The sequence below is a fragment of the Homalodisca vitripennis genome, chromosome 1 (assembly GCF_021130785.1).
Source record: "Homalodisca vitripennis isolate AUS2020 chromosome 1, UT_GWSS_2.1, whole genome shotgun sequence".
In the NCBI taxonomy this organism is placed as follows: Eukaryota; Metazoa; Arthropoda; class Insecta; order Hemiptera; family Cicadellidae; genus Homalodisca; species Homalodisca vitripennis.
The window spans coordinates 111,987,244-112,275,601 of NC_060207.1; the positions used below are offsets into that span (position 1 = coordinate 111,987,244).

At 33.5% G+C, this 288,358-nt stretch overlaps 7 protein-coding genes across 16 annotated transcripts in view; 4 read left to right on the top strand and 3 right to left on the bottom strand.

The window, feature by feature from the left end:
- The window catches only part of LOC124369334 (N(G),N(G)-dimethylarginine dimethylaminohydrolase 1), a 23,002-nt gene extending 3,646 nt beyond the window's left edge, over positions 1 to 19,356 (top strand). The window contains exons 2-5 of the mRNA XM_046827304.1: positions 1 to 71; positions 4,786 to 4,979; positions 11,968 to 12,096; positions 17,186 to 19,356. The exon at positions 1 to 71 is cut by the window's left edge and continues 32 nt beyond it. Coding sequence (XP_046683260.1) covers positions 1 to 71; positions 4,786 to 4,979; positions 11,968 to 12,096; positions 17,186 to 17,314 — 523 coding nt within the window. The 3' untranslated portion in view covers positions 17,315 to 19,356. The remainder of the gene's footprint in view (positions 72 to 4,785; positions 4,980 to 11,967; positions 12,097 to 17,185) is intronic.
- Positions 19,357 to 45,183: 25,827 nt separating this feature from the next.
- Positions 45,184 to 106,000, top strand: LOC124369341 (G-protein-signaling modulator 2). Of its 3 annotated transcripts, XM_046827318.1 has the most exons (14): positions 45,184 to 45,336; positions 49,564 to 49,683; positions 54,176 to 54,408; positions 55,887 to 56,022; positions 61,068 to 61,210; positions 64,460 to 64,583; positions 71,344 to 71,459; positions 74,948 to 75,114; positions 81,076 to 81,173; positions 81,716 to 81,910; positions 83,533 to 83,559; positions 93,651 to 93,722; positions 97,471 to 97,627; positions 99,905 to 106,000. In XM_046827318.1, exons 2-14 carry the CDS (start codon positions 49,639 to 49,641, stop codon positions 100,213 to 100,215), a joined length of 1,824 nt encoding a protein of 607 aa, XP_046683274.1. In that variant the 5' UTR covers positions 45,184 to 45,336; positions 49,564 to 49,638; the 3' UTR covers positions 100,216 to 106,000. The 3 variants fall into 3 exon arrangements, with proteins under 3 accessions (XP_046683274.1, XP_046683280.1, XP_046683283.1); XM_046827324.1 differs by lacking the exon at positions 83,533 to 83,559; XM_046827327.1 differs by lacking the exon at positions 83,533 to 83,559 and having other exon boundaries at positions 81,716 to 81,871.
- Positions 106,001 to 121,275: 15,275 nt separating this feature from the next.
- Positions 121,276 to 189,451, bottom strand: LOC124369354 (major facilitator superfamily domain-containing protein 6). Of its 2 annotated transcripts, XM_046827341.1 has the most exons (13): positions 189,185 to 189,451; positions 181,661 to 181,764; positions 175,649 to 175,787; positions 173,439 to 173,649; positions 165,665 to 165,844; positions 141,263 to 141,530; positions 140,646 to 140,833; positions 139,710 to 139,846; positions 138,076 to 138,200; positions 134,616 to 134,858; positions 133,444 to 133,608; positions 133,027 to 133,059; positions 121,276 to 122,017 (listed from the first exon to the last, which is right to left on the bottom strand). In XM_046827341.1, the coding sequence occupies exons 2-12, from the start codon at positions 181,719 to 181,721 to the stop codon at positions 133,043 to 133,045; spliced, it is 1,734 nt and encodes a 577-aa protein (XP_046683297.1). In that variant the 5' UTR covers positions 181,722 to 181,764; positions 189,185 to 189,451; the 3' UTR covers positions 121,276 to 122,017; positions 133,027 to 133,042. The 2 variants fall into 2 exon arrangements, with proteins under 2 accessions (XP_046683297.1, XP_046683291.1); XM_046827335.1 differs by lacking the exon at positions 133,027 to 133,059 and having other exon boundaries at positions 189,185 to 189,450.
- A 10,869-nt stretch (positions 189,452 to 200,320) lies between these two features.
- LOC124369372 (rhythmically expressed gene 2 protein-like) lies at positions 200,321 to 202,618 on the top strand. Its single transcript, XM_046827367.1, has one exon. It carries the CDS (start codon positions 200,793 to 200,795, stop codon positions 201,537 to 201,539), a length of 747 nt encoding a protein of 248 aa, XP_046683323.1. The 5' UTR covers positions 200,321 to 200,792; the 3' UTR covers positions 201,540 to 202,618.
- Positions 202,596 to 244,456, bottom strand: LOC124369364. The gene is made up of 6 exons (XM_046827356.1): positions 243,958 to 244,456; positions 234,477 to 234,638; positions 229,422 to 229,632; positions 222,679 to 222,874; positions 212,821 to 213,069; positions 202,596 to 210,130 (listed from the first exon to the last, which is right to left on the bottom strand). The coding sequence occupies exons 1-5, from the start codon at positions 244,144 to 244,146 to the stop codon at positions 212,910 to 212,912; spliced, it is 918 nt and encodes a 305-aa protein (XP_046683312.1). The 5' UTR covers positions 244,147 to 244,456; the 3' UTR covers positions 202,596 to 210,130; positions 212,821 to 212,909.
- LOC124369375 lies at positions 215,758 to 217,019 on the top strand. The gene is made up of 2 exons (XM_046827379.1): positions 215,758 to 216,874; positions 216,963 to 217,019. Exon 1 carries the CDS (start codon positions 215,806 to 215,808, stop codon positions 216,382 to 216,384), a length of 579 nt encoding a protein of 192 aa, XP_046683335.1. The 5' UTR covers positions 215,758 to 215,805; the 3' UTR covers positions 216,385 to 216,874; positions 216,963 to 217,019.
- An 8,213-nt stretch (positions 244,457 to 252,669) lies between the features above and the next one.
- Positions 252,670 to 288,358, bottom strand: part of LOC124369383 (vacuolar protein sorting-associated protein 35) — a 74,685-nt gene continuing 38,996 nt past the window's right edge. For all 7 annotated transcript variants that reach the window (XM_046827416.1, XM_046827409.1, XM_046827403.1 and 4 more), the window contains exons 9-15: positions 287,895 to 288,102; positions 285,393 to 285,505; positions 275,646 to 275,811; positions 273,113 to 273,292; positions 262,013 to 262,246; positions 256,334 to 256,477; positions 252,670 to 254,579 (exon numbers count right to left, since the gene is read on the bottom strand). In XM_046827416.1, coding sequence (XP_046683372.1) covers positions 254,400 to 254,579; positions 256,334 to 256,477; positions 262,013 to 262,246; positions 273,113 to 273,292; positions 275,646 to 275,811; positions 285,393 to 285,505; positions 287,895 to 288,102 — 1,225 coding nt within the window. In that variant the 3' untranslated portion in view covers positions 252,670 to 254,399. The remainder of the gene's footprint in view (positions 254,580 to 256,333; positions 256,478 to 262,012; positions 262,247 to 273,112; positions 273,293 to 275,645; positions 275,812 to 285,392; positions 285,506 to 287,894; positions 288,103 to 288,358) is intronic.

The window sequence follows — 288,358 nt, forward strand, 5'->3', positions numbered from 1 at the left end:
GTTGGACCTACCAGTTGTAGACATTAGTGATGAGGCTGCTAAACTGGATGGAGGAGATGTTCTCTTTACAGGTACTTTGTTTTCTTTATGAATCTACAGTATTAGCCATAATAGACAGTACTGAAACTGAATCAGCTGTAGTTGTCTTCTCGATCAGCTGATTCAATTGTCGATTGTTGCCACGGCTTCTTTTTTATTACTTCTTTCTTATTTGAGGTTAGTTTTTGCTAACATGGTGCTAACAACGGTAGAGAAAGTTTTTATCGTAGAGCATTATTTTCACTTATATGGAATTGGACGTGCGGGTGGACCAAGCTTGTCATACACTGCATTACGTTTTCAGGAACATCCCATAAAAACCTGCCTAGTAATGCTATGGATTCATAGTGTTGTTGAAAAATTTCAAAGAACAGGTAGTATTTTGACACAACGAAAGGGCTTTTCAGGTCGCCCAGCTACTGTCTGTACAAATGGAAACCACGGAAGAGTGTTGCAGCAACTGTTACAATCACCGAAAAGAAGGCTATTAAGAGCTTCTCTTAATCTGAATATTAGCAGTACATCAATGCAAAGAATGTTCAAAAACATTGGTGGTTTTCCCTACAGGATACAAACTAGACAACCCTTGAACTGTAGAAACAAACTAGCCAGAGTTCAGTACTGTGCTTCAATGTTAGCAATATGCTATGAAGAACCTGAGTTTCTGATTGATGTATGGTTTACAGATGAATGACATGTGCACCTTAATGGTTTCATAAACAAGCAGACAACGTGTTTCCTTGGATTCGAATGTCCTGAAATTGTTGTAGAGAGGCCACAGCATAGTAAGCATGTAACCATTTGGTGCACTGTGTCTGGGAGGGGTATAGTGGGACTACTTTTTTTTTAAGGCAACAATGGAGAGACTCAGTATAAACCAGTATCTATATAGGGCCATTCTTGATCGTTTTGTGAGAGACCTCAGGAGATTTTGCTGTGCACGAAACCTGCCGTTAAATTCACAGTGGTTCCAGCAAGATGGCGCAACCAGTCACACTGCCGTTAACAACATTGCTTTCCTGCAACAAACCTTTGGCAACTGTCTCATCTCCTGTAGAACAAACTTTCCTTACCCAGCCCACTCCCCCGGTCTTACAACACTGGATGCCTACGTTTGGAGAATGTTGAAAGAAAACCAACGAGGACCCACCATCTACCATCGTTCAACTTAAAGAAAAAATAAACATATGTATTAGGAGAATGGAACAACGCCTATTCATAAAAATGATGCAAAACCTACTAGAACGGTACGAGTGTTGCCTCAAACAGAACGAGGGTCATATTGAACATGTTAATACCCGAGTTTAACAGATTTTGCTTCCTTTGACTTGTATTTATTGGTAAAACCTATATGTAATGTTACTGTGTTGACCATAATAAAATATTACCATTTCAGTACTGTTTATTTTGGCTAATACTGTATATAAGAGGGCATTTTACCACAAACATGAAACTGTCATACACATAGAAAATTTCTTTGCTGCACTATTCAAGATTCAAGAAATGTTATTGTTGTTAAGAATGCACAATAATACAGGGTTAGCCAGTGAAACGGGAAGATTTAAATGAGTAATTATTTCTGTAAGAAAATTAATTTTATTATTTAATTGTCATAAATATAAAGAAAAAAGGTAGCCATTTACTGTACAATAAGTGAAAAAATTATTTTTCGAATATAATACTTATATGTCCTCCATTGTAATCTATGCACTGCTGCAGCCGGGCCTGGAAGTTTCTTATGACATTTTGCAGTATGTTGACTGGTATTCCTTCGGTTTAGTCTCGAATTCGTTTTTTTTAGGGCAGGGATAGTTTTATGTGGATCGTTCTGAAAAACTCTTGTTTTTAAATAACCTCATAGAAAAAAGTCACAGGCTGGAGAGCCAGGTGGCCAAGGGATATCCCCGTTTCGGGAAATGATGCCACCTCAAAACAAAGCATTCACAACATTCATAGCAACTCTTGCAGTGTGGCTTGTTGCCCCATCTTGTTGGAACATTGTGTGTTCATTTACTGGAAAACGGGAGAGTTGTGGCGTAAGAAAGTTCTGGATCATTGCAACGTAACGCACAGAGTTAACAGTCACAGCACTTCCATTGCTATCCTCAAAGAAAAATGGGCCTATGATTCCTCTTGCTGACATTGCGCACCAAACCGTCACTTTTTCAGCATGAAGAGGTGTTTCATGAAGTTCGCCACGTTTTCCTCAGACCAATATTTGAAGTTTTGTTTATTAACAAAACCAGAGAGGTGGAAATGCGCCTCAACGCTCATCCACAAGTTGTTTACTTGGTCGATATTTTCTTCAAGTCTTCTGGCCATTTCTTTACAAAATTGTAATCGTTACTGATGGTCAGTTGGTTTGAGAGATTGCACAATCTGTATTTTGTATGGGTGAAAATTTAAATCTTGATGAAGAATCCTTCTCACCGAAGTTCTACTTATTCCAAGGCGTAGAGCATGTTGTTTGGCAGATCGGCGTGGACTTCTGAGCACTGCCTGTTAAACAGTAGCGGTATTTTGAGGGGTTCGAACGATTTTTGCACTCCCACCTCGTTTTTTAAACGTTGATCCAGTTTGTTCAAGGTTGTTTATCCACGAATGAATTGCGTTATCCGAAGGAACAGGCCTGTTGCGCGGTATGTTGAAATGGCGTCCGAAAACACGTAGCGTTTTTACCAAACTCTCCCCATTCGTATAATACGCTTTAACCACGTAGCCGCGATGTTTACCTGTCCAACGATCCATCTCAACTAAATGGCGGGACACAGAGGTAGAAAGGAGCTGGCCACTATCACCCCCACCACTCATATTCCAACTGTCAAGGCCATCTCCAATTTTCCCATTTCACTGGCTAACCGTGTACAATTAACAAAGTCAATGTAATTGTGAAGTAAAAAAAGAATACAAAGAATTAAAAATAAATTAAAAGTGGTACAACAATAATTATTAAAAACAATCTAAAACTATTTAACAAGATAAACACATAAATTTACATATCATTAAAAGTTAAGTTAAAAGTTAAGGTTACTCATACCACAGGTCATGAACTCTTCTTCTACAGAATAAAACACATTTTCTTAAACTGAAGCAGTACATTTTGCATGCAGAAAACAAATAACACTCCTCAATTTACATTTGGCGGGAAAATCAATAGAGGCGGCCGTGTTTATGCGATAACGAAAATGTTTATTGTATAGGCAAATTGACATTGTTGTAAACGGCCAGTTGTAACTTTCTCCATATATCACTAAATGTGAAATACTAGGTACCAGTAGAAACTTTGTAGTGCTATCTTCTTTAGCAACAGTGTTATATAGAATGAATAATAGCTGTGGCACCAAAATAGAACTGTTCAGACATTATAAGCTATTGCGCATATAAACATTTTCTGTACATTGTGTTAGATTAACTGTTATCATTACATTTTTCATAGATTAAATATTGTTCTAAAAACACTCATTGTTTCAGTATACATTTACAAATATTGCAATATTTTTTGCAGGAGGTAGTTTTTATTTAAGCGACTATGAAAATGCGAAACAAAATGCAACATTTACATTAATTTTTCATGTTCTTCATAGTAAAACTACATGCTTGGTAATTTTTTAAATCTTAAAACTGTATGGAATACTCAGAATAAATTTATATAGGCTATAATGGTGGAAATTTTCCACCAATATAGTAATAGTACAATTAATATAGTATATTTTTTTTACAATAAAAAAATAATCTTCTAAATCTTAAATAAAACTGGCTGAACATGAGCAGTTGACAGTTGTGTAGTTATACATCTGATACAAATAGTGCTTTTGTCACTCTGTTTAACATTTTATATTTATATCTCTTTTTAAATTTAAGAAATTATGATGTCCGCAGTGAAATGAATACACTACTATTTGAAACCAAGATGACGTCAATTCGTTGAGCCATGATTACGTATCACCCACATGGCTACTAATTGTTTGATTAACCCTGAATGAGCTTATAATTTCAAATTTATATGGAAAGAAATATGAAACAAATTTTTCTTATTTAATAACAGCCATTAACAAATCAGTTAATAGACAAACTAATAGCTAGATATTGGCATTTTATTTAAATATTTTTATGTACATGCCTACTCTTTATTACAAACATGAAATGGCAGTTAAATAATCAATAATAGTGCAAAATACTAAAAATTGAATAACACAAAATATAAATGAAAAAAGTAAAAGCAAACCTTGCTAATCACATTATGCTACACATCTTATTTCACATACTTCGTTATTTTTAGTACTTAAATCCTTCATAACCAATTTCAATTATGAAAAAGCTCATCCAAATTTCCTAGGATTTTTTACGTCAATATCTAAGGTGGGCCCTCCAGACCACAGACCAGTGACTTTCATATAAGTATACACGAAACCAGATGTGGGAATGGAATCCGTGACTTTAAGGCTAACTTCCGCGCTTGGGAGTAGCGCCTTAGACTTGCACAGCTATCCTGACTACATGTCTTGAACATCTAGATAGCTCACATAATACAATAGCTATACAGTATTAAATGTCATCCGACATATAAATGGAATGGCAAAATCACGAGTTGTAAGGTGTAATAAAGTGATTAATGCGCAGCTTTGGACTGTTCTTATCCGAAATTTAAAACCATTATTTTTGCTGGATGTGTATCAGAAATAAAATATGGCATTTTTGAGCCAAACTTACTGAATTATTATAATATAATCATTGAAATGTGTGAAGGAAGAGAATTTTTCGTGGGGCTGTCCAAGTGGACCAATGAGGCAGGAGCTCGTGCTGTGGCGGCAGCGTTCCCAGAGTACCCCTGTACCCCAATCAAGGTGGGGGACACTCAGCATCTCAAATACATGATCAGTATGGCTGGTCCTGACGTCTTCTGTGTCAGCTCCTCCAAGTCCTCGCAAGAAGTCCTTAAGGTACTTAAAATGTATAGTTAAGAAAATTGCCAAAGTTTGATAAAAAGCAATTAAAATGTGACATTAACGATTTTTGTGTGACATTAACATCTGTAATCATATTGTTTTGAATTTTAAATTTCAGATACTGAGCTGTAATAAACTTTCAGTTTGTTTCTTTATTAGGAATGTTAGCTCTTAGTTAGAAGCTATTATTGTGATTGTAGTTCTAAATTTATAACTTTATATCATACAACATTTTCCAGGCATTATTTTTGGGAAGATTATTAAACATAGGTATAAAAGTGTACTACTATTAGGGATTGCACCATGTTTATTATTGTTTCTATCATGAACATATATTATTAGTTTACAAATTCGTGATGTAACATTATCCATTTATCCAAAACAAAAAATATTACTTCCTATTTAACTATTTTTTTTGTTTTCATTTTGGTTAAAAGAATTATTAACATTCTCTAATCTTTAAATCTTAGTTTTTTCTAAATAATTTTTATATTGGTTAAAAATGTGTATTAAAACACATTTGAAAATATTTTTAACCTTTGTTGAGTTAGTTAAGCTCTAATAATTACTTGTATTTAGTAATGATGTAAGTTATATTGATATGTTTATTTTAATAAAAATCAAACTACTAAAAACTATAATAAATTTGACAAACAATAAACAATCATCAAAACTTTCTTTAGATTTTGTATTGAGCTAAAACACCCACTAAAATATAATTTAGTTCTTTTGTTAATAGCTCGTAGCCTTAACAAGTATTGCCTTCACCAAAGTATCATGAAATACATCCTTGAAATTTCTATTGTATTCTTGATTGCATGATGGAGTTCAAAGGCATTCACACCAGATGCTATATCAATGATTGTACAAAAGTTCATTGTCAAAAGCAATCTTCTAGTTATCCTGTTTAAATTCTAGTAGGCAAGTCTTCTGCTAGTTGGCAAGTTTTCGATAAAGGTTGTTAATTCAATCTTGGTCTGATTTTAGCAATTCTGCATTTAGTTGCTAAGCTGTCAATACAATGGACATCTTCACCATATATAATCACAGACTAACATTGTACAGTTAAATTACTACCAACTAGAATCGGTACTATAAATATATATGTATATATATATAAAATCACTGAAATATAGCTTGAAAACTATATAATAAAATTAGAAAAAGTAACAATATTACAAAAACAGCATTCAATTTATAATAAACAAATTACCACTAATATAATGTTTTAGTCAGATTTAAAATTAATAATAAATGATATTTTAAAAGAATACAGCATATTTTATTTATTTTATTTTATTTTCATGCTATAAAACAGGAAATACACCCAATTACATTATAGCAGTACAAACAAATCAAAATGTTAAATAAGTGGTTTGAGTCCAAGTCCCATACCCATTGTATCACTGGAATATTTATAAGCAAAATAACTATAAATACATATTATTCTAAACGTTACATAGGCACTATTATAAATAAATAAACAATAAATAATACACATTCAGATAAATAACAAATACAGTATATGGTAATGACAATATCAGGATATTAGTTTAATAAATTAATGGAATTTTAATTAATAAATTAATAATAAATCAACATTTAATAAATATAGCTTGAATTTAAGAAATTGTAAAAGGAAAAATATACTATGAAGGACTGGTATACAAAATTATTGAAATGCATTTCTCTTTAAAGATATTTAAACTGTCAAAGTGAACATCAATGTCGGATCCACCCAAAAGCATTGCGTTATAACCCCTCATCATCCGCAACAGAGGAAAAGACGATCGCATCACTGTGCGTGAGTGAGGTAAATTAAACAAAAAACTTGTTTCTGCTGTTAAAGTTCGGTACACGATAGCTGAGGGTCCCCAAACAGTACGCGTCATCCACCCGATCCCGGACCAGGCCCCACAAATGTACTTGCTCCAAGACCCGCCTCCTCAGGCTCAGGCTCGTCAACCCAAACATCTCCAACAGCTCATTGTATGGAACTAAATACGTGTAAACATTAAAACACTTGAAATATAAATATCTCAAAAACTTCTTTTGCACTCTTTCAAGCATATCATTATAAATTAAATGTGTAGGATTCCATACAATGGCGGCGCTTTCAAGTCTCGATCTGACCAAGGATGTGTACAACACCATAAAAGACCCGATGTTTCTAAAATTCGCACCTTGTCTCATAATAAAGCCCATCATTCTACTCGCAGCATTCACGTAAGTTTCTATATGAGTACTGAACGATAATTCGTTATCAATTGTAACGCCCAAATTAAATTGACTCTTGTAATTGACTGTCCATTTAAATTGTAGTTGTGTATTATGGAACTATTTGATTTGGTAAAAGACATTACATGGCACTTTGCGATATTAAAATTCATTTTATTTTGGCTAGCCCATTTATACACATTATCCAGATCAGCTTGTAGTATTTCAGCATCCCTTATTGAAGAAATGTAATAAAAAAGTTTTAAATCGTCAGCAAATAACAAAGACTTTACTGTTTTAACGTGGTCACACAAATCGTTAATCATAATTAAGAATAAACAAGGACCTAAATTTGACCCTTGAGGTACCCCAGATTGCACCAAGAAATTAGATGACAAATAACCCTTATAACATACAAACTGTTTTCGGTTTATTAAATAAGAATGAAAAAAATGTATTAAGTTACTTGACAATCCATAATGGTGCAGTTTTTTCAATAAAATCAAGTGGTCCACTGTGTCGAATGCCTTGGACAGATCAAGATATATTGCATCAGTCTGGGTCAATGAGTCCAACCCCAAGGAGACGTAATCCGTAAAATTTAATAGGTTTGTGTTAACTGAGCGTCCAGGCAAGAAACCACGTTGATTAGGAGATACCTATTTACTAAAAAAGTTAAATAAATATTTGTAAATAATGCTTTCAAATATTTTAGCAGATGTTGACAAAACAGCTACAGGTCTATGATTTTGTATTTGGTATTCCTTCCCGCTTTTAAAAATAGGCGTTACTTTAGTAAATTTCCATTTTTCAGGAAATGTGCTTGATTTTAAATTTAAATTGTATAAAAATGTTAACGGTTTGATTAAAATATCTTCACACCCTTTGAATATGTACTGAGGTAACAAATCAGGTCCTGAAGTAGTTTTAGATTTCAACTTTTTAATAGCCAATTTAACATCCTGGTCGGTGACCTGGTCCAGAATCAGACAATCGCCACCCGTCATGGGGGTTTCTTTCATTGCCATCTCCACAGTTGGTTCCACTTGGTAATCATTATATACCAAGCTAAAATAGTCTTTAAAACCATCAACAATCAAACTACCATTATTTCATTGAATACCATTATTTTCCATCACAAATAAAGTTTTATTGACTGACTTTTTACTCTTTATAAATTTCCAAAACTGTTTACTATCTCCAACAATATTATTTTCCGCTTCATGAATAAAGTTATCATAAGCAACTTGTATGTCTTTCTTAATTATTGACCTTAAATTTTTAAATCTAATATAGTACTCTTGATCATGAAATTTTTTAAATTTTTTGTGAAATTTGTCTTTTAGTTTTAAATTTGAAATAATATTTTTAGTAAACCAGAAAGGGAACTTCGACAATTTAGACTTTTTACGAGGGCAAGTTTCATTAATAATCCCGTACACTTTATCATAAAAATATTCTAACGCATCGTTAACATCATGTATACTATAAAGTTGAGACCAATCAATTTCTGCCAAACTACGATATAACTGAAGGAAGTCTGTCTTGTGATAACAATAACCTGTTTGGTCAGGAGACCTTGACTTGCACAATTGTTGAGTAGCGATAACAGACCTCACCTCTATCGCTGGATAATAAGGATCTTCAGCTACAAGCGGATCTAAACATCGTGTCACTTCGGTATTACTTATATTTGAAATGATCAAATCTAAAGTTTTATTTTGAAAATTTAAAACTCCATTCTTCAAACTTAAGCTCTGAGTATTTAAAAACACATTTAATTCTTTGCATAAGATATCTCCTTGTTGTAAATTATAATTCATTCCAAATATTTGCAAATTGAAATCTCCTACGATTAAAACATAAGAACTATTATTAATGAAATTATTAATTTGTAAACTTTCATAAAAAGCTTGATACGTTGTTAAAGAAGCTCTAGGCCGAATATAAACAACACATAGATATAACGATTTACCTGTTTTGATAGACAGTTTTAACCATATATTTTCACAGTTCGGTATGTTACACTCCAGGTTATGAATTCTGTTGCACACAATATTGGAATTTACAGCTAATAAAACACCTCCTCCACTAGATAACCCCAGTTGCACCCAAATCTCTGTCCTTTCTAAACACATTATATGTATCTGGGAACAATTCACTGGTATAAACATCAGATTGTAAATTAGTTTCTGTTAAAGCTATGATATCGTAGTTACTGACCATAATATTATTTTATAATAAATTAATTTTCGATCTGAGGTCTCTTACGTTTTGATAATAAATATTCAAGTCGTTAGAATTACTCAATGCATATAATTGGAGCACTAATAATTCAAACATAATTATATAGCATAACATAAGTTAATAATAACAAGTGTTTCAACAAATTATAAATAGATAAATATATGAATGCTCTATTGTAATAGATAAATAAACTCAGAATGACTAACAAAGTAATAGTTTGCATAAATAACTATAAATATACACACATACATAACCATACATACATACATACATACATACATATACACATGCATACACACACACATACTTGTATACGTACATGCATATTCTAAAACAGGTAAACAGACTATGATTAAATAGCAAATAGACTCTGAATAAATAGCAAATAAATAGACTCTGAATAAATAACAAATAAGTTAAATAGTAAGAGTTTAAATGTGATTCCTTAATATATCTAACAACAATAATGGCTTTCAACAAAGTAACAGCATAATTAAACAATGGAGGGATAGATAAGAAACGCAAATGCGTGAAAAATAACTGAGCGTAACATTCAGGCAAATATTTAATACAATTACTTACAGTTTTACATCTTGCCCAGATCATTCACTGAAAGTATTTTGATAAATTCGCCTTTTCCCTTCTCCTTGCGAACAAAAATCAAACAGTTGGAGGTCCACACCTGGGTGTAATTTTTCTCCTTAGCCTTGATCTTGGTGAGCTTGAGAAGATCTCTAGTAGATGAAGTTAGCGACTCATTAATATATACGGAGTTCTCGCTGCTGAAGCCTAAGTCAGTGGCCTTGAGTTGACGTCTTACCTTCCTCTTCCTCAGGAATTCATCCCTGTCAAGTCTGCTGACGAATTTTACTACAATGGGTCTTGGACCGTCGTTGTTCTCCTTCCCCATTCTGTGCACAGCATCCACGATGTTGGTTGACCAGTCAGGAAACTGAATAGCAGTAGACAATCTTCTCATAACATTGTGGATATTTTCGTTTTTTTCTTCCGGAACTCCATAGATTACTAAGTTATTCCTGTGAGAATATTGTTCTAAAGCTCTTATTTCCGTTGCTAAAAAATTAACCTTGCTTCGCAAATGGACATTCTCGTTGGATAAACGCTGAACTTCATTGTTACACTCGTAAATTTTCGTATCTTGAGTTTTAATTAAGTCCTTTAACTCACTTATGTTACTATGACATAACTCAATTGACGTACCGAGTTCTCTCTGTTCAGTCTTCATTTCTCTGATGTCATTAGTATTACTCTGTAACAGCTTCATAATTGCGTTTAGTTTATCGTCGACTGACTGTAGAGTAGCCGGTTGCGGTACAGTGTCGTCTGCTGAAGCGTTGTTATCGGACTTGAGCGCTCCACGCATCACGATCTTGGAACCACCTGGCATTGCAGACCGATGATGAACAAGCTCCAACAAAGTTAAAAATTGCAAAAAACCAGGATATAAATTCAAAATAACTATTTTTATGTAGATCACAATAACCTTAAGTTCTAACACTACAAATTGACCTAAAATTGATCACAGTACTTCAGTATTTCCCGGCAAACAAACACTAATTAACGGAGCTCAATTCGTAGCGTGTTGCTCACATAGACTCATCCCCACTCAATCATTGTATCCCCACATATATTGTATATTCATTGTGTGCCTAAAAGTAAAGTATCAGGATCATTTTTTTTTTCACTGACTAAACTTTTTTGAAACAATCATTCTGAAAATATTTATTATTATAGAAAGTGTATTAGCATTTGTCAATTTAGTCTGTTATTACTACTGAATAACTATTATTTACCTAATCTTAATGCGTGAGAACTATATTTATGCCTGAGCTTAAAAATTCACTCACTGAGTAAAAGGCATAATTTATGAGCCATTTTGAGATTAATTTCTCATAAGACTTGGTTCTAACAATCTATGTGTCTCTGGAAGTCTATTATAAAATTTATTTGTAAATATTTGTCTGTTTATGTATTTTTCAAACCTTACAGAGGGGAAAGCTGTAATTTGAGTGACAGGTTTGGTACCTTTGCAGATAAATTTGCTTATATTTCTTGTACATAAAGTAAATTTCGACTTACAACTCTCCCTGTATTCTAAACAAAACAATGCGTATGGCTCTCCTATGCCACAAGAGAAGTTTTTCTGCACCCACACTATTACTCACAAAATGTTACAATATAGTAAGTGTAAATAGAAAAACATAAACAAACTTGTTGCATTAAATTTATAGCCACACAATATCTTGACTCTCTTAATAAAAAGCAAACTCTTGATAGCTTTGAGATAATATTATTTTTGTGCTCTTACCATATGAATTTATTGTAGAGAGTAATACCTAACAGCTTGGCTGTTTCCTCATTTTGTATCTTGTAGGCCAAGAGTTATCAGTAAGAAGAATATTTATTGTGTCTTATCTTTATTTCGATTTAAAAAGTGAATTAGATCATTAACACAACTTTGATTGATTTTATGTATTATTAAATATCTGTCTGACAGAGGATCGAGCGAGAAGCAACGTTTGGGTACCAGATTCTGACGGTGCCTGAGGAAGTGGCAGCCAACGTTTTGTACATCAATGGCACCCTTGTCCACCGCTCTGAAGATGAGATCCCAGACAGCTGTAAGGTTAGTACAAGATTATTTGGGAAAGTTCAATTGGGCAGGAATCTACATTCTTTCTCTGTGAGTACGGAATCCAGAGCATATGTATTAGTACTTGTATTTGTTATTTGTATTGTTCTCTTTATTTAGCAATTTGACATCTGTCTTGTAGTATTTATAATGGTTTATTGTAGTTAGTTTTTAAAATGTTACATGTCGTGATTCAAAGTAAAGTTTAATTTTTAAGAGGTTTTCACAAAATAAAATTGGTATTATAACTTGTGTAACATTAATGTATAGGACAATATTGAATTAGAAATAAAAACTGTTTGTAAAGTATGTAATGTAAAGATTTAAAAACATCTTTGTGATTACATCAATTCAAATTCATTCTCCAACAACTATTACATTGTAACATTGGCTTAAGACAATTTTTCGGACTTAACCCTTAAAATATGGCACAGATATGTGTCTTATTATTATTGTCTTATTATTATTATCATACCATCAAAATCACTATGTTCGTGGTATACAGGCACATCCATAATTTCTTATTTTATTTTGTACATTAAAATTCACATAAATGTGCAGGAATGCATAAATTGATTTATGACTATTGGTTGGTTGAAAAAAAAACTTAAAAGTACTTAGCTCTGTGCTTGAATGATTGTTCAGGTGAAGGAGTAGCGCTAGCAGATTCCAAAAAAATAAAAAAATTGCCAATCTTAACCCTATGCACTTGAAGTATTTATAATTTGTTCTTGGAGCTTGTATGGCCAGCTCTACTGGCCGCCACCATTTTGTTGGAAGTGCGGATTAATTCTTGCCGTAATGTTATCTCAGCTCGTTTGGCCATCTGTACGGGCCAAGATATAATACGTCCATAGCTCATAAGCCCAGCACTAAACATAGCAGTTATTTTTTAATATTCTCTTTGTTTTATAATGAATGGTTAGTCCTGAAACCTATGGAGCAGCTTTATTTTAAAGTAATTTTTAAGTAAAGTGATACATTTTAAATTAGCCTATAATTCTTCTCTAAACATTGATTGTGCAAATAAGACGAATGACACGTAGTGGGCCTACACACTAAAGTGATAGAAGGGATAGAAACCTATAAAAAGTTTACTAGAGGACATGTGCTAACTATTCTTGACTACACATAGATATGTATTTTTAAAGTTTTATTCCATAAAAAAATGTAAAGACTGAGAAAAATGTAAAATAGTTCATGTCTGAGTATAATGTAACTGTAAAGGCCTACTTTATAACATTTTATTTACATATCTTTGTTAACAATATATGTATAATTAAATTTCCCAAATGTATGTTTATCTTTGTATTAAAATGATTCATTAAAAATAGATTTTAAGTTATTTTTCATTTCTTCTTTAAACATTTTAAATTACTATACAAATAAAATGGAGGAAATTGAAAAATAATTACAATCTGGGGAGGAAAACAAAAGATATGGCCGCCAAGTTGTCAATGAAAGTAGTGTGGCCATCTGTACTGGCCATATGAGTTGCGAGGACAAACTACGGCAATACTAACGCGAGTTGTCTGCAACTTTGGTGTGGCCAGTGCTACTGGTCTTTCGAGTGCAAAGGGCTAATGTAATTTTAATCCAATTTCTACTTTTAATGTCATACGAAAGATTCTTTGTTTGCAATGGGTGATTCTAGAAATTTGCTATCATACTATATAACATAAACTGATACACTACATTTCAAGAACTGGTATCTGTTCTCTTTCTCTTCTTCAGGAGTCAAAATCTAAAGCAAAGGGTTAGTTAAGACATAAAGCATGAAAAACTAAGTTTTTGGTTTCAAAATGTTCAGTTGAAGTATTAGTTTTTGGAACATAGCTTTTATTAAGTTCACGTTTAACACATTGAGTGTTGAAATTGCTTAACATTGCGTACCTAAATTGCTGACATTTTTTTATTGACCTCCTCCGATAATGACTGAGCTCACACTAAAGCAATAATTAGAATTGAGGCCACTACTATTTAACGTAGATTCATGCACTGCACTACGTTGATTCATGTAGTCTGCATTTAACATGTTAAAGAGTTCAAAGTAATAACACTTCTTATTTCAGTTTATTTTATAATATTATTGTTTTGTACAGATTTTACTCAGATAAGAAAATTTGAGGTTTTAGTTGAAATATACTTTTGCAGTGTATAGAAAATGTCATGTAAAAGGCTTAATTTTAAGTAGAGGCAATTTTATTGTATACTGAAGTAGTTCATGCTAGCACACCAACAAGTGCTTGTGTACATTTCTGGCATTAGTTGAGAACAAATGTGCTCAGTTGTAGCTCTGTAGCTAACCTGTACAGTCTATACTTTTAGAATGTTTAAGATTATCGAATCGCCTGACCCGTGCGACATTCAGTCTGTTATACAGTTTTTGTTGGCAAGAAACTTGTATACTACGGACTGTTCTCTGGCAGATTTGTGAAAATTATGATACTAATGCCTGATTGAAGGCAAAGTGCATAAGCAGGTCAGAGACTTCAAAGATGGCTGTAACAACATCCATTATGAGACATGCTCCGGTCTCCCATCTTTGATCAATGATAATTTTATGGCTTCAGTTGAAGCAAAGATTTGTGAGAACAGACTCTTTACAATAACCACTCTCTAACGAATTTACTGAAATGTATAGGTAAGTGGTAGTGATGTAGGCCAGGTAAGTACCCACTGGTAATTTAAATAAATAAATATAGATGAGACAATGAGACTTAACCTATTTATAGGTGTGTCTGATGTTGAATGGATGTAAATGTTTCGTTTTGAACTTATTTGTCATCGACTTTCTGTGGATCTCTTCAGAAAAACATGTCTCCAGATTCCAGGAATTAAGTCTGAGTCAGATACCAGATCTTACAATAAAAGGAAGGTAAACTGGAGCTAAACTCTAAATTCTAGTGAATCAACCCTTCTTACTAAGACTACGTTATATGCTGAAATAATTATACAAGGTTTATTAACATTTAAATACAGTGTATTTCAGTTGTACAAGGCATATCCAGAAAGTAAGAGTATTAAGGCTTTTTGGCGAGAAGGATTTTTTTCTCAAACATGTTGCCGTGTAACCTGATTCCTCCCCTCCGCAACGAGACCATTTCAAAATCAGTACGCTTAGAACTGTCGGTGCGATAATACAACTTTTGAAAAATGTAAATCCGATCTCCCGCCAAGTGCGAAATATGCATTGTCATCTGTTATCTCATTTGGAAGGGAAAAACTCTGGTTGGGGTTTATAATGAGGTGAAAAACTGTATATGGTGATAAAGCAATGAATTGTATGTGTGTGTTCATGGTGATGCAAGTTTAAAAACAGTCGTATGTCTTTGCATGTTGATCAGAGGAGTAGAAGACCTTCAATTGTGACTAAAATTGAGGAAACAATTTTTTATGTGCTCCGTAACGATCACAAATTGATTGTGGATGAACTTTCTGTAATGTTCCAGATCTCTGCTACATAAAACCGTCACAGAAACCCTCGGATATCAGAAAATGTCCGCGAGGTGGGTTCCAAAACAGTTGTCAGACCAAAAGAAGTTTAATCGAGTGGAGGCCAGTTAAGAGTTTTTGAGATGCTACAAACTCTATATATATAGAGATAAATTTATCTACTCGTTTGGAATAATGCTGTTTTTATTTCATTATTAACCTGAACCGGAGTTTTTCCTACCAAACAAGATAACAGATGAAACCGTATATTTTTAACTTGGTGGGAAATTGGATTAACATTTTCACGAAATGTATTGTTGCATTGACAGTTCTCAACATACTGACTTCAAACCGGTCTCGTTGCAGAGGGGAGGAAAGTAGCCAACACGGCAGTGTAGGAAACAAGCAGAAAAAAAAAATCTTACCGGCCGTGAGAGCCTCATTACACTTACTTTGTGGATATGCCTTGTACACTGCAAAATACCAGAAACATTGAAGTAGAACCTAATTAGCTTTTAGGTTGCTACAGGTGGCTTTTATTTATAATAGCAACTGTCAAAAATGTATCAAAATCTTCTTTTTATTACTGGAAAGTAGCAACCAAATAATGAAAGGAGAGGGTACTTGCTAGTACCCTCTCCTAGTAGCTAGTAGGGTACTTGCTACTTTTGTATTTAAAATAGGGATAATAATAATACAAGTACGTGTGGTGCATCTTGAAAGGTAACAAAATAAATTAAATAAAAAGGACCTTAAGTAAATAATGCTGTATGACAGATTGTCAGTTGTTTAAGCTTAAGACTAAACTTAAAAAAGTAAACTAGCTATATTTTTTATAATTTTTCAGAATAATTTCTAATGTATTTGTAGTCTTTTTAAATGTTACAACCACTGTTCTGCAAAACATGTACGACAAATATGCTACAATAGAGCCTGCTGTACTGCCAGTTCACCTTAATTTTAGCTCCATAAAAATATTTTTAAACTTAACTTTTATGCTCTTTGTTTTAGCTGTAGTTATTATGAGAGATGTTTCTCATTTTAACAAATTCACTGTTAAGGTCTCAGATTAGAAACACGCTGAACTTACTGCGGGTGCTGCTGTTTCCGATTGAAAAATATACAGATATACAGGCTCTTTACTCTATTGTATATCTAAAAGTATGTATGCCATGAATAGATTTTACCAACTTCTATCTTAATATTTGTAACTGTTTACTCTCCATGTTTTGCACTTACTTGATGAATTTTTAAGAGGGCCAAATCCACTTGATATAGCATCTGATAGAACTCCTATCCTTTTCAATGCTGTCTCCATAGTTGGTTAATTGTCTTAAAAAAGATTGAAGGCACTGTCCAATTTAAATGTAAAACTAGTTCTACACCCAAACACTTAGTGTTTTTACGTGGATATTCTCTGATCTCCAAATTCTAAATAACAAAAAACATTATTTCTTGATTGAGGAATACAAAATATTTTTTCTTGCTTTAGTTTTAGTCCATTTACTTCAAACTATGCTCGTAATTCATTAGAGATGTATCTATTTAATATTGATTCATCTTTACTGAAGGTGTAATATAACAAAATGATTAAAAACTCTGAATGTTTCAAACTTGTATATATTACTTAAATAAAGGTTTATTGCAGGTGTTCTACGACAAGATTGACTTTGCTCGACATGCTGTGAACGTGTCAGAACTTGTTAAGTTATCAAACAGTGGGCTAAGCTCCTGTTGTCTACTGCTGCGGCGCTCCAGGCACATCCGTAGTCTTTAGAAACTTCTTCTCCCTTACCCTCCTTTCTGTATGTACGAGCCCGACCATATAGCTTAGTCCAAAGTTATCATTAGCTTAGCGTTCAAGTTGAAACTAAAAATCTACTATGTACCTTTGTTACAATTTTGCAAGTTTTATAAAAATGACCTAGTAACCATGTTACTCTTTTAAATATAATTTTCTCTAGTATTGTATCATACATGTAAGTAAATGTTGACTATTTGAAATAGCAAAATATTATTTATTAAATAAATGTTTAATTTCTTAAATTCATAAGTTTTATTTAATAAGTTATTATTAAGGTGAAATCACAAACTGGGAAAACAATATTAAGCCTGTAACATTTTTAGTTATTGTATTTGTTTGTTTGAGTTGAGCTGTAGGAAATTGCTCTTAAAAGTTATTAGTGGAAATGAATTTTTAATTAAATATGTATTTGTCTAATCTAAAGCAAAGCAATTACTGGTGTTTATTTAAGGAACTTTTCAAATAAAATAAGTTTTTTTTAACTATGATATGAGGTGTGTCCAAAAAAATAAATAGGTACTATTAAAAATCAACTAACATTTTTTTTAACATCAGAGACCTTTTATTATGGAAAACCCTACAATGAGGTAACATCAATAGTTTTGTTGAGTGGCATTCACAGAGCTGATTTTATCTTTTGTTTTCTTTTCTACAAGGGTCATTTGGAAAGTAAGTTGCTTAAATAAATAAACAAATACGCGTAACTTATACAGCTTTTTTACTTTATACATTTGAAAGAATGACTCTTAGACTATTTTTCAACATAGTTACCATTCACAAGTTTTTAATACCAAATGAATCTTTTTGGACACAGCTCGTATTTTATAATTTTAAACCAGATACTTTTTTAAGAATTTAACCCTTTCAATGCCAAAGTCAGACTACAGACTTACGTAAAATGTGCATTTGCCAGTGTCCAACTATACAGATGTATAAAACCATTCTAAAATATGCAAACCAAGGTTAAATGGACATAATTTTGTTATATGTATTTATAATGGACCAATCTTTAAAAATAGTCTAATTTATTTTTATCATGTTAGTGTTATAAATGAAACAATAATGGCCAAACAATAAAGACAATGGTGAATTGTCTTTTTGGTAAGCAATGGCAATTGTTTTTGAACAAACTGCCAAATAAAAGAGAACTGAATTGTTATTTCTTTAATAAATACAGTAACTAGGCAGGTTACAAAAAGGAAAGTTTTGCTTGTAAAACATATAAGACAGGAATTTACCCATATTGTTTAACATTTTATATTTATATATTTTTACTAAAGCTAGTTTTACAAAAACAAGGTAGGCTAACAGTTATTTGTTTATTGTGTACTTTTAAACTTTTACAGATAAAGTTTTATTTACAACCTGTGCCTAATAATTTTTTTCATAAAGTGCAAAACAATTTTTGGTAACATGAACAAAAATTTTAATTTATAATATTTTCTGAACCAATTCTATAATCCTTATTTTGGAAGATTAATGTATTTTTATGTGTTCAAAACTATATGGATGTTGAAATAAAACTCAATTTAAAAATAGAGAAAATGTTTAACTGTTTATATTTTTATACCAAACAGAAAAATTTACTGTAACATATTATGTAAATAAGTTTTTGCTTGTTTTATTTGTTATGCATATTTAGTAACTTTATTTATGTGTTATATTACAGCATGCTTTTATGATAAAAACAAAAAAGCAACCATTTTCATAAATAAAATGAAGTAATGAGTGAACAGTTAAACATTGTCTATTATAGTGTGGCACTTCTTGCATCTATATGTGGAGCCGTACCTTCCATTATTACCTGACACTGAAAGGGTTAATAGCTTTATGTATAAATACTAATAAAATGTGTACAAAGGGCTCGTACTTCCCCTAACCAATTCCTTGAAGCTACCACTACGCTTAGCTTAGATCTGCCCAGATGTCTAACATCTTGTTATACTGTATATTATTCACAACTCTTCCTACCAACGCAATACTTGTAGTCTGTGAATATACCTTGTCTTGCTTTATTTGTTCTGACTTAAAGTCATTGTAAGGCAGCAGCAATCACCAGCTTACATCATTTCCACTCCGTACAATTGAGAATATGTGTGTGTGCGTGTGTTTTTTTAATGAACGTTACATTGTTTAACATTTTAAAATGTGCTGCTAAATGTGTTGTGTAATAGTTATAATTGTTTGTTCTACTTAAAAGGCAAACAATTTTAATAAACATAAATTTTATGAAAAAGACAAAAAATTGCAATCCAAAAATCGTTGTATTTGTACAGATAGATTAAAACACTGTATCTTTCACATTGCGCAGTGACATAATTTTGTTTCTTTTTTATTTTTATTATACAGAGACCAATTAATGTTGGACCTTTAGAAATAAGTCAGATGAGTATTAAAAATTGATTTCAGTGCTATTTTTTTAATAATCTATTTTATCAATTAATATTCTTAAGCTGATTATATCTTACAAGTTTAGTTACCCATATATAATCTAGTATATTTTTTATTCCATAGCTTATAGTTATTTAAAAATCAAAATCGAATTAAATACAATATTTAGATACTAAAAAATCTTAGTTTCACCTTTATGCAAAGGAACAAATCCCATTAACAAAGTAATAACCCCAAAGTCAACACTATTAACTCAGCATGGATCAACTATATTGGTATCATAATAGCTCAATAAAAAATCTTATAAGTTAGTAACATTGCTAAATGTTTCAAGTAAGTTTACTTTTGAAGCTCATTTAAATTTTCTTAAGCCAAGTCTTTGGAGTAAATTAATAATATTAAGACCTGAAAGGGAATCAACATTTTCCTTTTTCTAAAAAAATGGAAAAAATATTCCAAGTAGACTGCAGTTGGCGTCTCTTTTATTAATACATGTGATGGACTCTAAATATGTGATAAAATATTGAAGATTAAGCAGATTTAAAGAACAACTTAATAAATGAGAATGGTAATTATGTCAGACTGTGTGAATTTCACTTATGTTTCTTATGTCCATAGTAATCAGTACCTAACTGTATAAATAGTGAAAATAAGAATTGAAATGAAGTATATTAAATATAAAACTCACATTTATTATTTTCTCTAAATTTGGTTTTAAACCAGATTTGATGATTGTTATTATAATATTTATTTTACAATTTTAAATATATAGATTTTAAATGATTGCATGCATGCCATTAGTTTTAAAAGAAAGCAAGTAAAATGTATTTTATGTTTGATTTTATTAATTTGGTGCTCTCAATTATATTTTATACTGATATCTTCAGTAAGAAAATAAACATGCTAGTATTTTGTAGGAAGTAGTTTTAGTAAACAAAAACTTATGTATTTTCATTGGTATATTTGAATATAATAGTTTGCAAGAATATCTAACACATGTAGAAGAGTTTATTATGCTACAACCTAACAATCAATTTTAGGAAAATATTATAAATAATGTTACAATGTAGTGCTATGATTATCAGGGTATTTAAGTCAAGTTCTGTTTAAAAAAATCTTAAACCTTAGTAGCTAAAATATTTCATAAATCTTAATATTTCATGAAAATAATGTTTGGGATTAATGAAGAACGCTTTAATTTTGGGGTGAAAAGACAGTTTATCTGTCTGTAGTTCTGTTCATATGCTCATATGTGCTATAACTTTTTATAAAAAGATATAAAAAGACTTGAAACTTTGCACAAAGGTTCCCCTTGAGCCAAGAAGGAATGCTATTGATTTGATGATAAAAAGGCCAAAGGACAGTCTGTCTGTCTGTGTACTAATGAATTGAATCATAATTAATTTCCCAAAAATATTTAAATGCGTGCAAATTTACTATCAAATTTATATTATCTTCCTACTATACTAGTTAAATATTTACATAAAAACATTATACACGAAAATATTATACACAGCAATTTAAAGTGGCCTAGGAGCCTACATGGGCAGAAAGCCTGTGCGTAGGCTCGAGTTGCTTCCCTGGAGATTGTGGACGAATTGAATCTGGTGATTAATTATCATATAACATCAACACACACATGCCAAAAAACCGTATTTACATAATACAGTATTGAAATTTATTAGCGTACATACTACCAATAGTTTAAAAGAAAGATTTTAAGAGATGAAAATAAAAATTAAGGAATGATGTATTTTAAGGATCAAAAAGTCAACACGCAGAACAACCTAACTTATTACTAGCAGATTTCTTGCCGAAATGTTATGAAATAAAAAATAAATGTATAAAATAGGAAAAATCCATCTAGAGGCATCGGTGCTGTTGAAGGGGCATTAAGAGGGGGGAAGCAAGGTTAAAAGTCAGGTCCTTCTATAGTCAGCCATGATAATTGCCTCGGCCTCCTCCGCACTGATAAGATACAGCCATTCATTGGAGCGTTTCTTACATGTATATATTGACTTTCTTACATGTATATATTAATGGTGAGTTGAACATTTGGTTGTCAGGAAAGTATTTACAGATATTTCTACACAGAATATGAGATGTATAAAAAGAATTTGTAGATGAGAAGGATCTATCTCTTTATGTTCACTTGGATTCCTAGATACTCCATTGTATGTATCAGTTTATTTGAGATATTTTTAATATTCAAAGATCAAAAGCAGATTCATTATTATAGAAATTGTTTTATTATTAAGTTAATAAGTGTGTATCGAATGCACACAAATTGTAAAGAAAGCATTATATGTTTCTTTAAATTTGCCTTATTGTCGTAATATTACTTTAATAATAATAAAAAAAACTACTTCTAAAACACAAGTTGACTTCTTATATCTCTGATAATCATATTCTACTGTGTGTGTGTGTGTGCGTGCGTGCGTGCGTGCGTGCGTGCGTGCGTGCGTGCGTGCGTGCGTGCGTGCGTGTGCGTGCGTGCGTGCGTGCGTGCGTGCGTGCGTGCGTGCGTGTGTGTGTGTGTGTGTGTGTGTGTGTGTGTATACATATATATATGCAATCATAATAAATATTTAGAAGCAGAGGATAGATTGTATAATGTGAAGGTATATTTGCATAATTAAAATTATATTGTGCACAACTATATCTAATATTTATATTTGCTAGACGTAATTCAAGTTTAGTTTTTTTAAGCATTGTACTGCCAATATTCCTGTTCAGTTAAAGTTTGTCATTACAAATTTGTGTTGATTGTAATGTTTATTGGCTTGAGTTAAATGAAATCTAAAAAGCAAATTGTGGTATTTTATAATTCCTAAAATGTTTTTTTTATTGTTTAAAATGTTATTTTTAATCATACAATTTATATAATAATGACAGAATTTTATTCAATCTAAACTAAATTTAACACTAGAATTTGTCTTCTACGATTTAAAAAGAGGTCGGATGTACTAAAATATTGAATAAATTTATAATTAAAATTGTTTAACAAAAGGACATGAATAAATTGATGTATTTTGGGTTGGGGTTTTAGGGATCACACAAGGATTGTAAGAGTTGTAGTTTATAATATATTGTTATAAATAAAAATGAACAGTAACCTAATTTTATTTCATTAAACTATTAATACTTAACTATAGTCAAAATTAAGAAACTTTACTCAGAAGTTTTTGAATAGTCTTATACAGTTAGTTAGTCTGAAATATAATGTTTTGTTATAGTGTACCGTGGTAAAACTAATTTAGAAATAAAACTGAAAGGATAATAGGGTTTAGAACATTTGTTACCTTTATATGTTACAAAACACTCTTGAGGATTGAAATCCACACTTTTCCTCAGATCTCAAAAATGCAAAAAACTTAAAACTGAAGTATGGTGATGACCTTAATGTTACTTTTTATGTACAACATATTTTGTTGTTAAATATAATTAAATAGTGTATAGAAAGTTCATCACCATATTTTTTTAATTTAATGTTTTGTGTATGGTTAACCTTATAGCTTAGGGCATTTCGACACCAAAGAAGAGGGTAGATTTCAATTCTCGAAACTTGGTGTTCTATTTTTGTAACATATAACAATGGCATATGTCCAAAATTCAATTATTCTTTCAAATCATCCATTTTCAATAACAAACTTTGAACAAAGGATATGAAACTGGTATTTTATTAAACAATAAATGGAAAAAACAATACAAGCCAATGTAGAATTGGAAGAAAATACTGTAACTAAAAAATGAAAATTCAACATTGTACAATCAGGAAGAGAGAGATGAATACAAAAATCCTTCTAATACATTGACTGTGGCTAAGATAAACCTGCATTCCAAACTGTTACAATGGAGTTGTGTATAATTTTACTTGCATTTTTCCCATTCTTTCATTGTTGTGGCAGTTCCTGGTTAGCATTGCTCGGGAAATGTAGCATTGTGGGCCGATTATAACCTTACTTTTACATTCTGTCAGTTTCTTGTTCTTACCTTTCAGTAAATTATAAATATGTAATACATTTATTGTATTTATGTAAATAAACACTTCCATAACTCTACTTGCCACTAAAGTGAACAAAACCCACCATGTCATTATTTTTTAACATTATCGCCATTGTGAGCTACGTCACTACAGTTTGTGATGCAACTCTAAAACATGCACTTAACAAAAACTAAACACAAAACTAATTATTGAAACTGAACTACACAATAGGTGTGCATCAGTTTACCAACCACCTACAACTGTGTATTTGTCAGTTGAGCATCTCTCTTATATATAATGACATTTGTTACTTCTAATGTTTAAATAAAGGCAAAGTGTTTATATAATAAGTCATAGCATGTTCTTATATATAAGTTGATGCTAAATTTGGAGAATAGTATAATTGGTGGGAAAGGTATACACAGTCATATGTAACCACAAAAATATTTTAATCTCAAAAGTACTGATGGAAGGTATATTTTATTCTGCATATTTTGAATACAGTATATTATTATTGGGTCTTCTAATGTACTAAACTTTAAAGTACTCATATTTTCTTGGCTAGATGACACTTTTAGCCCTCAAAGTGTCCATAAAACATTCCAAAGTGCTCATTGTTTTAATAGGATTGTTTATTTAGGATACACAGGAGTTTAATTTATAAAATTCATAAAAATCGACTATTTTCTATATATCTGCAGTTGTTAACCCCCGACAGCCCTTAGTATTTTCCTTAAATGCCGCCAAGCCGTTTTTCCCAGTTTTGAAAGTTTTCTTTCTAAAATCTGTAAAAAATAGTTTTTTTACTCTAAATCTAAATGTATTTGGTATCATTTTGTTCACAATGATCAGTATAATACAATAATAATAAGTAACTATGGTAAATATTTTAATTTTAATATTTTATGTTGAGTGGGGAAATGTTTTTGGTTTTTGCATGTAAAAAAGGGAGAGGGGTATGCCTGGAAAATAAATTTCAAATTCCAACATAGCCTAAAGGTCACAAATTTACTCTAGTTTCTGAAAATGTATAGTTTTGTATGAGTCTTTGAGTAAATTAATTAGTTTTAACTCAAAAACTTAAAGTAGTAGGAGAAGCATGGATTTCGAAATCAGAAACACATACATTTGCAAATATGTTTATAAACTGTAAACTTAACTATATTTGGTATCATATTATTTACAATAAACAATAGAACACTATAATAATAAATATAGTGAGAAAACTTTAGGCTTTTACTTTTTATGGTTAGTAGAAACCAAATTTGTTATTATTGTTATATGTTTCTATAAAAGGGATAATTACCAGATAAAAACAGTTATTCTAATAATGTTTTGGGGTTTTGTAAAATTTTTATAATGACCTAAACGTTATAAATTTTGTATAGTATTATATGTATATAGTAATATTTTGGTATAAAACTATAAAACAATTACAAAACAAATGGATGAAACTATTTTTTCTGCAAAGTTGAAAATAGCAATGTCATTCTAAAACTACACAGCTATCGTAAAACAGTAAAAAAATCAGTGCTGTGTTCGGCAACTCTTTACCTTTCCAATGGTATATAAATGACGTTGATACTAGATTGTTTATGTACTATAACAAATTATATTAAGCGGGCGGGTGGAACAGATATCTGTTGAATGGTCGGATGGTTAAGCGATATAATAATATAAATATTTTTTTTATCTAGTATCGTATGTTTATTTTCTTTTTATTCTATAAATTTTGTGTATCAGGTGTACAAGTCTGTTTTGTCATAAAACATTGTATACAAAAGAAATAAATGATTTACACAATGATCGAATTTCGAATCAAATATAAAAAAAAAAAAAATAGTAAAGATGTCTTATTTTACCAGGCGAAGATAGGGCTAAGAAGCCCTCTCTAACACTTAACCTGGAGAGGGCTAACACTTAACCTGATGTCAGAAATATCACTTACATGAGGTTACAAATATTTCTGATATTTTTTGATGTTCATGATTATCAGTTGTAAACGCATCAGTAACACAATTTAAATTAAAACACTAATTGAACACAGTAATGCATACAACTACGATTGACCAAATAACACAGAAATTAATTTGTTTACAAACTACTGTTTCAACTGATCATGTAATGCAAATGAAATTACACCTAAAAAACAATGCAGATTATAAACAAATAACGAGCTAAAAATAAGCTAAATACCACCAACCTTAAACTAGAACTCACAGGTTTTTATTTAATCTATTATTTAACCCTTTGGATACAGGTCAAATTAAAATTTAGTTTCTTAGGAATACCAGTGATATATACCTGGGGGGACTACCGAGAATGGGCCCATTTTAGGCCATTGTACACCTGTATACATTATTCCCTGTAAGTTCCTATTTTTTGGTTAAAATTCATGAGTTTTTTTAGCTGTGCAAGAAGAAAGTCATTAGCACTACAAATAATAATATTAACGGAACAAATAAAAACAAAATATAACACATAATATTCTACCTCAAAAAACTTTTTCCTTTTTGTCTTAGAAAACATCTTCAAATAAATTCCTAAACAAAAACTATCTATTTCACTTAATACTATAACTAAAACTACACAATACAATTTGTAATCATTTTTATTGAAAAAAAATTGTTATAACACTGAAAATATCTTGCAACTGCGTAACAACTGCCTAGTTTTAATGTCGTCTATATTTGAACTAAATAAACATGAAAGAAGAGATTACTATATCATATTTATAATACATTTGTAATCTATGTTTTATTATGATCAGACAAGTACTAAATATGATCCATTTTACTGAATAATTAATAATACAAAAATAAAATACAAAAAGTCTGATTATACGGACATTAATATTTCTCAGCACTTCTCTACACTTCACCAAATGTCAAGGTATCCGGAAGTTAGTACCCAAAGGATTAAAGGTTTCCAACCAGTAATAATGATTGTATATGTATTCTATCAGCCATAAAGTAGTCGATTGCACTTAGTAAAAAATGTAATCAACCAGGAAGTGGCTGACCAACGCTCCTGGAGTTAAATAACTGTATAAAATGTATGAGAATTTACTATCCAATTTTTAAATTATATGGGCAGATTTTGTTGTGATTTATAACATGTTATGTTTACAGTTACTTTTAATACTAATGAATTATTTATATATCTCTGCTATATGGATTTATGATAGCTTAGAAACAATAAATAAAAGTGGGTATTTCTTTATTTATATAAAAATGAATTAAGAAAACAGTTTTAGGATTGGAAAAGTAATAATCAGTTGTATTATCGTGAACCTGTAGAAATTATGGTAATATGCAGTAACTCATTAAAATAAGGCAAAATAAGGATGCAGCCTCGGAATGAAAGATAAGCTAAAAATTTGCATACGTCTTTATTTTGATGGTATAAAACTTATCTCAAAAGTCTCATATAATCACGTGTATGCGATTTCAGATATTTAAGATCAAAGGTCACGAAAATCAGTTTTTTGCAAATATCTTGTTTCCCTTACTCTAAATGACTTTGAAGGTGGTTAGAGAAATTGTAGAACGGAAAATTCTCTTCAACTTTGTCTGAAGTAATTTTATATACGTTCAACCCTTTTTGAGATACAGCGCAAAGAGTAGGGAACCGCTTACCTGTATATACGATAATGTGAGGTCAGCCAGTAGAATACAATAAATAAATGAGTTATATTGTTAATTATTCACTTACTATTATTATTATTATTTAATACTATTATTATTGTTGTTATTATTATCATTATTATCAAATTTTTATTATTATTATCATAATTATTAAATTTTTATTATTATTTATTATTTAATATACCATATTTATAGATATTAATTATAAATTATATATTCTCTAAATAAGACTTATTTTATTTTTAATAAACATACAATATAAAAAGAAATATGTCAAATTAATTTTAATTATATATTTATTTATTGATGCAGTAATCAATTTATAAAAATTACAATAATACTTAATACAAATAACATATAACAAAATATACTTTTTGAACATGACTTGGTAGCTGCTGAGACTAAATATCATGCTATTTGCTATTCTCATTTTTTAAATCGAATACCTACTGATAAAAAGCAATAACAAAGATGATAACATCACACAGGCCATGAAAGAGATATTTTCATATAGAAAATAATGATTCACAATTTACATTACAAGAGTTGAAAGATATTCCTACTGAGTACGTACCGGATGATAAGACTATCATTTGTAAATTGAGGGAGAAGTATTTGACTAATATAATAATTACAATTAAGGTTGGGTCATTCACTATTATATTTTTTCGTGACACACAGTCAAATATTTTATCCAAAGCTTAATACGAGAATAAAAAAAGCTCACCCGAAGAAGAACGATTACGAATAGTAGAAGCTGCTGCGGCGATTCTTAGAGAAGATATTCGATCATCTGTAGCTGAAACAAAGTCTTATCCACATCCAAATCAAATGGAACCAATAACAACATTATTACCACCAGCACCAGAAGAACTGCTGAATACAATATTTTGCAATTGCAAGAAAGATTGTGGTTCTAATTGCGGATGCAGGAAATCAGGATTGCGATATACTTTAATTTGTGGGCAGTGTAATGGACAATCATGCCTCAATGCTTCATCAACTTCAGATGAATTCAATGAAGAAAGTGAATATGCACCTGATATTCTTGAATCTTTCTATTCTGATTACTTTAGTGAACGAGAATAATAATAATGAATCCGATATTGAACAGCCAGAGGAAGAAGAAGAAGACGATGAACAAGAAGAAATTTAAAACAAAAATATTAATCATTAATAATAAAAAAATGTTTTATATTTGTAATCTTAATAAATTGATTGTTAGATCAATAAATAAATATATAATTAAAATTAATTTGAAATATTTCTTTTAATATTGTATGTTTGGTAAAAATAAAATAAGTCTTATTTAGAGAATATATAATTAATATCTATACATATGGTATTAAATAATAAATAATAATAAAAATTTAATAATAATGATAATAATAATAACAATACTAATATTATTAAATAATAATAATAATAGTAAGTGAATAATTAACAATATAACTCATTTATTTATTGTATTCTACGGGCTGACCTCGCATTATCGTATATACAGATAAGCGGTCTCCTACTCTTTGCGCTGTATTTCAAAAAGGGTTGAACGTACATAAACTTACTTCAGACAAAAGTTGAAGAGAATTTTCCGTTCTACAATTTCTCTAACCACCTTTAAAGTCATTTAGCGTAAGGGAAACGAGATATTTGCAAAAAACTGATTTTCGTGAACTTTGACCTTAAATATCTGAAGTCGCATACACGTGATTATATGAGATTTTTGAGGTAAGTTTTATACCATCAAAATAAAGACGTTGGCAAATTTTTAGCTTATTATCTTTCATTCCGAGGTTGCATCCTTATTTTACCGGACTACAGAGAGTATACAGTACCATATACATGAACATCAGCTCTAACCAGCCTCACAGAGCAGTCTTCCCTTTACAGCTTGCTTTTTCAAGGCTAACAAATAGCAGGATGTACAAGGACACTGCCAATACTTAAGTTTGTTTCCCATGTATCACTAACCACCAACCAGTATCAGTAACCTCCCACAAACTCAGCAGTAAAAAATTAAGTCATGATCATGATCTTATCATTAATCTTCTGTAAACTCAGCAAAGGTAAAGTGTTCCCTTAAAATACTACTACTATAGTACAAGCTCATCAGTGAAACATTAATGTACTCGTTCATGATCTTATCACTAGCCTCATGAGTTCAGCACTGAAGTATATTCTCTTCTCATGATCTCACTTATATACAGTGGATCTCAACATCTAACTAAAACAAAGAATGAATTTAAAGTTAATAATTGTTTTAAGTGTACTTCATCTTAAAAGTAGAGTTTTATAAGAAAAAAAACAAAGTTTCTTAGCTATATTATTAAACTTTGAGTTCTAGGAGGTAAAAGATATTTAAAACCTATTGTGTAAAATATGTGAAAAATGTTAGGTAAGAATCAGAATCAATCATGTAAAAATGTTAAAAAATAAGATTTTTAATATTTTAACTCAAAATAAACATTTTGTTTAACCCTAAAACTGGGTTGGTTATGGCAATGGCTGAGCTATCGCTCAAATTTTTTACTTAACGTGGTAGTCCACAGCTGAATTGTTGTTATACTAATTCATTCATTACATTTGTTATTCAGAATTATATTTGTAGAAATTGATTCCAGAGATTCTAAACTATACATTTCAATATATTTTATGCCTATAAATTCAATATAATGAGTGTAGTAAATATTTTTGTTGAATGTATCGTATGATTAAATTAAAGAGAGAAAAAACAACTCATTATGTTGCTAAAATGTATCTATTTAATTTTCAACCCCTTAGTTTAATAATTAGTTTATCGAGTGAATCAATGTTACATGTAATCCATACTGCCCAGTAGTTAGTCTTGACATTGTTGTGATTGTTGTAAATAGGGAGATAGTTGTGATGTTTTTGACAAGGGAACAATAAAATACTGAAATAAGATGCATTTAAATAGCATTGTTTATGTTTTCCATTATATTTTAATAATAAGAAAAGACTGAATTGATTGTTATAGCTGTTTATTTTTTCACTAAATGCTCTAAAAAGACATAGTTTTATTTATATCATGCTTTTAGTGATTATCAGCTTTAATTTTTGCTTGTACTGTACTTAGCTGTTCAGTAGCACATTGCAATCAAAACTGAATAAATAAATTTTATTGCCATAAGAATGTTTTTTATGATCCTATAGAGTTGTTTAAGTTAGTTAGATGATTGTAACAAAACAGGTGTAATGACACTTTTAAAAGTTTTTTATGGGTAGTTTTAAGCTTCTGCCTTGAAGTGTTTTAAAGAGAAATTGGGTTTCTCTTACAGACTTATATTTACAAGCTTATGCCACCAATACTTCATACAAAATGCATACCCGTACTTCAAAAATATATTTTTATACTTATTTTTCCATATAACATAATTACTACTGAATCGTTTCATGTAATTTCAAATAATTTGAAAGGTTGGATGTTTGAAACATGTAGAGACTAAAGAATAAAGTTAAATCAGGATTGGAGGACTAGTGATTAATTTGAAACTAAAGAGTGCGATTCAAAGGTCAGTAAATGCTATTTACACTTATTAATTATAATATTTTCACTTTGAAGAAAAACAACAGCATAAATTAGGTAGATACGGCTGGGTAGGAGAGTTCATATGCAGAGGCAAAAAGAATTGAATAGAGGAATAATACCACTCACCGAAATCATCCACCTGTTACATGCAAAGCATGTCATGGCTGAGATGTTCTCCCAAAAGACTTCCACAGGATCGACACACTGTCTATAGGCATATGTGCAGGTGAAATTGTAGATAAAATATAAACAAAATTGACACCAAGAGTCATGGCTTCGGAAGAGAGGAGAGGACAAGATTAGACGGAAATCCACATCTGTCCAAGGTAAAAAACGAACTCTACAAAATCTAAAGCGGTACAAGAGAGTTCTCGACAATATACCCTACCCTGAAGTTTTAAATTACTCAGGTATATCTCGATTATGAGGGCAGTGAGGACGGCACATATAAACGAGATGTACTCTACTCAGATTCACATTTTGGAATGACTACTGGCCTGGGAAGCGAAAAGGGACTGACAATCAGGTGATGTCATGTGACGATGTCAAGAATGTGCTAGAGGGGTATTTTAAATTGTCTTGGCCAATGGGAAGCAATCACCTGATTCATCATTGTCTATGTAGTGCAGTGTAGCCAGCACATTGAATATTAGGTAGAAAATACAAATATAAACCAAATTAATGTAAATAACGAAATTATATTTTATACTAATGAAAAATGATCAAACCAAGGTGATTCTTCAGCATATTTTTTACTGCAGAGAGCCCAGCTCTTCCTGAGTTCAGAAGTGCTGGAAAGAAGAATGGAGATCAATCTCATGGGTTGAGAGTAGTGAGATAACCCACCGAACCGTAGTGAATTGTGTTTTTCCGAAGGTAGTTGTCTGGGACCAACTCTGTACAACTTGCTCACAGCTGATTTTCCAGTTTGTTTACAGAGTTGCTTGCTCAATTATATGCAGATAACTCCCAACTGCATATCTCCTATGAGTCTTGTCAAATGGAAACAGCCATTGATCAGCTGAATTCAGACCTAGAGGGAGTTGTCAAATGGTCAGTTATCAATGAACTGACTCTCAATGTTAGTAAGTGCACGGTTCCACACACACACACCACAACCCCTAGTAGAGGTCTTTAACAAGGGTGGTGTGAGGGTTTAGCACTCTGTGGAAAGGTCAAAACTCTTGGACTAATGTTGGACAGCACTCCTCACTTTCACATACACTATCGAGCGTGCCTCAGGCAGGCTCAAGAGTCTTACTGGTTTAAGAATCTACTGTCAGAGACAGTAAAACTGCAGCTCATATACAGTCAGTCAATGGTCCTATCAATGTTTTACGCTATCCTGACTATGACAATATCATCTTAAGAAGTGACACTGAGCGTATACAAAAACTCTTAAACAGTATTATACAACGATTTGCTCGCATACCTGGTTACCGAGAGGTCAAATGTGCTATCTATGGAAATCATATGCAGGATTCTTACAAACTGTATGATTGACGAGATTCTACCCCTCAAGGAATCTAAGTGAGAGATTAACATACCGGGAGGAAGTCTGACAACGTAGCACCCGTCATGATCGGGAATTTCACTGTTCCAGAATGACAAGGCAAATCGGCTCTTTGGCCCGACGGTGTGAAATGTCCTCCCTGCATGTCTGCTCAAATTTAAAAAAGATTAAGAAGTTTTATCTCTGTAGTTTTTTAATTAGAAATTAAGATTGTACGTATGTGTTGATATATTTATCGTTATTTATTTATTTAATCTCTCATATAGTATAGTTTAGTTAACTACATTTAGAGTGTTGTTATAGTTAATTTAAAAGTAGAATTTGTATTAAACGTGACATGAGTTACTCTGAAAATCAGTGTATCTGAGAAACTCGTGAATGAATATACGAATGTTTTTATTTTATAAGAGACTTGAGAGGCTGACTGCACGGGGTCAGTGTCCATTACCACGTAACCTAGATGGGTGCCGATAACAAGTAGCATATTGAGGACGAGAGAGTAGTGCTCGTGAGTGAGCAGCTGAGGATAGATTGGCAACTCCTATGAGGATGTCAATTGGACCAGGCATATTAAATGTAGGGTCAGCCAGGATGTAGGGCTTCCCCTGCCGGAAGACTTCTAGAGAGAGTTAAGTGGGTTGTAAATCAACAGTATTTTGTTAATATGGATTGGGTAGTTATAGAAGCAAATGTGAAACTTGAGAGGGATTCCACTTAAACTTGCAATAACCCTTTGTATTGACAGAATCATATTGCATATAAAGCGTGTCTAACAGCTCAAGGGTTGTGGAGAGCACAATAGATCCGAATGTTTCCGTTTGAGGCAGTGATCTTAAAGAGCGCAGTGCTCAGGATCACAGTGGTATAGAAATGCCATTTTTAGAGTGAGAAATATAGTCTTTGAGAGATGCACACTATGGGGTTGGGCTGTGCAGTAATAGGCCTAGATGCATAACAGGGAGACATCTTATCTCGAAGGTTATCAGGTGTGAAGTGAAGTAGAGTGTGATTGATGTATTTTCTGACATGTGACACGAGAGACCTTAGAGTTGCATCGAGAGAAAACGTGTGTACCCAGGCATGAAACACAATGGTTGTTGGCCTTCACTATACTGTGACATTCACGAGAGGTATGTTTCCTGAACAGGTGTACACACAGTAGCCTGGTTACTTACAGATAAAGCAGGAGGGACTACCAAGGACTTACATCTCGCAAGAACTCTGTGAGGCGGAAGTGTAGAGCATGGTCACCATATTTAGATAAACATGAACTTTTCGAGGAGAGAGTGATTTAGTTCCATAATAGGAACCTTTGTTGTCATGAGTCATTTAGTAAAACTTACCATCCGCAACATAGAGCATTCAATGTCCAGGAGGTGTATGCTTTCCTGAATAGAGAACTCGCATTAGGCGTGGTCCGAGAGTGTTCGAGTTTTTTAATGTACCTGAGACCAAGCTTCCGCAAAAATGTGGAGAGAGGAGAGGGTTATTGCAATAATGCCACATTGCCGGGCTTTGAGAGCTCCAGTATGTTCATAGAATGAGTTAAAAATGTAAACATTGGCTTGACAGCTCCATTTGATACACTAAGGAGGTCTAGTACGTGATTCATGTAAGGTAGTGAGACATCTGGAGTTATAACGCGGTAACATTCGCACAATAAGTTATACGCTAACAAGTAGTTAGGGGAATTGACATTTAGAGGTTTCACTAAGTTGAAAGGCTAGCCTGATAAAACGCACAAAAGATACTGAAACTTAGTTATAGTGGGTAAACTAAAGTTCCTGTGCATAGTGGAAAGAAACTAAGTTTATGAACTAGACCCATTGTAAAGGAAGTCTGCCAACGTGTTTCAGATTTAATTTGGGCAGTTTAACATTAGAACTGAATGTTACAGGCTTCTAATGCTAACCTTGATAGTGTACAAGAGTGTGTATAGAGACACAGCTTTAGGCTCTTTTTCTTCTTCTTCCTGTTGAGTTTTGTCTAAAAACCCAAATTGCACTGCGACCCGAGATCTTTTGTGCTCCCCTAACTATTAGACCCCATCAAGCTGTAAGCATAACAGAACTTTGCTAGCTTGCGAGAGTTCACCTCATACATCAGGGCTTAGGAGAAACCTTTTTTATCCGTCTGAGTGAACGTTTTGAGATAGCTGGATGCACAGTCCAGCCAGAGATAGTCTGCTGACTACTTATCCTCATTGCAGAACAGAATCTACAGATCACTCAGTCTTAGTCTCCAGAGTTGTTTTCGGAGAGATCCATGACCTATTAACGTTCCCATCAGCTGCCTTAGTTGTTTTTTTTTTTTTTTTTTTTTTTTTTAAGGTTAAAGTCATTGCGTTACCTTCCCGTAGCGGGTCTATAAATAGCTTTGACATTCTCAATCCTTGGGAGGGCACTTGAAAGCTTTAACTTTCCTTTCCCATTTCTTATAAACCCCTTGCTATAGCTAAAGGGTATACCAAAACGAGGTTACGGACCTGTCAATGTGTTTCCTGTTCCCTTTCTCGCCAGTTCGTCTACCTCCTCATTTCCTCTGATGCTGAGGAAACGGCCTAGTACCAGTCCTACCTGTTGTGCCAGCTCTACCTCTACCAGCTATGTTCTGCCAGTTCCTTCATCACTTGGTAACAATTACACACTAACTTTGAATCAAAATCTTGGTCTGTTAACGCCTCAAGAGCTGCTTGGCTGTATAAAAGAATGATAATTTTTGCTTTATTATATTCCTTGGTTATCATTGGTTGTGTACATATTTCTATGGTTCCAACTTCTGCTTGAAACACAGTGGCTATTGAACCTATTACATCAGTAATATCTTACGCCAGTCCCGAACCAGTCATCATTAGCGAGTCATATGTATATAATACAATCGGCCCCTGTCCTGGGGGATCTCTAACTTTCTCCAGCCACTCCGTTTTATGTGCTATAGTAACCTTGTATGGTTTTTCAAAATCAAAGTTTTTGGTTTTTATGTCCAAACTGTGTAGAACATATATCCCTTTATTTGTTTTAGAATGGACATGTGTTCTATTCCATTGGTTTTCACTATTTCCTTTTTTCTCGTCAGTTTATTCATCACTTAAACTAGCTCTTTTCTCTGTTTCTGTCCTTAAAGGTAAAAGGCCAAACATGACCTTTTCAAAACCAAATCAGGACACGAGGTCATGACTCATGACTCCACAGATTCTGTACAGACTGTAATTTCCTTGTTGCGGTCTATTGCTGTACTTTAGGCCACCACACTAGAGATGCAAATGACACAATACGTTTGACAACTACCTGACATAGCCAGAAAATAAGTTCTGGATTGATGCTCCAAGTCTTTGAGAAAAACTTCTTACAGGCCCTTAGTACCCCACTGGCTTTTGATACTACCATGTAGACGTTGATTCAAAGGAACTTTCTGGTTCAGCATTACTTCCAGACATTTAACGTTTTTGAATATTTTATTATAATTCCATTCACTACTGGCTCTTCCAGTTGAAGCTTCAGTCTTTTGGAAAATAAAACCACTACAGTTTTATCAAGGTTTACACTGAGTCCTTTCTTACACCAATTTTATATAACAGTTATTTCTTTTACCACCTTCCTTTTTAATTATATTTCATCCCAAAATCTTATGCTAAGCAACAGGTCATCCGCAAAAGCTTTAAATATTAGACCCTCCCTCTCAACTTCAATTAGAAGATCATTCAACATCATAGCCCACAGTAGAGGCGAGAGTATACCCCTCTGCAAACATACCCTCCACGCCACCACCGTAATAGACTCTTCATATAAAGTTATGATTATATATATGTTTTATTATCTTTTCTACATATGATATATTAATATATGTTTTTGTTACACTAATCAACCAAGTGATTATGGCTTGTGGAAGACTTCTCCTTCTTGCCGTTCTCTCTATGGCAGATCATTTTGTATTATCACATGCTCCTTATATGTTCATAAGGGCACACATAATTATTTCTTTATTTTCTAAGGGATTTTCCACACTTCCAACTAAACTATGTAGTGGTTTTTTTGTGTATATTCCAACTGTAAATGCATGCAATGGCGAGTTACTGAATACCTCATCCCTTACATACCTGTCCAGAACTTCGTCCATTTTTGACCATAAAGGAGGTGAGACTTATTACTCTATACGTTTTGGAAAGAGAGTTGTCTCTGTTTACCTGCTTCTTAATGACCACAACTAAGGCTCTTCTTTATGGTTGTGTAGAAAATTCCTGCCTGCCCACGGGGCTTTGAATAATTTAAAGTGCTTAATAACACATTCCACTCTTTTAAAAAAAAAAAAAAAAACCGCTTGTTTTCTGGTCCATTCTTCTCCCCTGTACGATCTCGGATCTCTAACAGCAGGTTCATTGTTTCAATTTTATTTACTGTTAGACTTCCGTCCTCTTTATCAATGATTCTATCGAGCTCCTGTATACCCTCTGTATGACTTTTTGTACTCTTGAGGCGTCTGGAAGGCATTCCAAGTCTTGACAGAACTTCCTACATGATTTTTGAGTTGAAACGATCGCCTGATAAAACGGACAGAGATACTAAAACTTAAATCTCGAACCTCCCTCTTTGATTTTATTCATTTCACACATTGAGTTTTTTTAGATCGTATCGAAACAGTAATTCGAGTAATTTCACAATTCTTACGTTGGTGTAGGTATTTCCCAGAGAGTATGGTGTGCTTACCATCACATTCCAACGCCAAAGCCACTCCTTTTCTTTTGCTGAAGCGCGTAGGTAACAAGACTTAGTCTTTAGTTAGGTAACTTCCTCTAACATTGCTTCGGTATAGCTTAAAACGCGTGGTATTATACAAATTTTAATATGGAAATAAGTCTGCTGCAATAGTGTGTTTTAACTGTATTTATGAAACATCTGGATACAAAATTTTGATCTACATCCTTTGAGGTGACTATACCAAATAGTATAAAAGAAAAAGACTATACTGATATTAAGAGACTGGCGGAGCTTTGATTTTGTATTAGCCAAAGCAGCATTTTACTAAGCATGGGATGCATCTTACGTTTCGAGGAAAGAAAGTCCTCGCGCGTCTGCTGTTGACTTGCCTTCGATCCGATGGAGGGTATAAATCGACTCAAGCGCCACGTTCGCTGCCGCCTGAACTGGACATGCTGAGCCCAAGACCAGCTGATCTGCCGACTCCTACATCGGAAACTTCCAACCTCCAAACATGATCACGACAACGACAAACCAATTCTCTGATGACGGAAGTTCCTCATGCTTTTTTAGGGGTCCCATTTCAAGGCGACGAGCAAAGTTGACAAACTCAAACCAAATTGGCAAACAAATGCAAAATTTCAAAATCAATTCGTATTAAGACTGCTACACCAAAACGCCCAATTCGCAACGAATAAATTGGAAGAAATCCAGCTCATGTGTGAAGATCTAAAGACAGATCTACTTCTTGTAATCGAAAACGGTTTTAACAATAAAAACATTGAGCTATGCAAAATTACAAAATTTTAAATTGTCCAAGCCATATTGCCGTCATTATTCTAAAGGTGGAGGTGTTGCAATTCTAAGTTCAACTTCAGTAACCTACACGATAAGATAAACGGACGAAAAACATTTTGAAACAGCCGGGATTAAACTTCAAACCCAAAATTCCAAATTGGTCGTCATCGGCATATATAAGTCTCTCAGTGGAAACGAAGACATTTTTTTTCAAAATTAGAATCCTTGTTGATAAACCCGACTCACTATAACCTTGACTACGTCCTGATGGGCGATTTCAATATTAACGCTTTAGACAACAACCACCAATTTATCAAACTTCTAGCCGCCTTACTAAGGGCTTGAATTATTCATCAAAACCCCCACAAGAATAACAGCAACGTCACAATCGGCTATCGATAATATTATTTCTAACCTTCCCAATGTCGCAGTGTCTATGGTTAATACAGCAATTTCAGACCACTATAGTCAAGAAGCTATAATCAGTGGGAAGAAACTCAAACGCGAGCCCAAAATTGTTAAAATAGTAAGAGACACAAGGCCACAAAACATCGCCATCCTCAATGCTTCACTTGCAAAAGAAAAGTAGGACTTTTTAAATTCTTATCAATCTGTGGAGCAGCAGTTCAAAATTTTCGACAATTGTCTTAATTTTCATTTTAATTTCTGCTGCCCTAAAAGACTGTCAGAGTTTGCCATAAAAACATGAAAAATAAATAGATTACCAAAGTACACTAATTTCGAGAGAACGACTTAAATTTTTCTCCGAAATAAACAAAAACACGAAAGATAATAACTTTAAAGTTTTTTTTCCGGAACTATAGAAAGATTTACAGAAATGTTATTCAAGATGCAAAATCATATGATACATTTAATTCGATAAAGTCTTCCAAAAATATTCCAAAAACCATTTTGGGCATTATTAACAATAAAGTAAAAGTCCAAATTAAAATTGGGGATCGAATTGTGGATGATGAGATTGAGGTGGCATATGCATTTAACAAGTTTTTGGCAACTGTAGCCTGTGAGCAGGGCCCTCGTCCATCATCACGTCTAGTAAAACTCATTCAAAGACAAAGTCCAGTAACTTCAATGGTCCTGACACCTGGCGTTGAGGAAGAGGTGGATAGAATCATCCAGCAGCTTCCATCGAAAAGGTCCAATGATACTAATTTAATGTCAATATGGCTCATCAAGCAATGCTCCAAGCATATTGTGAGACCTTTGTATTAGTTAATCTGTCTTCGCACAGGAGTTTTCCCCTCGCTCCTTAAAATCTCAAAAGTAATCCAGATTTTTAAAAAGACGACCCCATACTCATCAATAGTTATCGGCCTGTCTCGATTTTGCCTGTAATAAGAAAAATATTCGAAAAGCTTTTTTTATTACAAATGCTTCAGTTTCTTAACAAATACAATCAGCTCTAAAACGAACAATTTGAATTCAGAAAGGGTAAATCAACGATAGACGCAGTTGTGAGTCTTTTTGAGATGATGTAGAGGGCTGGAAAGTCGAAATCACACATTAAGTGTGTTTCTCGATTTATCTAAAGCATTCGATTGTTTTGACAATCTTACGCTGCTTGACAAATTGGAGTCCCATGGCATCCGAAGCGTGCCTCTCTTGTGGTTTAGTTCATTTTTACGTTCCAGATCTCAAGTTGTCTAAATTTCAAACCATGTTTCTAATTAAATGACAATTATTTATGGAGTCCCTCAAGGATCAATTCTCAACCCTATTCTCTTCCTGCTGTACGTCAATGATATAGAATCATCACTACCACAAAGAAGAATCGTGCAGTATGCGGATGATATGACTCTTTGTTTTAATGAAACGACAAAATCAGTTTTAGAACAAAAAACCTTTGTTATAGTAAAATGAGTTGTGTCCAACATTTTCACAGCCTCAATCTAAAAACACATTCTTCAAAATCCAATGTTCTAAATTTTTCTTTGCGCTCGACAGACTGCATATTATGGTTCGGCCATCGTGTTGGATTAAGTCATATTAGAAGAGGTCTGTTCCTCGAAATTCCTTGGAATTTACCTTGATCAAGGTTTTGACGTGGAGTGTCAAATTCATATCGATTACGTTTGCTCCAAATTAGCCTCAAGCATTTATGTGTTGAGCTAAATACTGCCCTATTCAGGTTATGATGACGGCTTATTATGGCTTGATCTATCCACATCTCACTTATGGACTAGTGCTGTGGGATGCATGTGCAAGTAACCAATTTTTAAGAGCGTTCAAGCTTCAAAAACGAGCGATTTGTATCATTGTAAAATTAAAATTAAGAGAGTCGTGCAGGCAAGTTTTCAAAAGATTTGACACTGCCTAGTCTCTACATTATAGAAACAACGTCATATTGTATGCTTAAATGCACCTTGACCACCGGACTGGATGTTCACTCGTATGAGACAAGAGGCAGAGAAAACTACCGAACCAGGAGACACCGGACGGTAGTTGTTGAACGTTTGCCCTCACAGGCAGGAGTTCATCTCATGAACAGCTTGCCAAATGAAATAAAACATTCGCCTACGCATAAAGCATTTAAAACTCGTTTGAAACGCTGTTTAGTGTCGAACGCGTTTTATAACGCGAACGAGTATAATTGGGAGACCACAAAACCAGAAGACTTACTCTCGAATTGAGGTGGGGAAAAAATTGGTGATGAATGGAGTAGAGTGAGTGTCAAAATGTATGTATAAATGAGAGTTCGATTGTAGCATGTGTGTCAAAATTATTAGATACTTGACGTTTGATATACAAATGTACTTTTTTTGTCTTCGCAATAAATACCGTACTTGACTATTAACTATTGGCTACAGTCTATGAGAAGATATTACAACAATGCTAAAATCTGTTGATAGTTGAAATGTTGTGTTTGTACGCTATTTAGAGGCAAACAGAAGAAGCAGCTATACAAACATATTTAAAAATGAATTAATCTCATATTGTATTGAGTAATCTCTGACGGTGACAGAAATATCGTATGGTGTAGAGATATTCCAATAATTACAAACAATAATCCAGCTAGTAATATGTCAAAATGAACAGTATATATTCGTTTTAAATCGCTCTAGCGCTAAATACAATGATCCGAATTGCGAGAAACAAAAATTAATAGGTTAGACATGCGTATTTGTACCTAATTACAAATAATTATCACATAATCTAACTAAAACACTTTGTGGGTTTTGAGAGTTGGTAGAAAGGTTAAATATTTGTATCGTATATGATTGTCAAAATCACCGAAGTTCTCTTAATCTGCCACACAGCATGTCACAACAGTTGGTTCACTTATCATGAAAGGATTGTCACAAGGTCGATACACTTGAAAATAGTTTGTGAAACGAACAATAATCACATGACAGTAAACTTAAGAGTAATTTGACAGCGTAGAGGAGAGAATCGTGGAAAAAGAAAACTCACAACACTAAAAGAGGTTCTAGAGGACGAATCCATGCACTTTATGAGAGAACAACTTAACTTAACCATTATAACACGGGGTGCGAAACCAGCGGCGCCACACAGAGAGAATCAGAACCAAGTGGGACAAGAGATTAGAGGAGAAGAGATAACTGGTCTTGCTACTGCTATAAAACGTGCGAGTTTAGTAGTGCTACTATGACCCTTGAACACGCCATGATGGGGCAGTACTAAGTGAGGATACGACCAGTCAGGACAAGAGCCCTCAGCTACGTGACTAAAGTTCTCAAACATAAGTATAGGTAGACGGTTTTAATTTCAAAATTTCTCGGAAGTTTGGCTTCGAGAGAATGGAATCTGGATCGACCTTGTTTTCTGCCTTAAAGGGAAGGCGGACGAAATATGACGCTGTCGCAGACGACTCCTGGAATCTGCTGTCATGTTCGTCAGAAGAAATCGAAACTAAGTCGGTGACGAAGAAGCTCAAAACGAACTTTTTACATCGTTTCGACATCAGAGAAGCTGCGCAAAGAGTATGGTGAACTGGGGCTAAAAATACTCACGTTGAATCAATACCAACCACCGTACCTACTTTATGTGTATAAATATATTCTTTGTTTTTGACGTGACAACGTCTTAAATTAGGTTACGGTTCGGAGTCACTCATGAAAAAGTGTAACGCCCGGTAACGTTACGATGCTCGTCCAGTGAGTCCGCCGCACGGGATCCGCACGGGATAAAGCAGATAACTGTGGGTCCGCCGCACGGGATAAAGCAGATAACTATGTTTATTCGTGAAAATGTGGAGTGCTTAGATTCGTCATTTACAACAACTACAACAATAAAGGTAAATAATTGTACACTGATATTTCATTATCGTAAACTATGATTGATTGATTAATTGTTAGATTGACACAAAAGTTGAGAAACTGAGTTTATAGGTTATGTCATACTATTGACAAATGTTGATAGTGTTAAGTAAATTATTAGTTTAAATCACTCTGCAATCAATCGTAATTCAGTCGATTGAGAAGAAACAGCGCGTATTGCTAGTCAAACATTTAAAATAACAAATTATAACCTCTAACCTGTCATAACAGTGCGACCAAACAAACGAACTAAACCGACCAATCACCACGCGCGGAGTTAGAATTTAACTGTGTTTAGCAAGAATTTCAAATTCCAATTTTAGTAAATGTTTTATTCAACTTTACCATTTACAATAACAAATTTTAATTAATTTCAAATTATGTACAATGTTTTAGTAAACAAAATATATTTCTATAGTTAAAATTTGTGCAATTCTTATTTTCATTCAATTCCTTGTTCCTATTGTGCAATTTAATAATATTCATATCAATAAATATTCTACCGAGAAAAAGACGTTGTCACGTAAAATCTTCGCCCGTAAAACCGACTTTACAGGCAACCATAATTTTTTTTCTGAAGCAGATTCCTGAGTCCAGAAAACGTCGTTGATTTGAGGTGTAACAGTGGAGGTTGAGAATAATGATTTGATCTGAGGGGCACCTAGTGTAGAGATTTAGATTTAAGAGGCCGGCTGCACTGAGTGCAGACAGGGGGCGGGACCCATGACTACGTCACCTAGATTAGAGCCGAAAACTTATGGAATATTTAGGTCGAGATAGTAGTGCTCAGTTCTAATTTGGACAGTTTCACATTAGAACTGAATTTCATAGGCAGGACATGCTGATCTTGGGTGTGAATAGAAGGAGACTGAGCTGTAGGCTCTACAGCACTTCGATTACACTGTAGGTCTGGACAGGTATGGGTCATTGGTCTCTACCAGTTCTAAGAGTACAGAGTTGCACTTGTGTGGGGGGGGGGGCAACACTTCAGTCTTTGACACAAGTTTCTCACTCTCGAGACAACATGTCTCTTTTAAAATTCTCGGATTTTGTTCAGTAAGAGTTATAAATCGTAGGAAGGTAATTTCATTCTTCATCCCATAATTTTATTATTTTTGTCTCACTGTATTGCTTCTTTTTAAAGATGAATGTCAGTGCATGTATATCTGTTATGAGCTTGAAGAGGTGTTCTAATAGAAACACTCTTTACTTAAGGCTCGGTTCCATTATGGTAGCCTCTCTCTTCACAGCGGAGTGAATCTTCTTACTTTTAGACAGAGTTCGAGGAAAGAAGGCTACAGGCAGGTTGCCGAGCGTAGCGGTGGGAAGATAGTCTTAGGCATTCATTCCAACAATGAGATGATAGTCGTGAGTTATTGTTGTGATCATAGCGTTGAGTATGTCATGTTTTATTGTTTGACAGTTGTTTAGTGTATCAAAAGACAGCGGTGTATCAAAAGTATTGCAGGACGTAAACCATGCATTTTATCGGAGAACCTATGTAACTTAACTCTTAGTGGGATGGAAAATCCATAACTAGTCACAAATTTAATACTAGAGTAACACCGAAATTCTCGGTGAAGTATTTCAGGAATAAGGAAATTGCCTCAGAACCAGAGAACACTAACTTCGCTGAAGCATTTAGTCATCGGATATTGTTATCACCGAGGAAGGAAAGGAATAAGTTGGCACACTTACCAAGAGAGTGAACCCTTCTATCTTCATATAGGCGCTCCAGACTCTGCCGAATCAGTATCAGAGGAAGTGTTCGTAGCCAATCAGAACGACTGCTTATAACTTATAATTCTTTTAAGACTGACAACTTAATTTTAGGGTAGTGAAAACTTCACAACTTTAAATCTACAATAACAAAACCTTCAAGCCTGGAAGTTATAAAAGTGTGTGCCATTGAGACTTGACCGATTTAAGGATGGATTTTCAACTTATGTTGTTATGCGAATTACAATTTAACAAACGTAACTTTTGAAACTGTCTGTGTCTATAATACTGGTAACTGGGGTGTTATTTAAGTATTGGTTTATTTTTCAGCTTTGCATGGGGAAACAGGAGGTCTACATTTTACTGCAGATCCTATTATAGTGAACGTAATTGAGCTTTTAGGATTACGTTGAGATTTAAAAACTTTTGAATAATGTATAATTTCTTCATACTGATTAAAAGTGGCATCTCTTTCAGGGAATCTGTTTTAGGTTGAGATGTATATCCCCAACAGTAACATTTTAATTCGGAAGAGGATGGATGAGCCTTTTGGTGAGTAGCTGAAAAGACATTTTAATCTTCTGAGACATAGTGCTGGTCTAGGATGGTATGAAGTCGATCAGGAGGAGTGGTGGCATGAACTAAGGTAGGAGAGGACCGGTGTTCTACACTTTTTGAAAGAGTCATGTATCCAAAATAAAAAGTGTACTGATCACTTGCTTTTGATCAGGCTCCAATGAGAGGGCTTGTTTTACTGCATCGCTAAATGTTTCTAAGAATCTTTGCCTTATGCCGATTATAATGGCAGAACACGAAGACCCATATGTTGAACAGAAATTACGTTTACATAATTACAGCCTTTGCTCAGTGTTTGCAAGGAGTTCAAGTATTGTGTAATAGAAATAAAAATTTGCAATACACATGTTAAATTGTATTAAATAGAATAGTAATAACATTTTTATAGTTTGAGCGTTTTGTGTATTTTACTCCTTTGTTTTAGGATCAACTGACCTCAATACGTAAATGTAGGCTCTGTAGTATATATTATGGGTATACATGACATTGTTATGGGGATGTTAATAATTAGTTATTGTAATGGAATTGTTCTTATGCATGATCAATTTATTGTTTGTAACTTTATATAACCTGTGTGGCAAATTATACTGCTAAGTGGTAAACTTTGAAAAAAAGCTTTATTTGGATTTAAAATGTTATCTTTTCTGTTTCGTTGTCCTTGACAGCTTGACGTTTCACTGTTTTAGTCAATTCAGATTCTATGAGATCAGTCAGTTTCAGTTAGAAGAATAAGTTTGTGTTACTGGTTTTGGCGCTGATGATGTGCAGTTGCATATTAGTGAATTATTGTAGTATTTATAAAAGAATTTGACTGTGATTTCCAGGTAATCTAAGCAATAAATGAGCAAATTATGGTATTAACATTTCCAACATTTGTACTATCCCATAAACGTGTATTTTTGTATGTGTGTAAAATACTGTTTTAGGATTGGCGTGGTATGTGGTTGACATTTACGGATAAACTTATAAACATACTTTTCATATTATTCCATATAACCACATTGTATTGGCCTGATTCTTTTATAATAAACCCCCTTAATTAATTATATATATATATATATATATATATATATATATATATATATATATATATATGGTTCAATATACAAACAAATTTACCAGAAATAATAAGCATAGTCCTAGATTTTCATTTAGAAACTCACTAACTGGTATATTTCCCTTGATTTTCAGCTAGTGTTTAATACATTTGTTAAGTTTACCTCCTGAGTTCTGGAGTAGGAGGTAACTTACTATCAGTTTAGATCGTATCTGTTGGCCTCATCCATCTGGTCAATCCAAAGTATTAAACTTTTATATGATGCTGAGATCACACTGAGGTATCTTTGAGGCCCTGGTAAATAATTAAATTATATTTTGGACTGCAATATGATAAGTGGCCACCACAACAATCGAATCATCAATATTTCTGGATCATACATACTACTGGACAATAACAATATACATTTCAAAGAACAATATGCTTTTGCTTGTTTTCAATCTTAGACATTAACGTATAAATATTAATATAATTCACAAATTAAAATATATATCATTCATATAGCCTAATTACAAAAAAACAATAGCGTAACATTTAATCACCTGATATATTTACAAGGATAAACATGACTAGGCTACTTGTGAAACAAAGAAGACACGTACGTCATTGTTTTTGCCACCAATAGTCAGTAACGAAACACATGATCTTAATTTTAATTATGTATTTCAAACATGATCCTACTTTGAATTAATTTTGAACGAACTGAATTATGTTTTATGCTTTTAAAACCATATTATGGAGAAGTTATACTTTAATATATAAAATAAATGTATTTGTTTCTGATTGCATAAAATAACTAAATTATATTTAAACGACGTTAAGCAACATAGTACTTACGATTACTGTAGCCAATCTAAAATGTCATTTTCAGGTACTGATACATGATTTTTCATTATATTCATAAATACCATTTAATTTTAAATGTAAAAAAAAGTCTTTTCAAGATCGTTTTAGATACGTCGTGTTTGTTCGTACTTTTATTTTTACCTTTAATTCTAGTTTTCATCTCGTCAATACAAACTGGACAATTCGGATTTAAAAGAGCAAGGTTATTATCTTGTAACCATTTAAACATTGCTCAGTGTTTATAAAATTATTTTGAGCCAATATCTGCATATTCATTGTCATTGTGCCTGTCGTTGTCACTAGCCTTCTACATAGACGAAATAACAACAGCTGGTAATAACGTCACTAGCAGCAGCTGGTAATGATGTCACTAGTCTAAATAAAGAAAGCTGGCAATTATTGCTTATGAATATCAATAGGTTAAATGTCGTATTCGATATTCAAGATCGATACATAGCCTAAACCAATTGTGTTGGTGGCCGCTTATTATACTGTAGCCATAATTTTAAAAACACAAATTTAACAATAACATTACAAAACAACAAAACCAACTTGAACCTAGACTTCAAAGAAACCTTACAATATTACAACTTTCCCAGCTTGATATAAACGAGTAACCGCTTTTGTGAAATGGAGGAAAGAATTCTTCCTATTAGTTACCAGGAGCCAAATTCAGATGTTGAAGCCTCTTAAACAGTCACTTGTGACAAATATCTCACATACTTTCCTCATATTCATCGCTATTTTCAAATATAGTTACTTCTTTCTGTTCATTGTTTACATTCAAATTGCTATAACTAATAAGTTGAAATCATATGCTAAGTTAAATCAATTGTAATATCGAATTATTCCTTCGGATAAAAACAATCGAACCATTCGATAATGGCAGTTGAGTAATGAGTGTAGGCCGCTTATTAAAGTCTAGCCGCTAGTTCAGCTGCGGTAAATGTAAAGTTAATGGCTGGGGTGGCAAAAGTAGAATCTTTTAAGATAGGACCTATCACTAAAAGATCAAAATCTAGATGGTGTGATCAAGAATGCTTAGATGGCCATTACTACTAGCTAGCAAACACAACTTGTCAAAACAACTAAATATTTTAAATTCACCTAACCCTAACTTCCTGCTATTTTACAAGAAATGTAGTTCCACTTTTATTGTTCTAGAATTCAATATTTGTCATTTTCATCTCCTAAAATCTTATATTGTTTTGTTAGAAGGACAATTGCAGTAGGATTATAATGCAAACTAATTAAATATTGGGCTCTAATATTATAAACAGCAACCATGACAATGGAATCATCCATATGTATGATTAGTTAAAGTACTGTACTGTAAAAAAAACTCTAAATGTAAAATCAAATTACGTTATGAGTATTTCTAATTATGATTCAGCTGTGTTTTGTATCTAAAGCTGTAATAGGTTAATGATGAATTAAAAACTATCTGTGTGTATTTATATTGAATCTAACAAACAAGCAGTAGGCTATACAACTTAATTATTTCTTGTACTATTTCGAAGGATAAAATTCTCTGAAAGCTTGTGACACAAATAACGCATGTTCATCGCCATTACTTGTAGCCAATACTCAAATACCATACAAATTACCTTCTTGCCAACATCGCTTCCTTTTAGGAGGCAGAAAACAAGAACTGATCGTTATAATGACAAGTAATTTTCACAGTAAGTAATAAGATTTGTGCATACTAATAATATAGTTTTTTTTAAGTCCCCATAGTAGCCTACTTATTTTACTTTGAATGAATTTAAAGTAATATTGAGTAAATGTGAAGTTAATGGCTGGAGTGGCAAAAGGCGAGTTTTGCATTATTAACTTATTTCTCTCATCTTCCTGAACAAAGCTATATAAAGTTTCAAACTGTGGAAATGACAAATAATGACGTTATAGGACATTAAAAGTGGGGCTACCTTTCTCATGTGGATGAATATTTCTTTGTTCTACATCTGTGCTGTTTTGTTTTAACCAAGAGTCAAATGTAGATAGGTTACTGCTGACATCAGCATTGCACCATATTTGGATACTTAAAATAACAATATTAAAGAAATCAGGGGAATTTGACCTAACGATGATTTTGTTAGTTTGAACTTTTTAGTTTTAGAGCTGAGGCCGCAGTATAATAAACGGCCACCACCACAATCAAATCATCGATATTCATGATTAAAGATACTGAAAACAAAATGTCAAACCAAATTTCATAATAGGTATTTCAAATAACAATATAGTTCTGCTAGTTTTAAATCTTAAACATTAATATATTAGTGATAAATAAAAAAATATATTTATAAAATGTTATAGACAAAACAATGCAAAATTTACTTTTTTTGTTCTCTTAGGACAAGAAGCTTAAAAATAGAACCTATTCTTATAAGGACCTTTGTGCTGCTTCAGGAGTGACAGGATGTTCTGGATGGGTAAGGTTGGGGGTAGGGGCCGCCTCCTGTTGTGATTTTTTTGCACATTGTATGTCTATCGATATAAGTGATGAGAACTTGCCAAATAAGTGGTTGGGTCTATTTGGCTATAGTTTTTCGGCCGTTACATTTTATAATTGTAATTAAAATTGTATAAAACCTGACTTAGGCTTAACCGTTCACTAACAGTTTCCACTGTCTCTTCTTGGGAGGCCTCCCTCTTGAAGAGTTAGGGATGTAAAAATTAGTGTACAAAGTGTTGTTTATGCCCAATTTTGATTGCACATTAATGTTTGTTTGTTTCTTTTTTTAATTAAAAGTTAAACTACCTATTAAAAATTACAATTTCCCCCACCTTTTTTTTAGTAGTCTATGCAGCACTCATTGTTCATGTACAAATAAAATGTATACAAATATATAATTAATACAATGGGTGTATAAATTATATCAAAACATTGCTGACAAAATAATTATCTTCTTGAAATATTTCGACCTTGTTGTGGAGAGCCATCTTCAGTCAACAGATGTAAAATGTTCAAAGATGTCAAATCTTAGCAATTTCTGTATAACATCTGTATTGGACCAAGGGTATGACACTAAGTGTGCTGCCATATCAAACTTATTGAAACAGAACTAAAGTATAAACTGCGTGAAGCTTAATTTTATTGATCTAATCTTTTGTTTAGTTATCACATCTAACTAATATAATTTTTCAGGAGAATCAGCAACTAGATTTGGCAAAGTTAAGAAAGTACGAGTAAATCATAAGAAGAGCAGTTGGATAAATTAGAATGTCTCTAAGTGCTAGTGCGGATAATTTAACTGCTGACAATCAGGTATGCTAAACAGAAAACAATGTATTCTTTTCATTAAGTAAATTTGGAATAAAGATAGAAGTATGGTGCTTTTGATAGGAGAATATTGGCCAGATACAACACTTACAATGGATAGTATTTTCTTATATAACATTTTTACAGAAAGCTGTCATTCATTTTAATAGTAGTCCTACTTAGAAGTAAATTAGCCCGTACATAAAAAATTATACTTGTTCTCAATATTACAAGAATCAAACTTAGTTTAAGCAAATTTTGAATACTTATTGAATTAACAAATAGTAACCTCTACAAAATACAAGCATCAGTCTATAGTGAAAATGTACTTTTCACTATTCATTTTTTCAATAAGGTCTTTAAGAAGGTTGTTTATTTAACATTTCCCTACAAATGGAGAAAGTTGTGGTAATAACCAAACGGTGCAGTGTTATACTAGACAAAAGTATGCTGAGTCTGGGTTTTCTGGGTACCCATTGAAAATAATTATCGTTATGTTTGCTTCACTTTATATTAATATTCAGTTATACATGATTAAAAAAAATTATATCATAAACAGATTTCTTTGCTTTTATTTTAAACTATGGCTAATTTTTCGTAGTATTGTATTTAATTTCCCAAATTTTCTTACCATATCTATAGATACCCTTAAACTGAAGAGTTTATACATGTGCATCAAAATTTATAATGGATTCAATTTCTCTTAAGGGTAATATTATTTTGTGATAAGTAAGTTAATCTTCTTGTGTTTTAAATTAAATATATGAGAACAAGTCCTTAAGATATTTACAAGACATTGCTGTACAGTAGGATACATACTTTAAAAGTAGATCATTACTTTGAGCTGGGGAATTGTACGTAGTTGAAGGATCCATGAGTGGTTTTTCCATAAATTGCAGTGTTATCTCCTTACCCAACAGGCATGTTTATTAGAATGCTAAAGTAATCATTTTGCTCTATGTTTTGTAAACCTTGTCAATTCTCTGATGTTCAAACATTGCTCTTCTCCAATTGTGTTGACTATTTAAAAAAAACGATTTGTTTTGGTAGGTGGAAAACGAGTTGTTGTCATTGTCAATACAGCAATATTTAAATGGTTTCATTTATTAAAATCTCTTTGTATGTATGTAACAAACAATCTCTGCCATATGTTTCTAATAAGATTTAGTAACAGAAATTTCAAATTGATATGCTTTCTGAAGGTTTAGCACTTCTATCTCAATCTGGTTCTAGGATTTCTTATCTTATATTATGTTTCACATGATTACGGCATTGCCAAATTCACACTCAAATAAAAAACACAGTGAAGGTCAACACATAACACAAAAAAGAATTAATTAGTTAACCGTTGTGTACGTACTGGTTGGTTTGTTTGTTCGTGTTGTATCAGTTATGTCTTACTTAAGTTGAGCGCTTTATTTGTAATCCTATTATTGAAGTCTTGTCATAAATGGGATGGTTCCTAGCACCGATTCTTTCATTAAAAAATATTGTTCTCTCTTGTATAATGGCCTTTATATAGTTCTATGTCTTCTAATGTATTTAATTTTTGTGCTTTGTAGCAATGATACGTATTTCCATATTATCTGCTGTGTTTGTATAATAATGGATGTAATTATTAAGTTGCTCAGTAAATTTAGACTGTCTGCAAGTTTTTTAAGGGCTGAAATTTGCTTTTTAAAGTGGGTTAAAATGATGTTCCTGTTTGACATATGTATGAGGCGTGTTTAGAAAGTAAGTACCGTTTCATTCTACTGCCGCCTTAGTGCATCAGTGTTCCGCACATGCGCACTAGTCGTCCATGTTCACTGGCTATCCTCTCACGCCATTGTAGTTGTTCTATGTTGTGTTTTGTTTTCTCTGAACGTTTAAAATGTTTAAGGGCAGTCTGACCGAAGAAATTTTTTTTTTGTGTGATTTTTAGTTTATAACTTTATTTTTCTTTGGAATCTCCTCTTTCTAACGATATATAATACATATGGTACAGAAAATTCTAAATAAGTGAAAAAAAAAAAATATTTAAAATAACCTTGCACACCAAAAAGTCGATCCAGCCCCGCTACTATAGTCAGACTCATAAAAGCAACCCGTGAAAATGATACCTATGACCACATCAAGCACTTCCATTTGTCTGAGGTGATACTTCAAGAGATCAAACCTATATTCAGGGACCTTGCCAAGCCAGAACTGTTGCAAAAATGTCTCAGAGGTAAATCCCAAAACCCCAATGAATCTTTGAACAATGTTATCTGGAGTAAAATACCTAAAAAAACATTTGTAAATCTTGAAACCCTGAAATTTGGTGTATTTGAAGCTGTTTTGACATTCAACAGTGGACACTTAGCTAAAGTAAAATTAATGGAACACTTAGGCCTACAAATTGGAAGGAATTTACTTCAAACTGCAAGACGTCTCGATTTCGACCGTGTTTCCAAAGCTGAAAAAGCTGTTTCCGATATGGAAAAAAAAAATTAGACAGTCAAGAAATGTTGCCAAAAGGAGTACTTGTATGAGGCAGAAGATGATCCAGACAATCCTAGTTACTGTGCTGGACATTATTAAAAGTAAGAAAATTTATTTATTACATATATTTTTTTGTTTTTTGCTGTTTACCGAAACTTAAATTTTTTTAAACTGTAACTGTATAAAACCTACACCGATTGAGATATCTTAATGAAATTTTTAACACACATTCCTTGGCTAAAATACTAGTGCGCTAGGAGAGGGTTTTGGGATATAATTATCCTAATTTGATTTAAAAATATTTATATATTAAAATTTTAAATTTTTAAACACAAACATTTTAAAAATTCATAATTTATTTATTAAAAGAAAAAAACTAAAAACCTCTCCTAGGGCGCTAGAAAAATACAGATCTTCAAAATAAAACCAAAAGCAGTAAGCTATCTTAAATAGTTTTCAAGTTATGCAACATATAGTTAACATTGCGTTCTTATAGGAGTCGGACTCCCCTTAAGGTAATTGGTGGTCCCGCTGATTGTGTATCCAGTTACGTTCTGTAATAAGATTTTTGAACGCAAGGAATGTGAAACCGGCTGAAATGTATCGTTGACTTCGAGGTGTTTGCGGGGAAGACGTGATGAGTGAAGGAATGGTGAGAGAAAGTGGGTTAGAATGTTCAATGGCGGTCAAACAAATGTGCATGATGAGAATCGGAGTGGCTGGCCTTCTCTCATCACTGATCTGATGATCTGATGAGGGCAGTTGAAGAAAAAATCCAAGATTTTTTCAGTCATGTCACCGGAATCTAAACAGCAGTCAATGGTGTGGCGACACACCCAATCCCCAAAGAAACAAAAATTCACGATGACAATGTCTGCCCAAAAGTCATGTGCGCTGTCTTTTGGGATCGGAAAGGTGTTTTGCTGATTGATTTTCTCCCAAGAGGTGAAACCATTAATGTGGCAAGGTATTGTGTAACCCGAAGAAAACTAAGGCAGGCAATTCAAAACAAATGGAGAAGAGTGCTCAGTAATGGAATTGTGTTGCTTCATGACAATACTCAGCCCGATACCGGTACCGTTGGTGGCACTCAAACATTGGTTCAACAATTTCGTTGGGAGCAGTTCGATCACCCGCCCTACAGCCTGGACTTGGCACCATGCACATGAAGTGCGAGCTAGGCAGCCAACACTTTGAAACCAACGATTAAGTGAAAACTGCTGTGGTGTTGTGGCTACATTTGTTAGCTGAAACCTTGTACGAAGAGTGTATAGACAAATTGATGACCCGCTACAACAAGTGTTTGAACATCGGTGTAAACAATGTCAAAATATAGTTTAAGGTTTGGGTTTCATGTAGAAATCTGAACACGCCTCGTAAAAATGGTCATAGTCAGTGCAAGTCAATCCATAAACACTTACACTGAAATAAATATCTGGGTAATTAATTGCCGGTTTAATTTTATTTTGCAATTCATTACTGGTCCTATATGCCTCTCATTCCCTGTGTTTTTTAAACATATTGGTTAAAATATATTCAAAATTGTCTCTATTGGTGTGAATTTTGAGGATTCCCGTAGAAGTGGTTTATTGGATTTAGTGAGTTTGTTGTTTATGTCTTGATAAAGTTTACAGATTTCTTCTTGATTATAACCATTGTTCTGTGCTATGTATTTAGGAAAGCAACTCATACTGACATGGTATTACACAAATTTCCAACCATCCAAGATAACAAAAAATGGCTTCTTTTAGGTCATGTTTCACAGATTAGAAATAGAAAAGGTTCCCATGAATAAAAACTACCCAAAGAGTTACAGACCATACTGTATATAATTTGCCAATCAGCGCTAATAGATGAATGAATTTGAAAGAAAACACTCAAATAGAAGAAGGAAGTGAATAGAACCCTTCAGACCTTTCTCTTAACCATTGTATGTATTTGCGAGCTGTACTAATAACAGTCAGTTATTTTCTGGCAACTCCTCATGTTACTCTTTTATGCGATTTCAATACTTGTGACTTTTTATGATGCACAGAACTGTGGTGATGGAGGCAACATGTGTCTTGAGCTGGCTCTAGAGGGAGAGCGACTCTGCAAGGCCGGCGACTGTCGTGCAGGTGTTGCATTCTTCCAAGCAGCGATACGTGCAGGTACTGATGACTTGCGCACTCTCAGTGCCATCTTCAGTCAGCTGGGCAATGCTTACTTCTATCTTGGTGATTACAACAAGGCGATGCAGTACCACCGTCATGACCTCACACTTGCTAGGTACTTATTTCGTAATTATAATATTTAACTTATTCATAGTGGTCAGATTATTTTCTATGTGATGTTACAAGTTTAAATACCTTTAATTGTTTTCTTCCAAAAAAGTTATAATTATTATTTTTAGTTGTAGCACTGTTTATTTTTGGGTCCTAACTTCTTAATCTGTACTCTCAAAATTCATATGGGTTAATACTCATTGTGGATAGATTTGTTTGGCCGCACATGTCCCAATGTAGCAGTTACACGTCAGCAGCAGGACATTAATGCCGTACTGTATTGAACCTTCCGATGTTTATACTAAACCTACTTGAATATTGCACTAGGTTCTCGAATAAGTTAGACATATTCGTGTATATACTTAAAAAAATATAATATATTATTTCATAAACTATTTTAATACTTTTAGATTACACTTATTAGTCCTCTAATAAATACCAATCCAATTCGGACGGCTGTAAATTTTCTATTTTTAACAGCACATAATAATATTTAACTGATATTGTAAAGAGCAAAACTAGTTGCTATTATAAAAACAGCACTACATAAAGGAGAATATATTTAGTTTCTATATACCACTGCTATCTATAGAATATTTACAAACGTGTATGAGAAAACTAAAGATAGACCGTTGTTAAAAATATTCATTAGACTAATAATGACACTCACCCAGTCTACAATATATTATTAGAACTATTAAAAGGTAAAATTAAAAGTAGATCACTTTTGTGACGGGACTTCTTCAGCAAGCCTTACCGCTAGGCTCAGGCACAGTGAGATATTTTGTTAGTGATCTGCAGTGGGTTACAAAACACTTGTGTGATTTATGTCTCAACTCACATTATTTATCATATACAGTGTCCACTGATGGAGCATGTTATCTTTTAGAACATGAAGTATGATTCACATATGAGTTGTGCCATCTTGAATGTGCTGATTTAGTTACAATTTTTGAGCCATTCCATGTGAAAACAACAAGCCCCCTAAAATAATGTTTATAATGTAACCCTCTCAAATGTGTACTACATTTTTATTGGGATAGCCCCGATAGAAACTAGTATAGAATATTTTTTAACAAATTTTTATGTCAACCATTTGTTGTGTTATCAAAATTTCACTGCACTAATAACTATCAGTAAATTACTCCCCTAATAACTATGGATGTTACTTGGTGAAGGTTTGATGTCAGGAAAGTAAATTAGACTAAATCAAGTAGGAAACAACATTTTTGATATGAGTAACCGGATGACCCAGGAAAGCCAAAGTACTGTGTAGTCCAATCTAATTTACCTAGTGAATACTAAACTGTAAGAAATAAACTTTTAAGATTTTTACAATGGCTGATAATGGAGATATTTGTTTTTTTATTATTGTTGCTTGAAATATAATCTCTAGTATAATAAATGTTTAATAAAAATGTTATAGTTGTCTTTGATGAAGTATTCAAAATGTATCTATTGATTCCATCATTGTCCCTGTAGGACAATGGGAGACAAGTTAGGAGAGGCCAAGTCCAGTGGTAATCTAGGCAATACACTCAAAGTCATGGGCAAGTTTGACGAGGCCATGATCTGCTGCAAACGCCATCTTGAAATATCCAGGGAGCTTAACGACAAGGTAAATTTATTGTTGCTAAGAGTAACAAACATAGTGCAAAATGGGTCTTAAGGCTAAATGTGCCGGTATTACTTCTGGGTTACTATGGAGCATCAAAAATAAAGCAAATTTGTAACTTCTATTGCATGTGTGTCCAAAACCCGGAAAACTATCTCATTATTAAAATTACACTATCAAATCTATAAATGAATTTATAGATTTGTCATTATAATAATTTATTTTTTACTATGATGGTTGAAACATTGTACACTAACTTTTAAATCTCAAAATTAAACTCTTTTATTTGATTAACAAATGATTTTTCACCTTCTAAAAACTGTTAGATTAACTTATTTACCAGTACTACTCCAGATATATAATGTTAATAGTTTGGCAACCAAACGATCAACAAATTTAGTCACAGAGATAGTGCAATCCATGGGATAAATTTTGTAACAGTTTTTTAAGTCTTAAGTAAGGAAAATAAGATAAACCAGGATCACCACCTGGTCGTGCTAATTGTGTAATCGTGATTAAGCTCTAAATTTCATTCATCTTGAAAAACCCTTTAATAAACCGTGAATTCAATTTACAAACTGTGAAAATTTCTACAACTTGTGATTGAATGAATCAACATGTGACGTCATCACAACTATGTTGTAAGGCTCGTTTCACATGTGAGCGGTTAGATGAAAATAGTAAATATACTTCTGAAATATTCTGTTCATTTGTAGTTTCCGTTTTAATTCATGACTTCTAAAATGTAGCCAAGGTCTGGCTGTAGGATTTTGTTTCTACACATAACTGTCACACTATTTAAGCCGAACTAGTTTTTCCTTCACACTATTTAAGTTAGTTTGCAAATAAAATTGTGTGTGTGTGTGTGTGTGTGTGTGTTCAAGTTCAAAACTCTTTATTCAAGTCAACAAAAGTACATAAATCTCACAAATCCCAATGCGCCTCACAGGGCGCGTGCGGGAAAAGTAGTTGACAGTTAACATGTTAAGCTTTGAAACATTTTGCAGTCGTCCATTTTTATCTCCCACCACCATTAACTTTTAATCCAATAGAAAATAGAGACAATTCAAAAATTACACTTTTTTTAGCTTAATCATTATATAAAAAACATTTTTTAGCAGAAAGCGACAAGAAATAACAAATAAAAACCTGTTTGCCATGGTAAGTAAAAACAATTCTGGAAGTATGCACTAGGATGATCTATAGATTTTTAACCGGAAACAATAGTATGTACTATAAATAATTAACAGTAAAAACAACAATAACATTGAAATAATAATAACAATTTCATTAACTGTATAAACTATGAAGTAGAAAAGGCCTATAACAAGAAATAACAAGAAATAAACTATAAAGTGACCTATAACAATAAATAAACTATGAAGAATTAACAATAAAATAATATAACTAAGCAATGTAACAAATAAACCTTATAATCTAAAAAACAGTATAAATTTAAACATTAAACCATAGACAATAACAACGACTTCCCATCAGTTATGTGTGTGTGCACGCGCGCGCGCGGCGTGTGTGTGTGTGTGTGTGTGTGTGTGTGTGTGTGTGTGTGTGTGTTCTACATTATATGAATATTCCTGTTCACTCTATGGAATTTGGCAAGGGATAATACACATTTTTACATTGGTCTTATAAATAACCATGAGGACTAAGAAAAACATCATAGAAAAAACAAATATGTAATCAACTGAGTCCATTCATTTGAAATTTTTTCATTGGTCTATCAATAAGTATGCTGACAGAATGCCTCTTCTGTCTGTCTGAAGACTGTAAAAATTTCTTTTCTGATCACTTTTGTGATTGTCTATCTGTAGTACCTTTTGATAGTGAAATGAGCTATAAGTTTGAAATTTTGCAACCTCAGCGGAGTCTGTTATGCGATATATGGTGTTGTTACTCCTACGTTATACTTTTAAATGGAGCAGTACAAATATAATTTTTAAAAGTAAATTATTACTAAAGAAGAAATAAACTGTATCACAGTCACTTTTATAAAATGCCAATAACAATAGGTTTGATAACATACTTTTTATAGTAATTAAAAGTAAAAAAGAATATTTTATTGTTGCATTATGCAAACTCTTTTTTGTCAATGGAAAGTCTTCCTAATAAATTAAACTGAACTAATTTTATGGCTATTTTTGAGAAAGAAGATGTTTTAAACAACAGTCCTTAGAAGTATAAATCGTATCAAAAATGTAAAACAAATTATGGTGTCATTCAAACATATCAACAGATACAGATTTTGTGTTATTATAACCTCCTTTCATATTACATAAAGTTATAACACAACGCTTTCAATTGTGTTCATTAAAGAAGTGAGGGGGCAGGCCAGGCCATTAAGAGATCATTCCACGAACATCACAATTAACTTCATCAAAAGCCCCTGCTTCTCTTCATCTGACCATTCATCTACAGTCATAATTTGAGTTTCAGTAATGACATTTTAAAGAAAAGTCAATCCCAATTAAACTGCACTCAACTGGTTTATGAAGTGCACTCAAATAAAATTGAATTTGGATCTAAAATAGAATAAAATTAATTTGAATTGAAATATGCCAAGTTTGTGTTTGTATTTTACTGTAGAAGAATTAAATATTTTTACTCTTAACCAATGACTTTAATCTTAATGTACAGTAAAATAACTCAAAGAAAATCGGGTACTACAGTTCAAGAAGTTTCAAAAACAAATCTCAGAAGCATTGTTATTTTTATATATTAAATGTTACACTCTACTAGAGGACATTTCACCTGCTTCACAGGTTAACCACAGTTCAGTCATTCTAAACACAATTAGTATTGCAAAGTTTGTGTTACATGAAAGGTGATACACAATTTGTATTTTTTACCTCTGAGATAAGGAGATTAAATAAGATACAGTGAACGCTCAGTAATCCGGCAGATATCAGACTGGGGTATTAAACCATATTCTAGTGGAACTTAGGCCACATGTTGTCTGCATCCAGGAAACTAAACTCCTTGTATTCCAGCTAAAATAAGCTGCAATTTTTATCAGTGCTGTCGATTATGAAAGGATATCTGTTCCTCAAGGAGGAAATTGATTGTCAGAGTCTTTGATAAATCTAACTTGGTTCTATTAAATAATGGCTGTCCTATATATTGTGTCCACAAACTAACCTGGTTTGCCATTGATCTATCGGTGGATCTCGCGTATTGAATAGACTGGCAGGTATTTTCAGACTTATATGGAAGTGATCATGCTCTAATCCTGATCAGCTTCCCAGAAATTACAGATGTCTTTTTATTTGGCCCAGTGTAGGGAGGCTAGTTCTTTGCTCTGACTCGTTAAGCAGCCTACAGGCTATTAGAGAGACATATATCCTAAATATGTTATTGTGAGAAATATAAAAAACGCATTAAACAAACTTGTAAGAAGAAATGTCCAGGTGGTACTCACTCATGTGGGTTATCTATGTCAACAAGATAGTTGACAGAGTTTCAAGAGATGCATTTTATTTCCGAGAGAAAGAGACGGTAGTCACCACATGTAGTCTTAAAAAGATCTTTGCACCTCTCTTACTTACATTTGTGCCCACAAAATCTGAGACTTTTACAGAGGCCAATCAAATTTGAGAGCTCCTGTTCTCTGGGTGATATATATATATATATATATATATATATATATTACATATATGTTAAAATTACTGACTTAATAAACAAAGGTTTACAATTTGATTTGTATTCAGCTTCATTGATGATTTCCAGTGTTTCTTTGTATCAACAAAAGCTCAGCTACTTTTCCTGAATTTCCCCAGAAAATAATAAAAATAGCTTTATTGCCATAGACAATTACAATATTGTATGGCATACGTCATATCGATTAAAATATATGAGGATATAAGTAAAAGTAACAAATAATAAACAAGTACCCTTAAAAATATCAAATTCAATTGTTTAATGCTTATAATTGAAAACAAAGAAAACAAAAAGTTTGCAAGGTAAAAAGCTAAAGTGCTACACATAGCGGCACCCCCATCCCAATGGAATGGATTAATCCTCATGATCCGCAAACTCACCAACAGAGTAGTAGGCTCCTTGCACCAGCAGGCACCTTAGCTTCCTCTTAAACAATGGTTTCCTATTTTGTACACGCAATTCAAAGGGCAGCTTGTTGAACAGTTTAGCTCCAACCTCAGATGGTAGAGCTTCGTAAGCCTGGAGCCTGTGCTGCGCAGATTGATCTAAATGAATCCTGCCCTCTGATATTGTACTCATGAACGTCTATTTCATAGATTTTACTATTTCAGAATTAAAATGTTTTCATTTTTACTAAGATGCTGTCCATGCTTTGTTTAGTGTTGAATTTTAAGCAAGTCTAGGTCAATATAAGAGCAACTTGCACATTTCTGGGTGATTGTTTAATGTAATCATTAGTTTTCCTGACAATATAATTTAATACTGGTTTATCAAATCTTATGGGGACGGTGACAGTTGTTAAATTAGTGTTCTCTGTTATTTTTTTTCCAAAGATTTGAAATCAAATCCTATAGATGAGTTGTCATTAACATCATTTACACCCGCAATAAATATAGCATGATCATCTTCATTCAGGACTTCAGTAAGCTCAAGTAAGTGTTTTGCAATGTAATTAAATGGTGCACCGACCTCAACATCATACTCTGTGCCAAATTTATTTTGAAGGATAGAACCCAATGATTTGCCATGACTGTCCGCATTCATTATTATCTTCTTCTTTAGTCCACCAATTTTCGTTGCACAGAAATGCTTTTTTGTTGTACAGAAATACTGCTAAAAAGTGGTACGTTATTCACAATTGGTGTCTTCATTATTTGTCTTCTATTTTGATCACTTCTCTTTAATTTTTTTTTTTAATAGGTCATAACACACTGATAATAAGAATGTTTACAAGTGGTTAGGATCATTTGTAATGCATCAGAATTAGAAAGGACAATTTGCTACTCCAATAACAGTTTAATCTTTGATGTGGTTTTTCCTAACCTTCCTGTTATATTTTGTTACGTACAGTATTAGAATATTATTAAACATTGCAGTTGAGTGAAGGCAGGGCTCTGTACAACCTGGGCAACGTATACCATGCCAAGGGAAAACACATCGGCAGAGTTGGACAACAGGATCCTGGGGAGTTCCCCGAGGATGTCAGAGCTTGTCTGCAGCAAGCTGTCCAATACTATGAGTAAGTACTTCTCATTGTTACATTTAGTACATGTTGTTGACAAGTCGGTTGCACAATTTGCTGTGTAATTAACCATTTTAGTTTCGTGGATTAGACATTCCTTATTAATTTATCCCTCATCACTATCAAAATAAACAAATTCTGTGATTTCAATTAATGCATTTTGCATTTTGATTTTTGCAAAAATAACCTTGTTATTCCCAACTATTCAGAACTCTTTAGAAGTTTTACTGATAAGGAAACTAAATTGTTCAGTTTATAGTGCATTTATTACTATAAATTAAGGGAAGTAGAAAAAAAACTAACTACTTATACAATTGATCATGTGTAAAAAACATGGTATTTGCAGAACTTAATGAAGCACCGTGTTTGCGGGTCTATTAGCTTTTTATTAACTTGCTGGAATTAGTGCAACACAAATTTAATGTCACTACATTAATTTGAATTATTACCATGATAATGGCATTCAGCACCTGGCTTGTCTTTGGCTCTAGTCCTACAGTATATCCAGAATCCTTGTATGTGTGTTCTCTTCTTAACCTTTAGGTGAAGGGCAAGGGCGCTCTTAGCGCTGTATGACTGCTTCAGGGGCAACCCAAGGAAGCCAAGTTACTTGACTGAGCATGTGAGTAAAACCATCAATAATTTGGAAAATTCACAAATGCTCATATCATGTTCGGATTCTATGCCGAAACAATTCTGATATGATCATAGTTTCCTGGTGATCATATGAGAGCCCCAACTTGGGCAGCAGGGTGACCTCCTTTTGAGAAGGGGGCATAGATTGATCAAGGAGGATTCAAGTGATGTGTCTAGGTGTTAAAGGATGTAACTTCTGGTCCTCTAAGACCCTTTTTTCTTCCCAACCATTTCAAGGGGATTTCAGGGAATGAGTTGGTGGACAGTTCAGGGAGAGCTGGAACCATGTAACTCATACGTCTAGAGCCCTTTTGTGGTTGGAAGGAAATATCCATCCAACATTGATACTAAATCGAATGGATTGTCATAAATACTGTCACAAAATGTGTGGCTGCAGAGACCTTTATACTGGAAAAGTCTTCCAGATCTGAGACAAGTGAAAGCTGTCATAAATCTTTTATTGATAGACATTTAAGCTATTCTTGGACTCTTAAGACCAAACTTCAAGATTATTCTCTAATCTGTTTCATGAACATTATCGACATAACTATTACCTTTTTAAGATGGGTATCTCTGAGTCAGACATATGTCTCTTCTGCAAGGAGTTCAAGGAGACTGCTATAATTATACATTATTTGTGATTGCAAAGCGATTGCCTCTGACTTGGTGGAAACACCTTTACAGGGCTTTTCTCAAGCCTGATGTGGAACTTTTATCTCTTAGGGACTTCTTCAGGTTATCAAGAGCACTAAGATGGCCTGGGTTGTCTAGATATTAGAGTTGAGTTGGAATAGACCGAGGGAGTTCCGGTGACAATGGTATTTTCTTTTGCAGCCAACTCTATTGAATTGTAGATCATGTCATCTTCACAGCAAATTCAAAATCGATTTCACAATCAAAATACCCACGACTCCAATAGCCCTATTTTGTATTGATGCAACTAAAAAAAACCCGTTATCACGGTGAAGAATAATACAACCAATATGTCTCCATATAGTGGAACAACAATAGTATTTTAGAACATTGCCACTATAGAACAAGATTTGTCAAAAGAATATGGAAAAGCAGGACAAAGTGATGCATTTCACAATCACACTGAGCTGTTCAAGGTGATTCAAAATCTTGTGTGTGGAAGAGCAGTAGGCATAACTCATATGCCTATGTTGTACATATGTGTGTTGATTTTTTGAAGAATTCCAGCGTCTTGGCCCAGAGTACGGCTGAGTGATTTTGTAGTAACCCTTTTGGAAACTAATAATACATTTGCAATGTCTATTTACACTTTATACACATATACATGGGCTCACTCCAATTAAAAGTTCCTCTGAGTGTGGTAAGCCCGGAAGCACGGCATCATGCACAACCTGACTCCCCCGCAAGCGATACACTGGTAGCGGGATTCCTTGCGAACTTGTCGTTTCGCGCACACAGCACATCTTTTCATGGCATTTTGCCTTTTCTCAGTTGATGGTACCAAATCAGGAAAGTGGCATTCAATCAACCGAAGAGGGTCAGCTTCATTTTATGGCCTGCTCTTTTTCACTTTCCGCTGATCATCTAGGTGATGGTACACAATTTGTTCGACAAGTTTTTCTCTAAACTGAAGGGAAGTCATTTTTCCACCAAGCTTTTGATGAAGAACGTGTGCATTGAATATGCACATATTCAATAGATGGCGGAATTCCTTCCTATTCCAGACTTTCTGCCTTTTCCTTTCAAGTGGATAGGCAGAAAGCATCTGGTCAACACGATCTACTCCACCCATAACTTTAATAGAACATTGCGCTCACTCTAGCGGCAATTCTAGGAACTACGGCGAGCTAGCACGACAAACAACAAGAAAACATGAATCACTTATAACCGCGTGTACACACGACAAAAACTCTTAAGGGGTTAAGACAATACGTGCACTTGTATCTGTAGCCTGTATGACTAACATGTGTATGTAGATAAAAATCGAATCGTGAAGGAAACAGGATTTTTCCGGAAATTTGCCATCGTTCAGTGAAACAATAAATCAGTAACACTACATTTACGTTTACTCGTATTTCGATTTTAGAATGATCTGGAACAAAAAATAACAAATGTTGTTGTCATTGCTGTTGACAAATTCCCAATTCAAAGAAGAAAAATGTTTTGCTTTATTTTGTATTCTTTGAATAAACATAATTTTGAGTAAATAATAAATATAAAAAGCTTTATTAGTGAACAAATCGTACATAAAATATTAAAATAATATTTTCAGGTGGCCAAAACTGGTAGCCACTTTTATTTTGGTTATGATCATATTAAGGCAATTCACTATAACACCTATTCTTGCTGTATCACACTATGATTAGACCCGATTTAAGTGTAGTTGATTTAGAAAATAAGATAATGTGGACCCAACTCTCAATAGTCACTCCTCATTAAGTCAAACAGTTCAGTCAATTGTATTTTATATAACAAGGTAAGATTACGCCACACATATGCCAGCTTCTTTTAAATTATATGTCCTGTAAAAATATTCACTGTATATAATTCCTTAATTTTTATATATAAAAACTTAAGTGGGTTCAATATGTTTTTTTCAACTGCTCAGTATTAATCTACTGATTATATTTATTACAGAGAGAATTTATCCCTGATGAGAGAGCTTAATGACACAGCAGCTCAAGGCCGTGCCTGTGGTAACCTGGGTAATACTTACTATCTCCTTGGAAACTTTCAGCAAGCCATCAAATATCATCAAGAGGTGATTGTGATTATTTTACATTATTAGTTTAGTGATCAACAAAATAGAGCCTTTGACAACATTTACCTCAGCACAGCCATCTAATATATTCTACATTTAATTTATTAATTGTGCTCTTGATTCTGTAAAATAGCAATACATTAAAAGTAAGTAGGGCATTTTTATTAATTAATACTTTCTCTGTTAGGTCATTTTCTTACTGCTGTGTTTAACACTTTGAGTGCTGGCCCTAAATGACATGTAACTCTGTAGAATGCTGGGCGATTTTGGTGGTTTTCAAAAATTTATTTAAAAAAAAAGTATTTAAGGTATGAGAAAAATACTTACATACCTTAATTCAGCTTACTTTCGTCTTTCTTTTAACGTGAGATTTTTTGTGGTTTTTTTTAAAAAACTACACATAAAAAATGTTTTTTAAAAACATATATTTTTGGAAAAAAAAATTATTTTTTGAGACAGTTTTTTTATCTAACTTACTAAACTAAGTATACATACAATTATTTACAATGACCCATTTACAAATATAAACTGTCTTTTGAATAATACAAATCATATTTTTGTGTTTTGTAGTTTTTTGACAAAAAACTATGCCGTCATATTGATGCGTCGGCATCACTTTCGCTGTCAGCACTGTTTTCAGTATCTGTAACATAATAATATACTATGTAAAATATGAATATATTTTTATTTTATTCATAAGAATAAAATATTAGTTGTATAAAGTTAATTTATTATAATACAAATTATAGTTTGATTCACGAAAACAATAACATAACCAAACTTTTAGACTGATGTTTATATGATAAATAGACTTACTTATTCTTACCTGAAGTATGTGTCTAATCTTCTTCCATTAAATCAGGATCAATGTCAGAATCGTCAAAAATACTATCTACTCCAATAAAATTATCTTTATCTAATACATCACTGATCGCAACGTCGTTCAAGCTGCGATAAGCCATGATTGCGACATCGACTGCCGGCTGCAACGAACGTCACGTTAGCGGCACGTAAACAACGCGACCGAAGTTGCTTTGTCATTAAGCTCATACAATACATCTGACGCTTTCTAGCGGTGAATTGTGTTACTAAAAACCCAAATAACATTGTAGAGTAGGCAAAACCCGTTTAAATACGGACAATGTAATATAATACCAATTGAAATGACAACCACGTAAAACTACGGGATTAGCATTCTTCGGAAGTTTCGCCGTTCCGTAAAATTACGGGATTAGCACTCTAAGTGTTAAGACCAAAGATATGTTATCGGACTGCCAGCCAAGTTTCAAACTTTTTGGAGAGCTGTACATTAAAATTCATATAATTGTTCTTTATGATTGTAGAGTATGTTCACATCACATACACATTATTAAATATCCAAGTTTACATGAGACGTCATAATACTAACAGACAAATGGGAGATATACGAGGTATGGCAATTAAATAACGGGACTGACACTGCAGTGGAACGAGTGCGCATGCGCCAATCAACAATAACCAACAGCTGTGTAGTTTGAGACTTCCTCTTCAGAATGCAGTTAGTCTCGTTTCTGTAAACAACATCGTTGTGTCATAACCTTCATTTATGTAAGTGTTGTTATTTTGTTTTGCCGGAAAAATGGTTAGCGTAATAATAGAGCAACGAATTGTTATTAAATTTCACGTTAAACTTGGAAAAACCGCTACTGAAACCTATAATTTACTAAAAGAAGTGTATGTCAGTGAATGTTTATCGTGGACTCGTGTTTTTGAATGGTTCAAGCATTTTCAAGATGGTCGACAAGACGTGGAAGATGATTTGCGGCCAGGTCGTTCTTCAACATCAAAAATGGAAGACAATGTCGAAAAAGTTGCTAATTTGATTCGGTCTGACCGATGATTAAGCATTCGTGCAGTTGCTGAATCTGTAGGCATTGATAAAGAATGTGTACGGCAAATTTTACATGACAATTTGAACATGCGAAAAGTGTGTGCAAAAATGGTACCAAAAATTCTTACGATTGATCAACAAGCAGCTCTTAAAAATGTTTGTACTGACACTTGAATGCCATTGAAAATGACCCAAATTTATTGGAAAGAATAATAACATGTGATGAATCGTGGTTTTTTTACTTATGATCCGGAAACAAAGGCCAATCCATGCATTGGAAGACCTCAACTTCACCGAGAGCCAAAAAAAGCAAGAATGAGCAAGTCAAAATTGAAAGTAATGATGATTGTTTTTTTCGACATTCGTGGGATTGTGTACCTTCACTGGGTTCCTGAAGGTCAAACAATTAATCAACATTACTATCTTGAGGTACTTAATAAACTACGTGAAAGAGTAAGAAATCATGGATTTTGCACCAAGACAATGCGCCAGCTCATTCCGCGTTATCTGTCAAGCGGTTCCTGACCAAGTACAGCATCCCAGTGTTAGAACATCCACCTTACTCGCCAGACCTAGCACCATGCGACTTTTATCTTTTCCCTAAGGTGAAATCTGCATTGAAAGGTACGAGATTTGAATCCGTAGAAGCTGTTCAAGAAAAAGCGGCAAGACTCCTGAAAGAGTTGACAGAAGATGACTTTCAGCATTGTTTCCAACAATGGAAAATTCGCATGGAGCGTTGCAGGTATAGAGAAGGGGTGTATATTGAAGGTGATAATAAGTAATTATGTTTAAAATGAAAATAAATTCTTTGACAATATCATTCCCGTTATTTAATAGCCATAACTCGTATAATACACCTTGTGACACTCACTATGGGTGCTGCTGTTTCCGATCGAAGACCTTTGGTCATTGTTGCAATATACACTAAACTTTTTAGCATGCCTAATGAGCCTAATAATGACAGATATGATAAATTTTCCTTTTAGAATCCATGTTGGCATTTGTTAATTAAAGTTAGCCTCTTCAGGTGTGTCGAATGTAAGAACAATCTTTTCAAAAATCTTTGAAAAGGTTGAAATCAAGGATTTATGACAATAATTGTGTACATAATTTGTTTACCCTTTTTAATGTTGAGTATACTTTTGATAACTTTTAACACTGATGGGAACTAGCCTAGGCTGAATTATTATTTTATTATATAGGGTGAGGCAGACCACCTGTCTGCGATGTATAGCAGCTGAACTGAACGTACCTTCTTCGTATTCATGAAAACCCCCATATTTTGGAGCAAAATAATTGAGGAAAATAATTTTTAACGTTAAAAATGCCCCAAAATGGCACTTGAATAGGGAACATTTTTTCTATTCACTAATTATTTTGAAAAATGTTTAATTAAATTTATTTCGCTTCCTATATACAGGATGATCCAAAATGTCAAAAGTTGAATGGTTTCACAGATTTGTTACTGTTACCTTGTTAAAGATTTTAACAAATCCAAATTTTTATCCGAGGTTACCAAAGAAGTACTCTCTTTAAAACTGTTACATTTTTTCACTTTTCAGCACAGTTCCAATTTTGGATATTTCATATTTGTAAGCCGTCCTGGGTATGACGTTAAACTGCCTCTTCCCACCTAACCATACCCTAATTCCTACCAAATCCCCCTCCAGGGTCTTATTAGTACCTGTCCTCTGACCGTTCCAGTACATGGCTCGCTGGGAGTGCTTAAGCCGGCACTAGATGCCCTATCTGGTGTCGGTGAGAGCTGATGTGAGCTTGTCTCTGCCAAGGTGTAAGTCATGTACTGGTTCAGAAGCCAGCCACTTTGGTCCTTGGTTAGGAAGTGTTCATTAGGCAGGGGTGTCGGAGCCCCTGTTGCCACGTGCGAGTCCAAGTTGTGCGCGTATTCCCGACTTGGTAATCGATGGAAACTGGGCCTCGGGGAACTGAGGTAGGGTTGTCCCCCAAGCTACGGTTTGTGGGACACCTGAGGGCATGCCCGCTCCCGGTGAATCGGCCCGCACTACTAAACACGATGCGCTGGTGACCCTATATATGGATATTCAAACCACCCCACCGTTAGGGCAAGAATTCAGAGGAAGAGATCTTAATGATCCAGAGAAAAAACGACAGTTGTCAGATTCTGAAAATGAATCGTATATAAAACAAAGGAAAGTGGAAGAAAAAGTAAACGCAGAAAATATGAACGTTCCAACTCCACTATACCTAATCATGAGTCATAAAGATGAGGGCAAAACTCTAACAAAGGTTAGTCCTTTCCTTATAAACAAAGCTTTTGTTTCCTCAGGCGGTCAGCCTAAATCTGTAAGCAAACTGAGAAATGGAACTATCCTGGTGGAGGCTGCGAATTACATCCAAGCCAGGAAGTTCCTTCAGATGACAAGCTTTTTTGATCAGGTGGAAGTCGTTGTTCAACCGCACTCCTCATTGAATACCTCTAAGGGGATCGTCTTCTGCCGAGACCTGATGGAGTGTAGAAATCAAGGACGAGCTGCAGTGTGAAATGGTAACTGATGTGGTCAGGATGCTTCAGACGGAGAATGGGAAAAAGGTTCCTACTCCTGGTCTAATTCTGACCTTTGCTTTTCCCCAACCCCCAAAAACTATTAAGGCTGGGTACATGTCCCTGACTGTACGGCCATACTTCAAAAATCCGCAGCGGTGTTTCCGTTGTCAGAGATTCGGGCACTCTACTAAGACGTGCTCGGGCCCTGAGACTTGTTCCCGTTGCGGCGATAAAGGCCACCAAGAGGAAGGTTGCAAGAACGACGTCAGATGCATGAACTGTAAGGGCAAACACACGGCCACTTCGAAGGAGTGTAGAGTTTACTTAGAGGAAAAGGAAGTATTGAAGATCGTTACTCTCCTTTAAACTCTCTTTTAACGAAGCCCGCAAAGAGTACAGGAGAAGAATCGCTCCAACCCCTAAAGAGGGAGTCTCGTACTCCGAAGCTGCTTCAGCCCCAGTCCAATCCGCACAGTGCCCGTCATGTACCGCCTTGGAGGGTATGGTACTCAATTTAGCAGAACAGGTTGCCGCTTTGGTTAAGCAGCTTGCAGCCGGTACCGGACAACATCCGTTGGCATCCACCAGTAATCCTTCGCAAGCAGTCCACACGCCCCATACAAAGTCCAACACACAGATTCAAGCTCGCCCAATAGTTACTCCTACTTTCAGAGATAAGGTGCAACAAAATACGAAACCCGCCTTATCTTTGGAAGAGAGGAAAAAACTCGCCGACAAACTAAAAAAGAACATACAAGAAAAATCAGAAAACAGATCTAAATTCTTAGTGAAAAAGACTAATCCATCCTCGTCCAGATCCTCACAATTTATCACTTGATGATGATATGGTTGAGGATCCTTTGGAGATGCAGACAGAGTTCCAAACTGTTCAAGGTAACTTCCGTCCTGTATCTAAACAAAGAAAAAAATTACGATGAACTAGCATAAAATAAAATATATAATATAATATAAAATGCTGTTACAATGGAATATTAATGGTTTGAGAAACCACTTTGAAGACTTCAAATTACTTATAAAGACAAGAAAACCTAAAGTTATTTGCCTACAAGAGACAAAATTGTCTCCTCATACCCGATTATCTATTGTTGTTAATATTTATAAATTTTATTATTTAATTTTATGTATCATTATCATGGCAGCTGCCAAATTAGCTCCTTGACAGCTTTCTTGGTGGCAGTAAAATTTGTTAAGTTTTTACAGTTTATTTAATTAATGTTATGTACCTTGTCCTTATTTATGTTCGATTTATCTTTTAGTCCTTATATAGGTTAAGACCTCTCTACAGTCTTTCCCTTGTTATATTTATTGTTATCTAGTTTTAAGTATAAATTATTTACTCACCTACTTGTCGTAATTCCTATTTTTGTTATATACAATGTAATCTTTATGTACCTAATTGACACTACCAAATACGAGTAGGTGTCAATTCTTTCTTGAGGATACCTGTGTTTTTTGCCCCTTAAAAAAAAAAAAAAATCATAGTTGTAAGACGTACAGATACACCTATCAAGAGCTCTTTTAAAAACTCAAATTTTTGTATTTAAAATTTGGCTTTATCTTTGATGGTTCAGAAATGGTGCCTGAAACACTAGCATTACTGTGGATTTGCAGGAGTTCAAATATAAATACTACTAGAGCCACTTAAAACATGTGGCAGTTGAATAGTGCTATTCGGGTTTGTACACTGGACTATTTCAACTTCTCTCAACTTAATTGTTGAATTAGTATTTGAACAATGCCAGCAGCAGCATGGTGATCATCAAGAACTGCCATGAAATAAAACAACTCGTTCACTGATATTTCTCTCCTTTTGCTTAAAAAGACACATTGAAGTTAGGTACACTTTTTTTCATAGTATTTTCACAATAAATCTATCATATCTAAACATTTAGTCCTACCATGAAGCAGACTTACCATCCCTTGCGTTTAAGAACCCAAACAGAATGTCACTCATTGGCAGGTACATAAATTGTAAACTATCACAGAAACTCATAAGACAAATCAATTGTTAAGGTAAATGTGAAGAAATTATGAAACAAACAAGTCCATATGCATAGAGCAACTACAGTAGTGCTTCTGTAGCTTGTTTTACTTTCCAAACATACCTCATATGATACATTTTACCTCATATACACACATACCTCATACATTTTATTTTGAATAATAGCTACACATTTGACGAGTTAAGTACCTTTTAAAAATAAAAATTAAGAAAAAATTCATCTCAATGACATCGATAACGTAATAGTAAAAAACGTTATGATTGTTTCTTCTCAAATGGTTGTATTTAATTTAGGACATAGTAAAAATCAATTACTAAAACATGTTTAAAATTTCAGAGATTAAAAATTGCCAGAGAATTTGGAGACAAAGCAGCTGAGAGGAGAGCCAACAGTAATTTGGGAAACTCACATATTTTTTTGGGCGAGTTTGAAACAGCCGCTGAACATTACAAGTGAGTATTCCCAGACTCTGGGTTTTTTCAATAGATAAAAAAGTTAAATATTAATTTTAAAATACTCAGTTGTATCCTGTCAATTTCTTCCACAATTATGTATATATAGTTCGTGTCATTAATTTTTAAACTTTTGTAACAGAAAATTTTGAAGTTGCTGGAGTTGTTAATCATTAACACTAAAAGTAGCAGCCCTACTTTAGTAAGGTCATACTTTTATATGGTTTTCCTAGGTTGCATGCTAGTTTTAGTCTTTATGATGAGATTCACTAAATCTCCTTCTTACTTTACACATTATGGGACCAAAACCTTATGATATATATATGAACCTTCATATAATAACGTAAAGAGGAATACATAGAGGCATTTATTGAGTGTTTGAAACAGGTTGATTGGAATTTTATTTCTAAAACTTCTAACATCTGTCCTTTGTTTTACAACTTTTTTCAATGTATGTTAACTTATTGTACTATTGTTGTTCTCCATTGGATAAGAAATATAAAACAAAAAAAGCAAAATGCAAAATAATTGATTGGTATACTACTGAACTAACAGCAATGAGAGAAAAAATGCTTTTGTTGCATACCATTTATAAGGATTTATATAGGAGTGGTGCTAAGCTTACTAATACTGCCTATAAAACTTACCTTGATTATAAAAACCTATAATAGAACTGAATTTGTTTCTGCCAAGAAAAAAGCATGTGAAAATTACTTTGAAGGTGTTCCAAATAAATGTAAAACAGCATGGGATTTCATCTCTCAAGAAAGCCCATCAACACACACACACAAGACATCACATTGGATCCTGATGAATTGAACTGGTTTTTTTTTCTGAATTCTGTTCCTCAAAGGACAGCATGTCAAGCAAACTGTCTTCCATTAGAATGAAATTACATCGAGTCAGATTGTCAAAGTTGTCTCTAAATTTTCTAACTCGAAAAGTATGGATTGCTATGGACTGTCTAACTATATATTTAAAAGGACTATCCAGTTAATCAGTGAACTTCTTTCTTTAATTTACAACCCATGCTCAAAATCTGGTTATTTTCCTGACCCACTGAAAATATCAAAAATAATTCCAATGTTCAAAAAAGGTGAAAACACCTGTTTCAAAATTATTGCTCAGTTTCTATCATCCCAATTTTTTCAAAAATATTTGCATCTTTAATTTAAAACCAATTAAGTTATTATTTTGATCATCATAATATTTTAACTAACAATCATTTGGTTTTAGCAAAGGAAAAATACAGCTTCTGCAGTTCTTGAAATTATAAATAAAACTTTAGATGCTTTTGAAAATAAAGGTACAGTTTTCCTTTCTTTGTGTGACCTAAGCAAATCATTTGACTGAAACCCCTTTGATATTTTACTAATGAAATTGGAATTTTATGGAGTAAAAGAGGATTCTTTGAAAATAATTTAATCTTATCTGAATAACAAAAGACAGTTTATTTCAATCAACAATAAGAATTCTGAATTAAGTTGTGTTAAGATGGGCGGCCAATGATCTTCCATCCAATGTCATGGCTGATGCAGTTGTTTGTTATGCCGATGACACAACTCTACTTTCCAAACACCAAGATATTGCAACTTTACAGGCGATTTCGAAATCAGCTCTTGAGAGTGCTGTAAATTGGTTCTCGGCAAATAACCTTCTTTGTAACCAAGAAAAAACTCAATCACTTTTACTAATTTTATAGAAAATAGATCAGTAAAACTATTAGGCATTCACATTGATTCAAAATTGAATTGGAGAACCCATATTGATTTTGTTTGCAGGAAAATTTCTAGGGTGAGCTATCTTATCTGGAAATTAAGAGATATTGTTTAAATTGATTACCTTAGAATAAAATTCGCACAATGTGTTGGGCTGGCCCTGCGGAGCATTGTCGCCCCTTGTTCATTAAACTTGAAATGTTAACTGTGGTGAACTTGTATATTTTCAGTACAGTGATGTACGTAAAAACCAGCAGAATTTGTAATCAGAGAAAATATACATAGTGTAAATTGATTCATGAATAAAAAAAGCTTTCTAAGTTTTTTAAATATAAAATTATCAGAACTGGAGTATATGATTTAAATTATTTCATCTTCAATTTGTAAATGATTTAATTTGTGTAATACATTTTTAAATTGTTTACATCTACTATACTTTGTACAAAATAACAAACATGCAGAAAAGTTTATAGATATTGAAAGATGTTTTTAAATTAAAGCCGTCTGATATTTTTGGTCTATGTGTATACAATTTTTGTTGATCATAATTTATAAAATCTAAATATACATAAATTAATATAAGTTAGATCTAGTATATTCTATATACACTTGAATAAGAAGTCTTTAATTTATCAAAACAAGCTACATACGATGTTGCAGACAGAGTGGTACGGTCATAGACCCTAACATGACAAGTTAATGAGGTTTCTTGTTACATTGATAACAGGCAGTTAGTGCTTTACACTTATCTTTCTAGCACTAGTACTGAAACACATTTATGTAGATTTTTATTGACATGACAGTTCAGTCTGATGAGTTCTCTAGACACTGCCCATTGTATTTATTTACTAAGTGAATTGATAACTTTACTAGTGTTGTATTAAAATCAATATAATTAATTGCTTTTTTAGTTCGCTAGTGTTATATATTTATTCCAGAATGACCTCTGCTATTATCATTTTTAATAATTATTATAAAGAGGTTTGACCAAGATGACAAATCTCATGAAATGTTTGCCAGAAGGACTGATGAGTAAATCTATCTCTTAAAGAAGTTATACACCTCTGACTGCATTTTTGTCTTAATACTTTATCAATTCTCAATGGCGAATTCAAGTAAGTACATTATTTCTTGTTTTGCTTCTACTTGTTTGGTGGGATGTTATGTACTTATTTTAGCCAGATTGGAAGTAACAAAACATAGAATGGGAGTAAAAACTCAGATATATGTTTTAAGCCAGCAAACTTAATAGAACCTAAACAGATACTAATATATTGAGGCATATGTTACTCATAATTACTCAAACCATACAGTTAAGGCTCTGGGCTGTAAGATGCGATAAGTTTTGTATAAACGTTTGGTATGAATAATTACAAATACAAAATAATAGATGTTGAAAAATTATAAGTTTTATTCTTATTGTACCTTAGTGAACAAATCTTTAACTTGACTATAATATTTGTGTTCTATTTTATAAGTAAAAATCGTGTCATAAATTTCAGAAGGTCATCTTACTAAATTTTGAATCTACTATTGAAGACTTTTACAAACCTAATACTTTGCTATAATTTGGTTTTCAGACTAAAAATATTCTTCAATTTATGAGGTTTGTCATAAATTATATACATGAGAACGATAGCAAACAGAATTACAAAATTTCTAGACTTAAACAAATAATGCACTTTTTGGGTAGTTGTTTTTCTCTTTGAAGTTAGAAAAGATACAGGTCTTTTCTTTTTGAGTGTATTTTAATGTATAATATGTTGATAGACGGACGCTGGTGTTAGCCCAGGAGTTGGGAGACAGAGCTGTAGAAGCACAGGCGTACTATAGTCTGGGCAACACATACACACTGCTACGTGACTACCCGACTGCCATAGATTATCATATCCGTCATCTCATCATTGCTCAACAGCTCATGGACAGAGTGGGAGAAGGTAGGTAACTCTGCATCTTCTGTTAATATTGTTCTGCTGCTGAGAGCCTCAACCATAGGAGTTAATAATTTATTAGAGATGTACGAATCCAGACAAAACATTCATATATGGAAATCCAACTTAGCATAATACTGTGATATTACACTATCAATTCAGGCTCTAGTGGTGATAATCGACCTTCTCTGTAGTTTAATTTCAAATTAATTACTTTAAAATAATAAAAGAGATGCATTTTTTAAACATATATCAAATGTAAGAATTGTTACTATTTAAAATTTTGTTGGCATTAGCTTTTGTACCAATCAATAAACATAGCATATTTTTGTGCAAGAGCTGTTGGTTTACGTTTTATTATATTTTTTTCTCCTATGAATAGAAAGACCAGTTTCCAAAAGACTATAATGCCTCTTTAGCTGATATAGATTTTATTTATTATAATAATAAAGAAGAAAGATTGTGGGATATTTTTAGTTTCCACAAAGCAATTCAACCCTTTGGCTAGTAATCCCCACAGTTACTTGAGAGTGCACCACTTGCCTCCAGGAGTAACGCAGATTGCTGTTGGAGTCCGTGATGGTGCTATTCAGTATTATACTGTCTGTGTTGTCCTTATTTGCCTGAGTACAATCTAGTGGAGAATCGTAGAAACACTTTGCTACGATCCCCACGTTGCTGTGCCATTCTGCTACGATCCAGGCCCCAGGTTGGCTGTGCGATTTTGCTACGTTCGATTTTGCTACGTTCCAGGCCCCTGTTTGTTGTCCCAATTTGCTCACAATCTGTATTCAAAGTGTGCTGCCCCTTGTTGGTTGTGCGAGACTTGCTTCCTGTTGGCTAACTCATATTGTTCCAAGTTGATATTTAAATAACGATCAAACTTCAATGTCTGTGGTATTGTTCAAGATTCAAGATCTTTATTGGTCTTTAAACACATTCAATAGTGCAATAGACTTTGTCAAGTTACTAAAAATAGATATTGGAAATGTAGTTTGTATTAATGAAAGTAGGCTACACGTTATATATCACTAGCACTGGGTCTATATTATCTCAGGTTTTTTAAGTAGGTTGAATAATGGTTCAAACTTAATATTACTCTATTGAAAGTTCTGATCAATATGATTGTTTATATCATAATAAAGTTCACAAAATGTTCACTTTTCTTATCAATCACTTTGAATCAAATAAGTTTTGAAAGTAATATTCTTTAATTTAAAGCTTATTTTCTTACTTACCACATTTCTTTGTAGATGGGATACTCAATGAAAGACAAAGCAAATGACTTTGATGTCAATTTATTTTATATTATACTGTCTAATTCTACTCACTTTGCTTTGATAATTTGAGAATCTAACACAACATCCCATCCCTGATTACAACTTCAATGCACTATTCTACAGTTTCATATTTCATCACTACTGTACCAGGAGGATATGAGTAGACGTCCTTACTGCTTCAAGTCCAGACAGAGAAGAAGGATTCTCCCTCTAAAAACCATGCATACCGGCTCAAACAATGTTCATCCCCTCTCCCGTTCAAATCAGCGTCTTCACGATTGAATATAATTTGATTCTTTTCTTATAATTGTCGAAATTTTTCACGTTCACTATAATTGATCAATTTAAGTCTTTCTATTTTCTTGTATTATTTTTCTAAAGCTTTTTTATTTAAATTTTTAGCAACATGTGCTTTCTGACGTCATCAATACGCAAGTCATTTTATCCCACAATTGGCTTTTCTGCATAATTTTATTTAGTACTTTTGTAAAACACGAATTTTGGTTATGTATAACTCATTTTAATTAATTAAATTTGTTTCTTTGTAAAGTTTAATATATTTCTCCGTTATTAATTAAATAAATCTCAATTCCGACAACATGTGATTCACTGACGTCACAGTCTGCCGATTCACTGACGTCACAGTCTGCCAATTCCCCATGAATATTCAAATGTTGTAATTTGACCTGTCACAACTTTCACCTAGTTTCCATTGTTCCTAATGAAGTGAAGGACTTATCCTTCCCCTTCTATTTTCAGTTATAAGTAATTTCATACTGATTTAATGTTGGTTGCCAAATCTCTATTTTCAGAACAAATATTTTAAAATACTTCATTATTACAATAGAGTTATTATGTATGAGACACAGTTATTTATCATGTGCAGCATGAGTTACCCATTCTTGGCTTAAATGTGCTCACTTGTCTTGTTCATACCAATTTCATCTTTCATTGTCTGCTATGTTATTGCATGAGCCTTCAAGGTACAAAAACAAGGTATATCTTTACATTTGTCATGTTTTGGAGCTGATTTCAATAATTCAATATTGGTCTAATAGAATATAAACATATTGCAGCATGTGTCACGAGTAACTTACGTCACGATATGAGAATGTTTACCAGATTTATTACGTGTTACCCATTTGTAAATAAAATTTGAACTAATTTAATTCTACATCCCTTACGTTTCAATATTGTAGCTTTCTAATTAAAGTTGGTGGCCCACTTGTTCAAAAGCCTTACTTAAATCTAAAATCAAACGAATTACTTCAACTTTTCTTAATTGCATTAGTACAATGGGTTACTAAATCATATAAATCACTAATTGTTGACCTATTTCACAAAATCCCATACTGTTGAGAACTGAAATAATTATTGTTTTCAAGTAAATGTACTAATTTATTATAAAAGATTTTCTTGTAACTTTGAAAGGGTTAATTGCAAACTGAAGGCCTACGTTCTGGAGGCCAGACCTACTTCCTATATTGTACATTAAAAACTTTGAATTTTGTTGAAAAAATGCCTTTCTTTAGAAATAAATCATATAAAAATATTAAAGAATGCATTATGCAAAATTGAAAGTATGTGAATAATATTTGCATATAATGTTATTGATATTAGGCTTTTCCCCAGTTAACATAACTTTAGGTAAGGTAACAAAAAATAATTATTAAACTTCTGTATACATGAAGGATTTCATTATTGATTTTAACTTCAATGTTATTGTTTCCAATATTATGCTTCTTATTATTTACTATATGCCAAGATCTGTTTTCATTTTTATTATTTGAGTTAATAAACAAATGATCTATTAATCTTTTCTTTGCATCATCTACCATAGTCTTTACTCTCTGTTGCCACCTTTTATAAATTAATGTAAGTCAAATACCATCCCTCTTTTTACATCATATAAATATTTTTTTGTATTACTTAAATTAATAATTTCAGGATTAATCATTTTTTTTGTACTTTACATTTTTTTAAGGTTAAGAAACATTTTCCTCTATATCCTAATTATATTCCTTCCCAAGAGCCACTTACCTGTGCAAAGATCATATCAAATGGAATAAACGGGTCATTGCACTGTTATAGTTGACAATACAGGGGAACCTCATTATGTTGGACCAGGCTCGATCTGAGATGATGAAAATTCATGTTATATGGAGATTTAGGAAAATACAAAAATAAAGTGTAAACAATTAAAATACATATGTTTTGCAAAAAACAACATATAAACACTATAACATATTACATTGTAGAAAAGCAACATCATAAAATTAAGCATTACTGTTATTTACATCCTGATAAAAAAAGTGTGTTAGTTTTTGCTTAACTGTATAAGCTTTGCATATCGTATATGCGCTGTGCAATCATGTTTTTATTTCAACATAAGTAGCTCGGCCGGTGCAATTTTTTCTTGATGCTCAAAGTAAGCCATCAATCCATCTAATACAAATGCTACTTTTATATGGCTAAACCCTCCAACTGTCTGTCATATTTCCTACATTTTTGCCTAATTTTAGTGTATTTGCAAGGGTATTTTGAAAAATCCATAAAAAGTTTTAAAATTATAATAATTATATTGTTTGATATACCATTTTGATTGGAATAACCTGTAAAATATGTATAAGCTAACTATAAAAAATTTAAAAAAAATTTCAAACTGTAAAAAAGTTAAACAACTGTTTGTTTTTTATCATTTTACTTTTTATTTTTAAGAGTATGTAACTTATATCAATTGAACTCCTCCTAAAAATTGAAATAGCCAGATTATCTTAAATTTAACTGTGATTTCAAAAAAAATAGTTTTACTATGATAATTCTGAAAAAGGAATAAATATCCTAGTATGATGTAACTGGTTGCTTAGCGACATAACAGTGTAAGAATTGAGTAAGTCACTGATGTTAGGGTCCATAAGAAGTTCTCTGATATCACTTACCAACAAGGATCACTCATTGTCATTCCAAAACAATTAAATAACAACTATATAAAAAAATATGACATAACCGCACTAAGAAACACGACACTGCTCTTTGTTTACACACACAAGGGAACTCATTGTTTACAAACAATCCAACTCAGAGAAAACAAAACGTTACTTTTTTGTATCGAAACTGTCTGGAAACAGGCATTAGGGAATTCAAAGACATACAAACAGATAGGTTATTTCACCACCTTTCCAATGATAAAACATTTATGTGTCTTTGAACAACCTCAGGATTTATAAAACTTATAAAGCCAGTACGTGTCAGTTGGGGAAATTTTCACTGGTGACACTACTGAAACAACCGCGTCGGCAAAAATATCACCGACCGACAGTTGGAGGGTTAAACGGTAGGCTCTTGATATGTTCTTTCCTCCAATCATCACTACTTTCAATGTTTGTATTTACGCTGGGGAACATAAGACACTCATCAACATCAGCTGACACAAGCCTACTTTGTTCTCTAATGCAATCTCTTCAAACAAGTGTTGTCATATCTTGTACAACCCAATAGAATATTTATCTCTCATTTAAAATTACACAGCAGTTGTTTTAACATTAGTTCATCAAACAAAATTTGTAAGCCCTTCACAAAATCTTTCTCCTAAACCTGAAGAATCGAGATAAAAGGGTCTGACAAGGTTCCACTGTACTAGTAAAGAATAGCACACTAGATTAGAAAAATCTTAATGTGATTAAATTTGGTTTGTAATTATTGGATTTATGACTTATACTTACTTGATACTTGATGTCTTCGTCTTTGACTGATAAAACCAGATAGACTGTGTCAATTTTGTTTAAAAACTGTTTGCAATTTGTTCAGAACAATTTTGTCAAGTATTTAAAACTATATACACTATTTACAAAGGTTTATGGTGGCAGGACTAGAACAGTGGGTCATCTTCAAGTTCCTTGAGTGCATAGATAGGCCTACTTGTAAGTCTGAACCATATGGCTTCCTTGAACTTAATAGTGTTCATATTTCTGATGCTTTCCGGTAGGCTGTTGTATAGTTTGACCGCTGCTATTGGAAAACTGTACTTCACTGATAACAATCTAAAACCACCCTTATAATATTTCTTATTATGTAAACTTTAAGTAGGACCAAGAATAATAACTTAAAAATTATAAGTACAATTTGTTATATAAATATGGATAGAATGATTCTTTCAATATTTGTTTTATATTACACTTCTTAGTGTCTGAATCATTTCTGATATTTTAAATATTCTATATGCTATTATGTGTACTATCTTGAGAGATGTTTTTTGTTTGTCACTAGCAGTGCGAGAAACCACCAAAGATGTTGTTGCCGCAGCCCATATCGATGGCAGGAACCATTTGTGATCAGATCCATCTGTGGAATTTTGAAATGTGACTGATATTTGTATAGTTTATATAGTATTAGTATTATTTAAATAGTTCCACACTAACATTGGTAGTGCTAAATAAAGTTTACACTGTGAATATTGTAAATGTGGTTTTTAGGTCAGTATCAGTAAAGCCACAAAATCCAATAGTTTCCAGTTTTTTAATGTTGTTTGTCAGTTTTAAATATATTTTTCTTCAAACTAGAGTGAAAACAACTTCCTGGCCAAAGATAAATAAGAAATACTTAAGTTCATGTAAATATTCTTTATTCTTTGTTATTCTAAAACTAAAGAAGTGATTGTATTCTAATTAAGGTTTACTTTATTTTCTAGGTAGGGCTTGTTGGAGTCTAGGTAATGCTCACTCAGCCATGGGGAACCACGAGAAAGCTCTTTATTTTGCTACAAAACACTTGGAAATCTCAAAAGAGGTAAATAGGTGTAGCAGTTAATGTTTTTTTAGCTTTAAAAATGTAGAATTATATAATAAATTGTGTTGTTTATTTTGTGTTTCTGTGGACATATATAACAGTTGCTAAGAAATCACTAGAGTTAACATTTTAAATAACGAGGAGGAAAGAAGCTGTTATTTTAATGTTTTGTTAAACTAATTTAATTTTTTGTACGTTGTTAGTTTTGAAACTCATAGATGATCGTACTTGTGACCTGATTAATGATGCAGACATTTTTCCTCTGAATGAACATGGAGAATGTTGGTGGTGAGTCAGAGAACAGTCTTAAAAATCCTGATGACCTTCAATGTCACAACAAACAGTCTGGAAGCTTATTTTATAGTAAAAACTGTAAAACCATAAAATTAATTAAGCAAAGAACATGAGTAAATTGTGTGTGCCTCATATCATGTGTTCTGACTCAGGGTCCAGGATTACCATGTGATCAGTAAAGGAGTTGGATTTAAATGTTTGTTCTTCTGTAGAAAGTATTGATATGGCAGGGTGTGGGTGTGTTGTAGTTGGGCGACCCACTGGGCCAGGCTACCGCACAGATGAACGTGTCAGATCTGCGAAAAGCTCTCGGCATGCCAGGTGGGGAGTTGTCACCTGACAGCGAACAGCTAGTAGCATCGTTTGCACAGCCTTCACCAGGTCCTGCATTGCGCCGTTACCGGGTGAGACGAGAAAGCATGGAACAACTGCAACTCATTAAGGTAGCTGTGTGCGCTCGCTCACTCCTGCTTAGCTTTTCCCTCACTCCCTAGTCAAAGATTAGGTTTTAGTCATCAAGCTGCTAAAGTTTAATTGGATATTTTTCAGCTACTTGTGAGCTCAAACTTTAATTCTATTGGTATAAATCTCATTTGTTGGTGATATCTTTTTTTCATGAGACAAGGTAGACAGAAGAATGTAAAATCAAATTTCTGTTATTCAATGTTTGTAGAAAGCAATGTTTCATGTTAATTATATATTTTTACAAAAACTATGGCATCTGAATGAATTTACATGGTTTAGTTAATTTGATTTGTTATTAATTGTAAATAAGTTTTACCTAACACACGAGATAGGGTCAAAAAGTTTCTGAAATCACCTATTTATAATTTACTGAAAATATTTACTGTAATTTTACCTTTTTAAATTAGTCTCCTTGCTTATTAAGAATGATTTTTCAAAACACTTCTGAACTTTTTTTAAACCCATCTAGCTGGTTTATCTTAAGTCCAATCATCTCATCTAATCATCAAATCATTGCTCCTTTAGAAAGAGGAAACAGTCTGATACCATATTAAGATATTAAAAGATGCAGGGTACGTCCAGAAGGTAATATTTTGCTTGGCGAGGTATTCGTTCATAATTAGTGTACAGTGTGGTGGAACATTATCATGGTACAAAAAACAATTGTTTGTTGTCCGTTTTACAAGGTTTTCATCCGAAAGTATTTTATAGTACTTTGACGGCATTTATATAAAGTTCTTTTTAATTTTGCCTACAGGAATAAGTTAGATGTTGAACAATAGCCTTAACATTACCTTTCCATGGATTTCATCCAAATAAAGTTCTCTTTTCTTGGTTTCATTTATTGTTTCCATACACGTAACAAGTGTTTTTTCTGAGGCCAAGAAAGGAAAAAATTTACCATGTCCCATCACCTGTCATCAAGAAGCTGTCATCTTTATCAGACATGGCTAAATATTATCTGGACATATTTATTCTTATTTATATTTTTGAAGGGATAATATTTTTGGTACCATGCACAAACAAACTTGATGTTAAAATCATCATAAGACTACTTTGGACACTCTCATGTGAAATTCCCCACACAAAAGCAGTAACATTAACATGTGCAATTTTCTTGAATGTGATTAACATTACCTTTAGTTGAAGTAGTTAGGATTCTACTCTGAAGAGATAAGCTTTAATGTTTTTGTGATATTTACAAAATTGTTTATTACACTAACATACGTTAACCTTTTTCCTTAGCATCCTCGTAAACTTTCTGCAACCTTAGGGATAGCAGATGTATTTCTCAAGTAAAATGTAGAATATAATGTTGGTATGCTGTTTCAAAGACAAAATCTAAAAATCCACTATATAATATTTTTTCCATAGCAGTAACAAAAAGAATCTCGATGACGTTTAACCAGCAGCGCTACCAAGTGTAGGAAGAATTTTCCCTGCTTATGAAATTTAGGTTACAGTTCTAGGAACTTTTTGACTCTACTTTATAAAGTTTGGTTAATTATAAGTTATTGATGATGTTTTTGTTTCTCTTTATACTTTCAATGACATAGTAAAGCTAGCACATGCTGTTTATAAAATGTTTATCTGTGCCTAGGAACTTACAAGGGATGCCACTCTGCAGGTAACTTTGATACTACACTTGGTCTCCATGTAGGTAGTCTACTCAGCTGAGATGTACAAATCCCAATCTTTACATGTATTATAAGAATGTAAATATTTCTGAAAGTAGGTAGTTTCATTACTATTTTTCCGTGTTTGATTCTACTATATACCATTGATTCTCTTTAACCATTCCATTAGAAAACATATATATATATATATATATATATATTTGATTGTTGTGATAAATATATCATGTGTTGGTACTTGATACTATATAATTTCCCGTTAAATAAAAAATATATAAAATGTTGAGATACTGGGATGCATAGTAATAAATAAAGCTTTAAAAACAGTGGAAACTTCAAAATCAATAATGTCATTGGCCCTTTTGACCGAGAATGATACATGACGTTGGTGGTAGGAATATACACATCTCAATGAGATGTTGGACTACAGCATTGAGAGTAATACATGAGAATGGGAACATTACAAATTCAGGTGCTTGGCCACTGGATTTTGAGTAGTGCTTGATATGGCATACAGTGGGAGAACGGGCACATTATAAATTGAGGTGTTTGGCCACTGGATTTTGAGTAGTGTTTGATATGGCATACAGTGGGAGAATGGGAACATTACAAATTCAGGTGCTTGGCCACTGGATTTTGCGTAGTGCTTGATATGGCATACAGTGGGAGAACGGGCACATTATAAATTGAGGTGTTTGCCCACTGGATTTTGAGTAATGCTTGATATGGTATACAGTGGGAGAACAGGCACATTACAAATTGAGGTGTTTGGCCACTGGATTTTGAGTAGTGCTTGATATGGCATACAGTGGCAGAACAGGCACATTACAAATTGAGGTGTTTGGCCACTGGATTTTGAGTAGTGCTTGATATGGCATACAGTGGGAGAACAAGCACATTACAAATTGAGGTGTTTGGCCACTGAATTTTGAGTAGTGCTTGATATGATATACAGTAGGAGAATGGACACATTACAAATTGAGGTGTTTGGCCACTGGATTTTGAGTAACGCTTGATATGGCATACAGTGGGAGAACAGGCACATTACAAATTGAGGTGTTTGGCCACTGGATTTTGAGTAGTGCTTGATATGGCATACAGTGGCAGAACAGGCACATTACAAATTGAGGTGTTTGGCCACTGGATTTTGAGTAGTGCTTGATATGGCATACAGTGGCAGAACAGGCACATTACAAATTGAGGTGTTTGGCCACTGGATTTTGAGTAGTGCTTGATATGGTATACAGTGGGAGAACAAGCACATTACAAATTGAGGTGTTTGGCCACTGAATTTTGAGTAGTGCTTGATATGATATACAGTGGGAGAATGGACACATTACAAATTGAGGTGTTTGGCCACTGGATTTTGAGTATTGCTTGATATGGCATACAGTGGGAGAATGGGCACATTACAAATTGAGGTGTTTGGCCACTGGATTTTGAGTAGTGCTTGATATGGCATACAGTGGGAGAACGGGCACATTACAAATTGAGGTGTTAAAGACCTTACATACATACCAAATTTAAAGTTAATCTTTATAAGTGCTCACGTGATTTGAGATTGAATTTGGGTATTATCTCAAAGGATGTTCTTTCCATATGTGTGGGTTAGCACTGCTGCCTACACTTATGGCTAGGGGTTTTTCTGATCTGTACTTTTCCAACCTCAGATTACATCTCAAATCGTCCAACTTTTCTGACATCAGATCACTCTTCTGAAAATATTGGCTTGTGGATAATACTTTGGAAAATAGTGGCCTTTGGAGACATATTACAAATTACAAATATGAGATCTCTGACTGTTCGATTGAATGTATTATATTATGCTATTGTACTGTTGGTACCTGCACATCACTAATACTATATAATATTGCTCTGGATTGACAGTAATACATGATATTGATCCATAGTGGGAACTGGCACATCATAAATATGAGATTTCGGACCTTTAGATTGAGTGTACCATATAATTTTGGTTTGTTATTTGAACCGAAATATCAATACTACTCTATATAGACCTCTGTTCAGAATAATACATTCATTATCAAAACAACCACACAAAATGCATTCCTGCATGCTTTTGCTAATGTAAACACAATTTTGTTTTTAATGACACAAGTTTGTAAGTAATAATATTAGTTTACTTCGTATTCTGTTGTTAACTCATATGTCTTTGCTTCATGTATATATGGCTTGTTGTTGTGTAGCATTATTTTTATGTGATGTATTTTTATCAGGATTTTGTGCCAATTTTAACATAATTTTATTGACATTTATTTCATTAATTATCATGAATACTTGAGTTTCAATAATCAAAATAAAGCAAGTATCATTAGGCTCTTTTTGTTATATTTAGTTAGAGATTTGATAGGTGGAAGATCAAGTTTACCTTTACCAAATTAAATTGTTAGACTGCTACTGTTCACATAGGTTGACATTATTTTGGATGTAGAAATTTCAAGGTCCTACCCTTTGGTTGGGTCTATTTACTACGGTTCAGTATAGTTTTAATATATAGCTTCAAGATCATTGCAGAAGTCCCATATTGCATATGAGAATTTGAAGCTATGTTACAAAAATAGAACACTACTGGTGGCGAGAGAAAAGAAGAGACCTGGCCCGTGCCGGCGCACAGCTGTGTACTAGTATGTTGCCGCGCAGTAATTTCAGGCGTTTCACCCCACAGCCAACCCTGCGAATTGTTTATCCTAGCAATCAAAACAGTGAAACAATAATGGAATTACGAAACAAGGCGCGGCAAATTTCAGATAGGCCAGAATCCAGGTCTCTTCTTTTCTCTCACCATCAGTACATTTCGAGGATTGGATAACAAAAACCTTAAGGCATAAGTTTAATCATGCAAATAAGTTAATATTCATAGAAAATGTGCCATGATGAACTCACTGAAGTCAAGGATAACAACTGAAAAAGTTGTATGTTAAAAAACCTGAGCAACAGCTTTGAGTCCAAAGTGGAAAGGCCAAACATGTTACTGTGCGACTATTATTGCATTGAACAATATGTTCTTACCAGGGGTATAAAATACCTAGGTATGTATAAATTGGGGTAGATACCCAATTTTCATAAATACATATCTGAGTATTTTAGAATTTTAATTAAAATTTCTATTCAGAATAACTTTAAAAGCCTTAAAATTTATACGCAAACTTACTTTTTAGAGTTGTTACAACACTTGTAAGTTGTTAAAATTAACATAAATTAGAATTTGGACTTAACCCTGGAACTGGCAAACGCCCGATATCGGGCGTTTTAGTCGCATCCTAGATGGCAGCGCCCGATATCGGGCGTTATAATACGTCTTTTATTTCTCAATATTACGTACACGATCAAAGAGTATCGGTATTGATACCAATCGAAAGAGGAAGGTTCAATTTATGTAAATAATACACTAATAAATAATTTTATCTTTTCGTTACACGTCCATACGTTTTGTAATCTCTAAACTGTTTGTTTACATTCTCCCGCGTACCACGCTAATTGCGCGCGCAGCGATGAGTCAACTGGTTCATTCGGCTATTGTTATTTCGTCAGCTGCATGGTGTCCTGTCTAGTTTATTGTTTGTTTGAGTTCGTTGTAATGAATGGTTATGTATATTACACAATAATAGTAAGTTTTTTGTGCGTGTTTACGTAATGGATTGTAATTTCCGTGATCGTTCAAGTGACATTCGAGAACTAGTTGTACATTGATACCAATCGAAAGAGGAAGGTTCAATTTATGTAAATAATACACTAATAAATAATTTTATCGTTTCGTTACACGTCCATACGTTTTGTAATCTCTAAACTGTTTGTTTATATTCACCCGCGTACCGCGCTAGTTGCGCGCGCGGCGATGAGTCAACTGGTTCATTCGGCTATTGTTATTTCGTCACCTGCATGGTGTTCTGTCTGGTTTATTGTTTGTTTGAGGTCGTTGTAATGATGATTGTGTATATTACACAATAATAGTAAGTTTTTTGTGCGCGTTTACATAATGGATCGTAATTTCCGCGATCGTTCAAGTGACATTTGAGAACGTGTACATGAAATAAACAACAAAGAGGATTCCGATTTAGACATTCAATCAGAACATAATTAAAAAAATATATAATAAAAAATTAAAAAGTAGAAAATTAATATAAACTAATAGTTACAAGATTGTACAAATCCAAGTGAGCTTTGAAGTTTTTACTTTTGTTGGTAAGTAGCACTTTTGAATGTCAGTGTATGATTTTTGTATCGTTTACCACATGTAAAAATAAATACCTTATAAACTATGTGTTGTTTTATTTTTACTCAGAATTAAATGCTCTTCCTTTTGTATATTTTGGATTTTGCGTATCACTAACAACAACAATTTTACAAATCAAAAACTTTGAACTAACTTTTCTTTTTTCTAAAAAACATTTTTTCCTGAAGAGGTAGAGTAAGGGTATTTTTTTTGTTTTAATTATATTATGTGAAAAATGTTCCTTGAACAATGCTGAATAAAGAAATATATAATATGACATAGGTACTTTATAGTAAACATGTAATAATAAAATAAATATAAGGCAATGTATGAAGTACTAAAACTCTCTGCCACTGAGAGAAATATGACTGCCAGTTCCAGGGTTAATAAGAATAAGAATAAGAATTCGTTTATTGTCATAGAGCTTACACGAGCATCGACACAAGTCATGTATAAAATATAAAAATTAGCATAAGTCCAGACAAGGAAAATTCAGTACCCAAAATATGAAGTTGCCAAAACAGTCACGCCACAATTTAAATTATTTTAAAATATAAATAAATAAATAACAAATTAAAACAGGTATGTAACAAATAAACAAATAACAACAACAAGTAAAAGTTTAAATACCCGAGTTAAAAGATTAGAAAATAGAATCAAATAGGTCTCACCTCAAAGTTCAGAACATTTTTAGAAATAAATATTTTGCAAACATTAATATACAATTTAGAAAAATCTGGACTTTAATGACACAGTTCTAGGTCTAGAATAGGTTTAAGAACCAGCTGTAGTGAAAGCCTTGAATTTTATTTCATAAGAACAATGTTAAACTTTACTTTTACGCTCTTGTCTCTTGTTGTATAATTATAGGAGATTTTATAATTTTAACAGGACAACCATCCGACCAAAGAAACCGGTAATAAGCTGGGAATGTCCTTATAGAACCAGGAAAATCTCAAAAACAATTTTTCTGTGTCTAAGAACTCATGAAACAAATAATTTGTCAGCTCCTAGAATCAGGATTTTATTAATCCCAAACATATGTGACATGATCCATAAAACTATGAATGAAGATCAACAACGTGTGGGATATGATGTTGTCGAATTGTTTTCATAGTCTGTGGACAGCGTATGGTTACTGTCACGTGATCAATGATGTGTTCGCAAACAGCACCTGACATTAGTTAATCCAAGGTTGCTTCCATTAGTATAGAAGAGTTTGTCTTGGTTAGTTCTACCCCTATCGTTTTAAGCCCTGCCATACATGTAAAGATATGTATAGCCAACTGATCGTCTGAGTTTGGTCTATAAATGATTGCTCCTCACACACATTCTGATTGGTTATCAGATTATGTTTTGATTTGAGGGCTGGCCAAATTCCCCACACACATTCAGTTTTCCAATACCATCAGTTCCCTGATCACATATTTGTCTAAACGAATTCCTGTACACGTGATGATCAGTCAGACAATTTGAACTGTTCAAAACAAATCATTCAATCAATTGTTACATATCAAAGGTGCCTTATATCGTGTTATTTCATAGTCAATGACAAATCTAATGAACATGTGACATGAACACAGCCATTCATGAATTTACTTATTTTATAGTTGTTTATCATGATGGCATGATTCTATTCTTGTATTACTTAAGCCAAACACAAAATATACAAGACCAGTAATTATGTTCGTATTCTAGGGTCATAAATTCCATAGCAAATAACTTTCTGGTGCAGTTATCAGTGTGATATCATGCACATGTGCAAGTGCTTCTACCAGTCCTCGAAACACTTCTCAAACTCGAATCTTTGGTATAGACTTTAACTCTTTTAGTGATGCACTTTTAATGTCATTTATCCTTTTAAAACAACAGCCCTTTAAGGTTCTCTTTATTTTTAGAAATAAAAAAATTCACACAGAGCCATATCTGGATAGTATGGTGTTTCAGTAATTCTGCATCGTCATTGACTTCATTTAGTGACTTCTGAGCAACTTCCATTCGCTTCCTGTTATCTTCAATGTATTCACAGGTCTGCCTGTCCTGATAGGGGCCAGCCTCATCAAATGTGTTATAATGAGAATTATGAATTTTAATTATTTTTCCATTAATAATATTATTGATTATGAATCACTGTTCAAAACATTTATTTTAAAATTTAATATTGCACATCACTTTCTATGAAGATTTTAATTTTATTAATGTGCTTAACCCTTAAAGCGCTAATTTAAATTACTGTCAAACGCTAAGACATAAAAAAAATATTTTTTTTTTAAATTTCCCAATGCTAATTTTTGTTTCATATTCCTTAGTATTACCTTTATAAGAAAAAATAATAAACATGTAATATTACATAATTTTGAGAATTTTATACGCACGAAAACATTTGAAATTTTGAATAAACTGCATTGCAGGATAATGTACATAGGAACACTATTCGACAGATTACATTACATTTATACAGGTAATTTATAATGAGTAAATTGTAACTGAAGTTTCTGTATAATTAGTACATAAAAATAAATAAGTTCAGTATAAGATTTTGAAATGTAATAATATGAAATTCAACACAAACTTATTTATATGATAGCCTACAAGGGAAATGAAACAAATATTGTACTTATAAACCTTATTTATTTAGAACAAACAAACTGGACTTGTATGGTGAAACTGGTATAAAATACAAAACAGATCATTGAAAAAAAATATTACACATAATATACCAAAAATGCGCTCAAACTACGTTGTTCGTAGTAATAATTTGGATCATCTGGATTAGCCATTATAACAAAAAATTATACTAAATGTTAGTAAAAACAAACTAAAACATTATTAGAATAACAATGGACTGATTCAAAACACTTTGTTTAACAATATAACCGACATACGACCAACACACACGTAGTTAAACAGCTGAATGAAACGAACGTGTCTGTAGGCGTATGCCGCGTTACAGGCCATACAAAAAACGGCGGCGATTGCTTTCAACCCGAGTAGATACCGTTACAACGTCCACCAACAGTGACAAAGCGTTTTGTCTAGTCCCGACAGTCGAAAGGAACATCGACCTGCTCTCTTAAGGAAGTTTTAACAACTAATTCTTCGTCATTTCAAAAGTAAAGCTTTTGCGTTTGTAGACGTTATCCGCGTTTAAAGCATCAGCAGTTCCGCGTCTATAGGCGTTAGCCGCGTTGGAAGGGTTAAATTTAAATGTGGAATGAAATTCAGTACACACACAATTCCATCGTCTGTGAGTCTTATCAATGTAATGAAATTTAGAATGCTCACATGGTGAGATAGTTTCCACTGGCCACAATGTTCTCTTATATTAAAAAAAGCCAATTTTAGATGCACTAAATACTTCAACAAATACCTGTTCTACAAGTTCAAAACTGCCAGCTAAAAGTATATGTTTGTTTCTGCCACTCTGTTTAACATAGATGAACCAAATGACTGTGTGAGATACATAGAGTAAATCATTATTCTCATATTGCTTTCTCTCTCTCAGGAAACTTCCATGATGTCAGTGGCAGGTGTTTTTTTATGTTAAGTCGCTCACAGTTGTTAACACTAACTGTTGCTGTGCAGTTTTGAGTGATGCTGAATCACCACTCTATTTCCCTACTTCATTCTGTCACATAGGAGTTCTGATTACACAATGTAATGTTACTTTTCAAAATAACCTATATTTTCTAAATTTAATTTATTTTTACTAATTCAGTCCCGTTACAAGGCTAATTCTTGGCAAAGACGACAATATTGGTTCTCGGTTTAGTGTTGTAAGATGTATGTTTCATGCTACAACATGATGTTTCTATGACAATAGAGAGGTCTAAACTCTCAATTTGGTAAAGGTAACACTGTCCTATTTAATCTCTTACTAAAAATGTATTTTTGCCCAACTCAATTTTGATTTTGATTTATAACTAATTATGTCTCTATACTACTATTGATATTATAAGATAAACAGTGTACATTTGACTTTTTCCTCGCCACATTAGTAAATTTGTAAAAACAGCATTTCTAAAAGTATTTATATTTTCTATATCTTAAATTTTCATTTAAATCTAAACTCTATGTTTATGTAGTTTTGTAAGAATAATAATATTTCTAATAAAATGGAGAAATGCATCTTTGTTGATGTAAATCTTGTGATATATTTTGTTTAACTTTGTTAATATTTCATAATCTTATATACTGTAATTTTCATTTAGCTTTGATATATACGTAGGTTTATTTCAATATATAAACAATATTATAAAAGCTGTTTTATAAATGGGCTAAGAACAATCATATTACTTTTTATCATGTGACATAGTAAAATATGTAGGCTAATTAGAAATTTCATGCGTGTTGTGGTCTCCTTTCCTTGCAAGCTACAAGCTTTTTTGCTATGGCAGTAGTTAAGTTTATGTTTTAATGTAAATTGATTTGTTTTAAGTGTTTAGTTTGTTTGATTTATGTTTGCATGTATTGACAGATTTATTCAAAGTTTAACTCTAAATACTTGAAAGACAAAGTCATATCCACTATATTATGTTTATTCTGTAGCTTTTAAACTGTTGTTTTATATCTAAAATTGTGGGAATATATAGTTGGGAAAATAATAAGAATTTTGTTTCGCCACTAATTCATTGTGGGAAAGGCACAGCTTGTGAGTCTTCTATTCAATGGACCAAATGCTGAAAGGCACTTGCAATGCGTCCTCAATTCTGCATTTATCATTAACAACTGTTGTATAATGTTTCTACTAGGATGTGTTTCAATGTTTTCAGTTAGTTTTGGTAGTTCTGTTGTTTCACAGTAATATAAAAGAAGCTAATAAAATAAGCTCAGATGCATATATCTTATAATTCTCCTACATCAATTTAGTTCATAAAAGATGTTCAGTTGTTTGTTTTACTTATGAATCAGAACTTGGGGAAGTGAAAATGAAAATGATAGATGATATTAATAATAATTTGTTTTGGGAGAATATTTGGTTACCAAATATATTCTATCATGATATGTCTTTAAGTTATACTCTGGAGCTTGATCCTAATCTATCTGTAAGCCACAGCACCATCTGACGCTGGAAATAACTCTGGCTGTGTGGTGTCTCATGCTATGGTTTCTGCCACCTACAAAAGGTTAAAGTAATAGTTAAGAACTACCATAAATTATTTATTGAGAAATAAGCAAAGTAAATACATAAATTTATATTTCAATAAACTGTGATAATGAGGTTGGTTAAGTTCTAAAACTAAGACCAAATGTGATAAACTTACAACTGATTGTTAAAGCTATTACAAGAATTAAAAGCTATTCTATCAGCTTTTCATAATAAAAAACTTGTCCTCATACCTCAGCAGTTCACATGTTTTATTCACTTTCATTAGAAAAATGTATTGTAAACAAAATTGTATGTTGTGAGCCATAAATATATCATAATATTGTAGTTTCTTCCAACATACAGTTGAAATACCTTAGTTTTCTCATCAAATTACCAATTGTAGAAGCTTCTTTCTTATTGGATTTTAAGTATTAACTTAAAAACAAACTCAAATAATAATTCAATTTTATCAGAAAACAAAACTTTTTCAGTTATGTGGGCCTGAAGATGTTTTCATTGAAAACTAAAGGCCTCACACAAATAAAATCTAATTAATATTAAGTGTTTGTTTTTAAATTAATAAAAAATTTCCATTTCTTTACTGTAACCTAAAATTAAATCAATGTAATGTTTTAATTTAAGTGTTGTAGCGTATTAAATAAACTGCAGTATCGTTTTATAATCAGTGTCTTGAACACTCATTGTTGTTCAACATTGTTATATCTTGGTATAACTTATGCTTTGTTCTATTTTGTTAATAGTTGACTCCTGACGGCAAGAATCGTACACCAGTATCGAACAGTTTAAACACCAATGCAATCTCAGAGCCTAAAGTAAGTATTGCTGAACATACATATTGCTTAGTTGTGAATAGGATTAGACAGATTTAGGGGAATTTCTTTTAAAGATGACTAGATTAACCCTTGTATCAAAATTGTAAAGTTGCACTGATTTTTGTAAGTTTTACAGGGTCTCTTTCTTTGTATTTGTCATAAAAAAATCTTATGTAGTACACATATAAAGTGTTGTATTTAATTTTTCTTGTTAAGAATCAGAGAATAAAACTAGGTATTTTGAAGTAAATATTACAAAAACATATTTTGTACAGTATATACGTCTTTATTTATTATTAGACATTTGAAAAAAAATTACATTAAAATATCCGCATTATTATAATAAAATATAAGGTGTTTCAAAAGCTCAAAATAGCCAAATAGTTAGAAATTTAGTTCTGAACACAAAAATATATAGTGTTTTTTGAGGGTCAGATATGAAAATGCAGGGGTGCTACAGGTCAGGGAAATTAGGGAAAAAAAACAGGACTGGAAATCAGGGAAAAGTCAGGGAATCCGGTCTCAAGTCAGGGAATTTCGACGTTGGTCAGGAAAAAATATAAAATCCCTTTACACAAATAACCTTACTGCCGCCGCGCCGAGTCCAAGCCTGTAGACGACACGGCGCATGAAGCAGGCAGCCGCGGAGGCTCGGCCGGTTCGGTTGGCCCGGCCCGGCCGGTGCGACAGACTTACCTACCAGCCGCCCGACCCCACCCACCCGCCCGCCCGCGCATGGTCCCGCGTGGTCTCTTATGTCCAAACTTGAGTAGCAATTGACAATGTTTGATAATAATTTTCATTTTTTATAGTTTTAAAATCGTACTAACAGTTATGCAACTGTGAAAGGTACTTTTAGTATGTTAAGTTAATAAAAAGTTCCTGCAGTAAAGCAAATACATGCTTTTACTTACCTGACAATTTTGTGATTTTAAAAGTTGATGTTTAAGTTATGTACCTTCTTTAGCTCTGTAATTTCTATGTGCTACTAATTACTTATGGTGCAGTGTTCTAAAGTATTTTACTTCTCTGTTGTAACAGATCATTTAAGTCAATCTTTTTGTACGTTTTAAACTGGGTTCACTTTATTTTTTATATTTGCCACCCTGTTAGCCTCAACACCGCTTTTTTCCACCCATTAATTGCCATAAACCCTGGGGATTGCGACTGAATAGTCATATTTCAAATACTGACTCAACTAAATTAATCCAATAAATTGAATTATAATTAAAAGGCAAAAATCAGAAGTTTTATTGGCCATTAAGTATTCCAAAGATTACAATAGGCTTCGTGAAAATAACAATTTTTCAGCTTGATTCTAGTGATAGAGTATAAATATATACTAGCTTCCAGTCATATCTGTTATAATAAATACTTAAATCTACTCAAATAAATAAAGCATCGAGAACATACAGGGACGTGGAATTAAAATCTAAAATTTAAAATAAATATAACAAATTATGGAGTATCCTTATTTTTTCTTAATTACAGCATATCACATTTCATATACTCCTCAACACTGTAAAATTCCTTAGGCTTAAGCCACACTTGACATATTTTATATAAATTGTTTAAAGTTATAACTATTTAATAAGCTCAAATAAAAAGAGGAAGCTTATTAAATAGTTTAAATTGCTGGTATTTATGGCCTTTATAATATTGATGTAGCCTTATATTAGGAGTTCTTAGATTATCTTTAGATCTGGTATCATACTCATGGAGTGTACATTTTGTTTAAAATCTATCTTCATTTTCTTTTACATATTTCAGGTTATAGAAAATATAAGTACATGTCTAGTTCATAATTTTAAGTCTAGAAACATGTTGTCTGCAAGACTGGATGGTAAGATAATCCAGTTAATATTCTAATAGCTTTTTTCTGCCAGACAAAAACGTTTTTTTCTTTACTGGAATTACACCATAGTCGAATGCCCTAGTACACAAGTGGCTATGAAATAAGCCATTATGTTAATTCATTATGTTTCTAAGTTTACACAGTACTTCAATTTTTTTAGCATGAAAATTAATTGTTTACAGAGATTATCAATATGTACATTCCAATTTGCTATCTAGATTTGCCAAGTAGTTTTACAGGTCTGAATAAACTATCATTAATCCAACCATAAACCATTTTTTTTTTTTTTCGTTGTTTTAAGGGTGAATATTATATTTTCAGTTTTATTTTTATTAGAAGGCTATTTGCTGAATAACAAGCTTTAGCTACTTCTAGGGATGTATTTAACTGCAACATTATATTGGCAATATCCCCATCTGCACTAATCAGTGTGGTGTCATCTGCATATAGTACAGATAGACAAGGTATATTTACACTAAAGTCATTTACATAAATTAAGAAAAGGAATGGCCCCAATACAGATCCTTGAGGGACATCAGCTATGACATTTAAATACTCAGATTGAGAATGATTGACTTTAACAACCTGCTTTCTATTGGTTAGATAACATTCTAACAAATTTAACTCCACATTCATAATGCCATAATATTCTAGTTTTCTACAGAATGTACTATGTATGGGACACATTGTCAAAAGCTTTGCTTAAGTCTAAACCTTTTAAAATTTACATCAACCATAGTTTCCACAGCCATTGCAGTGGAGAGTTTTGGCCTAAACCCATATTGATGGTCATATAGCAATGATTTATTTACAAAATAATTATGCAATTGCATTGTGTTACACATCTGCAATAGCCATTTTAGTCAACTTGGCCAATTTTGTACTAAAAAGAACGTCATTTCAATTTGGCACTTTTCGGTAATGCGGCTCAAAGGGTTAAAGTAGACTTCTTTGGGTTTCTATTGGGCATGATTTACTCCTCGTAACCTATCTGATATATATTGGATATACATTTTTTTATATTGATTATGTATTATTTGCCTATTTATGCACAAAACATTTTCAAACTCTACACAATTCATTAAATACGGGTTTTAAAATGTTCTGTGAAAATTTCAGAAACATTGTTGAAACAAAATGGTGGCATTTTGAAAAATTATACTTTAAAAACAGGAAAAAAACCAGTATTTTTGGTTTTGTAAGATTATTTATTATCATATTCTAGAGAAATAAAGCATTTCAATCAGAAAATTAGAACATAGCCTATTAAAAGAAGTTCCTTTTCAGTTAATTGTTTTAATTCCTCATCATTATTGAAGCTACAAGTATAAACTTGTTCCTTTAAGTAACCCCATAAAAAGAAATCACACACAGTTAAATCTGGGAATAGGGGTGACTTCTGTATCGTTGCTAAAAGCAATAGCCCACGCACAACACTTCACTTTTTGTTCAATATTTCTCGAACTTCAATATCAGTAAAACTGTAATGGAGGAGATTAGGTTATGTTTTTATAGCACAAGCAGTAATCTTCAATCAAACAGCTACATTCAACAATGTGCGTTATTAAACAGCTGTTCTTTAAAACTGAAACACAGTAATCAAATCAGGTTATTCAAGAAATTATTTTTTATAGCAAGCAAAATGGTAAAATTTTCAATATGTCACTATTTTGTTTCTACAATTGTTAGGAGCTTTAATTTTCACAGAATATTTTTAAAACCTAGTTTATTAATTGTATAGAGTTTGAAAATGGGCATATAATATAAAATAACATAATGTGAAAACTGACATGTTGCACTCTCTAACCAACAAAATCTTAATAAATACGGATATGTTAATGGATGAAATGACATTAGTAAATCATATAAACTATTCTAATGTTGATTCTTTAGCTGGACCACTGCGATGATGAAGATTCATTTTTCGAGCTGCTATCCCGGTTCCAGTCAGAGCGTATGGATGATCAGAGATGCTCCCTTGCTGTGCCCACAGACAACAAGGAGAACAAAGCTCCACTCATCAATTCTGCCAAGCTCACACCAAACTCAGGTGGGTCCAACCGACTTCATTTGTATGCAGATTGTTAGAATATGATTAAGCAATCCATATACAACATTATCTGCATGTTTAAATCATGTGTGGCTTTTGTTTTGTTGTCATTAATTTATGATTGTAACTTATGTATTGTAACTTTTAAACAAATTGAATTGAATATGTGACAGTTGAGTTAGAAATATAACTCAAAATTGTTAGGTTTTTTTTTGTTCTCTTAGGACAAGAAGCTTATAAATTGAACTTAGTCCTGTAAGAACCTTTGCGCTGCTTCCGGAGTGACAGGGTATCAGGATGGGTAAGATTAGGGAGTAGGGGCCGCCTCTTATCGAGATCCATGAGGAAGAATTAGGGCACTACATCTCAAAGTCATGTCTCCCCGGAAGAAGGGAAGGCCAGCTCTGAACCAGCCTCCAGTCAAAGTAGGCAGGGGGTGGCACACCCTTGTTGAGGCTAGCAAGAACCTCTGAGGTTAGGGAACAAACCCCACCAACTCCAACAGTCATCTCCCACAGTAGACTAGACTTATCGAATTGCCCATGAACCCCAGATATTCGACATTTGCGGTTAGTGATGTGCCGCTCCTGGACATCCATAAGGTTGCCCAGATTTCAATGACACATCGGTTTTTGCTGTGCCCAGTGGTGGGTTCAACTGGAAGGTATAAACCAGCCAGAAGTGATCCCTGCTGGGTAAAATTGTAAGGTTACTTTAGTTACTAATATTGTGTTCTTAACTCTTAACGATTCAAAGATGTGTATACATGCAAAATTGAAATCTATTATGGATTTTATTTTAACAACTTGTACAAGTCCTCGATGTTTACTGAACCATAATAAATGTAATAGACACATGACAAGACTTAAGGCCCTTTGTGACCTTCATGTTCATTGTGAGGGAGGATCAAGGGTAGCTCCATAACACATTTGGATAAATTAAGCTTATATTATAGTTTTCTTAAAGTGTTACTGTCTCTTGTTATTTTTAAATATTTAGTTCGCCTTAAAAAATAATAATAATTAAGTTACTACAAACATAATTTTTGTCAATTTCTTCTTTAAGGACAATGTACATAAGATAAAAAGTTACCTAAACATTCCATAGTACAAGTTTGCCAAGTCCATAGTACTATTGGCAGCACCGCATTCAGCATGATTCAACCTGCACAAAAAACACATATGAACCAAAATTCTAATCTCTATTCCATCCATCCCAAAAAACACAAACAAAAACCAGGTTCATTTAACGAATCCCCTTCCGGGGAATATATAGAATGTTCTGTAATAAAAATAAAGTTGACCGCCATATTTGATAAACAGCGGCATGTTTTTAAAGTTTGATGTACATATTTTTAAATGTCTCCAAAACAAAGGGTTCCCTATTTAAAGTTTACTACCAGATTTATATTTTCAAATATCATATGGTAGCCCATTTAATAACCACCCTGTATATTTCTCCTACCTTTCAGTTAAAAATATTTTAAGAGACTTTCTTAAGCATTTAAAAAAATGTTTTTCTTTTCTTATTTTTTGAGGTGTTAAAAAAGTTTGGTTTATAGATTATGAACCATTGAAGAATTTATTATACCTAGGTTGGAAAATATATTTTCGTTTTGAAGTAGAACTTTATCATAACTTTGATTTATGGGTAATATCATACATTTTGTACAGCATTTCCCTGATCTACATTAAAATTCATAATCTGAAAAAGAAATTGACTACAAATGTATTATACTGATTGATGTTTTTATGTATAAAGATTGTATTACATTTATTGTAAAGACTTGAGTAGTAGCAAAGTTAAACTTATCTCTACTATCTTCTACTTATGAGATAATGAAAATAAGAAGAAATATAAGTTGAAAAATTTAGTTTAAATAAAAATCATGGTAAAAAATGTATTTTTTTATTTCAAGTGAAAAAATTATTGAACTATGTTTTTTCTTAAATGTGTTAATGGTATATAAAAAATTGCATTTATTTTTTTAGGTTTACAATACCTTCTTCCACAAACTATACTCTGTGGGGAATTTATACTTATTTTAATATGAATTCCTAAGGATGAAAATGTTGCTGGTAAAAAGTTATAGGAATCAAAAGAAAAATTAGGTGTATTGTCAACTTACACAGTTGTTTGCCCATGAATGTGATGAAGATTAATTACTTAGTTAACTTAATATTTTAGTATATTTATTTTAAAATTTTGAAATTAAACTTATTCTATATTGATTTAGTGATGATACTGAGTTAGTAAGTATTGCATTTGTGTGTACAGAAGCTCAGGACGACCTGCTGGATCTGATAGTGGGGATGCAGAGCAAGCGCATGGACGAGCAGCGAGTGGCACTTCCACACCTTCCAGGGCTGTGTCCACCACAGGGCGCTGGAGGGGCACCAGATGAGGGATTTCTGGAGATGTTGATGCGATGTCAAGGTGCCAGGCTAGAAGACCAGCGCAGCTCTCTGCCTGAAGAACCGCCCCGAGGTGCCACGGTGCCAGATGAGGACTTCTTCTCCCTCATCATGAGGCTGCAGTCAGGGCGTATGGAAGACCAGCGAGCCACTGTGCCTGGAGCCCTCAAATAATCCCACTGGACTGGTTATTAGTCAAGTTTCACGTTCATCAGCCCTTTTGTTGTTTTGAACACTGTTGGGTAAAAAACAAAAGTCTGTGACAGCTAATATACAATAATCCAGGAACTGATTGCCAATTTTCATTGTGTAAGCACGCAATCTGGTATTTCTCGAAATCAATATAAAACTTTCCCCTAAGAAATAATTGATTATCAGGCACACTAGTTTTGGTGGAGGTACAAAGAGGGGTATATAAAGGGTTAAAAGTATGAAATAATATTTTTCTCAGATTATATTTTTCTTAGCTTTACACACTTTAAACCAACCATCATACGTAAATAAGTTAAATCAGTGTAAGCTAACCATGTAGAGTGCCTGAAAGTGGTAACTTCTAGGCACTTTATTTAGTTTATCGACAATATTATAACTATTGTTAATGTTTCTGACGGTCGGTTTTATGCGTATCAAGCTTGGAAGAATATAATCTGAGAAAAAAAACTTTAATTTTCTTAACCCTTTCAATACCCTCTACCTCCACCAAAACTAGCATGGCTAATGATCAATTTCTTTCTTTGAGAATATTCTGTTGATTATTAAGAAAAACCAGATTGTGTACTTATACAGCGCAAATTTGCTATCGGTTCATAAAGTACATATTTTTCTTTATTTTCCCAGTAAACTCATTGGTCTTCCTGCAAACATGTATATGGCATCAGAAAGTTTTACATAACATGCTGGATTATAAGAGTTACACTCTAATGAAATGGTAAATTAGAGAAATTGTCTACCTTATTTATTCCATGTTACAGAAATATCTGATTTTCTCTTTGAAAATGAGTTTAAAAGAGAAAATTCATTTTGATGTTTATGCACAGAATTTTGTTATTTGGAAACTGTTATGATGTAAGAACTGTGATTTATTTTTAAATGTGATGGTAACTAGCAGTTATTTTATTGTAACAAAATACCACTTCATCCCTTTTGGTGGTGCTATTGCCTCTACATTAACTTGGAATTGATCAATAACTGATTTGTTTACTTCTTTAATTATTGTACAACTTCTCTGTATGCTTGCAAAAAATTGTTGAAAGTTTTTTCTTATCTTGAATATGAATAGTTTTTTTTTTCAAAGAAAATGATTACCTGCAACTACATTGAGGAAGAAAGTTATTGTGTTTAATGAGCTATTATATTTTAAACAAACATTCTTATAAGTTGAGTTTAAGATGCAAGTAGTAATTTCATTGTTAAATACTCATTTATCGTATGTTTTCCATTAATGACTAAATTTGTATAAATCCAAACCTAACTTTGGTTTATATACACATTTGTAAATATTGTTGATTTTATTATACTCTCAACATTAGTAATATTACTAACAACTTGACATTGGTGATCTGTACCTGCCTTTCCAAAGATGATGAGTTCACCAACAGTTGTAAGTATTCTAAAGATGGGAACGAATTTATTTACAACTTAAATAGGCTAGTGAGGCTATATCTATTTCAGTATTAATTTATCTCTTTAACTGCTTATTGTAGTTTTATTGAATACACATGTAACCGAATAATGAGCGATTCAGAAGCATATCTTATGAAATCCATTGTTTTGTTTGTATACAGATTGAAACAATTTGAAATGAGACATTTTCAATGTCACGCAACAGTTTGTTTTGCTAAGCCTAATTAATGGGACTAATAAGGAAACCTTATTTATTTGCAGTTACCAAAATGCAGCGATTAACCAAACAAAATTGAATAAAGATAAGATATTTAACACATTGCTTATATTTTATACAATATAATTAATTACATAGTAACGTACTGCAGAAAATGTTATTTTGTAGCTTATTCGAAGCAAACGTATACTGTATTATTTTATTGTGCAATACAAAAGAATAAGATATCAAATGGGTTTTTATGCATAAGTAATGTGGATAGTAATAAACAAACAAAAGTAATTTTTGTGCCCTTTTGCCATGTTATTGATTGTTGAAAGAATTTTAAGTACTTTATTAATCATAGAAGTAGCAGCGTGCAGATGTGGAGCGTTAAGCCATTGTGGAAATTATATCGCAACATATGTAGCTCATTTACAAGCTTTCATGTTACATAACTTTTGAAGGAGTAAATATTATCCAATTTGTTAGATTTTCTTTTATGTTTAGTTTCTTTCCTCTATTGCTCTTGTGTAAGCTAGCAGCTACAAGAGCTGCCGTGGAGTGATCATATTTATTGTACAATGTTTATTTTCTTATTTTTGACTAAAGTGATTATTTCAAGATTGATTTCAGTGAATGATACTGTTAATAATAGTTTACAAGTCACATAAATAATTAGTGATGGGCAAATCCAGAATTTCCAAATCTGATTCTAAATCTTAAAAATTGATTCTTGAATTACAAATCATAATAGCTCTTTTTTTAGCCTTACTATGATTTAAATAAAATCATCAGTAACAAAATCATCAGTTAAACAAAATCCACCTCTGCCATCCTTAAACCTTAGGAAATTGTCCGATAATATAAAAAATAATCCAGAAATAGCACTCTATTTCAATGGATATTGCAGAGGTTCAGAGAGATGGATATATTAAATATATAACGTCTTTAAGTTACATAAATAATCAGTGGTGAGCAATAAACGTGGCAAACGTAAATATAGAAAATGTTAACTGCATGCAAAATATTATTCGTAATGATACAATAGTTTTCAGTTATATTTACTGTTTGTAAAACACAAAAAAGTTTTAGCGATCTGTGATTTGTGTACGGTTGATAATTATTAACACAATGGATCTTCGTAGATTCAATTGTTGATCAATTCTCTAATTAGAATCTTCATTGAAGATTCGGGATTCAGATTTGACACATCACAAATAAAATTATTGTGTTTGACTTGTTCCTTGGTATACTTAAAATCAGATATAATAAAAATTCTGGGATGAAAATAAATATTTTAACATTTGTGAGTAAGTTCACCTACAAATATGTGCAATGATATTTTTAGACCATATAAACTATGGATCTCTGAAATCAGCTTGAAATGTGAAATGAAATGTATATATTTAAATATTTTATTTATACCAGTTAGTAGTTATAACATAAAATTTGGAGAATAAAGATTTTTTCACATACTTTAAAATATTTCAATACTATTATATAGAAAATTTGGAAAAGAGTGAATATAGTTTTCTGAGTAAAGAAATGTTTAACATATTACGTTTGAAGCATTGGTTGTGGTTACATACATTTTTGAAAAATATAGGAAAGATTTATTCTGTGTCACTACAGAGTTTGTTCTTCACTTCCAGGATTAATAAATAAGTAATGAAAACTACATAAAACCTCTGATTAATTACAAATGATTTAAGTCATGTTGCTGTGAATGTTACTGTGTTAATCAATCTCAACAGGGACACATTTCTTGTACGTTTACATTGTTAGCTATGATTTCAGTTAGCTAAGTCTCTATCGCTCATCACTTTATTGCGAAATAAAGTGTTACATAAGTGTAATCATTAGTAATGTTATAATAATAAATCTAGATAACTTTGCACACATAATTTTTGTGTCAATATTTTATCACATAAGCATGTAGATATTACTTATTTTTATTACGTGTACTCAATTCCATTTTTTATACACTTTTGGATCAGAGCCCCTTTTAAACTTCCTGTTTGTATGACATGTGTGTATTAACAAAGTAAACTAGGCTGTATTATTAGAGTATTATTTTTAATGATTTTAATCTGTATTTATCATTCTTCTTTTATCATTATGTGAAATGTTAAATCAAGTTTAAAATATTTGTATTATTATATATAAGTAATACAGAATATTCATGTGTCTTAACTGCCATAATATTTAAGTAAATATAGTAAAAATAATATACTTATATGTTTTCCAAAAATGTTGAAAGCTATTTATCTCCTCCAAAAAAAAAAAACATCCATTTACCTTTAGTTATTTATTTGTTGAACATTTAAACATTTGAGGTATCAAATGTTTGTATTCTAGGTTTTCTTGAAGTAGGTAATTAGATTTAAGTCAAGTCTTAGTTATCACAATATTCTTGTAATGAACATTCCCTTTTTCTAATCCTGTTTGAGTCCAACCCTGGAATGGATATGATCAAGTTTTTAGAATAATACAGGGATTTGTGCTGGTTTCCGTCATTAACATTTAAGAGTTCATAAATAATATATGTTGAACACAACATATTTTATTGTGTAATATACATTTTGTATTATTAAATAGCAAATTATGTAGCAAAAACACTACTTTATTCTGTTATTATAGCCAATACAGACAGTGTTTGACAATCCGTGAGCGATTTTCAAGTAACAAACCCAAAAAACTATCAGTTAAGAGACCAACAAAAATCCTAATATACAGTTCATATCACTTTCAAGGGTTAATAACAATGACTGTTTCTGATGGAGAAGTTTTATTAGCCATAATGAAAGCCATAGTTTTCCTTAGTGCCATTTAGATCTTATACAATTTTGACTGAATAGTTGAATTTTATTTTTAACATAAATTGATTGAGTAGAATAATTAAATATGAGGGTGAAAAATTAAATTTTTGTTTTGAAGTGGAAATATGTTTCTGTATCTCTGTGCAAGTATTAGCCATAGGAAGTGAATAGCAAGAACATAAATAAAGGGTTTTTAAACTTGTTATTTTAACTAAATTTTATATTATTTGTATCATGTTTAAAGTTTTGAACCACAATTGATTCATAGAAAGTGCATTTAAAGTTAAATGAAGTTATTGTAGGAACCCATTGACAGTCCGATTTTAACGTTGGGTCTCATTTACGATGTGAATAATACACATCAAGATGCTTTGCTATTTCAATACTGTTATTGATCATTCAGAAAAAATATGTAGGCAATGGTTAAGACTCGATAGTCGGGTAATGGACGAGAGATTGATAATCTTGCTGTCAATGGTCAGCCTCATCTCAGATAAATGTAGGCCAAAAAACTTGTGTTTGTTGAAATGTTTTACTCAAAACTAAAACGTAACATATATTTTGTTCCTCAAAATGTTTGTGCCAAACAGATTTCTTGTATATATTTTACTAAGCATAGTTGTCTTGTAAATCTCTTAAGAAGGATACCAATTAGAGAAATAAGTAAAGTCAGGCAGTCAGTAGTCAGAGAGAATGTGAAAGGATGCTGAATATTCTGTTTGTGATAGAGTTAACAACTCACATGTTTTCTTGCTAAACCACAAGAAACTTATATATACATGATGGAGAATTATAAATATGGCAATGACTTTCTGATTAACTCTACTCCCACCATTTTTTTTACTATTTTACGTATTAACTAATTTCAACAAAATGCATTACATTTTATTAAGATTAACATCTTTTTAATAGAGAATAATTAAATTATTTCACATTCAGTGCAGTTTTATGTTATTTGTGCAGTGTGAATTTTTGAAATAGAATAGATCTGCATGTAAACACATTTTTACCAAAGACACAATCTTTGACTTTTCAATATAAAAACGGGTCTAATTAGATAATCTATTGTAAATGGTCCATTGTTAGAAAAATAATAAGCTTTAATCGTCTCAAGTTTTCTAACAGTGATGTGCATGTACGTATATTAGAATGTAAAATATTAGGTTTAATATTATATTGTAATGTTAAAAAAATCATATCTAAAAATATTTATTTTTTCATTGTATTAGTTAACATTTAAAATATAGTATATACTTCCCATGGTTATTTTCTAAGTTATGAATATAAATGCAAGAATAATAAAATATTAACATTTTCATTGAATGTGTATTATTTACTATTTATGTACATTTTAAGTTAAGTACATGGCTTACCTCAGCGGTCACAACTTTGTTTTTATTTTGTCAAACATTTTTTTGTGGTTGGTCATTTTTCGCCTGGGTTGAAAAATTACTCATACAACCATCAACTTTAAAATGTGGTTTTTTAAAAAGAGTAGAATTTCCTACTTATCTGAAGTGCCCTTACACAAACTGTTTAGATGCCCCTTCCATTTGACTTGGTATTTTCAGATAGGAGATCATCGGTTTTACTCACCACATTTATAAAGTGAATGATGTAATTTAGGAAAGCGCGTGCTGCTAATGCCTTATTATGAAGTTTTTAGAGAGCGTAACAACCAAGAATGCATAGCATGTAAAGTAGTGGGGGAACAGTGGTCCAGTACGCTTCTGAAAACAAACGTAATGAGTGAAGGTATAGTGATCATCATTTCTTTTAATGGAAGAAAAAAATCATGATAATATTAGAAGTGCTATACTTTGTCTTCAGAGATGTTGCACTGAACAAAGTAAAATGAAAAGTTCATGAGAACCACCACTTCACAATTTCGGAACTTAGTGATAAATTTCCTGAAATGTCCCAGAGTCTACACAAAATGTGAGGCGGAAAGGAAAAAGAGACCTCTTGTCGGCAACGTGAGTTTTTCAGTACAACCGAAATAAGTGGTTACGGTCAAAATCATCGATATTCACTTTATGTTTGATTATCGAACTTTACTTTATGCTTTACATGCTACAATCGATAGTTGAACAGTTTTAAATAGATAAAACTCTCGAAAGAATCATTAAAGCGAACAATGTCCAGCCTAGGAAAAGGGACCCCTTGTCGCTAATGGAGAAATAACATGGCCGACAAGAGGTCCCTTTTCTAAGGTGCGCTAGGCTGCTACGGCGTACTTTAAAAACTAAACTCTCTTGAATTCTAGCGTCGTTTGAGAGAACTACGACGAAATTGTCCTAACAAAAGAAGATTTTCTCAATGTAATAAAGCCTTCCCCAACATCAGATTGCTTTCCTTTCGTAGTTTTATGACCAATAAACTTTGGTAATTCATATTCTGACTGTGACAATGAAAGTTTGCATATAGATAGACATTTTTATCTATTTATTAACGAACTACTGATGGTACAGAATGACAACAGAGTAGCAAGTATTTTTAGCCCGTTTGTTGGTAGCCATGCAGACAGCTGATTTACCGATTGGCACTAAACAAACAGCTGTCTTGCCGATTTGCGCCAAAACATTTTGTTGTTGTTACACTATAGTAAGCTGTTGTATTTCGTTTTGTGTTTTTAGGACGTGTTTAACTAATTAAAATGAGTGAAGAAAAAGTTGTAAATATATTAAATAGTATAGGTCTTAGTAATAATCGTAGTATTAGTGATGAAGACTATAGTGTGTATGCAGATTATTTTGAAGACAGACTTTTAAGCAGTGATAGTGAAAGTGAAGTTGAGAAGACACCTGAGGAGGACAACATAGTAAATGTTTCAGACAATTCATTGTTAAAAAACATACCAAACCTGGATGAACTTTCTGAAGGTAATCTTGACCATCTTATTAACACTGACGATGTAATAATTGAAATAGAAGAATCTGGTAATAACCAAGAAGTAGTGGACGAGGATGATGGTGGGCAATACCTAGTCACAATTGATAATAGTGTTGATTTAATTGATAGTTTTGATGCTGACAATGACCGTGAAATCGTTTTGAATTTTCTACAAACTGGCTGTGGCTGTAAAAATAAATGTTCTGATTTATTTTCTTCTGATGAATTATTGCAAATGCGCTATGAATGCGCAGAGTTAGATCATTATCATGACAATGTTAACACGTTGGACCAAATCATATTAGGCCAACTTCGCTGTTTAACATCAGATTCTGAATTAACTTCCCGCTCCAAAAAAATACAGACTGAAAGAAAAAATGCACGCACCAATTATCTTCTAAAGGGTAGAGCAGTTTGTAAAAATACATACATGTTTGGTCATCAGATCAAAATTAAAAGGCTGAAACGTCTCACCAAAATGTACAATAATACTGGATTAATCTCTAAAAACCATGGAAACACAGGAAAAATAAAACACAAGGTTACATCTTTTTCTGACACAGAGTTTGTTGTCAAGTTTTTGCAGAATTATGCTGAGCAGCATGCAATCATGTTGCCAGGCAGAAGCAGCACAGTGTATAACACCACACTAAAATTACTCCCTTCTAGTGACTCGAAAGTTAAAATCTATGAAACTTATAAAGCTTCATGTACCAATGAGATAACCCAGAAACCTATCCACTCTAGAGTTTTTAGTAATATATGGAGGGACATATGTCCTGATATTGTAGTCATGAAACCAAGGACTATGTGCCATATGCCAAAAACATTATTCTTCTGGAGCAGAAATGGCCTTGGTGCCGGAAGAAAAAAAAATAGAAACGATTGAGATGATGAGAACCCACCTGCAGACTGTTTCCAAAGAACGAAAGTTTTATAATGAAACTATCCAAGAAACAAGAATAAAGTTTCAACCAAGACAAGTCTGCTGTGCACTATAGTTTTGATATGGCTCAGCAGGTTCACATACCAAGTAACCCTCTGCAGCCTGGGCCTATTTATTTTCTAGTCCCATTTAAAGTAGGCATATTTGGCGTGATGTGCGAGACCACAAATAAGCAAACTAATTACTTTATTCCAGAAAGTGTTAGCACTACAAAAGGATCAAACCTGATTGTAAGTCTTTTTCACCACCACCTCGAAAACAACAGTTTCGGAGAAGACACTATGTTCATTCACGCTGACAATTGTGTTGGCCAAAACAAGAACAACATCCTAATGGGATATTTGGCATGGAGGATATGTCACAACAACAACAAAAAAATTTGTTTATCGTTCATGCCAGTAGGCCATACCAAGTTTGCCTGCGATTGGGCCTTTGGACTTTTTAAAAAAACATTCAGAAACACTTATGTTTCTTCAATGTCTGATTTAGTGGATTGCGTCAAAAAATCAACTCCCACAACACATGTCAATTCTGGTGTGGTGGTGGGGAATGAAAAAGGTGAAGTTGCAGTTCCAGTTCATGATTGGCTAAGTTTCCTACAAAAGAGTGGTGCAAACAAAGTGCCCCATGTAACACAGTACAACCATTTTGAATTTAATTCAATATACAAGGGAAAAGTACACTGCAAGATTGACATTGATGGAAATGAATTCATCCACAAGATGTTCCCGACAGAAGATGGACCACATGGATTTCCACAAGAAATCACACCTGAAGGGATGACTAGAGCACGGAAAGAATATCTATACAAGAATATTCGCCAGTACTGCAAAGATGAGTTCAAAGATGTTCTGTGTCCATGTCCTGAACCAAATGCAGAGGAGAGCACTGGTGCTGTCGATCCGGATGATGACGGGCCCGAAGCAGTTCCTGGACCATCCAAAAAGCGCCGTAAGCGCTCTGTTTAACCAAAACCTTTGTATTCCATTGGAAAGAGGACAATAAAAGCAAAATATTGATAAGTGTTTCATCTCTTAAATGTTAAAAATAAAGATTTTGTATTACTTTAAACTTTTTGTTTGTGTATTCCCAAATATGCCCATTTCTAGTATACAAAGTTCAATTTTCCATAACTTTGTTTAAAAAAATCGTAGAAACATGAATTTTGTATCAAATTGCTCATATTTTATAGCTCTTTTAAAAAATGTCATTAACTCAAAATCGGAAATTGTCGACAAGAGGTCCCTTTTTCCTTTCCGCCTCTCAAATAGTGACAGAAAAACTAGGTTAACACAAGCTTTGTGCTCATTAGGTATTAAAACAGCTCATCCACATAGCTCGAAGAACAAATGAACATTTGGCAAAGTTCAAATGGGATGTTTAGATCATCTTCCATAAAGCCTGGCTTTGGCTCTTATTAACTTTCACCTGTTCCTAAACTAATATGAAGTTGTGGATTGTACCTCTGCAGTTCGACAATGACGAATAACTTCAAAACGTGTGACAGGTTGGCTTCATTCAAAGGTGGCATATTTTTATGCAGAGGGTATTTCAAAGACTATTTAAAGATTAATAAATCTTTGGAACTGTTTGATGAATATGTAGAAAAATAAAGAAAATTTATAGTTTTCAGTTGTATATAATAACTTTTTTTTTACTTTATCAGTTTACTTTGTACTCCAAAACAGGTTATTTTCTGGACAACTCTCATATTTGCATAGACTGTCAAGTTAACGAGAATTTGGAATAAGTGTATTGTGTATTTGCTTGCACCATTAATGTCGCTTTGAGGTTGTTAAATTACATACTATTCTGATCCACACATAAATGCTACTTCCTTCCTTTAAACAGTTCAGATTGTTTGCAATCTCTACATATGACTTAGTAAACGAGAACAATGTTGTAAATAGGAGGAGATAGATAAAATGGTTAGTAGTTTAAAAGCTTGACTTGATTTAGCACTGGCTGTGATGACCTATGATACTTCTCAAGAAAGCTAGAACTATTTTGATTAAACCCATTAGACACCTGATAAATTTTTCTTTTATTTCAGGGATTTTCCAGAATAGTTACAAATGTTGAAAATAAAAGCTGTGTAAAAGAATACAGATAAGAGATATTGTATCCAATTTTTGACCAATAATACTTCTTTTATCTCTTTTTAAATTTATTGAAGTCTTGCACATTTAATTAAAAACATTTAGAAAAAACAATATAATATGACATTTTTAACATGCTTTTCATTCCTGAAAATTTATTAATTGCTGCAACTAATTTCATTGAAAAAAATCATTGACACAATAGACATAAATGATAAGTAGTAATGGGATATTCATGGGTCTTAACAAAACTTTTGATTCATTAATGCCTTAACCGAACTAAAGAATACAGGTCACAATTAAATGTCTACACTAAACGACCAAGTGGTTGGTTAGTTCTCAGTGGTTGGTTGTTCAGAGCAGACCTATTCTTTAGTTGGTTTTAATAATTATTCTTTTGATTTTATTAAATGTATGTTTTAAAGATGATGTGCATGTAGCTGACACACAATATGGTTTTATGATTCCTCCTTTGTCACTTTTTGTATCACAACACCCAGGTATGATTTGTTGTTATAAAATATATAAATAAATCAGTTGGAGCTATGTTGCTATATATCAAACATGATATTTTTATCTTCTTAGATCTTACAAGTGGTGACGAGGATGGGATAAAAATGCTGAAGAGAGGCAACAAACAGTGTGAGCCTAATTTCAATGAACACTACTGAATACGATGATCTAGAAAGAAAAAGTTAGATTTTTGTTTTATGAATATTTTTATGACTCATAATTGGAAAGATTATGTTAGACACTTTGAACTTACTTGAAGAATGAATGGACTTTGGAAAAGATGGAGAGAAGCAAGATCTGCTCTTGGTGAGTATTGGAGTGAAGCACTGGCAGATTAGGTGGAGCTGGGAAGAGTGAAACTACGGTCACAAAAGCGGCCATCCTCCACTTCAAGTATTATCTTTGTAGCGAAATAAAAGATATTGAATTAACAAATTATTAGCAAATTGTATGCTTATTTACTTCAGAAATTTAAACACCATGTGCTGTTATCAATATTTTCAGAATTCAATATGTAACAATGGGGTGAAATATTTACTACGGACACATAACATCTGAACAAGTTTATTCATAAATCATCATGATAACGTAAAAGAAGTATAACAGTACCATAGTAAAATCAACAAATTTATTGATCGATGCTTAACATATTTGGTTCCTCTTGTATTAGCTGTGAGATCTATCATAAATACTGCAGTAAAGCTGAATACACAATGTAACAAATAACTGTACAGTACCTACTTGTGATTGCATTTTTAGCTAACAATATATTAAATTCACATATTACTTCGAATTGTTTGAAAAATTACAATTTTAAGATTGGCTACAATAATGAAACAAACAAAAACAGTAACATCTTGGGGTAAGATGAGAAGGGCTTTTGACTACTGTTTTCCATATGTCCATCAATGATAGAAATTGTATAGCTGACTTAATGGAGTAAAAATAGTTCATACCTGTCCCACCTTACTCCTGAGTAGAGCTGGCAGTCTACTACAATAAATTGCGTAATTAGTTGTTATTTACAGTTGCTAGTTCTCTGTAGTGAATAATATTTATTAAATATTAGGAAAACTATGTCATCTCAGTTTTAACCCTATAAGCAGCAGTCAAAAACTACCATACTGCAGGCTGCATTTGGTCTTCTTGCAGAGGTTCACCAATTCCCCTATAGAATACTCATACCAAACCCATACCTTTTGTTTTATATATTGTTGTAATCAAGGTTAGTTATATAGTATATGATGTTAATACAAGAAATCAATTTCAGAAATAAATAAAGGATTGTGATGGTTTATACTTTTGTTGTTTTCTAAGTTTTATAAAATTCGAAAGTAGACTGTAAAAAATAGTTAAATTAATGTTAAGATTCAGGATTTAGAAGATACTAAATTTAATAGTTTTTATTTTTTGTTTAAAACCTACATTTTGGAAAAGCTTTAAATATTTTACTTAATATGAGGTTTTAAAGCAGCACTTGTCTTTTTCCAAAAACGACACTGTTTATAGCATCTAAAATAAAAGTAAAAATAAATTGCATAAAAATATAATATAATTTAGTTTTGTATTGCAAAAATTAAAAGCACGATATGAAATTTGATTTTTTAAATTTGTTATATACACTTTAAAAAAAATTTGTACGTAATTATTTATTATACCACAAGTGAAAGTTTTCTTGTGTTTTATATTTTAAAACAATTAATTTGTGAATCGGATGGTAGGATTTTACACAGATATTTTTGATGGTCATATATGCAAAAATGTTGTGATCGTAAGGGTTAAAATAAAATAACATTGAATTTTAAAAAGTGGGACAGCACAATTTTTTTATAGTACAGCTTTTTATGACTTTATTACCAACATTTTGCCAGAAGAATAATGATTCCATATTTATTGATTTATAATAGAATATAGTTTACATTCTTTATATCAAAATTTTTGGAGTAATCTTGTGCACATGGAGTGCAGCTAGTAGAAAGCTGCAAGTTCAGAGGGTTATGGTCAGTTCCAACATAACTCATTCAAACAGATAAGACAATTGTTGCTGTCATATTTTGTTACAAGTTACACGTAAACTCTCTTCTCATCAGCTGACTTTCCTTTTGTCTCTCCTATATGATCAGCTAATAAATGATCACAAGACACAGCTTTACAAATATTAACTCTAAATTTGTTAATAAAATTACAATTAAATACATATTTATTGACAAACCAGCAAAGTTATAAATTAATAGCAGTATTTTCTTTTAATGAAAAAAAAAACAAGTACTACGCATTTTGTTTAAATCATATTTAAATAAACTTTTTTGTACTATTAACTGTTTTGGATCGGCAAAATTACTGAATTTTGCTAAGTAAATTCTTTGGATTCCATAGCAAAATTATCCACAGTCAAACATTTCAAACCATTTTAGGCTCTTGTCCATGACTGAAATGTTTACAGATTGAGAAAGAGAATAAAGTAGTACCTTTAATTTGATACACTACTGTAACAAAGGTAAAAAATAAACAGGTTTATATTGTTAAACTTAAATCTACCTATTTCATCAGTCACATAATGAGTATCATTACCGCACTCACTCTGTAATGAGCTCACATCATTACATCATCATCATTTTTAATCAGTGGCATATATAGAAAATTAATTCAGAGGGGGCTGACACAACGTGTGGTTTTGAGGCATGAAATACCCTTCAAAACAAGGGCACAGGAATCTGACCACGGGAAATTGTTAAGTTTTAAGACCTCATAAATGTGTTCTAGCTTAAAAAAAATACTAGGTACTGAATGCTCATTGTTTCAATCAGCTGATCAAGATCAATAGCCAGAAAATAAAATTTTATAACAAGAAGGTTATGCTATATTTTTACTAATCTCTAACAGAGTCAAATTTATATTATAACAATTAACTGAACAAGGTATCAAAACAAGCTAAATATCAACCTTGTTCAACATACCCTCAACCAATGTATAAATGAAATAGTCTTTGGAATAATCTGAAAATAGATTAATTGAAATTTACACCTAACCCTCTTTCAGTACAAGTGTATTACTATAACACCTGTTGACTTTCCACCTAGTGCTGTAATAGAAGCAATTACATAAATTGTTAGATGAATATCAATAAGTATTTATTTAATTGTTTATAATATACTAAATTATAAAATACCATCTGTAATCATCTCATATAAAATATATAGTGCTTGTAAGTATTAGGATGCAACATCACAGAACCTATCAAGACTGCACTGAGTTACTAACAAACAATAACCACAATGAAATCTAAGGTACATAAGAAAATAAAAACAATACAAAATATCAAATTACTTATCCACACAAATATTACGAGGGCCATTCAACAAGTCCTTATAAAAAAATGGAAAAACATTTTTTTGTAATTTTTTCAACATAATCTTTTAACTGTATACATTAGTCTAAGCGTTTTTCCATTTTTTAAGTCATGTAAAAAGAAGGATTTTGCTCCTTAAAATAAGTATTTGTTTGAGCAATTACTTCCTCGTTAGACATAAACCTTTGTCTGCCAAGCTATTACTTTAAGTCTGGAAATAAGAAATAGTCACTTTGGGGGCAAATCTGGTGAATATGGTGGATGTTGTAATAATTATAACATTAAATCCATAATTTTGACCATTTTATCTGCTCAGGTTTGTATCCATTCATTGCTTTGATATAACAGCAAATAATCTTTTTTCAGATGAGGATGTTTTTGCTTGATTTCTTAGCTCAGCCATTCCAATAATGATGCATAATACTCTTCTGTTATCATTGCTCCCTTTTTCAAGTAACTTGACTTGACTGCCTGCCTTCTTCTTCAAAAACCTGTTCACCTTAAAAAATCCACTGTATGTTCTTTTGTCTCTGGCGTGTAGTAATGTATAGACAAATTAAAGTTGTTTATTTCAACAACAACTAAACTATGTGATGGATACAGCTTAAACTTTAACAGCCGACAGGACTGCTACTTAATGGCAAAAATTTATTTTCAGCACTACGATCGCCATGTCTTAGATTTTCTAAGGACTTATTGAACGATCCTTGTATTATCTTAATCTGGACACGTATTTTTCTTAGAAACTCAAAGAAATAAGTAAATTTATGAACATGTGTCAAGAATAAGACTTGATATAGGAGTGTTGTGCGTTACACAATCTACAGTAATTCTACTTTCCAAGTGATATTTAAGGAACTATCATTCATACTACGATTATATTTCATTTACATCTTAAATTAAGTCTTAAGTAAAATACAGTGGCAAGAAGTTTTTATTTGTATAAAACGTATAATATAACACCACCATTAAGAGGGCTTTGTTTGTTACCTTATTAATAACCTACAGATATATAATGCAATACATATAATGCCTACTTCTATCGTACAAGAAAGGCACAGTGGACGTGCAAAGAAAATAAATTAAAATAACAAATTTTATATATTAAATGTATAACACCTACATTTGGTAAACGTTAAACTTGGTAACATTAAAAGTAATACTTAAACACATATAAACAGAACTCAAAATTAAAAACATATGTAACAGAAAATATAATAAAATGTCTGAATTATAAAAAAAAACAAACAAAAAAAAACCACTACATTAGACTCAAAACGAAAATTATATTCTTATCTTGCTAATGACAATAGTAAGTAAATGCACCATCATACAATATTTAATTATAATGATAAAATAGACTACTCACCAAATACTCTATAAAACTGATGCTGCAGGAAAGTTCTTATTTAATTCAGAATATTCACACATTTCTTTTATAAGTATCTTAACATCAATGTGGTGGCAAGAATTCCCATAGGCATACCAGCGGAACAACCAGGTCAGGTAAGGGATCATAATAAAGTGGTTGGATGCATATTCATTATATTTTTAAATAATATAAGACATAATCCAACTCCAATGATTCTAAAATCAAACATAAGGGTGTAAAAGTGTTTCAAGTTTAACGTTGTTCTTATACATAACAGTGTCTCTGGCAATATTGCACTAATTTTAACAGTATTTTCACAGTTGTCAGTAACAGTAGAGAGAAAATCAGTTATGATTTAAAAGCTAGTTTTTTTATCAAAACAAAATACTTTATTTTATTAACCCTTCAAAAATTTGAAATCTATATCTACTACGTATGACATCTGTTGAAATAACTGAATTGCTTGAATGATTTTCAACTAAAATTATTCTATTCCACATACTGTATTTGAAAGGATAAAAGGATTTTAGACATTTTCCATTGTTATGTGTTACATAAAGTATAACAATGTTTCGAGGATTGAAACCTATCCTCAAAATGTTGTATTATACCTTTTGTAACATATAATGATGGCAAATGTCTGAAATCCTGTTATCCTTTCAAATCTTCCATTATCAATAATACATTTTAAACAAAGAAGTATTTATGATATCTATATTAAAGTCAACACCAAATAATTATTTTATCAATATCTTATTAAAAAATATTCATTACATGACCTGAATGAAATTGTTATTGTACCAGTGTTTAGAATTGCACTTAAACTAAAATTTTGAAATTTAAATCACGTTTTATAATTTTAAGTAAAATTTTGAAATTTAAATCACGTTTTATAATTTTAAGTAAAATTTTGAACATATTTTACTTACAAGCAAAGCTATTATATAACTTACCTGTTCATGTTAAAAAGGATAATCCTTGAATAATTTTCACATAGCGTTTAGTAACATAAGGCTTTGATAAAGACTTCTCTGAGCTATAGCTATCAACTCTGTTCTTGTTTTGTATGCAGAGAGATGACTATTGCTCAGCATCCAAGGAGTATCCATGCTTGTTATTATTGACTTGGTCATCATAAATAAAGTATATTGATACCCATTAGACCAAATCATTGGCATGGATATATAAAAATGTGGACATGCAATATTTACGATAATGTGTAATTATTTTAAAGAGTCCAATACAAATTTTTGCTATATAGTTTTCTAACGAACCTTATGGGAGTAAAGGCTTTCAGAATGGATGCCCACTTTTTACCTTTCACTAGAGCAGTTATGTTAGCAATCTAGAAACTTCTGTAATATGCTGAATAATAATTCTGCATTCCTAAATACCTGAAAATCCCTATGTTTGTTCCATTTGGTCAAATATGGTAGCTGCTACTAAAATAAACCAGTGTTACTTCTACAAACTGTACACCCTAGAGTGGAAAGATGGTTTTGGGGGGAAAAAATTATAAAGCAAATGTCTTATTATCAAGAATAGGTTTGGTTTTGTCATTTGAATTTTAGAAAAATCTGTATAAGAATCAGCCAAAACATTTTTTGTTCACTTTATTTAAGTTTTTTATGACATATACCTAACACTCAAACCCTTCCTACTCAAATACCAGAAGATGCCATTACACAATACTGCATGAGCTTTGATAACCTGCACGCTTAACTGTTCCACCGTGATTGTGACACTGGTGTTGGACTTTGACAGGTGTTGCTACCTCTAAATTGCATCAGAAACATTTTAATATGATTTTATACTAAATAAGCCTTAGTAGCTAAACTGTTTTTGTCTTTGGTATGTTCAGTTAACACCTGTATGCCAAAACTAATATTTAATCATATAGATATTTGGCTGACCAAATGTACTTGTTTTTATAACAACTAAACATATTTTAAACTTCTTTTACTATATTATTATTTTTATTCTCAGTTTCCTATATATTTATTTTATTCTTCTTTTAATAGTAATTCTTAACCAACAAAAAGGGATGAAGGCACTGACAATTTGTTATAAAATCATGATGTTACAAAGCAATTAAGCAAAATAAATTGGTAGGTAATCTTTCAAATGGCAAAGATCAATGTGCCCGGTTTAACCACATGACTGACACACACGTGTTATCACGTTTCAAAACAGCTTCTTTGCTAAAAACACCCAACAGCTATAAGATGATTTATAGTGGCTTAATACAGTAAAGAGTATTTGAACTACTAAAACTCCATAGCAGTGCTGAATGCTACAACATTCTGACGATCAACTGTTATAAAAGCAAATGTACTAAAATAAAACTGTAAAAAGAACTACAACATTTTGTTTCGTACTCTTAGCGTTCTATTTATTTTATGCTTCATTCTTTAGATATATAAGAAAAAACTAAAATTGGCCTACATTCCAGAAATGAAAACATACTATTTTTAACAGTAAACAAGTGAAATGTCGTTCTCAAAATTTAATGGACTTTAGAGGGGAAACAGGTCCCAGACTGAAGGGAAGCGGTTAAGTATGTTACAGAGGTGACTGACTTGTTTTTAACTACAGAGTGTTGCTGGTTATTAGCATTAATCACAAGTCTACCAGCTTCAGATACATCTATCATTTAAGAGACCTAATGTGTTCAACTTATAGTTGCATTCTGTCCGGTCCTTTTAAACTCTGTTGTATCAGTTTATCTAAATACAAATTTAATGTATTTCAAATTGTTTCAAATTTACCACACTATTTCAAAATAATGATAAGGTAGGAGTACGCCACACCATGTGTCACGTTACAGGCTTTGCTGAAGATCCATGCAAAATTTCAAACCTATAGCTCATTTCATTTTTGAGATATCTTACGGTCAGATAGGTGGACAGACAAGAAACACAAAAAACACACAGAACAGAACAGAAATTTTTACATCCTCAGTAGACAAAAGAGAAATTGTGTCAAACCTATTGAGTGATAAGGCTTCAATTAAGCTCAAACCAATTCCATTAGACATGCACATCGTAGGACTTATTCTTGTATATGTAGAAATGAAGTTTCATGTGAAATGTAAAATCTACAGATGAAATCTTTCTCAATTTAAAGCTACATGATACATTTACTTTTTTTCACTGAGTTAGGTTTCATCGGAGTGTTTAAATAATAAAAGTTCCATTGGGCTATGAAAGGTATTACGGCAAGAGTGTAGTGAAATCAAATATTGTCACTAATTTTTAACATTACGTTTTCATTTTAAACTATGAATAAAAATGTTTCTAAAAACTCCATATGATTGTACTCAGTTTGTTTAGACATTTAATTATTTTGCTATTTTTTTCGTTGCTATCATGGTTATCTATAAGACCAATGTAAAAATATTGACAAACACTCAGCCAAATCTCATGGTATACTACACTATCTATGAAACTCAGTGTTCCTCATATTTAAATGAAGCTTCAAGCAAAATTTCAAGCCTATCTATAAGTTTGTTTCCGAGATATCGTACAGACAGATAGAAAAAAATTAAATTTTTCCAGTCCCTTCAATGATAGGCTTCGGAAACACTTAGCCAATTAATTTTTACACTCTAACATGACAATCAAAATCTTGACACAACTCTTTAACCTACGAAAAAAGATATATTTCTCTAGTTGGAATGTAAGATATAAAACAAGTATTTTGCGATAGTAAAATCACTACTATCTACTAGACACATTTTCATTTAGAAATTTACAAATATGAGAAAAAATAAAATTACATTACCAGATACTCATTTTGTTCTTGAAGAACTAGCTTGACCACCTTTTAGAGGTGATTTTTATCAGTTTGTACTTAATCATATGTACATAATGTGTACTGCTCAAATGAACCAAACATTGGATCCAGACGTACTTTAGTAACCCAGTTTTTTTTATAGTCTGTTTAATATGTTAAATTTTGAAACAAGATTTTGTTTACTATCATTTTTAAATTTAAAACTTACATGTTTAGTATATAAAATATATAAAACCATCTGTCATATTCTGGGTATTGTACTAATAAAGGACTGTTATGTGTAGTGTTAAACTAGTGCAGTCCAAATGTAGACGATCTCAGCTGTATAGTGTGTGCCAAGGTTGGTGTGGGTACCCAACAGTCAGTTGTAATACTGGCATTGAGTAGTGACTGTCCAAGTTACTGACCTCAATGTGGACCACATCTGCTGTATAATGTATAGTGTGTGCCAGGGTTGGTGTGGTCCGCCAAGTGACTATCCAACAGTCAACTGTAATACTGTCATTGGGTGTACCCAGCACAATACTAGTGACTGTCCTAGTTACTGACCTCAATGTGGACCACATCTGCTGTATAGTGTATAGTCTATGCCGAGGTTGGTGTGGTCCGCCAAGTGACTATCCAACAGTCAACTGTAATACTGTCATTGGGTGTACCCAGCACAATACTAGTGACTGTCCTAGTTACTGACCTCAATGTGGACCACATCTGCTGTATAGTGTATAGTCTATGCCGAGGTTGGTGTGGTCCGCCAAGTGACTATCCAACAGTCAACTGTAATACTGTCATTGGGTGTACCCAGCACAATACTAGTGACTGTCCTAGTTACTGACCTCAATGTGGACAACATCTGCTGTATAGTCTATGCCGAGGTTGGTGTGGTCCGCCAAGTGACTATCCAACAGTCAACTGTAATACTGTCATTGGGTGTACCTAGCACAATACTAGTGACTGTCCTAGTTACTGACCTCAATGTGGACCACATCTGCTGTATAGTGTATAGTCTATGCCAAGGTTGGTGTGGTCCGCCAAGTGACTATCCAACAGTCAACTGTAATACTGTCATTGGGTGTACCCAGCACAATACTAGTGACTGTCCTAGTTACTGACCTCAATGTGGACCACATCTGCTGTATAGTGTATAGTGTATGTCGAGGTTGGTGTGGTCCACCAAGTGGCTACCCAACTTTCAGTTGTAATACTGTCATTGAGTGTACCCAGCACAACACTAGTAACTGTACTATTTGTTAACCTCAATTAAACGTCTACGTACACATGTACGATTGTGGCAGTCCACATGTGATTCTTTGTAGTAGTTAGATTGCACAGTTATAAAGATTCAACTGTACAGACAACATAAGTAAAAAATGTATATAATTTATTCATGAAAAGTAATTAAAATTATAATATGGCAACTGATTATCTTTTTAATTAAAGAACATATTGTGATTATGAATTACTCTGTGTGGCACCAGGTGTCTGGTCACTGACTGCTCCTGTTGAGATGAGTGAGAAAAAAATATATATGTTGTTGTAAAATATAAGATTCAGATGTTGGGTTTTGTTCTGCTCACGAACATAGACATACCAGACATATCCATGTTACCTTTGTCTTGACATATGACTGCTAGTACATACTCAGTTAACAAAGCCTAGTCTCCAGATTCTTTACTGTGCCAATGTGCTATTTAGAATATCAACTCAAAATGATCTTACTAAAATTATGTAACCACCGAAACTAACCTTTTCAAATGCATCAATGTTTTAATATGTCTATACTTTTATTTGCCATACAAAATTGTCCAAGGCACATATTTTTCTAAAAAAAAAAAAACAGATTTTCAGTATTTTAAAAGTCACTTATGAAAAGGGAAGGTTGATAAATACATGTTGGGAACACAGTTAATATTATTGAAAGTTTAAAAAATAAGATAAATAAAATTGTTCTGAAAAATAGAAGTCTCCTAAGATAATCAAACACTTCTCACTTGTCTTAAAATAAGAATTAATAAACCAAAATGCCACAAGTGAGTTCCAAACTCAACCAAATATTTCCAATTAAGTACACTCTAATTAGTAAAAGTATCACTTTAAAACCAAGTGCTCTCATGATTTGAAAAGGAATTGGAAAGTTGTACTTAAAACACTTAAGTGCAAGTTATAACGTTGACAGTCTCTTGATTTTTCACACAACATGATATACTACTTTCTGTGTATTGAGCAACGGACTGAGGTGGTGGTGGTGGTGACGGTGGTGGTGGTGGTGGTAGCTAGTGGAGTCGGATGCTATGTGAAAGACTCGTATGTAGGCTCATCCAACATGTGAATTGCCTCATTTGGACTTGCGTAGTGCGCTCCATGATGAAAATCTGAAATATGATACACAAGCATTAATCTAATTGGGTGAGAGTATCTTTAAAATTATGAAAATCATGGATGTAAAAACCTGTATCTTTAACTAGTCAAATTGTCACGCCAGTTGTACATGCCTGTGTCAAAAGCTAAAAAGTGTTAAAACTCTCCATCGAGTATTACATTAACATCGATATATCAAATAGGTGATGATTCTGTTCATTTCAATGATGTGTCACAAGCGTGATATAATTGCCTTGGTTTTCTTTATTGATTTGAAAAACTGTTAACATGTATTTATAAGGGTATTTGTATCATAACTAATTTATTCAGCTCAATATTTTTTATTTTTACTTTCAACCTACTCAATTGCCAAATTTCAACATAAAATGGAATGGCTTGTTATAAATAAATAAAAATAACTATTTTATGCCAAAATACCAATTGCAGCAAACAGAGCGTTTGTAATTTCATGTTCATTTTTATAATTTATCTTTTTTAAGTTACAATGTTGTTTTTATATTTTGCACACATTGTACAAGGCATGTTTTTAAAGTAAGTACCGTTTTTAAATTACGCCGCCACAGCGTTGCAGTTGCCGTTTAGCGCATGCACATAGTGTAGCTACATCAGTTGGGAAGCCACAGACGCCATTACGACGCTGTTTGATCGAGTCTTCGCTTGTTTACGTGATTTTAAAATGCCACTGACTATCGAGAGTCCCGCCGCTGTGATTAGTTTTCTCTGTGCTAAAGGCTTAAAAGCAATTGACATTCAATGTCAAATCAGTGAAGTTTATGGTAAAAACATTATGAGTGAGGAATGGTGCAGAAATGTGTTAGGGCCTTCAAAGATTAGGAACAAAGTGGGCGACCTTCAGTCATTACCTGTCAGTCATGATCTCATTCAAAAAGTGGACTGTAAAGTGAAAGAGAACAGACGGTTCACAATTTCGTCCTTAGCTGAAAAATTTCCTGCTGTATTAAGAAATGTTCTCTACGAAATTGTGTCCGAAAGTTTAAATTATCGGAAACTGTTTTCACGGTGGGTACCGAAAATGTTGAATGATGAGCACAAAACCAAACGATTGGGCAGTGCATTGAGCTCTCTTGAGCATTACAGTAACGAGGGCGATGATTTTTTTAAGCCATATCGTTACAGGCGATGAAACGTGGGTAGCCTACGTTACACCAGAATCAAAACAACAGTCAATGGAATGGCAGCATTCAACATCCCCTAGGAAAGTCAAATTCAAGCAAACAATTTCTGCCCAGAAAATCATGTGCACTGTCTTTTGGGACAGACAGGGTGTGTTGTTGGCCAATTTTCTGCCTCGCGGTGAAACGATTAATGCAGCCACGTACTGTGAAACTTGAAATAACTGCTTCACACAATTCAAAACAAAAGGCGTGGCATGCTGAGTGCAGGCGTCGTTATGCTTCACGATAATGCTCGTCCACATTCAGCAAATCGAACGCAAGAGCTCATCACTTCATCTGGCTGGGAACAATTAGACCATCCTCCATACAGTCCCGATCTAGCGCCTAGTGACTACCATTTGTTTCTGCACTTGAAGACACATTTGGCGGGGAAGCGTCATTCCAATGATGAAGTAAAAACGTCTGTGCAACAGTGGTTGTGCAGTCTGGCAGCAAGCTTCATTGACGACGGCATACAAAAGCTGGTCCCAAGATACGACAAGTGCCTTAATAATAATGGAAATTATCTAGAGAAGTAGAGGAAAGAATGTACTCTTTCAGGTAAATAAAGTTTTGTTTGAAAAATTTACTTGTTGATTTTTTTATATCAAAACGGTACTTAATTTAAAAACATGCCTCGTACATGGGTAGTAGTTGAACAGTTGAAATATTCTAGTTATGGATGTCAAATCCAATCCAAGTACTCTGGAATGAAATTTGTTATCTCTGGCAAAAAAGAAATCATTCTTCTGTTAAAAACTAATTTTCCACTAGTTTCCTTCCTGAATTATTGGATGACATTCTGAGTTTTATGTTTAGTGAATATTACATGTTTTCATATGAAGAATATGATATGAACCCAGATATATGAACCCAGAATATGATATGAAGAATGTTGAACCCAGATTCTTCACACAAGCCCCTGCCTTCATATTCTTTATAGAAAATATTTTTCTGTTTAAAGAAAAACATGCATTAATTTATAAATTTACTAAATATGTTTATTGCAACTTATCCATGATGTCATTTCAGCAAAATAAATTATTTATACTAGTTATCTTAAACCATTGACAATTATTCATAGATAACGTTTAAAACCAAACTGCATAAGAAATATCATGACTCAGATGCTGTTAGTAAAAGTAAATTACAGTCAGATAAGAATAAAATCCTCTGAAAGGTTTAACAATCATATTACATTCAGTTAGTAACAGGTAACAGTTGAAAACAGGAAAAATAGTCTTTTGCTCAAAATAAATTAGAGGGATTATTTGCTTCTTTTAGACTAGAATGGCAAACATAATTTTTACAATATAATACAGTAGATGCCCTCTTAACCGGCCTCAGATCAACCGGCCCCCACTTTGACCGGCCACAAAGCAAACGATGAGTCATCGTCAGGTCACAACTCGAATGGCTATTTTGGGACGGTTTAGACAGTGTTGAGCAGGTAGTTTCGAACGTGACACATACAGTACATACAGTTAGTTAACAGTTTTCAGTTGTGCAGTTTAGTGTTGTGTAGTAGTGTTTTTAGATGTGCAGTTTTTATAAAATGAACTAACACTTTGAATGATTATACAGTTTTAGTTTAAAAAATGAGTGAAAGAAAACGTATAAGAAATGTTTTAACTGTAAAAGAAAAGCTCGATGTGATCCAGCGAATTGACAAAGGCGAATCAGTGAAAAGATTTGTGATGAACTTAACATCGGGAAAAGCACTATCAATGTTTGGCGATGTAATCGCAAATCCTTAAAGGATTTTTGCACTAGTGTCGAAACAAATTGATGAACATTAAAAAAACCAACACATGAGATGGTTGACGATGCGTTATGGCAATAAAAGGCAATGTTTTTTCATTCGAAACTAGAAAAACTAAATAACGCAGAGTTTTCAGCCAGTGATGGACGGTTAGGAAGATGGAAGAAGCGACATGGAGTAAATTTTGTAAACATTTGTGGCGAAAAAATGCCTGCAGATATCGTTACAGCAAACGAGTTTGTAATCAAACTATGAAATATAATTGACAAAGAAAATATTTCACCAGAACAGGTTCACAACGTTGATGAGACTGTTCTGAACTTTAAACGTCTACCACAAAAAATATTCTCTGTTGGGAATGAAAGTTCAGCTCCTGGATTTAAGCTTGACAAAGAACGAGTTACACTCGCCTTATGCACAAATACTGTAGGATCACACGAGCTCCCACTTTTGGTCATTGGGAAATCCCAGAAACCACGAGCGTTTAAAAATGTAAATGTTTCATCGCTTCCTGTGTTTTATCGTGCCCAGAACGCACAATGGATGGATGCCAACATCTTTAAAGACTTCGTGAACGAGTTTGTTCCAAAAGTAAAAAAATATTTAAAGGAATGAAAATGACCTGAAAAGGCCATTCTAATCTTAGACAATTCTGGCACACACCCCCTGATCTTGAATATGAAGAAGCGCCTGGTATAAAATTGGTTTTCCTTCAAGCAAGCGTCACAAGTCTCATTCAACCTATGGATCAAGGAGTCATAGAGTGATTAAAGAAACGTTATCGGCACAAACTCCTTTCAGAAATTTTGGGGAAGGTGGACTCGGGAATGAAACTTATATCAGCTGTTAAGCATTTAAATATTAAGGGTGTTATCTACATGGCCGCAAAGGCGTATGAAGAAATGCCTAGAAGATAACAATACAGCTCTACTTAAAGACTTAAGAAAATTGAGTACTAGTGATGATCATCTTGAAGATAAAAATGTAAATGAATGGGTGACAGGTGACGACGACCTTGAAAAAATTTTTTAGTGACGATCAAATCGTAGAAAAAATTGTTGAGGAGGCAAGTGAACAAGGTATTTCAAAGAACTCAGACGAAGACGATCAAGCAGAAAAAGTCAGTCATGAAGAGGAGAAAAAGTACTTCAGTTGGCCAAAATGTATATTAAGCAGCAAGACCTGTCGACAGCTGTAGATGTGATGTTCATTAAAAAGTGGAGAGACTATGCCTTCTTAAAGACGATGGAGAAGAAAACACAAAAGAAAATAACAGATTTCTTTTAGTATTTAACGGACATTCTGTGTCTAAAATTACCATACTTCGGAAAAAAATGTAAGTTTTACTTTTACATTTTTCTTATACAATGTAATACAGTATTACTCTATATTGTTATTATGTATTCTATATGCCACTGTCCTTTAAAATTAATTAAGTTTTTAGTAAAATAACCTTATGAATTAAATACTTATTTGTTTTTTTTACCGGTACAGTATTAAGTAGTTGGTACATATACAGTATACCAATTAAGGTTATGTTTGTCAAATTAACTGGCCAAACCGCTTTCCAGCCGGGGGTTCGGTCCTGTAATGGCCGGTTAAGAGGGCGTCTACTGTACTAACAACTAATTCATAGCACTACTGTTTTAATAATAGTCTGGAAATTGTAATACTGGTACTGTAAGAAAATGGTTATTTACCTGGTAATAACACTGATTGATATCATGTTTATGTAATACCTTCCTCCATTACTATTTATTTTTAAAAAGAGTTATTTTTAAAATAAATTAATGTGTTAAAATGGTCAAGCAACGTCTAATTTTAAACATGCGTAATCTACATGAATAATATGACCTAAAACAATCTAAATCACAAATAAAAATAGATTGTTAAAACCAGAACATAAAAAAGTATTATTGAGTAAATAAGTACTTTTTATAAATGTAGAGAAAATTATTTAGAGAATTTAGTTTCAAGCGGTATAACATTAGTGCATTACTAGAATTTTACAGTGATAAAATATCATAGTTTATTTCCAAACTATTTCAATCAATAACAAGTATAAGGAGGAAATGGTTTGATTAATTTCAATCACCATAAATTTAAAAATTATATCAAAATATTGATTTATATGAAGTATTAACATGTTCATTGCTAGGGATATACCACATACCCCCGCAGCACTTGTATAGAGTCTATCTGCTACAATTTTTAATTTTCTCAAATGCAAAGCGTACAGCAGCTTCTTATGTATGATGTCATCATGTAGTACACATGGCATGCTGACAACTCTAATGCAGTTGAATTTCTCAAACTACAAGTGTATATCAGCTTAACATGTATAACATCATATAGTGCATATGGTAGGTATGCCAACTACTCTAACGCAGTTGGATGTTCTCAATGCTAAAGAGTACACCACTTTAATCTGGACTCAAGATATAATTTTCAGTATTAAATTATGTTGAAGGATATATTATTATTTTATCACAATTTGAGTACATCAATTACAGTTAGTAAAACCATTATATTTTATATTACAAGAGTAATTTGATGTCAGTGACATTTTAAATCTTCCGTGCAGTAACTGTAAATGCAACAGTTCTGCCATCAACTGTAATCTATCAGTGGACAACTTTCTAATTTTGAGCAAGATGCGTAGTGCAGTTGGTGTTTGATAGTCGCTCAAAGGAGACAACCTCATAAATTTTCATGAAAATGGAAAAAGTGAATTTCGTGCGCTGTTTAAACATTACTTTATACGTAAAAAATCCATCACTGAGACTAAGGAAAGACTTGATAAGTACTACGGGCACTAGGCACCTTAAATTTAAATGGTTAAGAAGTGGTTTACAAAGTTCAGTTGTTGACACATCATCATTAGTGATGCCTTGATGACAAATGTTCAAGTCACCAAAAATAAGTGATCATGCCAGATATTGTCCATAATCCATGAAATGATATTGGACGATTGGAGAATGAAAGTGTGTGATTTGGCTCATGCTGTAAGTATCTCAACTGTGAACGGGTACATCACATTTTACATGAATATTTAGATATATTTAAATAGATAGGTGCCATGACAGCTTACACTCGACCATAAGCACAACTGTGTGACTGATTCAAAAGTGTTTAGCGATGATCATCCAGAATCCACACGAGTTTTGGCATCGTTTTGTAACTGTGGATAAAACATGAATCCATCACAACACACCAGGGACCAAGGAACAATCAAAACAGTGCGTTGTGCGGGGTGAACATGGACCAAAGAAGGCCAAGGTGAGTCTGTCTGCCAATAAGGTCACAGTTTTTTGGGATGCTCAGAGTGTTAATAGTCAATTATCTTGAGGAAACTGCTACCCCATCCAGCATATTCTTCAGATCTAGCCCCCTACGACTATTTGCTGTTTCCAAACCTAAAGTAAGGCTGGGCGGTAGGATATCTGGGTCGAATGAAGACGTCATTACTGCAACAAACCCCTATTTTGAGAGCCCTGAGAAAACCTATTATTTGGAGGAAATAAAAACATTTAAAAAAATGCTGGACTAAATGTATTGAGCTAAAATGTGATTGATTGTATTGAAAAATAAAATATTTATTTGCGAAAAAGTTGTTTTCTTCAAAAAGTCACTGAATTATCAAACCACCCTTGTATGTTAGCAATAAATATTACTGCTTTTGTTTTTCTTAATTTTTTAGCATGTTTGAATGATAATTATATCAGCCTTGATTAATAATGGTTACAATCAAATTTTGTTCATTGTAGTGTATTTTATGAGTTAACCCTACATCGGGCGCTAAACAGAGTTTTCCTCCATGTATTTTTTATTATTAAAAATAGTACTACTTTTCTGATGTTGGCAGTAGTTTCCCGCAGTGTACTTCACGAGCATCTTTCGGGGAAGCGAAACAATAGCCTCCCGCTTATCTTTGTCAAAATCTGTCAGTATGAGGTCTATTTCCGTGCGAGACCGGACGATTCCTCCTTGAGCGCCCGATGTTGTGTTTGTAGTGCTTGGACGAAATCTCTGTGAGCGCCTTATTGTGTTTAGTTTTTATGGAGTAATAATCCTTGTGCGCCTCCATGTGTGACCTGTGATGGTTTCTTCTTAAGTTTTACAATATATTTTATTTGCATTTTGTGAAATGGAGAATGAAGACGAGAGACTTGTCAGTACAGTACCAGTGTGCTAGGGAACATTTCAGTACTGTTTATGGAGTGAACATTGTCGTTATAAGAACCAGAAAGAAAATGTTTTTAAACTTTGTGTAGTGTGTAAAAAATTTTTAGTAAAGAATAAATTTTGATTTCAGAGTAATAATCAAAATTACAATTGTATAATATCTCAAGAATTAAAGTAAGTTGTTTTTGTAAGAAGTTAAAAACTAAGTTAATTTCCATATATTATTACAGTAGGTTAAACATTTTTACAATTAATTGCATTATTCCTTAAAATAAATCATGTTGTTATTACACAATAACATTTTTTAAGATTTTGAATTTTCATTACATAAGAGAGTAATTTTTATTTAATTTCTAAAAATGAATATATCACATTGTAATTAAATCAGTATGAATATTTAAACAAATAAAAACAGTTTAAACGACTATGATATCCATTATTCGCTAACCTGGAGGAAACCTCCGTGAGCGCCTGATGGTGTTTCTAATTTTAAGTGCCTGATGGAGGGTTAAGGAAGGGTGGATGAAGTGCAATCCAACATGATTTAAGAGGTATACTCTGATCTCCTACTCCAAAATTACTAAGGGATCTCTCAGTTATAGATATCTGCCAGTGATGCCTCCCCCAGAAATATACACATTTGGATGGGGTCAAGACTACTTGGCTCTGCTTCAACTTGATGCCAGGCTAAGATTTTGCCTCTTTTCCTTGCTATTGTATTACGTTCTATCAATAGATAATAAAGTGTTCCCTGGCCATCCTAACAGAATCTTCTCCAAAGTAACCAAACTTCCTCAGGTGTTCATCAAACACGTTATGTCCTGTAAGGAAGCCAGTAATTGTTCTTGATTCTGAAAAAATTCTCAATTCTCCACTCACATTTCCTGAGTAATTACTTGGTTTTTCTTTGTCCTAAAATGTAGTACCAAAGGCATGTCATTTAGTTGTCTTGTCTTCTCTGGGCAATCAGAGTTCAATTCTTTTCTCATTAGTTCTTATAAGATGTGAAGACCCTCTGCAATGAAGGATGGAAAATAAACTTTCTTTCTCATCTGGGTGTCAGGACATGCAAAAGTTACGGAAATTAAGAAACTGATCAAGTTTGTCTACTATTTTTACCATGATAACATCAACTCAGGAATATATTTCAGCAGTCCCACTAAAGTGCTCTACCTATGACATATCTATAGACTGGTTAGCCAGAAGAAACTAATGTTAATGTTAATTCACACTTGGAACAATGATAACAACTTTTTATGAATATTTTAAACCTTAAGTGTCACAACAAATTAATTGATTTCAACTCTAAAATGGCAAATGTAAGGAATGCAACAATATGTTTATCCTTTCATAAGGAATTCACCAGTGAAAATACATTATTTATAACAATAAAATATTATAACTATAATATATATATATATATATATATATATATATATATATATATATATATAATAAAATATATATATAATAATTTAAGAGTCTAATAGAGAAAATACAATTTTCTCACATCTTAAACAGCAAATATATCAAACCGTATTTAATTACAACTTTACAGCATTCCAATGGACATAACTAGTTAAAACAACAAGGTAAACAACACAATACTTTGATACTAGAACGCGACTTACTTTGCCACATTTACAATTAACAGTTTAATTTTACAAACAAAGCCACAAACATTAAGTTCAAATGTTACTCTACATATTCTACTACACAATCTACATAATACGGACAACAAATCTACGTATCAATGAAAAACACAGATCAAATAATAAAGCTTCATAAATAAATTACTGGTGGATCATAACACAAAATATTCATAAATGAAAACCATTCTAACTAAGCAATCTACTACTAAATGATACTTTAACCAGAAAAGTGTATACCAGAGAAAGCATAAAAAAAGAACAAGAACTGTTACAAAATAATACCTCCGGCGTAACTGCTTCAGAATTGCTTAATTGAATAAGTTTTAAGAAACAAAATTAAAACCCTACCAATTGTGTAATAAGAAGGAATATACAAGTAGAAAAAATATAAAATATAACAAAACTATAATGTATTTTTGAATTGGATTTGAGATGAAAGTTATTATTTAAACTTTAACACGATCAAGGACAAGTGGAGTGGGGATGAAACAAGTTGAGTAGCTGTTTCAGCTATGACACAATTTTTAAGTAATTTAAGAGTGACCTGTGCTAAAGAGCAGCGTAAGTGAATACTGTAATATCAGTGACCAGTATGGATTAAAAACTACTTTACTTGTTTATTTTCTGTAATAGTTAAAAAAATATTATACAATTTTGGTTACAACCTCTGATATGTTCCGGTTCAAGAATCAATCCTGTCCCACTATCCATTGATAAGAAGTTTCCTACCAGCATATGATTCCTCTGTTCTATTCCTGTAACTTAAAAATAATGTCACTGGAACCAACATTTCTCACTGCTGAGTCTGATTCTCTTATTGATCTGATGATGGTTCAAGAACCAGAGCATATCACCCTCTATGAGCACCTTTTATCCCCAGCTTTTAAAAATATGACTTCATATATTGTATTTATTCTGAAAATATATTGAAGGCTTACGTTCAATCACATAAGAAAACTCATAGATGAGGAAGATTTTAAATTTGATATCATGTTCATCCCATGTTAAAACATAGAGAGCCTGTCATTGATGACATAGTGAATTGTTCCAACAAAAACGCCTATGCTTTTTATGACAAATGTGTTATATGAAAAAACATATAAATAAGTGGTGCACAGTACCGTGAATGACAAATTACATTCTCTACGTGATGATCTGCCATGTTCAGCATAATTCCAAGTCTTTAAAAAATACAAAACAGTTGCTAAGTAGCTTAGGATGTAAAGTAAAACACCTTGAGGCAGGAAAACAAGATATTCACAGTCAATTTATAACTAAGAACAAGCAAACTGATTTAATCACATTTAATTCATATTCATCATAGACATAATTTTCTGTATTAATTTCAAGCCAGAGATAAAGGGTGATATTTTTAAATTATACACCATATCTGCAGCAATGCTGTTGGATACAATGGCATTTCTATATGCCTCACAAAATATATACTATTTGCTGTTTTCTACATAATCACTTTCAATTTCAAAAGGTCTCTAAGCAGTGTTATATTTCCATTTTAATAAGTCTATTCTGGTACATCATCTTCAGAAGATCTTGGTACCAGTTTCATATTCAGATAATAGGCTGATAAATAATTTATACGTTCAATCTAAAGTTCTTGAGAGAATTGTGCTCAGCCAAATCTCTGAGTACTAGCCATACAAGTATATTTTAAATGACCATCAATATTTGTTCTAATAACCACAGTATGGAAACGAACGTGTGAAAAGTGATTGATGATATAAGGCTTACAATGTAACAATTATTAGCCTACTTACTTTTATTTTTCAAAGCCATTGACAGCATAAACCATATACTATTTCATATTGTTCAAAAATGAATCATCCTTTGTCATTTAATATAGTAATTGCCTCGTGAAAACTATTCAATAATTTGTTAACCATACAAGTATTCTGATGTTAATGCTACTTTATGTGTGACTGTACATTATTTGACTCAAACTAACATTTTACATATGACAACAGATGGTAAAGGGTCGTAATAGTTAAACAGGTAAAAAGTCCTGTTTTACATTACAAGTATAGTAAAAAAATGTATTAATCTAAATTCTATTCATACATCCATCCATAGAAATTGTCACAAGAAGTCTAGAACATTACTTTATGGAATGTATTATCCTGTAACTGAAGATGACTAAAGAAATGGTGCTAATGACCAGTCAAGCTCCCATCACCGAAAATTAAACTATCAAAGCTCAAGGTTTTACCGACCTGCAAACTGGACTCTTTACTGCGTTTCTGGAGCTAACAAAGAAACAATTCTCTGAGGGCATTGTTACAATAAAATATATACCATAAAGTTAACTAGTGTAATCTTATAAGTATGTCTACATTCAGGTAGTTGGAGACATAACTTAATATCCAAGTGTTTTTGCAAAAATATATTTAAAGTTACAACTTAAATCTAACTGGTAGAGCAGCTGCTTAAAAGTTAATGAAAATCATGTACAGTTTTAAACACAATTGGAAACTAGGTTAGTATTGCTTGGAGCCGTAATGTCTTATTGTGGTGTGTATTGAGTAACTAAGAATAACTTACTGTTTCACAACTATCAGTAACTCAAGGCTAACTTTAAGATTAATAATGACTGATAATCAAGCATTGTTGTTGGAATGATGAAGACTGACCTTTGCCAGAGGCGACTACGAGGATGTGTCTGCGGCTGATGAAGAACTGAGCACAGATGTGCAGGACACATAATACCAGCACAGCCAACCCAGATATCCTGAACACCATGGCACCACTCATCTGGTCGAACATCAAACCAGCCAAGAAACTGCCCATTGACACCCCTGCAATTATCATGTGTACCTAAGATTTGATAACTGGACACTGCTTTGGTAATTGTTCAAGGAACTTATAAACTAAATCCTTTGAAAAAAAAATAACTTAATAAAAACATAAACTGAAGGAACAAAAGGATTTCAGACAGTTGCCATATTATATGTTACAAAAACAGAACACTAGATGTTTAGAGTATTGAAATTTAACATTTTCCTCAGGTTTCAGAAAACCCTAATACATAAGGTTATACATGCACAAAAAACTTAAAACTAAAAAGTGTGGTGATGGACTTCCCACACGGTAAACTAAATTGTATAACATATTATCTTGTATGTCAAAAAAACATACATGACTTTGATGTACAATATATTACTAGGATTTTTTGAAACCTGAAGAAGAGGGTAGATTTCAATACTCAAAGATTATGTTATATTTTTGTGTAACATATAACGATGGGAAATGTCTCAAACCCTATTATCGTTTTAAATAATCCATCGTTAATAACAAACTTTAAATGTAATCTGACTGGCTCATCACACTCACTGAATATTGATTGTATAACTATTATAATACTACACATTATATTTCATAACATGTAGAACTGCTAAAGAGCTATTTTTAAAATGTCACAGATTTATGAAATGTATTATAACTTCCAATTAATGTTATTATGTATTATTACACTTATTTTTTATTTTAGAAGGCTTACACGCCTTCTATATATATTATATATTATTATATATATATATTAATCTAGTTGCTGACAAAAGTAAAGTCAAAAATTATTTAATTTGTTTATTTTTACTCAAGAGAGCAACAATCTTTTTTCAACATTTTTCTTCACATGTACAGTATAGCCACGCATAATGTTAAAATGCATACATGCATGTGTTTTTACTTCCATACCAATGTATTTTCGTGAGTAATCTGTTTGTTTATTCTAACAATTCATGTCTGATTAGGTGCAGTATGCAGTTCTACCAAAGAGTAAAAAGCATACATTATAGAAACTGACCGATTCCCTCAAAGATGGCTCCGACTAGCCCCTGTACTGTGGTGTCGGTGCCAGGTGGTGCCACCAGGCTAGCGTACGATGCCATGGTAGCGTATAGTAGACCAAACGTGAGCCCGTTGAGCATCTCGATAGGCAGGCACCACCATGGGTTCGTCAGAGTGGAATACAGCAGGAACCGGATACTGAAGGCAAACAGCACCAGTGACATAGCGTGTGTATGGCCGATCTTCTTCAGTATCCAGCCTACAACAGAAAACAATATATTAATACAATACTCAACGACCTTCAATATGAGAGTAGCTTGATAATACAAAGTCAAAAATTTTGATAGCACTGGTGTTTATCATGAATACTTTAGTTAGATAATACTAATCTCCAACTCTGTGTTCAGCGGACATTTGTTTGAATCATGGTTTTCATCTGTTATAGTAGAATCAAGAGGACTTTCATCATCTATAAATGAAAAAGTTGGAATTTCCAAAATTAAGTTATCGATGCTTGCAACCACGTTATAACCAGAAAAATAGCAAGTTAATTTAAAGAAGCTAATTTTAGCGTCCTCGTTGATGAAACCTCTGACGTCTCAACAGTTAAACAGTTTTCATTGTGCCTACTTTATGTGACAATGAATTATAAAAACGACTACGAGATATCTAAAGTTCATGGCTCTAACCTCTGCTACGGGTAGTGACTTGGCAAAAGCCTTAATTAAATGTCTTGAAGACAGTAATATAGATGTCAATAACTTACGTGGCCAGGGGTACGAGAGCTGCTGCCATGAGTGGGAGGTTTATTGGCACAACTAAGAAGCTTATCCAGCAGCAATATGTACATTGTGCTTCTTATAACCTTAACCTGGTGTCGACAAATGTGTCTGAAGTTCTGTCAATCAGAAACTGCTTAGGAATAGTGGAGAAGTTGTATAATTTTGTCAACACTCCTAAACGACAAGGTGTTTTACAAAAGTGCATTGAATCAGAGATCTTGAAACCAACAAGAAAAATTTCCTGCAGCTTTGCCCAATAAGATGGGTATTTGTTATGAAAGAGCTTCTATAACCCATTGAAGTAGCATTAGAAGAAATTACAAACTGGAACGATAGACTCTTCTTCAGGAACTTTAATGCTAGTAAACTCCTTGCGTCAAGGTGAATTTATAATTTCTCTCTTGGCATCAGAAAAACTTTTTATTTACACTGTAAAATTAAGCAAAACAAGGAATTGACTTGGATTTATCATCTGCAATTACACACATTGAAACTGTACTTTGAAGCGTGAAATCCGTAAGAGAAAATGCAGATAAAGAATTTCATTGAATATTTGAAGAGGCTACCTAAATCGCTGACACTTTTGGTTACTTAATTTCAATGCTTCATACAACTGAACAGGAGCAACACACCAGCAGAAACGCCAGAAGTATCCTTAATATATTGAGAAAGCTCTTTTTTAGAGTGAAAAGCTCTCCCTTGTGGAGACTGGATATATACATAACTTTTAGCTCTACTAACACCATTTTTTTCTCTAAACTTCCTTTCTCTTCCACCACTTGGGCAATTCAAATGAAGATAGTAATTTTGATTGTAAAATCAAAATAATATAATTAAATGAATTGTTCGATTAGAAATCACAAATAATGTGTATCAATGATTTGTTATAATTTCATCAATATTTCACTAGTCAAAACTGCAAATACTGTTGTATAATTTGATAGATGAAGCAATATACACATAATATTAATAATCTCTATTTACAGTGAAATCTGCTGCATAAAAACATTGGAGTTGTTCAGTAGTCTTGTCTGAGCAAGTTCAAGTGACAGATCACAACAATGTAGCTGATAGTCCACAAACAGCCAAGGTCTGCAGCTGTCAGTCAGTTGTTGGAGGTGTACAAGCTGCTCCTTAGTGCCAGTATATGTCTATACTATGGTTGCTATATGTAGAGGAAGTTACTACTATATTCAAGTTATTAACACTTTGAGTGCTGGCCCTAAATGACATGTAACTCTGTAGAATGCTGGGCGTTTTTGGTGGTTTTCAAAAATGTATTTAAAAAAAAGTATTTAAGGTATGAGAAAAATACTTACATACCTTAATTCAGCTTACTTTCGTCTTTCTTTTAACGTGAGATTTTTAGTGGTTTTTTTAAAAACTACACATCAAAAATGTTTTTTAAAAACATATATTTTTGGAAAAAAAATTATTTTTTGAGACAGTTTTTTTATCTAACTTACTAAACTAAGCATACATACAATTATTTACAATGACCCATTTACAAATATAAACTGTCCTTTGAATAATACAAATCATGTTTTTATGTTTTGTAGTTTTTTGACAAAAAACTATGCCGTCATTGATGCGTCGGCATCACTTTCGCTGTCAGCACTGTTTTCAGCATCTGTAACATAATAATATACTATGTAAAATATGAATATATTTTTATTTTATTCATAAGAATAAAATATTAGTTGTATAAAGTTAATTTATTATAATACAAATTATAGTTTGATTCACGAAAACAATATCATAACCAAACTTTTAGACTGATGTTTATATGATAAATAGACTTACTTATTCTTACCTGAAGTATGTGTCTAATCTTCTTCCATTAAATCAGGATCAATGTCAAAATCGTCAAAAATACTATCTACTCCAATAAAATTATCTTTATCTAATACATCACTGATCGCAACGTCGTTCAAGCTGCGAGAAGCCATGATTGCGACATCGACTGCCGGCTGCAACGAACGTCACGTTAGCGGCACGTAAACAACGCGACCGAAGTTGCTTTGTCATTAAGCTCATACAATACATCTGACGCTTTCTAGCGGTGAATTGTGTTACTAAAAACCCAAATAACATTGTAGAGTAGGCAAAACCCGTTTAAATACGGACAATGTAATATAATACCAATTGAAATGACAACCACGTAAAACTACGGGATTAGCATTCTTCGGAAGTTTCGCCGTTCCGTAAAATTACGGGATTAGCACTCTAAGTGTTAACAATAAAAATAATTGTTACAAAAATAAAAGTTCTCATATACACTGTTCTATTTTTTGTGATAAAGTTAATTTTTGTAGGTTTATATAATGTATATGCAGTTTTATTGATTGATCGTGCAGCTAATATTTCTATTTAAATTATCTATTTATTCTGAAATTGAATGTAAATTTTTAGCTCTTTAAAATATTAACAGTACTTTACCAATTATAGTTTTTTTTCAAAGATTAGGGCACTGATTCACTAAAATTTAACTAACAATGAAATTTAACTGAAAAGGTTTGAAATTTAACAACAAAGAAAATGCCACTGACACACGCCATTCAGTGGGTACTATTGTAATCTATATGCTCATAATTTTTAACATAACCTTGACACAGAACAGTACTCTCATTCAACTTTAAATGAATTTAACAAATGACCTTGATTTGTTAATTGAAACTCACACGTTTTACTTACCTGATAGAAAGAAAAACGGAATCTCTCCCCCGAAGCACTGGACACCATTAACTAACCCCTCCAATGTTTTAATCCACTGCTGCGTCACAGAGCACCCGTAATTATCAGCCAGTTCTTCCAAATACCTTTAATACAGTTATATTTTCATACACAGTAAAGTAATGCTAAAACAATAGTTTTAATATTTTACAATGACTGGCAAAATCTTGAGATAAAACAGTATAATATAGTTATCTGAGGCCAATATACCTGTGTATTAAGATGATAAGGTTTAATTTAAGCCTTTTCTTGTCCACAGGACTTTCTTTCATAGTTCCTTATCGTAATAGATACTGACAGAAGAGCACATATATTTACTATAAAGAGCAACAAATTAAATAAATTTTAATAAAATACATGTAATTTTATATATATATATATATATATATATATAATATATATATATATACAATATATATATATATATATAATTTTTGTACTTTTCCTAACAGGAGCCCTGTTTGAAGAATTTTACAAGGCCATTCTCCACCAAAGTAGTTAAATCCTCAATCTTATTCAAGAGGCAAACGACAGAGTAATAACAAAAAAAAAAAACATACAAATTAATGAAAATAAAACTACTTTTTATGAATGAATGGCACAATATGTTTGGTATTAATGAAAAGAGGAGATTTCATTGTGTAGAAAATACTTTAATCAACATCGTAATTAAAAGAAAACAAACAATGGTGTTTTGCTCAAATTTCACTACGCTTAGAATGCTAAAACAATATATTTGGTTTGCAAAACGAAGACATAGTACTAAGTTACCTATACCAACACAAAAAAGAGAATTCTTTCTCTTTCTATTGCACCAAAGTAATTTGCTTCCATTTTGATTATGTTTTGTTTTATAACCTTAAATTGTAAACTCTTATAATTAACATTTTTTTAGTTTAGATGCCAATTTTTAAATAGGCAAAACCAGTAATAAATTATAATCCTAAAAAATAAATGCCTTTTGTGATGATGATGTAAATTTTTGTGGTAAAAGAATTTGGGTATTCACTAAAATTAATATGTTAATACTAGAATAAAAATATTATTTTCTGAAGGAAAAACTCACTACATGCAGCTTTATACATAATCCTCAAAAAATATCCCACACACACACACACACAAATGTTCAATTTTGTTTATGAACTTTTTGTTGGGTTATTCTTACATACTATATAGGATATTACAAGAAAACTAAATACAGACATTTTTGTCTTTTAGAATTGTGGTAATTTTGTATATTTTGGTTTTTTAAAAATATTAATTTTACCATCTCTATAAGAGGGTTGAAGTTAGATATTTAGTACACAACTTCCAGCAAGTATTTATTTGTCTCATGGAAATCATTTTTCTAGTCATAATTTACCATGTATCACATTACAGTTATGATCTACAGTTCCTGAGAAAAACAATAGTGTGTTGTACTGCACCACATCAAAGATAGACTACTCAATTTTAAAGTAGTAACATAGTCAAATACTGGCAAACCCAAAACGTTGATAAATCATACTTAATGTAGACAGTGCTAAAACCAATGAATTGTCTTAAATTTGTAATTACTACCCAATATAATTATATAAGGTAAACAATTGGATTACCAAAATAAGAAGTTCCATATTAAAGCTGTGCACATTCCAACAACAACCAACCACAGCAGAAACACTAGCACTTGGATGTCTTTGAACATTTTCCCAACATTGCGTAATATACTAGCAGCCTGAGGTGTTTGTGTGTACTGCAAAAAACAACATTTACGTGAATGATCAATATAAAAGTAGAAAGTACTTTTAAAATATTCTCTGAAGCTTCCTTAAATTGATTTTCTAAAATAAACACATTGTACAAGAAATATTATTAAACCTTTCCCATTTTATGTCAAACATGTACCAATATTATGAAATTCCCATTACTATCCTTTACCAGAGCTATTTAATCTAAAAACAGTAACTATTTCATCATCTGTATTATTATTAGGAAGTGTCTATGTAGTTAATGAACATCACAGAGGCATTAACTTTGCTTTAATTTCTAAAATCACACTCTACATCAGCTGTTTGTTTGATTTAAAACTCAATATAATAGTAATTGTTAGTTTGCAAAGTCTGTTTATGTAAGAAAACATGGTAACATTTAAACCTAATTCTATGATGCAATATAAAACATAAAAAGTCAACAAAAGATAGTGCTGTATTTAGTGACAGATCAGTAAGTGTTGGAAGGGGAGAAACCTCTTGTTTTGTCAAACATGTAAGAGACAATCAGGTCTACAAACTGAACTTTATTTCAAAACAATACCATTGATACCAAAAGAAATTTCTGGTAAATATTTTGTGTTTTGTTCTGATAAAATGTAATACACATCCTGTTGCAATTGGTAACAACCAAAACAATAAAAAATAATAAGATGCAAAATTCAAAATGCAAATGATTGCCTAACATTTCTACTATATTATGCCTAATTTTACTAGGAGAGCTCTGGAATCAAACATACAAATAAATGGATACGAAAGGGTTAAACATGTAGTACCCAGTACCTTTATTTTGGAAGAGACAACAAAGTCAAGTGTCAACATCACTGCCATCATGTAGAAGACAGGAGTATAGTCCTTATGTGCCATTCCAGCACTCCAAGTGTCCACCAACCAGCCAGCCACGATCACACACAGACCAAAGCCTACAGATCCCCACATACGTTGGTTACCATATTTGCCAGGTTGATCGCCTAAAACAGGATTGTGCAAGTTAGTTATTTGTCACAGGATAGAGGATATAGTCCTTATGTGCCATTCCAGTGTTTCAAGTGTCCACCAACCAGCCAGACACAACCACACACAAACAAAAGCCACAGATTTCCAAATTCACGTATTTTAAAATACTTTCATAAGTTACATGTTTTTTTAAAGCAGCCATTTTACAGCAATATTACTGCAAAATCTAAATAATCCTACCTTAACCCACAAAAGTTTATGTAGTAATCTACATTTTGTAGTTTTAGTTGACATTTCCTAGATTGGAGGTTGTAAATTGCATGCATTTAAAATTATATAAAAAACTACCATCACATGTCAATGTTATAGTGACTAATTTTAAATTATTTTTAAAGATAAAACTTTTCACTCACACAAAAGATGAAGAAGTTATACCAACTCACCGAGGATAGTGAAGCAGATGGCATCACCAACACTGACAACTACTGCCATCCCGATCCAGCTGAACACAAGTAGAGAGGTGAACATCCAGAACTGGTAGTGGGAGATCACTTGAGAGTTGGACAGGTTAGTGAGGTCAGACAGTGTGTCACTCTGACACTGCATGCGGCACTGTGCTATCTGCAGGCTGGTGTTGCAGTAGGGAGTGTGCCACACATCTCCACCGGCCAGTTGTACCTTGCTGACACGTGTGAACAGACAATCACTGTTCTGTAACAGTGCATATTGACAGGTAATGAGTGGGTGGAATATGGAGAGTTTGAGATGTTTCTGAGGTGTGTTATTCTGTAATTGCGTGTAGCACTGGGCTACCTGAAGGTTGCCTGGAGTGTGCTACACATCCCCATCACTATGTGCCAACTATACTTTTCTCACTTAAGTTAATAGATGAATAAAGTTCATTACATGGCATGGTAGCTGGGATGAGTGTATGAAGAGTCTGAACTGTTGGTTGGTACTTCCACAGATGTCACATGACCTACACAGACTTTGTTCTAAGATTTCCCTGATATATTCCAGGAAGTAGTCTTTAATAAGATTTGATCCTATGCTACAATTATCCTGAAATAAAATGTAGTGCATGAAATTGTTGCAAAGGCTCAAATAGGTACAAAACTCCTTATGGAAGACAACAAAAAGGCTTGCTGCATCGCTGAATTTCTTTGAAGACTACATTAGACATGGTAATAAACTTATTGATCACATTGTAACTGCTGATGTAACATAATAATAATAATAATAACACTTTTTATTGTGTCAACAATTATAAAAATTGCATACAATCGTCAATATGTATATCTATTTTAAATTGCCCCCCTTCATACCCGTTCATACACAGTCCACACTCTTTCCTAAGACTCATACTTACAGCCATACGTTTTAAAATCTTCTAAATTTTACCATCAGAAATAGAGGATGATCCAATTACTTTAAATTTCATCCCAGCGGCTCATTATAAACTCTTCCACTGAGTAAAACACCCTCGACACCAAAAAGTGTCTCAATCGAGCTTTAAATTTTGTTGGTTCATTCAAATTTTTTATTTCATCAGGGAGCTGTTGATCAGCTTAACACCAACCTCGGATGGCAAATATTTGAATGCGGCTGTTCTGTGCGGATGTAACCGACAGAAGATTGTCCCTGCCTCTTGTCCCGTATTGATGGACGTCCCTGCCCTGGACGAACTCGCACTTAAATCGGCAGTACAGGGCGACATCGAGGATGTAGAGACAGGGCAAAGTTAGCAATCCAAGCTCCCTAAAGGCATCTCTGCATGAATTTCAGAATTTCAATTTTGAAATGATGCGGACAGCTTTCTTTTGACTTCTAAATACTTGCTCAAATTTGTATTTAGAACAGCTGCCCCATAGCCTCAACCCGTACGTTAGATGGGGGTGTACAAGGCCGAAGTAGGCCAATTTTAGTACATCCCGGGACCAAAACTTTGAAAGGTTCCGTAGAGCATAAATGCCTGAAGAAACCTTTGAGCAGGTACTTTCAATGTGATCGTCCCAAGTCAGACCTCGATCAAGGTTCATTCCGAGGAACTTGGTGGAATCAGTTTCCTTTATAAGGACATCGTCCGCCATCACAGCAGCGCGATCCTCAATCTCTCTTTGCCGCAAACAGAAATTTAGTGCATTTGATTTGGAGTTGTTGGTCCTCAGATTTAATTTAGAAAAAAACTGAATACATGAATTCAGTTCTAAAAAGGAAATGATTTCTAATTCATGTTTTGTTGGAGCTCTAATGCAGAGCGTTGTATCATCAGCATACTGGACCATTTTCCCTCTCAGGAGCGATGAGTTCAGCCTATTGACGTACACAAGGAACAAGACTGGTCCAAGTATAGATCCCTGTGGGACTCCATAGGCCATTCTAACTTTTTCTGACAGGGAATTCGCAATCTGCACATACTGGCTTCTATTCCTGAGGTAAGACGAGAGCCATTCATGTGGTAGACCTCGAACCCCACACGTCTTCATCTGGTACAACAATGTATCATGATGTACACAGTCAAATGCTTTGGATAGGTCGAGAAATATGCTTAGCACATGTTCTTGCTTCTCCAATCCATCGACAACTGTTTCAATCAGATTTGTGACGGCATTGATAATGGATTTGTTCTTTCTGAAGCCGAACTGCTCATGACAAAGAATTTGATACTTGCCAAGGAACAACTCAAATCTCTTCAGAAAAACTACTTCAAAAATTTTGCTCATGACCGGAAGAATTGAAATGGGGCGGTAATTTTCTGCAAGGCAGGGATCATCTTTTTTGAAAATGGGTGTGACTTTCGCTAATTTCAAAAGGGAAGGGAAGATGCCTTGAGCGAAAGACAAGTTAATCAAATTTGTGAGTAGAGTCAAAATATTGCTTATAGCAACGTTTGAGCAGCTACACAGACATGCCGTTAATGTCACACATTTTTTTGGTTTGAGTCCCTGTATCACGCGGGACACCTCCTCCTCACTCACAGGAGACAGCACTATTGATGAGATCGGTCCCATCGATGACACCTCAATACAGTTGGAGCCTCTGAATGGTGGGCCAAACGTAGCAACAGAGAAAAAAAAGAACTGAACTCATTAGCTACGTTTAATGAATCTGTCACGAGTTCGTTTTCGATTTTCAGTTTTGGTGTTTTTAAAGTGTTTGAGCCAGTAGGTTGGGTCGTTGCATTTCTGATAATGCTCCAAGCAGTTTTGGAAAAAATTTCACAATTGCTAAGTTTGTTTTCAACTTCCCATGATTTTGCAAATTTTATAGTTTTTCAGTATTGGCTCTTAAAATTTCTAAAAAATGCTTTAAATTGTTTGTTGTCTTGCTTACGTAAATCGAATGATAGAACCTCAAACGATCTCGCAAATAAAGTATTTCTTGAGTCATCCAAGAGTTTGTTTTTCTTTTTTTTACTTATTTGACATTTTTAAAAGGGCAAGTCGTATTCAAGTAAAAACTAAGCGGTCGTGGAATGCCAAAAAAGCTGTTTCTACGCTGTCAGAATGATTTAAAAAGGCCCAAGTTTCTTTTGCTAAGGAGGAGTTGAAAAGTGTGATGTTTTCAGACATCAAGTATCTTTTGAATTTGGATGGAGGGATTTGAGTCCGAGACGAACAATGACTAATAATGGTCTCCTGAGCGAAGTGATCAGAGATGACTGCGTTGATTACAGTGACCGAGGCGTTTGGGATGTTTGTGATTACGTTGTCGATGGCTTTACTCGATGTGGTGGTTACTCGTTTTGGAGTGTTTATCGACCAAATCAGCCCGAAAGAATTAAGAATGTCCCATGGCTACTGGGTCAGGGGGTCGGTGTGGTCTAAGGCGTCAATATTGAAGTCGCCAGTTATAATGAACTTGGACAACTTTAAATTGAGTAATTTTAAAAGATTTTCAAAATGTTCAACAAATGTGTTGCTGCACCCTTTTGGTGATCGGTAAATGCCAATTATGTTGATTTTGTCTTTGGAATTGATATTCATTTTTATCCCGACCACTTCAAAATCTAGGTCACAAGTGTGATTGACCTTGAATGGGAGGAATTCCAGACCAGATTTTACAAAAATTGCCACATCTCCCCCTTTAAAATGTGATTGATCGAAAGATGTTGCCAATACATAGTTCTCAATCCTGAACTGTTGGACAGTTTCAGATTTGAAACCGTGTTCGGAGATTACGAGAACATCAGGGTGAAACTCGCCTGCCATTAGAGATAATTCGTCGACTTTATTTGTGGCAGACTGTGAATTTTGAATAAAATAACTCATGTCACCCTGTAAAAATTGCCTAAATTTGAGGAGAGACTATGTTAAAAATAGCCTTTGAATAAGACATCCTTTATTTTTTTCTTTACGTTCTGAACGGCTCTCATATGTAAGTATATTGTTGCTTTAACCGTTGTGATCTCAGGAATTCTTAGCTGGTATTTGCCTGAGTCTCACCTATACTTTATTTAAAATCTTTATTTTCTAAACCTACATAGAATTTATTAATGAAAATCAATAAATTTTTATTGCTTCATAAAATTTGCTGTCATATACATTATAACAGGCTTTCTAATCATGCACAAAAATGTTTTATAAAAGACTAGCTGTTTCCCGCGGCTTTGCACGCTTTTCGTAAGCTTTGCCCGTGTATGTGAACTTCTGGTTTAATTGAATTATATTTATAACGCCGATGTAGAGTTTGCCTTGTTGCCACGATCAAGAAAATCTGTGTATGTTTATAGCCATTGTGCACGTACATGTACTTTATTGTAAAGTGGTTTAACACTCAAACTTTAAATTCAATCTGAAATGTATCTTAAAGACAAATATACATAATAACTTAGCGCCTTCAAATAGTGTTTGGCTATGTAATATACGTTAACTGTCTCGTAATTGCAGTTTATAGTGTGCAGGCGCTTTGAAACCTTTTATCTTTTGCAGCGCCGCTTGGTGGTGAGTTACATCAATGGGCATAGCTTATAAACCTTCTCCGTGGAAAAATACGTAAACATACAAATTTTCATAATGGTCGGTCTAATATTTTGCGATTCTATAAAGGACATACACACAAACATTCATTTTTATATACAGGGTGTCAATTAAGTCTGGAACCTCTTTTTCAATTTTTAAACCACAATATAAAAAAATACCAAAGTTCACACGTGCTTACTGGTGATAGTAACGCACATATCTGCCCAATTACCGACCAGATAATCCCTTTGGGGGACGGTCCACAAGGAGTCAGACAAAATTCTCCAATAGCAGCATAGGTCAAGTTTGGTATCAAATTAAAGGTCTTACTTAGCAGAGTACAATGCCGCAAACCAGACTTCAAAAGGTGGATTCATTCAGTAGTTATAGCTATTTGAATTTTAAAATAATTGAACAATGTAAATTATTAAGTATTTCAAGTAAACACCAATTTTTAAGTACATGTGATCAAAGTAAGTGTTCAAAATGTTCCCCTACCATCGTCTGGCAATGTCCTGGCGGTTGTAAAAGCCATCCACTGCATTTTGAAGGTAGTCACGAGGAATATCTTGAGCTTCTTGGACTATGAGATTTCTTAGGTGCGCCAAATCTCGAGGCTTAGTATGATAAACTTTATCTTTGAGATATCCCCAAAGAAAAAAATCCAGCGGAGATAAATCAGGGGAACGAGCAGGCCACTCTAATGCAACACGTCTTCCAATCCATCTGTGAAGGAATATTGTATCCTAGTATTTTCTAACAAGGAGAGCAAAGTGTGGTGGCGCGCCATATTGTTGGAAATAAATTCTTTGAAATTGTCGACCAAGAGCAGCTTGTAGTGCAGGAATTATCTCATTTTGGATCATTGCTAGATACGAGTCACCATTTAAATTACCATTGATAAATATTGGGCCCATAATTTGATTTCCTATAATACCTCCCCAAACGTTAAGTTTCTGTGGATGCTGTGTATGACTCAATCTGCCATTTTCACATTCTAACAGTAGTTGTGTTATTGGTAATAATTATTGATTCCTGGCTTCGATTACTACATTGTCAGATGATGGGAGGGGAACATTTTGAACAGTTACTTTGATCACAGGTACTTATAAATTGGTGTTTACTTGTAATACTTAATAATTTACATTGTTCAATTGTTTTAAAATTCAAATAGCTATAACTACTGAATGAATCCACCTTTTGAAGTCCGGTTTGCGGCAATGTACTCTGCTAAGTAAGACCTTTAATTTGATACCAAACTTGACCTATGCTGCTATTTAAGAATTTTGTCTGACTCCTTCTGGGCCGTCCCCCAAAGGGATTATCCGGTCGGTAATTGGGCAGATGTGTGCGTTACTATCACCAGTAAGCACGTGTGAGCTTTGGTATTTCTTTCTATTATGGTTCAAAAATTAAAAAAGAGGTTCCAGACTTAATTGACACCCTGTATATAGAAGAAGATATGTTGCTTACAAAAAAGTATTTTTTTCAAAAACTTTGAATTCCTTATGGATGAAAGTAAACAAAAAACATATAAAGATCTAAATCAAAACTATATTTAATTAGACCACTGAACACTAAATTATTATCCAAAATTTTATTGAATTATATGCACAAATATCTAATATAAAACAAAATCACATGAAGGGCTTTTTTAGTTTTGCGGACAGAACATTAAAAACTAAAATAAAATTGTACTTCAGGTTTAAACAGTTACGTTACAATATTACAAGTTAAAAATTATAAAATAATATTACAAGAAGCCCCAAAATTAATTAATCTTTTACTATGGCCTTTTATAAAATCTGTGGTACATAAACATACGCACAGGGGGTAACACTTAGGATACTGTATAGTATTTTTATTTTGTGGGAAATGTGCCACTTCCGTTATCTTACAAATAAAAATTAATCGCAAAATGTGTTCCTAAGTGGTAATATTGAGGATGGCTTGATTAATTTGGATAATTCTTTTTGTAAAATATTCATTTAAATCCGAGGAAGGTTTATATGAAAAGAAAATTGGAAATATTTTTAACCTGGTATATTTTGGAATTCTGAAAGAATTTAGCATTTATGTTTTATCATCCAAATTTAACCGACACTAAATAGCTGTTGACACTTTCAGATAATGCTCATTGCAGCACTCTCCATGATCTTGACACTAGATGCAAAGAAAATCTAATGACACCTAATATTAGACTTAAGAAATTTTATAAGAGTGACTAACTACCAGCAGCATAAACTATACAATAAGCTCCTCTCTACTTTTGAAAATAAAAAGTTCAAACAAAAATTGCCTAATTGGTTAAAAAGAAAGGAAATTTATTCCATTGAAGAATTTATGGCCTGATGTTGAGTATATTAATTTCTATATAATAGAGAACAGTTTTAATGTTGTATCTTATTTATTTCTCTAAATTAGTACTATCACTGAGAACCATATTACAAGTCTGACCGCACAGTACTTTGTATTCTTGATTCTTGAGTTTGTACTGTGAACTACTGTACATGTAATACTATACCCTGTTGGTTTTTATTTTATTTATTTGTAACTTTGTTAATGGTTTGCTATTTTATTTATGAATTAGTCAGTTAACATTTTAATAATTTATAACTAATCTTAATTAGTAGAATCTGAAAGTGTTTTATTATAATTACAATGCATATTGTACATTTACTTGTACTTAATGGCAATGAATATTTACTATTGAGATTATGTTCTTCTAATAGAGACCTTTAATTTTGAATACTATTTGACCTGAGCTCTCATTTGTGATTTTTTTAACTCCTTTCAAGCCGTCCCCTGATACAATAAAAATAAGATATTTGCATAAAAAAGTATATATTTATGTATAGTATTGATGTGTTAGGTTGTTATGCTTTATACAGCAAAGCTCAAAAAATATAAAGTCTTCACCATATGAAATGTCTTGTTTGTCGGTTATGGTAGTCATTATTTTCATAGTATTTAATTTTTATACTCATATTTATGAATTACCTACTCTAAAATTTATTACTGATCCTAAACACAATGTTAAAGTGCACTTAAAGTTGCTTTATAGCCAAAATTGCAAGAAAGTATAGGATGTTCCATAATAAATTGTTAAGTTGGTTGAAATATTAGAATATTACAGCCAAATTTTAAAATTCAAAATTCACAATTTTAATTATCACTAAATAGTAGATGGAAGTTCCGCAATTAAACTTTCTATAAATGTTATCATTTTTTTAGATACCAATGGTGGCACAGTTAAAATGGTCAACTTGCTTAATACATTTTTATTCACAAACTGATGATACTTATTTAGTTCTATATATTTATTTTGAAAAAATATTGGCTGATTAACCCTTTGAGTGCCACGGTGACGAAATTTCGTCACCAATAATAAATGCGAGAAATGCCACGGTGACGACTTTTCGCCACCAGTTGTATATGCGAGAAACGCCATGGTGACGAATCTTCGCCACCAACTATTTTAAGATCCTTTGTTTATATTTTTCTGTATTTTTATGTTTCGACGTAATAAATTGTATTTCCAATAATATGCCTTTAATTTTCTGTGGTGTTTGGAAACAAAAAATCCAATCCAGAAGAGAATCTAAAAAAAAAAACAATGTCCATCACAGCGCTGCCGACAGCTGACTAGCTGAGTAGCGTGGCAGACGACGAATGCAGAACCGCGTGCTAGTGTGTTGTTTCTTTTGAAACATTGTTGCTTGAATTCTAATAGCGTAATTATTACGTTTTGTGCTACAATCGTTTGAATTGTGCGTGTAGTGTTTATTATTAGTGTGTAAAACACTTAAGTAGTTTTCAAATGGCTGAATAATGGATCCTGAGAACCTTAGATCAAGTGAGGTGGACAGAGAACTTGATGGTGATGTATCTGATGGTAATTTATTAACCTCAGAAGACGATCTTAGTGATTTATTTAGTGATGACAGTGATGCCGATCCATTGTATGAGCCACAAAAAAATGTACATACAGGTCAATCCTCAGAGAGTGACTTTGATGTTTCTAGACCTAGGCCTAGTACGTCAGGAACACAGGTTAGGCCTAGACCTAACTTAAGTAGAATCATTGATAGGAGTGTGTTATCCAGTTCCTCTGAATCGGATGATGATGCTGACGGGCCTACAGACAATGATATTTGGCTTAGTATAAACGAAGAGAGCCGCAGTAACTTCACTCATGATTTTTCTTATGTTGAATCTCCAGGACCTAGACATTGCCCACCTGTTGACTCTAAGCCCATTGACTATTTTACACTATTTTTTACAGAAACACTTTTGACTATGTTTGTGGTTGAAACCAACAGGTATGCTAACCAGACAATTTCGTCTTTTGCAGACAATGACTCACCTGGTAGTCGTAGGCACAGCTGGATCCCCGTGAACATTTTGGAAATGAAGGCTTTTATTGCTGCTGTTTTAAATATGGGCCTGATTAGGAAACCAACTATCCCCTCTTATTGGTCAACTAGTGACTCACAAGCAACTCCATGGTTTAGTAAGATGTTCACACGAAATAGATTTCAAATTTTGCTTAGTTTCTTTCACATTGTTGACAATGAAAAACTACCTAAAGCCAACCAACCAGGTTACGACCCCACTCAAAAGTTCAAACCCTTAATTGAGCACTGTAATAGGCTATTTAAATTCTTTTATACAGCCCATGAACAGTTGTCAGTCGACGAATCTCTAATTGGGACGAAAAGTCAAACCGGAATCACACAATACCTCCCCAATAAGCACCACCATAGGTGGGGAATAAAGTTATGGGTGTTGTGTGACTCTGTATCTAATTACTGCATGAGCTTATTTTGCTATCAGGGTAAGAAGAACACATCTCCATCTGATGAGGTAAAAAAATATGGTCTTGGCTATTCGGTTGTCACTTCTCTTCTTCGTGCTTGTAATTATTTACAGAAAGGGTTTCATGTTTTTACAGACAATTTTTTTTCTAGTATTCCGCTGGTCAAAAAATTGTATGAGGAAAAAACCTTTTTTACTGGCACAGTAAGGAAGAATAAAAAAGGCTTGCCTGATGGAATCAAAGAAAAGTTTCAAGTTGGCCAGAAGAAGTACTACCATCAAGGAAACATAGTGACACTGGCCTATAGACAACAAGCATCACAAAAAAAACCAGTTGTTTTGCTGTCCTCAAAAGCTGAGATAAAAGATATTGTACATACCAAAAGGAGGCATGGCAGGGTAACAGTTGAAAACAAACCATCCATCATACTAGATTACAATAAGCACATGGGTGGGATAGACACATTCGACATGATGCTCTATTCTTACCTTGACGAAAGACGAACAGTTAAGTATTGGAAAAAGGTTGTTTTTAATCTTTTTGCAAGAATGGTAATAAATTCCTACATTATATATAGGGAAAATTGTGTCCAAAACAACAGGAAACCTCTTTCTAGATACCAGTATACTGTGCAAATCATTGAAAGTATTTCTGATGAATGGGTAGCACAGCAAGGTAAAACTGTAAATGTAGAGGGTGACAAAAGAAAAATGGGATTAGAAAAATTGCCCGGAAAAAAAGAAAAGACTTGTTTTGTATGTACAATGAGGGGGCCTGATTTCAAAACAGGAAGGAAGAGGTCTAGAACAGTTTGCACCATCTGTGGGGAAGGTTGTCATGGCACCTGCTTCCCAAAGCACAAATACAAGTGAAGTGAAGACAAACTGTTGTGAATAGTGTATATAAATAATTGTATATAAACATTTAGTGAAGATTTTGAACTGAAATTTCATTCTTTCATTCTTGAGCATAAGAAATACTGTATGTGGTGAGTAAATTTTATAAGTTTTCTTTTAGATTACACACAAATGTATATGATGAGGCTATGTGTGTATTTTTTCCAAACTGTTTTGGTCTAAAAAAAATTTCTTTTTTGTCCTGGTTTTGAACATAACACTATGAAATTTTGCACATTTTTTATTAGTAATATTTCCTTAGAAAAGAAAGTGTTTTCCATAGTAAAAATGTTTTTTTTTATTTGTGAAAACTGCAATAAAACTTTTAAAAAATGTTAAAAAAGAAAAATTTTTTGTTTTGTGTTAAAAATATATATATACATAAAAAATAAACTGTAAGAAAATTTACTAATAAAAGAATAGCCCAATTAAAACCAAGCATTTTGATCTACAGCATGATAAGTTTCTATGGAAATAATCCTGTTAAAAAAATGTTTTACTAAGTTGCTACACCACTGGGATTTCCGGGTCTGGCATTTTTAGACATACCCCTGAATATAACATCTGTTGCAAAAAGTTCCATAACTCAATATATGGTCTTGGCACTCAAAGGGTTAAGTACTGTTAAGAGTTACACTATGAATTCGAAATATTAACCCGTTCGCTGCTAAAGATCCCTTCTGTATATGCTGAACTTTTTTAAAATATATTTTTACTTACTTTTGGATGAAATATGATAGAAATGAATGAAAATTACTCATTAGTCTCAAAAACTATCACTCTCTACCATTATGGGAATGCGTTAACTGTGGTTAGCGCTAGCTCTGGGGACATACTTCCTTGCCAGCTGGTGACTCTAGTTACCGCTCACACTAGGGAACGCCCTTTTATGGCAGTGGGAATATTCCGAATGAATACATTGTAGCTAAGTGAACTGTATTTTATTTGTTTTAAACAAACATGAACAATATTTATACGTAAAAGTGTAAACCAAAATTAATGTAAAAGTTTATAAAAATTTGAAAAATTTTATTTACATTTTCGCTAACTCACTCAAATTCAGTTATTATTTACAAATATGTGGTGAGTAATTATAATAAAATATATTTAAATGTTTACTTCAAATGATACAGAAAATATTGTAGTACAGTACGCGCGCTGAAGGTTCGGCCCTGTCGTTGCCCTACTAACCAAATAAAAACATTGACTCTCCAATGATCCGTCACGGACGGCAATGTTTAATTCTCGCTCGACAATCAACTTATGGTTAGACCAACTTCCTGTACAAATAAAATTCTGAAACTTCGCAGATCTATTTTCCTGTTTATGCCAATGCTAATGGATGTATTAAGTTTCAATGTCTTATTACTTTTCTTCAATAAAATATATTTTAAAATTAACTGTGCCAAAATTGTGATACAAAAAAGTTTGTATGTGAGGATTTTTTTTTATTATTTGGTCAGGAAACTTTCACCAGCAGGAAAGTTTTTCTGAATGAACTGAATTTAATTTTAGATTTAACATTTTTTCAGATACATAGTTTAGGTTAGCCGTAACTTAGTCTGAAGTGGAATGTATCACCGACACCGCTGCCCTACAGTTTGTGGCTCATTCACGTAAATGCAACACGGCAATACCATTTGAAAGTTTAACATTGAATCACTTTGCAATAGTTTATTTCTGAAAAAAAAAAAAAAAAAACACTTTAGGCTATATTGGTGATCTGTGATAAACTAAAAGTTTTAAACTTTAACGAAATTATGTTGAATTTCATTATATTATATTCGAATAGAAAGTGTTTTGTGGTGTATTGTTTATGAACTAATTTTATGATAGATGAATGAATACGAAACACTGTTGTATAAAGAATCCTGTTTATGAAAAACTTAATTATTAATTATGTGGCATGACAATAAATTACTTTTTAAGCATTTCTACGAATACACTATACATAGAGACATTGGTTATATATGGATTAAACCGTATTACATTGTAGCATTCAATTCAAAATTCGAATACTACCTTAGCAATACATTGTATATTAATTGACTTTCTGACAGATAAGAAATAAAATGTCATGAATCTATTAGTGATTAAAAATCGTAAAATTACTAAACGTCTAACAATACAAATTAAGAATTTAAATTCTCAACGCATAAATGTAGAATCGTTATTTTAAAATCGGTGTGGTGAACAGTATTTTCCCTAGATTTTACTTTGTTTACAAAGCTGTTCTTACCTATAATAGAGTTTCCAATGGCGAGTTATTTCCATCCTCACCACCCGTTTCCGATTCTTCGCTGGCATCTTGTTCACTGTTGCTGCCGTCAGATGAGTCATTACTCATCACTCATGCCCTCTCGCCTTTACTTATTTTCTTTTTAAAACCTTGAAGACTGGCGTCACTCCATCCCTTTTCAGTCACATGATATGATAATATATACGATTCATCAATGTAAACAATAGGAGAGTTCTCTGCTTGCGCTTGTTTTATACTTCGTAAATAGTTTATACGTTTCATTCTTATGTCACTAGTTTCAATCAAAATTTGCCTATTATTTTCAAATTTTCCACCGAAATCTTAATGATGCTAATATTTTTCTGAGGCTAGTTAAACCCCCTTCATAGTTAATTTTTTCATTCAGCTTGTTTTTTAACAATATTGAAAAGTTGGCAGGCAACTATCAGTTTTATAAAATTCATGAACGGTTCTTCGAACAACACATTTATCAAAGTCGTCTAGTTTCAGAATCAGAAAGTATATTGTCTTTAAACATGAATCATGCAATTGACAAAGTCATCTTTTACAGTAAGGAATCACAGCTTATCATGAGATACATGTTTTCTCAGTGTGTTAAATCAAAATATGAAATAACAAACAGTCAACATAAAAAATGCATTCCATATTTTATCTCTTAAAATTAATTGCTGCATAATTCTAAAATACTAAAACTTAACATTGCAACAAAGACTTAACAACAATATAACAATGTTTTAGATTTAAAAAAAAACTATAAAAAACAATAACAACAAATAAACAGGTTTACACCTAATTTTAAATCTTAGGTATCAGAATCATTTATTGTTTTTAAACACACAATGTGCGATTAACAAAGTCAAGCCTTATAATAATAATATTAACAATTCCGACTTACATGAGTAATGCTCGAAAAAGAAAATTTAACAGCAGTAGAGCTAAATGGTAACAATATAATCAACAAATTATTCAACAACAGTTATTTACTAACAACGAGGACTCAATAAATAAATAAATAAACAACAAGATTCAGACACCTTTCGTATTCTCTAAAAACTACTCTAGACACTACTAGTTCTACTATTTTCTTTTTTCTTTTGTATTTTTTAGGGGTAGTGAACGAACACTCCCCTTCAGTGGAAGAATCCATAATTTTTTTTTCACGCGAATCTTCTTAATCAGTGTCTTTGAAACACCACAAACCGTGGCAGTTCTTTCTAAACATTTATTTATAGGGATTTGTTCATCATTAGATAGTTTCGACTCATTTGCCATGAACTCACTAACCCTCCATATAATTTCTCGAGCCTGGCTTCTCGTAGTTTTTCCTCGAGCCACTTTGGAAACGTATCGGGCCATTATACTGACTGAAATGATGAATCAAAACAAAACTACTAAAACTTGTAATATAACCTTAATAGCAAGGATAATATGAAATAATTTGTAACGCCCTACAACTACCAAAATTCACTAACCTCAATACTAACTAAAATAATGAATTGTGTATAACGCACTTAAACCACTTGTCCACATCTAACAACAGTGAATACTCAACTGTGAGGGAGAACAGGGACAATAAATATTCAGACTGCAGCGGGCCAAACATTGGCGGATGTCTGCAGAACAGTTGTTATATCGGGCAATCCACCCGTACCCCGCCATAGTCCGCTCGGTTGACTCGGAGCCGAACCTTCAGCGCGTACTGTACATAAGTTTATAAAAATGTACGAAAAAAGAAGAAATAAGTTTACTAGAATAAAATATTGATACAAATGTGTATATACATCCCAGCCGAACCCACCCAAAAGTTGTTTATTATTTACAAATATATCGTGAAAAATATGAAAGGTTATATTTTCAATACTTGAAAAAAAAAACCATAAATATAATCATCCCCACAATCTCTTTTTGTCTGTCATTATTGATGGTATTAGTCAAAACAATAAGACACACACAAACTAGGATGTTCATCACACTGAAAACAATGCCATAACACTTGTTTCATGATTCCCTTTGCACTACAATCTTGGAAGGGACATGGTCAACATTCTTCCGCTTCAATGGCCTTGGAGGTACAGGAGGATTCAGTAGGAGACAGTCAACAACTGCTAGAGAAAATCATACAAAGGCATTTTTTGTTCATTACAAGAAATTCACATTTAGTTGAAGGTAGTGGGTGTCCATCATGAGCATCTGCAACATGTGAATAAAAATCTTCTTGTACCAGCATATGGTTTTCCTCTGGCATGGATAATAGGCCATCATCTGGTCACTTCAGTCAACTCCCTTCATAAAGTGATTATATACCATGATTGGCAGAGGCTTTTCCCTTTCAAGTTGATTGTGGTTGATTAAAGTAACTATTTCATTAGTGTGTTCTGTGGATATGTAAGACACTAATCTTTTATCCCTCCATTTAGCTACCAATACACTTTCAGAGTAGCGTGCAATGGTTTCTCCTTTTTTCAACTTAGGTGACTTAACATCCGTTGAAATGTACTTTCTATCCCATAGAAGCATACCTGTGTTGTACGTATTTCTTCTCAAAAGAGTGGATGTGAGAGAAAACTATTATAATAATTGTCCATGTAAAGGCTGTGTCCGCAATTTAGTTTTCCTTGCATTAGGTTTAGTACAACATTAGCCGCATGTCCCTTGCCACAAAAATCATTAGGTACACCAAAATACATTAACCCCTTAAGAGTTTTTGTCGCGTGTTCGCGTCAAGAGCCAAGTGCAGAAAAAATACCGCTGTCGCGTGTACGTGATCCAAATATACGCAGTTATAAGTGATCCATGTTTTCTCGTTGTTTGTCGCGCTAGCTCGCCGTAGTTCCTAAAATTGCCATTAGAGTGAGCGTGATGTTCTATTTCTACATTGGTTCATTCCTTTGACTGTGGCTGTTCCGTTGACTGAACGTCTTTCCTTTGTTACTATGCAACGCATTTATTTGATGCTTTATGCAATTAGGTGTTTTACTTTACATGTATTATTGCATTATAACCTTTTTATATTGATTTATTACTTAAATCAATATGTGTTACAGGTAGTACACAGACTTCATTTTGTTATTGAAGTAATCAGTAAGGAACTGGACTTTAGATGACTTATTAGATGGATCAGGATGCTTTTGAAATTCAAGCAACGAAAGATAATAAAAAATCAGTCTCATGACATGAAATTTGGGAAACAAAAAGAAAACAATTTATTCGTTTTTCAATAGTCTGGGCATTTGTATTATGCCCATGTGTAAAATAAGACTAAGAAAAACCAACAACTCTTCGATAGATAGGTCTTTCCACTTACCAATTCAAGAGCCGGATATAGTATGGAGCCCACAAAAAAAATCAAGTACGTCCTGGTTGGTTGCCTTACAATTCCCTCTAAAAAAACTATATCCAAAGCAGTGTGAAAAAACTAATTGGAGATTTTTCATCTGGCAAAGGAACTAAAAATCCTTCCTATCTAGTAAAGGGAATATCTTTCATTCCAATCCGGTTGTGAGCGCTCCATTGGGGTGGGTTGGTCTCGTAATCAGGATCCTCAAATTCCCGAGTCTTTCTGGTACTCCACATCGTCCATGTTGTCATCCTCATCGTCTGAACTCAATACCGGCTCTGTTTTACGCCTAGAACTTGGTTGTTGTATACCACTTGGACCCAGGGAAAGATCTATTGTGTTTCACAATCATTTAGTACTAAAAAAAGTTTAAAAATCATTAAAAATAATGAAAAAGTCTAATGTAAAAACGAACCGCATAAAAAGTACCTTTTGAGGAGCGAGAAATACAGTGTTGTGATAGCTCGAGTGCTGGCCTCACACTGACTTCATTTTACAACACTCTGTGGTGACCATAGTTACCGCCTGCTCCTAGTGCAGCATAGCGGTGGTAACCAGAGTTACCTTTGATTTACTAATAAAATCATACTATTTCAAATTTATAACATTTTACACCACTTTAGTTTTATTACACTGGAAATTATTATTAGGCTGGAAATAGGCATACGGCTAATTATTTTTTTTTTTAGTGTATGGAGTTTGTCTGTCACATAGACTAATCTAATTTGAAAACTTAGAAATAGGACTTGATGATCTCTATGTCAATATTCATAGAGATAAAATAACAAATCTACACATACAGGAAAAAATTTGAACTTAAAAAATTAAAAATATTTAAATTATTGCTGTCTGTGCTTTTGTTTCTTTGTATAGCAGGTCAAAGTTCAATCTGTTAAAATCATAGATTAATCTTTTCACTTTTAATCTGTATTCATCTGAGCATAGGCTCTAACAAATAAACTTTCTTTGACAGATTTGTTATGGTTTGAATAATAGTTTAAATGCTTGCCTGTATGTTTTCTTTCAAAAAAGCATAGTTTGGACGTCCTACCTCTTAATACACATGCATGTGCACACACAAGCACGCCAAAAAAAGGAAGCTAGTTTTGAACTTACACTTCCATTGTGAGGTAGATGGCTGATAAAATGTTAATATGATCCAATCATTTATTTTGGTGTCTCCATGAGGAAAACCAACTAGTCATAATCCACACATCTTCACAAAATCTTCAGTTGAACTAAAAGGCAAGTCTTTTTTGTCAGATCACTCCATAAACATATTGGCAAAATTAGGCAAGATCATATCCAAAGAAGTTACATCACTCTTGTTTTTTGCTTAATAAATATGTTCCATGAGGATCCTTATCATGGGTGATTGTTATGTTGTTAAATCTTAACTCCAACTTTGTCTACGCATGGTTACAATTTAATGCAAGCTAATCTTATATCTTGTAGCAATCATGATAAAAAAAACTATTCTGCTTTTCTTTTCCAAAAGTGTTTTAGTTGAATGTTATTTATGAATGTTTCCACAATGGCTTCTTTCTATAGCTGACACTTTCAGTTTAAAAAGCAAACATCAGAATTAATGTTATTTTGTAACCCAAAAGCAAAGTGTCCATAGCACCGAATAAGTAAATTATCTGTCTGTATTATCTGTGATTATACAGATGATGTTACAATCTGTGTATTGTGTGTGATGTGGTTTCTGCAAGTTTAGGCTGGAATATACATCAAAACAAAAGTATTGATGAAGAGAGTCAGTGTCAAAACAGTGGTATTCGTAGTAATGTCTATTTATACAAGAAATGGCTATGTCCAAAATATCATAGTTTATTAGATACTTAACAAATGGAATAAACTCCATATCTTTATGAATTCTTGTTCAAAAGTTGGAACTTTAATACTGGGTAAAATGCAATGAAAATCATAATAAGTACAGAAGGACAGTCTGATCTCTTAATTCAATTTGGTATATAATTTTTTAATCTTTAAACCACTCCACATAATTGGTCTTGAAATATTTTAAAAACTCAATTAAATATGTTTGTCCAAGTAATAATGTATATGTTTAAAAATTGAAACAATGAGGACCCAATTCCAGAACTCTAGAAGTTTGGGTCATAGAATACCTTGTAGATAAAAGGAAAATTTATTCAGTTTTTGTCACTATTTATTTTATAATCAAAATACAAAACGTCCATTTTCAAATAAGAGTGCAACATTAATATGAAGAAAAATGGGAAACTATTGTTAAAAAAATATCTTTTTAATTTTATAGCACAACTGTGTGTACACGCAGGGTTATGTTTATAAATGTTTGTGTATTTTTGATTCAGACTGTCCTGTTCTTTCACTTTCCAAAAGCATAAAAGCCAGAAGCAAAATAATTTTCACTCATAATGATCATCTGTTTTTTCTTGGCTGAACACTCTATTGGTTGAATAACCTACCCAGGTGGTTAAATATATGACTAGTTCCGTTTGCATTTGTTATCACTTCGCAATAATGTTGCTATCTCGTAACTTGTTATGCCTCCACAATTTTGTTATCTCCCTGCAACTGCATATTTCATTATTGAGCTGCACACAGAATATCTCTGCAATTCTTCTTTTGAACCATAAAGTCATATACCTAAAATCTTAATTAACAATTTAACTAAGAGCACCAAGGATGGTAAAATGAGCGTGATAATTCTTCCTATTTAAAATTCCTATATTTGTTTGTCTGACATGTGTTACAATGACATTCTCTTTGGGTAAAGTTTAGAATATTTGTCAGTAATGTTGATGATTTATCTATTGCACGTTTTGTTTTGTAACTGTGTTCCAACATGGCTGACTTCTCCACATTGTGACGTTTTGTGTGCTTGATATAACCACTTGTGTGCTTGAGTAAAAAATAATATGAACAAGGAAGATAGCGCCAAAGGAAAAAGGTGATATAAAAGCCATATTGATCACAGTTTGAACACATTGGTCATTGATTCACCTTCTACCAATCTTGATAATCTTCACCCTCTTCAACTCACATCATGCATAAGCGGATGTGTATTTAAAAAAATGTTCATTATGTTAACAATGTTTTGATGTGGAGTAAAAACAAAAATTATATATTTCAGATTTATTAAGAAAGCTGTAGGCAGTTTACTAGTAGCTTGTAATGTTTGCTTAAGAAACAATAATTTAGCTTTAGTAATACAATTGATATTTTTTAGAACAACACGCACGCACGCACGCGCGTGCGCGCGCACACACACACACACACACACAAAGTTATTTTATTATATTATGTTTTGCATATCTACCAGTAGTAAATACAATAATTATATTATATATATATACTATTTATTTAACTGTTCCAATAAATGAGATAAAATCCACTAAAATGAATACCTAAGGTAATTGCACAAGAATTGTTTTTATACTGAATACTTGTTTTGTACAGATACTAAAAACATCTGGTGAATTTTGTTAACCTTTTCAAGTCTTCTAAAACTAATACTGAAAATGTTAAACTCACAAAAACTTCAATATTCTTATTGTATTGTTTAGTAAGAATAGAATTTTACTTTAAATTCACAGGATGACTAATTTTCATTATCATTATATTTCATTTGATATGTAACACTCATCGTAGAATTAGTGTTTTACAATAAAGCCAAATTATGTTGTAAACGGATTTGTAATTTTACTGTGTACATGTGTACTATACAGTTTCATGGTATGATTTATAGACAATAATACCTAACAAAGTATGTTGATAAGATAGATGCCTGCTTTCACAATCTGTATCATAAACAGTGTGATTTAAGAGGTAAAACTAGATCCAATGTAATCTTTAATTTATTACAAATCGAAGTTTAACCATTTTAACTACAGGAGGTCTGTACAATCAGTAAATTACTCACGTCTTTTTTGTTTTAGAACGAAAAATATACAGTACATGAGTTAATAGTGTATCCAAGATTCAAAATTTATATGACCCAACACTTCATGTCATTGCTGAGCATTAGCAAACCTATCATTTATGGGACAGACAAAATGTCTCTTCTGCATGGCTGTCTGTCCACACAATACTTTGAGAACAAATTGACCTAAACTTGAAATTTAGCATGAAAACATTTATTCATGGGTAATGCGGAGTTCATTGATGGTGCACTTTCTATCCATGGGATTAGGCTGAGTGTTAGTAAAGCCTAGCTTTCCTCTAGATATCTCAAATATGAAATAAGATATAGATTTGAAATTTCCACTCTGCTTCTACACCAAAATCTTGCTTGTGATGGAGTCCGAGCTTCAATGAAGAGACTTCATAAAGAACAAGCCTACAATGTCCATATGAAGACCATATCTTTATTTCTTTCCAACTGTATGAACAGGTAGTTGAACATTTGTCTGGAATTAATTTTACCTTCTACACTCCAGATGAGTATGTTGAGGCTGAGAAATTTATGAATAATCGTTTCAGCTAATAGGTAACTATTAAGGGAACACAGGATTATCATGCTTTTATCTTTGTAAATTCAAGAATATCAAAGATAAATGTAAAAATATTCTCTGGAGATACAACTGAGTAAACAGTGAACATCCAAAAATGCTCTGAAAGATTAAAAATGGCAGAAATGGATATAAAACTCCTGCATATGAACAAAACTGATAGCTAGCATATGTGGTGGGAGAGAATGAAGGAAGAAGTTGAAGTAAAAGTATTTCTGCACCCTGTTGGTTTTTTATCCGAATGTATTGTGGGTACCACTGACAGACATACTTTGTAAAGTTGATCCCATTCCTACAGGAAAGATTTAGCCTACCTAATAATGAGCAACAAAAACTTCACAAATATTTAATTCTGCCTAAGCTGAAAGTGTTAAAAATGTATTTTTGAGTTGATGATTAAATTAATACAATAAAAACATCTGTAGCAGGTAGGCTGACTAACAGTTTCATACAACACCCTTTTAAAAATTATTAACCCTCTCACGCTCGCAAGGCATGAATCGGCACGGCCACCACATAGCCACTGCAGCCTAAACGGCACAGATCGGCACGCACTGCTTTATCTACTAGAGCCGATAAGTGCTGCTCTCGAGTAGCAATAGTTTGTACTACTACGGGTTGTTTGCTATCAGGAGACCATTTACCCGTAAATGAACTGGTGTTTTACAGTAGATTTATTCCATTATTTTGCTATTTATATTAGTTGTGCGGAAACAATGGCGGGTTGTAGTCGTACACTTCGTGACAGTGAAATCGATCTCGTTATTAGTAGTGATTGCGACGATTCAAGTGAGTGTAGTGATGTACCAGAGCTTTGTAAAGTGGTTGGTAGCATTGAGGATGTAGTTCGGAGTGATCACAGTGGCAGGGGCAGTGACGGCGAGCCAGACAATGACCTTCACCAAGTAACATCAACAAACAACCCGGCGCCCAGCTGTCCGTGTGCCCCCTCCCTGGTCTCGTACAATCAACTTCATTGAACCAATATATAGTAAAATAATTAATATATATAATTATAGTTAATTACAATGACAGAACGTATGTAAGTTGAGGCGCTGCGTATTTTGACCAAGCGCGACCAGCAGAGCGAATTAATTGAGGTTAGAAGCACCGTAAATGCCTGGAAACAATGCGAGCGGGAGAGGGTTAATTAACTATGAACCCATTAGCTTCCCACTTTCAAATTTTGAGAATCACTTACCAAAAATATAAACTATGTATAGGAATTTTTATTTAACTTTCAAAAATGCATTTTTTGAGAAAATCAAAATTTTGAATTTGATTTTTCAAAACAACTTTTTATAACAAAGTATGTTGTGCTGTGCCTAAAAAAGAAAAAACAATTAAAACTGAGTAAAACACCACTCTCATCTCTATAGCTAAATTAAAAGAAAAGCTATGGTGATTTCAAAATATGTTGGTCTCGGTTTTTTAATGGATTTTGAGAAACTTTACATAGCCATAACTTTGAAATCGTATGAAATATATGGGGGGAAATCGGTGATTACCCTAATCTATATTAAGGTTACCTTCATACCGAATTTCATCAAATTCTGAGATGGTCAAGTATTTTGTTATTTCAGTCAGTCAAAAAGTCAATTTCCTGATCCTCAGTTCAATAACCTGAGCGATGTGCATATTTTACAGAGAATGGAATTCAGAATTTTTTTGTTTAACTTTTAAACATAACCATGTAAAATTAGGCTTACAATAGTTGGCAGTGCTTTAAATATATGACAGTAGCCTGACACAGTGACAGATAGTAACTTGCAGTTTGCACCAAAATGTTTGTTATTCGATTCCCTTTCCAACAATGCATTACATCTAAGGAGTTTTGATTTGAAAATTTTTAGTTGGGCTACACTCCACCCCCTCCTATAAACTTTTTTGATATATAAAAGAGTAGGTCTCATTAACTTACAAAGACCCCCAAATTTTTATTTAAATTGGTCAAACTGTCTAGAAATAACAGGGAGTGACCAATGACTTTTGGATGACAATTAGATAATGCTAATTGTCATTAATATTTACATCACACTATGAAAGCCGATTGTTTTATGCAAATACAAAATACTGGAACACTGCATGGAACATTAAGTTTTGTCAGGTCAGCTGTCAAAAATATTGCCTATGCTTACTGTAAATACATTTTCTTTAAATTACTTTTAAAAGTATTTGTGGATGATATTTGGAATAAAATTATGTCTATGTTTGATTCTGATATAAGTAATATACATGCTAAATTGTGTCTTAATCTGCCCACTGAGTTTTGTATGATTGAGTATCAAACATCCAACATCCACTTTTGCATTTATAATATATATATATATATATATATATATAATATATATATATATATATATATAATATCTGAACATTTGTACATATGATATCTGTGGCAGACTTGTTAAATAACAAATATAGTAATGCTGTCTAATTTTGTGACTAACAGAAATAACAAACTGAAACCTACATATACTAAGTACACTCCATAAGTTGAATACAGATACTAAGAGTGTGAATAAGGGGAGAAGTAAAAAGTAGTGAAAGGAGGTTTGCTTTGATTTCCTGCCAGAGATTAGCTCATTTAAAACGCCTAACTGAATTGAAATACTTGTAAACTCACCATTGCAAATAAGCATAACATTTGCAATGATTATTAACACTTTGTACCCTGAGCCCGAGTATAGGTCAGGCCGCGTCAGCAGCGCCTGCTACCGGCACCCGAGTATAGCTCAGGTCGTGTTATTTAATTGCATTATTTAGCTCTGTCAACTTATTTTTGGATTCAAACACTTTGATTATGTTCATTGGTTGTCTAAGTTCGTATTTGTTGGTTTTGAGATCCCTGGGTCACGTTTTAGTAATGAAATACGTATACTTATCGTGGTACTAAAAGCCAGTCTAGACAGCTGATCGTAAGCGCCACGGCTGATCGTCGGTACTGTCAGTTTGCTTTGTAGTGTTTCACGTTGTGTGTTGTTGTGAGTCTTAGTGATGTCTTACTAAGTTTTCTACAAATCTTGCCGACAAATACTAAAGCAAATGTTATTATAATGTATTATAAATGTGAATTTCACTGTTTGTAAATAATCAGAACTTTAGTTTCTTACTGAATGAAGTAAAGGCAATGTGAGGTTATCCGTGTGTTTTGTTTTGTATTTACACTCGCTTTGTTCTTTCTTCTCGACTTTCCGTTGATTTTCTTTTATATTCTTTAGTACTTATTATTTTCGAGTTTAAATAATATGGGTGATGAAATCAAAAGTGATGCAATTCGCGATCTTTTGTTTGACTCCGAGTCGGAAAGTGACGATGATTTTGATACACACCTGGGACCAAATATTGATTTTATGAACGATCTAAACGAAAATTTGCAAGATCCTGTATTTGATTCAGACCATTGTGCTTTAAAAATTACCACACTAAGGCGAACTACCTGAACTAACAAGTTATGTAGCAAAAACTTTTTTTGGTATTTTTTACATAACATTCAATAGTATGTAATAATTTTATTTTGAAAATAAACTTTATATTTGTATACATTTAAAAAAGTATGTATCTCTATCTTTAAAAAGATATATAGTATGAGTTCATAACATAATTACTGTAATAACACAGAATTTTTAAAAGCATCATAAAACCCCCAGGGAGCCACGCCGAAACATTAAGGGCCCAGGGTACAAAGTGTTAAAAAGTAAATATATTTAATCATTCCTTTCTTCCAATTGTAAATTCTGATATGTCTGTAATTACTGTACAACAACTTCAGGGATTAATTAAACAAGGTTTTAGAATGGTTAATATAACTGAAATCAAATCCGAATAAAACAGCAGCTGAAGGTGGCGAAACACCTTTCTCGGCCACGCATTAGCTGCTTCAACTTCTGCACATCTCTATGTTTGTTCTTTTATTTGAAAAAAATTACTACCAAAGCAACATGATCTGCATGAAAGCAGTTCATTTCATACTCCACCATCAGGTGAGTTGAAATAGACAACACACATTACAGGTAAAAGCTCTATTACCCTTCTATATTAAAGACGAAAAATGAGAATATGTACAAGGTTACCTCAAGGGGCAGGGTGTGCTGAGGAGATAACAAGGCATTGAAAGCTACTGACTGAGGAGATGTGGTAGCACGAGTGTCACCAAGGATAGTCAACACAGGCACACTCTTCTCGCACAGAGATGACCAGTTCCAGTCTCGGCACACTGTCTGTAGAAACCCTGATCCTAGCTCACACCTCATCTGTAAGATACATTCATTATCAACTATGTACATATTAACATGTGTTCTTCTATGTATTTTAAGGCAAACGTGGGTGATAAGATGTAATAAGTAACATAGGTGTAAGTTGATATTTGCTACGACTGACCGGTTTTCAATAAGTGTTAATAATTGACAATCCAATAACTGATTGCAACAAAATAGTATTAACAACAGTTATAGGTGGAATCTGAATAATGAAACTTTCAGTCTCAGTTGTAATGACAGGTTATTGAAGTCCAGCTTCCATTGCTAAATTCTATCCCTTCACTGCCTTTTCGATAATCTGGACACTTTTACAAGGCTCCATATCATCAAAAAGGTTAATATGCAGATTATGTATTTTCTACAAATCATTTTAAAAGGCTTTGCGGTATGTAAAACATTAAACCATCACTTTTCAAGTTTAATGTTGTTACAGATCTAAATACGAGTAATTTTTAATTTATATAAATGGGAGCATATATTTTATCAGACAAGTTTCATAGTTCCCAAGGTTGAGAACAAAAATGAGTGTGGTACAAAAAAATAACACACAGCAGCCTGTTAGTTAACAGGGACAAATATTAAATATTCATCAGCTGATTAATTAAAAACCTGACCTGGATCAATGATTTAAAACCTTGATATAATTATTGACAGTTATTTTCTTCTTAGAGGGTGTTTTCCTTACTGAGGATCCAACATTTAAGTTTTCTTCTAACCATTAAAATTTCATTAATACAGCTTCACTGCAACCTGAGATAAATGTCAGTATTTACTTTAAGACTGAACATTTTTAAATTTTGATGCTCTTATGTTTACACATGTGTTTTTTAATGCAGAAAATAATGCCCTGTGATCATTTTCTTAGTTGTTCTTCAGCCATAAAACTTGAGCTATTTAATAGGGTAATGGTTGATTTTTTTAAACCCATCAAAATGATAAAAAGCATACACCCACTTAATATGCACAGAAGATGGTGTCATGCTTTAGCTCAGATATTATTAAGATTTTATTCAGACCCATTTTTTGTTCACTGTCCCATTAAAGTCATAAAAGGTTATGTCAAAACATACTGAAAAATAACAGGATTTTTAGGATATTTTTCATTGTTCAGTGAAACAAAAAAAAAACTGTAACAATAAATTTTGAGATAATAAACATTAGACAATATCCTTTATTAACAAGATCATTAAGATATATTACAGTGTCATACAGTTTATGGAGTTAATTGAATAATAATCCAACAATGTAGTATGGTGTACTTCAGGATCATATTTCCTTGCGCAGCATGTAAAAGCTCTTGTAGCCAACACAGTAGGGTTTTCTTCATGGCTTCTGGGTTATAGTCTTGCAGATATTATTTCAGATGTAGCAGCAGTTTGTTGAATAATTTTAATCCAGCATAAGATGGTGTTTTTCAAATAAGGCTGTTCTGTGGACTGGTGGTGTATAATCTCCAGCCTGTCTGTGGTTATGCAGGTTCCTCTGTTTTGAATGGTCTTTGGTTATGCAGTACAGGATGGTTTCCAGAATGTAAATTGAAGTTACTGTATTTTCCAGTCTTTGAAGATGTTCCTGCAGCTCTCTCTCTAGGTCCTAGTTCTGTCATCATTCTTCCTTTTTTTTTGCACTACCAGGGCTCTGTGAACACAGTGGCATGTAGTTGTCGTGTAAGTGGGTGAAGCAGAGGTACCGTCATAGTGGGGGGAGTAGTCCTGGGGGTTCCACCAAGCCGTAGGGGGGAGAAAGTTTTCATATATTTAGACTAAAAACGTGCATTTCTACACACATTTCAAATGCAATTGAAGTATAAGAAAACAGAAATATCAGGTGTTTAGTACATATTATGTTAAATTTATATAAAAAAGGTAGAATTTAAATAAAAAACCTTTTTATGAATAGTTTTATATTTATAAAATTGCTTTTCAGCAAAGTGTGAGTTATCATTTCTGTATACTTTTCAATGTAATAAGATAGGTAAGTTGAGAAATGTATAATACAACTTATAAAAATGTATACAAACAAGTAGCATTTAAATGAGACTTATTTTTAATGAGTAAGCATAGATTTTTTTTATGAATTATGATAACATTAATTGAGTAGGCCATTTCCAAAACCTGTTATTTAGAATTTTTGTAATTTTACAGTACATTACTAATTAACATATTTTTTTGATTTTTTCACCAAAAATTTTAGAAAAATGTCCTTTTTTTATTTAACAAAGTCTGTATAATCACAAGACTTTTGTTTTTTAGTAATTAAATATTGAGTTTTGTATATAGCTGGTTTTGGAAATGATAATGAATATAACTGGTTTTGGAACTGTACAAGAAGCCATTTTGTTTTTTGGTACATTTCCAAAACCAGTTAAAATTATTTTAATTTCCAAAAACAATTAAAAAGGGTTTCAATAAATAAATTACCTGTGACAAATTTTAATTTTATTCATATTTATTAACAAGTACAAAAGACTTGATGATTTTATTTTAATATTGCCCTTTCATGGTTGTGAAGACTTAACGACAATGTAAAAATAAAAAGTAATTAAAAAGAACTTTAACCAACAACATCATGAAAATGTCACTTTACTGTCCACAACATCAATGTAAAAGGGTTTCTATGCAACCACTTCATCTTCATCCTCCATTAAATCGAAGTCAATATCTTCATGATCAATAGGTGTACCGGTATTTAAGTTGGCTAGCTGAACAAATACATTTGAATAGTATTGCAAAAGTTCGTTTTGGCTCCATTCTTCTCCAAAATGAAGTTCTAGAAGTCGTTTCACATCATCAAGTTTGGCGGATTTTACAGGAATTCCTTTGCTCACCTTTTCTGATCGTATATTATTCAAAGTTTTTCCTCTTCTGCATAGAGTTTTGCCCTTCCCACTTTCAAAATTATAAAAATGTTCTCCTCGAACCAAAACAGTTGTCAACGTTTTGTTTCTTCTAAAAACAATTTTTTTTTACTTTTGGAATTGAAAATGCCCTCTTCAAAACTTCATCTGAAGACTGTTTCCAATCGATAACCTCACAGTCTTCTCCAAGTTGAATAACTGTTGTAACTTTCCGGAACATTTCAAGATATTTATCAGGATTTTCAATAACATTATTACTTTTGAACTGTCGCTCAAGGATTCCGAAAACCCTGTCAGGTGGGATAAACGAATGGCCAACGATGGGAAACAAGAGAACGACTTCTTTGACGTGTTGTGGAGCTGTATTTAATAACCAGTCAGACAGCATGAATATTATAGTGCTATTTTTATTTCCACCACAACCGTCGGAAAAGAGATGGACAGATGTGATCCCATTCATATCTGTAGAACATAGTCTATGGTTCAGGGCAGAAGCAATTTATGCTTCCTGATCTGGTATTTTAGGAAGAACTAAATTTTTTTGGCAGTCATAGCTTAAGATTAACACATTTTCTTTCTTTTCTTGCAATGCTTTAAAAAATGTATCAGCTTTTCTTTTGTGAGCAAGAAGTTGCAGCTTTAGATTGTCTCGTTCTTCTTTGTTGCGTTCTAAGTCCAGCTTATTCTCAAGACTAGTGCAAGTAGAGCATTTGTCACTATACGGGGCATGAAAACTAATATTAAAATTTTCATTGAAAACATTCCTAAAAAATTCATATTCAACACAAAGATTTTCATCTTTTTTCCTAGCTGTATACATCTTCCACATTTTTTTACTGATATTTCACTTGGTAGATATTGACGTATTTTAATTTTCCCCCTTGAGTAATGATTCTGAATCGGCTGGAATGTTTTTATAAAGTCTATTACAGCTTCCCTTTTTTGGAACTTGTCAAATTGACGGCACCTCCTCGTGTTTCTTGGGGAACCTCACCTGTTTGCAGATATTTTAACATAACCTTTGTAAGCGATCACGCCCTTCTTGTATTATTCCCAAAAATGCAGTTCTGCAGACCCTTATTTGCTCAATCTCTCCTTCACGTTGTTTGGGTAGGAAGTATGAAGTGCTTACCAGCCGTTCACGAGAGCTGCCTGCATCATTTGGCTTACCTCTTTTTTGGCAGATGAGATTGATACATGCCGCAGGATAAAATTTTTCTTCTGCCGATCGTCGGGGTACCTTTTCCTTTTCCTTGCTAGTTTAGGCGTTGTCGTTTGAACATTTTCCACAATATCAGTAGGCCTACTATTTTGTAGATTATCTAAGACTGTATCCTCAGATTCCATTAGATAAAACTTAAAAAACAAACTAAATAACTGAGAACAATATAATTTTCAACTTAACCACAACAAACAACAAACTCTGTTATAGATCTTGATGTTGGCAGCAAAATTAAAGCACAGCTGGTAGAAAAATACGTTAAATATTTTGTTTCTGCAGTATTGCCAACACTGGTAGTAAAATATTTCATAAGTAAAACTCAAATAATTATTTTATAAGAGTGCAAAAACTTCATTTTGAAATGCGCCTAATCATATGAGTGAACAAAATAGCTGGTTTTGGAAATGTTTTACTTTGACGCCATTTACATTTATTGATATATAACAGGCTTTGGAACAGTAAAGATGGATAAATAAATAACAGGTTTTGATACTGAAGCTTGAGTGTAAATAACAGGTTTTGGAAATGAAATCAATTTTTAAATCCAATTTTCTTGCTGTTTTAGCAGGTTTTGCAACTTGAAAATATTTCAAAACGGTAGCAAATTCACTAAAGTTACCATGGCAACCATTATCTCAATTTCGATTTTTTTGATGGAAAGCTGGTTTTGGAAATGGACTACTAAATTATGATTTCACATTTAAGTTACATGATGTGATTAACCGAAACATGCTTATATTAGTACAGTTGAAGAGTTGTATTTGCATAAGAAAATATCAAGGACAAATTTACAAAAATGTACTTAAATGTTAAACATTAACACTGTAACTCAATCAATAATAGGTTAAATTAAAGCATACACTTCAGAGTTGAAAACTTGTAATTGTTTGTAGGCCAACTAACGGAAATTGAACTCCATTCTCTGTTCTTAACAGAAAATTATTTACTACTACAGTCCTTTAAAACCAGTAGTGTTTTCTAGGTGTTCTGCTAAAAGAGGATCACAATCTGCTGTACTGTATATTTCAAAATTTCAATGTAATTACCTCGATTAACAAATTTGTCAGTCTCATCGTGACCTTGAAACAATAATTCCTGTTTACCCAAAAAATATACAGCATTGATCGGTCTGTTAAGAATATCTCAATTTTCCTTTACCTTTTGATTGTGAAGAGATATGTCCATCTTTAATTGGTCATCTAATGAGATTTCTTTCTGCTCTGGCCAAATGATGAAACACTCAAAGACGATCGAAAATGATTCACTGAAATTTCGTGTCCTGCAATTAATTTTACCAAGTTATCTAAATGGTTAAATCCACCTTTGGTCCAGCTAGTATTCATATCTATACCAAATAATAAACAAATCCAACAAAAAACAGCATTTAAATCTGTGCTATCAGCCAACCAGTCACATTTTTTATAAGGTAAACTTTTCACTTCTTTGCATTAAGTTTGGTAAGTCTGAGTAAGCCTTCTAAGTTTTTATTATTTCCTTTTTTTTCTTCAAAGGGTCTACATGAGAAGGGTACATCTATAAGGTGCTTAATAATATACTCCGCCTCCTCCATCATGAAGAAACAAGACACAGCGGTACTATTCATATATTTTAAATTCATAAAATGGTAAAATGGCACTGGTAGTTAGTTTACATGTCCAATAAAACTAATAATAACGACACCGACAACATTATGCAACATACGGCACGGAAAGATGTGCACAAGTGGCCTATAACATAACCTAAACCTGGACAGGGCTGGGCTGGAGGCCAGGCCATTCGGGTCACGCAGTAAGCATTCGGCCCTTCAGCAAAACTCGGATGACACATAAGGGGGTAGTCGAGATCACTTGTAGGTTTCCGCCAAGAGAAGCTAGCTTCCCTGACCACTTGTTAACACAGGCTACCACTCCCGCTCCCCCCAGCCCACTAACCATGAACTCTATGAGTGTGCAGCTTGTCTACAGAAGCTGTTGCATCACAGCTTCACTTCAGACGCGGAACACAAGCGGAGGAAAAATACCAAAGAATTGCGTCTGTAGAGCGTGTCAGGTTTATTTCTAGTAGCATTGTTAACAGTTTTAGACACAAAGTATTTACACAATTTAATTGTAGCAGTGCTTCTTTAGCTTCATCCCACCACACGCCACTTACCTTCTGAACATCTACCCCAAACAAAGCTATAAATGTGTCAATTTCTAATTCAGTAGTCTTATTGGGCTGTAAGTAGTACAGTGTCATCCACATACATGATCATTTTACAGTATTCTCTTAGCTGTTTCGGAAAGTCATTTATGAATAAGATGAACAAAACTGGTCCAAGCATTGAATCTTGTGGAACCCCTCTTCTTACTGGTAGAGGCTTGGACTGTACTGATTGATCTAGTGAGTCTGCCGGTTATTTTATTTAGTTTAACTATTTGTGATCGTACCTCGAGATAGCTTGAAAACTACTTGAGTGCTGTTTATTGAATTCTCAAGTTTTTTTAATTTTGTCACTATGAGGTCATGTCCACGGCAATCAAATGTCTTATTAAGGTTAAGGTACTATAAACTAGCGATTGTGTTGCTAATTTCTAAGTGGTCAATTATGTATTCAACAACGTCAACAATTGCTGTGATGGTAGATTAGTCAGCAATAAAATTGTGTTGCTTGTCAGTTAATAGTTGATTCTTTCTCAGGTACTCCAAGGGTCTGATAAATAAAATTTTTTCTATGAGTTTTGAAACAGATGGGAGTATAAAGATAGATCTATAATTGGTAATATTTTTGGGGTCACCTTGTTTCAGTTTTGGGTTAACTTTGGTTATTTTTAATTTGGAAGGAAAGATGACTTTTGCATATGACACATTTATGATTTCTACCAGAGGCTCTATTAGTTAATTTCTACAATATTTGAGGATTTTAGTTGATATCCCATTTGTTCCAGCAGAAGTTGAGCATTGTAAAGATCTCAAAACTCTGTCCATCTCTTCAGCAGTTGTTGGATGTAGGGTTTTCAGATTCCAACAATTACAGTGGTTGATACTGACTTACCATTAATGTAATTTGCTTTAAGTGTTTCTTCGAATATGTTAGAAAAGTATTTATTAAAACAATTAGCTACTTTTCAGTATCTGTAAGTAGTTCTATTCCAAGGTGCATTTGTAATTTAACTACAATCTAGGTCAAAATAAACAAATCTTATCAAAGCATTGTGACACACCTAAGTCAAGATTCACAACATACATATTTTGTGTCAACCACTTATAAAACAAGCTTTACTTATTAACCGAACTAAAAAATACAGATCACAATATAGGTTTACATGCAATATCCAACCACTGGCAACTGACCACTAGCCAAAAGTAAATGATTATCGTCACTCAAGTACTAAGAAAATTAAACACGTACAGAACTAAACATCACAGACCATCTTACCTTAAATTTTATGGAGAAGCCATTCTTACACAATTTACAGAGCAATTAGAATAACACATTAAAGGTTTCACACACAAATTTCAATACCCACCTTACAGTAAATAGTGGTATTTCCTGAGCCTTCAGCTATCAGTTGATCAGCCACACAGCTGTCCGTTCCACATATCTTCAAGTCTGAGATCTGATGGCAATGGAAATCAGCTGCTGACTCAACTGGCAGTCCCGGGACAAACTGCAGTGGAAAGAAACTGGCAATGGTCAGCAGGATGAAGGCAAGAAACAGGGCCTTTTGACATTTGTACCTGTTCCAAAATATCTAAATAAAATTACTTTCTTGAATAGTGATTTTTCAATGACAGCAATATAGACAGAAATGAGGGGAAATAGATATAAATCCAGGAAGGAAATAAGAAAATTAGGGGTGTTAATAACCTATAACACTGATTATAGTTTAGTTCATCATATTCCCACATATTGAATAGGATTACTTGACTTGTGATCACTTACAGCTCTGATGACCATCTTTCTACAACTATTGATGTAAATATGATTGCTTACAAGAATTCTATTTGTGATTTCTCTAAGCAGCTAAAATGTCAGGGCCAAAATCACCAAGAACTCAAAGACAGCAAACAACTGCTCCTGAAGTAAACCAGTAAAGGATAAAGCTGTAGATATTGTGTAATATACAGCATTTAATGCAACTTATTCATGTTCAGTGGCAAGTTTGAATTACATGAGAGACAGTCCCTGTCTGACATAAGGTAACTGGATTGACAATGGATATCTATATTTGATGAGTGAATTACTTTTGGAATCCACTTGTTCATATGGATGAAAATGAACAACTAAGCATAATTCCAAACAGGATACTTCCAAGGAAAGCAGAGTCCACCAAACAGTTGAAACAGAAACAAAGCCAGCTTGAAGAGTTCTAGCCCATCACTTCCCCCCAATAGATTTCCTCTAATATCACAAGTAAGGATACATTCTGAGCCCAAGCAGTTGGCTTTTTTATCTATTCAGGACAAGACAACTGATGGCTAAGGATGATGACATACAAGCTCTACAACCTACCAGTATTAAACTAGGGGTGGTGAAAGCTTAAGAGGAAATACTTACTCTTGGATAAAAAGTATAGATACTTGAGTTTGAAAGTTAACCACAGATTAATCAGTATAGCTACAATAATGGGAGTTATCTAGTAATCTTCACTATTTTAAGTCAACAGCAATATTGACAAAAAAGTAATCAATGAATAATATTGAGAAATTATTAGACAACCCCAGTACAAGAACCATGACACGTTTGTCTCAACTTTTTCTTTTTATTTAATAACTTTCTAAAATGCTTTGCATTTATTCTTAGAGTCTTTAGTGTAATTTTCTAAGGCTAGTATTTTGTCATATTTGATTAATATCTTATTCTGGTTTCGCTTCTTTCTATAATTATTTATAGAAAAACAAGTACAAGTGAAAAATTATGAAGCATAACTCATCATATTTTTCTGGAAAGCATACATTTTCTTACATGTCAAACTTTATATATTCAAATTTAGAAGCATGTTCAAATTTTTTCTCATTTGAAAAAATAAAATTTTATTTATCCACTTAACACATTCTGTATTGTGAACATAAATCCCTAATTGTTATAAAAATGTATTAACAAAAATGTACAATTATAAACCTAGTTTCGGGCACTGAGATCTTACATTAGGCCTAATCAGATATACCATCGCTGCCATGGTCTACTGGTTTACTTTTTAACAACTCTCTAATATTACTACATTGATCTAAATAGTTCCTATTCATTTCAAATGCATATAGTGTTGGTAAAATTAAACATGTAAAATAAATAAATCTTGCTAAAATACAAACTCCTAACTTAGGTCTACAGATATTACAAAACTTGGGTTATTCTGAAACAAAACACTAATTATTTGTTTTCATTACACCATTCCTGTGAAAGAGAAATACTTTTCAAAACATGTTTATTCCACTTGACTAAATAACTTCAAATAATATTACATACTTGCAACAAGAAACATAAACAAAATAACTAAACAATATGTAAACAACAGCAAGGAAATGAGAAGAATAACAATTAAATACAATATTCTTCTTCTCCCTGACTTGTATCAAAGAGTATTTAAAAACACATTTAAAATTATTTAAAAAAACACATAAAAAACAAATTAATCTTAGTTTTGGCTTTATTTACTTGTTCATACTTTATTGTACATTATATGAAACTATATAATATATGACTTAGCCTATACATTAATACAACCTTAAACCTTACCTATCAGCTAGTGCTCCCATAGTAGGCTTAACCAACATTCCCATGATTGGGAGGGCAGTGTAAAGAGACCCCACCACCACCGAAGAAAACCCCAACTGGCGGGCTAGAGTAGGCATAAATGGCACAATGGGGGAAGTTCCTGGAAAATCCACAAACATCTTCATATCTTTTCACAAAATGATTCAATACCCCTAGCAGCAAGTTAATTTATTGGTGTCAAAAATAAAATAAAAACATTAACAAATTTAAATTTAACACAAAGATAATTACTAAAAAGAATGTTTAAATTGTATTTAAATACAGTTTTTTAAATGACATGTAAACTAGAAGGGAGACATTTTTTAAATGTTCCTTTTTTAACAACCTTTGATTTGATGTGCTACATGTCTTATATTCTCATTTAGAGTTTTTGGCACAGGGCTGCAAAAATGTTCGAGTTAGAACATTTTGGTGTTATGTAAGAAAAACATGCAAACATGTTCAAAGGAGAATGCTACCATGAATATCAGACTACAGGTTGCTGAGTCGAGCAGTGCCGACCTTGAGCAATACTCAAGAATAGACAACATAGAGGTCCGTGGTGTCCCACAAACAAGAGGAGAGAACATTTACGTGATCCTGGAGTCAGTGGCAAGAGTCATAGGAGTGTCATATGGCAAGCGGGACATATCTATTGCCCAATGCCTTCCAATGCCCCAAGATTAACGTTTCCACCCATCCATCATGGTCCGGTTCACCCTGAGATCTGTGAGAGTTGAATGGCTGGATGCGGTGAAAAAGGAGAGAAACATTCAGACGAGGAATCTGCATCCCTCATTCAATCTGGGACCAGTTTATATTCCCGAACATCTAACTCAGCACAACAGTGCCCTGCTGCAGCCGACATCAAAGCTGGTATGCTAACCTATGAGTGGTGCAAGGATGGCAAGATGTTTGTCCGAAAAAACATACCTCGCGGGCCATCCGGATCTTACACAGCCTCCGAGAACTGGTTCATCTTCAAAACCGTCAGCCCCAGTCATGGAATGACACCATTGAAACAAATACCAAGTGAGACCCTTCTCGGCATAAACCTTTTATTATAATACATAATTTCAGTTTATTGTAATATATTTAGTTCTAAGCAGAATAAGCTACACCAAGCAAATTATAGTTATTTTTACATCTCAATTAAAGAGTACTAGTTTTTATACATACATATTTACCTATAAAGTTTCAAAAATAATTTCAAAAGAAGGAACTGATGTTAAATTTATATTATATTTAATTTCTTTTCTTGTTTATTATATACTGTATATATATTAATATTATTATATAATATAAACTAATTAAATAAATACTAAATATCCTATATTATATTCAATTATTTGTTACTACAACCATTTAAAACAAAACAAAAATCATATATTTTTACTTCCCACAATTAATCTTACAATAATTTATTATTGATTTTTTCATCTGTACTATGTGACTAGTGTAAGCAAGATAAACAAGAATTTATGTTTAAATTCACCAAGTATAAAGCTATTACTTTTTATTTTTATTCTTATAATAGAAATCTTAAGTACATTGTTTTCTTGAAAATACAATACAATACAATACAATTTTCGGTACTTTGGGATTATACCGACCACACCAGTATGAAGAACACAAAAATAGAAATTTATAGAAACAAACATGATAGAACGAAAAAACAACTCTTCAATTACAAAATTACAAACTTACAAGCATTTCCAGGTATTGTGATCGGTATTGTTGTCGCTGTTATCTTATCTTTCTCGAGAATCCTGATTACGGCAGGCCGCGCGGCATCACGTGATTTGCACGGTACATCATTGCCTTTCCATTACAATTCAATTTATATTTCTGATTAGCCCCTCTAGAATTTGATATTTTACTGATAGGTACTATCTCGAGGGATGTTTTTCTTTCGTTGACATCAGCGCGGGCATCAGCAGCACTGAGAGGCCGGAGGCACTCGCATTTTGGGTGGCGGAATGTGATCAAGAATAAAAACAAGTTTTGAGTGTTTTTCTTAATAAAAAGTTTAGTTTGGTAAATGTTTGTTTTTGTTGAATTTTTGTGTTTGGAGAAATGTAGAGGTAAAACACGGAAGTACAACAAAGCGATGCACCAGCTGAACGGGCGGCGAGACTCTGCAATCACGTTATCTACTAGACGCTCGACTTTGACCTCTGTCTGAGGATGGGGAGGTGTTTGCGATAAGACAATTCCTGTTTTATATTGACGAAATATTGTTCTACGCTAATCTAGTAATCAGTAGAAACGAAATGTGAAATAACGATTCATGTCTGGGTGTGGTCGGTATAATCCCAAAGTACCCAATTTTCTTTATTGCATATTCGTTAAGAATTACAATGGTGTCATAAATACATAAAAGTACATATTATTTTTCAGTATTATCAAAAAATTCCTTTAATGAGTAGACCGGCCTTATGATCAGCTACTTCTTTAGCTCCTGGTGCAGCTTATCGCCAGACAGGTCTCTCAGGCAGTCCAGTAGGTGGTTCCTCAGTTTACAGCCTGCATAAGAAGATTTTATTCTCCCAGAGAGTAGTTTGATGTACTGAAAGAACCAGCTTGGAGCCATGACGAGTGTTATAGTGGTGTAGATCATAGTTTCTTATAGAATTTATTTCATCTACATGCTTTGGTTATGGTTTCAAGTATGTAGAGAGCCACCACTGTGTGGATTCCTAGGTTGGTGAAAGCTGGTCTGCAAGTCTGTAGAGAGTCAAGATTAGCAAGAATCCTTATAGCTTTCTTCTGAAGAACAAGGATTCGGTTCATGTTGTGTGCTGACGTTCCTCCCCACACTCTCAAGCCATATCTAAGATGTGATTCCATCAGGGTGAAATAAGCTGTCTTAGCTGCAGAGTCCACCAATGTATTTAATTCTTCGGACAACATATATTCCAGCACTGATTTTTTTTGTTAAGGTAAAGGCCTTGAGCTGTGTTGTCGTTGAGTAAAATTGTTGTGTCATCTGCGTACATGATTGCAGTGGCATTTTCGCTTGCAATTTGCTTCGGGAAGTCGTTAGTAAACAAGATGAAAACAAATCGGACCTAATACAGAGCCTTGTGGGACTCCTCTTGTCAGTTCAATTTTTGAAGATCTGCAGTTTGTTGTAACTTCATTTGATAAGTTTTTCAGTTCCACAATTTGGGAGCGTCCTGTTAGGTAACTTTTGAACCATTCTAGAGCTGAGTTTCTTATACCTAATCTTTCAAGTTTACTGCATATCAAGTCATGGCCCAGGCAGTCAAAAGCCTTGCTATAGTCCAGGAAAATGGCAGAAGTGTATTGTTCATTTTCTATCTGGTCTAAGACAAACTCAATTAGTGCTATTCAAGCTGTAGACATCGACTTATTCTTCCGAAAGCCATGTTTGTAGTTACTTAATAGGTTGTGATAAGGTGTGCTGTTAATCTTGCTAGAGCGATTTTTTCCAGGATTTTGGAGAAAGTGGAAATGAGAGAGATGGGTCTATAGTTTCTAACATAAAAAAAAATCTTAATTAGCCAAACAATACATTTAGTGGTTAAAGTAGGAACTTTTTTCGTAATGCAGGAATCTTAAGTTACATTAATTTGGTTATTTTTAAATTGAGGTTTTCCTCTTAGTATGTTTAGGGAATTATGTTTAAATTAATTCTCCTCATTAGTTATAAAGTAGAATGAAAGTATCATATACCAAATTTGTACATATATGGTTATAACATCATTTAAATTTGTTGTTTCTTATTACTGAGTAAACTAACCAAACTAACAGATATAAATATTATAAAGTGTAATAAGTTATCATTATTTAGTTTGCAATAACATTATTTATTTTAAAATTGATTATCTTTTAATGCATTAAATACAACTTAAATTCATTTATATTCAGATCGTTTAACTGTTACATGATGTTACAAACAGTGAAATCATTTCCAATCGTAGTCGCTTTTAAGTATGCAACTGCTCTCTTGACTTAATAGTACTGTACAATCAATATTATCTATTCACTATTTATTGATATTACAGATAATAATTACCTGTTATAAATTATTAGAGTTAAAAGAGAAAATAAGAAAAGAAAGAAAAGCAATTTTCTGTAATAATACAAGGTAAAAAATGTATTCTTAGTAAAAAGTAGTTGGGCGGGCAGGCAGTCTGTCAATAAACAACAGAAAAGGCAAGATTGACGATAATGATGATGGTATCCTTCCAGTTATTTGCACTGAAATAGACTGTATGGATGTATATAAAGATTTTTATGCTTTTCCCAGAGATAGTTGTTGATTGCCACAAATGTACTAGGGTATACATTTAGTATAGTAAAATACAGACTACTTTGTATATTTCACTGCTGCTAGCAATTACCTGCTACTTTGCACACAATTTTGTAGGTGTTGCATGTGTATGACTACTGCTGGTTCGAGTGAATTATATTTCTGACGACAAAGATGAGTTTGCTTTGTTGCCAAAATCAATCAAAAAGTATATGTTTATGGCCATTGTGATTTACTTCGGTCCTCATATTCTTTGTTCCATAGTTGATTTTGCCTTGTTTCTCGATCAAGAAAATATATATCACAAATCAGAGAAGCCTATTTCTGTTAAAAGACAACTAAGATGGGCTTTATAATATAGGTCTTAAAAATTTATAATAAAAGTTAGTAACTTTGTTTTACTAAAAGTACATTAACAATGACACTAGTTAAGTGTTTGTTTTTTAGAAACGGAAAAATATTTTAAATATTTTAGAATATTTAGAGCTAGAATCGGTACTTTAGTTTAAAAGGACAATCCAGCAAACTTTCACTTAGCATAGTTTTTGGCAACTGTTTCAAAGGCAGTCTTTGGAGTCAAATTCTGATTATCTTATCTCTTAAGGCATTTTCTAAGATAGATAAGTACTCACCTAATCAAGGAAAATCTAAAAACGGCATGAAAACTAATGGTTGTTTCATTAGAGAATCTACACACTATAAATGTAAAATGTACAAATTCAAAATAGTGGTTAAATTAATTAAACATATGTTTGTTCTGTCATAAACGAATGTTTACACAGAACAGTTGGTAAATTTGACAAAATCTTTCAATTAATACTGTTAAGGTTTTGCTTAAATGAAACACTCAAGAGAATATTAAAGCCACTAAATATTTACTAATCTTAATATTTACAAACTTAAAACTAGGTTAGCTTTAAATAAACTAATTCTTATAAAACTGTCAATAATCTATACTGTCACAACACCACTATTAACTATATTGTCTATCCAGTTACACACAAGTCAATTTAAAACTGACACAGTCAATAATTATTAACACAATTCAATCTGTCATGATCACGAGTATTTCCACTGATTCTGCCACTTCACAAGTTCACTTCTTGAGCTAAACCCAACTCTCTGCGTTGCTAAAATTCCTTATAAAGTTATTGGAGCTTCCTAGACTAGTGGAGAAGGGTCACAGTGCCCAACTATATGGTGCTCCTATAGGGTAAGCAGCGCCTGGATCAAAGAAACTGACCTAACCCACTGAGTGCCCTCTCTCCAACGGCGCTATTCACCTAGTATCCCTTTTGTTACTGTCAGAGATCTTAAGTATTCGGTTACATTCCCTTTGTATCGGAGGTTGACCCGTTTATCTAGAACATTCTCCCAAATTCTCATAACAATATTTTACAACTTTAATAACCAAGATGAGATCTTTCGCTACTTTAAAGACTAGTGATGCATAACCCGAGGGATTTTCAAAATATGAATAGGCCTTTCTTCATACCAGTGGCTGAAAGAATTTCCATATAAAATTTCAGTACAATCAGTTGAATAGTTTACGTGTGAAATCAAAACAAACAAACAATATTTATAATATTATTCCCATTTATAATATTATTAGGATATACATTTTGGTTTTATTACATTTCAACAAAACTTGAATTAATAGTTGAATCAAGTTGATCTGATAGTCATTTTACAAATTATTAAAAAAATGGACTTACCTGCATTGAAAAGAAAGTAATGCCCTTTCATAGGCAACAGATTTAAATTGATGGAAGGCATTTTCTATTATGTGGCAGCCAAATTGAAAATTTACTTTGTCCTCCTAAAAAAAAATCAATTTTGAATATAATTTTTTGTATACAGAGATAATTTCATCAAAACTAAAAATGTAATTATAAAGCATAAACCATGCAAAGTTAAACATTTCTATACTTATTTTTGGAGAGAATTAACATGTATCATGTATTTAAATGCTAGATTACAAATATATATGTATATGTATATTTACGTTCATTAAATTTGTATATATATATATATATATATATATATATATATATATACAACATATACATATATATATATATACGTTCATTAAATTTGTATAAGTGGCAATAGCCAAATTTAATTTCAATAAACATTGAATCAAAAAAAGTTGTTGCTCCACCAGGACTCGAACCCGGATCTCTCACTTGCCGGGTGAATGTGCTACCATTACACCACAGAGCCCTTACTTTTTACGATTCAATTAATTTGTATTTGGCCGTTTCTTTCACAAATGTCTTTAAATAACCAAACTAACATATGATCGGAAGACCAAATACCTGTCAAATGACTTTTATTTACGTTCATTAAATTTGTGTAACTGCCAATAGCCTAATTTAATTTCAATAAACATTGAATCAAAAAAAGTACTTGCTCCGCCAGGACTCGAACCCGGATCTCTCACTTGCCGGGTGAATGTGCTACCATTACACCACAGAGCCCTTACTTTTTACGATTCAATTACGTAATTTGTATTTGGCCGTTTCTTTCACAAAATAATGTCTTTAAATAACCAAACTAACATATGATCGGAAGACCAAATACCTATCAAATGACTTTTATTTACGTTCATTAAATTTGTGTTAGTGGCAATAGCCTGATTTAATATCAATAAACATTGAATCACAAAAAGTACTTGCTCAAATATAATAAATATTTAATTTTATATATATATATATATAATTAAATATTTCTAAAATTTAATATTTACAAACTTAAAACTAAGCTGGCTTTAAATAAACTAATTCTTATATAATTGTCAATAATCTATACTGTCACAATATCAGTATTATGTATATTGTCTATCCAGTTATACACAAGTCAATTTCAAACTGATACAGTCAATAATTATTAACACAATTTCATCTGTCACGATTACGAGTATATCCACTAATTCTGTCACTTTATAAGTTCACTTCTGGAAATCAACTCAACTCGCTGCATTACTGCAACTCCTGCAAGTTATTCGAGTTTCCAGACATTGAAGTTCCAGAGCTTACTAGACACATGGAGAAGGGTCACAGTATGTGTGTGCGTGCGTGTGTGTGTGTGTGAGAATATATACATTCATTAAATTTATATAAATGGCAACAGCCAAATTTAATTTCAATAAACATTGAATCACAAAAAGTACTTGCTCCGCAGGGACTCGAACCTGGATCTCTCAATTGCGGGGTGAGTGTGCTACCACTACACCACAGAGCCCTTACTTTTACGATTCAATTATATTGTATTTAGCCGTTTCTGTCACATATGAGTTTAAATTACCAAACTAATAATCAGGATGCTAATTTTAAAGTGCCCCCTGTTGCAATCCGAGGTCGACCAAAGTTCCACACTCAGAAGATAGTAGGCATCCCTCCTTCCCATAGTCCGAATAATAATGTCCAGAGGGGTGAGGTTGAGACAGCAGTCTAGAACTGCTCCCGATGCACTTGGAAAGGCCCTAGTGATACCAAGTCAAGACCAGTCATCCTTTGCATGCTTGCCAGACTACCTACTGCCATCCTGACTTGGATTTGAAACTGCCATCCTGCCATCCCTCAGTTTCTGACCAACAGCCCCAAACATTAATTCAGGTCTAACCACAGAGACATAAAGCCAATAGCACCTAACGCACATCTGCATTGCATCTAAGACAATTTCCCCAGTTCAGGACCCTATCAAGAATGACACCCAGGTACCTGACCTTAAGACTTTATCTCAGTGGAAGAGCTTTTCAATGAGAATAAACCAATACACTACAACTGATGCCTTCTTGTAAAGGCAACCACGTCAGCCTCGGTGGGGTTAACACTAAGGCCCATCCGCTCACACCAGTTTCCCACCACGTTCAGAAGAGCATTGGTCAGTTCTGTGGCTCTTGTGTTAAACTCACCACTTACAAGAATCAAAATTTCATCTGCATACCAGTGAAGACAACACCAGTGTGTTGTGAAAAGACACAAGCAGGTTGTCTGCAACTAGGTTTCACAGAAGGGGAGAAAGGACGACACCCTGGAGACTGCCCCTGCTCCTTGCACTAATGCTCGCTCCCATAAGGGTGGTAGTAACGACCCTCTCCATAAGTAGGGTCCTTATCCCGTCACATATTTCGTCATCAATACCACGTCTGCATTGGCAATCCTCTGAGTGCCTGTATTGTAAAAGCTTCTTTGATGCCCAGAAAGACGTCTACGGCTACTTCTTTCACTGCTAGCGCCTTCTCAATCCTACATGCCAATTGATGCAGGGCTGAGTCGCACTATCTTCTTGGAGTGTAAGTTTGCTTATTTGTATGTATAGGACGCTCCAAGAGATATATCTCCCAAAAAAAACCCAGCAATCATCTTTTCCATGGTTTTGAGAAGAAAGGAAGACAGACATACACAGGCTAGACCTCTCCTGCTTCGTTATAAATACCACCCTGGGTACTTTCGAGGACAGAAGAATGTACCTCTGTATTTAGTTCAGCTGTATAGTATTGTGAATCCAATTCAGGTTACTACCATAGGATTTTATTTGCACAATAAGGTTTTCCTTGTATGACACCCAATCTGTATTTCTCTGATTTATATACTGAACTTTTTTAAGTTCTAGGTCTCCGATTCTAAAGCATGGTAAGGCTGAGCATAATCAGAGAGGGAAGGCTCGTGAGACACATGCCAACTATGTATCTGATTAACCATACCCTCTGTCATCACTGTCATGTCGATCACTTCCCTACATATCCGCATGCGACCATTAGGAGCATTATCCACGTTTGCAATCACTAGACTTTGGGTCATTATTTACTCCAGAATCGATTTACTTCTACTGTATGTGTTGGTGCTACCCCACACCTCACTATGCAAGTTAGGATCATCATGAAAGATATGATGATAAAATCATCAGGGTTCATCCAGTACCAGTCCCAATCAGCCTGACATTGGAGAGATCCCTGGAACAAAATTCCAGAAAAGGAATGCTGTTCACCTTGTTGCTTACATCAATATAAGCTCTGGCATTATTAACTTTAAAAAAAAGCTCAGATACTTTACCCTTACAAATCCAGGCCTCCTGTATCAGTACCATGTGAAATTCTTTCACCAAAAAGTGTCTGCAAAACACAACTGTGTAGCAGATCGACTTGAAGAACCTTGATTCCCATTATGTCGCCACACCTTGTGTCCTCAGCTGGTCTGCTCAACCTATACATCAACACCACTAATTGCGGACTCTTCGTTGTTGGTGAGCCAAACTCTTATATGCAACTGCCTGCTGTAACCTTTCCAGATAAAAATCTGTTGGGTTTTTTTTTATATAAGGTCCCATAAGTACTAAGTAAATAACCGTTTTGCCTGGTCAGAGCCCAAATGACCAGGTAAGGCTACTTAAGCTTACTAGGCGCCAAACTCTTAAGGGCTCATTTCACAATGCTGCACCATGCATCCCTTACGCATGGGTCGCTTCACACCATAGGAGGCCCCCAGCCCATACAAAAGAATGTGTGTAGAACGATTTCAAATAGATTTTTCTGGCCAAGACCAACCTGGCACCATTACTGAAAGGCGCCAAAGGCAACTGACATGGCAGTGTGCACAATAAGGGCACTAGCCTAGATCTTGGGGTTCTGTTCACACAAATCCACCCCATACAGGATGCTCGACAAGCGTTCATCCAAGCCCAACCATTGGTTGGATTTGGATCCCCCATTGGTCTTGATTGGCACTACAGACAGTGTTACCCCTGGGGAGGTTCTTTACCAGTTCATTGAGGATCACCCGAACTACGGTCAGCCCATCCCCTAGACCCCAATGTAAACCTACTTATATATAGCATGTAAAAAGTAGCAGATAGGAACAGAATGGTTTCCTTTTTGGAGGTAGAAAACAAGAACGGTAAATCAAATAAAGTCTGTTCTTTCTAATAATATAGTTTTTTTTTGAGTCCCTGATAACAAAAACTTCCAAAAATAGTGGCCTTCAGATAATACCAAAGTACCGTAATTTATCTTCATGGTGATTTCTGTAACTTATATTTAACTCTTAGACCTATACATCAAATATATTCTTATTGCTGATTTATAGATATTGGTATTTTGGCTTTGCTGTTAATAAATAAAACTAGAAACTCTATGTAGGCTTTCTTACATTACAATTGTGATAGGTGCTAAATTAGCTGTCTTAAATGTGTAATATCTCATGAAATTTGTAAACCAATTAATTGATTCCAGGGTAAATCTTAAGATCAGTGACTACCGCTCCGATCGCCATATTTTTTTGCATACTAACACAGGTTAATGTAATTTCACCGAAAAAAATAGTCCCGATTGTCGCCTTAGCCATTTACTCCCCCCCCAAAAAATTTGAAAAAAATAAAATTTAAAAAAAACCTGGCTGACAGTGCATTTACTAGTTTTTTTAGAGTTATTAGTTCGTAGGGCAGTAGTACAGGTACTACTTCTAGTATAAACTCAGCTTATCTTATCAGTGATAAACACGCGCTGCTTATCTTTTGCCTGTAATGAAACCTGCATTAGTTCTGTCTGAGTTTTGTGTGTGTAAGCAGTCATGGCGTGATCTGGGCTTGGACTTTGCAAGCTCGAGTTAATTTTTTTTCTAAAAGAGCAAGCAGGGCAGCGGGCAAGCATCGCATGATCTGAATTTTTAATAGGCAAGCTAGGGTCTTTTAAGCGTGTGACAAGAACCATCGCATGCCATGTCAATAACTTCACTAATTATTCCTTGTTCATGTGGGTTTGTTTGTTTACGTCTGGCGGTCAATCGAAGCTGTCCTATAGGTCACGTGATCCGCAAGGCGAATCGGAAACTTTCTTGTTTGTCACGTGACTACTGTCAACTCATCAAAACGACCATGGTTGGCCATTGTTTTTAGTTTGATAGTTGAAAATCTTATTTATGTGTTTTTTATTGCCAACATTGTGCTGCCAAAAAATTGGTTTTTATATGTTAGCGATAATCGGGTCATTTTTTCGGTGAAATTACGTTAACCTGTGTTAGTAAGCAAAAAATTACGGCGATTGGAGCGGTAGTCGCTGATCTTAATATTTACCATTGCTTGAAATTGGACTACCCAGTAGACCACTTCCAGACTACCTAACCACTTAGCTCAGATGAAGGATCCTTTATACCCTTCATTATTAGCTATTTTTTAAACATTTTAATACAGAAATTATGATACTAAAAATTAAAAATATTAATATTAACCTAGACTGTTTGGCGTGGCTGCAGTATAATCAGCAGCTATCACCACAATCAAATTATCGATATTTATGATTATCTAATCCAAGAAAACAAAATGTCAAACTAAATCACACCATGGCTTTGGGTTATAGGTATTTTTTAAATTACAGTATAGTTCAGTTGTTTTATATCACAAAATTAATATTGTAATGATGAATAAAAGCTATAAGACTATGAGTATTTATTAAATGTAACAAACCAAGCATTGTAATATTTAGTTACTATTTATTACTTTGAAGGATAAACGTGTCCGACAGCTTGTGACACAAATAACACATGTTCATCGCCATTGTACTTGTGGCCATTACCATTGTCATCTTTAGTAGTAAATATGACCGTACCATTGCTCAAATGCCATTCTAACGAATTTAATTTGTTTGAAATTATTTTGAACAATACTGTTATGCAATACACTAAAATGATAAATAACTGTAAGTTAGAATTTTTTTATATTTGTTCAAGTATTTCTAACATTTGTTTCTTTTTTCAATTGTGGTAGTGACCACTTACTATACTGCAGCTTATATAGTTCTTACATATTTATTTAATATTGTTAACATAATGTAAATACAAATTTCGGTACTTTGGGATTATACCGACCACACCAGTATGAAGAACACAAAAATATAAATTTATAGAAACAAACATGATAGAACGAAAAAACAACTCTTTAATTACAAAATTACAAACTTACAACGATTATCAATGGGGTCAGATTCCATTATATGCCCTCAATGCTTAAACCTATTTCAATGAACTTAGAACGTTATAAAACGATGTAGTTGAGTAACAGAACTAACAGTTCTAACTAATGTTCAGAACTAATCAATCAACAAGCATTTCCAGGTATTGTGATCGGTATTGTTGTCGCTGATATCTTATCTTTCTCGAGAATCCCGATTACGGCAGGCCGTGCGGCATTACATGATTATTCAAAGTTTTTTGCACGGTACATAATTGCCTTTTCATTAAAATTCAATTTATATTTCTGATCTGCCCCTCTAGAATTTGATATTTTACTGATAGGTACTATCTCGAGGGATGTTTTTCTTTCGTTGACATCAGCGCGGGCATCAGCAGCACTGAGAGGCCGGAGGCACTCGCATTTTGGGTAGCAGAGTGTGATCAAGAATAAAAACAAGTTTTGTGTGTTTTTTCAATAAAGAGTTTAGTTTTTGTTTGGTAATGTTTGTTTTTGTTGAATTTTTGTGTTTGGAGAAATGTAGGGGTAAAACACGGAAGTACAACAAAGCGACGCACAAGTTGAACGGGCGGCGAGACTCTGCAATCACGTTATCTAATAGACCGCTCGACTTTGACCTCTGTCTGAGGATGGGGAGGGGTTTGCGATAAAACAATTCCTGTTTTATATTGACGAAATATCGTTCTACGCTAACGCTAATCTAGTAATCAGTAGAAGCAAAATGTCAAATAACGATTCATGTCTGGGTGTGGTCGGTATAATCCCAAAGTACCCAAATTTCTGTAAACATGTGCTCTGAACAAATAGGCTAGATGAAAACTGAAAAATGTATAATAGTCTATATTTATCATATATGGGTATAAGGATGCTGGTAAGGACACTGATTATAGCTAATCCACTTACAGTTATAGAATAATACTGAACTTGGTGTAACCAGGTTCTAAGAGTCTAAAAGTACGATTTATTTAAATTAAAATCAATAGTCCTAGTGTTATTTTCATGATGTTATTTGTTTAATTTCATGTCAATTTTGTTGATGAATGGAGGAAAGTCACAACAACCCATTAGAAATACGAGCTCTTGAACCATGCTGATTGACTTGTTATGGATAATAGGCAGCTGAGATGATAAAGCTAGTCTAAATGCTAATCCTGTGAATTGTATAAAATATGCCTTAAATAAAATTATTAACATTTATTTTTTTTTAATAACAAACAAAATATGTCTGCTACTAACTACTAATATACCTTATTAACGTCATATAAAACTTTTACCTTGTTAAACTTGCAACATAACCTATATTATATCCAACTCTTAGGCCTGTTATTAATTTGTTTCAGTTCAGTTAACTTTCCGAGTTTCAACATTCAAGCTTCGCAATTTTCTGACTGCCCACTTTCTGATTAGTAACTAGTGAGTGAATAATAACTAACTAGTTAATGAGATTTTCGCACTGGCGGTGAAATTAACTACAGTCAACTGACTGCATCTGCACTACACCAGCACCACTACAACACAACACAACTATTCTATTCCAGTTGTAGTAATTTGTAATCGCTTTGTCTAGTGTCCTATCCTGACAAAAAAAGGCAAGCAGTATTACAATATTACAAGAGCAGCATACACGTAAATCATCTACATATATATATATATATATTATTTATACACGGCATACACCATTTTACAAGAAATGTTAAATCCGATTCAACAAGAGATAAATTATCTTATAATACTATACAACAAGCAATAATATATTCAAAGATAACAAGCAACAAATAAATAACACCAACTATATGAACAATTAAAAAATTATGGCAATAATCACAGCAACGATTTATGTGTGTGTGGGGGGCGTGAGGGTTGTGTGTGCGTATAATATATGTATGCGTGTATAACTAAATATAACCTGCAGTAGAATATGAAGTTTCGACCAGTAATAATGTATCTTATAATATATAATAGGAAGCAATAAATACATTTATAATATTTAACAAGCAATAAAAAACAAGATAACAAGCAATAATTATAAAACTTCTTATTACAGTATAATCACGATGCCAGAATGTGTGGAGAAGAATCACTCATGCACTTAACTTTTGTCATCACACTGATATGTGACCCTCTAAAGGGGAGAAATAGCAGTACCACACCTCACACTCAGCGTTCGACCCCGAAGATAGGATTGGAAGAATTGCAGGAGAGAACTGGAGAATCCTAGAGAGTCCAATTTAGCCAATAGGTGTTTGTGACTAACCTGGTCGAAGGCTTTGGCGAAATCCAGATAAATGCAGTCCACCTGCCGACCTCTTGCGAATGCTGAGGTAATGTAGTGTTGAAAAATGATGAGGTTAGTGGTTGTGGATCTCCCGCAGCGAAAGCCATGCTGCTGCGGCACTACTAGGTGTTTAAACTCAAATTCAAGTCCATCTAACACCAGACTCTCAAATCCTTTGGACAATGTGTTTAAAATAACAATCGGTCTGTAATTCGATGCAAGGGTACTATTGCCAGATTTGAATATGGGAACTATGTATCCTGTCTTTAAGCAGTCTGGAAAAATACCTTTAGAGAAGAATATGTTGAAATAAATATATAAATGAGGAGAAATCGCCACACCGCAATATTTAAGCACCGATGGAGGAACGGAATCAGGACCTGCCCCTTTGTTTGGATCTAGCTGGCTAAGCTTACGCTCAATGGCCTCAACTGAAAGGCACCAGGTTGTTAAGACTTTGAACTCTCGAGGATGGTAGACAGGAGGATCATCGTGAGTTTTACTAAAAATAGTAGCGAAGTAGCTGGCAAAAACACGGCAAATATCTTCAGGATCTTCCGCAACCGATTCCTCATGACGAATCATCTTGGGTATGTTCGATGTTTTCCTCTGTTGACTGACATAGCTCCAAAAACTTTTAGGGTTGTTCGACACTGAATCATTGATGCGATCCAGGAGCTTACGACGACACTGAGAAACAAGAGTAGTACATTGGGCTCTAAGTCGCTGGATGATCGCGTAGTGAGTAGGATCAGAGGTTTGAAACGTTTGTGAGATAGCTTCTTCTGAATAATCAGTTTTTTCAAATCAGTGGAAAACCAACGAGGAAATGAGGTTGTGCATATTTTCTTGTATGGACAATTCATTAGAATAGCATTCCTGAGTTCATCACAGAAGTGACTGAATAGTAGTATCAACCAATGGGTAAGACAAACTGGCTATATAGTTGAATATACCTGGGAGATCGCAGCGTCTGAGATCAGGAACAAGTTGCAATTTTCCATTTGAACGGCCACTCTCAGTGCCTATGTTCATAGCCAGAGCTGGATGATCGTCCTCCAAAGGAATCAAAACATCATGAGCTGGTTCAATAACACTTGAAGAGTCAGAGGAGAAGATCAAATCCAAGATAACGCCCCTCTTATTCCTGACAGTATTTAGCTGATGAAGGTCCAGACTCGAAGCCAAGTCCACCAAAAACCCGGAAGAGCTGCTCAAAGAAGATACTGGAAGACTATCCCAAACTGTCGCTGGCTGATTGAAGTCCCCAGTAATGATTATTTTATCGAAAGATTTACCTGATGACAAAATTACTTCCGTAGCCAAGCTAAACTCCTCATAGACTGAGGAAGAAGCATCAGGTGGAATATATACAGTGCAAAGTAAGAAAGAGGTTGAATAGCTCTTCATGCAGACAAAGACATTCTAGAGAGGTGAATGAGGAATGCAGGCGCCAAGATGGGAAATCACTGTTAATAGCTATCAAAGAGCCGCCTTCAGATTTTTTGGAACTAGTGTGTATCGATCTGTCTTGACGGTGTACATTGTAGTTAGCTAGTTCAAGTTCAGAATTAGAAATGTCCTCGGAGAGATTAGATTCACATAAGCAAATTATATCATAAATGCAAGTATTCACGGCTTTCTTGAAAGTCTCCATTTTAGTTCTGAGACCATTGACATTCTGAAAGTATAATACAATATTGGAAAAGCCGTGAGAATCTAATCGTTTTTTGAACTAACCACAGTAATGGTAGGAACACCGTTATTATACATAATGGTTAAATTTGTTTCTCCACTGTCGACTCTCTTCTTTAGTTCATCTCGTAGCTTCTTCAGATGATTTCGCTCTTCCGAAGTACGATCTCTGGTAACAGCAACTGAAGATAGTTCGGGGTAAGCATTCATCACAGTATCCCTGGAAAAACTAGTACAACATTTTCGAACTATTTCTGAGTCATTGAAAATTGCTTTTACGGGCCGAACCTTATTTCTAGCTGATTTACCAACCCTAATGCATTTTATCTCAACAGAGGAAGTATCAATTTGGAACAAATTCAACAAATTTTTAACGTTGGAGATAACATGACGTTTTCTGGTATCAATTGATGAACTAGAACTTTCGGGAATGTTGAATATCATGGCGTTGAATGCGCGCTTGGCGCGGTCGTTAATTTCAGCAATTATATTCTCTGTGGTTGAAGGTGCCGGTTCAGATGCCAAAGAGTCAACTTTTTTCAAGGCTATCAATGCGACCTTCACTACTTTCAATCCTAGCCTCCAAACCATCCAGCTTTACCTTGACACTATCAATTTTTCTCTCAATATCATCTATCTTGACCGGGAGATCAAGAAGGGACTCTACCTTGTTATTGAGAGCATCAATATTTCCTATCATGGTGTTCAATTTATCCCATACACCACTAGGAGAGTGTTTAGCTAGGGCGGAGCAATCCAACCTGGAACACGGCCACTTCATATTATTGTTGCTACTGTATTTGCTGTATTCAGCTTTAGGCATTCCGATACATTTAATATGGAACCAACGTTGACAGGTAAAGTCGCATTGAATTGCGTCATCTTCATCCATAACAGCCTTGATACAGACTGGACATCCTACAACTTCAGGACTCTTGTAATAAGCTGAGTATTTTATATGCAAAAGCTTTTCACTATGAAACGACTCCTCTTAATTGAAGAACTAGATGATCTACTTTTACAGGTTCTTATTATCTTCCACAGTTTCCGAGCCTATTTTGACTTGCTAGCAGTTACAGATAGTATTGAAACTCCGTTACAATATGATTGATTCGATCCTGAAGTGGCCGCTTATTATACTGCAGCTGATGAAAGTCAGGTTAATCAGATTATTTACTATACGTACAAGAATAGGATATTTACTACTTTAGAACTGTAGCCATACATAATACGAGCAATTCAACATTACATTTTCAAACATACTTATAAGACCACTATTTTCTGTACTGCTATCGTATGGAGTAAGTCAAACAGAATCATACATAACCCACTGTCCATGAGCATATAAACAAAACAGTTCTTTATTCCGTTACTAAGTATTTGATTTTATACAGCAATCTAAATTTAGATACTTACTCCGTTTAAAGCTAAATTTACATATTCCGCTTTAACTACTAGAACAGTCACCTCAATTTCAAAGTCAAACGCTACGCTATTGACATAACAAGTATTTGATGCAGTTAAACTTCGATAAACTTCGAAACATTAACGATGGCTCAAAAATAGATCCACGTCCTTATAATGAAAATACATAAACAAGGATAAAAATAAAACAAAATTTTTAAAGCCAAACTTCAAAAATAGTAATAATATGAACAATTTGGACAGCTTTCCTGTGACTTCTAAATACTTTTTCTACTGGTGTTGCGAAAGTACCATATCTTAAATATGCGGCCAGCCATTATAGTGTGTGTGTGTGTGTGTGTGTGTGTGTGTGTGTGTGTGTGTGTGTGTGTGTGTGTGTGTGTGTGTGTGTGTGTGTGTGTGTGTGTGAAGAAGAAAGTATGTAGTTTAACCCTAGAACTGGCGGTCATTTCATCCTGTAGTGTCGGGCTGTTTTGGAGCTTCGCGCAAGGTTTTTTTAAAAAAATTATTAAAAATATAAAATAAAAGCAATATAAATAAGAGTATATATTTTTGTGTTCAGAATTAAACGTAGAATTGCACTATATTGTAAAATTAACCATAAAAAATTTTCTAATAAACACTTTTTTTAATCAAATATAAAATTTACAAAAAATATTTCTTAAATTTGGGGGGGACCATACCTAGCAAATGAAGTTATAGTGAGAATTATTTATAAGTGAGATAGCCATTCTGTGTTTTAAATTTTATCTAGTTTCAGAAAAACATAAACATTATACACATTTATGAAAGCATCATAAAAGCTATAGAACAAAAAAGCAGCGATGCGTATAAATTCTGAAAATCGGGTGTACACGTAATACTTTGGTAAAACAAGTTTTGCTAATACATTTATCTATGAATACATGTTATTTTGCATATTTTTATTACTTAGAATAAAATAGAATATACAGTAGTAATGAAATAATTACCATAAATTATTTTTTGAAAAGTAAAAAAAGTTAAATTTTGCCATTATTCAAAAATTTTGCAAAAAATTTTCATTCAGCAAAATATAAAATAGTTTCTAAAGCTTGTACTATATCAAAATTTATAAATTTATGGTTTATAAGTAATAGGAAATATTATGTAGTTAGAAAACTATAATATAACTAAAGATATTGAAAAAATATAGAATAACCCAAACAGTTATTATATATAACCAAAAAAATTACAGGAAATATATATTTTATTGTGAAAACTATCTATTTACCAAAAATAAATAGTTACTTCAGAGCTAAAAGAGTGCTATAAATAACGTTTAGTAAGTGAAAACAATAACAAACTATGTGAAATGAATTTTAGCCAAGTCATTTTGCCATAGCCTACACAAAGCCGGTAATTTCTCAAACATATTTCAGAAATAGAAATTTATTTATTCTAAAATATATATGTTTACAACTACTACGACATCAAACAACACACTACACATTAAATACGACACTAAAATACGCGTAAAACTATTAAAACTTACAAATATCCACAGCTCGGCACGAAAGTAATACAGAACGGCAGCGGCAATATGGCGGTCACAACAAACGGCGTCGCGTTTTTCTTTTACGTTCAAAATAACAAGCTTGCTACGTCATAACCATAATACAAAGAGGAATAAAACTCATCTGTTCCTTAGGATTTTTCTTCCCGAATCCAATGGTGCATGAATTATATCGATACGTTACCGGAGTATATTATAAAAAGTAATTATACGAGGGAATGTTTGATCGACAAAATTTTGACGGTTAACACCACAAAAGCGGCATTAACCGACATAATTATGTCGATTAACAGTTCTAGGGTTAATTAATACTACTTAAAATTATTGCGGTCAAAAAGAGTCAGTTCCGGCTAATTAAAATCACTTCCGGTCTAATTTATTTACTTGGTCTATAAAACATATGCAATATGTTGGTTTGCTAGTCCTAATTGGGTCAAATACGGCTGCTACAAGCACTTGTAATCTCCACTTGTTACTTTTTGTCTCGATGAAGAAAATATATCGTACAACTAAAACGTTACTCCGCATAACATGAGTCTGTTCTGGTAGTTTAAATCCACTCCCGCTCTAATTTATTTACGGTTCCACAATTGAATTGTGCTGTTGCACTCGAAAATGGTCACAATTCTTGGTTTTCAAATCCAACTTAATATCCAATTAGTATATGGTGCTGGTGCTAATGCAGTCTGGTGACTGTCATCTTCTACAAGAAAGTCTGTTATCCATCGAAACTTGGTGTGTGGATAATCTCATGATCCTTAACGCTGACAAGTATGTAACAGTCTCCTTCATAAGATCTCATCAACCGGTTGTGTTTGATTACATACTTCACCAGAAGAAATTAGAGAGACGTTTGATGGTTAGGGACCTTGGGGTTGTTCTATTCCCTATCCTAAGTCCAGCTCTTCATGTCGAGCGTGCCTGTGCTTCTGCTTCTCGTAGTTTTGGAATGATTTTCCGCGTCTCAAGAATTCTTCACTGTCCCTATGCTCTAAGATCTCTGTATTGTGCTTTTGTTAGGCCCCACCATGAGTACTGCAGTACTGTCTGGTCACCTCATCAAGAATATTTTAGTGACGACATGAACCGTATCCAGAGGAGATTCCTTCATCTAGTTGGACTGTAACTTAGTTTTGTATACCGGGATGCGCCGCTCAATGACATTGCTGCTCTGATCGGACTGAAGACTCTTGGTGTCAGGCGTATGGCTTAGGACGTTCTCTTCCTGTATCAAATTTTGAACGGGTTGGTCGACTGTCCAGAAATCCTTGGTTCGATTAATCTTCGTGTACTGTCTAACACACAATTAAAGGGCCTTTTTGGATGTCTACATCATGCTACTAACTACGAGATAAACTCCACGATTAACCGAATGCAGAGACTTGGGAATCTTGTTGCTGGGGACGTTGACTTCTTCCATGATGGAATCGACTCCTTTAAAAGAACTTCTTTGGCCATCCTAGATCAGCGTTACCCTCCTGAACTCATTTCTTCCTTAACTTCAATAAGTGATTTTGAAGTTTTCACTGATCAAGAAATATGTATAAGAGCATATGCTTCTGTTATAAGGGGAAGAGTGTGTTATCCATTTGCTTTTCTTTATCTACAGTAAAAATGCCATTCACAATAACAAGGGAGCTAACCAGATTCGATTTCCTTATGTGCAAACATTCACAGCTTTTTGCTATCTGCACTACACTACCGATCAAACACTTCACAGGAATTTAATAATTTCAAAAATTTAAATGAAAGGAAATGTTTTTACCTCTTTGATGACTATCAGCTGAAATGTTAACAGCTGTTAAGTATCAGTTCATGTACACTTTATATCGCAAAACAATCACAAACCATGTTTTGTCCTAATCGCCCTCCGCAAAGAATTCTTAATTTAATTAAAGAAAAACATGTTTTTTAGGAGGACGGAGGCAGAGACACAGGCATCCAGAAGATCGCATGCAGCTTAACAGGCTCATCAGGAAAATAAAATCAGAATTAGATATTTTCAAAATTAATGACTATCAGAAATATTTGAGTGAAATAAACCCAGGCGATAGTTCAATGTGGCTGGCAACCAAAAGAATTCTCAGAAACGCCTTCTACGATCCCTCCCCTTCAACAAGGCCAGGAGACGTACCAGAGTGACTCTGAAAAATGTGAGGTTTTTGCGAATTATTTTGAAAATGCTTTTTCCCCTAACCCTACTGTTAATTTGCAAACTGAAGATGAAGTCAACAGGTTTTTAAATAGCACACTCTTATCTGCTGAGCTTCCCACTCAGTATATCTCAACATCTGAAATTAGAAATGTTATCCAATACCTACCGTTGAGGAAAGCTCCTGGGTATGACTTGATAACAAACTTAATATTAAAGGAACTCCCGCCAACAGCCCATCAGCTATTAAAAAACTTTATTTAATGCATGCCTACACGTTGGTTACTTTCCTAAATCCCTGGAAACATGCTGAAGTTATTGTTATCCACAAGCCCGGTAAGCCTGTTAGAAATCCCTCTAGTTACAGACCCATCAGCCTACTACCCACTCTGGCAAAAGTATTTGAAAAGCTAATACAGAAGAGACTATGCAGATTCATTGAAGATGCTCAATGTATTCCTCCCCACCAATTCGGTTTTAGGGCAAAACATTCTACTACGCAGCAACTTGCGAGGTTTAACACAAACAATAGTGCAAGGGTTTGAAAATAAAAAGACACTCTGCTGCTTTGTTTCTGGATGTTGCTCAGTGGCCTTTGACAAAGTATGGGCACAAAGGCCTTCTGTATAAGCTATTTCAAACTGGACTTCCAAATTACTTGCAAAACATCATCGAATCATTTTTAGAAAACCGGACTTTTTCAGTAAAAATAAATTCTACTCATTCCACTGTTCGACAGATCCGGGCTGGTGTGCCACAAGGCTCAATTTTAGGACCTATCCTGTTTAATATGTTCATGCATGACCTACCCATTCCAGCTCATTCTACGCTTGCTCTTTTCGCTGATGACACTGCCTTGAATTTCCCAACATCAAGACATTGACACAGCAGTTGACATGCTTCAGACTGATACAGACCTACTGTTGGATTGGTTCGTTAATTGGAAAATCGCACTTAAACCCTCTAAAATGTGAAGCGAAAATATTTTCGCTAAGAAAATTCAATCCCTTAAGGAATATAGAAATTCAAGATAAACATCATACCATGGAATGAAAATGACAAGAACTGTTAAATATTTGGGTGTCTTTATTAGACTCTAAACTTACTTATAAACAGCACATAAATTCAAAATTAAATCAAGCAAAACCACAAGATTGGCACAAATGTACCCAATTATCAATAGAAGATCATCTCTTAAACTTAAATGCGCTCTTTTAATCTACCAAGGAATATTCAGACCCCTCTTAACTTATGCTTGTCCAGTTTGGGGGTCCTTGCCTCCATAAATCAAAAATGAACAAACTTCAAGTATTCCAAAACAAGTTTTTGAGAATAGCAACAAATTCTCCATGGTTTGTTAGAAACCGACAGATTCATAATGAATTAGAAATTCCGACCATCTGTGACTACATCCGAAAACTAAGTGCTACATTTCTAGAAACTCTGGACCAATCAACAGGGTGCTGTCCATTTTAACATTGGCCAAAGAACTGTCAACAGAAGACTGAAAGCACGTCTTGTTCAAGACATTTTTATTATAATTTGAAACTTACATTGTTTGTCAAGTACTAATTTTATTGTTTATTTTCTGTTAACTGTATTATGTTTATAGGGTGTCTCCATTGGAGCAAACCCACTAATGTTAATATTTCTATGTTCTTCTGTTCTCTATGATTCAAACTTCTGTGTATAATTATTTACTTGTAGTAATTGAACCAGAAATAAAGCTTTTGAAAAAAAAAAAAAAAAAAAGTACACTTTATAAAACATACACAGAATAAAATGAACAAACAAAAGAAGAAACACCTGAGATATGTATATATATATATATATATATATATATATATATATATATATATATATATATATATATATATATATATATCGAGATATCTTCCGTATTCGAGTAACTAACTTTAGAAATGAAGTTACCTATTTTCCTAGCACGTTCTGCAATCCAAGTAACCAATTTGTTGATGCGTACAGATAAATGTTGTACTTCGCACAAACAATCCTACCACAGGTACAAGGCACATTTTGACGTGACAACGTCTTAAATTAGGTTGCGGCTCGGAGTCACTCATAAAAAAGTGTAACGCCCGGTAACGTTACGATGCCCGTCCAGTGGGTCCGCCGCACGGGATCCGCACGGGATAAAGCAGATAACTGTGGGTCCGCCGCACGGGATAAAGCAGATAACTATGTTTATTCGTGAAAATGTGGAGTGCTTAGATTCGTCATTTACAACAACTACAACAATAAAGGTAAATAATTGTACACTGATATTTCATTATCGTAAACTATGATTGATTGATTAATTGTTAGATTGACACAAAAGTTGAGAAACTGAGTTTATAGGTTATGTCATACTATTGACAAATGTTGATAGTGTTAAGTAAATTATTAGTTTAAATCACTCTGCAATCAATCGTAATTCAGTCGATTGAGAAGAAACAGCGCGTATTGCTAGTCAAACATTTAAAATAACAAATTATAACCTCTAACCTGTCATAACAGTGCGACCAAACAAACGAACTAAACCGACTAATCACCACGCGCGGAGTTAGAATTTAACTGTGTTTAGCAAGAATTTCAAATTCCAATTTTAGTAAATGTTTTATTCAACTTTACCATTTACAATAACAAATTTTAATTAATTTCAAATTATGTACAATGTTTTAGTAAACAAAATATATTTCTATAGTTAAAATTTGTGCAATTCTTATTTTCATTCAATTCCTTGTTCCTATTGTGCAATTTAATAATATTCATATCAATAAATATTCTACCGAGAAAAAGACGTTGTCACGTAAAATCTTCGCCCGTAAAACCAACTTTACAGGCAACCATAATTTTTTTTTTCTCTGAAAATTTTGAATTTTCGGTGGAAAACATTTTAATGCATTCAGTGTGTAATCATCGGTTGCAAGGATCATCATATCCAGTAACTCTATCTACGTTCAGCACCCTTTTCATGCAATTGATATACACGTTTGCCCTAGTATTATATAAAGAGTATTGGGAATAAGCGCTTTGAACTCCAACAAATAGTATTTTTCAATATTGTAACCTATAAAGTCAGTAACATGTAAACAACTGTTTACAGTACGTTGGTTAGCAGCAAAACTTAAGCCTAATTGAAGGTCCATAAAAAAAAAAATTACCAACCAAGACTGAGATTAGGCTCACTGAAGCTAAAATGGCTTCTATCGGGGATATCATATCGGAAGCTAAAATGTCAAAATTCAATGCAGTATTAGTTTTATATTTACGATATATAAGAGGCCGTAGTTAAACTGTTGCGACAACCTTTCTCTATGGTTACTTTACAACCTAAGAAGCAAGTTTTGATACGCTCTGTAATCGAGGTAACAAAACAAATCAGATCAGCTGTTTACTTCAAAAGCCAGCTGGGTCGATTACGATTTAGTGAGGTAATTAATATTCTTGTTTGATGGTATTCTTCCTAAGGTTGTATTAAAGTGAAGATGAGACTGAACGAAGATGAGTCAACAATGAAGAAAAAGGTCTCGGACTAGCTGTAAACATAGCAGACATATTTTCACCTATTTGCTTTAGCCGCTAACCTCAACTTTCGTGTATTAGGTGGTAATACTGTATATTTTTACTTAAATAATTTCTTTATTTTAAAGTGAAGTTCTGTTCCAAAGTGAATCCTTTATTATAAAAGTAATTACTGTTTATTTAGTATTTTATTTATATTGCCTGGTAATAAATTAGCTTTATAAATAATTTTAATTAGGAAAGTAGTATACATAAAGCTTAAAAATTTTCACAGCAATGACTGTGAAATTAATCACATTTGATATTACTGGAACTCTATTGGCATTAAGGGAATCTGTGGGGTTTCAGTATGCTAAAGTGGGATCCCGCCATGGCATTTATGCTCCACCTGATGAGTTGTCAAAACACTTCTACAGAGTTTTCAAAAAACTACTTGTTCAACACCCAAATTTCGGAGCAAATGATATTGGATGGCAAGAATGGTGGAGGCAACTGGTTTTTCACACATTTCGAGATTCCTTGCCAAGTCACAATTTAGAAAAGTCATCAGCTATTAATAGAGTATCTGCAGATTTAATAGAAGTTTACAAAACAAAGGAGTGTTGGAAGATGACTGAAGGCTCACAAACTTTATTGGAAAAACTGAGGAGTAAAGGTTTGCGTTTGGGAGTTATTTCTAATTACGATCCAAGACTAGAAGATATATTAAATAACTTGAATATACACAAGTATTTTAACTTTGTTTTGACCTCATACAGTGCAAAATGTCAAAAACCTGATCCTGCCATTTTCAAAATTGTTGAACAAATGAACAAAGATTTGAAGAAAAAAGAAATCTTGCATATTGGCGATAACCCAAAACTAGATTATTTGGGTGCAAAGGAAGCTGGCTGGAACTCTCTCCTAATTGGAGAAAATGTTACAAAGATAACAGTTGATTTTCCTGAAATAAAAAGTGAATGGGTTGTAAAAAATATTGGTGAAATTTATGCAACATTAGAAAATAATGGACTAATCTTGTGATGCATGGATATTTTGAAATTTAGATAAAGGTTTATTATATGCACAATTTAGTTCAAATGAATTTTATGTTGTGTTCTTACAAATTTTATAAATTAGGCTGTTTTAGTATTATTAGTCAAGGGTAGACTAATAAGCAGCCTACACTTGTTCTTCAATTGCTTTTATCAAATTGTTTGATTATTTCATCCGAAGGATAATTCGATATTACAATTTATTTAACTTATCATATGATTTAAACTTATTAGTTATAGTCATTTTAATGTAAAAAATAAACAACAAGAAGTAACTAATATTTTGAGACTTTGAAAATGGTGATGAATATGGGGAAAATATGTGAGATATTTTTCACAAGTGATGAGATTTGTTTAAGTAGCTTTCAACATTTGGGTTTGGTTGGTAACACGTGGGGAAAAATTTGTCCTCCATTTCACAAAAGCGGTTACTAGTTGATATCAAGCTGGGAAAGATATAAATATTGTAAGATTTCTTTGATATTTAAGTCTAAGCCATAGTTGGTTTTGTTGTCCTGTAATGTTATTGTAAAAAAAAAATTGTATTGTACGAGATTCTTCTTGTTATGGTAATTTATTATATCTCTTATTGTGTAAGATTTTTACATGCATCGAAGTTGAATAATATATTGAATTGTTTGTTCATAGCAATCGAATAACGAGAGTAGGCCGCTTATTAAAGTCTCCCCTTAGTCAAAATGTACAATTGCAAACTAACAAGATTAGGTTATTAACACAATTTGTCTCTTGGAATTTTGTTGTAAAAAAAGAGAAATAGCGAACCTTACCTATTGAAAATGTAAAATAAGTTACCATACCGTCTTATTTTAACTTCACAAACTGCTTTTCAATATTGTGTACTCTGAAATATTTATTCTAAGGTGGGAGTTAATATCCTGTGCTAGAATATTACAAAAGGCCACCATTGTTAGTTTTATAAATTCTGTTGTCATGTAAGAGTTGAAAATGTTATAAAATTGATTTTTAATGATGATTGCTTATACTAATTTGTAAATATTGGAAATGTAATAATGTACACAAAGCATTAAATGTCACTCTTGCAACGTTTATTTCTTTTCCTCATAGTCCACTTAAAATGACTTTAATTACTAATTAGAGCTCTTCTACTACTATGGATAGTTCTAACAGCCTTCTATTTTTTAAGTTAATAAGTACAATGGCATAATATACAATACATACTAATTCAACAATTAACAAAGTTCTCTATCTAAAATTCAACCATTTTATACAACAATGCACTCACAAACCAGATTTTGTATTTGGCACAAACAAATATTAAGCTAGATTATATTATTTAATTAGTACCTTATCAAAAAAGGGAGAAATAAATTAAAATACTGATGGACAAGCTTGTATTTGAAAATTAAAAGAGATTGCTGAAAGTCAAGAATAAGTTAGCTTGTAAATAATAAAATAAATACAAGAGATGTAATACATGTTTGAGTAGTATTAAACTTCCTGCAAGCTATCATACAGTGAATGCAATAACATTTGAAATTGGTTCATGTCTGAAATCTAGTTCTTAGGACTATAACAAATCTGTAATATTTTCAACTTAGGCAAGGATTACAGTAGGCCTTGTATATTTTTATAGTAGGTATAGAGAAAGCTGACAGTAAAATTTTATGAATTAGAAAAGGAGTAACTATATGAAGCATAAAATATTAAAAAACTGTAAGACAAAATTGTGAAATGTTTGGCTGCTGTATAATAAGCAGTCACCGCCATTTAGACTAGTGACGTAATTACCAGTTGTTATTTTGTTTACGTAGGAGAAGGCTAGTGACAATCACAAGAACAATGGCTATGAATATGCAGATACTGGCATAAAATGATTTTTAAACACTGAGCAATGTTTTACATTGTAACAAGATAACAATGATAATCCAAAATTATCCAGTTTGTATTGACGAGATGAAAGCAGAATTAAGGGAGGAAATCAAATAGTGTTTCGCTGCAAGAAAAGTAAGAACAAAGGCGACATATCTAAAGACATCTTGAGAAGACTTTTTTGAACATTTTAAATTTTGTATTATGAATATATTGAAAAATTGTGTAATATTTTAGTTAAAATGAAAAACAAACAATGACTTTAATTCATGTACTTTTGACGGCATCATTACCTAAAAAAATACCATTTCAAATTGACTAAAGTAATCATAAGTACTACACTGCTCAACTGTAGTTTAAATAAACTTTAGTTATTTTGTGTACTCTGAAACAAGTACATTTATTTTACATATAAAAGTATTGCTTCACTACAATACGATTTTATAAGAATAAATTTTAATTCAGTTCAACATTATCTCTCAAATGAATTCAAAGTAAAATCGTGTTTGAAAATAAGTTCAAAATTAAAATCATGTGTTTTGTTATTGACTATGCCTAATGGCGGCAAGAACAGTAACATACATGTACTCTTTGTTTCACAAGCAGTTTATCCTTGGAAATACATAAGATAAGTAAATGTTATTGTTTTGTTGTAACTATATATTATATTTTAATTTGTCAATTATTAATAAATATATACATAAATTTCTAAGAATGAAAACTAGCAAAACCATATTGTTCTTTCAAATATCTATTGCATTATTTGGTCCGACATTTTACTTTCAGTCCTTTGGATGGTCATGAATATTGATTATTCAAATCATTTGATTATGTTGGTGACCGATTATACTGCAGCCGTGACTGCATTACTCTTATCATGTTGTAAAATGTATATATCAACGAGACGTAATGATTATTGGTGGTGATCCATTCAAGCGTTTTTTAAACGCTATCACACATGTCTACCCTGTGAAGTAATCGTAAGTACTACTTGACTCAAGAGTAGTTTAAATACAGTTTAGTTATTTTATACAATTTGAAATAAATACATGTGTATTACATATAAAAGTATAGATTCTCTATAGTTCAATTTTAAAAATCTAAAACTGAATTCACTTTAACATTAGAGTTCAAAGTCCATTCAAAGTGTAAAATGGTGTTTGGAAATACATTCAAAGTTAAATTATGTGTTTGATTATTGACTAAGGGTAGCAGAAACTATGTACATTTGTTCTTCTTTCATAAGGAGTCACATTTATTCTTGAAAATACTTAAAGGTTAGTAAATGTTATTGTTAATTCATAATCATGATTGGATTTTGGCGGTGGCTGCTTATTATACTGCAGCCAAATGTTTTCTTTCTACTACTCTAAATATATCATCCCACAATTTCAAAGGAAGCCAATTTTGTAGTATTTTACAGTAAGGTACATTAGATTGAATTTTTCAAGAATATTTCATTAAACAGTATCCAAAATAAACTAAATTATATGAATTCATCACTGTTTCTAACTATAATAATTATTTGATAATACTACTGTCATTGCTTTATAGTACTCTGCTATATCATAAAAGGCTTGTATTTTCCTTGTAAAATTCAATCTTTATCCAGGTATAACTGGAAAGTGCAGCTGCAATCTCTGGTCCAAAAAAGGAACTGAAATAATATTTCACAATTTGCAACATATATCATGAGCAATAGTTATCGTTCAGATTTTTGCATCCCAGTGTCAATGCCATTGTAGCTGCTGCTATAGTGCATCCTATCAATTTATTGTATTTGCTACAGCTGAACATAAAAATATAGAAATTAGTGTATATTGTGTTAATATTAGATACACGCTTAAGACTGATTTTATTAGTATAAAAATGCAAATAAAAATACTTTTAAATTAGATAAAACAATCAGTCTAAAACATAAACTAAAAAAATCTAATTCATTTGTTGTGAAAGTCTTAAATTTCTTTTCTTAAATTATATTATATATATAGGCTTTCCAAAAATAACAGTAAATAAGGCAGTTAAATGTAATTTAATATTCAACCCTAGCACCTGCAGTAGGTTTCCCCCTAACTAGCAGGCTGTTTTGGGTGATCTACACACCAGATAGTGTAAACATTTGTTTCCTATAAATCAATCTCTATTAGTTATCATTTTGTTCACAATGAATTAGAAAATACTCTGAGTATAAGACTAATCATAATATTGTAATAACACATGTCAGTCACAGTTATTAACCCTACTAGTGTTAATTGACTTTTTCTGACTGTCAATGACGTTTCTGTATTGTTAACCAAATTATTTCTTTTGAACAAACATCCCCTCACTTAATAATTTCATAGAATAAGCTCTATCAACGTGATTTAGGTACCTCTGGATCGGGAAAGAATTGAGCTATCGAAAACTTAATGCAATTTAACATTTTTCTAAAACTGTCATTTCTAAATTCTTTTATATATATATATATATATATATATATATATACACACCTGTTTTTCATCATTTATGTACATAACTGGTATTTGGTTTGCAGCATAAGTATGACATAAACATACAATTGAATTTATGTTTTCTGAAAGTTAAAAATTGCATATCATACAAAAAGCATTAACATATTTATGGAGTGTTTTAAATTTACTTACTATCTCAATTTTATCTTGAAAAGATACATCACATACATTTCTTCTATTTGAATTCTTTAATTAAAAAAACCATTGTGTGAAGCTCCGAAATATCCTGAAACTACAAGATAAAATGACCGCCACTAGTAGGGTTAACACTAGTTGTAAAAGAATAAGAAAAGAGTGGTGGTATAACTAGGTAAGATAGTGATGTGAATAAATTCAAAATACTTACACTGGAAATATTATGTGAAACTCATAATTTATTACCATAGAATCATAAATTTTAGTATTTAAATTTAGAGCATATAACAAATTGTTATAACATTTTTAGCACTTAATATAACTATATCAATAAAGATAAATCACAATACACAATGTATTTATCTGATGGTAACTAGAAAACAAGACCAAGCACTGCTGACCCAATACACAGACTACTGAACTAATTGTCACTGACATTAGAAATAAAGGGATGATGTTATTTAGCTCTTCATGTTTCCAGTGGTTTATAAATCAAATAGTTATTCACCCATATGTTCAGGGCTATTGTAATAAGCACCAACGATGAAGGATACAAATTGATGGATGATCTATTGATTGCCGGATGAGTAAACTAGTAATCAATGAATGTACAGTTGACCAGCAATTTGTGATTTTAATAAATTGTTTTTTTTAATTTTTCATATGTATACGAAAAAATGAGCCCCTTTAAAAATACTTTTATCTCTGAGTGATAGGCTATGCTAACACACAGTCAATTAGGTTGTTTTCAAAAATGCATGTAAAATTTGAAGGTCTTAAACTTTGTAATGATATAATATAATGGGTTGTGGGTACATACTTACATGCTGCCAACACATATATGAAATTCAAAGGCCACAATAGGTATTTTTTGTAAAGAAAAAACCACAGCAATTCAACAACCACAAAAGTTTTTTTTTTTCATTTAGCATAGTTTGCACAGAGTTATTTCATGTTATTTCTAAGCACTTCACTTAGATTGTTCAAAGTGGAAAAAAGTCCAATATACTGGACCATGGCATTAAAAGGGTTGATATACATATAGTTCAAGGTCAATCATTTAACAGCTTACAGGAATAATACTAATCTCTCATCAACAGTAAGGAAATCTAGAGTACTACGTAAACTTATAGCTTTATCATTAATGTTTTTTTGGACATCCGATACTTTAAACCTGAGATTTAAAAGAGAAAAATAGAAGATTAAAGTATATTAATCTAAAAAACATAAGTTATACATTATTTAAATAAATAAATTGTTTAATTAACCTTTAATAAAAGTAATTTTCAAAGCAAATAAATGAAAACTTTAAATATAATATGATTTGAAGGGGTAATAAGTTACGAATCCCATAAATTTATCCTTACACACTTGTATGTATGATTTAATTTATTATGTGCAATTGTTGAATATTACTTGTGTATATAATTAGCTACGTATACAACCATATGGTGTAGATTCTGTGCAGATTTAAATTAGCAACTTTACCTTATGAACTACTGGAAGTTTTGCATGATACAACCTTAAACATTGTTGTATCAACTATGCCCTAATCTAATACATATTACAATATTAGTTATATTAATTTACTGTAAAAATATATTTATATTAACGAGAAAACAACCAGTATACAACCGACTTTAGTTTAGCATGGTATAGGAACATTGAACAAAAGTAAATAATTCTTAAAATGTTATCAATATTAAACTGTAACAAAGTAATTAACTAAGTACAACATTCTTGCGATCCTATGCAGGAATAAATAACTGTCTTTGGTAAGTTTCTAATACTATGGGATCAAGAAATTGAAATATTTGAGTTTGAAACTTAATCAAAATATAACCAGTATTTGTATAATTTAAAAATTACAAGGATAGTAGTGGTAGTTTGGAAGTGACCTCTAAGCTTTTTGGTCCCCAGATTAAGTGTTAAAGAGGGCTTCTTAGCCCTAACTTCACATGGTAAAATAAGACATCCTTTACCTTACTTTATTACATACTCCAATACAGTATATTTTCTACCTATCTGGAATAAAATATTCCCCTAATGGATTACAATTTTCCGAGATGAGACTTTTCTAAGTTGAATTAAAGAGAGAACACAGAAATAAACAAGATAAATTTTAATGTAATTCCTGTTTTGTAGCTCTACTAGTTAGTTTTTGATAAATTTTCAAACTCAGGTATCTAAACTTCCTGATTTGAGTATAGAATCAATGTGTTAAGTAATATAAAAACTAGAGTAATGTATAATAACAATAAAAATCTATTTGATCAACAATTCCTGTGCAATGGTAAAAAGTATGCTGATCTGAAACAATATCTCTCGAGTACATGCCTACATATGGCTTTTTTAAAATTAAATTATATAATGTACACTTTGTATGAATTGATTTCAGTGCTCTATGTAGTATACATTCTGAATATTAATGTAGCTTACAAAACAATATTTTTATCTATTTATAGTTATGGATCTCAAATCTATATTGTACATAATAATTATTTCATCTGTATGTATTTAATTGAATCAACAACAAAAATTTGTTTAACAAATTACCTTTATTTTGTCTAAGTATTTTTGTCATTACATTTTCATGACTAAAACACAGCTGACAGTATCTATCACTATATAAAGACATATAGCTTACATAAAGATTATTTAAGTTGCAGATAAAGGGAATTACAGAAAACTAATTAAGATAGTACACTCTCATTTTATGCCTAATCTTATTTATAGACAGTAAAACTGACATCTTGGATTAAAATTATAAATAGAAAGAGCTTTAAAATTTGTTATATATATATATATATTTATGTATGTATATACATACATACTGTTATACACCATATTAAAGATCAAAACAGATTGATATGTTAAGTTTCAAATCATTTTGAGATTATTTGTTTTATAGGGACTAGGGGATAAGATTTAGATGTACCCTAAATCAGCAATATACTGTTTAACATAACTTAGAAAGTTGGTAACAACATGAATAATTTTTAAGGTAACTGGAGGTTATCTGTTTATTGTGTCATTGTAAACAAAGCTCACAGGTAGGCCTACTACCAACAAACTATTGTACCACTGTCGGTTTGGGGTTTACACACTTTTTCAAACTCATATAAACAATAGAATGATCTTATAAAAAAATGTTCATCATAAAATGTATTTAAAAAGCAATCGTACTATATGGAAATACTATTTTTTAAGCTTAACTTAAAAGTTTTCTTTAAAACATAAATGAAATCAATTTTAACTTAGTAGTTAATCATTAAATATTAATAGTTAATGCATTTAAAACTTTAACTTTAAATACGTTTTAAGTTTGGGGATGTTATTTTTTTTGGCAATATAAATATTGCATTGCAAATATCAGTTAAAAATTAATAATACAATAAATAATCTTGGACTATTTTATATTTTAAAGCTTCATATATTTTCGCAGTCAAAACTGATCATAGTTTAGATTGCAGTTCATTAACAAAAAAAGAAACAGGTTGTTTCTGACGATTATCTTACTTTACCCAGAAAATTCTGCACTTTTCTCCTACATTGTCGAAAACAACTTTCAAAATGCTTTATTGCTTAAGTTCACATAATAGAATTATCAAACTTAAATTTGACTGGATACAGAAATTTGACAGATACATATTGTGAACACATAAACACATTATACAGATTTTTCTCTGCAAAATTATTTAGAATTCACAGAGTATAATTTAGAAATTTAGGAAGTATTTTTAAGTCTTTGTAAAAACAGTAGGTTTTTAAATTTAACTAAGCCAAGTCTATACTAGACTGATATTAACAAGATACAATTTTTAATTTTTCCTGAATTGAATAATTTTGTATTTTAAAATAGTATAATAAATAACACAACTGCTAACAGTTTGATCCTCCTATTACTAAACAAAAGAACTAGAAATAAACACAATATCTTAACAAGCTATTTATATGTATTCTAAACGATGACTACATTACAAATTGAAAATATGCCAATAATATTAAAATCTACTAACACTAAATAAATATAGTTTGCGCTTGTAAACTCCTCTAAGTTGGGTAAGTTGTAGAAAAGAAGTATCTGTAACAAAACCTTAAAACGTTAATTTGAATATAACAAACAAAAATTTCTTAAAAGATGCACATAAAATTTACTGCTAAAAAATATATCTACTGCTATTACAATTAAATTTACCAACTTCAAAAATAGCTACTAGGTTCAAAACCAAATGGTTGTTATTCTATTGAAATCTCCTGAAAAAGAAATGTTTCCTAAATACAATATAGATAAATGAGACACATGTGTTAAACCTAGATGTTCACAGTAATATATACTTCTCTGGAATACATTTCAATAAAAATGCCACTTTTAAAAGCTATGCAAGGGATATTATAATTATTATAAAAATTAACCTAAGAACACAAGATTCAAAGGGAGTTGATTCATAACAACTTCAAAGTTGACTAATTCTGGCACGCAACAGCAAGAGAGTAGTGTTACGTATATACAGTGTTCCATGACAGTTATTCAAATAATAAACAAGAGCTTGAGAATTTTGACTCGAGGTACCACCTGCACAGTTGAGACATTAGTGCAACAGAGCTGGAGATTTTGGCACTATCAGTCTTTACAGTCAGACACTGTGCATAAGAACAAAGAAAGGTTAGTGCTTTGGACCTGTACAGCTAGACACAGTGCATAAGAGCAGGGACAAATTGGTACAATAAATCTTTACAAACAGACACTGGCATAAAAACAAGAGAATGTTAGTGCTTTACATGTGTACTTGAGGGGAGGACGGGGGATTTAATCAAACGTGCTCTGTGAGCACCTAACACTGTTCGCTTTTGTAAAAGTTAAAAATATAAGTTGATTTGTAAACCCTATATACAATTAGAGAGAGCATGAGAGCAGAGGAATGTTGGTGCTATGCACCTACAGTACAGTTAGATACTATGCATCAGAGCAGGGGAACATTGGTGCTATCAATCTTTACAGATAAACACTGTGCATAAGAACTAAGGAATGTAGTGCTATGCACATTTACAGTTAAATACTACGCTTCAGAGGAGGGAAACATTGGTGCTATGTACCTGTGCAATTAGATGATGTGCATCAAAGCAGGGTAGTGCTGCTGCTATGCACCTGTACAGTTAGATGTTGTCTATCAGAGCAGGGGAATATTGGTTTTATCCACATATAAAGTTATACAATGTTCATAATAGCAGGTGAATGTTTGTATTATGCACCTGTACAGTTAGATACTATGCATCTGAGCACTGATTGGTATTATCAATACGAGGGGGTACAAAAACAAACGGTAATTTTGGTATAATTTCTTTATTTCTCAATATTTTTACATCAAATTTTTATCACCCTCAAAATATTTACCACTGACCATAACGCACTTCTCCAAACAATGCTTCTATTGTTCAAAACACTTTGTAAAGTCCATTATCAGGATGTCCTTTAGGCCTTCCAGCGATTTTTGTTTTACCTCTTCCATGGTAGCAAAACGCTTTCCTTTCGTGTCCCTTTTGAGTCTGGGGAACAAAGAGAAGTCACATGATGCTAGATCAAGTGAGTAGAGGGAATGGACAATTAGTGTAATGCCGTTTTTGGTCAAAAACTGCGACACGAAGAGGGCGGTGTGAGCCGGCCCGTTGTCGTGATTGAAGAACCAGTCGCCTGTGCGATCTGCTCTTTTCTTCTGAATGCTCTCCCTCAATCTATTCAAAACCTCCAGGTAGAAATTCCTGGTTGACAGTTTGACCCAGTGTAACAAACTCTGAGTGCACAACACGTCTGCAATAGAAAGAAGAATGAGCATTGTCATGATTTCACTTGGCGAGCTTTTTTGGGACAAGGAGAGCCAGCTGTCTTCCACTGGCTTGATTGCTGCTTTTTTTCAGGATCGTATCCATCCATAGCACCATTATTCATCACCTGTAATCACCTTAGAAAAAAATTCTGTGTCCTCTTCGAGCTGACTTAGAAGCTCAAAACATGCCTGAAGTCGACGCTCCCTTTGCTCGTCTGTGAGATGGCTGAGGGACGAATTTCGCTGCAACCCTTTTCATGTACAAATCTTCAGATAAAATCCTCTGAATTGAACTCCATCACTCTTCAGACATCTCACAAATTTGATCCTTGGTTCGATGACAGTCTTCATGAACAAGGGCATTGATTTTGTTGACGTTTTCATCAGTTCTTGATGTTGAAGGCCGTCCTGAACGGAGTTGGTCTTCAATTGACATTTCTCCATTTTTTAAACGAGTAAACCACTCGTAAACTCGGGTTTTAATTAGGACACCATCCCCATAAGCAGTCTTGAGCATTACAATAGTCTTTGTGGCAGATTTCCCTAGCAGGAAACCAAATTTCAGAGCAGCGCATTGCTCTAGAGAATCCGCCATCACGTTTTTTTGCCGAGATGAAAAAAGTTGTTTTACTGAAACAATTCTCACAGACGGATCGATCCACTCACAGTGACACAGCTGTGCATACTGCCTTAGGAGGCGTGACCTTGACGTATGGCCAGCAGAATAATGGCTTCCCCCACTCTCGCTCCTTACCACAGCCCAATTCCCGTTACTTTGGGGTCCCCCCTCGTATTTACAGTACAGTTTTACATTGTGCATCAGAGCAGGAGAATGTTGGTGCTATGCACCTGTATAGTTAGACACTGTGCATAAGAGCAGAGGAATGTTGGTGCTATGAACCTGGACAGTTGGACAGTGTGCACTAGAGGAGGAAAATGCACTACCTACCTGGACTGTTAAACACTGGTGCACGAGAGCAGAGGAGTGTTGGCATTGGATAGCCTTATCAGCTCACTGCTCGGTGCGGCTCGCTGCTGCTAAGATACAATAGGCTCCTCTTTCTCGTCTAGCCAGTTGTACAGGGGAAATTCAAAGCACAGCAAAAACTTAAGGAAGAAGGGCACCTCCATGTAGATACCAGGTGGTATGGGGATCAGAGGTGACGTCGACTGCTTATACAGCCTGTACTTAGGATTGCTGAAACAAACATCAGTTTTGTGATGGCAATGATAGAACTAAGCCAGCCTCTTAAGATACTTACTTCTGCTCACAATGTTCTGGAAGGCAGAATTTCATGACATAATTTTTGTATACTGTTGTTTTGTAATTATTTATTATTAATCATCATGACATAAAAAAATGTTGATTTTATAGTCTTACCAAGCGTATGAGTATGCAACAATATTGTTGCCTGAGTCAAGTACACCATATGAAACATTGATGCATAACAGTAGAAAATTGTTTAAAATCATGATAAGTGAATGTAATGTATGGCTGATATATGACACAATGCATGGTTGATGAGACCACAAAATAATATTATTCCTGAAGCTGAAGCGACTAATGGATGATAGTTTCCAGGAGTATTTATATATAATCAGTAAGACAAGCAATTAGCTGATTCCTTACTACTAGGAGGGAATGGATTTCGCTCATACCACTAAGACTACACATCCGGGTAAGAACTGAAAAGATATTAAGATTATTAATTTTTTTATGTCCTTGGATCTTTTCAGATGAGTGTAAACTGAAAATTTAAGCTGATAACTAGTTACAAAGTTTCTAGGCGAAAGAAAACAGAAAGGCTAGCATGAGGGCACATGCCTAGTTTTACATTCGATTTAATCAATTCTATGAAATATGCCAATGCACTGTCAATGTTGAAAATTAAGTGTTTAGCAGCAATACTTAAGCTTTTACCCACAACAACCAACAGACCAATGCATTATCTTGGAACCACTCTCTGTATTACTTAAAATTGTTACTTACAATAACAATTAGATTAGATGATTGTAGTGATTTCTACTGTCATCTATTCTATTTGTCAAGGCAACACTCATGCAAAAGTACACTTCTGTTTATTTTATTTACAACACATTGTAAATATGCTGAGATGCTGATCAAAACATGCCAATGTAAGACTATTTTCCTTCAGTGATGTCCACTAAAATACTATTTTTCAACATAGTCACCATAAAAATGTAGCCAATTATCATAGTGGCGAACTAGTTTTGAAATTCTAGCATTATAAAAATCTGCTGCCTAAAAGTTCAACCAGGTAGTCACACCCTCCCGCAATTCCACGTTGCCATCAAAGCGCTGTGTAGCAAGCCAGGTCTTCATTGCTGGAAACAGGTGGTAGTTGCTGAGTGCAGGGTCCGGACCGTAAGGTGGATGGGCAAAACCTTCCCACTTAAAGGCATCCAGGACTTGACGAGTCTGATTTGCCATGTGTGGTCGGGAGTTATAGTGCAAAAACAAAATTTTCGACCTTAACTTCCCTCTGCACTAACGATACCTATGCCACGTTCTAAGAAACCAACAAGAACTCCTTTCCTGTCCATAAAATAGTTACCATAATCTTCCGTGCCGACAATGTTTGCATGTATTTCCTTGGTTTTTTGGAGAAGTGTGTGTGCCCCCACTCCATAGACTAATTTGGTTTTGCAATTCACGTATTATACCCAAGTCTCATCTCCTGTAATGATTTTATCGAGCAGCAAGTTACCATCTTTTTCATAAGTGTCCACAAATGTCCATGGAGCAGCCATATACTGATTTTATGGGTTTCCGATAAGATTTTCAGTACCCATCTTGCACAAACTTTACTGTACCTAACTTCTGCGAAACAGTTCGTGAAACAAACACCTTGAAAACTGATGAAAACTGTGTGAGAGATCTGGTATTGTGAATCAGTATTCTTTAATTTTATTGTTTTTGTTCTCTTAGGACAAGAAACTTAGAAATTGCACCTAGTCTTAAAAGGACCTTTGCGCTGCTTCCGGAGTGACAGGATATTATGGATGGGTAACGTTGGGCGTAGGAGCCGCCTCCTGTCAAGATCCATGATGAAAAATGTTGGGTATTAATCTCAGTCATGTCTCTTTGGAAGATGTGGAAGCCAGCTTTGAACCAACCTCTCTAGTCAAAGCAGGCAGGGGGTGGCAAGCCCTTATGTCGGGTGCGGAAGTGGTGGGGTCTTCATACCCCAACACATGTGCCAAGCCAGAGCGTCCACGAAGCACACGCACAGCCACCTTCTCTCTTAAAAAGTGCTGTATTTTTTCGTGCGCGTGCACCTAGGAACTGCCTGATCCAAACCTTGTCTTCTTTGATAATTCCGATCAGGCTGAGTTGATCTGGCGGGCTTTCTGTAAACTATCCCACAACATTCAATTTCTTTTCTTACTACTCTCACCTGTCGGGTAATCTTCCCAACAATCTATCTTAAACTATCCTAAATCTAGATTTCCTTCTGTATCCAAGCCAAGGTGGAACAGCATATGCCGAGGGCTGCGTGATCAAGGGAGAGCTTGGTCGTAAATATGCGAACTCTGGATACCTGGCGACCTCCAGTTTAAACCTAGCCTTCCCCAAGTAGAGCGTGACAATGCTTGGGGTGACCTTTAGATCTCCGCTACTCGTGGGAACACAAATGAGTACAGAATTTAATAACAAACAAACAAAACCAGAGAGCTCTTGTAGCACTCAAAAAGTGAATGAAAATTCACAAAACATAGAGGGATTGATGATGGGCTCTGACCCTAGCAACCCTGAACAAACCCAAAAAACAGGCGGACTTTCTAGTAGAAGTCCAAATACCTCCGACTCGGTCAGAGTCGAAACTGATGAAGAAGATGCAATACTGGAAGGCGATCACCAGAAGGAAGAGGGAGCAAAAGTCGAGAGACAGCTCCCAGTACTGCCTAAGCTATGTGGGGGGAACACAAGGAGCAATCTGGACAACCCCAGAAACCTTCTTACAAACAAGCGGTAAGTGGTATAAGGGTGGGGGTTTTACACTCCAATTTTCCCGAGACCCTACTCACAACGGAACAGATGGAGAAGATCCAGAGCTTCATCCTGGAAGCTATCGTGGAGGAACAGGAGGGTCCCTACTCTCCAAGATTCTACGGTATTAACAGGAGACAAGTGGTTCTAATCTTCACCTGTGAAAACACCGAAACAGCTGAATGGCTTAAAGGAATGCAAGACTCCCTCAAGCCTTGGGAAGGGGCCAGTCTGAAGATTGTACCAGAGGAAGAAATCACTCGTGCGAGAATTGCGACTGTCTATCTTCCTGATAGTATACACGAAACTACCGACAAGATAATGAAGTTCCTAGAGGACAAAATAAAGAGCTATCTGTCGGAGAATGGAATGTTCTGCGTAGGAGCGATGAGGGGAAGTCTGTTCTACTCACCCTGGCAGTCGACAGCGCTACAGCGAACAAACTTGAGAAGGAGGGTCCATGGATCGGCTACAAGTTTGGAAAAGTTCAGCTTAGACTGAAAAAGAAACACCAAGGAAACACAGAACAACCCACAAGGGAAGAGGGGACTTCAGAGAAATCTGAGACAGTCACCACGGAAAAAAGCACCGCTGAAGAGATGGAAGTGGAGGGGGCCACGAAGGTGTCAGAGCAATCTGTACATACCTTACCTGAAAGGTCTACTCCACGAGCCAGTGCAGTGGTCGAAGACGACAAACCAACCTGTTCTCTCTTCTTGAAGAGGGGATCTTCTCTCAAAGGACCATCCGTCTCGGCTCGAGGAAGAAAAGGGGACAAAGTCTCCAAGCAATCCAAAAGAAGAGACGGGGATGGACCACCTGTGGGAGGTGGGAAAAAGGCGTAAGTATGCGCCTAATACAGATAAACCTACACCATGCAAAGGGCGCAACTGACATCTTGGGAAGAAGGTTTATCTCAACAGGCCTGGATATCGCCCTAATCCAGGAGCCTTGGATCAATAGAGGTTGCTTCAGAGGACTGACGACTCAGGTAGGTAATCTCATATATGATCGAACAATTGAAAACCCAAAAACTTGTATTCTATCTTCAAAACTAATAACAGCCTTTCCGTTTACAGATCTAATAACAAGAGATCTGGTGGCGGCTACAGTGAAGGTGGCTTCACTGCAAAGGGTCAGAGAGGTTACTATAGCCTCAGCCTACTTCCCCAACCCGCTGCCCACCGAAAGAAATAGAAAGACTATTGCAGAGCTGCAGAGACAGAGGTTCGGCCCTCATTCTGAGTTGCGACTGCAATGCTCACCATACATATTGGGGAAGCACAAACATAAACCAAAGAGGTGAGGAACTTCTACAGTTTATGTTCAGCAATGACCTAGTGTTAGAAAATACAGGGTCAAGCCCAACCTTTATAACTAAAAATAGGAAAGAAGTCCTAGACATAACCCTATCTACAGGACTCAAAAACATAAATATTGTAAGGTGGCACGTCTCTAAGGAGGCCTCACTATCGGACCACTGCCCAATTAGGTTCGACATAGAGGAGATAGGGGAAAGATACGTGACCCACAGGGTTCCTAAATCTACCAACTGGAGAGGATACAGAGAGTCCCTAGTAGAAGAGTTGGAAGAAATAGGACCCTTCCAGAAAAATGAATTTGAATTAGAAAGGTCTCCACAAATAGTAGAGCAAGCTATAATAAAGGCCTACGAGAAAAACTGCCCTCCCAGGCAAAACTGGTTGAAGAAGGATGTGCCATGGTGGACTGGGAGGTTGGAAACATTAAGAAACAGAACGAGGAAATTATTAAAATGGGCAAAAAGGACAGACGATTGGCTCCCTTATCTACAGGCCCAAAATGAATATAAAAAAGAACTTAGAACGAATAAAAGAAGAACCTGGAGGAATTTTTGTAAAAACATTAACAGTCTTCCCGAGGCATCCAGGCTTCAAAAAACTCTCCAAACGGTGCATATAATCCTATGGGGACTCTAGTAAAGGACAATGGAGACCTAACAATGAACAGGAAGGAGACCTTAGAACTACTCCTGGAGACACACTTCCCGGGGGGTCACCTAACTCAAAATGAAGATACTTATTCTCTATTCAGGGGGGGATCCAGTCAAGAGATGGCAAAAGCCAGACAGCAGTCTAACAGACTATTCACACATGAAAGAATTAAATGGGCTATAAGATCGTTTAAGCCATTTAAATCTCCTGGGGCGGATGGAGTTTTTCCAGCCCTTCTTCAAGAGGGGCTGAATATACTTTTAAATACTCTTAGCATTCTGTTTAGAAGCAGTTTCGCCTTAGGATACATACCAAAGAACTGGAGGATAGCACTAGTGGTGTTTTTGTGGAAAAATGACAGGGATCCAACAAAACCCAGTTCGTACAGACCCATAAGCCTAACCTCCTTCATGGTGAAAACTATGGAAAAAATAATAAATAGACACATAAGGGACATAATATTACTGGAACACCCACTTAGTCCCACACAACACGCCTACATAGAAGGAAAATCAACCACCACTGCTCTCCACAGAGGTGAAGAATACCTTCGAAAAAAAGGAAGCCCTAGTCAGCGTCTTTATGGACATTGAAGGAGCTTTCGACCGAGTAGCATATCAATCCATGGAGACTGCAATGGAACGTTTTGGAGTTTCCCCAGATGTAGTCAAATGGATAGTAGCCCTCCTAAAAAGCAGACAGGTGAAAGCTAAGTACGGGGACGAATCTGCCGCGATCACGGCCCAAAGAGGCTGCCCCCAGGGGGGAGTCTTGTCTCCTCTCCTGTGGGCGATGGTAGTGGATGATCTCCTAAGTAAAGCAGAGAAGAGAGGAATAAGGCTACTATGTTATGCGGACGACCTAGTGCTTATGATTAAAGGGAAAACATAGGCAGGCTGGAACGCCTAATACAAACAGAACTTAACTTTTTAAGTAACTGGTGTGATGGGGTCTGCGGATCAACCCATCAAAAACAAATATGATTACCTTTACCAGGAAAAGAAAATTCCAGCTAGCCTGTCCTGGAGGGAATCAGCATTAACCAAACAAAGGAAGTGAAGTATCTGGGTTTAATTCTGGATGAAAAGCTCACTTGGAACTCCCATATTAGAAACAGGACATCCAAAGCAATAATGGCCCTTGGGGCCTGTAAGAGACTTTTTGGATTTAAATGGGGACTTAAACCCAAAATGATGTATTGGATTTACGAAACCATAATAAAACCAATGGTCACATATGCTGCCTTAGTGTGGTGGCCGAAGGTAGAGCAAACAATAGCTGCAAAAAGGCTACAGAGTCTTCAAAGGTTAGCTTGTTTAAGCATCACGGGAGCAATGAGCTCCTGCCCAACACTAGCAATGGAAGCGGTCCTGGGGTACACTCCTCTTGGCCAGGAGGTGATGAGAACAGCTGCGATGAGCGCAATTAAGCTTCTAGGAACAAATGCTACCTCCTTAGAAGGCCACATGAAGATATTGGAAAAATTTCCTGAGGCTGAAATGCTAACCAAAGTATCTGATACTATGGTTAAGAAATACTCCTTTGAAAAACCATATACGGTTTCTATCGGAAGTAGGGAGAAATGGATTAAAAGGGAGGCCTACTCTACAAAAGTTTTTCACTGATGGTTCACTCCTAGACTCTAGGGCAGGATACGGAATACATGGACCTGGAGTCGACATGGCTGTGCACCTAGGAAGACATGCCACGGTTTTTCGGGCGGAGGTCATAGCAATAGACTCATGTTCCAGAAGACTCACACAGTTGACAAAAGGATTATCATACCTAATGCTTTCTGATAGTCAGGCTGCACTGAAGGCACTGGATACCTGTTTGATTGATTCGAAAGCGGTCTGGGAATGCAGGAATGCTCTAGCAGAGCTGGCAATAATTAACAGAATAACACTCGGTTGGGTACCGGGTCATGAAGGTATTCATGGGAATGAAAAAGCGGACATCTTCGCCAAAAAGGGAGCAGAATCCACATTGGTGGGGCCTGAGCCAGGTTGTGGGATAGCCTTCTCCAACATTAAAGCTCTGGTCAAAGATTGGGAAAAGACGACAAGACACAAGAATTGGAGTAGAGCCTCAGGTTTAAGAATATCCAAAATGTTTATCTCTCCTTACGCAAAAGGGTGGACAGCTCTCCTAGACCAGAATAAGGAGGATATAAGACTGATATTAGAAATGTTGACAGGACATGGCCCTCTGAGGAAGCACCTTTTGAAGGTAGGTAGGCCTTAGTCAGAGCAGCGAATGTAGACTCTGTGAAGAAGAGGAGGAGTCAGCGGAGCACATTTGGTTGGATTGTCCTGCCATCGTAGAGACTCGGAAAAGATACTTGGGAGCATATCTCCTCAGCCCCAAGGACATTAGAGAACAGGAGCCCTTAAATCTGATTGGTTTTTGCAAAAGCCTCGGTCTTTGAGGGCACAAATTAAAGTAAGGGAGGCGCAAAGGTCCTTTTAGGACTAAGTGCGGGGACAAACTGTCCTCTTCCCTCAGGAAGGGGGAAAAAAGCCCTTATGTCTCGGCTAGCAAGAACCTTTGACTCTTCTTGAACCCCACTAACTCCAACACTCATCTACTCCAGTAGACCCAAAATCTCAACATTTGCGGTTAGTGTGAACCCTCCTGAGTAACTTCTTTAATCTTCTCATCGACTTTAGAGACAATATCATCGGTCACAATGTTTGGTCATCCACTTTGTTCGTCATTATGCACATTAGTTAGGTCATTTTTAAACCTAATGCACCACTGACACACTCCCACTTAGGCCACCTTCAATAGTCACACCGTTTCTATAAATTTCACAGAGTTGACGATAAATCTCAATCAGTTTATTGTGCTAATCCAACAAAAACCGTATCACCGGCCATACTTGAAACTTACGGCATTTTCAATTGCATCACACATCTTAAACTGCTATTGTAAAACAACAAGAAGCGACAGTAACTTCTCACTAACACAGCTGAATAGCCATTGAACAGAGAAATGCTGTGACTATCAAAATACCAATGTTAGTCCAGCTACAGAGCGAAGCGTAATCTACTTTCTGGAAAGCCCTTGTATTCAAAAGTGAGGATTTTCCATCTAAAAAGTGAAGATTATCCATCCGGAGTCGTTATAGTTTAAAATTTACAAACGGCATAAAATATAACGAACAAATAAATAAATAAATAATGAAACATATGATATTTGGTAGGTCTATCACATGCAAATATTTAGCATAACAACAAACCGCATCTGGCAGATGACAGGACAACTAACACTAGGTGATTCCATTCCAAGAGCATTGTTATCAGTCGACCAGTCAGTTGGGCAACTGTTACAATTAAGTGGTGTTGAACAAATAATGGGAGCTGTATTGTTGCTTCTAATTTAACATGAATCTGCCTGGTGGATAAGTTTTTCAATCCTTCTAAATTTTGTATACATCAAGCGTATTTATTTTACTGCCTCTGTGACATCAATGTAGAATTTCCAAATTGTCATTTATTCCATGTATTGTATGGTTCTCATCCATCAAATTTTGAGCGAACAATTATATTTTGTTTCTGTAATTTGGGCTTTAAGCAATGCTCTTTAAATCTTTGGTTAAACACCTTGTCTGTTTGTCTGATCAAAAAAACTAGAACAATCGGAACAAGTTAGTTTTATACATTGGTTTGGGCATTTTTGTCAGAGTTCTGAGATTTACATCTTAAAATGTTCCAGGTGTAGTTTGTTGTCCTAAAAACAAAGTGTATGCCTTGAGATTAACAGTCCTTGTAAAATTGTATTGACGATCTATACTTAATGCATATGTACTACTTGTTCTGTTAATTTCTAGTTTTATTGCTTAGTGTATTTTTTCTTCTTTTTCTGTAGTATTTTGACCATATGTTACTATAACAATTATCCTTATCACTATGTTTTTAAAAAATCATGTATAAATAGTATTATATGTTTTAAATTTTTATTTTGAAGCATTTATCCAACTGCTGTTTGTTCAGTAATACATTATTCATGGACGGAAACAAATGGAAGTGAATAAAAAAATTTCCTTTTACACTCTTCAAGTTTTTTAAGACTACATGTGATGTGTAAATAGACTTGTGTGTGTGTATGTATACACATTTTGTACAGTGTCCCACGAAGAGGGTTAAACATATGATTTTATATTACTTGCCCATTTATGCACAGAACATTTTCAAACTCTACAAAATTCATTAAATAGGTTTTAAAAACATTCTGTGAAAATTAAGCTCCCTAACAATTATAGAAACAAAATGGTGACATATTGTAAATGTTACCATTTTGCTTCCTATAAAAATTAATTACTTGGATTACGTGGTTTGATTACTGCGTTGCAGTTTTAAAGAACAGCTGTTAAATAACATTAATATAAATAAATAAATAAATATATATAAGTAAAATAACTCGTTCTTTAGTTTTAAACATTGGTTGTTGTGGTTTTCATCTTTGACTGTTATCGGGTAATTTTCTCTCTTGGTAGAATTAACAACAAATATGGCAAAATATATACGTCACTTATTGCAGGGCCTCAACAATTAAACATTCCCAGATGTGTAACCACAGAACAGAATACTTGTTTTTTACTTCAAATATTAGCCAAGTTATTCTGCCACCTTTGACGCTTTGGATTAAAATTACAGGTTTTATCAAGATGACCTGATTGGTTGTTTTTAATTTTTTATGAATCTACTGAATTTTAAACTAAAACGGTTTAATTTCATATTTATGGGGGCTCTTGAAACATAAATGCTTAGCAATAGACCAAACCTTAGAAGAAGGATCATAAGAGCAACAACAGACTTACTGGCGGTATCTCTGATCTGAAGACCTCTCCAAAAGAGGGATGCCAGAGACAAAGAGTATGATAAAAGTGGTGAAGATCGGACTGGCAATGCCGGCCCATTCAGGCCCCTCAATCACATTCAGAGAGATGACGAAGATTCCCCACCACAACAGGATCTCACCAAAGTAGTTGGGGTGTCTCGACATTTGCCACAGACCTGACATGGAATATAATATTACTTTATGTTGATATCTTAATCACATTCCAACTGTTATAAAGATTCTCCGCCACAACAGGATCTGATCAAAGTAGTTGGGGTGTTCAGCATCTGTCACAGAAGAAATATTACTTTATGTTGGTAGTCTGAAGTAGTTAAGTATGTATATATAATACATATATAAAAATATATACATATATGTATAAAGTAATACACATACATCAATATTTCAATTTTACACATTAAAGAAATATGATTTAAACAATAACAAATTATTAAATATTAGTAATAAAATAAATACTAAATGTTAAAGGCTAATGATTCAAATAAAATATTTTCTACTGACATTTTTTAATGCTCTCAAACTTTTAAATTATAGTAAAATGTTTATTTTTATATGAGTTATTATTTTGGAAGTAGCAACTTCTTATAACTGTATATAATTTTTATCCCAGAAAACAATTTTAAAATGTATGATTTGGTGGAATATAAAAAATGTTCTTTCCACCTGAGTAAGAAGAAGTAGGTAGATTTTGTAACAAGTGCAATATTACTATAGCTTATTATAGTCATAATCCCCATTTTTAGACTTTGGAGTCGACCTCCTTCCATCAGACACAAAAGTGCTTAAATGCCGTTACTAAATTACCATTTAATCTATCTAGTATAAGTACAACAGAAATATGAAATTGGATTGTAAAGCAGTGAAACACTAATTATATGTTAGTACTTTGTCACTTTTTAAAGTCAAACTAGTGATCAATTGTGTTCATAATCTCAAAACCAGCTCTTATTTGGGAAATAAGTGCATCAATACCTCTACTCTAACAGTTTGAAGCTAAATATTGGATCAGTAAAACCCACATTAATCAAAAAATTGTTTGACTCTTCTAGCCCGTTTAGTTGGCAGCTCAGAATCAAGACACAATTTCAAACTGGTTTCTCATTTTTCAATCACTTCTAGGCTTTAGAAGGGTTGAGGCTTTGTTGAGTTAAATATTATCTTTTAGGGCTATTTTTTATGTTAGGTAAATCCTTTCCAATATCTTACTTATATATAGAAGATCCATTGATTCTGTTATTTCGGCACTCTGAGTATGAGTTATATTATTAGACACTCCTACAATAGTCTTGTTTGCAATTAATTTGTTATATTTTAATATGAAGTGCACAGATTTTCTTATGTTTTAGGGAGTTTGAAGTTTTATCTGTATTTTTTTATGTCTCAACTGTTATTACGATGTCAAAGTATGGAATTGGATCGGCCAAGCTGGGCCATAATAAGTCTAGTTTGAAGTGTGTCAACTGTCATGTTGACTTTCATGGTAGTTGTTTAAAAATGAGTAAGGTCGATGTAGACTACATTATCAGTGACGAGTTAATGTGGAGATGTTCGACATGTGGCGCAAATAGAAGGAAGAGCCTGCGTTTCGAAGCGGAAGCTACTGAGGGCAAGCTCACACTCGAGGATGTTATAAAGGTGGTGAGCGAGATTCTAGACATGTATACTAAAAGTCAAAAAGACGCAAATAAAGCGTATGAAAGTCTAAATGAAAAAATAACAGAAAATACTCAGACGGTCACTTTGCAGACTCAAAGCAGAAAATAAAGAACTCAAGAAAACAATCACAAGTTTGGAAACCACCATTGAAGACATGCAGCAGTATTCTTGAGCAAATTGTCTGGAAATTCACTGTGTTCCTCAGGAGCCGAACAAAGATGTACTGTGGGTGGTGAAGGAGGTGGGCAGGGCGCTCGACATGCCGATCACGGACCAGATAATTGGCACCTGCCATTGATTAGGCCGGCGTCCAGCTAACAGAGGGAAGTCACCTGAGATTAACGTCAAGCTGATTAGGCGGATGTACAAGGATGAGATGCTGAGGAATCGTCGAGTCAAGAGGACGCTCTTGACAAGACACATGGACCTTCTCACCGACCAACCTTTTACCTGAACGAGTCTGTCACCGGCGAGGAGGAGGCTGTTTGTGATGGCCAGAGAGGTGAAGAGGTGTAAGAACTTCAAGTACCTCTGGGTATGGGGCGGTAAAATCTTCCTCCATCTAGAGGAGAAGTAACCCAGTGATAACCGTGGCATTACAAGAAGACTTGAGTAAAATATTATAAGTATATTTTATTTAAGTGATTTTCTTTTATAGTCATATTTAGTAAAAATGCCATAAAGGTTTTTTAATTTTTCGAGGGTAATAAAATTTTAACCTGTAGTAATTTATTCAAGGTTATTTATTTACATAGGTTTGATATTAAGTCGTTAAAGGTTAGTTTCTAATGGAAAGATATTTAGTGAAAAAATAAGGCTATTTATAGCATAGGTAATTGATCCATTGGATGATTTTAAATAGTTTTTTTTTTTTTTTTAAGGAAGGAAACATATTTTTTTAATATTTCTATTTCAGTTACAATTGTTTTACAAGGCTTTTATCAACATTTATTTTATGGTATGTTATTTATTTTAAATTGTTAAACATTAATTTTCCAATTAAGATAGTTGTAGACAAATATAGTTTAGAAATGGCAAAGAATGGTTTTAGATACCTAATTAACCAACAACCAACAAGAATAACAATTCGATCTCAGACTTGTATTGATCGTGTCTATGCTCGAATAGCAAATTGCGATATGATTAAGCTTGAGGCCTCGATACTGGATGGAGAGATAATCGACCATTGTATGATCAGTGTCTGTTTGCATGTTGGAGGAGTGGGGTCCGGACTCAAAGTTGATTGGTTACCTGTTTACTGACAAAGAGATGCGTCTGACGTCTTTGATATGTTTCATGTATTGCTGCAGTCTTATATATGTGAGAGTGAAAAATAAATCAGACCTAATAATCATTTTATTAAATTAAAGCCTTTGATAAATGATTTTTTGAGTATGAAAATTAAATATTAATAAATGTAAATAATATATATATATATATATATATATATATATAATTTCCAATTGATTTATTTATTGTGCTATTTTTCAATGAAAATTAGATAAGAAAGATATTTCTAGAACCATGAAAATCCATCCACATAATAAAACATTAAGAGCTTTTTATGTTGATTACAAAAATAAGTTACAAACTCAAATTAGACTTAGAAAGAATTACTGTTATAGGCAACAGTTTGAAAGGTGTGATAGGAACTAAAAAAGGTAAGGAATGTAATCAATGAAATTACTGGGAAGAAAAGTTCTGAAAGAGTTGAAATTTCTTTAAATATATACAACATTTTGGAACCTAAAAATGTTGCAAATGAACTAAATAAGTTTTTCTTAAACATTGTTAAAAATCTGAATTTCAATGAAAACAAGCCAGATAACTGTGAAAACCTTGACTTTGCCACTGTATTTAAAAAACAACAACCTCAACTAAAAACCATTTTTCTTAACCCAATTTTGCACCAAGAAATAGAAAAAGTAATTAAATCCTTAAAAATTGGACCTTGTCTGGTATTGAAGACATATATTCATCTTTGATTAAAGAAATTTATCCAAAAATAATGAATGTATTGCTTTTTTGCTGAATTTAAGTTTTGAATCTGGTATTTTTCCATCTGCTCTGAAGAAGGCTGTAGTCATACCAATTCATAAAAGTTCTTCAAAAACTTTATGTAATAATTTTTATCCTATTTTGTTGCTCTCTGATTTCTCCAAAATTTATAAAAAAAATAATGAAGACTAAATTAATGTCCTTTTTTGATTCAATTGCTCTATTCAGTGAAAATCAATTTGGCTATAGAGATACTACAAGTACACAGCATGCCTAGCAGCACTTGTTGCTGAATGTCTATGATGGTCTTAATGAAAGTAAATACAGTGTCATAAAATTCAGATAAAACAGCAAATAAAACCTACCGACCGCCGGTATGAATTTCCTACTAAGGTATGAAAAAAAAAATTTATTTCTTTCCGCACATTTTAAGACTACAACCTTTAAATTACCTTTAATAGTTTTTTTATGACAGTTATTCAAAGTCTAGGCATTATTTTTCGATGACCCTGTATGTTACTGGCCTCTTTCTCGATATACAAAAGTCATTCAATATGGTGAACCATTAAATTTTTTAATATTGGAATTAGAGGAGTGGCAAATAATTAGTTTGAACGTTACCTTTTAAATAGAACTCAATGTGTAAAAATTCAAAATTCGCTCAGTTACATGGGATCTATTCAACACGGAGTCCTCCAGGGATCAGTTCTCGGTGCAATTTTATTTTTGGTGTACATAAATGACTTTTGTAATATAAAATTTAAAGGAAAACACACCTCTTTTGCTGATGATACTGCCTTAAGTTATAAAAGTTCTCAATTACAAGATATTCAGTGGTGATTTTCTGAAAATAAAATGTGTCTAAATGTTGAAAAAAACCAAATTTACAAATTTTGGCTTAAGAAGGCCATTTGAGTGAACCTATTATTTATAAATATAAATATTGTCTAGTCAAATAAACACAATGTGTAGCATTTTGTAAAGAAATTGGAGAAGCTACTAGCATTAAATATTTGGGATTAACACTAAATAATGAGATAAATTGGAAGATTAATGTTTCTGACATGAAATCTAAACTGAATAATTCTATGAGGTATTTTTATTTTTTGAGAGACGTGTGATGATAATGTTTTAAGAATGCTTTATTTATCAATTGTTCAAAGCAGAATAGAATATATGGAATAGTCTTCTGGAGTGGAACATATATGTCCAATATAAATGTAATATACGTTCAACAAGTCATTCTTGAAACTAATTTCGAAATCTACAAAATGAGAACATTCACAACTGTTATTTCTTCTTTTCAAAGATATTAACATTAAAAATTTGTTTGTTTACAAGGTTCTAAAACTCTTTTACAACAGAAGTGGTGACTTTCACCAACAAAGTAATCCTTACAACTGTTGTTCCTAAATCTAGTAATACCTTCTTTACAAAATCATTCAATTTCTTTGCGCCTCGAATTTACAATAAACTGCCTGATTATCTCAAACACACAATAAATGTCCTGTCAAAATCTTTTAGAATGCTTAAAAATTGGCTTTATAAGTTGAAGATTTGGAACAATAACGTTGCCACTGAGTCCTAGACTGACATTTACTATCTGTGGTTCAAGCAGAGTATCTCATATAATAATTAATTTCTCTTTTTCTTTTTTTATGTGCATTTCACATTTTTAAGGTAATTTGTATTATTTTATTACTCCTATTACATAATCATATATGGGATAACACCTTTTCTTTAGCTATAACTGTTAAAGTAGTATATTTATTAATTATCAACTTTGTATAATAACTTCCATTTTGAGCGCTGATATTTAAAAAAAAAAACCTAATGTTCATATTCTGGAACCTCAAATCAGGCTTAGCCTTTGAGGCCTTAAATTTTCTCATCTAACTGTAAAAATATGTGAAATACAGTGATAATCTTTTAGTTTTATTATAAGTTGTATTCTTCAATTTTAAAGAAATATTTATGTTAATTTTTTATAAATAGACGATTTTGGAAATTTAATTTAGTCATTGTTAAAGTAATGTACAGTAATCGGATGTGTGATATATTAAGACTTTTATCTTTGTATTGTGTTGAAGTGAGAAAATAAATTCTTTCTTTATTCTATTTCATGACATGAAGAGTGAGTTTTGTTGAACTGCACAGTACAGAAGTACAAATTGAGTTTACTGCTAACAAACAGTTGTATCTTGAAGACTATTTTGTAGGGCACAACCAATTTAGGGTTACTTGAACCATGCATTACTTTTTCATGTGGTTCTTAGAGTTTGCCATTTTTGTAAATTGTCATTAAAACATATATAAATGATTTATTAAAACATAAAATACAATGATTTCTGCTGTTATTCACAGAGTTTTTTAAAAACTTTCGGTGAGTTCTCTTATAACCTTCTGGATTATACAAGGTTCTATAATCTAGGGTCTTAATTACTATACAAACAACAAGTAGTATGTAATATTAATGGTAACACCACATATATGTTTATTATCTCAAATGTAACAAATGTAAGGACAAAATGCATCATGCTATAAAATATATGTTCAATAACAATTACAAATATTCAGCTCCAGGTTTAAATACACTTTTGCAATGGATCTCTGGTGCCCCTTTACGGCTGTGCCTTCCCACACTCTAGGAGCTGCAGGGATGGTTTTTATGCCACTGGCTATAATATATATTATGTTTGAAATCATTTTAGTTATGAAAAGGAAAATTTTTAGTATTATTCTATATTAACTGAATTTTCTTATAATCAAATTACCTGGGTTCCATAAAATCAAATGGAATAAGACTCTAATTTAGTTTTAAAGTTGAAAATAAGTTTACTTACCTATTACAGAACGTATGAGTACTATATACACCAAGTACTTAATAAATAATAAGTATAATTAATTATTGATCCTCAACCTCATAGGGCTTATACATTTTTTTCTAGTATCACAAAAATAAATTTTACTATAGCAAATGAAAAAATTTGCTGAATTCCAATGTTATAATGAAATAAAAAGCTTTACTATACACAGTGCTAGATTTACCATCGTTACACCATTTCCCTTTGTTGGCTGGATCCTGGCGGAAGGAGAATTTTTGCAGGTCTGCATAGGTCTCGATGAGGAGTCCCGTGAAAAACATCCCAGTACCAGCAGAGTCCAGGGTGGTCATGGTCTTGGGGGCTCCTTTAGCTATAGAGTTGTGTGGGGAGTTGATGAATATCACTGGTAGACTGACTATGAAGACCCAGACAGCCTATAGAAAACACTCTCTTAGGACTTGATTGTTACATACCATTTAAGTTCTTTAACTAATAGGTAATTCTTTAGTACCTTTAATAATTATTTTGTTAATTTGGTTAGTCAACTAGACTTGGGTAATAATAGTAATAAATAGTAAACAGTCTTTTTTGTAGTGAACATTTTGGTTTCATTCCTGGCAAAAATACAATTTAAGCGGTAGAAGAAGTTGTTAGCAAAGTTTTAATCAATCTGGAAAATAAATTGTAACATTAGCAACATTAATAGATTTTACAAACATGTTTAACTGTATTTCTCATGATTTATTAGTGAGTAAACTGTTTTACTATAGAGTTAAAAATCAATAAGCTTGTATTGATTAATTCCTTTCCTAGTGATAGAAAGCAAATAGTTGTTCCGAGATAGAATGTGTCTAGTTTTAGAAACATAAATGTCGGAGTAACACAAGGGTCTGTACTTGGTCCTCTTTTGTTTGTAATAGCTAGCAATCAATGATTTTTCTTTTAACATTCCTTGTCAATCAGTTTTATATGCACATGAAACTACACTTTTAAATTACCTTATAAATCTGGATGACATAATTAGTACAGATTATCAAGTCTCTGAATATTGCCATTAATTGGTGTGAGATTAATAGTTTGATAGTAATTAGCAGTAAAACTGAAAAAATCATATTTTCTTTAAATAATAAAATTTGTAATGACAACAATACAGTAAAATTATTGGGTATACATCTTGATAGAAAATTAAATTGGTATTGTTACACTCAATAATTATGTGGAAAATTATCTATAGTAATATTCCTCTTGTGTAAATTGGCAAACAATGTGACTTTTAACATCATAATAACAGCTTACTTTGCATTTTTACATTCACATTTAAGGCATGGGATCATTTTATGGGGTAATAGTACAGGTTCAAAGAAAGTTTTTGTTTGGCAAAAAAGCACTGAGAGTCATAAAATATATAAGAGATTCATGTAGACCTATTTTTAAGGAATTACAAATATTGACTTTATAAAGCTTTATATATATATATATACTAGCAGTTGTCCACGGCTTCGCACACATTGTCCTGTTGAAAAACTGGACAATATATTCATGTATTTTTTTTTATGACGTAATAAAAAGTCTAGAGATAGTCACTCAAAGCTATTCCAATCTCTTAATCCATATTAGATTTAAGTTTAAAGAACAGTGTTTTGGGATCCTGAAGTCGTAAAGTTAAACAGTTTTTAAAAGATTCATATTTTCCTCCAACATTCCATGATAATTTATTGAAGTTCTCCGATTATTTCAGAACAATAAGAGTTAGCCTTTTTATCCCAATGCCGAAAGCGTATGGTTCAACTAAAATATTGCTGCAGTCAACATGAGTCTATGATCTGGTTGTTTAAATTTAACACTTTATTTTAAGGTATGTTTTACGATTATCTAAGATTGTGGTTTAATCGTCATGATTTGGAACAATTGTACTAATTAATACCTGTATTAAGGTTATTATTCAGCATATTTCCAAATATGTCAAACATAAGCATGACATTTCTCATAATTACTTATTAACATAATAACAAATGCCTAACCTCTTTTTATTAATTGAATATCCTTGAACATGTAAACCTTAACTGTATGGTAAATCAGATATCAGTAATTTTGTTTAGTTTGCAGTAACTCTGAATACCAGAGAGTATAGTAACTCAGTTTTCTAGCTTTTAATTTTAGAAGTGATATTTATTCAAATAATCCAAGTTAATAAAGTTAAATAAAATAATCAAGTTATTTCCATTATACTCGCATGAATGTGCACGCACACACATAGGGCTTGATTTGAGGTGGAACAATATTCCTGTTCCTCTCTCTGGAAAAAATCAATTTCTTCTGACAATCTTTTGAAAAATTATCACGGTTGAAAAATTTATAGACCAAAAACCTAATCTTCCCTTCACAGGATAGTAAGCCATCAAGTGATCCTTTCTATCTACCCCAGATAATGGACAAAGCTCTTTGTGCTTTAGCACAACATTTGTTTACTGTATTGATGAGTTCACTGCTATGTTCAATAGAAATATATAGCACTGTGGTCTTCAGAGTACTAAGCAATGGTTTCTCCTTTCTGAAACTTCTTTATAACTTCTAGAGGGTTTTGTTGCTGGTTACCTCGTAAGGTTCCTGTGGAATACATGCTCTTCTCTAGAAGAGATTTTGAGAGGTCTTGAGAATTGTAACAATTGTCCATATAAATTGCATGGTCATTATTTTCTTTCCCCACTACCAGGCCCTTTACTACTTTACTGGTATGACCTTTGCCAACCAATTAATCTTGTTGATCAATATAGATCAGTGTTGAGGACTAGCTCATTCGGTTTAGCGAGGGTATATATTTTTATACCATACTTGTGGCGTTTGTTTTTCATGTACTGTCTAATGAAAAGTTGTCCACGCCTTGTCTAGGCTAAGTTCCTTTCTTGGATAGTATATACTTTTCATTTTGTCACTGAAATTATTAACCCTTTGAGTGCCGCAGCGTCTACATAGTAGATGTTGTGAAATGTGCATAAATTGCCGGCATCTACCCAGTAGACGATTTTTATTTAATTAATATCACATATAATTCATTTTTGTTTTGACAAATAACTTATTTCACGGCAATCTACAAGTTTCGAACTATCAATTGTGATTGATTTTTATTGTTCACCGCCCCCTTGTAGTTATTTGTCATCAGAAAAAAACAGATGACGCAATAGTTGGTCAGCTGCTACTTGTTGCCATTAACTACACAGTTTCGTTCGTTGTGTTTACATTGTGCTAGTTTCGTGTGTTTATGCTGAAAACTGTTGTTATTACTATTCTGCAATTGTGTTCAGTAAAACTTACAATGCATTTATAAACTTCTTTTTCCGTGTTTAGTGACGTATATTTTATTGTTGGATTGGTGATGAAGTAAAACGCAAGTTCCAATCAAACTATTGATTTTAGGTGAAGTAAGGTTATAGAAGTAAGGTTATATTGTAGGCCTGTGTATATTTTTATATACTTTTTATATAATTAGTATTTTACAGTCGTCTTACTTCATTGAGTGAAATAGGGTAGTTATAATATTGTTTCTAAACTTTTGACAAACTTGAACAAAAATTGCTTTTTGTTGTATTTTGTATATATTGCAGTATCTGGTTAAATATTACTGTAAAACACCATATTATGCATGATTTTTGTTCAGTTTTTCATGCTCTTTCATATGGTATAGCTAAAAAAAATTAAAAAAGATATTGTATAAATAAAATTTTAGTTCAAACTTAAAATTTATTTTTTTTAATTTTTTAGTTTTTTGTTATAACCTATATTCTTTTTGTGTAAATAAAAATAAAATTATAATATTATATGGAAAAAATACCTTGTTTTATAACACGCAAACCAAAAAAAAATTATTCAAATCGGTTGAATAGTTTTTTTAATATAGTTTTTTCCCCACACGCTTGCAAAACAGAAGGAAATGCTCCGGAAATTTATGCGTATGACTTGGGAAAATATGCTGTGGCACTCAAAAAGTTAATAACCATTCAAATCTTAAAAAGCCGGTCAACATTTTCTTCATTGTTGTTTCAAAAATATAAGCTATGAAAAATGATCAAGAAATGATCATGACTCATGTAATCAGGAATGATATTCTTAAACAATGTATCAGTTTTCCTACAATCATTTAGACGTGAAATGATGACATTTCCTATATGATTTTCCCCTGGTATATGTACAAGTATTTCAGTTGTTTTTGTATACTGTAAATTTACAAGACTGATTGGCTCATTCCAGTTAACCGAAGACGGCCTTTCTACACTTCTATGCCTAGGCCCAGGTCTTACAGGTTGATTTTCAATTTGGTTTTCGTCACCACTCTCATCTTGTATGTCAGCTTTATTAGCAGCAAATCTATCAGGCATGAAAATCTCAGAATCTAATTCATTTAGTGGATCTTCGAAAATCAAATGTTCAATGTTTGTTTGATTAAAATCTTCTTCAAATTCACTGTTTGAGTCGGGTTCTGGAATGTATTTATCTTCATTATCTGAAAGAAATCTACATACAATTCATCCAATTCACTCATTGTAAGATTATTTATTTCAATGACTTATTTACCAAATGAGATTGCTTGGGCCTGTTAGACGGATCCAGTTCCTAATCCCCATTTTCAATATTTGAACAAACATTACCGTAAATAAATCACAGCCACCAACCCAACCAACAAAACTGCACTATTCATAAACTGTTAGCTGGCTATGAAAACTGCGGACAGCTGTGACTTGCTACACGAGGTGCACAAGTGCATTGACAGAAAATCAGGCAAGTATACACCAAGCACACACGTACATCTGCAGCAGTGAACTTATTAAAGCGCTTTTATGGACTGAATGCTCACCTATCAAACTTCTGATCTTGACAACCACAGTCTGTGAGAAAAGCCCAAAGCAGATTATTTATACACCTTAGGAAATAATTGATATAACTCTTTTCCTGTTAAAAACCATTCTGTGATCTTCAAAAAGACTTTAAAATAAGAACAATTCAACCAAAGATTCCTACTACCATTTTGCCTGATTGAAGACCACAATGAAGCATATTTAAAAACTTTGTTCTTGTGTTGGGATGAGATATTGTTTCCAATACCTAACCATCAGATGTACAATAATTAATACAATAATAATTAATATAATAATTATTGCGGTATAATAAATTAATCAAAATTTTAATGATATAGCACTAAACTACCTGTGCAAGATAAAAAATAAATTATGGTTAACACAACTAGAATTGTTAATTCCTAAAGATCTTGAAGCCAGTAACTTACTTGAAAAGTCCAAAAAACTGCAAAGCGGATGACATTGCTTCGTTTATCATCAAATCGAGCATCCCTTCCAATCTGTAATATTCTGTAGAGTAGATAACCTGAAAGTCTGACACCCCACAGGCAGACAAATACAGTCACCATAAGTTGTCGACTATCATAGCTCTGAAAGAATGATTCAATCTTTCAACTTACAACATAAAAAATTTATATTGAATAATATTATACAACTAATAGAAATAATAAGATATAAACATTCAATTGGTTAAAAAAAGAAAAGGATATAATTATTATCATTCATTCAAATGTTTGAAAAACTATTATTTATTATATATATATATATATATATATATATATATATATATATATATATGTATATATATATATATATATATATATATTATATATATATATATATATATATATGTATATATATATATGTATATATATATATATGTATATATATATATATATATATATATATATATATATATATATAATATATATTAAATTGTATAAATGGCAATAGCCTTACTTAATTTCAATAAACATTGAATCACAAAAAGTACTTGCTCCGCCGGGAGTCGAACCCGGATCTCTCACTTGCCGGGTGAATGTGCTACCATTACACCACAGAGTGCTCACTTTTTCCGATTCAATTATTTTGTATTTGGCCGTATCTGTCACATATGATAATAAGCAAACTAACATATGATCCAAGTACTTTTTGTGATTCAATGTTTATTGAAATGTAAGGCTATTGCCATTTATACAATTTAATGTAAATAAAAGTCGTTTGACAGGTATTTGGTCTTCCGATCATATGTTAGTTTGCTTATTTAAACACATATGTGACAGATACGGCCAAATACAAAATAATTGAATCGGAAAAAGTGAGCGCTCTGTGATATATATATATATATATATATATACATACATATATATATATATATATATATATATATATGTATGTATATAATATAAAGGTAGATCAACCTCTCTCATTAATAAATTAATAGCTCTCTTAAAAACTATAATTTTTTTGTATCTCAAGTTTGACTTAAATTTTGAATAGTTAAGAGATTGCACTTCATAATAATTTTCATAACATTTTGTTGCATTAGAGCGTTTTGAACTTCTGTATTTGCTGTAGGTTCTTAGTGGATTAATTTTTTTTACTTTTCCTCCGTTAGATGCTGTAATTTAATTAATTATCATTCCTCCAACTTTTAACTATTTCGGTTCAAAAATTATGTTATTCAACTAACCTTATTTACAGATGTTCGAACTTTAATCCACTATTGTCCAAACAGAGTTCTTCCCTTGAAATGAAGTATTCTACAGCCCTTAAGACCTCTTCTCTATATATAGAATGAACATCAGCCCTCATTCATTGCATCATGTCCTCTTGAGTCATGGGCATTGATGCATAGACCTCTTTTAACCTTACCCACAAGTAGTAGTCCATGCACGTTACATATGGGGATCTGGGTGGGTAGTTGACTGGTTCACCTCTCCCAATCCATTGTTGTGAACATTCCTCATCCAGAGTTAATCACACTGCTTTAGAGTAATGGGCTGGTGCCCTATTGTGCATAAATCACATTTCTTGGATAGTTTGTTCAAGAATATTCAACAATAAATTGAGCAAGTAATCATTGAGAAAGTAGAATATATTTCCATTCAAGGAGGCAAAAAATTTGGTACCAATAATACTGCACCAAGTACTGAGTGTACATTTGGTTGTCTACCTCTCACATCCATTGGGGATTCTCACAAGCTATCAGAATATCATGTAGTGATAGTTTACTTCTCCATTGTTTAGGAATGTTGCTTCATCACACCATAAAACTTTGTGAAAAAATATTCATCTTTTGCATTTTATCACGGACCGACAAATAAAAGTTCATTCTTAGAAGGTAGCCATCTCCATGCAGTTCTTGGTGTCGTGAAATCTGATATAGATGCATTTTATTGTCCTTAAGGAATCTGAGTACTGATAGTTGGCTGATTCCTGCATGGGTAGTCACTCTTCTAGATGAGTACTCAATTGTGGTAGGCCTGAACTATACGATTGCAAGCAAAATTATCATGCTTCGATTAAATTATTAAAATTACCAAGAAGCCTTATAGTAATCAACTTTTAAAGCTACCGCAGAAAATTACATGCGTCGCTTTTCCTAAAACAGGACCTCTGCTGCAGGCAAGTGAGTTGAATTTTAAGAGTTAAATTTTAAAGACTGACCTTTCTATAAATAGGTTCATGATAACAGCAGGTATAGAGCCATACTCAGCTGAAGTTTGAGTTCGCGCATGCGCATTGGCTATCCAGGTTTGCAGTATACGGGTAAAGCTCTCGCACTAAAATCCCTTGTGCCAGATATCAAGTGGCACACTATAGAGGTGCCTTCAATTCTGAGTATGCAACTAGCTTACAGTTACACACTAATATTGCGAAGGATTACCACAAACACTTGCTTAATACAGAACGGAAGTCTGACTATAAAAAACTATATAATAACTCGGCAAACGTGCAATAATTTCAAGGAAACGGTGCAGAATATGAAGATTTTATTAGAGGACTTTACGCACAATGAAGTGTACGAATTGGCAGTAACTCTCTATAGATGTTTAAACGTTATTTAGAATAAATATTCCTCAGACTCTATTATAGATATAATACCAGGAATTGTAAAGCTGCTAAACAGATTGAATGCAACGGTTTTTTAAAGTGAATGAAGACATGACACAACAACTGAAGGAGGTAGTAGAGGAAAATACATTGTTGAAAAATGCACTACAAAAAGAAAAGTGATCTAGACAGGATGTTCTGAACATGTTCCTTACTACGAACAAGACATAGAACGTGAGAAGTCTCATCTTGGGTAAGAGTTGATGTCTATTACAGCATTGCTTGAACAAGGGGTTGCTAAAGAAAGAAAAGAAAGAGAGGAAATAATAAGGCTTTTATCAGTAGATAGGGACAAGTTTCTCTAAAATTAGACAGAAAATTAAAAAAAATTCTTCGACAATTTTAGTAGTACAAGAACTATTTCAGCTTCAAAAACGTCCCAATAAAACAAAAGTTCTTTTAGAGTCTGAATCAAAACTGGAAACCAGCAATAGGTATTGTGCATTACTAAATGATGAATCAATATGTCTACCCGTCACTACGATAACAGTGCAAGCTCTAGTTCACGAAACTGAGAATAAATTACAGAAGGAATCACATAAACGACTCTAGCAAACAGTTTTAGGAGAAAATAAAACTTAAAAAGAAACCTATTAGTCCTCTTAGACAGCCATGGGAAAGAATTGAGTCATCTTGTGGAGGAGTCATCCTGTACGATTTCAATGTCCCGGTCTTATCAATGCCATGAGCCAAACTGAAGCATATCATCAGAGAAGGCCATTCTCTTGCAAAAAAATCTCTGTTCAAGTAACTTTGTTGTCATAATAGGAGGCACAAATGACATAAAAAGTGGTGAATCTGACCAGCTTACTATCCATCAAGCAATGACAGACATCGTGCAACATCGAAGCAAACATCATGGATATAAACATTCTTAAACGGTACAATCAACAGTTTTTCAACAAACACATCACATTTTTAAACGATAAAATAAATATCTTGCTTAGAAACTACACAGGAAATTAGGAAATCTCTAAGGATGAAGTGACCGATAAATCTTCACAGAAGTTATTAAAAGAGGTATGTACTTCATTTCAACAAAGCAGGTAAGCGTCTCGTCAGTGAGTAGATGGCTTGTCTCATCAAACGCATGTCCTCCTAAGTTAAACTCACCCAACACTATCTGACTTGAGCATGTTCCCTGACAATGATGATTGTAGGACTGTTTTGAACTCAATGTGTTCAGCCTATTAAGTATCAATCATCTTCAGAGACAGTTTCAGCGTGGGTTGTTCAATTTCTCACAGCATGAGTTCCCACCATTACCTCTGAGCCAAAGAGAACCGGTCTACAAGTGCCACGCTGAATCAAGGAAAGAATCGACTGTGCTGCCTTTCTTCGAAGTGAAGAGAAACTGCTCAGTGATAAGAGTAGATGATTGTAAGGGATGCACACCCCACACCTCAGTCTGTCTCTGTAAGCAGTTTGGTATTATTTCACTATAATACTCAAGGCATAATAAAAAATCCTAAATGTTGACCAATTCAATTTATTCCTGTAATCATCTAATCTAAAATCGGATATCATATGTCTGTCTGAGCACTGGCTATCACAACAGTTTCTATTTTCAAATACAAAATCAAAACTAGGAGTGGGGTATGCAAACTTGCTAAATCCTATCTCAATATGGTATTGGTGAGTGAGTCTGATGGGTTTTTGGTGGAGAGTGTTTTTGAATTCTGCATTAGTCTAATTAAGAGTGCTTGACCTATTGTTGTAGTTAATGTCTACCGACCTCCAAATAATAGTAAAGTTAATATTGAAACCTATCTTCACAACTTGAACAGTATCCAGCATAGGATTTTCTGAAAGTTTAAATATCCTTTATTTCTTATTACTAGTGACTTTAATATTGATATGTTTAAAAGCAATAATATTAAGCTAGATTTTATTACCAGACTGAGGTTGTATGATTTGATATCAAACGTAAATGAAGCAACCCATATAACAAGCAGTTTGGAATCATATATTGACAATGTTTTCATTAACTTTTCTCCAGAGTATATCAGTGTTTCTGGAACAGGCCTCTCAGACCATTTGTCTCAAATTATAAGATTCATTACAGCCAACAAAATTACCTGCAATGGATGGATGACATCAGAAAAGGGTATTTTCAGATATACTGGTCAAAAGTCTTCCATAATTGTAAAAATAACACTAATGTTAATAGTATGTAGTAGAAATTTTCTTGAAAATGTTAAGCTATCCTTTTGTAAAGCATTCCCTCACAAAGTAATAAAAATATCAAACAGAAATACATTTTCAAAGAAATGAATGACAACAGGCTTAAAACTTCAAGTGAAAGGAAAAGATTTATGTACTAACTTAGCAAAACATCTAGAGATCCAGAATTTAAAGCATATGTCCGTAGATACAAATAGGTTTTTTTTTATCTGTAGCACTAGCGAAGTCAAGGTACAATAGTAATTACATTAAGGAATCAAATAACAAAGTTAAATCTACATGGCAGATGGCTGAAAGAGAGACTGGGAATCTCAGGGATGAGCCGGAAATAAAACAGATTGCTAAGGATAAATATGTCATTACAAACACAAAATACATTGCTGTCACACTCGATGATTATTTTATAAAGACTGCCAAAAATATTAATCAAATGCCAAACTATGCTGAAGCAATGAAATATATGCCAGAGAGTCAGAAATATCACCTGAAAATGTTTAATTTTCAACCAGTTGCTGAAGAAGAGATTATAAAAATTATATTTTCTCTAAATTCAACAAAATAAACTGGTTGGGATGAAATCTCCCTTTTTTATAAAAAAAGTGTGTCAAAGTTTTATTGAAACCTAAAAGAAGCAATTTTTTCCAGACTTATTAAAGTGCTCCCTATTGAAACCTATTCCTAAAAAGCCTAACAAAAACAGTTTAGATCACTTTAGACTAGTTTCACTTTCATCAGCCTTTTCTAAAGTATTGGAGAGATCAGTGTACTTTAGACTGTATGGTTTCTTGGTAGAAAATGGTTTTTTAAGATTTTGTTAGTTTGGTTTTCGCTAAGGAACCTGTGATAAGATCTTTGAGTTTTTGGAGCAAGCGTTGGGTGCAGTGGACGAGTTGCGATACACCATTGGTGTTTTCTGCGACTTGTCTAAGGCATTCGATTGTGTCAACCTTAATATTCTGGTCGGGAAGCTGAAGTGCTATGGCATTGTGGTAGTGGCCTTGAGGTGGTTTAAAACCTATCGTTTTAATAACAAGCAGTGCCTAGTGTTGAATTCTGAGACGAGAAGTGGGTTCCTGAAAGTGACTGCTGGTGTGCTCCAAGCCTCGATACTTGATCCTCTTTTCTTTCTAATCTATTGTAATAATCTGCCTGATGATGTCAATAACATGACAATGGTTCTCTATGCTAATGACACATCAGTAGTTGTCTCAGATAAAAACTAGATCAATTAGTTGAAACATTGGTAGAACTTGAATTTAATGAAGGAATGGTTTTCAGTGAATGGTTTAAAATTTAATCCAGAAAAAACTCAATTTCTCCATTTCCATATCAACTATTGAAATTCTTCCTATAGTGATTCCTCTTTTTTCCCAACAAATTTGAACTTGGTACCACCAATAAACTTTCTTGGGATCTAAATAGAATCAAGTCTAACTTGGCACCATCACATTAATGAGTTACTGACAAAACTTAGTAAAGTATTTTTTGCCCTTCTTGTTGGTTTTCTTTCACATGTTGTTGACAAGCCCACTCTCAAACAGGTTTACTTTGCCTATGCTCATTCTCATCTATCATATGGAACAATCTTCTGGTGATCAATTCTGCTCCTCTTCGTGAGCCGGAAGCACTTTAAAAATTTGTAAATACTTCCTCTACCTTCGCTTTTCATTCTTCAAAATCGTCCTTACATCAAAGCAAACCATGAAAATTTTTTGAATAACAATCACCACCACTCTCATTTCACAAGAACATCAATTGCTCCAGTATCCTATTCACTATACAAGCTTCCTGGAAAGGTCCCCAGTTTATACATGTATATAAAACATATGCCACTTTCAATAAAGAAAGAAGAATCGCTTCAAATTTTTAAAATACTTTCAAAAGACTACTTTCTCACTATTTTTACAGTGTAGCTGAGTACTTGGCTTCTCCGTCAGGACTTTGAGGCATCCGACTTGTTACAACAAAGAAGGAGACAATTGTACAATTTTTAGTTTATTGGTGTATTAGGTATTTAGATTAGTAATAATTTGTAATAATAGACGAGTCTTTGCCAAAGCATTGTGCTTGTAAGGCATCTGTGACAACTGTGTAAATAAATTAATAAAAAAGTACGTGGATTGAGCTGAATCACAGCCAAAATATCTGGTGCCTTATCATTGCCTACAGGCCTGGTGAGCTGTTTCCCTTTGTGAATGATGTTCACTGTGCAGGTAATGTTGAGCGTACAGAGTATCAGCAGCTGTGTACTAGTTCTATAAACATTCAACTAACACCATCAACATTGAGAAAGCTTCCTCATTGGTGAATGCATATTTGACAGTCAACAATACATAGATCTCATTTAATTTCCCCTAAACTTGTTCAAAAAGATTCAGTAGTTGTTGAAGATAAGCTTTTCCATGATGGTAGAAAGTAACTCAATTTACAATCAAACAATCAGCGTATTAATCAAAAACAGGTTAAAACATTGCTATTTAGTTTATTATCAAACAAATTTATTACTGGTCATTTTGAATACTCTAAGGCAAAGGTAAGGATTTAGAAGGAAAACACAACGGCATACTAAATGAAACAAATTTGTGAAAATTATTATTTTTGGTGCCATTTCTCAACCATTCAAGATTAAGCCAAACTTAAAATTTAAAAATAGTTTTTAAGAGAGTTATTGATAGGTGTAATGAAATTCATAGCTTGCTGTTTGAATTTTTTAGGTTTTACAAATTAAAAATAGCCTAAATTTGAATTATTTAAAAGAATTGGAAATGTGCCAGAAAATGAAAACTGTATCACATTTTTAGAAAGAGTATAATGATTCAAGATGTAATCTGATCACGGAAAAGTACTCATCACATTGCCCACTGATGACATCCCGTACTGCTAGCATAAAAAAAACATCCCTCGAGAAAGTATCTAAAAATTATCAAACTCAAATCACATGAATGTCTCAAACCCTCTTCAGTTTGAATTAGATACAAAGCGGTGCATAAACGTTGACAATGAATCTTAATACTCAGTAACATCAACAATGGGTTTCCGACACTTAATTTTTATGTTTCTTACTATCTAAGGACTACCTGTCATACAAAAATACGGAAGTAACTAAAGTTGGCCCAATAATAGATCAAAATTATAATTTAAAACATAGTTTTTGAAGTATCATACAATTATAACATGCATCAAAAGTGTTATTGAAATACTTTCAAAAACATTGTGTTTTTATGTACAGGATCTTAAAGGAAACATGAATGTTAAAGTTAGAGCACTGGTTATGATTGAAACAACTACAGAAATAACCATGAGGATAGACTATAATAAGCGACCTACACTCGTTATTCGGTTGTTTTTATCGAATGGTTCGATGTTTTTATACAAAGGAATAATTTGATATTACAATTTATTTACTTAGCATGTAATTTCAACTTAGGCCTATAGTATTTTTAATGGAGTAGGGTACGATAAGCGGACCCAGTTTTTTATATCGAAGAATGTAATCATCGATACCTAGTATTTGCATCTCAAATCCTAGGCTATCAATCGATATATAAAAGTATCTATAGTCCTCAATAAAAATCATATGTTTTAAATTAAAATTTGAATTTAATATTTACAGTGATGAAACAAATTATAAACAAATTAAAGAAAACTGCAGACGACCATAGTTGCTCCTCTTACAGTTACTAGTTTCTTTCCCACAAATTTCACATAATGGGTTTTTCGGTACGAGTCCAACATGTTGAAGACAAGTAAAACATGTCATCATCTTTCAAAGCAATGTTGTGTAGTTTTCTAAAATTGACCGCCATTTTTAATAATCAAATGCTACTTATGTGAAATTGAAATATTACCTTACATGTATTATTTGAAAGTGTTTACAGCTGTTGATATAGATTATTTAATTTAATTGTTCAAAATAATTAATGAGCATTGATTGATTATATCGATGGTTATGATTAAGTAATATCGTTTGCCAATTTCGATATAAAAAACTGGGTCCGCTTATCGTACCCTACCCTTTAAACCCTTTAATGTAAACAATAAATTGCAAGAAGTAACTAATATTTTGAAACTCTGAAAATGGTGATGAATATGACAAAAATATGTGAGATATTTCTCACAAGTGGCGAGATTTGTTTAAGTGGTTTCAACATGTGGGTTTGGCTCCTGGTTTCTCCATTTCACAAAAGCGGTTGGTAACTCATTGATATAAACCTGGGCAAGTTATAAATATTGTAAAGTTTCTTTGATATCCAAGTCTAGACCATAGTTGGTTTTGTTGTTTTGTAATGTTAGTGTTAAATTCATGTTTTTAAAATTGTAATGTACGAGATTCTTCTTGTTACGGTAACTCATTATAACTCTTATTGTGTAAGACTTTTACACATCAAAGATCGATAAAAGCAACCGAATAACAAGTGTAGGCTGCTTATTAGTCTCCTCAACCATGATCCACAAAACTATGTATGGCTTACACTGTGTTACATCAAGGAGTTGTGCATGAACTCGCAACTTAGCTATTTTCTGGATACTATGTAAACATTGGCAGTTTACACTTAAGGCTAATTGAATTAAATATAATAAATAAATTGTGTATGTGCATCAACTTACAGGTTTGAAATGTGCTTGCCCCAGAAAAAATGTTAATAGTGCCACAACAATAAAATTTGTTCCTCCAGCAAAATCTGTTAATTTATCAAATTGAAAATATGCTGCTATTGAAAAAAATATAAGCTGCATAGCAACGATAACTATTGCACTTATTCCAAGATGCCACTGATCAAGGATTTCAACAACCATTTTTATTTCGTTACGAACACTAGATCACAATGAATATGGTGGTTTATAAAGGTACACAAATAGTAACCTCAACGGTTGATTTCCAAAGATAAAAAGAACTGTAGATGATAAAACATAGTATGCAGCACTAGGAGTTGAAAACTAAAGTATGCTTACTAGCCTAACAAAAAATCTGAATGTAACCTTCCCTTTTACAAATTTCATAATTAAGAGTAGGCCTAAACTGTTTAAACGTTAATAAGATTCAAGACTTAACATCATCAAACTGCAGACGACACAACAAAACACAATTCACGAGAGTACAAACTACAAAACAGGTTATACGTCAGTCTTGCCATACCACAATAAAAGAAAAAGAACAGCATTTTCGTGAGCACAGCTGAAGATGCCAATAGTTACATAAGAAAAAGCCTGAAACCACTAATTGAGGATTGACACTCTTTTAAATAAACATTTACGGCAAGGACACCAGTAGTTGACCACTTAAGATTACTTCTATTCATAATTTTCTATTAACCACATACATTTTAGAGAATCAGTAAGTAATTTATGGAACTCATTAAAACCTCCAGATTAAGTTTTGCTATTAAGTATTTTAATCTTATTAACTATAAACACTTTATATATTCTTCAACAATATTGAGTTTTTGCACCAGTAGTTGACCATATGAATGCTAGAAATAAGGTAAATACAATCAGAAATATGTAACTTAAGTTAGTTTGTAATTCTTTACAATGTTGTCTATTAATAATTGACTTTCAAAATGTCAAAAGTGTAATTTGTATTAAGAAAAAATTCTATATTCAGTAACAAACTCTAAAACTAGAAAACACATAACACACATCTTTTAAAAACTTGTTAATTCCTTAGAAAACCCAACTCAGGAACAGAGTAAACATTGTGAGTTTTACTAGTCTTTCTAAGATTATTTATGTGGGATTCTACATTCTTCCTCTGGTATTTCAGGACGTCAGGCCTTTCAAACTAATTCCATAAGCAACCACGCTTTACCATGATGAAATGCAATATCTTTAGTGGTTTTAACTATTGTGCCACGATACTATTTATTTTTGTATGTGAAAATGACATATTCATTGATCTGTTTTAACAAGGGCTTCAACGAATGAATAAGGTTGCTAGAGTTCTCATCTTCTGAGGGCTCTAAAAACAAACTTTCGCCAGTGGAAACTTCGACACTCTAGTCAGAGCTATCTGAAGGAATGTTTCATACCCTTTTCGTTTGTTTACTTTTCGAGCCATATTTTTCTTTAATCTCTTATTCTTCTCTCTTTTTCTATGGCTATTTCTATCCTCAATCCTCAAGAAAGGGTTACCGGCTCTCGCAGCCAGTAGGTTGCAGCGATACACTTTGTTTTTAAGTGGTTTCCAATATGAGATTGTGTATGTTAAGTCCCAAAATCATGGCAATGCCGATGGTTTATCTTGATTACCTGTAAATAGCGAGGTTAAAGATTATATCTCGGATGATGACCTTAATATTAATTTCATGGGTACCTATTTGCAGTGTTTAGCTGAAAATGACATACCATTAAGCTATGTAGACATACAAAAGAATCAATGGTAGATAGTGAAATCTAAAAGGTAATATCCTATGTAGAATTACGTTGGCCTTTTGTAACTGAACGAGATCTAAAGCCATTTGAAATTAGACAGTCGGAATTAACCTTGGAGTAAGGAATCCTAATGTGGGGTTACAGGGTGGTAATACTTAAACATTCTGAACGAATTGAATAGTTCACATATAGGTATTGTTCGCATGAAGGCATTAGCCCGTGCATATGTATGGTGGCCTAATATCGACCGGGACATAGAACAATTAGCTAACAGCTGTGCAGCCTGTTTGGAGGAACGAGCAAAACCGCCCAAGGCTTTCCTGCATCATTGGAATGTTCCGGAACGTTTTTGGTTTCGAATTCATATGGATTTTTTGGACCTTTTCAGTCCAAGCTATTTTTAGTGGTCAAAGATGCTTACTCTAAAGTCTAAGTGGCCAGAGGTGTTGCCCGTTGCTTCAACGGCAGCTGTTCACACGATTGTGAAATTAAGGGAATTATTTAGTAGGTATGGTATTGTAGACCACATAAGTTAGTGTCCGACAACGGATCACCTTTTACTAGTCAGGAGTTTAAAGAATTTGTGATGTCAAATGGTATCAAACACACATTTTCACCACCATACCACCCAGAAACCAATGGTTTGGCAGAACGGTCAGTCAGAACTATTAAAAATAAACTGAAAACATCTCTTCATAATTCCAAGGATTTAGAATTAGCTTTGAGTAATTTTCTGTTCACTTATAGAAATACAGTGCATTCTACTACCAATCTATCGCCAGCTCAATTAATGTTGGGCAAATCGCTAAAATCTAGGTTATATTTAAGTCGCCCATATGTTAAATCAATAATGTCAGATAATCAAGAAAAACAACAATTGTATTATAGGGATAGTAAAACTAGACAATTAGCTATGGGACAACCAATCATAGCCAGAGATTACAGAGGTAGAAATAAGGGGATACCAGGTGTGGTAGTTTCACGATTAGTACCAGTCACGTATTTAGTTGAACTAAATACGGGCATGAGGTGGAAACGACATATCGACCAGTTGATAGGGTTACAGTGTAGTCCGGAAATGTCTGATTCGACAACAATGCCTAGAGCCAGCCCCAGACGCAAGCGTGGCAACAGAGCACACGCAGGAAACGGTCGATATACAGTCGCGGGACAGAGCGAGTGCAAGGTCGCCAGTAGTTTTAGCAACGACCTTGCCCCCCTCTCCGCAAAACCATAACAATAACAGAAACGCTCAGGGGCAAAGCCCCAGCCCACGTACAAATGTAAACAATAACAGTTCCAGCGTTTCACCCAAACAAATGACACTTGTTAGACGATACCCACTAAGGGATCGTAAGCCTGTAGTCAAAATGAACTTATAAATACAACCCGATTGTGACTTGTATATAATTAATATTGTTTAGGTATTATTATTATCGAGTTGTTAATTGTGTTCATTCAATGTGTTATTAATTGCTATATTCTGATTTATTGGTTTTGATTAGTGTTTTGATTTGTGTTAAATGATTATATTGAGTTTGTATTTTGTTCTCTATAATCTATACTAAAAAATATAAAAGAGTATAATGTACATTTTCTTATTCATTGTAATTGATTTAAAATTGGAGAATTAAAAAAAATTGTAATTACTAAATTTCTAAAATTGTAGGGGACTTATTTCTTTAAGGGGGAGGATTGTAGTGTATTTAGTGTGATAAATACTAAGCTGGTAATGTACCAATAGCAATATTTAATGACTGCACCAGTTATGTTGACAGTATGTATTGTCAGGCGATGTGTCATAAGATGTAGTCTGGTTTAATCCATACGAATAAAGGATGCTCATAGGCTGCTCTCCTGTGACGTCAAATCACGCCACTACCCTACAACCAACTGTCCAAGCTAGCTAGCCAGGAGTCCACCACCAGACACCGTCATGTAAACCTCCGTGTCCCGTCCGTTCCTTTATGAGCGGTCTTATAGCAATGATACTCTAAAATGTAACGTCTTATTATTTATCCCGACCCATATAGTGTACAGTGACGACCCGCATATCTTACACATATATTAAACATTTTTTAGTTACATATTGGCTTCAAAAAGTATATCTAATGCATTTGCTATAAATAACATGTCCTTCATAATTACAATTCCATGTCTGGCTGTAATATTATATGACCTACCAAAGTGACACATTCATCTGGATATGACAGTTTTTATTGTACATGAAAGAATATAATAATATGAACAAATTTCAAAATAAAGATCCTCACTATATAATCAAATATTTTTATATGGTAAAAATATAAAGCAAATTGAATGACAGGAACATAAACGTTTCCACCAAAAACATTAAAACAGTGGAATTTTAAAATTGTGTGAGGGTGGAGAGAGTTGGAAGGGAGGGAGAGAGAGATAGACACTATATTCAAAAATCATTAAGATTTGAAAGGCAGCACAAATTACATTACATCACATTTTTACAAGAACAAGTTATATTAAATATACGTAAACCATAGATTGACTGAGGTCGGCCCTCTGCGTAAAAACAAGACTCAACTACCAGTAGAGCTCACTAGTAACTTACGTGGATGCCCCGTAAATTGCACTTGGCTTTTTCTAGGGATCCTAAGCAGTGCATGGTTGCATCGTACATTCCAAAAAAGGGGGAAAATGTTTTTGTTGGCTCAGCAATGCACAAACAAGGTGTTATTGATGAAGAATCTGGTGACCAGCTTAAGTCAGAACTGATCACTTTCTATAACCTAACTAAAGGGGCATTGATGCAGTCGACCGCATAAAAACTGAATACTGTCACCAGAGTCAGCAACAGGTGGCCGCTGACAGTGTTCTGTTCTTTGCTAAACATTGGAGCCATAAATACTTTAGCAATACTTTTGAAGACCAGTATAAATAGGTACTATTGTCTCGACGAAAATATTTGTCTGAACTAGCAAGAGAACTTGAACTTCCTCACACGACAAGACGCTCATTATTGACAAATTTGTCGATTGCATTACGGCAGAAGATAGGAAATGTTAGCTTTAAGCTGTGTTAAGTGCATGTTCATTGTATTATATGTTGTATTTATTTAATTTCTACTGTTATTTATTAAATGTTATATATTATATTTTAATTTATTAGCACTATTTATTTATGTTCGCTCTTATCAATCTTATAATTTCGTTAGCTAGTTGATTGCTTGTTCCTGTTGCACAGAGAGTTTTTATAAATATTTTTCCTTTACGTAATTATTTTTTATTCTACTTTTGTTGATATCTACCTATACTTTAGTTGTTTTTTATGTAAAGTACAATTTATTTGAATCATTTTTCTGAGTTGTTTCCATACTTGAGTAATTATTGTTGTTTGTTAATCTTTATTTTTATTTTTTGTTATGTTTTGGATATTTATAACTTGTTATATCTTTGGATACTTATTATTTAATATCAAATTTTTATATAGGCCTACCTATTTTGTTACTTTATGTAGATTTTTCATCTGATTGTATTAATTTTTTTCCCGCTGTATTCTACCATCTATGCTTGTCTTTGTAAATTGGCTGCTGCCGTTGGAAATAAATAAATAAAAAACAAAATGTTGCCAAGATAAAAGACCCAGAACCTCGTTATGAAGATGGGCCTAAAATTAAATGTGCATACCGTGCAATCCGGAAAACCCGATTCACTCAAGCCAGGTGTTATATCTGCCGTCATGCTGTTTGTAAGGAACACACTGCAACTGCAGTTATCACCTGCTTCTAGTGCCGTGAACAAGGAAATCCAGGAGATGCTCAAGTATAAAAGTCCAAGGGCTGTTTCATAGACTTGTAAAGTGGTTAGACTGATCATATTCCTATATTCTATTTTCATAAAGTATTTTTAATTGTCTATTTTTCAAATTTTTAAGTTCTAATTGAATTTTTTTTCTTCATAATATTAACCGTAGTTGTACCTAATAGTGTTAACTACATTATTAAATTTGTAAAATAAAATTGGTCTTTTACAAGTTTGTAATCTGTCTTTGATCATTTTTCTATTTGTTAGATTGAACCTACCACGAGAGTAACGGTGTAACACCAATGAGCAAGAGTAATCCCGGGTTAAATATTATGGTTGCACTAAACAATTGTATTTATACTAGCTTTGTTCATCAGATTTACATTGTAGAGGTACACAGTATCAGGGTGGCCACGCTTCTGAAAATTTGAAATTCCATGACTTTTCCAGACTGGTCTGAGTAAAAATCCAAGTCTTTGGAGAGCCTGTTTTGGTATTACGACATGTGGATATACAAATGTATTGTAACTGAGACAAGCCCTTCTCAGCCATTAAGCACATACTGCCTAAATCTTCAAATATAAACTTTAGGATTTGAGACAAATAAGGTTCATTTATGCTAATACTTCAACAAAAAGTTAAATACAATCATTCAATATGCAGGAAACATTTTATTAATACATAAAATAACAGTCCTGGGATGATAAGACAATATCCTTTGGGAATTACAATTTGTAAAAAAAAAAAAAAAAAAACACTAAAATGGTAAAGTTATTCTTATCTAATTAAGAAAGCCATTTCTTGCATAACTTGACTAACTACAACTTTAATTGCATTTTTCAATTTCTAGCCGGAGTATTTCAGCCTCTTGATGCTTTTCCACTACTATCTTAGCACTTTTTTGTTTTGTCCTGGTTTCCTTCTTATCAACGAATTCCACATTTGCCTTCCTTTCGTCTGCGTGGTTTTCTTGACACCAGCTCTGGGCCTGACGACATTTCATGATCATTTTCTTATCAACGTTAATATTATTTGCTACACCAGCTCTCTTGATCCCTTCATAGATGAGGCGCTGGGAAATAAAACAACCTATATAGAAGGTTGCCATCTAAGATATCTTTATTGAGAAACCTCGCTCTACAAAAGCATTTCCATCACTTAAAATTGGAATCTTCTTAATTAAAGCTTTAAATTTGTCGGTAGCATTGTTTTCTAAGAGAAATCTCCTCCAGAAATTGTCTACGTGCTTGTAAGCTTTGAATGTTACCTACTAACCATTGACTTCACCTCTTTCAGGATTCGGTCACATGCGTTTGTTTGCCTTGATCCAATTGCTCCTATGCAATATTTCAAGAGCACTTTTCAGTCTCTTGAGAGCAGTATTGGTTTTGTGACTCAGGAGGGATGGGTCACTAAGTATTACAGCTAGGCACAGGTCACTTTTCAGCAGAGACTTAAGCTGAAGTTATGTTCACATTGTTTTCAGAAAGTCTACACACTCTGACTTGAACTTAAGTAGCTCCTGCTTATCACATTTCACTTTCTTACTTCAGCTTTCACACCAAAAATAAACTAAAATATTTTTGGTTCAATCAAGATGTTTTTTATATCAACTTTGATTGGAGAGGAAACCTTGAAGAGAGCAGTTTTTCTAACAAACATACTTAACAAGCACAAGTGTACAAAAATGGCACCAATTGCTCATCGGCTTGGTACTTCATCAAAAATGGCTCGACAAGACGAGATGTAACTGAAAAATGCTAGTTTAGCAGTCAATAACATATCATCTAGTGTCTTAGTGATAACCTTATAGCTATGAGTATCAGGTGGTTTGGGAGCACCAGGCTCCTTCTCCAAGTGGGTCTTGTATTCATTCTAGTGAGGCACAATTTTGATAGCTCTTTCTGCACACTCTCCACTAAGCAACCACTTCATAGCACAACATTTGAGGGCATGATGTCTGACTCTGTTACTTTTACATAACATCTCCTCCTTGCAGGAACATCTTAAAAAAAATTGTAGAGAGCCCTAAGAAATTGAACTAGTTTCAACTTAGCCTCATTCTTGGCTCCTGATTTGAACACATTGAGGGTGTGCAAACCACAGGCGCCCATGAACAAAAATATAGGATCATCATCATTATTCTGTCTGAAGTTCCTACTCCAGATCTTTCATAAACTTTAGATTTACATTAGGTCCATCGATAGACAATAGGAAAAATATTTCTACATATGAGTGCTTTAATTGACTTATAAAGTCCAAAATCAATTGCTCTCAGTGCCTTTAGTCAAAAAAAGCAGATGAGAAATATCTTGTGGTCACTTCATCACTTACAAGATCCCATTACCTTAGTGCAATATCCATTTGATGTTTCTGGCTAACTTTATTCATGCTTTCGTCGAACATAGTAACAAAGACAGTTGATTCTTGGACTTCCTTTTCCAGTAGGTCTCGAAAATACTATACAATACCAAAGTTCACCAAATAACTAATTTTAGTGCTCTGAAGTGAAATTTTTCCTGCGATTTGACTGTCCTGAAACATCAACTCAAACACTTTGCAGCTCCCGCTAGCGGGAAAACCAGCCTAAAAAAGCTACAGTGAAATTTTCCATGACCGACTTTTGAATTTCAATGACTTTCCACGACCTTTTTATTTCCATGACTTTCCAAGAATTTCAGAAGTATGGCCACCCTGAGTATATGCTGAAACAGCAGCATCAGAGTTAAAAAAATTTCAAAATTGTATAAATACAATTTTATTTTTGAAAGAAAAGTGAAACATTTACAGTATTTCAAATTCAGATCTCGACTTATTGAAAAAGTAAAAAATAGAGTACACTACAAAACTGATGTCATGGTTTGGCCAAGAACATTGTTTCTAAAAAGTGTGGGTGAGGATTGGAAGAGAAAACAAAGTCCCCACCCATGGCCTGCTCCTTCAGCGTATGTGCGAGAGAAAGTGAGTGGCATTGCTTGCTTGCCAAGCTTACATTTTATTGCTTTAAGACGTCCTAGTCCTGCCACCAGACCAGATATTGTAGGTTTCAGATATCGCAGTTCCTGATATGAGTTTTTACTGTAATATACATATAAATATATTAGATATTCTTCTATAGAGTTTTTAGGTTTCTATTGAATATTTGGTATCAAGAAAGATATTACTAAAATGTCATGCTACATAAATGTATATTTGTGTATCATTACAACTATAGAATATGAACAATAATAACTATCTGTACAAAATTAATACTAATTAATGTGAAATAATATTGTAGAGAATTCTTTACTGAGTACATCTCTTTTATACCTATATTAAATTATACTCTTATTTACATAACATTCATATGAACAGTTTATTAAAGCAGATAATACTTAAAACAAATACAACGGATATAAAAAAGCATGAAAAGAAAATTTGTAATTCCAATTAAAAAATTAAATTTGAGTAACTTGCCTCAAGTAGCTGACAGGTTTTTGTTTAAAGGAATTGGTAACCACATATAACACATGCACAGTTTACAATATAAAAACTTCAGCATTTGGAAGAACACTGATTCTATTTTCCATTTTTAATACTATGGAATGATTGCGACTAATAAATTGAAAAGAGTAAAAGATAATATATTAATAATTGCTTTAATTATATTAATTATGACATTAATAATGAATTTTCTTTGTTGTAACACAACAGTTATGCTATAATAATTGAGAATTTTTACATACAATAATTTCACAGTTAGAACATATTCAAAAATAGTGAATACTTAATCAAAACTAATAAAATAAAAAAATAGCATTAATTTAGAAAAATCTCTAATAACTGAAATAGTCACTTGTAGGACTTATTGGAAAAGTTATATTTTATGTAAGATCTAACTGCAGTTGAGGTAAGAAATATACATAAATACATAATTTAGAGCACACAGCCTTTTCTTGACATCTATTAATTCACACTTAAAACATGGATCAACACTTAATACTACAACCAATAAAAATAATTCAATAAAAATCCAATACTTGTTGACATTTTATAACATTTATATGTCCTTACAACATTACGACGAATATGAAATATTTCATTCAGTTAAACACCTTCAATTTTAATTGTTATTGTAAAGAGTTTCAAGTAAAGTACTGCAACAAGAATTACAGATAAGAAAATGAGCATACACTTAACATATAATTCAGAGGACAAGACACTAATAAAGTAATTCCATATGAAAGACATCACAGCAATGTGAACACAGTATAAACGATTACAAAATATTCTTTAAATACAGTATTATATAATAAATAAACCAGATTCGTCTTGAAGATAGTTATATTGTCATTAATTAAAAGTATTCAACAAATCTAATACCAAACATGTTCTAAGACATGAGATTTAATAATTTACTAAGACATAATATAAAATAATTTACTACTTTATTGAATAAGGTCTTAAAAAAAAAAACGCAAGTACCGTCATCAAACACCAGTTATTTATCAATAAATCTGATGTCAAGGTGTTACAGAAAATACAAAAGCAGTTAGAAAATATATTTCATTTTTTCCATTCTCAAGAGAAATTTTATTTAGTATTTAGTCTTATTTGTACAGCTTAAAGTTGAATTTGCATCTGAGCTAGTGATATCTTTATTTTTGAAAGACTTTGTACAATAAAGTTTTAAAGTATTGTAGGATTTTACAATCACAGTTGTAGTAAAGTATTCTTAATCAAAGATAAGCCTTTTCACCGATGAAATAAACATATGCTAATAAATTTTTAAAGTACAGAAAGGAAATTAATTAAAAACATATGCTTATAAAATTGTGGTAATACCAGTATAAAAGAAACAAAGTATTAAATATAACAATCATTGTAAAATACACAGTTAGAAGTGATAGCAGATGAAGTTTAGAGGACAAGGCCCTCATAATTGACACCCTCAGATTCTGGACTTTCTATTCGGTTCCTCAAATGTTCGATGGTGTTGGAGAAATGTTTGCTGATTTGTTCAGTTTCCTCATTGGACTCCAGATTCGGCAGCTCTTCTCGGATTTTGCTAATCACTTGATTTAGCACTGCAATTGTCACCTGGAATCAGTCATTTTAATATAATTGCCAATGACTATCAAGCCATATTGTATAAGTATTAAAATACAAACTAATCAGGAGAATTATATAAAATTATTGGAAAGAGAGATTAAGTTAGTAATTTAAATAAGATTCATGTTTTTAAGAATGAGTGAGAATGTGTAGTGTAATTTTGTGACCCTCTAAAACTGACAGATACTTAGAAAGGGTTATTGGACAACACTGGAGCTAGTTGTAGTTGTTTTATTCATTGATGGCAGGCCAAATTTAAATGTACTTGTGTTTTAATGTAAACAAATACAAGTCATCTTGAGAACTCTCTCTGATAGTGAACTTGTATGAGGTGTATTCTTAAAGTAAGAGCAGTCTGTGCAATTTTAATATTGGCACGTTTAGATAAGTTACTCACATACAGCACTGTCTGTGAACTATTTACAAAGCCAATGCAGTTGTTAAAATTCAATAACTGCTTTCCAGCCAGTGAATGCGGATCGTAAAGTGTTTTTCCCACCAGAAACATTACGATTATTACTGACAAAATTGAGAATTGGTCTTCTCAGAGTGTTAAGGGCAACAAAATATGGATATCATAAATCAATGTATAAACAATGCAGTGGCCTCACGCAAGTTCAAACATTTTTTTTAAGTAATCCCCATAATTTAGTTGGAAAATGATAAGTAATTATTTATAGGACAAAATTAATGTTATTTTAATCAATAATCATTTTACAAAACTGAGATGTGTCTGCAAAAATCAATGATATGGGAAACTATCATTCAGTGTAATTGTGACAATAACATATATCTTTTCACACCTGAATCCTTCTTCATAGCCAAGAAGAAGATTAAAGATATGCATTGTTATATTTTTTACTACAACTGATACTTCTTTTTATCCCTACTCTTCCTACTTAACACCTAAAGGTGCTTTGGTGGATAATAATATGGAATGAAAATCTCAAGATTGCCACTGTCAACTAGTTCAATCCTCATATACAGCTGCAAAGCAAACCTGCAACATTTTGTGCAAAGAATTTAAAGAAGACAGGGTACGAATTAAAGTGTTGATGAATGGTGATTATGTGGGTAAATAAGATAGGAGCATAGTAAACTAATATCATACAGAAACAGCTTCTTATAATTATGAGATCAATAAAATAATTACAAAACAGCCAATACTTTAGGACACTATGCCTTGTACAGTAACATTTTATGAGATCATTTGTTTTTCAACAGAAATGCACAAAGATAGTTTTGTTTGAATTTGGTAATACATTTTTTCATAGCCATCATTGAAGAAAGATGTGGGAAAAACATTTCCCAGAAAGATGTAAAATAATTCTTTGTTTTTAACAGTATTCAATTCTATATAAGTTTAATAAATACAAGTCCACTATCCCAGCAATGCTGATAGAGATTACCAGAAAACCTAGCATTAGATGATATAGCCCAACACCTTAAAGCATATTGATCTTCAGAAAACTTAATGGCTGGTATTGATAATCAGAACATTCAGCAACACGATTACTACAAAACCTACCAATGGCTAATAAAAATCGCCAAAAATCTTAGCAAAGGCTAATAAAAATAACCTGGAAATCTAGCAATGAGTTAAAGTGGTAACCAGAAAATCCAGCAATGCCTGACATTGATAACTTGAAAATTTACAAACACCTGATTACCAGAAAACATATTCAACCACTCTTGATATACTACACATCTAACAACCTTAAGTAACTTAGTTGACATCTCACCTGATCATTACCCTTCTCATAGAAGTACAAGTAATGGTTCAGGAGTTCCACGAAGAGCTGTGTCTGGACAGACATGTCCATGCATTGACTTGCAATTCGTACCCCCTTCTTGAGACATTCAACCACTTTCTTCCCATCATGGATCTGCACATCACAAGTTGCATTAATACCACTACAAGTAATAAAACACTGACCAAACTATTACTGATTCAATCTTTAAAATACCTCACATTGACTAAATTTCGTTAACCAGGCATAATAGCCTGGTTATTATTTTAACTTCTTAGAAGAAAGTTGTTGTAATATTTACTAAGTCAAACTTAGTTACTTCACATTTATATATATATATATATATATATATATATATATATATATATATATATAATATAATGTTATTATAATTATATCATCAATCACAAAGAATATTAAAGTATAAAGTATGCCATTAATAACATTTAGGTTGACTGCTGTTTTGGCATAGCATCTGCTTGAGTTGTACGTTGTTTGTAACAGGCTATTTATATGATATTTAATGATATTCAATATTCTTTAATGAATACCTTAATAAAGGAAAACCCATTATTAATTGTACAATAATCAATTATTACAAACCATTGTTAATGGTTTGAATATATATTTATAACATAATTATTCACAACATAATAAATAAAGTAATAAAATAGAATGTAGAAACTAGACAAATTGGTGTCAGTCTGGCAGCAATACACAAATTTATGGTACATTTATAAAATATACATGATGACTGCTACTCTTTGATAGGAATATAATGATCCCAGCATCCCTTACATTTCAATATCACTATTTTTGCTCTCTTCCAAATTGTTTGAGTCACTGTTCTCTTTAGCATTTTATTCAATTCTAAGACAAATAACAATGATTCAATTTTATCTTTAAAATAGGCCTGATTTCCAATGAAGTATTCTTCATGTGTATTTACTTCTTCACACTTCTTTTTCCAATCTTAGTTATTAAAGCAAACCTTTATTTGGTTAACCGTTTAACATAATTGAAACTGAAAGTGACATTGTGAGCTGCCATCCAATCCTTTACATCCGCCCATATTAGCTCTATTGCATATTGAGGCTAGTATAAAGCTGTGACAATTGGATTAGAAAACGTCATCAATAACGTATTCAACATTATCTACAGCTTCAGTACTGTTCAAATTGGGACATTTATTCGCTTTTTTACTGTGATAAGACACATTGTCAACAACCATCACAGAATTGAGAGGTAAATTGTGTACCAACTTTCCTCTAAGCCATTTAACATAATGTTTGTTGTTTAGGTTATTGTAATAGTAAACTCACTTTCAATACCGTCAAAAAAATTAAAAATTATACAGCTGTGTAATTACTTGTGTGTAATTAAGCCTCTACCCTTTAAAAATTGGCACAGCAACACTTGCATGAGAATCATCAGACCAACTCTTGCGCGACACATGAGATTAGTCAAGGTAAGACTAAGACTCATCCGTTTTCCTGCCTGTAATTTGGAAAATTTTTTAGATATGCAAGACGTCTTGCGTTTCCAACAGAATACGTCTATTAATTGGTTTTAGTTTTTCTCCATTTACATCCAATGTTTAAAAAAATTATTTTTATACTGGTAATGGATTTTCTGAATTTAAATCTCTTCACAGTTTGATGTGTATTTTCTTCAGTGTTGAGATGCACTTCTCCGTCAAATAAAAATCATTATCAACAACTCACCTAATTACAGCGACATCAAAGTCATCAAGACCTGTCACGATTTTCTGTAACTTCTTCTATTTATTTGGCATTTGAAACTCCTAACCAGTGTCTTTGACTTTTCTTTTCTCCACACTCAACACTTTGAGAGTTCACAAAGAAACACCACACACAGCTGCCACTCTCTTAAAATCGCTCATTAACCTTTTTTGGAACAATTATAAAGTTGTCCACTTTATCCTCTCGTTCGATAAAACTCATAACGGTCTCTATCAACTTTCAAGCTTGCTCATTCGGCACTTTGCCATAAAGTTTTGACTTAAATGATTTCTCACCCATCTTACAAAAATTGTATAGTAAAAACAACAAAATAAACTAAAAACACAGTACTAAGTAATTGTCTTGAATAATAGAGAGACAAAAATGTAAAAAAAAAAAAAAAACAATAGGTAAAGAGTTTTATTGAAAATGATAAACTAATTTTAATTAACTATACATTTTCTGGAACTCAATTTAAAATTCAATTTAGTCTTATTTTGATTTCAAGTAGTGTAAACAATACGAAAATGATCAAAATAAATGTTTTAGACAAAAACAAATACATGTTATGTTTATTTGATAAAATGAGTTTACTATGTTGTTTGGAAGGGGAAAGTGAATAATAAGCATCTGCAAACCAGACACTGAGCAACGTGGTCCGCTTTGAAGTACTTGTTTTCAGGTTTCATACCTTAACCCTTCAACGCACCTCTAGTGTTTACCGCTGAACTCAGCCCGCGACGTACGCTGTACGCATCGCGCAGTCCGATCTTATAACGAATATATTTCGGTTATTTCGGTGTAAATACATTCGAGTTATACATCGTTGGAAAGAAGATGAAATGAACTATCGGTGTATCGATACCTATGTATCGAAAGCCGTTCAACATGTATTTTATAGTAGACGAAAAACATCGATCAAGGTGGCGCTTACTGTCAGCTGTTTCTAACTACGCAATTGACTGTGAAACGACTTTGTCTGCTGGCATGACGATGTTATTGTTTGTGTTTAGCTGTTTATTTGTTTGGTTATGTTTGGTATTGTAGTAGAATATAATAAGAATATGGGGGGTGTGGACCTTAGAGATCAAATGTTAGAGAACTATCTACTGGAAAGGAAAAGAGGTACTAAATGGTACATGAAAGTCTTCAAGGGCATGCTAAACATTACAATTTATGAACTCATACATCATTTGGAAGTCAAAACACAACAATATTGATCACTTAACATTTAGATTAGGCCTAGTAAAAGAAATTTTGGAAAGATTTCAACAAGAGGTACCAAGAACAGTTCAAGGCAGACCATCCACTGAGCCTCCACCAATGCGCCTAACTGAAAGACATTTTATTGAAAAGACTCCACCAACAGGGAAAAAAGCAAAGCCTCAAAGGAGATGTGTGGTTTGCTACAAACATGGCAGAAGAAGGGACACAAATGTCCCCAATGTGAGGCTGGCCTATGCCTAGAGGACTGCTTCAAGACATATCACACAGTTGCAAATGTTTAATATAAGTACAGCAAATAAATTCCAGTAAACATGTCTTAACAAATTTTGTAATGGTAGTTTGTACATGTTTGTATGGGTATACTTATATTTTAGCAATACAATCACTTTTACAAGTATAGGCTTAACAGAAAATCATGTAATGTATGTATAGGTAATGTTGTCACAAAACTGTGAAAAACAAGAAATTAAGTGGACCACTTAGGGGGTGTTCAGTTCAAATTAAATAGTGCGTTGAAGGGTTAAACACATTTTTACATCCACATACATCACAACTACTTAATTACTAAGTTCTGAATTTTTAAAATTGTGCTATTGAAAAACAGTAAATTTTAATGGAACTCTTCATTTAAAAATGTGGACGCTCTTCTCACCAAGAAGATAAAAACATCCACATTAGTTTGAAGAATAAAAATTTCAAAACCCATACTTACTTTGAATATTTAAACAGAGTATATTATGCTTAAAAGTACATAAAATAATTACTTCCACAAAAGACTTCCATAAATTAACACCATATTTGTTATTTAGTAATATCCACAACATTCTGTTTTTCATAATTTCCATGTTTGTTAAACAGTAAAGTAGTAAGTAGCTCTAGAAATGTTATTAGATTTAAAACTGTCTTTTGGCTTTTACCTTCTTATTTTAATTGCAATCAGCAAATTTCTTTCTTTCTTTGATGGGGATGGTTTTAATGAGGAGGTGGTTAGACATTTCTGGTAAGTTATAACTTAGGACAAAGCAGTAAACTTACTAGTACATACTTCTCAGTAAAGGTGCCAAAAAGACTATAGGTTAGACTAAAATAATAATTAATGGTTTGGATTGAAAATAACATTTCTAAAGCTGAAGCACTGTAATGATGAGCATAACCCTTTCCCAAATCATAAAGCCTAGCAAGTAAGTCATGGTCAATGTATTAATATCCATTTTGCTCGCTCAACATTATTATATATGTTAACCCTGTAACTGGCTTTAAGCAATTATCAACGCATTAACTATATTTTCAAATGGCACTAAGCTATTTTTATGCATTAACTATGTTGTAATATAATCTCTCACAATGTCTATTTTGACTTTGTTTGAGCTAAAACATTTGTAAATTTAAAAATAAAGATCCAAGGTTTCATATTACACCATAAAACATTCTATAATTCCATTAAATTTATCATTAGAAATTTAAAACTTGGACATTCACATTTCCGATCGTGATTTGTTCGCGTAGTCATAGTCAAACCACTTTATTCTATAATATGTACAAGGTACAAAGAGTAGCGTTACTACAATACCACTAAATATTGATATTAATTTTAAAATATAAATGAAAAATGTTAACATTAGTTCATTCAAATGATAAAACTTACATCTTAACAATTTATCTTAAATTCTTCTTTAAATGAATTAATTGGTTTTTGTGTTGAAATATTTCTCAAAAGAATATAGACAAATTAGTTAAATAATCCTTTAACTCTTTTTTAAATGTTAACAGATCTGTTTCTATTATAAATTTTGTTGGTAAATTATGTATACTTATTTTAATAGATATATTGATCAACACAATCTCAAATTTAAAAAAAAAAAACATATTACAGAGGTGTGAGATTATCTTTATCTTTATTTGTATCTCACACCTCTGTAATATGTTTTCTTTTTTTAAATTTGAGATTGTGTTGATCAATATATCTATTAAAAAGAGAATGACATGTATGTTTATTAGTTTTTAGTATAAAATAAAATAATTGTTTTACATAAACTATTGATTGAAATATGTGTAAACCATACGCAGTCATAATTCCAAGTTCAGAAAAAATATGTTTAACAGAATCTGTATATCTTAAATGTTTCATGACTCTCAAAGATTTTTTGTAGCCAGCTTGTTTTACTTAAATATATTTTGATAATTTTTAACTTAGATATAGAAGAAACTTTGGTATATTTTGGATTTATTTAAATAAAGTTCACATTAGCTGTGAGGGTAGAAGTGTATTGGAAAAAATATACAACTTTACTACTTTTAAATTTTAATCAATTTATTTTTAAAAGAAAAATTCATATGATTCAACTTTTACTTTTCAAATTCTTTTGTTGCAAATTACCATTATTTCTAAAAACACTGATATTTTTAAATTGTCTGTATCTTGAAGAATAGATGAGCAGGTATTAAAATAAAAACCCTTACAAAACCGCAAACCGCATTTTGGGAAAAAATTATGGCCAGTTCCAGGGTTAAATCTGGTAGATATGTAGTTAGCTAGCAGAATGGCTTCTTTTGTAAAGCCTGAACATCTAATTATACTGTGTACGAGATAATTTCATAAAATTAAATGTAGACTGATGTAAAAAAACTTTCTTTTGTTCATTTCCAGACTGAACATATTTAGGATCGCTGTACACAATGAAACTTATATACTGAGACCCACCTCCTCACCACTGGTGGTCTTGCCTGACCAGAAGAGGTGGCAGCAGGTGGCGACGCCGCGACACTGGTCAGGTTTCTTCAGTAGCTTACTGGCTGCGAGTGCACACTGAGTGCGTACCGGCTCTGCATTCTCCTCCCCGAAACAACTCATGCGCTCAAATGATGCTACAAGAAGAGTGATGGCTGCCAACTGACTCTTGCTGTCTGAGATCTCGTCCTCGTACAATGAGAATGCCTAAAAAAGTTGTTATTGCTGATGCAATCGAATACAGAAATATAAACTGTAAAATTATTTATTTTACATAAATTAGAGGGATTTACATTCAAACAACACTTATTATCATCTTTTTTACTATCTATTCTGAATGTAGCTCACTGCATTTGGCCAGGCAAAAAAATGAAAAGTACAAATGCATCCTGTTTGATCAAGACCTTCATCTAGCTTTGTTTCAGTATTTACTTTTGTTCCATAATTGGATTGTAGGCCTATATGAAAAGGCTGGAGTCAAAATGTCAATAATACGTTTAATATTTTTTCAATTTTTGTAATTTTAATTTGCTTTTCAAGAGTATTTTTGAATCTTGTGGCATACAAAGAGATCATGAATATTCAAACTATTAGAAATTTACAAACGGGAGGCCACAATTGGGACCTTAACCTATCTCTGGCCTAGCTCGGATGAAGTCTCATATGGTTTGTCCTCTCAGCTCGCTGGGCCATGCATAGTGGCCGGCTGTGTTCTGCGTCATTACATGCACTTGTGTTACCACGCACGTCACTTTTACTCAGATTCAAATAGCAGTATTTAACCTTCGGCTCTTTAAATTACTGAGGTTTAAATTAAATCTAAAATAATTTCCAAAGTTTATAAGCTTCAAGGTTGAAATTTTATCGGTTGTTTACTTATGATTTGCATTCAAACGAACCAAGAAATATGCAATTTAAGTTATAGGTCGATCTGTTTTAAAAATATTTTTATTTATAGAATAAAAATACAATCCTTCTCAATTAAGTTTGTAGTATTAACAGAATATTATCTCATTTCCATATTTTGAGCTTCGTATCCACCAAATACACTAGTATTTTAATAAATAGATAGGATACACTACAGCAGCTACAGTGACACTGGCAGCCGGCAAAAAATATTTCTGAATGATGTGTAATACTGTATGCAGTACACATTATTCAGAAATATAGAGTGTCCTAGCAGTATGTGCTGCAAATAGAGAAATATTAATTTAGTTACTTATTTGGCTGAGAGATTGCAGCATTTAGTGGTCTGGCGAGCTGAATGGCAAAACAGTGAGGGCCACTAGGCATGGCCTGCTGAGACAAGACGTGGTCATACATCCCCGACCTGAGGCAGAGAACATCCCATTGCTACATTTAGTGGTCTGGCGAGCTGAATGGCAAAACAGTGAGGGCCACTAGGCATGGCCTGCTGAGACAAGACGTGGTCATACATCCCCGACCTGAGGCAGAGAACATCCCATTGCTACATTTGTGGCCTATCGATATGAGAGGACAATAATATGAATTAAATGCCGATCGCAAAGGGTTAAGAATGGTGCTGATATTGATGAGGTTTGATGTTGTGAATTAAAAGTATGTGAAGACATAATCGCCAAACTACTTCCTATAATCAAATATAAATCTTTCAATGTCCATATATTTTTAAAATGTAATCAACACTTTAAAGATTATGCACCTACACACACATAATGAGAAATAATAGGTCAAGTAGTAAGGTACAGTAACTAAAAAATTTGATTTTTCAAAAATGTTTCAAGATAATATTTCCCAGGAAATGAATTGGTTACTTGAAAGAAAAACAAATATTGAATTATTGTGAGTACGTTTCAGAACATTTAATTTCACAGCTGATGTAGGCTATTATTTTATCTCTTAATTACTTTGGTGTTGTGGGTGAGCAATTGAGCATATTTTATAATATGAATATAATTTTTATATTCTCATTCTAATTAGTAATGGGAAAATCCAGAATTTTATAATTTTGAATCAGATTCCGAATCTTAAAAAATCGATTCTCTAATTTAAAATTCTCATAACTTCTTTAAACTAAGTACGATATAAACAAAATTATTCCTAATCCAATTTCTGCTATTCTGAAACCTTTGGAAGTTGCCTAATAATATAAAAAATTAATGGGATTTATACAGGTTGAGAAACTATATTTTAAAAACTAGGTCATATCCCCTACATTTAATATAAATTTAATAGATTATAATGTGGGCTTTGAGAATGTATGCCTTTAACACATTCACTGCTAAGCATTTGAGTATTAGCGAAACCCCGGTGCTAATTTTTTAAATTAGATTAATTAGAAGATATAACTTGCAGAAGTGACATAAAAGCATAAAAAATTATGTTTGACCTATATTTACATTTTTTTTTGACATCATTATACTGCGGGACCGATGGGTCCCGTCAGCATGGACCAATGCTCATTGAACCTGAAAATGACATTTATTACAAGAACTATTGTATTATTTAGGGGTGTACACGTAACCTTATGACTGTTGATGGTAGCACAGACAAGAAATTAGGCATTATGTTCCCAAGACTCCTAAAATTATGTAATATATTGCGGGACCGATGGGTCCCGTTGTCCTGGCTGCAGGTCTTCGTTGATTTATATATGAGTTCACACTCAAAAACAAGATAATTTTCACTGAAATCCACTAATAGTATATCATTTTATTATTTACAACCATCCCCTCCCTTCTTTGTAGTTTTTAACACATCTTACTTACAATATGTACATCATACCAAACACTTTTTGTTATTGTGCATTTTATTGTCATGGCACTTGTTATATCATCACGAATCATTGGTAATGTATTACAAACTACCTCGGGGTCTCTAGATGTCCCAGCCATTGTTTATTTTGCTAACAACAATCACGAAATAATAGCAAACACAGCACTAGATAAAAACAACTATAGTTAGCTGAACCGAGAAACTATGCACACTAGAACAAAGAACGAAACCGGCCCAACACGCTCACGCTATCAGAAAGGGCCTCTTTGCAGTGCTGCCTAAACAGTGCCTAGAGCAAAACAACAATGCCCAGCGGGACCGATAGGTCCCGCGCGCACCCGTGAATGGTGCCGAGACGCTCGGGCGGGACCGAATGGTCCCGCTTAGCACTGAATGTGTTAAATTGTAAATAATACAGGCATATATTTACATCACTTATAAAATGTATTTTAAACTTACAATGTTTGAAAAATGTCAAACCACCCTACTAGTCATGAGTATATTTTATAGATAAAATATTTATATAACTAAAAATAATTAGCGATTGTCTGTTTGCCAATCAGCTGATTATTAATATTGCTGTGGATCTACGCAGACATCACCAATTAACATGATGTACTTATAAAAATCTAATATCAATGGGAATAAGAGCCAAGCATTTAAAATGGATATGTACCTGGAGAAATATCGGATACTCTTCATTATGTTTGCCTGACTCGATACTGTTCAGCAGTATCTCCTCCCATTAATACAACCATGCACCAAAGCTCACACTTATTTAATTTCTGTGCTATTTTAAATATTTGTGAATGACTTGCCACAATTAGTAATGGAAGGTAAAGTATGGCTGTTTGCTGATGATGATAAGTCATTTAGACGAAGAAAATATCAATCAATCACTAAGAAGAAAAGTAAAGTAAGTTTATATATACAACATGAGTGGATGGTGTAAAGGAAACATGTTTTCATCATCCAATAGTTTCCGTATATAATATGAACAACGAGGATCAACCATTTCACAACATAACAATCAATTATAAACAACTAACTAGCCTACATAATAGCCTAGCAACAAAGAACATCAGGCCATGCAGCTCGTTACCAGCTGCATATTCCGTCCGATGTATGCCGAGCGGCATTTGAATCACTATCAGCTGATAACTAGTAATATTACGAATAGAAACTATACAAAATGAATTGGTACTTATGAATAGAGAATTCAACTGGAGCAAGTTTTGTCTTTATAACTTAAACGGTTTTCACGTAATAATAGTGGAAAGTTGACCGACGCCTCTGCCGTCAGTCATCAGTTGGAAGGTTAAGAACATTTGTCAGTTACAATGTTTTTTCAGAAAAGTTTGTGTAACTGAAATGCTCAATAAGAGCAAAACAATAGCACCAATGTTTTATAAGCAACAGCATGTTTACCAAGTCAAGCAAAGTAACAAATGAGTGTGCAAATTGAGCAAAGTGAATACAAAGTAGTACTAGCAAGATAGTTGTTTCTACCTAGTATTAGCTCTTTTGTGAGTTTATTGAATAACAAAATACTAGTTTCTGGTGTCAAATACTAGGGCACTTTCAGAATATTCCTGAAAACTGTAGTATTTAACTAGTGTTAGACTCATATTCCGATTCAGATTTTATTCACTGTTAATATCTCATATTACAATAGGTTTCGTCATTGGTACATAAAAGTACTAAAACTAGGTTAAAATATCTAAACAATTAGAAGTTAAAAATTCATCAGTAGTGTAAGAGGCTTTAGAGATAAGCCACTTAGAAATAGAAATTTTAAACTTATTAATAGGCTGATTCTTAACTAACATTGGTAACTTGTTAAACATCTTTAACTGTTGGTAGCTAAAGCTCTTATGGCTTTTATCAAGTCTTATTCTAGGCAAGACCAAGTTAGACGTAGACCTAGTGTCATATTCATGTATTGAACTCTGAAAGTCAAATTTCAACAGCGTATAATACAAAAAAAGGTAGATACATTAAAACTAAAATCATTCACAAAGACTAGAAAAAGGAAAGGTCCAAATACTGAGCCCTGAGGTACACCAGCAGAGATATTTAGAAATTCAGATTTACATTTATTTACTACTACCATCTGTTTTCTATCGGAGAGGTAGCTTTGGATTAGTTGCAGTTCTAAGCCCGTAACTCCATAGAATTTTAACTTATAAAATAAAATAGTATGATTGACTAGATAAAAGGCTTTACTTAAATCTAATAAACTAGATCCAACAGTTTTTTAATTTTATAACTCACTTAAAATATACTCAACAATAGTTTCCAGAGCGAGAGGTGGAATGCTTAGGCCTAAAACCATACTGATGTCTGTACATTAGATTATTGGCAATAAAATAATCATACAATTGAGTCATTAAACATGATTCTATTATTTTACTAAACACAGGAATGATGGCAATGGGGCGATAATTTTTCGCAAGACGATTATCCCCCTTCTTAAAAATAGGTGTTATCTTAGCAAATTTTAAACAAGTTGGAAACTGACCCTGGAACATAACTAGATTAATTAAAAATGTAAGTGGTTCTATAATTGATTCAATGATGTTCTTAATTAAATAATTTGAAAACCCATAGACATTCTCACTACGAGAATTACTAAGTTTAACAACAATATTTTTAACCGTTTTATCAGCTACAGTTTTCCACCTAAAACTATGAGAAACATTTGCATTAGACAAATTATGCACTAAATCTATATAATGTATCTTATTATTTACATTAGTTTGGTTACAGGAATTCATATTAACAGGTACATTGACAAAATAATGATTTAACTCGGTCGGGGAAATAGGTATTTTACATTTATCATTGACTAGGTTCCCATTATTTACTGTGTTGTGAAAAATTTTCTAGGAGCTTTGCATTTATTATGCGAGTTCTTAATAAATAAATTGTTTGCAGCTAATTTAGCATCATGTATTGATTGGTAATACAATTTTCGAAACTTCTTAAATACTACTTTGTCCACAATGGATGAGGTTGATTTCCACTTATAATACAACACTAACATATAAGAACGCATTAATTTTAATTCCTGTGTGTACCAATTAGTGGACATCTTAGATTTAGCCTTGTTTTGTACAAGTAAAAATATGACAATACATTTTAAAATAATTAGTCAAAACATGAACGAGCACTGAAAAGGCAGTATGTACATCACTTAAACTATATATACATTCCAATAAAAAAAAACTAAGGTTTTGGCTTAAATCACTAATCCTGTCATTATTCATTAGACATTTATCACGAGAAGGCCTATCATTATATTTTATATTATTTAAAGTAGGCTTACTATTACAAGATGTGGTTAAAAAATCTACCCACATGCCAGCATGGTCAGAATTAATGTCCTGACCTAATAAGAAACATTTCGTCCACTCTTTATTAATATTTGTGAAAACATTATCCAGGCATGCCTGATTACGTGTAGGTTTTGTATTTACAGGGTACAGATCCAAAGATCTAAGAATATTTAAGAAATAATTAACTTCTGAATTTTCTGATTTGGACAGGTCAACATTGAAGTCACCTGAAAGCCCAAAGTATTTAAAAGGCCTAGATAAGAGATGGATGAGTAATTTTTCTAAGCAGTCAATAAAATTATTAAAATCTGTGTTGGGTGTGCGATACACACTTAAGACAATAAAACTATAATCTACTAATATTACTGCTGATGCCTCACAAATATAATCTACACAGTAACTATTAATATTTAATAATTCAAAAGAAATGCCAGTCAGACTAAAACTGAAGTACCACCATGCACCCAAGGAGGCTGTCGGCAGTAGCTCGCACCAACAATAATAAATCCCTCCGGAACATACAATGGTACTTCATCATCCGCAAGCCAATGTTCCGTAAGACATAAAACATGGGTTTGACTGTCTTTTAAGATTAACTCCAGATGATCAACTTTATTTTTTAACTTCCTTGTGGGAGTTTAAGTTTATCTTGGTCACAAATTTAGACACAAACACTGTACTGGGCCAAAAGTAAGGTGAAAAAATATCTTTAAAACAACTTGCAGGTACACCTACCTTGAAGGAAGCATATAGCTCTGGGCGCTTTGCATTCAGACTTTCCACTATGTAATTACCATTCATTTTCGTGTTTAGGTAAGACTTTAGTTCTTCACAGGTAGTATTAGGACTCAATCGGGACACAAATAAAACAACTTGCAGGTACACCTACCTTGAAGGAGGCATATAGCTCTGGGTGCTTTGCATTCAGACTTTCCACTATGTAATTACCATTCATTTTCGTGTGTTTAGGTAAGACTTTAGTTCTTCACAGGTAGTATTAGGACTCAATCGGGACACAAATAAAACAACTTGCAGGTACACCTACCTTGAAGGAGGCATATAGCTCTGGGCGCTTTGCATTCAGACTTTCCACTATGTAATTACCATTAATTTTCGTGTTTAGGTAAGACTTTAGTTCTTCACAGGTAGTATTAGGACTCAATCGGGACACAAATAAAACAACTTGCAGGTACACCTACCTTGAAGGAGGCATATAGCTCTGGGCGCTTTGCATTCAGACTTTCCACTATGTAATTACCATTAATTTTCGTGTTTAGGTAAGACTTTAGTTCTTCACAGGTAGTATTAGGACTCAATCGGGACACAAATAAAAACACTTTGTTTTCAGCAATAGTAAGGTTATGAGTTTCGGTCGATTTACCAGTAATGAATTTAGGCCTAAACGTTTTAGATGGATAGGGTCTCTTGTTATCATTATTATTATGATTCTTTCGGAAATTAGTAGTTGCTACAATGCATCTTTAAGCTGTTACAACAGACGAGTCGTTACTGTTGGGACATGTTCCCTCCTCCCCTTCCTGTCACTGACACTAAAATACTCTGTTCTTTCTGCAGAGAGCCCCCATAATCTTTGAGTGACTAACGATAGGCTAAAAATCATTTCTTTAATTGACAAAGAATGTGTGCCATATGAAGATGAGAAGAAGGTGAAAAGAAGACTATTTTTAAGACTGTTAGTTAACACATAAAATTATAGTGCAAAAGTTGAAGATTCCTACAGCCTTAAAAGCAAAAAAAAAATTGAACCAAACTTTACTTTAAAATTACTCCCAAACGCTATTTCAAAACATTCACAATGCTACTTTATATATTTTAAAATTTTTTATACACAATCAAAACATTTGAAATTTAAAATAAACTGCATTGCATGATAATGCATAGAGAAACACTACATAACAGGTTACACTACATTTATATAGGTTATTTATAACGAGTAAATTGTAACTGAAGTTTCAGCATAATTAGTATACAATGATAAGTAAGTTTGGTACATATTTACATGTGAAAATGTAAACTTCATATGATAACCTATAAAGAAAAAACTGAAATATTGTACTTAATAAACTGTATCTATTTAGAATAAATGAATTGGAGTACTGATGAAATATAAAATATTATAATATGAAAAATACAAAATATTGCACATAAAATAAAAAAAAATGCACTCAAATTACGTATTTCTTAGTAAAATTATACAAAATGGAAAAAATTAGACTAATTATGGTTTATTTATTTTTACTAAATCAGATCTATCATTAACATCCTGTTCTGAAATCACTTTCACTTAAGTTATGAAAAATTATATTTTTATCCTCTTAACCAATTGGCCATGTATCGCAGAACAGTTCCATGACAGCTTGTTTGGGCTCAAAAGTTTTATCATGGAACCGTTCCGTGACAAGTACAGTGCCATCTAATTTTGTTTTAAACTCGTTTTTCATCAAATTGTTTTGAAATATTGATAAAATCAATGAGAAAACTCTGAAATATATATGGAAAAATATTTTTAAGTTGTTAAAGTAAACATATTACACTGATATATTAAGTCTATTTCAGTCTAACTTGTTATGTTGCAATATTTTCCATTAGTCTTAGGTTGAATATTGTAACTTGTGATGCGTAATATTATTGCTTTATACAACCTTCCTTTATATTAAAATGTCTGGCCAACCAAAACATGTGTAAGACCTGACATTGCTGATTGTCTTTCTACTTTGTGTTTATAAACAAACACATGCCGATCGCAAACATTCAGTATTTGAGTGGGACCTGTTTATACTGCATCACAGGCCATATGAAAAATGGGGGCCGTTGCTTTCTAGCCAACTGTTGGGTGTAATATGTTACAACAACGACAAAGTGCTTTGTCTAGTCCCGGCAGTCGAAAATCAACCTGCTCTCTTACAGATGTTTTGAGACCTGATTCTTCACCATTTCAAAAGTAAAGCTTTTTGCGTTTATAGATGCTACCTGCGTTTAAAGCATCATCAGTTCCGTGTTTTTAGGCGCTAGCTGCACTGGAAGGGTTCGTACTATTCACTTCTTGTGAGAAGAAAGTGACAGTAGCCTAACTGAATAAAGCTTGAAAAACAGAGACAGTAATCAAAACAAAAACCGATAAAAATTCAACTGGCAACAAGCTTTATCGAGATCAGTAAGTGGTAAAATTTTTTGCAAGGTGCCAGGCACCTATTCTGTTCACTCAGGGAATTAAATTGAAGTAGACCTGGATGTGCTATTAATGTCCTAGATAAAGAAAAAAATGAAACAGAAAAATGTACAGAACAATATATGATTTTGGATTAATTTTCTCTACTGAAATGGATCATTTAAATGTTTGGTTACATTGTACAAAACTGCACAGCACACAACTACTCTGTGTACTTTCTGGTGCTATAAATGTCCTAGATAAAGACAAACATGAAATAGAATAATGCACAGAACAACTTATCACAGAGAAAATATTGTAAACATGAAAAAAAAGTTATGACACATGTGAAGGAGGAGACTACAAATAAATATGCCTACATCTCAGCTTCAGTGAACACTGTATTGTTGCAGCAAATACAGTGTTATAAGTTTCAAATCAAGAGAGACAAGGCAGAATTAGCTAAGAAGAAAACTGCAAATAATTCAGTACAAGCTTACTTCACTGGTGAAACTGAGTATATTGTATCAAAACAGCTATAAATAAAATAAGTTTGACCCTTATTAATCCTTATATCTTAAAAAAGATTAAAAAATAAATAAAGATACTAGTTGAGTTTATGTGTCAATACCACTACCACAGTCTCCTTTACCACCGCCTTACCCTCTACTGCTGCATCACCACTGCCTTCCTCACCAAAACCCTGCTGCCACCTTACTCACAATTCTCATCTGAATTCCATGATTATTTAAAAATTATCAGAAAATTTAGTCTGATGTAATAATAATTGATAAACATTTAAAATAATACAAATTTGTTTTAAATGGCGTATAATACAATGTTAAATTATACATGCAGACAAGATTAGTTTTAAGCTCAAAACAGCATAGCTAAAGTTAAAAGCTACAAACAAGAAAAACCTAGAAAGAGATAACAGTAATTACTAAATGCGGTTTACAAAGTGTATCATTTCTTGAATGGATTCTTGTTGTTTTATTTTACTCTCATGCATCGTCTTCATTTAGCTCCTGATTTTGGATTAATTTTCTTTAAATGAAATTGATTATTTAAATGTTAGGTTACATTGTACAAAACTTCACAGCAAACTTCTCTGTGTACTTTCTGTAATGACACCTACACGAAACTTTCCAAGATTGGAAATATACTTTTTAATTGTACGAAACATCTTTCTATGACAGCCTCTCCTATAAGTGCAACAGGTTTAATTGCCTTTCTGCTGCATTGCATTCCTGGTTGGTTTTAACGATGTTCTTTTTTGCATGAAAATAATTAAATTCCAGAGTAATCAGGCTGTGCCATCTGTTGAGAAATCAGATCTCTGATTCAAGATTCAAGATTCAAGATCTTGAATCAGAGAATCAGAGATCTGAAGGGACTTCTACAATCTAGACACCATAATCTTAGATAGTTCTCATGTCAGCTGACAAGTGTAAAGTTGATAAATTGTGTTGTTTTGTTTTTGCAGAAATTTATATTCATGGTAAAATAAAGCCTCTGAAACTCAATTTCTCTGAATGTCCAGGAGGCAACATTCAGGTATTGAAACTTCTGTGGATTTTTTTCTTTTTTATTGAAAGAGGATGAAACTGGAACTCGTTACAAGATATTTTGGAACAATTCAAATTTTAGTAAATCACAACTTAATAAATTTCTAATCAAGTAAATTTAGCTATCAGAATTGGCTGAAACATTATAGTTCTGAATTCTAATATGATTATGCATAGAATAACCAATAAGCATTATTAAAAGTAGATTTATCTATCAGCGTATGTGTTTGATATTTGTTTGTACCTGTGAAAGGAACTCATATGCCACAATCTCGTGGTTCTCAAAGCGAATCTGACCAATGGCAAGAGCCCCCTGCAGGAACAATCTGAGAGGCAACTCCGCCAATTCTGCTTTAATCAGAGCGCTAATGGTCAGGCGGCAAAACTGGAAGATTTTTCCACACTTCTTCTGCCAGTTTTCATCCTGCACATGACAACAATTGAAGGTCAAGTACAGACATAGAATTAATCTTACAGAACTTACATCAAGACAGTTACCTGTGGTAAAATAAATACAGGGTGAGTTTAAGTTAGTGTTGAAAAATTTTTTGGGTGATACTACTCAGTATTATAGACCAAAATATGAAAATAAAAAATCCCTATCACATCTATCTTTTAACTATGACCAATTTCGCTATTTTGTTAAAAAATCATGTTTTGTTTCAATAAAACTCAATTTCCTCCATTATTTTTAATGTTTTTTTAAATTCTGAATCCATTTTTTAACTTGCCCATTTTGTGGGCTTTAAAATGACATAATGCAAGAATGAACAGTTACAAAAAAGAATAATCATAAAAGTTAGTAATCTACAAATTGTTTTCAAACTGCCTGCCTCCGTTTCCGGTTACCCCGACATGGATAGGTCGCGCTGGAGCTGTAGCTTGGCCGGCCAGATCTCCTGACCTATATCCTATGGACTTCTTTGTGTGGGGGACTATGAAACAGGAAGTTTACTCGACCACTGTACACTCTGAGGAAGACTTAAGAAACCGGATTGAGTTAGCTGCCCAAATAGTGCGTAACAAGTTATGAAGGAAACAGGATTTTTCCGGACATTTGCCATCGTTCAGTGAAACCACTGTGTTTCACTGAACGATGGCAAATGTCCGGAAAAATCCTGTTTCCTTCACAATCCTTCCATCGTCAAAAATAACCTTTTAACAAGTTATCTTTGAACGTGACGGTTAGGGCCATGAGGAAGTGTGCGAGAGCCTGCATTAGAAACGGAGGCAGGCAGTTTGAAAACAATTTGTAGATTACTTACTTTTATGATTATTCTTTTTTGTAACTGTTCATTCTTGCATTATGTCATTTTAAAGCCCACAAAATGGGCAAGTTAAAAAATGGATTCAGAATTAAAAAAAATATTAAAAATAATGGAGGAAATTGAGTTTTATTGAAACAAAACATGATTTTTTAACAAAATAGCGAAATTGGTCGTAGTTAAAAGATAGATGTGATAGGGATTTTTTATTTTCATATTTTGGTCTATAATACTGAGTAGTATCACCCAAAAAATTTTTCGACACTAACTTAAATTCACCCTGTATTTAATATCTTTTATGTTGTAAACACCAAAACATAAACAGTGCCATCCTGTGAGTTCTTATCATAGCTTTTGGCTAGAGCTACAGTTCATTTTGCCATAATATAGATTTATTTTATACAGTTTATGCACTCTTAATCGACCACCTGCAGGACTAGAGCTTGGTTGGGTAAGGGAAAAGGCAGTATTCTTTACAAGTAATAAATACATTAAAATACATCAAATACATTAATAATAGTACTTACAGCATTTTGAATAGATCTAGTAAAATAACAATTACACAATTGTAAAATAGGACATGAGAAACAGAAACATAAACATAGAATATACAAATTTCAAATAAATTATTATTATTTATAAAATCACAGTATTTCTTGATTTTGGTTAAATAAATCCATCTTGTCCATTACCACAACTACTTAGAAAACGATAACGCTCATATAACAAAGAACTCACCTTGGCTCTTATTACATTAAACAATGATTTCAAAGGGTAATAGGATTTCAGCCATTTACCACAGTTATATGTTACAAAATGCATACCACTATATTTCGAGGGCTGAAATCTACCCTCTTCCTCAGGTGTTTAATACCCTCTTCCAAGATATTTAATACATAATACATAAACGTGTACTTATAATGTGTGATAAAGGACTGCCACTAAAAAATATCATGCTGTACAACAGCTTGAAATCTGGATACGAGAAAATGAACCCAGGCATTCACTGTACAGAAGGTAAGAGCACAAACATGTCACGTCCAAACAAGCTAGGGTGGAATACTAGTTGCATGGTCAAGTATGATTCAAATTACAAAGAATACTTTCAACTCTATTTAAACATTGCATATGAACAAAATAACCTTTGTATAATCCAAGTAAAAAACAGTACTATACATAACACTTCACAAAATGTAAACTTGCATGGTATACTGAATTTTTTTTGACGACGAAATGAGAACAGAAACATGCAGATTTTACTAACTGTAAATCAGAAATAAAAACTAGCTAAAAACTTTATAAATTGAAGGATAAGTTACTTCATATTATTTGATATACTTGACATTGCAGATAAGTTCATTTTTCAGAGATAAGATGAACATTTCACAAGAATTACTCTCCACTTAAGGATGAAAGTCAACAAAAATAAAAGGAGTTCAGATCACTCTAAAGGGTCTAAGTGGGATCTCCTAGGTAGGTCCTGAATTACACTTGCCTGCCAAAGGTACTAACCTCATCACGCATATTGCTGTACTTGAATGCGAGTTGGTAAGCCTGAAAGACAAGAGGAGGGAGGGTGTGACGGATACGTCTGTCTCCGCCACCAAGATGTTTCCTGGCTGTGCTCAGAATCAGGTACTGCTGGTCGGGTATCTCTGACCTCAGGTGGTGGATAAACCTAAAATACAACAGGCTCTTGTAAAAACTGTCAGGTGGGGTTTGCTTGGTTACTACAAAGGTCATGCAGAAAGTAAGGTGCAATTTCATATAAAAAATAAAAAACAACATATTTTTCCAAAAAACCTATTTTATTAGATTCCTGAAATCTTTCTTTATTTTTCAACATGTACTTTCCATTTGTGTTTAAACATTTGTCTTAATGTTCTTCGAGCTTTTGAATGCTGATGTCGTAGAAGTCTGCCGCCTGTGAGGATAACCAATTTTCAACGGCTTCTTTAATGGCCTTGTTATCAGTGTTGAATTGCTTACCATCAAGAAACTCCTTTAGGTAGCGAAACAAGTGGAAGTCACTTAGCACCAAGTCCGGGTGGTACATCTTTTCTCAACCAAATAATCTGATGAGACTTTGGGTTTGGATGACAAGAGTGGGAGAGTCGGTCGTTGTCATGCAACAAGAGAACTCCAGATGTGAATAGGCAACGTTGCTTATTCTGTATTGCACATGGAAGTTTAGTCAGAGTATTGCAATGAACAGTAGCATTTATTGCTCTTCCTCGTTCCATAAACCTGACTAACAATATTCCATGTACGAGGGCTGTTTTTTAAGTAAGGGCCGTTTTTTTTTTGTAAATAAACAACAATTATTTTTTTCAAAATACATTTATTTTCAGAATCTGCATACTTTTCTTTATTTTTCTACATAGTTGCCTTGTTTGTTAAGGCACTTATCATATCTTAAAACTAAGTTTTGAAATCCCTCTTCAAAGAAATCTGCCGCCTGCTCTGACAACCAGGAGTTCACGGCCGTCTTGACTTCTTCGTCGTCATTGTAGCGCTTCCCGCCAAGATGATTTTTCAAGTAACGAAAAAGGTGGAAATCGCTCGGAGCAAGGTCGGGGCTGTACGGCGGATGATTCAAAACTTCCCAGCCAAAAGAGTCGATCATTTCCTGTGTCCGAGCAGCGGTGTGAGGCCTTGCATTGTCGTGGAGGAGCAGAATTCCCTTTATCAGCATGCCGCGTCTTTTGTTCTGAATGGCGCGTCGGAGACTGGCCAGGGTTGTGCAGTAGGCTTCTGAGTTAATCGTCATTCCTCGCGGCATAAAGTCCACTAGCAAAACACCGCGCCTGTCCCAGAACACAGTTGCCATAACTTTGCGCCGCGACAGCGTTTGCTTGGCTTTGACTTTGACTGGAGATGTTGTGTGCCGCCATTCCATGGACTGTTGCTTTGATTCAGGAGTGATATGGGATACCCATTTTTCATCTCCTGTGACAATTCGACTCAACATGTCGTCTCCTTCCTCGTCGTAGCGGGTCAAGAAAGTCTAAGAACTGCTTAATCTCTTTTTTTTGTGATCCTCAGTGAGGAGTTTGGGTACCCATCTTGAGCACAATTTTTTAAAGTTTAGGTTTTCTGACACAATTTTGTACAGTACTGACCTGGGCACTTGAGGAAATTCCATAGAGAGAGTGGTTATTGTGAACCGTCGGTCCTCATGAATTTTTGCGTCAACTGCAGTAATCAAATTTCCCGTGATCACAGATGGCCGGCCTGAGCGATCTTCATCGTGGACATTTTCGCGGCCATCTTTAAATTCTCGGACCCATTTCCGCACTTTACCTTCACTCATTGCCTTGGCACCATACACCTCACAACGCTGACGGTGAATGTCAGCAGCCGACATGTTTCTTGCAGTCAAAAATCGTATCACTGACCGAATCTCACACGCGGCGGGTGATTCGATAATCTTAAACATTTTAAAGATCCACAGTAATGCATACAGGTTAGCTACAGAGCTGCAACTGGCATGAAGTTGTTCGCTAAGAATGCTGGGAGGCGGGGCGCACGCTCGTTACGGCAGGAACGCGAACTACTACCGTGTACGGGAGAACGGCCCTTACTTAAAAAACAGCCCTCGTATATCCCAAAACACGGTTGCCATAACCTTGCGTGTTGAGATTGTTTGTTTGACCTTGACTTTAACCGGTGTTGTCATGGGATGCCATTGACTGGCATTTCATCTCTGGAGTTATCTGAAAAACCCATGTCTCATCACCTGTGACAATGTTTTCTAAAAGTGTATTGTCTTCCTCATGATATCGGACCAAAAACTCAAGAGCGCAAACCCATTCTTCTCATTTTGTGTTCCTCAGTTAGCAGCTTAGGAACCCAACGTGAGCACAATTTGCGAAATTTCAAATGTTCAGAGACAATTTTGTGCAATGTCTTTTAACTGACGGTCAGAAATTCGAACACTAATAATGAAATAGTAAATCGACAATCTTCACGAATCTTTTCATCAACACCAAATATTCTGTGATCATGGTTGCCGACCAGATCACAGTTCATGATGGACATTTTCACTCATCACATTAGGGTCATACATTTCACTTGTCTATTTATAAACATCTGCTGCTGGAATATTCCTTGCTGTCAAAAACCGGATTACTGATCATCTTTGCGGGTTGATCAATTGTTTTGAACATCTGAAATTCACACATTAAACAGCACTCTACAATGATTTCACTGCAAACGGCATCATTTTGTGTGCAATGTATGCTGGAGTTGGTGCGCATGCACATTACACTGTTCGCTCGAATAGTTAACGCAAAACAGAACTTACCAGTACATTACGGATGACCCTCACATACTATCATCTTGAGTATCCAGAGTGTGCATGTACTCTCAATCCAACAATAAAAATACTTGGGATTTAAAATTATTTGGGATTTCCAATTATTATTCAGATTTAAATTATTAAGACATTTTATGGTATTTAGTTAATTCCCTTATATATTCCAGTGGAACCCTGGCTGGAATTACACCTAGATTACTAATACTGAGTACAATAAAATCATATTAATAAACTGTTAAACCAGTACTACACAGTTTTATAGTTATTCTGAGTATATGAATATAATAAGTCAAATTTATAAACGTCTTATAGATATATATATATTTTTTTTAAACAGAATATAACCAGGAAAGTAAACAAAAATTGTCATTCTAGCCATACAGCATTACAGAAATAACAATCACGGAAAAATGGAATTGGCCAAGACCACATCAGCTATTCTTTCCATACATACACTTTACAATTTAAAAATATTTATTAATTTATTTAAAAAAAAACTACATACAACATTACAAAAAATCCAATATTATTAAAATAAACAAATTAAGGGTATATTTTTTCCAGTTTCATATATTTTTCTAGTTTACAGTTAAATACGCCATCACTGCTTGTGACCAAGCAAGCATTTATGTTTTTGTAACAAGTAATTTTTTTACTGTTGGTTTCCCTACAAGTAAATTGAGTTAATATATATGTAGTTTGAGGCTAATGCACATAAAGTAGTCACCTCAGATATTTAAAATAAGTTTTTTTAAGCAACTGATAGAACAACTTTTAGTGTCACACCTGTAACAAAACATGATTTGTTGGTTTTAATGATAGTTGTATAGATTACCTTTTATAAAGTTAAAACTCTACTAAAGAAAAGATATAATCTTATTAACTAATAAATGATTTAAATGATAAGAAATAAATATATTTTACTTAAGATATTTGTGTTATGAAAGTGACACTAATTACATACACTTAGTGTACACTTTACATTATTTACTGTTTTACCTTTATTACTAACATGCTATCATAAGAAAATACTTTTATAAAACTTCTAAGCTACAGATAACTAGGTAATGCTAAAAGCCAAATTAAAACAGTATGTTTTCAGATGTGTCAAGTAAAGTTTCAACTGGTAGAAAAAAAGAAGAAGGATGCAGTTAATTTGATCTGAATGTCTTAGGCACGAAATATGTAGGGCCAGCAGATATAATGAAATAAAAGCTTTTTTAAGTGAAACAAAGCAGCTTCATACACTAAAAAAGAAAACTGGTAATGTTTTAGAAATATTTCATCTGTTCTTAGGTCATATAAAAACCTATGACTCTTGGGACCGCTATATAAATATTTGTAACTAAACTATCTGTTGAACTATCCAAATTTTTTAACTTTCTTTTCCCACTACTCTCACCTGTCGGGTAATCTTCCCAACAATCTATCTTAAGCTATTCTAATTCTAATTTTCCTTCTGTTAATCCAAGCCAAGGGTGGAACAGCATATGCCGAGGGCTGCGTGATCAAGGGAGAGCTTGGTCGTAAATATGCGAACTCTGGATACCTGGCGACCTCCAGTTTAAACCTAGCCTTCCCCAAGTAGAGCGGGACAATGCTTGGGTGACCTTTAGATCTCCGCTACTCGTGGGAACACAATGAGTACAGAATTTACAGAAAAAACAAACAAAACCAGAGAGCTCTTGTAGCACTCAAAAAGTGGATGAAAAATTCACGAAACACAGAGGGATTGATGATGGGCTCTGACCCTAGCAATCCTGACCAAACCCAAAAAACAGGCGGACTTCCTAGTAGAAGTCCAATAGCCTCCGACTCGGTCATAGTCGTAACAGATGAAGAAGATGCGATACTGGAGGGCGATCACCAGAAGGAAGAGGGAGCAAAAGTCGAGAGACAGCTCCCAGCACTGCCTAAGTTATGTGGAGCCGCCAGGAAACGCATGGTCTGGTTCCGAAAAAGAGGGTACTCCCAAGAAGAAGAAGCCAGGGAATTGGCCTTAAAACCAATCCCAGAAGAAAAGAAATAAGAAACTGAACAAACAAAAAGAGGGAAAGAAACCGAAAAGACCTCACTCTGATGGATCCACTCCGGAGGCCCATCAGAGGAAGAAAACAAAGAACGAAGGAAATCAAGGGGAAACGCAAGGAGCAATCTGGACAACCCCAGAAACCTTCATACAAACAAGCGGTAGCTGGTATAAGGGTAGGGGTCTTGCACTCCAATTTTCCGATCCCGAGACACTACTCACAACCGAACAGATGGAGAAGATCCAGAGCTTCATCCTGGAAGCTATCGTGGAGGAACAGGAGGGTCCCTACTCTCCAAGATTCTACGGTATCAACAGGAGACAAGGGGTTCTAATCTTCACCTGCGAAAACACTGAAACAGCAGAATGGCTTAAAGGAAAGCAAGACTCCCTAAAGCCTTGGGAAGAGGCCAGTCTAAGGATAGTACCAGAGGAAGAAATCCCTCGTGCGAGAATCGCGACTGTCTATCTTCCTGACAGCATACTTGACACAACCGAAAAGATAATGAAGCTCTTAAAAGGACAAAACAAAGAGCTATCTGTCGGAGAATGGAATGTTCTGCGGAGAAGCGACGAGGGGAAGTCTGTCTACTCACCCTGGGCAGTCGACTGCGCTACAGCGAACAAACTTGAGAAGGAAGGTCCATGGATCGGCTACAAGTTTTGGGAAAGTTCAGCTTAGACTGAAGAAAAAACATCAAGAAAACATAGAACAACCACAAGGGAAGAGGGGAACTACAGAGAAATCTGAGACGGTCACCACAGAAAAAATGACCCGCTGAAGAGATGGAAGTGGAGGACGGCCACGAAGGTGTCAGAGCAATCTGTACATACCTTACCTAAAAGGTCTACTCCACAAGCCAGAGCAGCGGTCGAAGAAGAAAGACCCACCTGTTCTCTCTTCTTGAAGAAGGGACCTTCACTCAAAGGACCATCCGTCTCGGCTCGAGGAAGAAAAGGGGATAAAAGTCTCCAAGCAATCCAGAAGAAGAGACGGGGATGGACCACCTGGGGGAGGTGGGAAGAAGGCGTAAGTATGCGCCTAATACAGATAAACCTACACCATGCAAAGGGCGCAACTGACATCTTGGGAAGAAGGTTTATCTCAACAGGCCTGGATATCGCCCTAATCCAGGAGCCTTGGATCTATATGAGGTTGCATCAGAGGACTGACAACTCAGGTAGGTAATCTCATTTATGATCGAACAATTGAAAACCCAAGAACTTGTATTCTAACTTCAAAACTAATAACAGTCTTTCCGATTTACAGATCTAATAACAAGGGATCTGGTGGCGGCTACAGTGAAGGTGACTTCACTGCAAGGGGACAGAGAGGTTACTATAGCCTCAGCTTACTTCCCCAACCCGTCAACAAGCTGCCCACCAAAAGAACTAGAAAGACTATTGCAGAGCTGCAGAGACAGAGGCTCGGCCCTCATTCTCAGCTGCGACTGCAATGCTCACCACACGTATTGGGGAAGTACGAACACAAACAAGAGAGGTGAGGAACTTCTACAGTTTTATGTTCAGCAATGATCTAGTGTTAGAGAATAGAGGGTCAAGCCCAACCTTTATAACTAGAAATAGGAAAGAAGTCCTGGACATAACACTATCTACAGGACTAAAAAACATAAATATAGTAAGGGTGGCACGTCTCCAAGGAGGCCTCACTATCGGACCACTGTCTCAATTAGGTTTCGACATAGAGGAGACAGGGGAAAGATACGTGACCCACAGGGTTCCTAAATCGACCAACTGGAGAGGTTACAGAGAGTCCCTGGCAGAAGAGTTGGAAGAAATAGGACCCTTGCAGAGAAATGAATTTGAATTAGAAAGGTCTGCACAAATAGTAGAGCAAGCTATAATAAAGGCCTACGAGAAAAAAACTGTCCTCCCAGGCAAAACCGGTTGAAGAGGATGTGCCGTGGTGGACTGGGAGGTTGGAAACATTAAGAAACAAAACGAGGAAATTATTAAAATGGGCAAAAAGGACAGACGACTGGCTCCCTTATCTACAGGCCCAAAATGAATATAAGAAAGAACTAAGAACAAATAAAAGAAGAACCTGGAGGAATTTCTGTAAAAATATCAACAGTCTTCCCGAGGCATCCAGGCTTCAAAAAAACTCTCCAAACGGAGCATACAAATCCTATGGGGACTCTAGTAAAAGGACAACGGTGACCTAACAATGAACAGGAAGGAGACCTTAGAACTACTTCTGGAGACACACTTCCCGGGGGGTCAACTAACTCGTAATGAGGATACTTATTCTCTATATGGGGGGGGATCCAGTCGGGAGGTGGCAAAAGCCAGACAGGTGTCTAACAGACTATTCACACACGAAAGAAATTAAATGGGCGATAAGATCGTTCAAGCCGTTTAAAATCTCCTGGGGCGGATGGAGTTTTTCCAGCCCTGCTTCAAGAGGGGCTGGACATTCTACTAAATACCCTTAGCATTCTATTTAGAAGCAGTTTCGCCCTAGGATATATACCAAAGAATTGGAGGGATAGCACTAGTGGTGTTCTTGCGGAAAAATGACAGGGATCCAACAAAACCCAGTTCGTATAGACCCATAAGCCTAAACCTCCTTCATGGTGAAAAAACTATGGAAAAAATAATAAATAGACACATAAGGGACGCAATATTACTGGAACACCCACTTAGTCCCCACACAACACGCATACATAGAAGGAAAATCAACCACCACTGCTCTCCACAGTTTTAGTGAGAGAGGTGGAGAATACCTTCGAAAAAAAGGAAGCCCTAGTCAGCGTCTTCATGGACATTGAAGGAGCTTTCGACCGAGTAGCATATCAATCCATGAAGACTGCGATGGAACGTTTTGGAGTTTCCTCAGACGTAGTCAAATGGATAGTAGCCCTCCTAAAAAAGCAGACAGGTGAAAGCCAAGTACGGGGACGAATCGGCTGCGATCACGGCCCAAAGAGGCTGCCCCCAGGGGGGAGTCTTATCTCCTCTCCTGTGGGCGATGGTAGTGGATGATCTCCTAAGAAAAGCAGAGAAGAGGGGGATAAGGCTACTATGTTATGCGGATGACCTAGTGCTTATGATTAAAGGGAAAAACACTGGCAGGCTGGAACGCCAATTACAAACAGAACTGAACTTCATAAGCAACTGGTGTCATGGGGAAGGTCTGCGGATCAACCCATCAAAAACAAACATGATTACCTTTACCAGGAAAAGGAAATTCCAGCTAGCTAAACCGGTCCTGGAGGGAATCAGCATAAACCAAACAAAAGAAGTGAAGTATCTGGGTTTAATCTTGGATGAGAAGCTCACTTGGAACTCCCATATTAGAAACAAGATATCCAAAGCAATAATGGCCCTTGGGGCCTGTAAGAGACTCTTTGGATTTAAATGGGGACTTAAAAACCCAAAATGATTTATTGGATTTACGAAACCATAGTGAAACCAATGGTCCACATATGCTGCTTTAGTATGGTGGCCGAAGGTCGAACAAACAACAGCTGCAAAAAGGCTACAGAGTCTTCAGAGGTTAGCTTGCTTAAGCATCACGGGAGCAATGAGCTCCTGCCCAACACTAGCAATGGAAGCGGTTCTGGGTTATACTCCTCTTGGCCAGGAAGTGATGAGAACAGCTGCGATGAGCGCAATGAAGCATTCTAGGACAAAGGTAATAAATGTTACCTCCCTAGAAGGCCATATGAAGATATTGGAAAATTTCCCTGAGGCTGAAATGCTAACCAAAGTATCTGATACTATGGTTAAGAAATACTCCTTTGAAAAACCATACACGGTCTCTATCGGAAGTAGGGAGGAATGGATTAAAAGGGAGGCCTACCCAAAAAAAGGAGTCCTGAAGTTTTACACCGATGGTTCACTTCCTAGACTCAAGGGCAGGATATGGAATACATGGACCTGGAGTTGACATGGCGGTGCCCCTGGGAAGACATGCCTCAGTTTTTCAGGCGGAGGTCATGGCAATAGATTCATGTTCTAGAAGACTCACACAGTTGGGGACTAAAGGATTATCATACCTTATACTCTCTGATAGTCAGGCTGCACTGAAGGCACTGGATACCTGTTCGATTGATTCGAAAGCGGTCTGGGAATGCAGGAAGGCCCTAGCAGAGCTAGCAACAAGTAATAGAGTAACACTCGGATGGGTGCCGGGTCATGAAGGAATTCATGGAAACGAAAAAGCGGACATCCTCGCCAAAAAGGAGCGGAATCCATATTGGTGGGGCCAGAGCCAGGATGTGGAAATATCCTTCTCCAGCATTAAAGCTCTGGTTAAAGATTGGGAAAAGAGGACAAGATATAAGAATTGGAGCAGAGCCTCGGGTTTAAGAATATCCAAAATGTTTATCTCTCCTTATGCAAAAGGATGGACAGCTCTCCTAGACCAGAATAAGGAGGATATAAGACTGATATTAGGAATGTTGACAGGACATGGCCCTCTGAGAAAGCACCTTTTGAATGGTAGGCCTTAGTCGGAGCAGCGAATGTAGACTCTGTGGAGAGGAGGAGGAGTCAGCGGAGCACATTTGGTTGGATTGTCCTGCCATCGTAGAGACTAGGAAAAGATACCTGGGAGCATACCTCCTCAGCCCCAAGGACATCAAAGAACAGGAGCCCTTAAATCTGATTGGTTTTTGCAAAAGCCCTCGGTTTTTGAGGGCACAAATAAAAGTAAGGGAGGCGCAAAGGTCCTTTTTAGGACTAAGTGCGGGGACAAAGTGTCCTCTTCCCTCAGAAGGAAAAAAAAAAAAAAAAAAAAAAAAAAAAAAAAAAAAAAAAACTATCTAGCAATATAAAAATTCTAACTAATTAATTAGAATTATTTATTAATTCTAATTTTATATATATATATATATATATATATACACATACACACAGGGGTATATTTATGTTGACGATAACATACCTGCCCAGCAAACCTTGCTCTTCAGCAAAGTCCTCAGGGTCCTCTTCCTCTATAGGTGGCTGGTCTTTCTGGTCCTCTACCAGAGGACTAATCATCCCCAGCACAGTATCCACCTGTAAATGAGCGTGTTGATGTATCAAACAAATATTATTTACAAACTTCAACAATAGTTTACACAAAGGTATTTGGTATTTATTATTTATTATTATAACCCTCGATACAATAAATTTAAGCCCTTTAAAGACTACTCCTCGTTACACCTCCGGTAAAGTAGAAAAAGGTAGAGGACATCATATCGTTTTTTTCGGTAAGTTTGTAGTTTTTCACAAGCATTTAGGGGAAATATATCACTATAAACTGAATGGTAATCAAATTCACCATACAAAAAAGCTACACATATGAATTTTCAGCTCTGCTTGCATTGTATATATTTATAAACAGACATAAAACAATGATAATAATTATGCTGTAGTATACACAGTGCAACTTTGTGCACTTGTCTCCCCCCCCCCCAAAGAGTTCACTTCTGGCTGGGTTATACCTTCCGATTAATTAAAAATAAATGGTGTATTCTTTTTCACAAATATTTGCTTATCACATTTCATATACTACTATAGAATTCTTCAAGCTTAAGCCACTCTGAGTAAATTTAAACTTTGTTACAGGTAAAGATCTAACTGAAGGAGGAAGCTTAATAAATGATTTCAGTTGCTGTTATTTATGGCTCTTGCAATTTTTTTTTCTTATATTTGGAATTATGAGATTAATTTTTGATGAGGTATCATACTCATAGAGATATATGTTTTCATCATGGTTTATACGAGACTACCAAATCCTCTTGATTGACATGTTTGAGTACCTCATATATTAGATGTTCTACATGGGCCGCTTGTTCCTTTCTGAGGCGTGTTGTTAAATTAGGTAAACAGAGGTTAAGGGCGACAAAAATTACCAAGTAGAATAACATTTCTGAACTTCACATTAATCTATGTTTAACACATATCTTAAAGGAATTTTATATATTATGTCTTTACTTCTAAAAATAATATGCTTACAATATAAGAAAAATGTATAGTATTTATAAATAATAAAAGTCATTTAATTAATTTGTAATGAATAACAGTAGTATGATATTTATGGTAATTTTATAATCATAAAAGTGTCTTATGTAAGCAAAAATGGAACATTTCACTTAACAAAATGGATTCCAGGAAATCCTCTTTGCTAATCTTAAATGTAATTTTTGATTACAATTTTTAAATACTAGACAAACCTTTAACGAACATTTCATTTTTTAAACTTTGGAATTGTAAGTGCTAATTACAAAAAATACAAAAGTTTGAACATTTTCAAACTTTAGTTTTTTGATTGCAGCAGAAACAAATAATGTACGAGGGGTATCCAAAAAGTAAGTTTCCCTGTTCTGTAAAAAGACGCGTACGTAACATAGCGTGCAGCTGTGGGCGGGGATATGTAGCGCGGTTCGGTTGGCAACAGGTGCGCCGGTCACTGGCCCATTGTCACGCTTCTCAGTCAGTTGCTGCCCAAACATCATGGAGACTCCACTGCGTTCTGCCGCCAGTTGCGAAGTCCGTAGTGTTATTCGTTTCTTGACCGCCAAAAACGAAACTGCCGTTGAAATTCATCGTCAGTTGTGTCAAGTGTATGGTGAACATGTTATGTCCGTTCAGATGTTCCGTCGTTGGCGTGCAATGTTTTTGGAAGGAAGAGAAAATGTTCATGACGATGAGCGTAGTGGCCGACCGGCCAATTCTCGGCAACCTGACGTCATTAATGCTGTACGAGCAGTTATTGACAATGATAAGCGAGTGACTCTCGATGAAATTATGGATAAACTGCCGTCAAGTGTTGAAGTTAGCCGGTCATCTGTGCACAATATCATGACAGAAGATCTTCAGCTTGCAAAAGTGTGTGCGTGGAGTGTTATTGATTGACTATCTTCCTCGTGGCGAAACCATAAATGCAGAAAGGTATTGTGAAGTTCTCACCAGACTTCGGCGGGCAATACAGAATAAACGGCGCGGACTTTTGTCGTGCACGGTTCTGCTTATTCAAGATAACGCCCGACCACACGCTGCTCGTGCAACAATGGAACTTTTGAGGAAATTTAAGTGGGATGTTTTTGGTCATCCTCCATACTCACCAGATCTTGCACCTTGATAAAATGATACATCTTTATGTAACAAATAACCTATGTACTAATGATGGGTCTAATACTATTTATAATGTAAACTAATCACTCCCAAATTTGGTCAGTTATTATTCCTATGAATTCCCTATTTCCACTGGGTTTGTCTTATATGTTGGAATAAATTAATTTGCACATTATTTTCGTAAACATTTTATGTTTAGTCTTTTTTCCATGTTGCCCTGAAAATTGTGATGAGTAACACAAGTTGCAGTAAACATGAAGCTTTTACTTCCTATAAAGAAACAAAAATGCTTAAAACTGCCCTGCCACCAGAACCACCATGGCCTCACCTGCTCTGGAGTGTTGATGTAGGTGTCACTGTTGAGGGCATTGTTAACCAGGTATGCAGCCAGAGTCTTGCGTCCGTTGTAGTCAAAACATTGGAGCAATGGAGAGTAGTGCTCCAACCGTAGTACAGTCAGGACGTTGTTGTACTGGTCCACCGGTAGCCGGAGCAGTGTCATCATCTCCTTACCAACCCCACTGGAGTAGACCACCCTGGACATCAATTTTGCAATTATTGGACTTGGTGCAATAGATCAAAATGAATCAGAAAATGGTATTACTGTGTGATAAAAAGAAATTGGGGTTTTTCTTCTCATCTAATATACAGATATTTTTTATTATTATTTTATATAAGACCCAACAACAAAAATTTTCAAAATGAACTTATAGGATCGAAATTCTATGTTTAGGATGCCTATAACCCATAAACACAACTTAGGGTATATTCCAATGTATATACAGAAATGTC

Excerpts from the sequence above, each read along its gene's own strand:
- LOC124369364 (XM_046827356.1), bottom strand. The coding sequence starts at position 244,146 with ATGGTTGTTGAAATCCTTGATCAGTGGCATCTTGGAATAAGTGCAATA. Across the intron at positions 234,639-243,957 it reads GGCAAGCACATTTCAAACCT|AGCTATGATAGTCGACAACT; the intron begins GTAAGTTGATGC and ends TCATTCTTTCAG. Across the intron at positions 213,070-222,678 it reads TCAGATCAGAGATACCGCCA|CAATCCTAAGTACAGGCTGT; the intron begins GTAAGTCTGTTG and ends TGTTTGTTTCAG.
- LOC124369375 (XM_046827379.1), top strand. The coding sequence starts at position 215,806 with ATGTGGGGGGAACACAAGGAGCAATCTGGACAACCCCAGAAACCTTCT.
- LOC124369372 (XM_046827367.1), top strand. The coding sequence starts at position 200,793 with ATGACTGTGAAATTAATCACATTTGATATTACTGGAACTCTATTGGCA.
- LOC124369354 (XM_046827335.1), bottom strand. The coding sequence starts at position 181,721 with ATGCCTTCCATCAATTTAAATCTGTTGCCTATGAAAGGGCATTACTTT. Across the intron at positions 141,531-165,664 it reads AGCACACCCTGCCCCTTGAG|AACAGTGATTGTCTGTTCAC; the intron begins GTAACCTTGTAC and ends GCACTGTTACAG. Across the intron at positions 139,847-140,645 it reads TTGTCTCTTCCAAAATAAAG|TACACACAAACACCTCAGGC; the intron begins GTACTGGGTACT and ends TGTTTTTTGCAG.
- LOC124369341 (XM_046827318.1), top strand. The coding sequence starts at position 49,639 with ATGTCTCTAAGTGCTAGTGCGGATAATTTAACTGCTGACAATCAG. Across the intron at positions 49,684-54,175 it reads ATTTAACTGCTGACAATCAG|AACTGTGGTGATGGAGGCAA; the intron begins GTATGCTAAACA and ends TATGATGCACAG. Across the intron at positions 97,628-99,904 it reads CAAGCTCACACCAAACTCAG|AAGCTCAGGACGACCTGCTG; the intron begins GTGGGTCCAACC and ends TTGTGTGTACAG.